At 31.5% G+C, this 288358-nt stretch overlaps 5 protein-coding genes and 1 long non-coding RNA gene across 16 annotated transcripts; 3 read left to right on the top strand and 3 right to left on the bottom strand.

Annotated features, from left to right (window-relative positions):
• Positions 1–94180: 94180 nt before the first annotated feature.
• On the bottom strand, positions 94181–95740 carry LOC143182386 (uncharacterized). The gene is made up of 2 exons (XM_076383348.1): positions 95350–95740; positions 94181–94800 (listed from the first exon to the last, which is right to left on the bottom strand). Exons 1-2 carry the CDS (start codon positions 95454–95456, stop codon positions 94197–94199), a joined length of 711 nt encoding a protein of 236 aa, XP_076239463.1. The 5' UTR covers positions 95457–95740; the 3' UTR covers positions 94181–94196.
• Positions 95741–100257: 4517 nt separating this feature from the next.
• On the top strand, positions 100258–101013 carry LOC143182376 (uncharacterized). Its single transcript, XM_076383335.1, has one exon. The coding sequence runs from the start codon at positions 100258–100260 to the stop codon at positions 101011–101013; it is 756 nt and encodes a 251-aa protein (XP_076239450.1).
• Positions 101014–107603: 6590 nt separating this feature from the next.
• LOC143182092 (uncharacterized) lies at positions 107604–108263 on the top strand. The gene has a single exon (XM_076382833.1). It carries the CDS (start codon positions 107604–107606, stop codon positions 108261–108263), a length of 660 nt encoding a protein of 219 aa, XP_076238948.1.
• Positions 108264–119522: 11259 nt separating this feature from the next.
• Scrib (scribble planar cell polarity protein) lies at positions 119523–283331 on the bottom strand. 10 transcript variants are annotated; one of them, XR_013002469.1, is made up of 37 exons: positions 282723–283326; positions 282358–282475; positions 230561–230639; positions 230386–230475; positions 230156–230276; positions 229798–230090; positions 229590–229723; positions 229406–229517; positions 229162–229328; positions 228933–229093; positions 228612–228722; positions 228303–228509; positions 228002–228241; positions 227788–227872; positions 227108–227272; positions 226863–227038; positions 224090–224227; positions 220512–220667; positions 220364–220444; positions 219143–219928; positions 189349–189456; positions 187032–187211; positions 186524–186553; positions 185957–186115; positions 185486–185866; positions 182180–182335; positions 152436–152879; positions 151976–152087; positions 151839–151895; positions 151622–151739; positions 135508–135613; positions 135141–135254; positions 129380–129508; positions 128959–129159; positions 127756–127942; positions 127018–127263; positions 124209–126911 (listed from the first exon to the last, which is right to left on the bottom strand). XR_013002469.1 is itself a non-coding variant. In XM_076383587.1 (36 exons), the coding sequence occupies exons 1-36, from the start codon at positions 282882–282884 to the stop codon at positions 119944–119946; spliced, it is 6120 nt and encodes a 2039-aa protein (XP_076239702.1). In that variant the 5' UTR covers positions 282885–283326; the 3' UTR covers positions 119523–119943. The 10 variants fall into 10 exon arrangements, 7 of the variants coding, with proteins under 7 accessions (XP_076239702.1, XP_076239704.1, XP_076239700.1 ...); XM_076383587.1 differs by lacking the exons at positions 124209–126911; positions 127018–127263 and adding an exon at positions 119523–119999; XM_076383589.1 differs by having other exon boundaries at positions 124209–127263; positions 219413–219928; positions 282723–283327.
• LOC143182544 (uncharacterized) lies at positions 138664–139027 on the bottom strand. The gene is made up of 2 exons (XR_013002468.1): positions 138855–139027; positions 138664–138766 (listed from the first exon to the last, which is right to left on the bottom strand). It is a non-coding gene; the product is annotated as an uncharacterized LOC143182544 (long non-coding RNA).
• Positions 178462–228844, top strand: LOC143182546 (uncharacterized). Of its 2 annotated transcripts, none has more exons than XM_076383593.1 (2): positions 178462–179218; positions 227985–228844. In XM_076383593.1, exons 1-2 carry the CDS (start codon positions 179049–179051, stop codon positions 227986–227988), a joined length of 174 nt encoding a protein of 57 aa, XP_076239708.1. In that variant the 5' UTR covers positions 178462–179048; the 3' UTR covers positions 227989–228844. The 2 variants fall into 2 exon arrangements, with proteins under 2 accessions (XP_076239708.1, XP_076239707.1); XM_076383592.1 differs by lacking the exon at positions 227985–228844 and adding an exon at positions 183024–183855.
• Positions 283332–288358: the final 5027 nt, after the last annotated feature.

Here is a 288358-nt window from a genome sequence, read left to right as displayed (position 1 = left end):
CTATTATAAAGATTATTAAGGTTATTTCCATGATAATTCTGTTTATTATATCGATGTTATGGTTGTTACAGTTAGTAAAACTATTACTATGAATATTACAGCTATTATGATTGTTGCTAGAATTATTATGATTATTATTACGGTTGCTATGATTGTTGTCATTATTATGACGATTACTATGATTATTATAGTTGAAAGTGTGGTTATTATGATTATCCTTTAGATTATTATGGCTATTATGATTATTATGGTTTTTGTGGCTATCATAATGGTTATTATGAATGGTTCCAGGTTTATTATGGTTATTATTATGATTATTATGATTATTATATTTCATAGTATGATTATGACGAATATTATGATCATCACTAAGATTAGAATGTTGATTATGACTATTACGATAATTATAGCTATAATAACGATTATTAAGGTTATTTCCATGATAATTCTGTTTATTATTACGGTGTTATGATTATTACAGTTAGTATAACTATTACAATGATTATTACAGCTATTATGGTTGTCGCTACGATTATTATGATTATTACTACAATTTTTATGATTGTTGTGGTTATTATAACGATTACTACGGTTATTATGGTTGATAGTATGGTTATTATGATTATCATTCAGATTATTATGACTATTATGGTTTTTATAGGTTTTATGGCTACTATAATGGTTATTATGATTGTTTCCAGGTTTAATATGGTTATTACTATGATTATTATGATTATTATGTTTCATAGTATAATTATAACGTATATTATGATCATCACTAAGTTTAGTCTGTTGATTATGACCATTACGATAATTATAGCTATAATAACGATTATTAAGGTTATTTCCATGGCAATTCTGTTTATTATTACGATGTTGTGACTATTACAGTTAGTATAACTATTACTATGATTATTACAGATATTATGATTGTCGCTACGATTATTATGATTATTACTACGATGTTTATGATTGTTGTGGTTATTATGACGATTACTATGGTTATTATGGTTGATAGTATGGTTATTATGGTTATCATTCAGACTATTATGGCTATTATGGTTATTATAGGTTTTATGGCTATTATAATGGTTATTATGATTGTTTACAGGTTTAATATGGTTATTACTACGATTATTATGGTTATTATGTTTCATAGTATGACAATGACGTATATTATGATCATCACTAAGATTATTCTGGTGATTATGGCTATTACGATTATTGTGGCTATAATAACGATTATTAAGGTTATTTCCATGGTAATTCTGTTTATTATTACGATGTTGTGATTATTACAGTTAGTATAACTATTACTATGATTATTACTGCTATTATGATTGTTGCTATGATTATTATGATTATTATTACGATTGCTAGGATTGTTGTCGTTGTTATGACGATTACTACGATTATCATGGTTGATAGTGTGGTTATTATGATTATATTTTAGATTATTATGGCTATTATGATTATTATGTTTTTTATGGCTATGATAATGGTTATTATGAATGTTTCCAGGTTTATTATGGTTATTATTATGATTATTATGATTATTATGTTTCATAGTATGATTATGACGAATACTATGATCATCACTAAGGTTATTCTGGTGATTATGACTACTACGATTATTGTGGCTATAATAACGATTATTAAGGTTATTTCCATGGCAATTCTGGTTATTGTTACGATGTTATGATTATTACAGTTAGTATAACTATTACTATGACTATTACAGCTATTATGATTGTCGCTACGATGATTATGATTATTACTACGATTTTTATGATTGTTGTAGTTATAATGACGATTACTATGGTTACTATGGTTGATAGTATGGTTATTATGATTATCATTCAGATTATTATGTCTATTACGGTTATTATAGGTTTTATGGCTACTATAATGGTTATTATGATTGTTTCCAGGTTTAATATGGTTATTACTATGATTATTATGATTATTATGTTTCATAGTTTGATTATGACGTATATTATGATCATCACTAAGATTAGTCTGTTGCTTATGACTATTACGATAATTATAGCTATAATAACGATTATTAAGGTTATTTCCATGATAATTCTGTTTATTATTACGGTGTTATGATTATTACAGTTAGTATAACTATTACTATGATTATTACGGCTGTAATGATTGTTGCTAGGATTCTTATGATTATTACTACGGTTTTTATGACTGTTGTGCTTATAATGACGATTACTATGATTATTATGGTTGATAGTGTGGTTATTATGATTATCATTCAGATTGTTATGGCTATTATGACCATTATGGTTTTTATGGCTATCAAAATGGTTATTATGATTTTTCCAGGTTTATTATTGTTATTATTATGATTATTATGATTATTATGTTTCATAGTATGATTATGACGAATATTATGGTCATCACAAAGATTATTCTGGTGATTATGACTATTACGTTTATTGTGGCTATAATAACGGTTATTAAGGGTATTTCCACGATAATTCTGTTTATTATAACGATGTTATGGTTATTACAGTTAGTAAATGTATTACTATGATTATTACAGCTATTATGATTGTTGCTAGGATTATTATGATTATTACTACGGTTTTTATGATTGTTGTGTTTATAATGACGATTACTATGATTATTATGGTTGATAGTGTGGATATTATGATTATCACTCAGATTATTATGGCTATTATGATCATTATGGTTATTATGGCTATTACAATGGTTATTATGATAGTTTCCAAGTTTATTATGGTTATTATTATGATTATTATGATTATTATGTTTCATAGTATGATTATGACGAATACTATGATCATCACTGAGGTTATTCTGGTGATTATGACTATTACGATTATTATGGCTATAATAACGATTATTAAGGTTATTTCCATGATAATTCTATTTATTATTACGTTGTTATGATTATTACAGTTAGTATAACTATTACTATGATTATTACGGCTATTTTGATTGTCGCTAGGATTATTACGATTATTACTACGATTTTTATGGTTGTTGTGGTTATTATGACGATTACTATGGTTATTATGGTTGATAGTATGGTTATTATGATTACCATTCAGATTATTATGGCTATTATGATTATTATGGGTTTTATGGCTATCAAAAAGGTTATTATGATTTTTCCAGGTTTATTATTGTTATTATTATGTTTATTATGATTATTATGTTTCATAGTATGATTATGACGAATATTATGGTCATCACAAAGATTATTCTGGTGATTATGACTATTACGGTTATTTTGGCTATAATAACGATTACTAAGGTTATTTCCATGGTAATTCTGTTTATTATTACGATGTTGTGATTATTACAGTTAGTATAACTATTACTATGATTATTACTGCTATTATGATTGTTGCTATGATTATTATGATTATTATTACGATTGCTAGGATTGCTGTCGTTATTATGACGATTACTACGATTATTATGGTTGATAGTGTGGTTATTATGATTATATTTTAGATTATTATGGCTATTATGATTATTATGGTTTTTACGGCTATGATAATGGTTATTATGAATGTTTCCAGGTTTATTATGGTTATTATTATGATTATTATGATTATTATGTTTCATAGTATGATTATGACGAATATTATGGTCATCACAAAGATTATTCTGGTGATTATGACTAGTACGGTTATTATGGCTATAATAACGATTACTAAGGTTATTTCCATGGTAATTCTGTTTATTATTACGATGTTGTGATTATTACAGTTAGTATAACTATTACTATGATTATTACTGCTAATATGATTGTTGCTATGATTATTATGATTATTATTACGATTGCTAGGATTGTTGTCGTTATTATGACGATTACTACGATTGTTATGGTTGATAGTGTGGTTATTATGATTATATTTTAGATTATTATGGCTATTATGATTATTATGGTTTTTATGGCTATGATAATGGTTATTATGAATGTTTCCAGGTTCATTATGGTTATCATTATGATTATTATGATTATTATGTTTCATAGTATGATTATGACGAATATTATGGTCATCACAAAGATTATTCTGGTGATTATGACTATTACGGTTATTGTGGCTATAATAACGATTATTAAGGTTATTTCCATGATAATTCTGTTTATTATATCGATGTTATGGTTGTTACAGTTAGTAAAACTATTACTATGATTATTACAGCTATTATGATTGCTGCTAGGATTATTATGATTATTACTACGAATTTTATGTCTGTTGTGGTTATTATGACGAATACAATGATTATTATGGTTGATAGTATGCTTATTATGATTATCATTCAGATTATTATGGCTATTATGATTATTATGGTTTTTATGGCTATTATAAAGGTTATTATGAATTTTTCCGGGCTTATTATGGTTATTATTATGATTATTATGATTATTATGTTTCATAGTATGATTATGACCTATATTATGATCATCACTAAGATTATTCTGGTGATTAAGACTATTACGATTAGTGTGGCTATAATAACGGTTATTAAGGTTATTTCCATGGCAATTCTGTTTATTACTACGATGTTGTGATTATTTCAGTTAGTATAACTATTACTATGATTATTACAGCTATTATGATTGCTGCTAGGATTATTATGATTATTACTACGATTTTTATGACTTTTGTGGTTATTATGACGAATACTATGATTATTATGGTTGATAATATGGTTAGAATGATTATCATTCAGATTATTATGGCTATTATGATTATTATGGTTTTTGTGGCTATGATAATGGTTATTATGAATGTTTCCAGGTATATTATGGTTATTATTATGATTATTATGATTATTATGTTTCATAGTATGATTATGACGCATATTATGGTCACCACAAAGATCATTCTGGTGATTATGACTATTACGGTTATTGTGGCTATAATAACGATTATTAAGGTTATTTCCATGATAATTCTGTTTATTATATCTATGTTATGGTTGTTACAGTTAGTAAAACTATTACTATGAATATTACAGCTATTATGATTGTTGCTAGAATTATTATGATTATTATTACGGTTGCTATGATTGTTGTCGTTATTATGACGATTACTATGATTATTATGGTTGAAAGTGTGGTTATTATGATTATCCTTTAGATTATAATGGCTATTATGATTATTATGGTTTTTGTGGCTATGATAATGGTTATTATGAATGTTTCCAGGTTTATTATGGTTATTATTATGATTATTATGATGATTATGTTTCATAGTATGATTATGACGAATATTATGGTCACCACAAAGATCATTCTGGTGATTATGACTATTACGATTATTATGGTTGTAATAACGATTATTAAGGTTATTTCGATGATTATTCTGTTTATTACAACGATGTTATTGTTATTACAGTTAGTAAAACTATTACTATGATTATTACGGCTATTATGATTGTTGCTAGGATTATTATGATTATTACTACGATTTTTATGACTGTTGTGTTTATTATGACGATTACTATGATTATTATGGTTGATAGTGTGGTTATTATGATTATCATTCAGATTATTATGGCTATTATGGTTATTATGGTTTTTATGGCTATTATAAAAGTTATTATGATTGTTTCCAAGTTTATTATGGTTATTATTATGATTATTATGATTATTATGTTTCATAGTATGATTTTGACAAATATTTTGATCATCACTAAGATTATTCTGGTGATTATGGCTATCACGATTATTATGGCTATTATAAAGATTATTAAGGTTATTTCCATGATAATTCTGTTTATTATAACGATGTTATGGATGTTACAGTTAGTAAAACTATTACTATTATTATTACAGCTGTTATGATTGTTGCTAGGATTCTTATGATTATTACTACGGTTTTTATGATTGTTGTGTTTATAATGACGATTACTATGATTATTATGGTTGATAGTGTGGTTATTATGATTATCATTCAGAACATTATGGCTATTATGATCATTATGGATATTATGGCTATTAGAATGGCTATTATCATTGTTTCCAAGTTTATTATGGTTATTATTATGATTATTATGATTATTATGTTTCATAGTATGATTTTGACAAATATTTTGATCATCACTAAGATTATTCTGGTGATTATGGCCATCACGATTATTATGGCTATTATAAAGATTATTAAGGCTATTTCCATGATAATCCTGTTTATTATAACGATGTTATTGTTGTTACAGTTAGTAAAACTATTACTATGATTATTACAGCTATTATGATTGCTACTAGGATTATTATGATTATTACTACGATTTTTATGACTGTTCTGGTTATTATGACGAATACTGTGATTATTATGGTTGATAGTATGGTTATAATGATTATCATTCGGATTATTATGGCTATTATGATTATTATGGCTTTTATGGCTATTATAAAGGTTATTATGAATGTTTCCAAGTTTATTATGGTTATTATTATGATTATTATGATTATTATGTTTCATAGTATGATTATGACGTATATTATGATCATCACTAAGATTAGAATGTTGATTATGACTATTACGATAATTATAGCTATAATAACGATTATTAAGGTTATTTACATGATAATTCTGTTTATTATTACGGTGTTATGATTATTACAGTTAGTATAACTATTACTAGGATTATTACAGCTGTTATGATTGTTGCTAGGATTCTTATGATTATTACTACTGTTGTTATGATTGTTGTGTTTATAATGACGATTACTATGATTATTATGGTTGATAGTGTGGTTATTATGATTATCATTTGGATTATTATGTCTATTATGGTTATTATTGTTTTTATGGCTATCAAAATGGTTTTTATGATTTTTCGAGGGCTATTATTGTTATTATTATGTTTATTATGATTATTACGTTTCATAGTATGATTATGACGAATATTATGATCATCTCTAAGATTATTCTGCTGATTATGACTATTACGATTATTATGGCTATAATAACGATTATTAAGGTTATTTCCATGATAATTCTGTTTATTATATCGATGTTATGGTTGTTACAGTTAGTAAAACTATTACTATGAATATTACAGCTATTATGATTGTTGCTAGAATTATTATGATTATTATTACGGTTGCTATGATTGTTGTCATTATTATGACGATTACTATGATTATTATAGTTGAAAGTGTGGTTATTATGATTATCCTTTAGATTATTATGGCTATTATGATTATTATGGTTTTTGTGGCTATCATAATGGTTATTATGAATGGTTCCAGGTTTATTATGGTTATTATTATGATTATTATGATTATTATATTTCATAGTATGATTATGACGAATATTATGATCATCACTAGGATTATTATGGTGATTATGCTTATTACGATAATTATAGCTATAATAACGATTATTAAGGTTATTTCCATGATAATTCTGTTTATTATAACGATGTTATGGTTGTTACAGTTAGTAAAACTATTACTATGATTATTACAGCTATTATGATTGCTCCTAGGATTATTATGATTATTACTACGATTTTTATGTCTGTTGTGGTTATTATGATGAATACAATGATTATTATGGTTCATAGTATGCTTATTATGATTATCATTCAGATTATTATGGCTATTATGATTATTATGGTTTTTATGGCTATTATAAAGGTTATTATGAATTTTTCCGGACTTATTATGGTTATGATTATGATTATTATGATTATTATGTTTCATAGTATGATTATGACCTATATTATGATCATCACTAAGATTATTCTGGTGATTAAGACTATTACGATTAGTGTGGCTATAATAACGGTTATTAAGGTTATTTCCATGGCAATTCTGTTTATTACTACGATGTTGTGATTATTACAGTTAGTATAACTATTACTATGATTATTACAGCTATTATGATTGCTGCTAGGATTATTATGATTATTACTACGATTTTTATGACTTTTGTGGTTATTATGACGAATACTATGATTATTATGGTTGATAGTATGGTTAGAATGATTATCATTCAGATTATTATGGCTATTATGATTATTATGGTTTTTATGTCTATTATAATGGTTATTATGATTGTTTCCAGGTTTATTATTGTTATTATTATGGTTATCACGATTATTATGTTTCATAGTATGATTATGACGAATATTATGATCATCACTATGGTTATTCTGGTGATTATGTCTATTACGGTTATTATGTCTATAATAACGATCATTAAGGTTATTTTCATGATAATTCTGTTTATTATTACGTTGTTATGATCATTACAGTTAGTACAACTATTACTATGATTATTACGGCTATTATGATAGTTGCTAGGATTATTGTGATTATTACTACGGTTTATATGATTGTTGTGTTTATAATGACGATTACTATGATTATTATGGTTGATAGTGTGGTTATTATGATTATCATACAGAATATTATGGCTATTATGATCTTTATGGTTATTATAGCTATTACAACGGTTATTATGATTGTTTCCATGTTTATTATGGTTATTATTATGATTATTATGATTATTATGTTTCATAGTATGATTTTGACGAATATTATGATCATCACTAAGATTATTCTGGTGATTATGGCTATCACCGGTATTATGGCTATTATAAAGATTATTAAGTTTATTTCCATGATAATTCTGTTTATTGTAACGATGTTATTGTTGTTACAGTTAGTAAAACTATTACTATGATTATTACAGCTATTATGATTGCTACTAGGATTATTATGATTATTACTACGATTTTTATGACTGTTGTGGTTATTATGACGAATACTATGATTATTATGGTTGATAGTAATGGTTATAATGATTATCATTCGGATTATTATGGCTATTATGATTATTATGGCTTTTATGGCTATTATAAAGGTTATTATGAATGTTTCCAAGTTTATTATGGTTATTATTATGATTATTATGATTATTATGTTTCATAGTATGATTTTGACAAATATGTTGATCATCACTAAGATTATTCTGGTGATTATGGCTATCACGATTATTATGGCTATTATAAATATTATTAAGGTTATTTCCATGATAATTCTGTTTATTATAACGATGTTATGGTTGTTACAGTTAGTAAAACTATTAATATGATTATTACAGCTATTATGATTGCTGCTAGGATTATTATGATTATTACTACGATTTTTATGTCTGTTGTGGTTATTATGACGATTACAATGATTATTATGGTTGATAGTATGCTTATTATGATTATCATTCAGATTATTATGGCTATTATGATTATTATGGTTTTTATGGCTATTATAAAGGTTATTATGAATGTTTCCGGGCTTACTATGGATATTATTATGATTATTATGATTATTATGTTTCATAGTATGATTATGACGTATATTATGATCATCACTAAGATTATTCTGGTGATTAAGACTATTACGATTAGTGTGGCTATAATAACGGTTATTAAGGTTATTTCCATGGCAATTCTGTTTATTATTACGATGTCGTGATTATTACAGTTAGTATAACTATTACTATGATTATTACAGCTATTATGATTGTCGCTACGATTATTATGATTATTACTACGATGTTTATGATTGTTGTGGTTATTATGACGATTACTATGGTTATTATGGTTGATAGTATGGTTATTATGATTATCATTCAGATTATTATGGCTATTATGGTTATTATAGCTTTTATGGCTATTATAATGGTTATTATGATTGTTTCCAGGTTTAATATGGTTATTACTATGATTATTATGATTATTATGTTTCATAGTATGATTATGACGTATATTATGATCATCACTAAGATTAGTCTGTTGATTATGACTATTACGATAATTATAGCTATAATAACGATTATTAAGGTTATTTCCATGATAATTCTGTTTATTATTACGGTGTTATGATTATTACAGTTAGTATAACTATTACAATGATTATTACAGCTATTATGGTTGTCGCTACGATTATTATGATTATTACTACAATTTTTATGATTGTTGTGGTTATTATAACGATTACTACGGTTATTATGGTTGATAGTATGGTTATTATGATTATCATTCAGATTATTATGACTATTATGGTTTTTATAGGTTTTATGGCTACTATAATGGTTATTATGATTGTTTCCAGGTTTAATATGGTTATTACTATGATTATTATGATTATTATGTTTCATAGTATAATTATAACGTATATTATGATCATCACTAAGTTTAGTCTGTTGATTATGACCATTACGATAATTATAGCTATAATAACGATTATTAAGGTTATTTCCATGGCAATTCTGTTTATTATTACGATGTTGTGACTATTACAGTTAGTATAACTATTACTATGATTATTACAGATATTATGATTGTCGCTACGATTATTATGATTATTACTACGATGTTTATGATTGTTGTGGTTATTATGACGATTACTATGGTTATTATGGTTGATAGTATGGTTATTATGGTTATCATTCAGACTATTATGGCTATTATGGTTATTATAGGTTTTATGGCTATTATAATGGTTATTATGATTGTTTACAGGTTTAATATGGTTATTACTACGATTATTATGGTTATTATGTTTCATAGTATGACAATGACGTATATTATGATCATCACTAAGATTATTCTGGTGATTATGGCTATTACGATTATTGTAGCTATAATAACGATTATTAAGGTTATTTCCATGGTAATTCTGTTTATTATTACGATGTTGTGATTATTACAGTTAGTATAACTATTACTATGATTATTACTGCTATTATGATTGTTGCTATGATTATTATGATTATTATTACGATTGCTAGGATTGTTGTCGTTGTTATGACGATTACTACGATTATCATGGTTGATAGTGTGGTTATTATGATTATATTTTAGATTATTATGGGTATTATGATTATTATGTTTTTTATGGCTATGATAATGGTTATTATGAATGTTTCCAGGTTTATTATGGTTATTATTATGATTATTATGATTATTATGTTTCATAGTATGATTATGACGAATATTATGGTCATCACAAAGATTATTCTGGTGATTATGACTATTACGGTTATTATGGCTTTATAGCGATAATCGTTATTATTAACGATTACTAAGGTTATTTCCATGGTAATTCTGTTTATTATTACGATGTTGTGATTATTACAGTTAGTATAACTATTACTATGATTATTACTGCTATTATGATTGTTGCTATGATTATTATGATTATTATTACGATTGCTAGGATTGTTGTCGTTGTTATGACGATTACTACGATTATCATGGTTGATAGTGTGGTTATTATGATTATATTTTAGATTATTATGGCTATTATGATTATTATGTTTTTTATGGCTATGATAATGGTTATTATGAATGTTTCCAGGTTTATTATGGTTATTATTATGATTATTATGATTATTATGTTTCATAGTATGATTATGACGAATACTATGATCATCACTAAGGTTATTCTGGTGATTATGACTATTACGATTATTGTGGCTATAATAACGATTATTAAGGTTATTTCCATGGCAATTCTGGTTATTGTTACGATGTTACGATTATTACAGTTAGTATAACTATTACTATGACTATTACAGCTATTATGATTGTCGCTACGATTATTATGATTATTACTACGATTTTTATGATTGTTGTAGTTATTATGACGATTACTATGGTTACTATGGTTGATAGTATGGTTATTATGATTATCATTCAGATTATTATGTCTATTACGGTTATTATAGGTTTTATGGCTACTATAATGGTTATTATGATTGTTTCCAGGTTTAATATGGTTATTACTATGATTATTATGATTATTATGTTTCATAGTTTGATTATGACGTATATTATGATCATCACTAAGATTAGTCTGTTGCTTATGACTATTACGATAATTATAGCTATAATAACGATTATTAAGGTTATTTCCATGATAATTCTGTTTATTATTACGGTGTTATGATTATTACAGTTAGTATAACTATTACTAGGATTATTACAGCTGTTATGATTGTTGCTAGGATTCTTATGATTATTACTACTGTTGTTATGATTGTTGTGTTTATAATGACGATTACTATGATTATTATGGTTGATAGTGTGGTTATTATGATTATCATTTGGATTATTATGTCTATTATGGTTATTATTGTTTTTATGGCTATCAAAATGGTTTTTATGATTTTTCGAGGGCTATTATTGTTATTATTATGTTTATTATGATTATTACGTTTCATAGTATGATTATGACGAATATTATGATCATCTCTAAGATTATTCTGCTGATTATGACTATTACGATTATTATGGCTATAATAACGATTATTAAGGTTATTTCCATGATAATTCTGTTTATTATATCGATGTTATGGTTGTTACAGTTAGTAAAACTATTACTATGAATATTACAGCTATTATGATTGTTGCTAGAATTATTATGATTATTATTACGGTTGCTATGATTGTTGTCATTATTATGACGATTACTATGATTATTATAGTTGAAAGTGTGGTTATTATGATTATCCTTTAGATTATTATGGCTATTATGATTATTATGGTTTTTGTGGCTATCATAATGGTTATTATGAATGGTTCCAGGTTTATTATGGTTATTATTATGATTATTATGATTATTATATTTCATAGTATGATTATGACGAATATTATGATCATCACTAGGATTATTATGGTGATTATGCTTATTACGATAATTATAGCTATAATAACGATTATTAAGGTTATTTCCATGATAATTCTGTTTATTATAACGATGTTATGGTTGTTACAGTTAGTAAAACTATTACTATGATTATTACAGCTATTATGATTGCTCCTAGGATTATTATGATTATTACTACGATTTTTATGTCTGTTGTGGTTATTATGATGAATACAATGATTATTATGGTTCATAGTATGCTTATTATGATTATCATTCAGATTATTATGGCTATTATGATTATTATGGTTTTTATGGCTATTATAAAGGTTATTATGAATTTTTCCGGACTTATTATGGTTATGATTATGATTATTATGATTATTATGTTTCATAGTATGATTATGACCTATATTATGATCATCACTAAGATTATTCTGGTGATTAAGAATATTACGATTAGTGTGGCTATAATAACGGTTATTAAGGTTATTTCCATGGCAATTCTGTTTATTACTACGATGTTGTGATTATTACAGTTAGTATAACTATTACTATGATTATTACAGCTATTATGATTGCTGCTAGGATTATTATGATTATTACTACGATTTTTATGACTTTTGTGGTTATTATGACGAATACTATGATTATTATGGTTGATAGTATGGTTAGAATGATTATCATTCAGATTATTATGGCTATTATGATTATTATGGGTTTTATGGCTATCAAAAAGGTTATTATGATTTTTCCAGGTTTATTATTGTTATTATTATGTTTATTATGATTATTATGTTTCATAGTATGATTATGACGAATATTATGGTCATCACAAAGATTATTCTGGTGATTATGACTATTACGGTTATTTTGGCTATAATAACGATTACTAAGGTTATTTCCATGGTAATTCTGTTTATTATTACGATGTTGTGATTATTACAGTTAGTATAACTATTACTATGATTATTACTGCTTTTATGATTGTTGCTATGATTATTATGATTATTATTACGATTGCTAGGATTGCTGTCGTTATTATGACGATTACTACGATTATTATGGTTGATAGTGTGGTTATTATGATTATATTTTAGATTATTATGGCTATTATGATTATTATGGTTTTTACGGCTATGATAATGGTTATTATGAATGTTTCCAGGTTTATTATGGTTATTATTATGATTATTATGATTATTATGTTTCATAGTATGATTATGACGAATATTATGGTCATCACAAAGATTATTCTGGTGATTATGACTAGTACGGTTATTATGGCTATAATAACGATTACTAAGGTTATTTCCATGGTAATTCTGTTTATTATTACGATGTTGTGATTATTACAGTTAGTATAACTATTACTATGATTATTACTGCTATTATGATTGTTGCTATGATTATTATGATTATTATTACGATTGCTAGGATTGTTGTCGTTCTTATGACGATTACTACGATTGTTATGGTTGATAGTGTGGTTATTATGATTATATTTTAGATTATTATGGCTATTATGATTATTATGGTTTTTATGGCTATGATAATGGTTATTATGAATGTTTCCAGGTTCATTATGGTTATCATTATGATTATTATGATTATTATGTTTCATAGTATGATTATGACGAATATTATGGTCATCACAAAGATTATTCTGGTGATTATGACTATTACGGTTATTGTGGCTATAATAACGATTATTAAGGTTATTTCCATGATAATTCTGTTTATTATATCGATGTTATGGTTGTTACAGTTAGTAAAACTATTACTATGATTATTACAGCTATTATGATTGCTGCTAGGATTATTATGATTATTACTACGAATTTTATGTCTGTTGTGGTTATTATGACGAATACAATGATTATTATGGTTGATAGTATGCTTATTATGATTATCATTCAGATTATTATGGCTATTATGATTATTATGGTTTTTATGGCTATTATAAAGGTTATTATGAATTTTTCCGGGCTTATTATGGTTATTATTATGATTATTATGATTATTATGTTTCATAGTATGATTATGACCTATATTATGATCATCACTAAGATTATTCTGGTGATTAAGACTATTACGATTAGTGTGGCTATAATAACGGTTATTAAGGTTATTTCCATGGCAATTCTGTTTATTACTACGATGTTGTGATTATTTCAGTTAGTATAACTATTACTATGATTATTACAGCTATTATGATTGCTGCTAGGATTATTATGATTATTACTACGATTTTTATGACTTTTGTGGTTATTATGACGAATACTATGATTATTATGGTTGATAGTATGGTTAGAATGATTATCATTCAGATTATTATGGCTATTATGATTATTATTGGTTTTATGGCTATCAAAAAGGTTATTATGATTTTTCCAGGTTTATTATTGTTATTATTATGTTTATTATGATTATTATGTTTCATAGTATGATTATGACGAATATTATGGTCATCACAAAGATTATTCTGGTGATTATGACTATTACGGTTATTTTGGCTATAATAACGATTACTAAGGTTATTTCCATGGTAATTCTGTTTATTATTACGATGTTGTGATTATTACAGTTAGTATAACTATTACTATGATTATTACTGCTATTATGATTGTTGCTATGATTATTATGATTATTATTACGATTGCTAGGATTGCTGTCGTTATTATGACGATTACTACGATTATTATGGTTGATAGTGTGGTTATTATGATTATATTTTAGATTATTATGGCTATTATGATTATTATGGTTTTTACGGCTATGATAATGGTTATTATGAATGTTTCCAGGTTTATTATGGTTATTATTATGATTATTATGATTATTATGTTTCATAGTATGATTATGACGAATATTATGGTCATCACAAAGATTATTCTGGTGATTATGACTAGTACGGTTATTATGGCTATAATAACGATTACTAAGGTTATTTCCATGGTAATTCTGTTTATTATTACGATGTTGTGATTATTACAGTTAGTATAACTATTACTATGATTATTACTGCTATTATGATTGTTGCTATGATTATTATGATTATTATTACGATTGCTAGGATTGTTGTCGTTATTATGACGATTACTACGATTGTTATGGTTGATAGTGTGGTTATTATGATTATATTTTAGATTATTATGGCTATTATGATTATTATGGTTTTTATGGCTATGATAATGGTTATTATGAATGTTTCCAGGTTCATTATGGTTATCATTATGATTATTATGATTATTATGTTTCATAGTATGATTATGACGAATATTATGGTCATCACAAAGATTATTCTGGTGATTATGACTATTACGGTTATTGTGGCTATAATAACGATTATTAAGGTTATTTCCATGATAATTCTGTTTATTATATCGATGTTATGGTTGTTACAGTTAGTAAAACTATTACTATGATTATTACAGCTATTATGATTGCTGCTAGGATTATTATGATTATTACTACGAATTTTATGTCTGTTGTGGTTATTATGACGAATACAATGATTATTATGGTTGATAGTATGCTTATTATGATTATCATTCAGATTATTATGGCTATTATGATTATTATGGTTTTTATGGCTATTATAAAGGTTATTATGAATTTTTCCGGGCTTATTATGGTTATTATTATGATTATTATGATTATTATGTTTCATAGTATGATTATGACCTATATTATGATCATCACTAAGATTATTCTGGTGATTAAGACTATTACGATTAGTGTGGCTATAATAACGGTTATTAAGGTTATTTCCATGGCAATTCTGTTTATTACTACGATGTTGTGATTATTTCAGTTAGTATAACTATTACTATGATTATTACAGCTATTATGATTGCTGCTAGGATTATTATGATTATTACTACGATTTTTATGACTTTTGTGGTTATTATGACGAATACTATGATTATTATGGTTGATAATATGGTTAGAATGATTATCATTCAGATTATTATGGCTATTATGATTATTATGGTTTTTGTGTCTATGATAATGGTTATTATGAATGTTTCCAGGTATATTATGGTTATTATTATGATTATTATGATTATTATGTTTCATAGTATGATTATGACGCATATTATGGTCACCACAAAGATCATTCTGGTGATTATGACTATTACGGTTATTGTGGCTATAATAACGATTATTAAGGTTATTTCCATGATAATTCTGTTTATTATATCTATGTTATGGTTGTTACAGTTAGTAAAACTATTACTATGAATATTACAGCTATTATGATTGTTGCTAGAATTATTATGATTATTATTACGGTTGCTATGATTGTTGTCGTTATTATGACGATTACTATGATTATTATGGTTGAAAGTGTGGTTATTATGATTATCCTTTAGATTATAATGGCTATTATGATTATAATGGTTTTTGTGGCTATGATAATGGTTATTATGAATGTTTCCAGGTTTATTATGGTTATTATTATGATTATTATGATGATTATGTTTCATAGTATGATTATGACGAATATTATGGTCACCACAAAGATCATTCTGGTGATTATGACTATTACGATTATTATGGTTGTAATAACGATTATTAAGGTTATTTCGATGATTATTCTGTTTATTACAACGATGTTATTGTTATTACAGTTAGTAAAACTATTACTATGATTATTACGGCTATTATGATTGTTGCTAGGATTATTATGATTATTACTACGATTTTTATGACTGTTGTGTTTATTATGACGATTACTATGATTATTATGGTTGATAGTGTGGTTATTATGATTATCATTCAGATTATTATGGCTATTATGGTTATTATGGTTTTTATGGCTATTATAAAAGTTATTATGATTGTTTCCAAGTTTATTATGGTTATTATTATGATTATTATGATTATTATGTTTCATAGTATGATTTTGACAAATATTTTGATCATCACTAAGATTATTCTGGTGATTATGGCTATCACGATTATTATGGCTATTATAAAGATTATTAAGGTTATTTCCATGATAATTCTGTTTATTATAACGATGTTATGGATGTTACAGTTAGTAAAACTATTACTATTATTATTACAGCTGTTATGATTGTTGCTAGGATTCTTATGATTATTACTACGGTTTTTATGATTGTTGTGTTTATAATGACGATTACTATGATTATTATGGTTGATAGTGTGGTTATTATGATTATCATTCAGAACATTATGGCTATTATGATCATTATGGATATTATGGCTATTAGAATGGCTATTATCATTGTTTCCAAGTTTATTATGGTTATCATTATGATTATTATGATTATTATGTTTCATAGTATGATTATGACGAATATTATGGTCATCACAAAGATTATTCTGGTGATTATGACTATTACGGTTATTGTGGCTATAATAACGATTATTAAGGTTATTTCCATGATAATTCTGTTTATTATATCGATGTTATGGTTGTTACAGTTAGTAAAACTATTACTATGATTATTACAGCTATTATGATTGCTGCTAGGATTATTATGATTATTACTACGAATTTTATGTCTGTTGTGGTTATTATGACGAATACAATGATTATTATGGTTGATAGTATGCTTATTATGATTATCATTCAGATTATTATGGCTATTATGATTATTATGGTTTTTATGGCTATTATAAAGGTTATTATGAATTTTTCCGGGCTTATTATGGTTATTATTATGATTATTATGATTATTATGTTTCATAGTATGATTATGACCTATATTATGATCATCACTAAGATTATTCTGGTGATTAAGACTATTACGATTAGTGTGGCTATAATAACGGTTATTAAGGTTATTTCCATGGCAATTCTGTTTATTACTACGATGTTGTGATTATTTCAGTTAGTATAACTATTACTATGATTATTACAGCTATTATGATTGCTGCTAGGATTATTATGATTATTACTACGATTTTTATGACTTTTGTGGTTATTATGACGAATACTATGATTATTATGGTTGATAATATGGTTAGAATGATTATCATTCAGATTATTATGGCTATTATGATTATTATGGTTTTTGTGGCTATGATAATGGTTATTATGAATGTTTCCAGGTATATTATGGTTATTATTATGATTATTATGATTATTATGTTTCATAGTATGATTATGACGCATATTATGGTCACCACAAAGATCATTCTGGTGATTATGACTATTACGGTTATTGTGGCTATAATAACGATTATTAAGGTTATTTCCATGATAATTCTGTTTATTATATCTATGTTATGGCTGTTACAGTTAGTAAAACTATTACTATGAATATTACAGCTATTATGATTGTTGCTAGAATTATTATGATTATTATTACGGTTGCTATGATTGTTGTCGTTATTATGACGATTACTATGATTATTATGGTTGAAAGTGTGGTTATTATGATTATCCTTTAGATTATAATGGCTATTATGATTATAATGGTTTTTGTGGCTATGATAATGGTTATTATGAATGTTTCCAGGTTTATTATGGTTATTATTATGATTATTATGATGATTATGTTTCATAGTATGATTATGACGAATATTATGGTCACCACAAAGATCATTCTGGTGATTATGACTATTACGATTATTATGGTTGTAATAACGATTATTAAGGTTATTTCGATGATTATTCTGTTTATTACAACGATGTTATTGTTATTACAGTTAGTAAAACTATTACTATGATTATTACAGCTATTATGATTGCTACTAGGATTATTATGATTATTACTACGATTTTTATGACTGTTGTGGTTATTATGACGAATACTATGATTATTATGGTTGATAGTAATGGTTATAATGATTATCATTCGGATTATTATGGCTATTATGATTATTATGGCTTTTATGGCTATTATAAAGGTTATTATGAATGTTTCCAAGTTTATTATGGTTATTATTATGATTATTATGATTATTATGTTTCATAGTATGATTTTGACAAATATGTTGATCATCACTAAGATTATTCTGGTGATTATGGCTATCACGATTATTATGGCTATTATAAATATTATTAAGGTTATTTCCATGATAATTCTGTTTATTATAACGATGTTATGGTTGTTACAGTTAGTAAAACTATTAATATGATTATTACAGCTATTATGATTGCTGCTAGGATTATTATGATTATTACTACGATTTTTATGTCTGTTGTGGTTATTATGACGATTACAATGATTATTATGGTTGATAGTATGCTTATTATGATTATCATTCAGATTATTATGGCTATTATGATTATTATGGTTTTTATGGCTATTATAAAGGTTATTATGAATGTTTCCGGGCTTATTATGGATATTATTATGATTATTATGATTATTATGTTTCATAGTATGATTATGACGTATATTATGATCATCACTAAGATTATTCTGGTGATTAAGACTATTACGATTAGTGTGGCTATAATAACGGTTATTAAGGTTATTTCCATGGCAATTCTGTTTATTATTACGATGTCGTGATTATTACAGTTAGTATAACTATTACTATGATTATTACAGCTATTATGATTGTCGCTACGATTATTATGATTATTACTACGATGTTTATGATTGTTGTGGTTATTATGACGATTACTATGGTTATTATGGTTGATAGTATGGTTATTATGATTATCATTCAGATTATTATGGCTATTATGGTTATTATAGCTTTTATGGCTATTATAATGGTTATTATGATTGTTTCCAGGTTTAATATGGTTATTACTATGATTATTATGATTATTATGTTTCATAGTATGATTATGACGTATATTATGATCATCACTAAGATTAGTCTGTTGATTATGACTATTACGATAATTATAGCTATAATAACGATTATTAAGGTTATTTCCATGATAATTCTGTTTATTATTACGGTGTTATGATTATTACAGTTAGTATAACTATTACAATGATTATTACAGCTATTATGGTTGTCGCTACGATTATTATGATTATTACTACAATTTTTATGATTGTTGTGGTTATTATAACGATTACTACGGTTATTATGGTTGATAGTATGGTTATTATGATTATCATTCAGATTATTATGACTATTATGGTTTTTATAGGTTTTATGGCTACTATAATGGTTATTATGATTGTTTCCAGGTTTAATATGGTTATTACTATGATTATTATGATTATTATGTTTCATAGTATAATTATAACGTATATTATGATCATCACTAAGTTTAGTCTGTTGATTATGACCATTACGATAATTATAGCTATAATAACGATTATTAAGGTTATTTCCATGGCAATTCTGTTTATTATTACGATGTTGTGACTATTACAGTTAGTATAACTATTACTATGATTATTACAGATATTATGATTGTCGCTACGATTATTATGATTATTACTACGATGTTTATGATTGTTGTGGTTATTATGACGATTACTATGGTTATTATGGTTGATAGTATGGTTATTATGGTTATCATTCAGACTATTATGGCTATTATGGTTATTATAGGTTTTATGGCTATTATAATGGTTATTATGATTGTTTACAGGTTTAATATGGTTATTACTACGATTATTATGGTTATTATGTTTCATAGTATGACAATGACGTATATTATGATCATCACTAAGATTATTCTGGTGATTATGGCTATTACGATTATTGTAGCTATAATAACGATTATTAAGGTTATTTCCATGGTAATTCTGTTTATTATTACGATGTTGTGATTATTACAGTTAGTATAACTATTACTATGATTATTACTGCTATTATGATTGTTGCTATGATTATTATGATTATTATTACGATTGCTAGGATTGTTGTCGTTGTTATGACGATTACTACGATTATCATGGTTGATAGTGTGGTTATTATGATTATATTTTAGATTATTATGGGTATTATGATTATTATGTTTTTTATGGCTATGATAATGGTTATTATGAATGTTTCCAGGTTTATTATGGTTATTATTATGATTATTATGATTATTATGTTTCATAGTATGATTATGACGAATATTATGGTCATCACAAAGATTATTCTGGTGATTATGACTATTACGGTTATTATGGCTTTATAGCGATAATCGTTATTATTAACGATTACTAAGGTTATTTCCATGGTAATTCTGTTTATTATTACGATGTTGTGATTATTACAGTTAGTATAACTATTACTATGATTATTACTGCTATTATGATTGTTGCTATGATTATTATGATTATTATTACGATTGCTAGGATTGTTGTCGTTGTTATGACGATTACTACGATTATCATGGTTGATAGTGTGGTTATTATGATTATATTTTAGATTATTATGGCTATTATGATTATTATGTTTTTTATGGCTATGATAATGGTTATTATGAATGTTTCCAGGTTTATTATGGTTATTATTATGATTATTATGATTATTATGTTTCATAGTATGATTATGACGAATACTATGATCATCACTAAGGTTATTCTGGTGATTATGACTATTACGATTATTGTGGCTATAATAACGATTATTAAGGTTATTTCCATGGCAATTCTGGTTATTGTTACGATGTTACGATTATTACAGTTAGTATAACTATTACTATGACTATTACAGCTATTATGATTGTCGCTACGATTATTATGATTATTACTACGATTTTTATGATTGTTGTAGTTATTATGACGATTACTATGGTTACTATGGTTGATAGTATGGTTATTATGATTATCATTCAGATTATTATGTCTATTACGGTTATTATAGGTTTTATGGCTACTATAATGGTTATTATGATTGTTTCCAGGTTTAATATGGTTATTACTATGATTATTATGATTATTATGTTTCATAGTTTGATTATGACGTATATTATGATCATCACTAAGATTAGTCTGTTGCTTATGACTATTACGATAATTATAGCTATAATAACGATTATTAAGGTTATTTCCATGATAATTCTGTTTATTATTACGGTGTTATGATTATTACAGTTAGTATAACTATTACTAGGATTATTACAGCTGTTATGATTGTTGCTAGGATTCTTATGATTATTACTACTGTTGTTATGATTGTTGTGTTTATAATGACGATTACTATGATTATTATGGTTGATAGTGTGGTTATTATGATTATCATTTGGATTATTATGTCTATTATGGTTATTATTGTTTTTATGGCTATCAAAATGGTTTTTATGATTTTTCGAGGGCTATTATTGTTATTATTATGTTTATTATGATTATTACGTTTCATAGTATGATTATGACGAATATTATGATCATCTCTAAGATTATTCTGCTGATTATGACTATTACGATTATTATGGCTATAATAACGATTATTAAGGTTATTTCCATGATAATTCTGTTTATTATATCGATGTTATGGTTGTTACAGTTAGTAAAACTATTACTATGAATATTACAGCTATTATGATTGTTGCTAGAATTATTATGATTATTATTACGGTTGCTATGATTGTTGTCATTATTATGACGATTACTATGATTATTATAGTTGAAAGTGTGGTTATTATGATTATCCTTTAGATTATTATGGCTATTATGATTATTATGGTTTTTGTGGCTATCATAATGGTTATTATGAATGGTTCCAGGTTTATTATGGTTATTATTATGATTATTATGATTATTATATTTCATAGTATGATTATGACGAATATTATGATCATCACTAGGATTATTATGGTGATTATGCTTATTACGATAATTATAGCTATAATAACGATTATTAAGGTTATTTCCATGATAATTCTGTTTATTATAACGATGTTATGGTTGTTACAGTTAGTAAAACTATTACTATGATTATTACAGCTATTATGATTGCTCCTAGGATTATTATGATTATTACTACGATTTTTATGTCTGTTGTGGTTATTATGATGAATACAATGATTATTATGGTTCATAGTATGCTTATTATGATTATCATTCAGATTATTATGGCTATTATGATTATTATGGTTTTTATGGCTATTATAAAGGTTATTATGAATTTTTCCGGACTTATTATGGTTATGATTATGATTATTATGATTATTATGTTTCATAGTATGATTATGACCTATATTATGATCATCACTAAGATTATTCTGGTGATTAAGAATATTACGATTAGTGTGGCTATAATAACGGTTATTAAGGTTATTTCCATGGCAATTCTGTTTATTACTACGATGTTGTGATTATTACAGTTAGTATAACTATTACTATGATTATTACAGCTATTATGATTGCTGCTAGGATTATTATGATTATTACTACGATTTTTATGACTTTTGTGGTTATTATGACGAATACTATGATTATTATGGTTGATAGTATGGTTAGAATGATTATCATTCAGATTATTATGGCTATTATGATTATTATGGGTTTTATGGCTATCAAAAAGGTTATTATGATTTTTCCAGGTTTATTATTGTTATTATTATGTTTATTATGATTATTATGTTTCATAGTATGATTATGACGAATATTATGGTCATCACAAAGATTATTCTGGTGATTATGACTATTACGGTTATTTTGGCTATAATAACGATTACTAAGGTTATTTCCATGGTAATTCTGTTTATTATTACGATGTTGTGATTATTACAGTTAGTATAACTATTACTATGATTATTACTGCTTTTATGATTGTTGCTATGATTATTATGATTATTATTACGATTGCTAGGATTGCTGTCGTTATTATGACGATTACTACGATTATTATGGTTGATAGTGTGGTTATTATGATTATATTTTAGATTATTATGGCTATTATGATTATTATGGTTTTTACGGCTATGATAATGGTTATTATGAATGTTTCCAGGTTTATTATGGTTATTATTATGATTATTATGATTATTATGTTTCATAGTATGATTATGACGAATATTATGGTCATCACAAAGATTATTCTGGTGATTATGACTAGTACGGTTATTATGGCTATAATAACGATTACTAAGGTTATTTCCATGGTAATTCTGTTTATTATTACGATGTTGTGATTATTACAGTTAGTATAACTATTACTATGATTATTACTGCTATTATGATTGTTGCTATGATTATTATGATTATTATTACGATTGCTAGGATTGTTGTCGTTCTTATGACGATTACTACGATTGTTATGGTTGATAGTGTGGTTATTATGATTATATTTTAGATTATTATGGCTATTATGATTATTATGGTTTTTATGGCTATGATAATGGTTATTATGAATGTTTCCAGGTTCATTATGGTTATCATTATGATTATTATGATTATTATGTTTCATAGTATGATTATGACGAATATTATGGTCATCACAAAGATTATTCTGGTGATTATGACTATTACGGTTATTGTGGCTATAATAACGATTATTAAGGTTATTTCCATGATAATTCTGTTTATTATATCGATGTTATGGTTGTTACAGTTAGTAAAACTATTACTATGATTATTACAGCTATTATGATTGCTGCTAGGATTATTATGATTATTACTACGAATTTTATGTCTGTTGTGGTTATTATGACGAATACAATGATTATTATGGTTGATAGTATGCTTATTATGATTATCATTCAGATTATTATGGCTATTATGATTATTATGGTTTTTATGGCTATTATAAAGGTTATTATGAATTTTTCCGGGCTTATTATGGTTATTATTATGATTATTATGATTATTATGTTTCATAGTATGATTATGACCTATATTATGATCATCACTAAGATTATTCTGGTGATTAAGACTATTACGATTAGTGTGGCTATAATAACGGTTATTAAGGTTATTTCCATGGCAATTCTGTTTATTACTACGATGTTGTGATTATTTCAGTTAGTATAACTATTACTATGATTATTACAGCTATTATGATTGCTGCTAGGATTATTATGATTATTACTACGATTTTTATGACTTTTGTGGTTATTATGACGAATACTATGATTATTATGGTTGATAGTATGGTTAGAATGATTATCATTCAGATTATTATGGCTATTATGATTATTATTGGTTTTATGGCTATCAAAAAGGTTATTATGATTTTTCCAGGTTTATTATTGTTATTATTATGTTTATTATGATTATTATGTTTCATAGTATGATTATGACGAATATTATGGTCATCACAAAGATTATTCTGGTGATTATGACTATTACGGTTATTTTGGCTATAATAACGATTACTAAGGTTATTTCCATGGTAATTCTGTTTATTATTACGATGTTGTGATTATTACAGTTAGTATAACTATTACTATGATTATTACTGCTATTATGATTGTTGCTATGATTATTATGATTATTATTACGATTGCTAGGATTGCTGTCGTTATTATGACGATTACTACGATTATTATGGTTGATAGTGTGGTTATTATGATTATATTTTAGATTATTATGGCTATTATGATTATTATGGTTTTTACGGCTATGATAATGGTTATTATGAATGTTTCCAGGTTTATTATGGTTATTATTATGATTATTATGATTATTATGTTTCATAGTATGATTATGACGAATATTATGGTCATCACAAAGATTATTCTGGTGATTATGACTAGTACGGTTATTATGGCTATAATAACGATTACTAAGGTTATTTCCATGGTAATTCTGTTTATTATTACGATGTTGTGATTATTACAGTTAGTATAACTATTACTATGATTATTACTGCTATTATGATTGTTGCTATGATTATTATGATTATTATTACGATTGCTAGGATTGTTGTCGTTATTATGACGATTACTACGATTGTTATGGTTGATAGTGTGGTTATTATGATTATATTTTAGATTATTATGGCTATTATGATTATTATGGTTTTTATGGCTATGATAATGGTTATTATGAATGTTTCCAGGTTCATTATGGTTATCATTATGATTATTATGATTATTATGTTTCATAGTATGATTATGACGAATATTATGGTCATCACAAAGATTATTCTGGTGATTATGACTATTACGGTTATTGTGGCTATAATAACGATTATTAAGGTTATTTCCATGATAATTCTGTTTATTATATCGATGTTATGGTTGTTACAGTTAGTAAAACTATTACTATGATTATTACAGCTATTATGATTGCTGCTAGGATTATTATGATTATTACTACGAATTTTATGTCTGTTGTGGTTATTATGACGAATACAATGATTATTATGGTTGATAGTATGCTTATTATGATTATCATTCAGATTATTATGGCTATTATGATTATTATGGTTTTTATGGCTATTATAAAGGTTATTATGAATTTTTCCGGGCTTATTATGGTTATTATTATGATTATTATGATTATTATGTTTCATAGTATGATTATGACCTATATTATGATCATCACTAAGATTATTCTGGTGATTAAGACTATTACGATTAGTGTGGCTATAATAACGGTTATTAAGGTTATTTCCATGGCAATTCTGTTTATTACTACGATGTTGTGATTATTTCAGTTAGTATAACTATTACTATGATTATTACAGCTATTATGATTGCTGCTAGGATTATTATGATTATTACTACGATTTTTATGACTTTTGTGGTTATTATGACGAATACTATGATTATTATGGTTGATAATATGGTTAGAATGATTATCATTCAGATTATTATGGCTATTATGATTATTATGGTTTTTGTGTCTATGATAATGGTTATTATGAATGTTTCCAGGTATATTATGGTTATTATTATGATTATTATGATTATTATGTTTCATAGTATGATTATGACGCATATTATGGTCACCACAAAGATCATTCTGGTGATTATGACTATTACGGTTATTGTGGCTATAATAACGATTATTAAGGTTATTTCCATGATAATTCTGTTTATTATATCTATGTTATGGTTGTTACAGTTAGTAAAACTATTACTATGAATATTACAGCTATTATGATTGTTGCTAGAATTATTATGATTATTATTACGGTTGCTATGATTGTTGTCGTTATTATGACGATTACTATGATTATTATGGTTGAAAGTGTGGTTATTATGATTATCCTTTAGATTATAATGGCTATTATGATTATAATGGTTTTTGTGGCTATGATAATGGTTATTATGAATGTTTCCAGGTTTATTATGGTTATTATTATGATTATTATGATGATTATGTTTCATAGTATGATTATGACGAATATTATGGTCACCACAAAGATCATTCTGGTGATTATGACTATTACGATTATTATGGTTGTAATAACGATTATTAAGGTTATTTCGATGATTATTCTGTTTATTACAACGATGTTATTGTTATTACAGTTAGTAAAACTATTACTATGATTATTACGGCTATTATGATTGTTGCTAGGATTATTATGATTATTACTACGATTTTTATGACTGTTGTGTTTATTATGACGATTACTATGATTATTATGGTTGATAGTGTGGTTATTATGATTATCATTCAGATTATTATGGCTATTATGGTTATTATGGTTTTTATGGCTATTATAAAAGTTATTATGATTGTTTCCAAGTTTATTATGGTTATTATTATGATTATTATGATTATTATGTTTCATAGTATGATTTTGACAAATATTTTGATCATCACTAAGATTATTCTGGTGATTATGGCTATCACGATTATTATGGCTATTATAAAGATTATTAAGGTTATTTCCATGATAATTCTGTTTATTATAACGATGTTATGGATGTTACAGTTAGTAAAACTATTACTATTATTATTACAGCTGTTATGATTGTTGCTAGGATTCTTATGATTATTACTACGGTTTTTATGATTGTTGTGTTTATAATGACGATTACTATGATTATTATGGTTGATAGTGTGGTTATTATGATTATCATTCAGAACATTATGGCTATTATGATCATTATGGATATTATGGCTATTAGAATGGCTATTATCATTGTTTCCAAGTTTATTATGGTTATCATTATGATTATTATGATTATTATGTTTCATAGTATGATTATGACGAATATTATGGTCATCACAAAGATTATTCTGGTGATTATGACTATTACGGTTATTGTGGCTATAATAACGATTATTAAGGTTATTTCCATGATAATTCTGTTTATTATATCGATGTTATGGTTGTTACAGTTAGTAAAACTATTACTATGATTATTACAGCTATTATGATTGCTGCTAGGATTATTATGATTATTACTACGAATTTTATGTCTGTTGTGGTTATTATGACGAATACAATGATTATTATGGTTGATAGTATGCTTATTATGATTATCATTCAGATTATTATGGCTATTATGATTATTATGGTTTTTATGGCTATTATAAAGGTTATTATGAATTTTTCCGGGCTTATTATGGTTATTATTATGATTATTATGATTATTATGTTTCATAGTATGATTATGACCTATATTATGATCATCACTAAGATTATTCTGGTGATTAAGACTATTACGATTAGTGTGGCTATAATAACGGTTATTAAGGTTATTTCCATGGCAATTCTGTTTATTACTACGATGTTGTGATTATTTCAGTTAGTATAACTATTACTATGATTATTACAGCTATTATGATTGCTGCTAGGATTATTATGATTATTACTACGATTTTTATGACTTTTGTGGTTATTATGACGAATACTATGATTATTATGGTTGATAATATGGTTAGAATGATTATCATTCAGATTATTATGGCTATTATGATTATTATGGTTTTTGTGGCTATGATAATGGTTATTATGAATGTTTCCAGGTATATTATGGTTATTATTATGATTATTATGATTATTATGTTTCATAGTATGATTATGACGCATATTATGGTCACCACAAAGATCATTCTGGTGATTATGACTATTACGGTTATTGTGGCTATAATAACGATTATTAAGGTTATTTCCATGATAATTCTGTTTATTATATCTATGTTATGGCTGTTACAGTTAGTAAAACTATTACTATGAATATTACAGCTATTATGATTGTTGCTAGAATTATTATGATTATTATTACGGTTGCTATGATTGTTGTCGTTATTATGACGATTACTATGATTATTATGGTTGAAAGTGTGGTTATTATGATTATCCTTTAGATTATAATGGCTATTATGATTATAATGGTTTTTGTGGCTATGATAATGGTTATTATGAATGTTTCCAGGTTTATTATGGTTATTATTATGATTATTATGATGATTATGTTTCATAGTATGATTATGACGAATATTATGGTCACCACAAAGATCATTCTGGTGATTATGACTATTACGATTATTATGGTTGTAATAACGATTATTAAGGTTATTTCGATGATTATTCTGTTTATTACAACGATGTTATTGTTATTACAGTTAGTAAAACTATTACTATGATTATTACGGCTATTATGATTGTTGCTAGGATTATTATGATTATTACTACGATTTTTATGACTGTTGTGTTTATTATGACGATTACTATGATTATTATGGTTGATAGTGTGGTTATTATGATTATCATTCAGATTATTATGGCTATTATGGTTATTATGGTTTTTATGGCTATTATAAAAGTTATTATGATTGTTTCCAAGTTTATTATGGTTATTATTATGATTATTATGATTATTATGTTTCATAGTATGATTTTGACAAATATTTTGATCATCACTAAGATTATTCTGGTGATTATGGCTATCACGATTATTATGGCTATTATAAAGATTATTAAGGTTATTTCCATGATAATTCTGTTTATTATAACGATGTTATGGATGTTACAGTTAGTAAAACTATTACTATTATTATTACAGCTGTTATGATTGTTGCTAGGATTCTTATGATTATTACTACGGTTTTTATGATTGTTGTGTTTATAATGACGATTACTATGATTATTATGGTTGATAGTGTGGTTATTATGATTATCATTCAGAACATTATGGCTATTATGATCATTATGGATATTATGGCTATTAGAATGGCTATTATCATTGTTTCCAAGTTTATTATGGTTATCATTATGATTATTATGATTATTATGTTTCATAGTATGATTATGACGAATATTATGGTCATCACAAAGATTATTCTGGTGATTATGACTATTACGGTTATTGTGGCTATAATAACGATTATTAAGGTTATTTCCATGATAATTCTGTTTATTATATCGATGTTATGGTTGTTACAGTTAGTAAAACTATTACTATGATTATTACAGCTATTATGATTGCTGCTAGGATTATTATGATTATTACTACGAATTTTATGTCTGTTGTGGTTATTATGACGAATACAATGATTATTATGGTTGATAGTATGCTTATTATGATTATCATTCAGATTATTATGGCTATTATGATTATTATGGTTTTTATGGCTATTATAAAGGTTATTATGAATTTTTCCGGGCTTATTATGGTTATTATTATGATTATTATGATTATTATGTTTCATAGTATGATTATGACCTATATTATGATCATCACTAAGATTATTCTGGTGATTAAGACTATTACGATTAGTGTGGCTATAATAACGGTTATTAAGGTTATTTCCATGGCAATTCTGTTTATTACTACGATGTTGTGATTATTTCAGTTAGTATAACTATTACTATGATTATTACAGCTATTATGATTGCTGCTAGGATTATTATGATTATTACTACGATTTTTATGACTTTTGTGGTTATTATGACGAATACTATGATTATTATGGTTGATAATATGGTTAGAATGATTATCATTCAGATTATTATGGCTATTATGATTATTATGGTTTTTGTGGCTATGATAATGGTTATTATGAATGTTTCCAGGTATATTATGGTTATTATTATGATTATTATGATTATTATGTTTCATAGTATGATTATGACGCATATTATGGTCACCACAAAGATCATTCTGGTGATTATGACTATTACGGTTATTGTGGCTATAATAACGATTATTAAGGTTATTTCCATGATAATTCTGTTTATTATATCTATGTTATGGCTGTTACAGTTAGTAAAACTATTACTATGAATATTACAGCTATTATGATTGTTGCTAGAATTATTATGATTATTATTACGGTTGCTATGATTGTTGTCGTTATTATGACGATTACTATGATTATTATGGTTGAAAGTGTGGTTATTATGATTATCCTTTAGATTATAATGGCTATTATGATTATAATGGTTTTTGTGGCTATGATAATGGTTATTATGAATGTTTCCAGGTTTATTATGGTTATTATTATGATTATTATGATGATTATGTTTCATAGTATGATTATGACGAATATTATGGTCACCACAAAGATCATTCTGGTGATTATGACTATTACGATTATTATGGTTGTAATAACGATTATTAAGGTTATTTCGATGATTATTCTGTTTATTACAACGATGTTATTGTTATTACAGTTAGTAAAACTATTACTATGATTATTACGGCTATTATGATTGTTGCTAGGATTATTATGATTATTACTACGATTTTTATGACTGTTGTGTTTATTATGACGATTACTATGATTATTATGGTTGATAGTGTGGTTATTATGATTATCATTCAGATTATTATGGCTATTATGGTTATTATGGTTTTTATGGCTATTATAAAAGTTATTATGATTGTTTCCAAGTTTATTATGGTTATTATTATGATTATTATGATTATTATGTTTCATAGTATGATTTTGACAAATATTTTGATCATCACTAAGATTATTCTGGTGATTATGGCTATCACGATTATTATGGCTATTATAAAGATTATTAAGGTTATTTCCATGATAATTCTGTTTATTATAACGATGTTATGGATGTTACAGTTAGTAAAACTATTACTATTATTATTACAGCTGTTATGATTGTTGCTAGGATTCTTATGATTATTACTACGGTTTTTATGATTGTTGTGTTTATAATGACGATTACTATGATTATTATGGTTGATAGTGTGGTTATTATGATTATCATTAAGAACATTATGGCTATTATGATCATTATGGATATTATGGCTATTAGAATGGCTATTATCATTGTTTCCAAGTTTATTATGGTTATTATTATGATTATTATGATTATTATGTTTCATAGTATGATTTTGACAAATATTTTGATCATCACTAAGATTATTCTGGTGATTATGGCCATCACGATTATTATGGCTATTATAAAGATTATTAAGGCTATTTCCATGATAATCCTGTTTATTATAACGATGTTATTGTTGTTACAGTTAGTAAAACTATTACTATGATTATTACAGCTATTATGATTGCTGCTAGGATTATTATGATTATTACTACGATTTTTATGACTTTTGTGGTTATTATGACGAATACTATGATTATTATGGTTGATAGTGTGGTTATTATGATTATCATACAGAATATTATGGCTATTATGATCTTTATGGTTATTATAGCTATTACAACGGTTATTATGATTGTTTCCATGTTTATTATGGTTATTATTATGATTATTATGATTATTATGTTTCATAGTATGATTTTGACGAATATTATGATCATCACTAAGATTATTCTGGTGATTATGGCTATCACCGGTATTATGGCTATTATAAAGATTATTAAGTTTATTTCCATGATAATTCTGTTTATTGTAACGATGTTATTGTTGTTACAGTTAGTAAAACTATTACTATGATTATTACAGCTATTATGATTGCTACTAGGATTATTATGATTATTACTACGATTTTTATGACTGTTGTGGTTATTATGACGAATACTATGATTATTATGGTTGATAGTAATGGTTATAATGATTATCATTCGGATTATTATGGCTATTATGATTATTATGGCTTTTATGGCTATTATAAAGGTTATTATGAATGTTTCCAAGTTTATTATGGTTATTATTATGATTATTATGATTATTATGTTTCATAGTATGATTTTGACAAATATGTTGATCATCACTAAGATTATTCTGGTGATTATGGCTATCACGATTATTATGGCTATTATAAATATTATTAAGGTTATTTCCATGATAATTCTGTTTATTATAACGATGTTATGGTTGTTACAGTTAGTAAAACTATTAATACGATTATTACAGCTATTATGATTGCTGCTAGGATTATTATGATTATTACTACGATTTTTATGTCTGTTGTGGTTATTATGACGATTACAATGATTATTATGGTTGATAGTATGCTTATTATGATTATCATTCAGATTATTATGGCTATTATGATTATTATGGTTTTTATGGCTATTATAAAGGTTATTATGAATGTTTCCGGGCTTATTATGGATATTATTATGATTATTATGATTATTATGTTTCATAGTATGATTATGACGTATATTATGATCATCACTAAGATTATTCTGGTGATTAAGACTATTACGATTAGTGTGGCTATAATAACGGTTATTAAGGTTATTTCCATGGCAATTCTGTTTATTATTACGATGTCGTGATTATTACAGTTAGTATAACTATTACTATGATTATTACAGCTATTATGATTGTCGCTACGATTATTATGATTATTACTACGATGTTTATGATTGTTGTGGTTATTATGACGATTACTATGGTTATTATGGTTGATAGTATGGTTATTATGATTATCATTCAGATTATTATGGCTATTATGGTTATTATAGCTTTTATGGCTATTATAATGGTTATTATGATTGTTTCCAGGTTTAATATGGTTATTACTATGATTATTATGATTATTATGTTTCATAGTATGATTATGACGTATATTATGATCATCACTAAGATTAGTCTGTTGATTATGACTATTACGATAATTATAGCTATAATAACGATTATTAAGGTTATTTCCATGATAATTCTGTTTATTATTACGGTGTTATGATTATTACAGTTAGTATAACTATTACAATGATTATTACAGCTATTATGGTTGTCGCTACGATTATTATGATTATTACTACAATTTTTATGATTGTTGTGGTTATTATAACGATTACTACGGTTATTATGGTTGATAGTATGGTTATTATGATTATCATTCAGATTATTATGACTATTATGGTTTTTATAGGTTTTATGGCTACTATAATGGTTATTATGATTGTTTCCAGGTTTAATATGGTTATTACTATGATTATTATGATTATTATGTTTCATAGTTTGATTATGACGTATATTATGATCATCACTAAGATTAGTCTGTTGCTTATGACTATTACGATAATTATAGCTATAATAACGATTATTAAGGTTATTTCCATGATAATTCTGTTTATTATTACGGTGTTATGATTATTACAGTTAGTATAACTATTACTAGGATTATTACAGCTGTTATGATTGTTGCTAGGATTCTTATGATTATTACTACTGTTGTTATGATTGTTGTGTTTATAATGACGATTACTATGATTATTATGGTTGATAGTGTGGTTATTATGATTATCATTTGGATTATTATGTCTATTATGGTTATTATTGTTTTTATGGCTATCAAAATGGTTTTTATGATTTTTCGAGGGCTATTATTGTTATTATTATGTTTATTATGATTATTACGTTTCATAGTATGATTATGACGAATATTATGATCATCTCTAAGATTATTCTGCTGATTATGACTATTACGATTATTATGGCTATAATAACGATTATTAAGGTTATTTCCATGATAATTCTGTTTATTATATCGATGTTATGGTTGTTACAGTTAGTAAAACTATTACTATGAATATTACAGCTATTATGATTGTTGCTAGAATTATTATGATTATTATTACGGTTGCTATGATTGTTGTCATTATTATGACGATTACTATGATTATTATAGTTGAAAGTGTGGTTATTATGATTATCCTTTAGATTATTATGGCTATTATGATTATTATGGTTTTTGTGGCTATCATAATGGTTATTATGAATGGTTCCAGGTTTATTATGGTTATTATTATGATTATTATGATTATTATATTTCATAGTATGATTATGACGAATATTATGATCATCACTAGGATTATTATGGTGATTATGCTTATTACGATAATTATAGCTATAATAACGATTATTAAGGTTATTTCCATGATAATTCTGTTTATTATAACGATGTTATGGTTGTTACAGTTAGTAAAACTATTACTATGATTATTACAGCTATTATGATTGCTCCTAGGATTATTATGATTATTACTACGATTTTTATGTCTGTTGTGGTTATTATGATGAATACAATGATTATTATGGTTCATAGTATGCTTATTATGATTATCATTCAGATTATTATGGCTATTATGATTATTATGGTTTTTATGGCTATTATAAAGGTTATTATGAATTTTTCCGGACTTATTATGGTTATGATTATGATTATTATGATTATTATGTTTCATAGTATGATTATGACCTATATTATGATCATCACTAAGATTATTCTGGTGATTAAGAATATTACGATTAGTGTGGCTATAATAACGGTTAATAAGGTTATTTCCATGGCAATTCTGTTTATTACTACGATGTTGTGATTATTACAGTTAGTATAACTATTACTATGATTATTACAGCTATTATGATTGCTGCTAGGATTATTATGATTATTACTACGATTTTTATGACTTTTGTGGTTATTATGACGAATACTATGATTATTATGGTTGATAGTATGGTTAGAATGATTATCATTCAGATTATTATGGCTATTATGATTATTATGGTTTTTATGTCTATTATAATGGTTATTATGATTGTTTCCAGGTTTATTATTGTTATTATTATGGTTATCACGATTATTATGTTTCATAGTATGATTTTGACGAATATTATGATCATCACTAAGATTATTCTGGTGATTATGGCTATCACCGGTATTATGGCTATTATAAAGATTATTAAGTTTATTTCCATGATAATTCTGTTTATTGTAACGATGTTATTGTTGTTACAGTTAGTAAAACTATTACTATGATTGTTACAGCTATTATGATTGCTACTAGGATTATTATGATTATTACTACGATTTTTATGACTGTTGTGGTTATTATGACGAATACTATGATTATTATGGTTGATAGTAATGGTTATAATGATTATCATTCGGATTATTATGGCTATTATGATTATTATGGCTTTTATGGCTATTATAAAGGTTATTATGAATGTTTCCAAGTTTATTATGGTTATTATTATGATTATTATGATTATTATGTTTCATAGTATGATTTTGACAAATATGTTGATCATCACTAAGATTATTCTGGTGATTATGGCTATCACGATTATTATGGCTATTATAAATATTATTAAGGTTATTTCCATGATAATTCTGTTTATTATAACGATGTTATGGTTGTTACAGTTAGTAAAACTATTAATATGATTATTACAGCTATTATGATTGCTGCTAGGATTATTATGATTATTACTACGATTTTTATGTCTGTTGTGGTTATTATGACGATTACAATGATTATTATGGTTGATAGTATGCTTATTATGATTATCATTCAGATTATTATGGCTATTATGATTATTATGGTTTTTATGGCTATTATAAAGGTTATTATGAATGTTTCCGGGCTTATTATGGATATTATTATGATTATTATGATTATTATGTTTCATAGTATGATTATGACGTATATTATGATCATCACTAAGATTATTCTGGTGATTAAGACTATTACGATTAGTGTGGCTATAATAACGGTTATTAAGGTTATTTCCATGGCAATTCTGTTTATTATTACGATGTCGTGATTATTACAGTTAGTATAACTATTACTATGGTTATTACAGCTATTATGATTGTCGCTACGATTATTATGATTATTACTACGATGTTTATGATTGTTGTGGTTATTATGACGATTACTATGGTTATTATGGTTGATAGTATGGTTATTATGGTTATCATTCAGACTATTATGGCTATTATGGTTATTATAGGTTTTATGGCTACTATAATGGTTATTATGATTGTTTCCAGGTTTAATATGGTTATTACTATGATTATTATGATTATTATGTTTCATAGTATAATTATAACGTATATTATGATCATCACTAAGTTTAGTCTGTTGATTATGACCATTACGATAATTATAGCTATAATAACGATTATTAAGGTTATTTCCATGGCAATTCTGTTTATTATTACGATGTTGTGACTATTACAGTTAGTATAACTATTACTATGATTATTACAGATATTATGATTGTCGCTACGATTATTATGATTATTACTACGATGTTTATGATTGTTGTGGTTATTATGACGATTACTATGGTTATTATGGTTGATAGTATGGTTATTATGGTTATCATTCAGACTATTATGGCTATTATGGTTATTATAGGTTTTATGGCTATTATAATGGTTATTATGATTGTTTACAGGTTTAATATGGTTATTACTACGATTATTATGGTTATTATGTTTCATAGTATGACAATGACGTATATTATGATCATCACTAAGATTATTCTGGTGATTATGGCTATTACGATTATTGTGGCTATAATAACGATTATTAAGGTTATTTCCATGATAATTCTGTTGATTATTACGTTGTTATGATTATTACAGTTAGTATAACTATTCCTATGATTATTACTGCTATTATGATTGTTGCTATGATTATTATGATTATTATTACGATTGCTAGGATTGTTGTCGTTATTATGACGATTACTACGATTGTTATGGTTGATAGTGTGGTTATTATGATTATATTTTAGATTATTATGGCTATTATGATTATTATGGTTTTTATGGCTATGATAATGGTTATTATGAATGTTTCCAGGTTCATTATGGTTATCATTATGATTATTATGATTATTATGTTTCATAGTATGATTATGACGAATATTATGGTCATCACAAAGATTATTCTGGTGATTATGACTATTACGTTTATTGTGGCTATAATAACGATTATTAAGGGTATTTCCACGATAATTCTGTTTATTATAACGATGTTATGGTTATTACAGTTAGTAAATCTATTACTATGATTATTACAGCTATTATGATTGTTGCTAGGATTATTATGATTATTACTACGGTTTTTATTATTGTTGTGTTTATAATGACGATTACTATGATTATTATGGTTGATAGTGTGGATATTATGATTATCACTCAGATTATTATGGCTATTATGATCATTATGGTTATTATGGCTATTACAATGGTTATTATGATTGTTTCCAAGTTTATTATGGTTATTATTATGATTATTATGATTATTATGTTTCATAGTATGATTATGACGAATACTATGATCATCACTAAGGTTATTCTGGTGATTATGACTATTACGATTATTATGGCTATAATAACGATTATTAAGGTTATTTCCATGATAATTCTATTTATTATTACGTTGTTATGATTATTACAGTTAGTATAGCTATTACTATGATTATTACCGATATTATGATTGTTGCTATGATTGTTATGATTATTATTACGATTGCTATGATTGCTGTCGTTATTATGACGATTACTACGATTATTATGGTGTGGTTATTATGATTATCTTTTAGATTATTATGGCTATTATGATTATTATGGTTTTTATGGCTATGATAATGGTTATTATGTATGTTTCCAGGTTTATTTTGGTTATTATTATGATTATTATGATTATTATGTTTCATAGTATGATTATGACGTATATTATGATCATCACTAAGATTATTCTCGTGATTATGGCTATTCCGATTATTGTGGCTATAATAACGATTACTAAGGTTATTTCCATGGTAATTCTGTTTATTATTACGATGTTGTGATTATTACAGTTAGCATAACTATTACTATGATTGTTACTGCTATTATGATTGTTGCTATGATTATTATGATTGTTATTACGACTGCTAGGATTGCTGTCGTTATTATGACGATTACTACGATTATTATGGTTAATAGTGTGGTTATTATAATTATATTTTAGATTATTATGACTATTATGATTATTATGGTTTTTACGGCTATGATAATGGTTATTATGAATGTTTCCAGGTTTATTATGGTTATTATTATGATTATTATGATTATTATGTTTCATAGTATGATTATGACGAATATTATGGTCATCACAAAGATTATTCTGGTGATTATGACTAGTACGGTTATTATGGCTATAATAACGATTACTAAGGTTATTTCCATGGTAATTCTGTTTATTATTACGATGTTGTGATTATTACAGTTAGTATAACTATTACTATGATTATTACTGCTATTATGATTGTTGCTATGATTATTATGATTATTATTACGATTGCTAGGATTGTTGTCGTTATTATGACGATTACTACGATTGTTATGGTTGATAGTGTGGTTATTATGATTATATTTTAGATTATTATGGCTATTATGATTATTATGGTTTTTATGGCTATGATAATGGTTATTATGAATGTTTCCAGGTTCATTATGGTTATCATTATGATTATTATGATTATTATGTTTCATAGTATGATTATGACGAATATTATGGTCATCACAAAGATTATTCTGGTGATTATGACTATTACGGTTATTATGGCTTTATAGCGATAATCGTTATTATTAACGATTACTAAGGTTATTTCCATGGTAATTCTGTTTATTATTACGATGTTGTGATTATTACAGTTAGTATAACTATTACTATGATTATTACTGCTATTATGATTGTTGCTATGATTATTATGATTATTATTACGATTGCTAGGATTGTTGTCGTTGTTATGACGATTACTACGATTATCATGGTTGATAGTGTGGTTATTATGATTATATTTTAGATTATTATGGCTATTATGATTATTATGTTTTTTATGGCTATGATAATGGTTATTATGAAAGTTTCCATGTTTATTATGGTTATTATTATGATTATTATGATTATTATGTTTCATAGTTTGATTATGACGTATATTATGATCATCACTAAGATTAGTCTGTTGCTTATGACTATTACGATAATTATAGCTATAATAACGATTATTAAGGTTATTTCCATGATAATTCTGTTTATTATTACGGTGTTATGATTATTACAGTTAGTATAACTATTACTATGATTATTACGGCTGTAATGATAGTTGCTAGAATTCTTATGATTATTACTACGGTTTTTATGACTGTTGTGCTTATAATGACGATTACTATGATTATTATGGTTGATAGTGTGGTTATTATGATTATCATTCAGATTATTATGGCTATTATGACCATTATGGTTTTTATGGCTATCAAAATGGTTATTATGATTTTTCCAGGTTTATTATTGTTATTATTATGATTATTATGATTATTATGTTTCATAGTATGATTATGACGAATACTATGATCATCACTAAGGTTATTCTGGTGATTATGACTATTACGATTGTTATGGCTATAATAACGATTATTAAGGTTATTTCCAATATAATTCTGTTGATTATTACGTTGTTATGATTATTACAGTTAGTATAACTATTCCTATGATTATTACGGCTATTTTGATTGTCGCTAGGATTATTACGATTATTACTACGATTTTTATGGTTGTTGTGGTTATTATGACGATTACTATGGTTATTATGGTTGATAGTATGGTTATTATGATTATCATTCAGATTATTATGGCTATTATGATTATTATGGGATTTATGGCTATCAAAAAGGTTATTATGATTTTTCCAGGTTTATTATTGTTATTATTATGTTTATTATGATTATTATGTTTCATATTATGATTATGACGAATATTAAGATCATCACTAAGATTATTAAGGTGATTATGACTATTACGATTATTATGGCTATAATAACGATTATTAAGGTTATTTCCATGACAATTCTGTTTATTATTACGTTGTTATGATTATTACAGTTAGCATAACTATTACTATGATTATTACTGCTATTATGATTGTTGCTATGATTATTATGATTATTATTACGATTGTTATGATTGTTGTGTTTATAATGACGATTACTATGATTATTATGGTCGATAGTATGGGTATTATGATTATCATTCAGATTATTATGGCTATTATGATCATTATGGTTTTTATGGCTATCAAAATGGTTATTATGATTTTTCCAGGTATATTATTGTTATTATTATGATTATTATGATTATTATGTTTCATAGTATGATTATGACGAATATTATGGTCATCACAAAGATTATTCTGGTGATTATGACTATTACGGTTATTTTGGCTATAATAACGATTACTAAGGTTATTTCCATGGTAATTCTGTTTATTATTACGATGTTGTGATTATTACAGTTAGTATAACTATTACTATGATTATTACTGCTATTATGATTGTTGCTATGATTATCATGATTATTATTACGATTGCTAGGATTGTTGTCGTTATTATGACGATTACTACGATTGCTATGGTTGATAGTGTGGTTATTATGATTATATTTTAGATTATTATGGCTATTATGATTATTATGGTTTTTATGGCTATGATAATGGTTATTATGAATGTTTCCAGGTTCATTATGGTTATCATTATGATTATTATTATTATTATGTTTCATAGTATGATTATGACGAATATTATGGTCATCACAAAGATTATTCTGGTGATTATGACTATTACGGTTATTATGGCTTTATAGCCATAATCGTTATTATTAACGATTACTAAGGTTATTTCCATGGTAATTCTGTTTATTATTACGATGTTGTGATTATTACAGTTAGTATAACTATTACTATGATTATTACTGCTATTATGATTGTTGCTATGATTATTATGATTATTATTACGATTGCTAGGATTGTTGTCGTTGTTATGACGATTACTACGATTATCATGGTTGATAGTGTGGTTATTATGATTATATTTTAGATTATTATGTCTATTATGATTATTATGTTTTTTATGGCTATGATAATGGTTATTATGAATGTTTCCAGGTTTATTATGGTTATTATTATGATTATTATGTTTCATAGTATGATTTTGACAAATATTTTGATCATCACTAAGATTATTCTGGTGATTATGGCTATCACGATTATTATGGCTATTATAACGATTATTAAGGTTATTACTACGATAATTCTGTTTATTATAACGATGTTATGGTTATTACACTTAGTAAAACTACTACTATGATTATTACGGCTATTACGATTGTTGCTAGGATTATTATGATTCTTATTACGATTTTTATGATTGTTGTCGTTATTATGACGATTACTACGATTGTTATGGTTGATAGTGTGGTTATTATGATTATATTTTAGATTATTATGGCTATTATGATTATTATGGTTTTTATGGCTATGATAATGGTTATTATGAATGTTTCCAGGTTCATTATGGTTATCATTATGATTATTATGATTATTATGTTTCATAGTATGATTATGACGAATATTATGGTCATCACAAAGATTATTCTGGTGATTATGACTATTACGGTTATTATGGCTTTATATCCAAAATCGTTATTATTAACGATTACTAAGGTTATTTCCATGGTAATTCTGTTTATTATTACGATGTTGTGATTATTACAGTTAGTATAACTATTACTATGATTATTACAGCTATTATGATTGTTGCTAGGATTATTATGATTATTACTACGATTTTTATGATTGTTGAGGTTATTATGACAATTACTATGGTTATTATGGTTGATAGTATGGTTATTATGATTATCATTCAGATTATTATGGCTATTATGATCATTATGGTTATTATGGCTATTACAATGGTTATTATGATTGTTTCCAAGTTTATTAGGGTTATTATTATGATTATTATGATTATTATGTTTCATAGTATGATTTTGACAAATATTTTGATCATCACTAAGATTATTCTGGTGATTATGGCTATCACGATTATTATGGCTATTATAACGATTATTAAGGTTATTACTACGATAATTCTGTTTATTATTACGATGTTGTGATTATTACAGTTAGTATAACTATTACTATGATTATTACGGCTATTACGATTGTTGCTAGGATTATTACGATTCTTATTACGATTTTTATGATTGTTGTCTTTATTATGACGACTACTATGATTATTATGGTTGATAGTGTGGTTATTATGATTATCATTTAGATTATTATGGCTATTATGATCATTATGGTTTTTATGGCTATCAAAATGGTTATTATGATTTTTCCAGGTTTATTATTGTTATGATTATGATTATTATGATTATTATGTTTCATAGTATGATTATGACGAATACTATGATCATCACTAAGGTTATTCTGGTGATTATGCCTATTACGATTATTATGGCTATAATAACGATTATTAAGGTTATTTCCATTATAATTCTGTTGATTATTACGTTGTTATGATTATTACAGTTAGTATAACTATTCCTATGATTATTACGGGTATTTTGATTGTCGCTAGGATTATTACGATTATTACTGCGATTTTTATGGTTGTTGTGGTTATTATGACGATTACTATGGTTATTATGCTTGATAGTATGGTTATTATGATTATCATTCAGATTATTATGGCTATTATGATCATTATGGTTATTATGGCTATCAAAATGGTTATTATGATTTTTCCAGGTTTATTACTGTTATTATTATGTTTATTATGATTATTATGTTTCATAGTATGATTATGACGAATATTATGATCATCACTAAGATTATTCTGGTGATTATGACTATTACGATTATTATGGCTATAATAACGATTATTAAGGTTATTTCCATGATAATTCTGTTTATGATTACGTTGTTATGATTATTACAGTTAGTATAACTATTACTATGATTATTACGGCTATTATGATTGTTGCTACGATTATCATAATTATTATTAAGATTGTTATGATTGTTGTGGTTATTATGACGGTTACTATGATTATTGTGGTTGATAGTATGGTTATTATGATTATCATTCAGATTATTATGGCTATTACGATTCTTATGGTTTTTATGGCAATTATAATGGTTATTACAATTGTTTCCAAGTTTATTATGGTTATTATTATGATTATTATGATTATTCTGTTTCGTAGAATGATTATGACGAATATTATGATCATCAGAAAGATTATTCTGGTGACTATGTCTATTACGATTATTATGGCTATTATAACGATTATTAAGGTTATTACCACGATAATTCTGTTTATTATAACGATGTTATGGTTATTACACTTAGTAAAACTACTACTATGATTATTACGGCTATTACGATTGTTGCTAGGATTATTATGATTCTTATTACGATTTTTATGATTGTTGTCTTTATTATGACGACTACTATGATTATTATGGTTGATAGTGTGGTTATTATGATTATCATTTAGATTATTATGGCTATTATGATCATTATGGTTTTTATGGCTATCAAAATGGTTATTATGATTTTTCCAGGTTTATTATTGTTACTATTATGATTATTATGATTATTATGTTTCATAGTATGATTATGACGAATATTATGATCATCACTAAGATTATTACAGTGATTATGCTTATTACGATTATTGTGGCTATAATAATGGTTATTAAGGTTATTTCGATGATTATTCTGTTTATTACAACGATGTTATGGTTATTACAGTTAGTAAAACTATTACTATGATTATTACGGCTATTACGATTGTTGCTATGATTATTCTGATTATTACTACGATTTTTATGATTGTTGTGTTTATTATGACGATTACTATGATTATTATGGTTGATAGTGTGGTTATTATGATTATCATTTAGATTATTATGGATATTTTGATTATTATGGTTTTTATGGCTACCAAAATGGTTATTATGATTTTTCCAGGTTTATTATTGTTATTATTATGTTTATTATGATTATTATGTTTCATAGTATGATAATGACGAACATTATGATCATCACTAAGATTATTCTGGTGATTATGGCTATAACGATTATTATTGCTATAATAATGATTATTAAGGTTATTTCGATGATTATTCTGTTTATTACAACGATGTTATGGTTATTACAGTTAGTAAAACTATTACTATGGTTATTACGGCTATTATGATTGTTGCTAGGATTATTATGATTATTACTACGATTTTTATGATTGTTGTGTTTATAATGACGATTACGATGATTATTATGGTTGATAGTGTGGCTATTATGATTATCATTAAATTATTATGGCTATTTTGATTATTACGGTTTCTATGGCTATCAAAATGGTTATTATGACTTTTCCAGGTTTATTACTATTATTATTATGTTTATTATGATTATTATGTTTCATAGTATGATTATGACGAATATTATGATCATCACTAAGATTATTCTGGTGATTATGTCTATTACGATTATTATGGCTATTATAACGATTATTAAGGTTATTTCCCTGGCAAATCTGGTTATTATTACGATGTTATGATTATTACAGTTAGTATAACTATTACTATGGCTATTACAGCTATTATGATTGTCGCTACGATTATTATGATTATTACTACGATTTTTATGATTGTTGTAGTTATTATGACGATTACTATGGTTACTATGGTTGATAGTATGGTTATTATGATTATCATTCAAATTATTATGTCTATTACGGTTATTATAGGTTTTATGGCTACTATAATGGTTATTATGATTGTTTCCAGGTTTAATATGGTTATTACTATGATTATTATGATTATTATGTTTCATAGTATGATTATGACGTATATTATGATCATCACTAAGATTAGTCTGTTGATTATGACTATTACGATAATTATAGCTATAATAACGATTATTAAGGTTATTTCCATGATAATTCTGTTTATTATTAAGGTGTTATGATTATTACAGTTAGTATAACTATTACTATGATTATTACGGCTGTAATGATTGTTGCTAGGATTCTTATGATTATTACTACGGTTTTTATGACTGTTGTGCTTATAATGACGATTACTATGATTATTATGGTTGATAGTGTGGTTATTATGATTATCATTCAGATTATTATGGCTATTATGATCATTATGGTTTTTATGGCTATCAAAATGGTTATTATGATTTTTCCAGGTTTATTATTGTTATTATTATGATTATTATGATTATTATGTTTCATAGTATGATTATGACGAATATTATGGTCATCACAAAGATTATTCTGCTGATTATGACTATTACGGTTATTTTGGCTAGAATAACGATTACTAAGGTTATTTCCATGGTAATTCTGTTTATTATTACGATGTTGTGATTATTAGAGTTAGTATAACTATTACTATGATTATTACTGCTATTATGATTGTTGCTATGATTATTATGATTATTATTACGATTGCTAGGATTGTTGTCGTTATTATGACGATTACTACGATTGTTATGGTTTATAGTGTGGTTATTATGATTATATTTTAGATTATTATGGCTATTATGATTATTATGGTTTTTATGGCTATGATAATGGTTATTATGAATGTTTCCAGGTTCATTATGGTTATCATTATGATTATTATGATTATTATGTTTCATAGTATGATTATGACGAATATTATGGTCATCACAAAGATTATTCTGGTGATTATGACTATTACGGTTATTATGGCTTTATAGCCATAATCGTTATTATTAACGATTACTAAGGTTATTTCCATGGTAATTCTGTTTATTATTACGATGTTGTGATTATTACAGTTAGTATAACTATTACTATGATTATTACAGCTATTATGATTGTTGCTAGGATTATTATGATTATTACTACGATTTTTATGATTGTTGAGGTTATTATGACAATTACTATGATTATTATGGTTGATAGTGTGGTTATTATGATTATCATTTAGATTATTATAGTTATTTCGATTACTATGGTTCTTATGGCTATTATAATGGTTATAATGATTGTTTCCAAGTTTATTATGGTTATTATTATGATTATTATGATTATTATGTATTATAGTATGATTTTGACGAATATTATGATCATCACTAAGATTATTCTGGTGATTATGGCTATCACGATTAATATTGCTATAATAATGATTATTAAGGTTATTTCGATGATTATTCTGTTTATTACAACGATGTTATGGTTATTACAGTTAGTAAAACTATTACTATGGTTATTACGGCTGTTATGATTGGTGCTAGGATTATTATGATTATTACTACGATTTTTATGATTGTTGTGGTTTTAATGACGTTTACTATGATTATTATGGTCGATAGTATGGGTATTATGATTATCATTCAGATTATTATGGCTATTATGATCATTATGGTTATTATGGCTATCAAAATGGTTATTATGATTTTTCCAGGTTTATTACTGTTATTATTATGTTTATTATGATTATTATGTTTCATAGTATGATTATGACGAATATTATGATCATCACTAAGATTATTCTGGTGATTATGGCTATCACGATTAATATTGCTATAATAATGATTATTAAGGTTATTTCCATGATAATTCTGTTGATTATTACGTTGTTATGATTATTACAGTTAGTATAACTATTCCTATGATTATTACGGCTATTTTGATTGTCGCTAGGATTATTACGATTATTACTACGATTTTTATGGTTGTTGTGGTTATTATGACGATTACTATGGTTATTATGGTTGATAGTATGGTTATTATGATTATCATTCAGATTATTATGGCTATTATGATCATTATGGTTATTATGGCTATTACAATGGTTATTATGATTGTTTCCAAGTTTATTAGGGTTATTATTATGATTATTATGATTATTATGTTTCATAGTATGATTATGACGAATACTATGATCATCACTAAGATTATTCTGGTGATTATGACTATTACTATTATTATGGCTATAATAACGATTATTAAGGTTATTTCCATGATAATTCTGTTTATGATTACGTTGTTATGATTATTACAGTTAGTATAACTATTACTATGATTATTACGGCTATTATGATTGTTGCTACGATTATCATAATTATTATTAAGATTGTTATGATTGTTGTGGTTATTATGACGGTTACTATGATTATTGTGGTTGATAGTATGGTTATTATGATTATCATTCAGATTATTATGGCTATTACGATTCTTATGGTTTTTATGGCAATTATAATGGTTATTACAATTGTTTCCAAGTTTATTATGGTTATTATTATGATTATTATGATTATTCTGTTTCGTAGAATGATTATGACGAATATTATGATCATCAGACAGATTATTCTGGTGACTATGTCTATTACGATTATTATGGCTATTACAACGATTACACTGTTCAACACGGGTCTGATTTTGTAAGCGTGAATAAACATTTCTTATAGATTTCGACGTGCTGATTACGAATCTGCAAACCGTTTTTTCCCAGAACGTACAGTTTTTGAAAAAATCAATTTTGAAAAAAATGACAAATTTTCAACTTTGGGATTTTTTTCTGCTTTTACCGTAGTAGTTATTTAGTTGCTCTTTGCACGAAATGATTCTGTGGACTCTCCCGAATAAAATAATATAAATAGTTATTAGATTATAAACATCGAAATAGGTTGAAATAACAATTAAAGTGAAAAGAACACCCAAAACGCACCCATTTTTGCTGATATTTTTCACTTTATTTTAAAAAGTAAGGGTCTAGGAGAAAATTTGACTATACCACGCGATAGAGCAAACCTTTCTACTAAGGAAAGCATCAGGTGAATGTCCAAAATTATTTTTGTTTTCAATATAGAAATAAAATAGTTTGGTGAAACGCGCGGCGGCGACAGTGGTACTCAATGACGTCAATGCGTATAGGGACCGCTGAACGGCAGGCGGTAGGCGAAACGTCTTCCGCGTACTCCGCTGTCATTGAGTACCACTGTCGCCGCCGCGCGTTTCACCAAACTATTTTATTTCTATATTGAAAACAAAAATAATTTTGGACATTCGCCTGATGCTTTCCTCAGTAGAAAGGTTTGCTCTATCGCGTGGTATAGTCAAATTTTCTCCTAAACCCTTACTTTTTAAAATAAAGTGAAAAATATCAGCAAAAATGGGTGCGTTTTGGGTGTCCTTTTCACTTTAATTGTTATTTAAACCTACTTCGATGTTTATAATCTAATAACTATTTATATTATTTTATTCGGGAGAGTCCACAGAATCATTTCGTGTAAAGAGCAACTAAATAACTACTATGGTAAAAGCAGAAAAAAATCCCAAAGTTAAAAATTTGTCATTTTTTTCAAAATTGATTTTTTCAAAAACTGTACGTTCTGGGAAAAAACGGTTTGCAGATTCGTAATCAGCACTTCGAAATCTATAAGAAATGTTTATTCACGCTTACAAAATCGAAAAAAAGTCAAAATTTGTCGAACAGTGTTATTAAGGTTATTACCACGATAATTCTGTTTATTATAACGATGTTATGGTTATTACACTTAGTAAAACTACTACTATGATTATTACGGCTATTACGATTGTTGCTAGGATTATTACGATTCTTATTACGATTTTTATGATTGTTGTCTTTATTATGACGACTACTATGATTATTATGGTTGATAGTGTGGTTATTATGATTATCATTCAGATTATTATGGCTATTATGATTATTATGGTTCTTATGGCTATTATAATGGTTATAATGATTGTTTCCAAGTTTATTAAGGTTATTGTTATGATTATTATGAATATTATGTTTCATAGTATGATTCCGACGAATATTATGATCATCACTAAGATTATTACAGTGATTATGCTTATTACGATTATTGTGGCTATAATAATGGTTATTAAGGTTATTTCGACGATTATTCTGTTTATTACAACGATGTTATGGTTATTACAGTTAGTAAAACTATTACTATGATTATTACGGCTATTATGATTGTTGCTTGGATTATTATGATTATTTCTACGATTTTTGTGATTGTTGTGTTTATTATGACGATTACGATGATTATTATGGTTGATAGTGTGGCTATTATGATTATCATTAAATTATTATGGCTATTTTGATTATTACGGTTTTTATGGCTATCGAAATGGTTATTATGATTTTTCCAGGTTTATTACTGTTATTATTATGTTTATTATGATTATTATGTTTCATAGTATGATTATGACGAATATTATGATCATCACTAAGATTATTCTGGTGATTATGACTATTACGATTATTATGGCTATAATAACGATTATTAAGGTTATTTCCATGGTAATTCTGTTTATGATTACGTTGTTATGATTATTACAGTTAGTATAACTATTACTATGATTATTACGGATATTATGATTGTTGCTACGATTATCATAATTATTATTAAGATTGTTATGATTGTTGTGGTTATTATGACGGTTACTATGATTATTGTGGTTGATAGTATGGTTATTATGATTACACTGTTCAACAGGGGTCTGATTTTGTAAGTGTGAATAAACATTTCTTATAGCTTTCGACGTGCTGATTACGAATCTGTAAACCGTTATTTTCCAGAACGTACAGTTTTTGAAAAAATCAATTTTGAAAAAAATGACAAATTTTCAACTTTGGGATTTTTCTGTGCTTTTGCCGTAGTAGTTACTTAGTTGCTCTTTGCACGAAATGATTCTGTGGACTCTCCCGAATAAAATAATATAAATATTTATTAGATTATAAACATCGAAATAGGTTTAAATAACAATTAAAGTGAAAAGGACACCCAAAACGCACCCATTTTTGCTGATATTTTTCACTTTATTTCAAAAAGTAAGGGTCTAGGAAAAAATTTGACTATACTACGCGGTAGAGCAAACCTTTCCACTAAGGAAAGCATCAAGCGAATGTTCAAAATTATTTTTGTTTTCAATATAGAAATAAAATAGTTTGGCGAAACGCGCGGCGGCGACAGTGGTACTCAATGACGTCAATGCGTATAGGGTCCGCGGAACGGCAGGCGATAGGCGAGGCGTCCACCGGCGCGCGTCGCCGTCATTGAGTACCACTGTCGCCGCCGCGCGTTTCGCCAAACTATTTTATTTCTATATTGAAAACAAAAATAATTTTGAACATTCGCTTGATGCTTTCCTTAGTAGAAAGGTTTGCTCTATCGCGTGTTATATTCAAATTTTCTCCTAGACCCTTACTTTTTGAAATAAAGTGAAAAATATCAGCAAAAATGGGTGCGTTTTGGGTGTCCTTTTCACTTTAATTGTTATTTAAACCTATTTCGATGTTTATAATCTAATAAATATTTATATTATTTTATTCGGGAGAGTCCACAGAATCATTTCGTGCGAAGAGCAACTAAGTAACTACTACGGCAAAAGCACAGAAAAATCCCAAAGTTGAAAATTTGTCATTTTTTTCAAAATTGATTTTTTCAAAAACTGTACGTTCTGGAAAAAAACGGTTTGCAGATTCGTAATCAGCACGTCGAAATCTATAAGAAATGTTTATTCACGTTTACAAAATCGAAAAAAAGTCAAAATTTGTTGAACAGTGTTATCATTCAGATTATTATGGCTATTACGATTCTTATGGTTTTTATGGCAATTATAATGGTTATTACAATTGTTTCCAAGTTTATTATGGTTAATATTATGATTATTATGATTATTCTGTTTCGTAGAATGATTATGACGAATATTATGATCATCACAAAGATTATTCTGGTGTCTATGTCTATTACGATTATTATGGCTATTATAACGATTATTAAGGTTATTACCACGATAATTCTCTTTATTATAACGATGTTATGGTTATTACACTTAGTAAAACTACTACTATGATTATTACGGCTATTACGATTGTTGCTAGGATTATTATGATTATTATTACGATTTTTATGATTGTTGTCTTTATTATGACGACTACCATGATTATTATGGTTGATAGTGTGGTTATTATGATTATCATTTAGATTATTATGAATATTACGATTATTATGGTTCTTATGGCTATTATAATGGTTATAATGATTGTTTCCCAGTTTATTATGGTTATTATTATGATTATTATGATTATTATGTTTCATAGTATGATTTTGACGTGTATTATGATCATCACTAAGATTATTCTGGTGAATATGGCTATCACGATTGTTATGGCTATTATAAAGATTATTAAGGTTATTTCCATGATAATTCCGTTTATTATAACGATGTTATGGTTATTACAGTTAGTAAAACTATTAGTATGATTATTACAGCTATTATGATTGTTGCTAAGATTATTATGATTATTACTACGATTTTTATGATTGTTGAGGTTATTATGACGATTACTATGATTATTATGGTTGATAGTGTGGTTATTATGATTATCATTTAGATTATTATGGTTATTTCGATTATTATGGTTCTTATGGCTATTATAATGGTTATAATGATTGTTTCCAAGTTTATTATGGTTATTATTATGATTATTATGATTATTATGTTTCATAGTATGATTTTGACGAATATTATGATCATCACTAAGATTATTCTGGTGATTATGGCTATCACGATTATTATTGCTATAATAATGATTATTAAGGTTATTTCGATGATTATTCTGTTTATTACAACGATGTTATGGTTATTACAGTTAGTAAAACTATTACTATGGTTATTACGGCTATTATGATTGTTGCTAGGATTATTGTGATTATTACTACGATTTTTATGATTGTTGTGGTTATTATGACGATTACTATGATTATTATGGTTGATAGTGTGGTTATTATGATTATCATTTAGATTATTATGGATATTTTGATTATTATGGTTTTTATGGCTACCAAAATGGTTATTATGATTTTTCCAGGTTTATTATTGTTATTATTATGTTTATTACGATTATTATGTTTCATAGTATGATAATGACGAACATTATGATCATCACTAAGATTATTCTGGTGATTATGGTTATCACGATTATTATTGCTATAATAATGATTATTAAGGTTATTTCGATGATTATTCTGTTTATTACAACGATGTTATGGTTATTACAGTTAGTAAAACTATTACTATGGTTATTACGGCTATTATGATTGTTGCTAGGATTATTATGATTATTACTACGATTTTTATGATTGTTGAGGTTATTATGACAATTACTATGGTTATTATGGTTGATAGTATGGTTATTATGATTATCATTCAGATTATTATGGCTATTATGATCATTATGGTTATTATGGCTATTACAATGGTTATTATGATTGTTTCCAAGTTTATTAGGGTTATTATTATGATTATTATGATTATTATGTTTCATAGTATGATTATGACGAATACTATGATCATCACTAAGATTATTCTGGTGATTATGACTATTACTATTATTATGGCTATAATAACGATTATTAAGGTTATTTCCATGATAATTCTGTTTATGATTACGTTGTTATGATTATTACAGTTAGTATAACTATTACTATGATTATTACGGCTATTATGATTGTTGCTACGATTATCATAATTATTATTAAGATTGTTATGATTGTTGTGGTTATTATGACGGTTACTATGATTATTGTGGTTGATAGTATGGTTATTATGATTATCATTCAGATTATTATGGCTATTACGATTCTTATGGTTTTTATGGCAATTATAATGGTTATTACAATTGTTTCCAAGTTTATTATGGTTATTATTATGATTATTATGATTATTCTGTTTCTTAGAATGATTATGGCGAATATTATGATCATCAGAAAGATTATTCTGGTGACTATGTCTATTACGATTATTATGGCTATTATAACGATTATTAAGGTTATTACCAAGATAATTCTGTTTATTATAACGATGTTATGGTTATTACACTTAGTAAAACTACTACTATGATTATTACGGCTATTACGATTGTTGCTAGGATTATTACGATTCTTATTACGATTTTTATGATTGTTGTCTTTATTATGACGACTACTATGATTATTATGGTTGATAGTGTGGTTATTATGATTATCATTTAGATTATTATGGCTATTATGATCATTATGGTTTTTATGGCTATCAAAATGGTTATTATGATTTTTCCAGGTTTATTATTGTTATGATTATGATTATTATGATTATTATGTTTCATAGTATGATTATGACGAATACTATGATCATCACTAAGGTTATTCTGGTGATTATGACTATTACGATTATTATGGCTATAATAACGATTATTAAGGTTATTTCCATTATAATTCTGTTGATTATTACGTTGTTATGATTATTACAGTTAGTATAACTATTCCTATGATTATTACGGGTATTTTGATTGTCGCTAGGATTATTACGATTATTACTGCGATTTTTATGGTTGTTGTGGTTATTATGACGATTACTATGGTTATTATGCTTGATAGTATGGTTATTATGATTATCATTCAGATTATTATGGCTATTATGATCATTATGGTTATTATGGCTATCAAAATGGTTATTATGATTTTTCCAGGTTTATTACTGTTATTATTATGTTTATTATGATTATTATGTTTCATAGTATGATTATGACGAATATTATGATCATCACTAAGATTATTCTGGTGATTATGACTATTACGATTATTATGGCTATAATAACGATTATTAAGGTTATTTCCATGATAATTCTGTTTATGATTACGTTGTTATGATTATTACAGTTAGTATAACTATTACTATGATTATTACGGCTATTATGATTGTTGCTACGATTATCATAATTATTATTAAGATTGTTATGATTGTTGTGGTTATTATGACGGTTACTATGATTATTGTGGTTGATAGTATGGTTATTATGATTATCATTCAGATTATTATGGCTATTACGATTCTTATGGTTTTTATGGCAATTATAATGGTTATTACAATTGTTTCCAAGTTTATTATGGTTATTATTATGATTATTATGATTATTCTGTTTCGTAGAATGATTATGACGAATATTATGATCATCAGAAAGATTATTCTGGTGACTATGTCTATTACGATTATTATGGCTATTATAACGATTATTAAGGTTATTACCACGATAATTCTGTTTATTATAACGATGTTATGGTTATTACACTTAGTAAAACTACTACTATGATTATTACGGCTATTACGATTGTTGCTAGGATTATTATGATTCTTATTACGATTTTTATGATTGTTGTCTTTATTATGACGACTACTATGATTATTATGGTTGATAGTGTGGTTATTATGATTATCATTTAGATTATTATGGCTATTATGATCATTATGGTTTTTATGGCTATCAAAATGGTTATTATGATTTTTCCAGGTTTATTATTGTTACTATTATGATTATTATGATTATTATGTTTCATAGTATGATTATGACGAATATTATGATCATCACTAAGATTATTACAGTGATTATGCTTATTACGATTATTGTGGCTATAATAATGGTTATTAAGGTTATTTCGATGATTATTCTGTTTATTACAACGATGTTATGGTTATTACAGTTAGTAAAACTATTACTATGATTATTACGGCTATTACGATTGTTGCTATGATTATTCTGATTATTACTACGATTTTTATGATTGTTGTGTTTATTATGACGATTACTATGATTATTATGGTTGATAGTGTGGTTATTATGATTATCATTTAGATTATTATGGATATTTTGATTATTATGGTTTTTATGGCTACCAAAATGGTTATTATGATTTTTCCAGGTTTATTATTGTTATTATTATGTTTATTATGATTATTATGTTTCATAGTATGATAATGACGAACATTATGATCATCACTAAGATTATTCTGGTGATTATGGCTATAACGATTATTATTGCTATAATAATGATTATTAAGGTTATTTCGATGATTATTCTGTTTATTACAACGATGTTATGGTTATTACAGTTAGTAAAACTATTACTATGGTTATTACGGCTATTATGATTGTTGCTAGCATTATTATGATTATTACTACGATTTTTATGATTGTTGTGTTTATAATGACGATTACGATGATTATTATGGTTGATAGTGTGGCTATTATGATTATCATTAAATTATTATGGCTATTTTGATTATTACGGTTTCTATGGCTATCAAAATGGTTATTATGACTTTTCCAGGTTTATTACTATTATTATTATGTTTATTATGATTATTATGTTTCATAGTATGATTATGACGAATATTATGATCATCACTAAGATTATTCTGGTGATTATGTCTATTACGATTATTATGGCTATTATAACGATTATTAAGGTTATTTCCCTGGCAAATCTGGTTATTATTACGATGTTATGATTATTACAGTTAGTATAACTATTACTATGGCTATTACAGCTATTATGATTGTCGCTACGATTATTATGATTATTACTACGATTTTTATGATTGTTGTAGTTATTATGACGATTACTATGGTTACTATGGTTGATAGTATGGTTATTATGATTATCATTCAAATTATTATGTCTATTACGGTTATTATAGGTTTTATGGCTACTATAATGGTTATTATGATTGTTTCCAGGTTTAATATGGTTATTACTATGATTATTATGATTATTATGTTTCATAGTATGATTATGACGTATATTATGATCATCACTAAGATTAGTCTGTTGATTATGACTATTACGATAATTATAGCTATAATAACGATTATTAAGGTTATTTCCATGATAATTCTGTTTATTATTAAGGTGTTATGATTATTACAGTTAGTATAACTATTACTATGATTATTACGGCTGTAATGATTGTTGCTAGGATTCTTATGATTATTACTACGGTTTTTATGACTGTTGTGCTTATAATGACGATTACTATGATTATTATGGTTGATAGTGTGGTTATTATGATTATCATTCAGATTATTATGGCTATTATGATCATTATGGTTTTTATGGCTATCAAAATGGTTATTATGATTTTTCCAGGTTTATTATTGTTATTATTATGATTATTATGATTATTATGTTTCATAGTATGATTATGACGAATATTATGGTCATCACAAAGATTATTCTGCTGATTATGACTATTACGGTTATTTTGGCTATAATAACGATTACTAAGGTTATTTCCATGGTAATTCTGTTTATTATTACGATGTTGTGATTATTAGAGTTAGTATAACTATTACTATGATTATTACTGCTATTATGATTGTTGCTATGATTATTATGATTATTATTACGATTGCTAGGATTGTTGTCGTTATTATGACGATTACTACGATTGTTATGGTTTATAGTGTGGTTATTATGATTATATTTTAGATTATTATGGCTATTATGATTATTATGGTTTTTATGGCTATGATAATGGTTATTATGAATGTTTCCAGGTTCATTATGGTTATCATTATGATTATTATGATTATTATGTTTCATAGTATGATTATGACGAATATTATGGTCATCACAAAGATTATTCTGGTGATTATGACTATTACGGTTATTATGGCTTTATAGCCATAATCGTTATTATTAACGATTACTAAGGTTATTTCCATGGTAATTCTGTTTATTATTACGATGTTGTGATTATTACAGTTAGTATAACTATTACTATGATTATTACAGCTATTATGATTGTTGCTAGGATTATTATGATTATTACTACGATTTTTATGATTGTTGAGGTTATTATGACAATTACTATGATTATTATGGTTGATAGTGTGGTTATTATGATTATCATTTAGATTATTATAGTTATTTCGATTACTATGGTTCTTATGGCTATTATAATGGTTATAATGATTGTTTCCAAGTTTATTATGGTTATTATTATGATTATTATGATTATTATGTATTATAGTATGATTTTGACGAATATTATGATCATCACTAAGATTATTCTGGTGATTATGGCTATCACGATTAATATTGCTATAATAATGATTATTAAGGTTATTTCGATGATTATTCTGTTTATTACAACGATGTTATGGTTATTACAGTTAGTAAAACTATTACTATGGTTATTACGGCTGTTATGATTGGTGCTAGGATTATTATGATTATTACTACGATTTTTATGATTGTTGTGGTTTTAATGACGTTTACTATGATTATTATGGTCGATAGTATGGGTATTATGATTATCATTCAGATTATTATGGCTATTATGATCATTATGGTTATTATGGCTATCAAAATGGTTATTATGATTTTTCCAGGTTTATTACTGTTATTATTATGTTTATTATGATTATTATGTTTCATAGTATGATTATGACGAATATTATGATCATCACTAAGATTATTCTGGTGATTATGGCTATCACGATTAATATTGCTATAATAATGATTATTAAGGTTATTTCCATGATAATTCTGTTGATTATTACGTTGTTATGATTATTACAGTTAGTATAACTATTCCTATGATTATTACGGCTATTTTGATTGTCGCTAGGATTATTACGATTATTACTACGATTTTTATGGTTGTTGTGGTTATTATGACGATTACTATGGTTATTATGGTTGATAGTATGGTTATTATGATTATCATTCAGATTATTATGGCTATTATGATCATTATGGTTATTATGGCTATTACAATGGTTATTATGAATGTTTCCAGGTTCATTATGGTTATCATTATGATTATTATGATTATTATGTTTCATAGTATGATTATGACGAATATTATGGTCATCACAAAGATTATTCTGGTGATTATGACTATTACGGTTATTATGGCTTTATAGCCATAATCGTTATTATTAACGATTACTAAGGTTATTTCCATGGTAATTCTGTTTATTATTACGATGTTGTGATTATTACAGTTAGTATAACTATTACTATGATTATTACAGCTATTATGATTGTTGCTAGGATTATTATGATTATTACTACGATTTTTATGATTGTTGAGGTTATTATGACAATTACTATGATTATTATGGTTGATAGTGTGGTTATTATGATTATCATTTAGATTATTATAGTTATTTCGATTACTATGGTTCTTATGGCTATTATAATGGTTATAATGATTGTTTCCAAGTTTATTATGGTTATTATTATGATTATTATGATTATTATGTATTATAGTATGATTTTGACGAATATTATGATCATCACTAAGATTATTCTGGTGATTATGGCTATCACGATTAATATTGCTATAATAATGATTATTAAGGTTATTTCGATGATTATTCTGTTTATTACAACGATGTTATGGTTATTACAGTTAGTAAAACTATTACTATGGTTATTACGGCTGTTATGATTGGTGCTAGGATTATTATGATTATTACTACGATTTTTATGATTGTTGTGGTTTTAATGACGTTTACTATGATTATTATGGTCGATAGTATGGGTATTATGATTATCATTCAGATTATTATGGCTATTATGATCATTATGGTTATTATGGCTATCAAAATGGTTATTATGATTTTTCCAGGTTTATTACTGTTATTATTATGTTTATTATGATTATTATGTTTCATAGTATGATTATGACGAATATTATGATCATCACTAAGATTATTCTGGTGATTATGGCTATCACGATTAATATTGCTATAATAATGATTATTAAGGTTATTTCCATGATAATTCTGTTGATTATTACGTTGTTATGATTATTACAGTTAGTATAACTATTCCTATGATTATTACGGCTATTTTGATTGTCGCTAGGATTATTACGATTATTACTACGATTTTTATGGTTGTTGTGGTTATTATGACGATTACTATGGTTATTATGGTTGATAGTATGGTTATTATGATTATCATTCAGATTATTATGGCTATTATGATCATTATGGTTATTATGGCTATTACAATGGTTATTATGATTGTTTCCAAGTTTATTAGGGTTATTATTATGATTATTATGATTATTATGTTTCATAGTATGATTATGACGAATACTATGATCATCACTAAGATTATTCTGGTGATTATGACTATTACTATTATTATGGCTATAATAACGATTATTAAGGTTATTTCCATGATAATTCTGTTTATGATTACGTTGTTATGATTATTACAGTTAGTATAACTATTACTATGATTATTACGGCTATTATGATTGTTGCTACGATTATCATAATTATTATTAAGATTGTTATGATTGTTGTGGTTATTATGACGGTTACTATGATTATTGTGGTTGATAGTATGGTTATTATGATTATCATTCAGATTATTATGGCTATTACGATTCTTATGGTTTTTATGGCAATTATAATGGTTATTACAATTGTTTCCAAGTTTATTATGGTTATTATTATGATTATTATGATTATTCTGTTTCGTAGAATGATTATGACGAATATTATGATCATCAGACAGATTATTCTGGTGACTATGTCTATTACGATTATTATGGCTATTACAACGATTATTAAGGTTATTACCACGATAATTCTGTTTATTATAACGATGTTATGGTTATTACACTTAGTAAAACTACTACTATGATTATTACGGCTATTACGATTGTTGCTAGGATTATTACGATTCTTATTACGATTTTTATGATTGTTGTCTTTATTATGACGACTACTATGATTATTATGGTTGATAGTGTGGTTATTATGATTATCATTCAGATTATTATGGCTATTATGATTATTATGGTTCTTATGGCTATTATAATGGTTATAATGATTGTTTCCAAGTTTATTAAGGTTATTGTTATGATTATTATGAATATTATGTTTCATAGTATGATTCCGACGAATATTATGATCATCACTAAGATTATTACAGTGATTATGCTTATTACGATTATTGTGGCTATAATAATGGTTATTAAGGTTATTTCGACGATTATTCTGTTTATTACAACGATGTTATGGTTATTACAGTTAGTAAAACTATTACTATGATTATTACGGCTATTATGATTGTTGCTTGGATTATTATGATTATTTCTACGATTTTTGTGATTGTTGTGTTTATTATGACGATTACGATGATTATTATGGTTGATAGTGTGGCTATTATGATTATCATTAAATTATTATGGCTATTTTGATTATTACGGTTTTTATGGCTATCGAAATGGTTATTATGATTTTTCCAGGTTTATTACTGTTATTATTATGTTTATTATGATTATTATGTTTCATAGTATGATTATGACGAATATTATGATCATCACTAAGATTATTCTGGTGATTATGACTATTACGATTATTATGGCTATAATAACGATTATTAAGGTTATTTCCATGGTAATTCTGTTTATGATTACGTTGTTATGATTATTACAGTTAGTATAACTATTACTATGATTATTACGGATATTATGATTGTTGCTACGATTATCATAATTATTATTAAGATTGTTATGATTGTTGTGGTTATTATGACGGTTACTATGATTATTGTGGTTGATAGTATGGTTATTATGATTACACTGTTCAACAGGGGTCTGATTTTGTAAGTGTGAATAAACATTTCTTATAGCTTTCGACGTGCTGATTACGAATCTGTAAACCGTTATTTTCCAGAACGTACAGTTTTTGAAAAAATCAATTTTGAAAAAAATGACAAATTTTCAACTTTGGGATTTTTCTGTGCTTTTGCCGTAGTAGTTACTTAGTTGCTCTTTGCACGAAATGATTCTGTGGACTCTCCCGAATAAAATAATATAAATATTTATTAGATTATAAACATCGAAATAGGTTTAAATAACAATTAAAGTGAAAAGGACACCCAAAACGCACCCATTTTTGCTGATATTTTTCACTTTATTTCAAAAAGTAAGGGTCTAGGAAAAAATTTGACTATACTACGCGGTAGAGCAAACCTTTCCACTAAGGAAAGCATCAAGCGAATGTTCAAAATTATTTTTGTTTTCAATATAGAAATAAAATAGTTTGGCGAAACGCGCGGCGGCGACAGTGGTACTCAATGACGTCAATGCGTATAGGGTCCGCGGAACGGCAGGCGATAGGCGAGGCGTCCACCGGCGCGCGTCGCCGTCATTGAGTACCACTGTCGCCGCCGCGCGTTTCGCCAAACTATTTTATTTCTATATTGAAAACAAAAATAATTTTGAACATTCGCTTGATGCTTTCCTTAGTAGAAAGGTTTGCTCTATCGCGTGTTATATTCAAATTTTCTCCTAGACCCTTACTTTTTGAAATAAAGTGAAAAATATCAGCAAAAATGGGTGCGTTTTGGGTGTCCTTTTCACTTTAATTGTTATTTAAACCTATTTCGATGTTTATAATCTAATAAATATTTATATTATTTTATTCGGGAGAGTCCACAGAATCATTTCGTGCGAAGAGCAACTAAGTAACTACTACGGCAAAAGCACAGAAAAATCCCAAAGTTGAAAATTTGTCATTTTTTTCAAAATTGATTTTTTCAAAAACTGTACGTTCTGGAAAAAAACGGTTTGCAGATTCGTAATCAGCACGTCGAAATCTATAAGAAATGTTTATTCACGTTTACAAAATCGAAAAAAAGTCAAAATTTGTTGAACAGTGTTATCATTCAGATTATTATGGCTATTACGATTCTTATGGTTTTTATGGCAATTATAATGGTTATTACAATTGTTTCCAAGTTTATTATGGTTAATATTATGATTATTATGATTATTCTGTTTCGTAGAATGATTATGACGAATATTATGATCATCACAAAGATTATTCTGGTGACTATGTCTATTACGATTATTATGGCTATTATAACGATTATTAAGGTTATTACCACGATAATTCTCTTTATTATAACGATGTTATGGTTATTACACTTAGTAAAACTACTACTATGATTATTACGGCTATTACGATTGTTGCTAGGATTATTATGATTATTATTACGATTTTTATGATTGTTGTCTTTATTATGACGACTACCATGATTATTATGGTTGATAGTGTGGTTATTATGATTATCATTTAGATTATTATGAATATTACGATTATTATGGTTCTTATGGCTATTATAATGGTTATAATGATTGTTTCCCAGTTTATTATGGTTATTATTATGATTATTATGATTATTATGTTTCATAGTATGATTTTGACGTGTATTATGATCATCACTAAGATTATTCTGGTGAATATGGCTATCACGATTGTTATGGCTATTATAAAGATTATTAAGGTTATTTCCATGATAATTCCGTTTATTATAACGATGTTATGGTTATTACAGTTAGTAAAACTATTAGTATGATTATTACAGCTATTATGATTGTTGCTAAGATTATTATGATTATTACTACGATTTTTATGATTGTTGAGGTTATTATGACGATTACTATGATTATTATGGTTGATAGTGTGGTTATTATGATTATCATTTAGATTATTATGGTTATTTCGATTATTATGGTTCTTATGGCTATTATAATGGTTATAATGATTGTTTCCAAGTTTATTATGGTTATTATTATGATTATTATGATTATTATGTTTCATAGTATGATTTTGACGAATATTATGATCATCACTAAGATTATTCTGGTGATTATGGCTATCACGATTATTATTGCTATAATAATGATTATTAAGGTTATTTCGATGATTATTCTGTTTATTACAACGATGTTATGGTTATTACAGTTAGTAAAACTATTACTATGGTTATTACGGCTATTATGATTGTTGCTAGGATTATTGTGATTATTACTACGATTTTTATGATTGTTGTGGTTATTATGACGATTACTATGATTATTATGGTTGATAGTGTGGTTATTATGATTATCATTTAGATTATTATGGATATTTTGATTATTATGGTTTTTATGGCTACCAAAATGGTTATTATGATTTTTCCAGGTTTATTATTGTTATTATTATGTTTATTACGATTATTATGTTTCATAGTATGATAATGACGAACATTATGATCATCACTAAGATTATTCTGGTGATTATGGTTATCACGATTATTATTGCTATAATAATGATTATTAAGGTTATTTCGATGATTATTCTGTTTATTACAACGATGTTATGGTTATTACAGTTAGTAAAACTATTACTATGGTTATTACGGCTATTATGATTGTTGCTAGGATTATTATGATTATTACTACGATTTTTATGATTGTTGTGTTTATTATGACGATTACTATGATTATTATGGTTGATAGTGTGGTTATTATGATTATCATTCAGATTATTACGGCTATTATGATTATTATGGTTCTTATGGCTATTATAATGGTTATAATGATTGTTTCCAAGTTTATTATGGTTATTGTTATGATTATTATGAATATTATGTTTCATAGTATGATAATGACGAACATTATGATCATCACTAAGATTATTACAGTGATTATGCTTATTACGATTATTGTGGCTATAATAATGGTTATTAAGGTTATTTCGATGATTATTCTGTTTATTACAACGATGTTATGGTTATTACAGTTAGTAAAACTATTAGTATGATTATTACGGCTATTACGATTGTTGCTAGGATTATTATGATTATTACTACGATTTTTATGATTGTTGTGTTTATTATGACGATTACTATGATTATTATGGTTGATAGTGTGGTTATTATGATTATCATTTAGATTATTATGGATATTTTGATTATTATGGTTTTTATGGCTACCAAAATGGTTATTATGATTTTTCCAGGTTTATTATTGTTATTATTATGTTTATTACGATTATTATGTTTCATAGTATGATAATGACGAACATTATGATCATCACTAAGATTATTCTGGTGATTATGGTTATCACGATTATTATTGCTATAATAATGATTATTAAGGTTATTTCGATGATTATTCTGTTTATTACAACGATGTTATGGTTATTACAGTCAGTAAAACTATTACTATGGTTATTACGGCTATTATGATTGTTGCTAGGATTATTATGATTATTACTACGATTTTTATGATTGTTGTGTTTATAATGACGATTACTATGATTATTATGGTCGATAGTATGGGTATTATGATTATCATTCAGATTATTATGGCTATTATGATTATTATGGTTCTTATGGCTATTATAATGGTTATAATGATTGTTTCCAACTTTATTATGGTTATTGTTATGATTATTATGAATATTATGTTTCATAGTATGATTCCGACGAATATTATGATCATCACTAAGATTATTACAGTGATTATGGCTATCACGATTATTATTGCTATAATAATGATTATTAAGGTTATTTCGATGATTATTCTGTTTATTACAACGATGTTATGGTTATTACAGTTAGTAAAACTATTACTATGGTTATTACGGCTATTATGATTGTTGCTAGGATTATTATGATTATTACTACGATTTTTATGATTGTTGTGTTTATTATGACGATTACTATGATTATTATGGTTGATAGTGTGGTTATTATGATTATCATTCAGATTATTATGGCTATTATGATTATTATGGTTCTTATGGCTATTATAATGGTTATAATGATTGTTTCCAAGTTTATTATGGTTATTGTTATGATTATTATGAATATTATGTTTCATAGTATGATAATGACGAACATTATGATCATCACTAAGATTATTACAGTGATTATGCTTATTACGATTATTGTGGCTATAATAATGCTTATTAAGGTTATTTCGATGATTATTCTGTTTATTACAACGATGTTGTGATTATTACAGTTAGTATAACTATTACTATGATTATTACAGCTATTATGATTGTTGCTAGGATTATTATGATTATTACTACGATTTTTATGATTGTTGAGGTTATTATGACAATTACTATGATTATTATGGTTGATAGTGTGGTTATTATGATTATCATTTAGATTATTATAGTTATTTCGATTACTATGGTTCTTATGGCTATTATAATGGTTATAATGATTGTTTCCAAGTTTATTATGGTTATTATTATGATTATTATGATTATTATGTATTATAGTATGATTTTGACGAATATTATGATCATCACTAAGATTATTCTGGTGATTATGGCTATCACGATTAATATTGCTATAATAATGATTATTAAGGTTATTTCGATGATTATTCTGTTTATTACAACGATGTTATGGTTATTACAGTTAGTAAAACTATTACTATGGTTATTACGGCTGTTATGATTGGTGCTAGGATTATTATGATTATTACTACGATTTTTATGATTGTTGTGGTTTTAATGACGTTTACTATGATTATTATGGTCGATAGTATGGGTATTATGATTATCATTCAGATTATTATGGCTATTATGATCATTATGGTTATTATGGCTATCAAAATGGTTATTATGATTTTTCCAGGTTTATTACTGTTATTATTATGTTTATTATGATTATTATGTTTCATAGTATGATTATGACGAATATTATGATCATCACTAAGATTATTCTGGTGATTATGGCTATCACGATTAATATTGCTATAATAATGATTATTAAGGTTATTTCCATGATAATTCTGTTGATTATTACGTTGTTATGATTATTACAGTTAGTATAACTATTCCTATGATTATTACGGCTATTTTGATTGTCGCTAGGATTATTACGATTATTACTACGATTTTTATGGTTGTTGTGGTTATTATGACGATTACTATGGTTATTATGGTTGATAGTATGGTTATTATGATTATCATTCAGATTATTATGGCTATTATGATCATTATGGTTATTATGGCTATTACAATGGTTATTATGATTGTTTCCAAGTTTATTAGGGTTATTATTATGATTATTATGATTATTATGTTTCATAGTATGATTATGACGAATACTATGATCATCACTAAGATTATTCTGGTGATTATGACTATTACTATTATTATGGCTATAATAACGATTATTAAGGTTATTTCCATGATAATTCTGTTTATGATTACGTTGTTATGATTATTACAGTTAGTATAACTATTACTATGATTATTACGGCTATTATGATTGTTGCTACGATTATCATAATTATTATTAAGATTGTTATGATTGTTGTGGTTATTATGACGGTTACTATGATTATTGTGGTTGATAGTATGGTTATTATGATTATCATTCAGATTATTATGGCTATTACGATTCTTATGGTTTTTATGGCAATTATAATGGTTATTACAATTGTTTCCAAGTTTATTATGGTTATTATTATGATTATTATGATTATTCTGTTTCGTAGAATGATTATGACGAATATTATGATCATCAGACAGATTATTCTGGTGACTATGTCTATTACGATTATTATGGCTATTACAACGATTATTAAGGTTATTACCACGATAATTCTGTTTATTATAACGATGTTATGGTTATTACACTTAGTAAAACTACTACTATGATTATTACGGCTATTACGATTGTTGCTAGGATTATTACGATTCTTATTACGATTTTTATGATTGTTGTCTTTATTATGACGACTACTATGATTATTATGGTTGATAGTGTGGTTATTATGATTATCATTCAGATTATTATGGCTATTATGATTATTATGGTTCTTATGGCTATTATAATGGTTATAATGATTGTTTCCAAGTTTATTAAGGTTATTGTTATGATTATTATGAATATTATGTTTCATAGTATGATTCCGACGAATATTATGATCATCACTAAGATTATTACAGTGATTATGCTTATTACGATTATTGTGGCTATAATAATGGTTATTAAGGTTATTTCGACGATTATTCTGTTTATTACAACGATGTTATGGTTATTACAGTTAGTAAAACTATTACTATGATTATTACGGCTATTATGATTGTTGCTTGGATTATTATGATTATTTCTACGATTTTTGTGATTGTTGTGTTTATTATGACGATTACGATGATTATTATGGTTGATAGTGTGGCTATTATGATTATCATTAAATTATTATGGCTATTTTGATTATTACGGTTTTTATGGCTATCGAAATGGTTATTATGATTTTTCCAGGTTTATTACTGTTATTATTATGTTTATTATGATTATTATGTTTCATAGTATGATTATGACGAATATTATGATCATCACTAAGATTATTCTGGTGATTATGACTATTACGATTATTATGGCTATAATAACGATTATTAAGGTTATTTCCATGGTAATTCTGTTTATGATTACGTTGTTATGATTATTACAGTTAGTATAACTATTACTATGATTATTACGGATATTATGATTGTTGCTACGATTATCATAATTATTATTAAGATTGTTATGATTGTTGTGGTTATTATGACGGTTACTATGATTATTGTGGTTGATAGTATGGTTATTATGATTACACTGTTCAACAGGGGTCTGATTTTGTAAGTGTGAATAAACATTTCTTATAGCTTTCGACGTGCTGATTACGAATCTGTAAACCGTTATTTTCCAGAACGTACAGTTTTTGAAAAAATCAATTTTGAAAAAAATGACAAATTTTCAACTTTGGGATTTTTCTGTGCTTTTGCCGTAGTAGTTACTTAGTTGCTCTTTGCACGAAATGATTCTGTGGACTCTCCCGAATAAAATAATATAAATATTTATTAGATTATAAACATCGAAATAGGTTTAAATAACAATTAAAGTGAAAAGGACACCCAAAACGCACCCATTTTTGCTGATATTTTTCACTTTATTTCAAAAAGTAAGGGTCTAGGAAAAAATTTGACTATACTACGCGGTAGAGCAAACCTTTCCACTAAGGAAAGCATCAAGCGAATGTTCAAAATTATTTTTGTTTTCAATATAGAAATAAAATAGTTTGGCGAAACGCGCGGCGGCGACAGTGGTACTCAATGACGTCAATGCGTATAGGGTCCGCGGAACGGCAGGCGATAGGCGAGGCGTCCACCGGCGCGCGTCGCCGTCATTGAGTACCACTGTCGCCGCCGCGCGTTTCGCCAAACTATTTTATTTCTATATTGAAAACAAAAATAATTTTGAACATTCGCTTGATGCTTTCCTTAGTAGAAAGGTTTGCTCTATCGCGTGTTATATTCAAATTTTCTCCTAGACCCTTACTTTTTGAAATAAAGTGAAAAATATCAGCAAAAATGGGTGCGTTTTGGGTGTCCTTTTCACTTTAATTGTTATTTAAACCTATTTCGATGTTTATAATCTAATAAATATTTATATTATTTTATTCGGGAGAGTCCACAGAATCATTTCGTGCGAAGAGCAACTAAGTAACTACTACGGCAAAAGCACAGAAAAATCCCAAAGTTGAAAATTTGTCATTTTTTTCAAAATTGATTTTTTCAAAAACTGTACGTTCTGGAAAAAAACGGTTTGCAGATTCGTAATCAGCACGTCGAAATCTATAAGAAATGTTTATTCACGTTTACAAAATCGAAAAAAAGTCAAAATTTGTTGAACAGTGTTATCATTCAGATTATTATGGCTATTACGATTCTTATGGTTTTTATGGCAATTATAATGGTTATTACAATTGTTTCCAAGTTTATTATGGTTAATATTATGATTATTATGATTATTCTGTTTCGTAGAATGATTATGACGAATATTATGATCATCATAAAGATTATTCTGGTGACTATGTCTATTACGATTATTATGGCTATTATAACGATTATTAAGGTTATTACCACGATAATTCTCTTTATTATAACGATGTTATGGTTATTACACTTAGTAAAACTACTACTATGATTATTACGGCTATTACGATTGTTGCTAGGATTATTATGATTATTATTACGATTTTTATGATTGTTGTCTTTATTATGACGACTACCATGATTATTATGGTTGATAGTGTGGTTATTATGATTATCATTTAGATTATTATGAATATTACGATTATTATGGTTCTTATGGCTATTATAATGGTTATAATGATTGTTTCCCAGTTTATTATGGTTATTATTATGATTATTATGATTATTATGTTTCATAGTATGATTTTGACGTGTATTATGATCATCACTAAGATTATTCTGGTGAATATGGCTATCACGATTGTTATGGCTATTATAAAGATTATTAAGGTTATTTCCATGATAATTCCGTTTATTATAACGATGTTATGGTTATTACAGTTAGTAAAACTATTAGTATGATTATTACAGCTATTATGATTGTTGCTAAGATTATTATGATTATTACTACGATTTTTATGATTGTTGAGGTTATTATGACGATTACTATGATTATTATGGTTGATAGTGTGGTTATTATGATTATCATTTAGATTATTATGGTTATTTCGATTATTATGGTTCTTATGGCTATTATAATGGTTATAATGATTGTTTCCAAGTTTATTATGGTTATTATTATGATTATTATGATTATTATGTTTCATAGTATGATTTTGACGAATATTATGATCATCACTAAGATTATTCTGGTGATTATGGCTATCACGATTATTATTGCTATAATAATGATTATTAAGGTTATTTCGATGATTATTCTGTTTATTACAACGATGTTATGGTTATTACAGTTAGTAAAACTATTACTATGGTTATTACGGCTATTATGATTGTTGCTAGGATTATTGTGATTATTACTACGATTTTTATGATTGTTGTGGTTATTATGACGATTACTATGATTATTATGGTTGATAGTGTGGTTATTATGATTATCATTTAGATTATTATGGATATTTTGATTATTATGGTTTTTATGGCTACCAAAATGGTTATTATGATTTTTCCAGGTTTATTATTGTTATTATTATGTTTATTACGATTATTATGTTTCATAGTATGATAATGACGAACATTATGATCATCACTAAGATTATTCTGGTGATTATGGTTATCACGATTATTATTGCTATAATAATGATTATTAAGGTTATTTCGATGATTATTCTGTTTATTACAACGATGTTATGGTTATTACAGTTAGTAAAACTATTACTATGGTTATTACGGCTATTATGATTGTTGCTAGGATTATTATGATTATTACTACGATTTTTATGATTGTTGTGTTTATTATGACGATTACTATGATTATTATGGTTGATAGTGTGGTTATTATGATTATCATTCAGATTATTACGGCTATTATGATTATTATGGTTCTTATGGCTATTATAATGGTTATAATGATTGTTTCCAAGTTTATTATGGTTATTGTTATGATTATTATGAATATTATGTTTCATAGTATGATAATGACGAACATTATGATCATCACTAAGATTATTACAGTGATTATGCTTATTACGATTATTGTGGCTATAATAATGGTTATTAAGGTTATTTCGATGATTATTCTGTTTATTACAACGATGTTATGGTTATTACAGTTAGTAAAACTATTAGTATGATTATTACGGCTATTACGATTGTTGCTAGGATTATTATGATTATTACTACGATTTTTATGATTGTTGTGTTTATTATGACGATTACTATGATTATTATGGTTGATAGTGTGGTTATTATGATTATCATTTAGATTATTATGGATATTTTGATTATTATGGTTTTTATGGCTACCAAAATGGTTATTATGATTTTTCCAGGTTTATTATTGTTATTATTATGTTTATTACGATTATTATGTTTCATAGTATGATAATGACGAACATTATGATCATCACTAAGATTATTCTGGTGATTATGGTTATCACGATTATTATTGCTATAATAATGATTATTAAGGTTATTTCGATGATTATTCTGTTTATTACAACGATGTTATGGTTATTACAGTCAGTAAAACTATTACTATGGTTATTACGGCTATTATGATTGTTGCTAGGATTATTATGATTATTACTACGATTTTTATGATTGTTGTGTTTATAATGACGATTACTATGATTATTATGGTCGATAGTATGGGTATTATGATTATCATTCAGATTATTATGGCTATTATGATTATTATGGTTCTTATGGCTATTATAATGGTTATAATGATTGTTTCCAACTTTATTATGGTTATTGTTATGATTATTATGAATATTATGTTTCATAGTATGATTCCGACGAATATTATGATCATCACTAAGATTATTACAGTGATTATGGCTATCACGATTATTATTGCTATAATAATGATTATTAAGGTTATTTCGATGATTATTCTGTTTATTACAACGATGTTATGGTTATTACAGTTAGTAAAACTATTACTATGGTTATTACGGCTATTATGATTGTTGCTAGGATTATTATGATTATTACTACGATTTTTATGATTGTTGTGTTTATTATGACGATTACTATGATTATTATGGTTGATAGTGTGGTTATTATGATTATCATTCAGATTATTATGGCTATTATGATTATTATGGTTCTTATGGCTATTATAATGGTTATAATGATTGTTTCCAAGTTTATTATGGTTATTGTTATGATTATTATGAATATTATGTTTCATAGTATGATAATGACGAACATTATGATCATCACTAAGATTATTACAGTGATTATGCTTATTACGATTATTGTGGCTATAATAATGCTTATTAAGGTTATTTCGATGATTATTCTGTTTATTACAACGATGTTATGGTTATTACAGTTAGTAAAACTATTACTATGGTTATTACGGCTATTATGATTGTTGCTAGGATTATTATGATTATTACTACGATTTTTATGATTGTTGTGTTTATTATGACGATTACTATGATTATTATGGTTGATAGTGTGGTTATTATGATTATCGTTTAGATTATTATGGCTATTTTGATTATTATGGTTTTTATGGCTATCAAAATGGTTATTATGATTTTTCCAGGTTTATTATTGTTATTATTATGTTTATTATGATTATTATGTTTCATAGTATGATAATGACGAACATTATGATCATCACTAAGATTATTCTGGTGATTATGACTATTACGATTATGATGGCTATAATAACGATTATTAAGGTTATTGCCATGATAATTCTGTTTATTATTACGTTGTTATGATTATTACAATTAGTATAACTATTACTATGATTATTACGGATATTATGATTGTTGCTACGATTATCATAATTATTATTAAGATTGTTATGATTGTTGTGGTTATTATGACGGTTACTATGATTATTGTGGTTGATAGTATGGTTATTATGATTATCATTCAGATTATTATGGCTATTACGATTCTTATGGTTTTTATGGCAATTATAATGGTTATTACAATTGTTTCCAAGTTTATTATGGTTATTATTATGATTATTATGATTATTCTGTTTCGTAGAATGATTATGACAAATATTATGATCATCACAAAGATTATTCTGGTGACTATGTCTATTACGATTATTATGGCTATTATAACGATTATTAAGGTTATTACCACGATAATTCTCTTTATTATAACGATGTTATGGTTATTACACTTAGTAAAACTACTACTATGATTATTACGGCTATTACGATTGTTGCTAGGATTATTATGATTATTATTACGATTTTTATGATTGTTGTCTTTATTATGACGACTACCATGATTATTATGGTTGATAGTGTGGTTATTATGATTATCATTTAGATTATTATGAATATTACGATTATTATGGTTCTTATGGCTATTATAATGGTTATAATGATTGTTTCCCAGTTTATTATGGTTATTATTATGATTATTATGATTATTATGTTTCATAGTATGATTTTGACGTGTATTATGATCATCACTAAGATTATTCTGGTGAATATGGCTATCACGATTGTTAGGGCTATTATAAAGATTATTAAGGTTATTTCCATGATAATTCCGTTTATTATAACGATGTTATGGTTATTACAGTTAGTAAAACTATTAGTATGATTATTACAGCTATTATGATTGTTGCTAAGATTATTATGATTATTACTACGATTTTTATGATTGTTGTGTTTATTATGACGATTACTATGATTATTATGGTTGATAGTGTGGTTATTATGATTATCATTTAGATTATTATGGATATTTTGATTATTATGGTTTTTATGGCTACCAAAATGGTTATTATGATTTTTCCAGGTTTATTATTGTTATTATTATGTTTATTACGATTATTATGTTTCATAGTATGATAATGACGAACATTATGATCATCACTAAGATTATTCTGGTGATTATGGTTATCACGATTATTATTGCTATAATAATGATTATTAAGGTTATTTCGATGATTATTCTGTTTATTACAACGATGTTATGGTTATTACAGTCAGTAAAACTATTACTATGGTTATTACGGCTATTATGATTGTTGCTAGGATTATTATGATTATTACTACGATTTTTATGATTGTTGTGTTTATAATGACGATTACTATGATTATTATGGTCGATAGTATGGGTATTATGATTATCATTCAGATTATTATGGCTATTATGATTATTATGGTTCTTATGGCTATTATAATGGTTATAATGATTGTTTCCAACTTTATTATGGTTATTGTTATGATTATTATGAATATTATGTTTCATAGTATGATTCCGACGAATATTATGATCATCACTAAGATTATTACAGTGATTATGGCTATCACGATTATTATTGCTATAATAATGATTATTAAGGTTATTTCGATGATTATTCTGTTTATTACAACGATGTTATGGTTATTACAGTTAGTAAAACTATTACTATGGTTATTACGGCTATTATGATTGTTGCTAGGATTATTATGATTATTACTACGATTTTTATGATTGTTGTGTTTATTATGACGATTACTATGATTATTATGGTTGATAGTGTGGTTATTATGATTATCATTCAGATTATTATGGCTATTATGATTATTATGGTTCTTATGGCTATTATAATGGTTATAATGATTGTTTCCAAGTTTATTATGGTTATTGTTATGATTATTATGAATATTATGTTTCATAGTATGATAATGACGAACATTATGATCATCACTAAGATTATTACAGTGATTATGCTTATTACGATTATTGTGGCTATAATAATGCTTATTAAGGTTATTTCGATGATTATTCTGTTTATTACAACGATGTTATGGTTATTACAGTTAGTAAAACTATTACTATGGTTATTACGGCTATTATGATTGTTGCTAGGATTATTATGATTATTACTACGATTTTTATGATTGTTGTGTTTATTATGACGATTACTATGATTATTATGGTTGATAGTGTGGTTATTATGATTATCGTTTAGATTATTATGGCTATTTTGATTATTATGGTTTTTATGGCTATCAAAATGGTTATTATGATTTTTCCAGGTTTATTATTGTTATTATTATGTTTATTATGATTATTATGTTTCATAGTATGATAATGACGAACATTATGATCATCACTAAGATTATTCTGGTGATTATGACTATTACGATTATGATGGCTATAATAACGATTATTAAGGTTATTGCCATGATAATTCTGTTTATTATTACGTTGTTATGATTATTACAATTAGTATAACTATTACTATGATTATTACGGATATTATGATTGTTGCTACGATTATCATAATTATTATTAAGATTGTTATGATTGTTGTGGTTATTATGACGGTTACTATGATTATTGTGGTTGATAGTATGGTTATTATGATTATCATTCAGATTATTATGGCTATTACGATTCTTATGGTTTTTATGGCAATTATAATGGTTATTACAATTGTTTCCAAGTTTATTATGGTTATTATTATGATTATTATGATTATTCTGTTTCGTAGAATGATTATGACGAATATTATGATCATCACAAAGATTATTCTGGTGACTATGTCTATTACGATTATTATGGCTATTATAACGATTATTAAGGTTATTACCACGATAATTCTCTTTATTATAACGATGTTATGGTTATTACACTTAGTAAAACTACTACTATGATTATTACGGCTATTACGATTGTTGCTAGGATTATTATGATTATTATTACGATTTTTATGATTGTTGTCTTTATTATGACGACTACCATGATTATTATGGTTGATAGTGTGGTTATTATGATTATCATTTAGATTATTATGAATATTACGATTATTATGGTTCTTATGGCTATTATAATGGTTACAATGATTGTTTCCCAGTTTATTATGGTTATTATTATGATTATTATGATTATTATGTTTCATAGTATGATTTTGACGTGTATTATGATCATCACTAAGATTATTCTGGTGAATATGGCTATCACGATTGTTATGGCTATTATAAAGATTATTAAGGTTATTTCCATGATAATTCCGTTTATTATAACGATGTTATGGTTATTACAGTTAGTAAAACTATTAGTATGATTATTACGGCTATTACGATTGTTGCTAGGATTATTATGATTATTACTACGATTTTTATGATTGTTGTGTTTATTATGACGATTACTATGATTATTATTGTTGATAGTGTGGTTATTATGATTATCATTTAGATTATTATGGATATTTTGATTATTATGGTTTTTATGGCTACCAAAATGGTTATTATGATTTTTCCAGGTTTATTATTGTTATTATTATGTTTATTACGATTATTATGTTTCATAGTATGATAATGACGAACATTATGATCATCACTAAGATTATTCTGGTGATTATGGTTATCACGATTATTATTGCTATAATAATGATTATTAAGGTTATTTCGATGATTATTCTGTTTATTACAACGATGTTATGGTTATTACAGTCAGTAAAACTATTACTATGGTTATTACGGCTATTATGATTGTTGCTAGGATTATTATGATTATTACTACGATTTTTATGATTGTTGTGTTTATAATGACGATTACTATGATTATTATGGTCGATAGTATGGGTATTATGATTATCATTCAGATTATTATGGCTATTATGATTATTATGGTTCTTATGGCTATTATAATGGTTATAATGATTGTTTCCAAGTTTATTATGGTTATTGTTATGATTATTATGAATATTATGTTTCATAGTATGATAATGACGAACATTATGATCATAACTAAGATTATTACAGTGATTATGCTTATTACGATTATTGTGGCTATAATAATGCTTATTAAGGTTATTTCGATGATTATTCTGTTTATTACAACGATGTTATGGTTATTACAGTTAGTAAAACTATTACTATGGTTATTACGGCTATTATGATTGTTGCTAGGATTATTATGATTATTACTACGATTTTTATGATTGTTGTGTTTATTATGACGATTACTATGATTATTATGGTTGATAGTGTGGTTATTATGATTATCGTTTAGATGATTATGGCTATTTTGATTATTATGGTTTTTATGGCTATCAAAATGGTTATTATGATTTTTCCAGGTTTATTATTGTTATTATTATGTTTATTATGATTATTATGTTTCATAGTATGATAATGACGAACATTATGATCATCACTAAGATTATTCTGGTGATTATGACTATTACGATTATGATGGCTATAATAACGATTATTAAGGTTATTGCCATGATAATTCTGTTTATTATTACGTTGTTATGATTATTACAATTAGTATAACTATTACTATGATTATTACGGATATTATGATTGTTGCTACGATTATCATAATTATTATTAAGATTGTTATGATTGTTGTGGTTATTATGACGGTTACTATGATTATTGTGGTTGATAGTATGGTTATTATGATTATCATTCAGATTATTATGGCTATTACGATTCTTATGGTTTTTATGGCAATTATAATGGTTATTACAATTGTTTCCAAGTTTATTATGGTTATTATTATGATTATTATGATTATTCTGTTTCGTAGAATGATTATGACGAATATTATGATCATCACAAAGATTATTCTGGTGACTATGTCTATTACGATTATTATGGCTATTATAACGATTATTAAGGTTATTACCACGATAATTCTCTTTATTATAACGATGTTATGGTTATTACACTTAGTAAAACTACTACTATGATTATTACGGCTATTACGATTGTTGCTAGGATTATTATGATTATTATTACGATTTTTATGATTGTTGTCTTTATTATGACGACTACCATGATTATTATGGTTGATAGTGTGGTTATTATGATTATCATTTAGATTATTATGAATATTACGATTATTATGGTTCTTATGGCTATTATAATGGTTATAATGATTGTTTCCCAGTTTATTATGGTTATTATTATGATTATTATGATTATTATGTTTCATAGTATGATTTTGACGTGTATTATGATCATCACTAAGATTATTCTGGTGAATATGGCTATCACGATTGTTATGGCTATTATAAAGATTATTAAGGTTATTTCCATGATAATTCCGTTTATTATAACGATGTTATGGTTATTACAGTTAGTAAAACTATTAGTATGATTATTACAGCTATTATGATTGTTGCTAAGATTATTATGATTATTACTACGATTTTTATGATTGTTGAGGTTATTATGACGATTACTATGATTATTATGGTTGATAGTGTGGTTATTATGATTATCATTTAGATTATTATGGTTATTTCGATTATTATGGTTCTTATGGCTATTATAATGGTTATAATGATTGTTTCCAAGTTTATTATGGTTATTATTAAGATTATTATGATTATTATGTTTCATAGTATGATTTTGACGAATATTATGATCATCACTAAGATTATTCTGGCGATTATGGCTATCACGATTATTATTGCTATAATAATGATTATTAAGGTTATTTCGATGATTATTCTGTTTATTACAACGATGTTATGGTTATTACAGTTAGTAAAACTATTACTATGGTTATTACGGCTATTGTGGTTGTTGCTAGGATTATTGTGATTATTACTACGATTTTTATGATTGTTGTGGTTATAATGACGTTTACTATGATTATTATGGTCGATAGTATGGGTATTATGATTATCATTCAGATTATTATGGCTATTATGATTATTATGGTTCTTATGGCTATTATAATGGTTATAATGATTGTTTCCAAGTTTATTATGGTTATTGTTATGATTATTATGAATATTATGTTTCATCGTATGATTCTGACGAATATTATGATCATCACTAAGATTATTACAGTGATTATGCTTATTACGATTATTGTGGCTATAATAATGGTTATTAAGGTTATTTCGATGATTATTCTGTTTATTACAACGATGTTATGGTTATTACAGTTAGTAAAACTATTACTATGATTATTACGGCTATTACGATTGTTGCTAGGATTATTATGATTATTACTACGATTTTTATGATTGTTGTGTTTATTATGACGATTACTATGATTATTATGGTTGATAGTGTGGTTATTATGATTATCATTTAGATTATTATGGATATTTTGATTATTATGGTTTTTATGGCTACCAAAATGGTTATTATGATTTTTCCAGGTTTATTATTGTTATTATTATGTTTATTACGATTATTATGTTTCATAGTATGATAATGACGAACATTATGATCATCACTAAGATTATTCTGGTGATTATGGTTATCACGATTATTATTGCTATAATAATGATTATTAAGGTTATTTCGATGATTATTCTGTTTATTACAACGATGTTATGGTTATTACAGTTAGTAAAACTATTACTATGGTTATTACGGCTATTATGATTGTTGCTAGGATTATTATGATTATTACTACGATTTTTATGATTGTTGTGTTTATAATGACGATTACTATGATTATTATGGTCGATAGTATGGGTATTATGATTATCATTCAGATTATTATGGCTATTATGATTATTATGGTTCTTATGGCTATTATAATGGTTATAATGATTGTTTCCAACTTTATTATGGTTATTGTTATGATTATTATGAATATTATGTTTCATAGTATGATTCCGACGAATATTATGATCATCACTAAGATTATTACAGTGATTATGGCTATCACGATTATTATTGCTATAATAATGATTATTAAGGTTATTTCGATGATTATTCTGTTTATTACAACGATGTTATGGTTATTACAGTTAGTAAAACTATTACTATGGTTATTACGGCTATTATGATTGTTGCTAGGATTATTATGATTATTACTACGATTTTTATGATTGTTGTGTTTATTATGACGATTACTATGATTATTATGGTTGATAGTGTGGTTATTATGATTATCATTCAGATTATTATGGCTATTATGATTATTATGGTTCTTATGGCTATTATAATGGTTATAATGATTGTTTCCAAGTTTATTATGGTTATTGTTATGATTATTATGAATATTATGTTTCATAGAATGATAATGACGAACATTATGATCATCACTAAGATTATTACAGTGATTATGCTTATTACGATTATTGTGGCTATAATAATGGTTATTAAGGTTATTTCGATGATTATTCTGTTTATTACAACGATGTTATGGTTATTACAGTTAGTAAAACTATTACTATGATTATTACGGCTATTACGATTGTTGCTATGATTATTCTGATTATTACTACGATTTTTATGATTGTTGTGTTTATTATGACGATTACTATGATTATTATGGTTGATAGTGTGGTTATTATGATTATCATTTAGATTATTATGGATATTTTGATTATTATGGTTTTTATGGCTACCAAAATGGTTATTATGATTTTTCCAGGTTTATTATTGTTATTATTATGTTTATTATGATTATTATGTTTCATAGTATGATAATGACGAACATTATGATCATCACTAAGATTATTCTGGTGATTATGGCTATCACGATTATTATTGCTATAATAATGATTATTAAGGTTATTTCGATGATTATTCTGTTTATTACAACGATGTTATGGTTATTACAGTTAGTAAAACTATTACTATGATTATTACTGCTATTATGATTGTTGCTAGGATTATTATGATTATTACTACGATTTTTATGATTGTTGTGTTTATTATGACGATTACTATGATTATTATGGTTGATAGTGTGGTTATTATGATTATCATTTAGATTATTATGGCTATTACGATTATTATGGTTTTTATGGCTATTACAATGGGTATTATGATTTTCTCCTAGTTAATTATGGTTATCATTATGATTATTATGATTATTATTATGATTATGTTTCATAGTATGATTTTGACGAGTATTATGATCACCACTAAGATTATTACAGTGATTATGCTTATTACGATTATTGTGGCTATAATAATGATTATTAAGGTTATTTCGATGATTATTCTGTTTATTACAACGATGTTATGGTTATTACAGTTAGTAAAACTATTACTATGATTATTACGGATATTATGATTGTTGCTAGGATTATTATGATTATTTCTACGATTTTTATGATTGCTGTGTTTATTATGACGATTACGATGATTATTATGGTTGATAGTGTGGCTATTATGATTATGATTAAATTATTATGGCTATTTTGATTATTATGGTTTTTATGGCTATCAAAATGGTTATTATGATTTTTCCAGGTTTATTATTGTTATTATTATGTTTATTATGATTATTATGTTTCATAGTATGATTATGACGAATATTATGATCATCACTAAGATTATTCTGGTGATTATGACTATTACGATTATTATGGCTATAATAACGATTATTAAGGTTATTTCCATGATAATTCTGTTTATGATTACGTTGTTATGATTATTACAGTTAGTATAACTATTACTATGATTATTACGGCTATTATGATTGTTGCTACGATTATCATAATTATTATTAAGATTGTTATGATTGTTGTGGTTATTATGACGGTTACTATGATTATTGTGGTTGATAGTATGGTTATTATGATTATCATTCAGATTATTATGGCTATTACGATTCTTATGGTTTTTATGGCAATTATAATGGTTATTACGATTGTTTCCAAGTTAATTATGGTTATTATTATGATTATTATGATTATTCTGTTTCATAGAATGATTATGACGAATATTATGATCATCACAAAGATTATTCTGGTGACTATGTCTATTACGATTATTATGGCTATTATAACGATTATTAAGGTTATTACCACGATAATTCTGTTTATTATAACGATGTTATGGTTATTACAGTTAGTAAAACTACTACTATGATTATTACGGCTATTACGATTGTTGCTAGGATTATTATGATTATTACTACGATTTTTATGATTGTTGTGTTTATTATGACGATTACTATGATTATTATGGTTGATAGTATGGGTATTATGATTATCATTCAGATTATTATGGCTATTACGAGTATTATGGTTCTTATGGCTATTATAATGGTCATTATGATAATTTCCAAGCTTATTATGGTTATTATTATGATTATTATGATTATTATGGTGCTTAGTATGATTATGATGAATATTATGGTCATAACTAAGATTATTATGGTTATAATGATTACTATGATTATTATTGCAATTATACTGATTATTATGGTTAGTTCCATGATTATTCGTTTTACTATTACGACTGTTATGATTATTATGGCTATTTCAATTATTACTACGATTATTATGTGTGCTAAGGTTATTATTATGATTACTGTGATTATTATGTTTCTTAGTATGATTATTATGATCATTATTGAGATCAATATGGCTATTATGATTATTATAGTTATAAAGATTATTATAATGGTTATTATGGTTATTTCCAAGTTTATTATGGTTATTATTATGATTATTATGTCTCTTCGTATGATAATGATGAATATTATTATCATTACTAGGATTATTATGGATATTATGATTATTATAATTATTATGGCTATAATAATGGTTATTAAGATTATTTCCATGATTATTCTGTTTATTATTAAGATTGTTATGATTATTACAGTTAGTATAATTATTACTATGATGATTATGATTACTATGATTATTGCAATGATTATTATTATTATTATGATGATTAATATGTTTATTGTGGTTATTATGACGAATAATATGATTATCATGGTTGTTAGTACGATTATTATGATCATCATTCAGATTATTATGGCTAACATGATCATTATGGTTATTATGGCTATTATAATGGTTATCATGACTATCTCCGAGTTTGTTATGGTTATTATTGTGGTTATTATGAATATTATGTTTCTTAGTATGATTATGATGAATATTATGGTCCTCACTAAGATTATTATGGTTATTATGATTATTATGTTCATTATGTATATTATGATTATGATTATTATTATTGTGTATATTATGCTAGTTATTATGTTTACTATGACTATTATAATGATTATTACGATTATTATTACCATTATTATGAATATTGCCATTATTACTGTGATTATCATGATTATTATCAATGCTATGATTATTATGATTATTATTTTATGATTATTATGAATATTACCATTATTGCTGTGATTATTATGATTATTATCAATATTATGACTACTATGATTTTATCATGAATATTATGAGCATTATTATAATTATTATAACTATTACTATGCGTACTATGATTATTGTTACGATTATTTTGCGTATTACTATTATTATTAAGATTATTATGATTACTGTAGTTATTATTACTATTATTAAGAATATTACATTTATTATTGTGATGATCATGATTATTATCAATACTATGACTAATATGATTATTATTATGTTTATTATGAATATTATGATTATGATTATTATTATTGTGTGTATTATGATAGTTATTATGATTACTATGCCTATTATTATGATTATTATGATTATTATTACTATTATTATGAATATTACCATTATTACTGTGATTATCATCATTATTATCAATACTATGATTATTGTGATTATTATTATGATTATTATTATGATTATTATTATGATTAGTATGATTATTAAGATTATTATGATTATTATTATGAATATTATGATGAATATTACGATTATTGCGGTTATTCATAATAACAATAATCATTTATTGTTGTGCTCCGCGTGGTGACTTCGCAGGACAAGGGACGAGATATGGCGTTAGGGTTCGCGAGCTGTTAAAGGATTAGAATCCACAGGGTGATTTCAGCAAAACTACGTTTATTGAGCAAAGGTACTTAATAGTTCGGGAAGTTACAGCGATCGCTTCAACCAGTTCTCGACCTTGGTTGAGATGTCGATGCTGGATTAGCAGAACGTGCTGAGCGGAACGCGTTCTTTCTAGAGCGTTCTCGGGTGACGCAATTATGTTACGGGGATTTGCGTTGTCTGGCACAACATCCCTCCCCCCTTAGAGAGGAAAACCCATAGGTTTTCCGAAGTATCTGTTATATACATCGTGCCGTGCGCCCCCCTCGTTTTTTTTATACATACGTGGATACGATATACAATAAGATAAAGTTGACGGTATACAATAAGACGTTTAAGGACGTATAATAAGATATAATTGGCGTACAATGATAATAAGGTGTGGTTACATATATATAGTTGATTATAGTTACTATAATATATGGTGTATTACATAGAATTGGTCAAGGGTGTTTGTTCCCTACTAAATGTTCTAAGTTTTGGTGTTGGTTGTTGTTCGGTTTTTTCTATGTTTGCAGTATCGGAATTACATTGTTTGATTCTTTTTATTTTTCGGCAGCTTATGTATGTGTAGAGTGCAAAAATGCATACTCCGACTGTTACCGTTCCGGTCGCTGAAAATGTCGTGATTAAGCCGTAATAGTATTCACTTGAGATGGTGGTTTTTTGTAGGTTTTTCTCTAGTTTGTTTAGTTTCTGGCCTATTTTGTTTAATTCTTCCTGGTGTTTGACTATTTTTTTGAGTTTCGGGGTGACATCTTGTGGGTCGAAAATTGTTTGTGGTGGTTTGATGTGATCTATGGTCAAATTGTAATTAGGTAAGTAGTCTCGTGTCTGCTCGATACAGTATTCTTTGCCTATTTCTATTCCTAATTCTGCGGCTGTGACCGTACATTTATTTTTTATTCTTATTATACCAGAATCTTTAATGCTATATATTTTTGTACTTTCGACGTTACAGGTTATCGCTAATTGGGTTGGTTTCGGCGCAACGTAGATCCATGTTCCCGGGTGTTGTAATTCTATTATCATTGTATAATTTAGTATTGTGACGTGTACGTTACAATTTTTGGGATGTTTTGTTAGTTGTGTATATAATTGAATTTCGCAGGGTCCGTACAGTATCGCTTTAAATATGGTGTGGTGGGATGCGCAGAGGTATAAGTAGTTTATTATCTTACATGCGTTTAGGTCGTTTTTGTGGAGTCGTATGTATTCTTGCACTGAGGTGTCCAGAACTACGTATGTATTTTGTGGTTCGATGAAGGCGTACAGTGATTCGTTTATTTTGCTTGGTACGGAGTGTACTTTGCTTACTTTAAATCTTTTGTGTTTAATAATGATATTTCTAGTACTATGTTGATGGTTTTTATGTTCGCAAATGCTGAGAATTTTATAAATTTGTAAACGGGGTGCATGTTGTTCAAGTTAATAGCGATCGGGAAGTTTAGTCCTTGTGGAATGTGTGGTATTGCTGACATGAGGTATGCGACAATGTCTGATAGCGATAATATTTGCGGGTTTAGAATGCCTTCTTCTATGTCTAAGATAAAACCTAATAAATTGTATGTGTCTTGTACTAGTGTTTCGGCGACGTTTGTGATTAGCATGAGTTGTTCGTCTATTGTCTCTCGAAAATTGGAAATGTTGACGTATTGTTTTACTAGGTATTGGATTTGTCTTGTTGCGTTTAGTAATTTCACTTCGTTTTGGTGTATGTTATGTATCGTTTCGTTGAGTAGGTCTGTGTTAGTTTTTATAATTTGTATTTGTTCTTTGATCGAAGTTTTTAGTGTGTTACTTTGGGTTTTTAGTGCCTCTGGTTGGTCGTGGATCTTTTTTCTGTCTTTCGAATCCATGAAGCCGAAAAGGGATTTGCCTATGTAACCGATTCCGTCGAATAACACTGTTCAACACGGGTCTGATTTTGTAAGCGTGAATAAACATTTCTTGTAGATTTCGACGTGCTGATTACGAATGTGCAAACCGTTTTTTTCCAGAACGTACAGTTTTTGAAAAAATCAATTTTGAAAAAAATGACAAATTTTCAACTTTGGTATTTTTTTCTGCTTTTACCGTAGTAGTTATTTAGTTGCTCTTTGCACGAAATGATTATGTGGACTCTCCCGAATAAAATAATATAAATAGTTATTAGATTATAAACATCGAAATAGGTTTAAATAACAATTAAAGTGAAGAGGACACCGAAAACGCACCCATTTTTGCTGATATTTTTCACTTTATTTCAAAAAGTAAGGGTCTAGGAGAAAATTTGACTATACCACGCGATAGAGCAAACCTTTCTACTAAGGAAAGCATCAAGCGAATGTCCAAAATTATTTTTGTTTTCAATATAGGAATAAAATAGTTTGACGAAACGCACGGCGGCGACAGTGGTACTCAATGACGGCGGCGCGCGCCGGTGGACGCCTCGCCTATCGCCTGCCGTTCAGCGGTCCCTATACGCATTGACGTCAATGAAAGTGAAAAGTATCAGCAAAAATGGGTGCGTTTTCGGTGTCCTTTTCACTTTAATTGTTATTTAAACCTCTTTCGATGTTTATAATCTAATAACTATTTATATTATTTTATTCGGGGGAGTCCATAGAATCATTTCGTGCAAAGAGCAACTAAATAACTACTACGGCAAAAGCACAAAAAAATCCCAAAGTTGAAAATTTGTCATTTTTTTCAAAATTGATTTTTTCAAAAACTGTACGTTCTGGAAAAAACGGTTTGCAGATTCGTAATCAGCACGTCGAAATCTATAAGAAATGTTTATTCACGTTTACAAAATCGAAAAAAAGTCAAAATTTGTCGAACAGTGTAATCCGCGGCGACGCTTAGCGTCTGTGTCTAAGATGTGCTAGATATATGTGAGTAGTTTGGCGGTTCTGTCTAATTTAGTCTGGATGTTGTTAGTAAAGGTTTTACCAAAATTTTTCCAGTTGGGCGTGCTCGGTGTTTTACATTGTGCTATGACGTCGCAAAGCGATCCTTGAAGTGTTTCTTCGTGTCGGTAGATATGCGTAATGTTTAGGTATAGTACAAGTTTCCATGACTCCTGAAAGGTTTGTAAGTCGCCTAATGTTTCAAAATATATGCCTGAATGGTGTTGGAATTCCTCTATCGTAAAGTCTTTTCCGGTTGCTGACCCTTGATTTGGTTGTATTTGTATACATAGAACGATTAATCTGAAAACTACGTACCATGTGTTTGTTTCGTTCGTAGCTTTTCTTGCAGAGTTTCATGTTGTGTTTGAGGTATGCTGTGCTATTGTTTGCTTTACGTAAGCTACTATGTCTATATAATCTTAGGCAGAGCAAGATGTTGGGGTATACTGGTCTCGGTATCGTTCTGGGCTTTAATTCTGTCTCTGGACGATTGACAGTGCCCTATTTTAGTTACAATGGCAGCTCGTATGCTCCGTAGGATTAATCTTTTTTAAATGTCCGCCGAAGGGAGTGTCGTGGTATTCATATAGGATACGTTTCTTTTCGTCCTCCATATATATTAGATTGTCAGTTTCTATATCTTCTTGTAAGGGCCCGTCTTTGTCGCTTGTGTTATCGGCGTCGTCTACGGTTTCACTTTCGTCGCGATTGTCTGTCGTTTCTTTCTTGGGTCTGACCCGTCCCCTTTTTATCGCGAACATTCTGCTGAGCGCGTCCGCGTTCCTATTCGTCTTGCCGCTTTTATATTCTATGATATAATCATATTCGGCTAATTTCAATCTCCATCTCATTAGCCTCGAGCCTGGGTCCTTCACGTTAAAAAGCCAAATGAGTGGCTTGTGATCGGTTATTATATTAAACTTGGTGCCATATAAATAGGGTCGGAAGTGTTGTGTAGCTCATACTATAGCTAGTAGTCCCTTTTCAATGGTACTATAATTTATTTCCGCTTTGTTTAAGACTTTACTCGCGTATGCTATTGGTAGATCTTGACCTGGGTTTCCTTGAGATAAAATCGCGCCTACTGCTTTCCCTGAAGCGTCAGTTGTCAGAACAAATGGTTTCGAGAAATCTGGATATTGTGGTAGGGGTGCTGTAATTAGTTTTTCTTTTAAAATGTCAAAAGCTTCTTGTTCCTGTCCAGTCCATCTAAATTCTTGATCTTTCTTGAGTAATTGGGTGAGAAGTTTTGCAATCTTTAAAAAGTACTCTATCTCCGAATCTCCTATAATATCCTGCTAGGCCTAGAAATGGTTGTACGTCTTTGACTTTTTTGGATGTAGGGAAATTTTTGACGGCGTCTAGGTTCTAAGGGTCTGGCTTTATTCCGTTTTCGCTTATTAAATGTCCCAAATATACTGTTTCCTTTCGTAAAAATTCGCATTTGTCTGTTTGTAATTTTAGTTCACTTTCGCGGATGCAGTCGAATATTAAGGCTAGATGTTCGAGGTGTTCCTTTAACGTGCATCCGTAAACTACTATGTCGTCTAGGTATACAAAACATTTTAATCGTTGTAGTCCTGATAATACCATGTTCATTAGTCTTTGGAACGTTGCAGGCGCGTTCTTGAGTCCGAATGGCATCCGATTGAATTCAAAGTGTCCGTGGGGTGACGAGAACGCTGTTTTTCCGCGATCCTGTTCTTTCATGGGAATTAGGTGGAAACCGGATTTTAAATCCAGGGTCGAAAAGTATTTGGCGCCGCCTAGCTGGTCAAGTATGTCTGTTTGGTAGGGGGTATGAGTCACCGTCTGTTATTTCGTTTAGTTTGCGGAAATCTACTACTGATCGGAATTTAACTTTTCGTCTGGTTTTTTAGGAACTATTAGTAACGGATCGTTCCACTGGCTAGTGCTAGGTCTGAGTATTCCTTGGTCGATCATTTCTTTTACTTGCTTGTTCACTTCTTCCTTTTGGGCTTGCGGTAGTCTATACGGTTTTACGTTGATTGGTTTGGTTCCCTGGACTAAAGGAATAGAGTGTTCTGCTATGGTTGTGAGCCCTAGTCTATCTCCTTCTAGGTGGAAGATATCGTTGTACCTTTCGAATAATTCTAACAAGCCGGTTTTTTCATCTGCATTTAGGTGGTCTACTCTAATATTAGCGCATAAAATTTGCATTCTCTCCCTGCGTTGCAAAAATCGCACATTGTGTAAATTGTTATGCGTCTACGTGTCAATGTCGACTGTTGATTCTACGTTGTTTGTAATCTCTTTTTCTAGTTCTACCGTAGGCACGTCTACTAGGGTTTCTTCTGGGGTGGTGTTTAAGACGGGTATTAGGCACCTGCCGCCCCTGCCTATTGTTAGCACGTTTCCTATGAATACTCCTGGTTTGATGAGTCGTTTAGGGACAACTCCTTCTCTTATGTCTCGGGGTTTCGCTAAGATAACCGTTTCTGATCTCGGTTTTAATACTATATTGTTGCTTCGGAGGAGAAATTCGGTTCCGTGTAATTCTAAGCATTGGTTTGCTTTGATACAAGCCTTATGTTTGGTCATGAAGTCATGTCCTAAAATTCCATCTGTCCCGATGGGGAAATCGTCCCGTACTAGTCGACAAGGGTGCGTTATATTTTTATCTCCGACCTGTACGTTTAATTGTATTAGGCACAGTGTTTTGGTTTCCATTTCAACTAGACCCCGCAGGGCTACCGTTTCGTTTTCCGCGCGCACTTCGCTCAGTACCTTTCTTATCTTCACCAGTGTGATATCGGCTCCTGTGTCCATCAACATGTTCGCCATTCCATTTACTGACTCTGGCGCTTTAACCTCTACAATGTTCCTTACGGAAGTAATAGTACTTACGCGGTATGACCCTACCGTCGGCTCGCTGCTCGTCCTTCGTTCGTTGCTTATCTCACGGTCACCGTACGCGCGCATGGTTCCCTGACCTACGCTAGTTATCTCTCGGCTCGTGACCGTGTCAGCTCGGGTTGCGAATTCGTGCCTACTGCCCGAGAATTCTCGAGAACCTCTCGAAAGCCTGCGATCATTGACGCGTTCCCTCGCTCTGCAGTCCCTAATTACGTCCCCTGTCTTTTTGCAATAATGGCAAATGAAAGCCCTCTGTGTTTCCCTTTTGACTTGTGTACGGGGTGTGGGGAAGCTCTTGCGCGACATGCTGAGACGCGCGCAACAATTTTCTGCAAGGTGTTCTGTCCTATTGCACCTTTCGCAAGGTAGCGTATTTATTCTCTCACCGGGGCACTTTTGGGGCACTGAAACCTATGGCTCTTTCTTCTTCTATGGCCGCGGCGATAGCTGCGTTAAGGGAGTCATATTTCCGAGACCTTATTATCGTCCCTAATCTCGTACTCAGCCCAAGACTAAAAACATCTAATGCCCGTCGACGTACCGAATTTACTAAGGCGGCGTTTACTTCACTACTGTCTTCAGGCGCAATAGAGAGCTGCAATAGCTCGGCTACTAACTCTTCGACTCACGAGGCAAAAGCCCTAACACTTTCTCTACCTCTCTGACGGCATGCATGAAACTCTGCTTCTACCGCACCTCTGCAACGCCTTTCCATGAATAAGGACACTAGTACGGATTTTAATGCGTGGAAATCGTTGATCTCTCTGTACTCTATTTCTCTCGCGGCCTTACCCTTCAATTTGGTTCCGATAACTGTACTCAAGAAGACTTGTTGCTCGTGTCGCGAAATTAAATTTGCGGCGCTTTCGTACGACTTCAAAAATTCGGAGAGTTCGTCGGCAGACTTCCCTTCGAACTTATCAACTAGCCCTAACGCAATTGCGAAAGGCAATACTCGCGTTTCTCTTCCGGTGTTGCCAGTACCTGGCGTAGACATGTTTTGTGATTCTGTTTCCTCTGTGTCAATTAGACTAAAATCTGCTAGTTGGATAGGATACTCTCGGGTGGGCGTTATAAGCGCGATTTCGGGACTATCAGTTACACTAGTGTCGGAAGCGGTGTCGAAACTCGAATCGAGCCCTGGCGCTTGTAATCGGCGTCGAGACAGTCTCGGTCCTTCTATAGACGACACCGACTCCTTCTTATCTCTGACGAACTTTAGCTTTTTCTCAAAAAATGATTCTAGTGATATAGATAGATTCTTTTGATTCGGAAGTATGTACCTACGCGCGCGTTCGTCCTCTATAGGCATACATAGGCCGTTGCAATGATTAAAGATCCTGGTTTACGCAGGGTCGGATATCCATACGGTCAGGTTACAAGCTACTCACAGAGCTGCTCGCACGCGCATCACGTCGGCTCGGTTGGATTTCCTCTCGTACGTGAATCAGCTGTGATGACGGGGAGTAGGATGTAGATCTCAGCAAGGTCGTTGCCTCTTCGCTTATTGGGACAGCACGTCGCGCGATGCGTTGTCCTCTCGTACGTTCGTTCCTCTGATAGCAACGTCCACTTGCCTCCTAGGTCCTTCAGTCCTTGCGGCTGCGGTCCTCGGATCCGATGGCCTCACAGATGGTTTGGTATTCAGTTTTTTGATTGTCTTCTGCTAGTTCACCCGTTCGCTCTCGCGTTGGAATTACCTGGATCTCGGTTCGTCGGCTAGACGTCGGCGAACGTCTCCTCGGAGTTCGTCCTACCTTCGTCGAATGCTACCTCAGTAACGACGATTGCCCCGTTTGCCTGGTGTTGCCTGTTCGACGTGATGCCTTCCTAACGTCGGTCGTCGACGCCGTAGTCCTCCGACGAACGTTCTCGGGTGACGCAATTATATTACGCGGATGGGCGCGGTCTGGCACAACAAGTGACATAATGTGTTACGTCCTAACTAGACGGTAGTCGTCTCGAGCGGCAAAAATCAACCTTAGGAGTTCTTGTTCTTTTAAAGTGCTAAAGCACACCTTGAGTAAGCTTTTTCTTATAAATAATGTAAGGAGAGGGAGGAAAGTGAACTGTATATCTTGTTCGGGTTTAACAATTGTATATGTATTTGACGTTTCGTTGTTTATATACCAACTAGTTCTTCTATGATTCTGAGTACATTGCGAGTTGCGGATGCCACCTCGCCTGTGTAGCCGGGCGCTGGTCGCTCGGGCTTGCTTCGCGTGGCAAGTTCCTTTGTTTCACGCACTTCCCTACTTCGTACTTCGCAGAGTTACTCTACCCGGTAAAAGGGAAGCGGATTCGAACTTTGCGGAATTCTTAACTATTCCCTTCGACTGTTTACGCGATTTACCGTTGTTACGCGATACGCCCTCACTGTCACGATGTTACAGTTCTCGCGTCGCGGCGATGGTCAGAGATTCACTCTGATCCCGGGGTGATTAATCCTGATTGAAGGACTCTAAAGACTCTCAATCGATTAACTCGCCTGCTCTTTATAATAAATATTCCTTTTCGGTCATTCTTCGTAATACCCAAAAGGAAAACGCTTACGCGTTCCTATGTTACATCAGCTTGGCGGTGTCGGTTATAATCGCTAGCATAACAATGCTGTGAAATGCATCAGCATTTCTCGCTTATTGACAACGAAAAAGGGGACCAGGCAAAGACCGGATAAAACAAATGCGTAGTTTAACGTTAAAGGCAACGTTTGACGTAAAATTCGTAATATTGCATCGAGCGACGTGATATTTCACAAGTATGACACGAGACTAGTCCAAACATCGATTTCAGCGATATCATTCGTAGTTTCACGGTGAAGTCGATGTTTGCCGTGAAATTCGCAATATTTCGTCAAACGCGACGATATTTCACCAATATGACGGGCGGGGGCGACGTCACACCCGATGACGTCACGCCCGATGACGTCACACCTGATGACGTCACGACTGATGACGTCACGACCGATGACGTCACGACCGATGACGTCACGACCGATGACGTCATGCATTGATATAGGTTGAAAACCATGCAAAACTGTTTTACCGACGGAGAGTTGATCGATAAAAATGTAAAACTGTTTTACCAACAGAAAATCTATCGATAAACATGTGAATCTGTTTTATCGATGGAAAATTGATCGATAAACATGTGAATCTGTTTTAAAAACGAAAAGAATTGGTTGATAAAATGCAAGATGTTCAGCAAGAACATCGTTGTCAGTTGATTCAGAGGTGTCATATGAATATAAAGCGTAGTTGGTTACAGAGATTGTTTCCTCGAGAAACTTCATCGAAGAACGAAATAGAAGGGTAAGTATAGATATGCATAAAACTTCTTATTCTAATATAATGTATTATACAAATCAAATATTTTTAGTTTTATTTTTTTTACATAACATTAATTTATTGTTTTTACCATTTATAGTGTTTGTGGAGAAAAGAAAAAAATGATTAGTGTCAATAAATTTGAACATTTTACATACTTGGTATGTATAAACATTCACGTCTTTTTCAAATTTTGAGAGAACTTACGTGATGTGATGTTTTTACACCCTTTTTATTTTTAATCTTACAGAAGAAGCTATATCCCCCAATTACAGGCCACATCAATTTAAATTATCGAAGAGCTATCAGTAGTTATCGATGGAGATGGCAGAGAGATTTAATTTTACATTCGTTGTGGATTGAGGGGGAAGATGCAGACGTTTGGGGGCTAAGAAGATTATTTGGAATGGATTATTATTATATCGATTCGGGAGAAGAAGAAGAAGAATGATAGACTGTGTGCATGTGTGAAATTATTAAATTTTTCAATAAATGGATTTAAAATATTTTAAAAAAATGTTATTAAGTACATGAAATTAGTTATTTGAAATATAATAAAATTTTAAAAAATTATATATATTAGTTCCACTTATTACGAATTAATTGATAGAAATGTAAGCATGAAGTGGGAAGGTAGAATGTGATAGGTAATTAAATACATGACATTAAAATTTAATGTTAATTTTTATTAAATGTTTTTTAATATTATTTAAATGCATAAAATCACAATAGAATTTTATACAATATTAAATATTAGCATTGTAGACTAGAATATTTAAAGCACACGCTAGTAGTTCACAATCAGTCAAAGAATCGTCGTCGAAATATTTACTGTTACATATCATATTAGCAATACATGACAAGATCATTTTTGGTGTGACACCATTTTGTTTCAAAACATTTACAAAATTTATAAACTGAATATTAATACGATGTGTATTTTCATATAGTTGGGACCGCATAAGATTAATACATTTTACATGATTGAATAAATTATTCAACGTTTCCATAGTGTAATATAAGGAGATATTAGGTAGACTAAATTTTATAAGCTTAACATTATGAATTTTGGTAAATTCTATTACAAATTCTTCAATCCATATTGGTGGGGAATCTGAACTCACGGATAGAACACATTCTTTAATTTCTGCACGTTTTTCAATGAGTGCATCCCATATTGGTGCAGGTAATACAAGTTGAGAGCCCCGATTATCACCAAGAATAATTTCAACGGTTGATATGGGTCCAACTGTGATTCCAATTTCTAAATATTTATAGGATGTCAGCGGGTACCTTCTTCCCAAGATACGAACAGGGCGTGGGTGTGACGGTTTGAAAGTAGAATTAGAACTAGAAGAAATCAATTTTTTTTTTTTTGTTTCTTTTTTTTTTCTTTTTTTTTTTAAGATACATATAAATGTAATTAATTTAAATACATTATAAATATATATATATATATATATATATATATATATATATATATGTATTAATCTCACTCTTAATCTTAAATCAGTAAACTTTTACGCGTAATATCTTAAAAACTATTTGAAAAAAGGTGTATACATTGATGTTTGCTGAATTCGTCTTGAAACGTACTATCTATTGATCAAAAAAAATATATATAATCCCATTTAAAAAACCAAACTTAACTTTCATATCTCTGTAAACAATAATGATAAAAAAAAATTGTTACGGCCAATAAATCAGCCCCCTCTTGCCATTCAATTTCATATAAAAACTTTTTTCGTATCTTTAATAGGTTAGAAAATAATCGACTGTCCAGGATTTCGTGGGACATACTGTATATATATATATATATATATGTTTATATAATCTTAAAATGATTATATTATATATATATAATATAATATAATATAATCATTTCAGATTAATACATACTTCACATATTTAATTTTCTTAGGAGACGATGCATTATCTTCGGTTGATTCGTTGATTGGAGTATAAGACACAGATTCATTATTTTCTTCATAATATTGAGAACACATTTTAATTTAATTCTATTTATAAGAACTGTATTCTGGTATACAATTAATAGTAATTAATACAATTTTTCGGTTCGAAATATTTCAAACACAATTAACTCACACGTGTGACACGAAGTTTACAGATTGAACTTTATATTTTAGCACAGCATTTAATGAATAACTTAGGCAAGTTCCCGTAAGAAATGTTTTCAGTTGGCTTCCGACTATTGCGAATATGCTTTACTCCTTCCACTTCTATTTGTTATTATGAGCTGTGTGAATGGCTCATCACATCAATTGGTAGGGGGAGACTTCCTACTCTGATTCGTATCACATATCGAGCGCGAACGATCCCCCCCCCCCCCCCCCCCAACACCCCCACCACCACCACCACCACCACCACCACCACCACCACCACCACCACCACCACCACCACCACCATTGCCACACCCATTGAATTCAGTTTCCCCTCCCCTTACTTTACCATCACAACTATTCGTCAACATGTTCTACATCAATTATAATTATACATTTTGCCAAATTGTATAATAGATGTTTAATATTTCGTCGTAATTGATTAGCAATACATCTATATATCACTTGCAACCTCATAATGTAATATGAAAAATTTATGTTTAGTATTTATGTTCTTATAAATTGTATAAATGAATGTTTGATTCAAGAACAGCTGATTAGTCATACATCTGCATTGTATTTATAACCATTGCATAATACATGAAAAAAGATGTAAGCATTGTATTTATACTGATACAATAAGTGTTAAAATAATTTCTAAAAAGAATACATTTTTTCTTTTTTGCTTAAATAATTTTTAAAATGCATTTGTAATATATTATATGATTTATTTAGTTTCTCGAATTGCGTGTGACTTCTCGTCAGCATAATGTCAGCATAATCTAAAATCATCAGAAATTTTATACGAACAAACAGATGCAACGTGATTGCGACATATGACACCAGTTTAAACTGTGATCAGAATATATAAAAGTAAAATAAAAGATTTGTGTGTAATGTGCTGTTACTTTCAAGAGTTAACAAATCATGGATATGGATGAATTTGTTCTTACTGAACACGAATTGCGGGAACAAGCCGTTCGTTTGAACTCTCTGGATGAATACATTGCATGGGAAGAACGTTGCAACGAATATCTTGAGTCATTGGAACAATATTGTCGAGTAAAGAAACGCCCTCGGTTATCAATTGGTACTCAACAATCTCTGATTGCTCGAATTGCACAATTTGAAAGTTTTAAACTAGTGACGCGTACTCGTTTCGTACATGAAGGTGCAGGACATTCAAACAACGGTCTCTTGTGGCGTGAATTAGAAACTGCATTCGAAAATCGTGTATTGACAGGTGTTGTGATAAACTCAAATTATATCGATCCACGTAATTTCCTTCATGGTGCGAGAAGTATAGTGCTTTTACATGTAAGACATGCATTGGTGAAGCACACTGCACTTAAAGTGAATACGGTATTTAATGGGGAATTTATAGCAGGTGATAAATGTGAAAGGAAAAGCTTAAATACCAAAAACTGTGAATTATTTCGCGCATCAGATTTTGAAGAGTGGTATGAACGATGTATTGTTGAATGTACAATAACATTGTTGGAAAAATTTCAGAAACGTGATAGTGGATGGACATTGTCGCGAATACTGAATTTAATAATCAATTTAAACAAGTATAATCCGATGCATGTTGGATGTCATTTCAAGCTACCACGAGAAATACTACTTAAAAAAGCAGTAATTTCTGTAAAATCCTATGACGATGCATGTTTCGCATGGGCTTTGTATCCAGCTAAACAGTATACATCTCAGCAAAGTTCATACCCATATTATAGAACAGTGCTTAATTTTGAAAATATCGAATTTCCAATATCCATGAATGATATTAAAAAGTTTGAAACGCTGAATAATATCTCTGTGAATGTATTCAGCATCGAAGAAAACATCAAAAAAACAAAGAAGGATCTGAAGTAAATCATCGTTCCATTACGTCTCACTGATCAGAAGAGGGATAGACATGTGAATTTGTTGTACATAGAGAATGATGGCATAGGACACTTTGCATGGATAAAAAATTTGTCTCGACTTGTTGGCACACAATTAAGCAAACATAAAGAAAAGAAGTTCATCTGTGATCGGTATGTATAAAACGTGTAAGAACATTAAGATTTTAATTTTATGAAGAATAAAGGATTATATATGAATACTTTTACAGATGCTTACACTTCTTCAATTCCCGTGAAAGGTTAGATGTTGTTACGAAGTGGAAAAGGGTTGTCTTCACGAAGACTCACTGATCGCACGTAACAAATATTTATTGAAAGATAGGCGTTTTTACAAAGAGACAAGTACGCACTGGGTCGCGACTAAAGATACGTTGCGTTCGGTGTCCGGATTAGGTATAGAAGAGCGAGGCCTAGGTTGCTTCGGGTTTTATACCCTTCAAGTGGTGTCGTTGTGGGTGGTTTGGAATTTTGGCGGGAACTAAGGGATGCTCCTAATTGCCCAGACGAGATAATCGGAGGGATGCGGTCGACAGTACCAAGCACTTTAAGGGTACGTCTCCTTATCCTTAGTGGCGACGCTCAGGCGGCAGGGTAGAATGTAGGATGGATCGCTTAACAATGTTCATCAGAATGATTGTCAGAATATGAATAAATGCACTGTTCTGCTACCCAGCGAGGACGATAAATAGCTCAAATTTAACAATTATTGCAGAAAGGATCGGGTTCCGTTTGTGATTTATGCAGACCTCGAGTGTGTTTTAGAAATAATTAAGAATAGTGTCGAAGATGAATGTATATCGCATGCATATCAACATCATAGGGTATTCAGTATTGGATATTATGTGCATTGTTCTTATGATACATCATTATCATCATATCAATATCGTTGCGATATAAACTGCGTTTCATGGTTTATTCAGGAATTAAAGAATTTAGCACAGACTGTTAAATTTATATTATCTAATAATATCTCTATGGTGCACCTAACGAAAGAGCAGTGGGATGAATTTCACAATGCTATAAATTGCCATATTTGTGAGAAACCATTCGATATCAACGAAACACGTGTGCGAGATCATTGTCATTTAACAGGGCGCTATAGAGATCCTGCACATGTTGACTGTAATATAAATTATAAAAATTCATTCCACATCCCAATAGTCTTTCACAATTTATCTGGCTATGATTCGCATTTTATCATCATGGAATTAACTAACGCATTTGAAGGTTACATTGATTTACTACCTATAACCAAAGAAAAGTATATTTCGTTTACAAAACATGTAAAAGATGTAACAAAGAAGAATTAGGTTGTCGAAATTATATAAAATTACGATTTATCGTTTCGTATAAATTTTTAAATACTAGTCTTGATAAATTAGCGTCTTTTCTCAGTAAAGATAAGCTAAAAATTTTATACTCTAATTTTCAAATGTTGTCTAAAGAAAAATTTGATTTATTGACGCGAAAGGGTGTCTTTCCATATGAATACATTGATTGCTTTGAGAAATTAGAAGATTCGTGTTTACCATCGCGGGAATCTTTTTATAGTTCGCTGACTGATGAAATAGTATCCGAAAGCGATTACGCACACGCTGAGAACATATGGCATTCTTTCGAGATTAAAACTTTAGGTGAATACAGCGATTTGTATTTAAAAACAGATATTTTATTATTAGCAGATATTTCCGAAAATTTCCGTGAACGTTGTACCAATAGTTATGGTCTAGATCCAGCTCACTATTACACATTACCAGGTTTTACATGGGATGCTATGTTAAAGCATACTAAAGTTAATTTTGAATTGCTCACTGACATCGATATGGTTTTGTTTATCGAGCGGGGTATACGTGGTGGTTTGAGTCAATGTTCTGGGAGATATGCGCAAGCCAATAATAAGTATATGTCATCCTATGATCCATCGAAATCATCATCGTACCTCATGTACTTTGATATAAACAATTTATATGGATGAGCAATGTGTAAACCATTACCATATGCAGGATTTCAATGGATCGATAGTGTTGAAAATTTTGATGTATTTTCAATTGCAATTGATTCATCGATAGGTTATATTCTTGAAGTTGATATAGAATATCCACAACATCTACATAATGATCATGCTGATCTACCGTTTTGTCCAACACGTGCCAAACCCCCTGGTAAAAAACAGGATAAGTTATTGGCTACATCAGGCTTCGGAATTAACTGCTCTTTTCGGCCGATTTTCGAAGGCGACGCCTCCTTTCTCCCTCGCACGTCACTTCTCTCCGCGGCGGCCGTAGTGCTCGAAAGGGCTCAGGCGCGTGCCACAAAAATCGTGCGTGGCGCATTTGGGCGACGACACTTATATCAATAGATTTTCACATCACCCATGAGGTACTATTGTTGATGCGTTTTTGTTTTGTCAGTGGTATCCCCTGATGCGCGATTCTTGTGGCACGCGCCTGAGGCCTTCCGAGCACTAGGGCCGCCGCGGAGAGAAGTGACGTGCGAGGGAGAAAGGAGGCGTCGCCTTTGAAAATGGGCCGAAAAGAGCAGTTAATTCCGAAGCCTGGGCTACATTATACGATAAGGAGCGCTACGTTATACATTATCGCAACTTACAACAGTGTATACATCATGGTCTTCACATTACAAAGATACACCGCATTCTCCAATTTAATCAATCGCCATGGCTTCGCGATTATATAGAACTCAATACTCAACTTCGAACACATGCATCAAATGATTTTGAAAAAAATTTGTATAAATTAATGAACAATGCAGTATTTGGTAAAACAATGGAAAATGTTCGAAATCATGTTGATGTAAAACTTCTGACAAAATGGGATGGAAGATTTGGTGTAGAGGCAATGATCTCAAAACCTAACTTTCATAGTAGAAGTATTTTTTCAGAAAATTTAATTGCAATTGAGTTGCGTAAACTTATAGTTAAATTCAACAAATCAATTTACGTTGGTATGGCCATTCTAGACATATCAAAACCATGTTTGTACAAATTCCACTACGATTATATGTATCCATTACACCAACGAAATTGTAAAATTATGTATACTGACACAGACAGTTTAATTTATTATATTCAATGTGAAGATGTTTATGAGATGATGAAACGCGATATCCATAGATTCGACACCAGCGATTATCCAATAGACAATGTATATGGTATACCGCTTGTCAATAAGAAAGTGCCTGGTTTGATGAAAGATGAAAACAGTGATTCAATAATGACTGAATTCATTGGACTTATAGCAAAGATGTATGCTTTGAAAGTGTTTGGTAAAAAAGATGTGAAAAAGTTGAAAGGTGTTAAAAACAATGTTGTAGCCAAAATGATAAATTTCGATGATTACAAGCATTGTTTACGTGATGCATTTGAAATAACTCGTCGTCAGTCATGCATAAGGTCTAAATTGCATAAGGTATATACTATGACAAAATTGAAAATTGATCTCAGTCCATATGATGATAAGCGATATGTTATAGCTGATTCAAATGATACACTACCTTGGGGGCATTATAACATAACATTGTAAAGGATAGAAGTTTCACAATAATAGATTGAAATTATTTTATGAAAATCGATTTATTTGCATTTTTTTTTTTTTTTTCTTTATATTAATATTGTAGTAAAAACATCTTTTTATGTTTACAATACATTATTTTTATGTATCCATGAGTTGTGTGAATTATCAAATCCTAACCATTTAACATATACTTTATCATCCCTCTTACGCAATACTTTTTCCACTAAATACACATCGGGGTTGATAACGCGCTGTAATTCATGTTCATAAAATCCTCCCGCAATAGGTTTTCCGCATGAATCTTGTAGCAGATAAGTCACAGGATTAGTTATCTGTACTTTGATTATATTGAACACTTCAGCTGTCCAATTTGGCGTATATCCTTTGTCGAAAACGGTTTTGTATTTGCTGATGCATACAGAGTCACCAACCTTGAATCTCGATGGAGCAGCAATCTTTATATTGCTATATACTGTGTTCAAAAACTTATCTGCAATTGTTGGGGTAACATCACATGGTCGTATTCCAATAGTTCTGTTTTCGCATATTGTATTCAGCCACAAGACTTGGTAATGCATCGATCCATCTATATGTTCCATTGAGTGTAAATAGTTTCCACATATGATGTTTTAAAGTACGATTAAAACGTTCCACGATGGATGCCTTCATCACTGAATATGTTGAATAGTGATTAATATTATGTTTTTTTAAGAATCTCTGCACATCGGCATTATAAAATTCTTTTCGTTGATCGGTTTGTAAATTTTTTGGACATCGATCTCGAATTATTTTTGCGAATGCTTTGGCTACTTCGAAACCATTTTTTGTTTTGAGTGGTACAACCCATGCATATTTGCTTAATGCATCTATAACTGTGAGTATGTAATGATAACCTTCATTGAATCGTGAGTATGGACGCATCTCAACCATATCAGCTTGCCACAGATCATCATATCCATGTACGATAACACGTCTGCGGGGGAAATTTCTTCGAGTTGACGCATGCAACTCCTTTACAAGCTGTTGCTTTTCGAGGTGTTACGTCCCGGGTACGCTGCCGGGGATAGTACAATATTTTGTGAGGTTTAGGCTTCGATTGCCTTCCTCGGGATCGTTCGGAAATTCAGGATTGGGTTCACTTAACTTCTCACGTATGCATGTACAATTAGTTTATTTAGAGTTCTCGTTTCGGAGACTTAAACGTTATTACAAGTTGAATATAAATTACAATGTCTTATTACCTTAATTTCGGAGATACGACATCGGGAGGAACCAATGGCTCGGCTTCTAGGAGACTTACAAGTTTCGCTTCCCAGTTTATCGTCGCGTTACACTACACAGATTATAAACTGTGACCTCCGGGCGTATTCCTTACTTGAGTTTAGTGGACGGAAAAAGCAAGAGTTGAAAGTTCCGACAGGTTTTAAAGGGTTGAATGGAATTTGTTCAAATGGAGGGGGCCGAAAGTCCTGTCGCAATTGATGCTTACCTCGGCGAAATCTACAGCGCGTGATCTGTAGTCACGAGGTTACCATCTATAATTTTTATTAATTTTGGACTACGATATTCCTCAAGTAATGTATACTAACGAGGTCGCAGTTTCTAATCTTCTCGCTGTCTATTTCCTATCTTATTCTAACGCGAATTATACTAGGTCAGTCGCCGGCTCACATTTGACATCTTCCCGGGTTATTGCACTGCTGAGGTTGTCAAAATGCCAGGTTACCGGGGCATTCGACTTCAGCGCGTTTTTGTTTCGAAATGATTTACCCGGAATGTAACAGAGGCTATGCTTTTCCTTAGATTTCATTGATTTGTACATTGTTGTTACTGCTGTGGTTTGTTATATAATCCTCCTCTTGAGAAAGAGGGTTTAATACTTGCAATACTTGTCGAACATCATTTTGCAGTATTATTAAATTGTTCTGAAATGTAGCCAATCTTTGTTCAAATTCCTGCTGTATCTGTTGAACATTATTCTGTATTGTTATCACATTGCTTTGAAATGTGCTCAACTTTTTCTCAAATTCCTGCTGTTGAACCTTTAAAATTGATATGCATTGTTCCAAGTACTGTTTATTGACTGCATCTGTGTTGACCTCTGGCTGTGCAACATTTCGAATTTTGCAGTATTTTGTATCAATGTTGGATCGAATCATGCAGAGCGCGTTATCGCGCATATAATTTCGAAACATGCCACTCCATTTATAGTACTCTACTGGTGAGGTTTCATACTTTCTAAGTGATACCCCAAACTTATTGATTGACATTTCGTTGTGAATAAATCAATTATCAGCTTGCAGTTTAATTTATAATGAGACCTGTTTCGCGAAGTTCTTCGATAATCGATAGAAACTCGTTGTCCTGTGAATTGTTACTCGCTTGACGCGATGCTTCTAACAAACGCAGGCGATCTACTAATTCATTTGGATCATCCCAATGTATATAATCGATTTGGTTATTGTTTACTGTCATAGCATTTGATATCTGCTTGTTAACTGTTATGACATTTGGTGTAGTAAGTTCAAATCCTCTACCTGTTCGGCTCTTAATTGTACGCGCAAGTAAGGGAGCAATTATATGTTTATATTTGTAACCTTTGTTACCCATTATGGGGCTTTGAGAGTTATGATCACGCTTGTGTGCATTGGTTGCCATCAATATACTCTTGTATTTTTGCTTATCAGTATCAGTGTACACTGCATCGTCAGGAATTCTCATAAAAATTAATTCATATAAACCTGGTGTTCCAATGTATTTTACACCATCTATAAATATATTGTCATCCTTGCCTATATTGAATTGTTTGTCACCAAGCATTGCATCATTATCTTGGAAATGTACACCATATACATAATCTACGGCCGTATTTTTATCACTACTTAAAAGTGCACCCATGTATTTGATACCTAATGGGCCAAAATAGCTATGAAGTGTTTCTTGACCTTCGGATGTCTGTAGCTGCTGTCTAGCTGATGTTAGAATCGATTCATTAGTAGTTACAAAAACATCATCATCATCGATAGTCGGCGATTGTACCACCGGATCCACTGATATAAAAGAAATCGATGACTTGGTTCGTATAACATTTTTTCGTTTCGATTGAATTGGTGTAGAGGTCATGAATGATTTATCCGATAAATGTTTCCGTTTTATATTATTCACTTTTAATTGTATAGGTGTTATTGTATCATTCAATTTAGTATTTGAACTCAATAACAGTGATTCATCAGCGTCCATTGCAGAGACATTTTTCACAATCTGTTCATCAGCTTCCATTGTAGAAGTATTTTCCACAATCTGTTTCAAGGGATCAACAAGTGGTTTAAAATATCTGTTCAATGCAGCATCTTCATCCATCTTGCCTGTTTTCAAAGCTCGATATTTTTTGCGAATAGATTCACTTGTGTTAGCTATTTCCTTTGCAATTCTCTCACGGTCCTTAATATCTTGACTATCAATCATTGTTTGAACAGAAACGTTGTTCTCACATGGCGTGACAATTAACAATTGATTGTATTATGGTATTGCAAATTCATTAAATCCTCTCCTGTAACGTCCATTAGACATCGAGCTATCCTTATCAATCACAACAAAACCATACTTGTGTTGCCAACAACTACGACACAATGCTTTAAAATCATCAAAAGACATGTCCGTAATTACATGATCATTATATACATGTTTTAAGTTAGTACCATAATGTTTAAACAAAATCAATAGATTCGCATTATCTCGTATAAGATGTTTGGGAATTTTTGCATACGTTTGACAGAGATAACAACAGTCTACCTTTGAATGTCTCCCCATTGCAAAATACTCTCTTATCGTATCTTGTTTGTCACATGCTACGTCATCAAAAATGAAAATTGAATTTGGAAGTAATTCCTCTGGCGAAATAACATCGCAATTGTTTGAAAATTTAAAATAACCAATTTCATCTATCGATGCCAATAAATTCTCCAAATACTGATATTTCGGCTGCTGCAGGGACTTTGAATACACATAGACATTCTCAAATCGTACACCATAGGGGCTTTCTAATAAACTTATTAACACGTTGGTCTTCCCACAATTGGATGGACCACAAATAATACCACATATAGTGTTTGGTAACATATTACCATGTCTGCATTCCATGTTCTTGCCAATTATTTGAATTCTATTGTCGAAATTTTTTACACGTATAATCATTGGTTGTCTCACGAACCGCATGTTTTCAAGATTCTGATACATACGCAATCCATGTCGCTCTTATATATGCATGCATCAAATTAAAATTTGTTCAGTAGTCGAAATGTTTCTCATCATATCAGATGACATCAACATTCATGATTTAACCTCTGAACAGTTGAAATATATACCAAAGAACATTTTATTGCACAAGTTTGGTACATATATTGACAATTTGTGGGATAAGCTTCCGGAATATATAAAAGCTGATAAGGAGGTTTAAGAATATCGCCGGTGTTTGGAACACTACAATCGTCCTTGGCAGCAAACACATATTGATGGTCCAGCACCACTGATTAAAAACTGTAGTGAATGTCTTCGGCAAAAGTAAAAGCTGGTAGTGGGTTTTTGAATCGAGCAATAAACGCTCTTCCCATTGAATTGCATATTCCTGGATATCAATTTTGTGGTCCAGGAACTCATCTTTCGAAGCGATTATCAAGAGGTGATTCAGGCATCAATCCCTTGGATGCTGCATGTCGTGAGCACGATATTGCATATTCGCGTAGTAACAATCTAGGTGAGAGACATACAGCTGACGATATACTCGCTGACAAAGCGCGAAAACGTATCACTGCAAAAGATTCGACTCTGAGTGAAAAAGCTGCAGCTGCAGCAGTTTGGGCTGCTATGAAAACTAAGACGAAATTTGGAATGGGAATGAAAACAAAAAATAAATGTAAAAATAAGACTGGAACAAAAAGAAAGCGGATACTTCCAATTGCAAAACGTGGTATTTTAATGGTATTTTACCTATTTTACCATTGTTAGGTGTTCTGGGCTCATTAGTTGGTGGGACAGCGAGGGTAGCTAAGGCGATAAATGATAAAAAGGTTGTGCAACGCCAACTAGAAAAAATGCTACGTCACAATCGAGCTATGGAAAGGCGAGGAGTTTATCTCGCTCCATATAAGCGTGGCCGAGGCATGCTGAATAAGAAAAAAAAAAAACGTCAAAAAGGCGCTAAGTATGCCCATAGGCGTAACAACTGATGTACAATTAAGGGAACTCGCCAAATGTATGCATATTCCATTCTTTAGAGGTGTTTATATGCGCAATGCTTTACCATCAAATGGCGTACATCGAAATGAGAGTGGTATCATAAATTTGGACAATGCCGAAGAACCTGGCACACATTGGGTAGCTTACGCAAAGAGAGCACATCGAGCTATATATTTTGATAGTTTTGGTAACCTTCGACCACCTAAAAAATTAATAGATTATCTTCAGAAAGATGTCGTGAAAATTGAATACAATTACACACCTTATTAACACTACAATCAGCAAAATTGTGGCCAATTGTGTCTACAATTTCTACAAACGGTTGATAGCAAATTTAAACGTTGAATCTTTGCAATCGTAATTCAGTATGAATTGAGCTGTTTCTTAAAACATGTCGATAACATTTACATTAAGTGGTAAGAGTAGCATTCTGGCGGTAAGCTATTAACCGCCTATAGATTTGAGTGATGATACTTATGAGCTTGGTCTAACAGCTTTTGAAACATATAATACGATACCAAATGTGAATTCATTGAATAACACATTTTACTTTGATCAGGGTGACAAAGCAATAGTGATTCCCGATGGATCATATGAGTTGTATGCAATAAGAAAGTATCTAAATCGCGCAATTATGCAGACTACTCCTCATTCTAATAATTATGTAAAAACAGATGTATCTAAAATGAATATCAACTTTGACATTAATGATGATAACAATGTTTATGATAATTTATTAATTCGGGCTAATAACAATACCATGAAGAGTGAAATAAAGTGTGCTTATCGAATAAATTTTACCAAACCTAACAACATTGGTTCATTGTTAGGATTCTCATCCACTCGCGTTTTGAAATCACATCAGTGGCATGAATCGGATAGCCCAATTAATATCATGGATGTAAACATTATTCGAGTAGAATGCAATATAACTGCTGGCGCATACAACGTGATAAGTGCGCACATACGATACATGAATTTTCCCCCAACGTACCACCAGGATATAAAATATCTGAAACACCTGCTCAAGTCATTTACCTTCCAGTCATTGCACGGAACATTACGAACCTAACAATACGCATCATAGATCAGACTGGACGATTAATTGATTTTCGTGGAGAAGAAATTACTGTAAGGTTACACGTACGGAGACGTCGATAATACATGTATTGCATGTAAATGAGATGCTTGTATTCAACGAAACACAGCATCAAAAAACGTTTTCCCTTATAAATAAAACTGCATACAACATTAAGGCCTCCCCTAAATACATTGAAAAGAAAAAAAGAGAGAAGCTAAGTGCAGTGAATATCGCATTTTTAAAATCATTAGGATTCATTGTACATAATTACTAAAAAGAAAAAATGGATATTTTAAATATTGCTGAACAACCCATGTTCGACGATCGTATCGTCAAGCTTGAAACTCATACATACAAGGCGTATGCTAACTCGACGTTTGGATATAACGATGAGATAAAAATGCCTATACAACAACAAGATCTATACACATTACCATGTGAGAGTTTTCTATATGTGGAAGGCAAGGTGGTGATAAAACATCCAAATGATGAATCAATTATAAAGTTGGGAAATAATTGCATAGCATTCATGTTTGATGAAATTCGATACGAACTGGATGGTGTGGAAATTGATCGCAATAAAAACGTTGGAATAACTAGCACACATAAGAACTATATATCATTTACATGCGATGAAGATAAAATTATGAAGAATGCTGGATGGAACATTAGACGGAACGATGAGAAGAATGTAAAATACCATTTCAATTTTTGCGTACCACTAAAAATTTTATTGGGATTTTGTGAAGATTATAAACACATAGTAATTAATGCTCGTCACGAGTTAATTTTAATACGATCACGCAATGATAACAATTGTCTTGTAGGATCTCCAATGCTAGAACCTGAAATCGAATTATTTAAAGTACAATGGCGCATACCACATGTGATATTGAATGATATTACTAAACTATCATTACTACGTGCTTTAGAAAGTGGATGAAATCTGAGCATGTGTTTTCGTTCGTGGGATCTGTATGAGTATCCTCTGTTACAAAACACGACTAAGCATTCTTGGTCTGTTAAAACGACTACACAATTGGAAAAGCCGCGATATGTAATTTGTGCTTTGCAAACTGGTAAAAAAAAATATAATGAGTGAAAATGCTACAGAATTTGATAACTGTAAGCTATCCAACGTGAAAATTTATCTCAATTCAGAATTTTATCCATATGACGATCTAAACACTGACTTCAACAGAAATAAATATGTTCTTTTGTATAACACGTATATAAGCATTTCTTAGGCATTGTATAAGCGTTTCTAACGATTGATGAGTTTCTACAACATGGTCCTCTCGTGGTGATTGATTGTTCACACCAAAATGATTCAATCAAGAACAGTACTGTGGATGTGCATATAGAATTTGATTGTGGTGAAAATATTCCCGCAAATACTACAGCTTATTGTCTTATTCTACATGATCGTGTAATCGAATACAATCCATTAACAAATATTGTACGCAAAATGAACTAATAAAATAAGCGCAAAAACATGTATTTTTAACTATTCAATTATTAACTTTAAATGTTTAAGAGAAATTGCATAATATATGTATTCATTTTATCAACGCATATGTTTGTTTTTCTTTCCCTCCCACATTTCCTTTAAGGTAATAGTAATAATGATTTAATTACTTTAATGTAATAATTTAATTGCTATTCGATAGAATTCGATTGTTATTTAATAACAATTTGAAGTATAACATTAATCATAATAAATCATTGCATGATATGGTTTAATTGCTATTTGATATGTAGTTCAATCATGGTTCGATGTAGTTCGATGTGGTACAATCATGGTTCAGTTGAGGTTCGATGTGGTACAATCACGGTTCAATTGACGTTCAATGTGGTACAATCATGGTTCAATTGTGGTTCGATGTGGTGCAATGATGGTTTGATATGGATTCATGATGGTTCAATGTGGTTCAATTGTTGTTCGTTACGCTTCAATCATAGGTCGATATAAATTGATTATTGTTCAACATGATTCGACTAATGATTGATTTGTAAATCAATAATGATACAATTACTTAATATAGTATTAATAAGATGCTGTTATGATTAGGAACATGATCTTAGCTCCTTAATATACATATAACACATCACTACATTGTCTCTGTAGCTAACGCTGAGACTGTAGAATCTTGTCACTAAAGTGAATGATAAGAATGATGATGATCTAGTGGGAAGGCAAAGCTAGTGGGGATAGCTACATATAACGTGTGATCTGCTGAAACATTGTCACAGTTCAGAATAAACAATTTTTACTTGATTATGTGTGCGTGTATATATATATAATGGAAAATATACCAAAGAAATTGGAGTCTGCGGCATTGGATGTTGTAAGTACTATTTTCATTTTCATTTTAATTATACTTTAATGAAACTGTAACGAGCTACTCTCGGGAGCACTTTCAGATAGTGTAATTGAAAAGATACTGTTTGAGAGTATTCCCAAGAGTAGCTCGCGATAGTCTTTATTTTCTTAAGTGTCCACACACCTTAAAGTTTTATAAATAATTTTTCTGTATTTTTCAGCTCATAAACCATTGGTTTATGCGATACCTTCGGGCCAACGTCGGCGGCGACAACATATCCCCGAAGAAGAGCAGGCGTATCAGACCGTAAGTATCATTTTGAATTTAATTAAATACTTATTTCATTTAATTTTTATCAATTTTCTGTATTTTTTCGCTTACTTACAGCTTATAAACTTAATGTTTATAAGGTGTCGATTTCATTCAATTTTTTATTAATTTTCTGTATTTTTCGCTTACAGCTTATAAACTTAATGTTTATAAGGTGTCGTGAGGAGCGCCGACAATGGAATAACGACATTTGGGATTAGAACGATATATCCTTGGATTATTTATTTGGTTAGTATGAATATTATAGTACGATTTTTAATTATTAAATATGTTAATAAATTAAAAAATTTATATAAGATTTTTTTATGTTTCAGATAACTAAGAAGAAGAAGAAGAAGAAATAATTTTGTATTTTTTATTTTTTATTTCTATTTTTTTATATTTTTATAATAAAAATAATAATAGTTCGTCATTTATATATACTTGATTGTGTTAATTACCTTATAACACTTCCCCTTCCTAATAGAGTGATAGTCAATTAAAAAAATAAAAACTGTTTTTTTTTTAAATTTTAATTTCATATTTTTAATTGCCTATTACTCTAAGACCTGGTTTAGGACTGGGATAAGTCTGTGTTGTGCTTCACCATTTTTATGGTGATTTATATGCTTAATTGAAGCACAACACAGACTTAACCCAGTCCTAGACCAGGTTTTGCATTGATTTCAACCTATATCAATGCGTGACGTCATCAGGTGTGACGTCATCAGGCGTGACGTCATCAGGTGTGACGTCAGCCCCCTCGACAGCCTGTTCAGAACCCCCATATATATACTACTTGCCTGTAAAGCGAAGATAGTGCACTGGACTGTATGATCGACTTTCCTCTACAATTAAAGGAATAGTCGACAGGTGAATGCACAGAGAGGAAGAGACCTCTTCTCTACGTCTTATGCACCTTCCAAAAAGGCTTACTTCGTGCGAATCACTGCGAGAGCAGGGATTCGCGAGCTTGGAGATGCACTGTCCCTAGCTGGTGCTAGGCTAGGACGCTGGTGACGGTCAGAGGCTCCACTACGCCTTTCACCTCACCGTGTGCATCTATTCATCACACAGAGGTTGCTACTAAACGGGTGGTAGAACACGAGTAACGCAGAGGGATAGGCACTTACGTTAACTCTGTCTGGATGTACCCGTCAACCAATGCACCCAAACAGTGGTCTCCATGCTCTTATGACAATTAGCAAACTCAGAGAATCGTGACAATCACCGATTCCAAGAGTGCATTAATTCGCCAAGAAATCCCTTTACTGCGAGCTGATTCGTCTATCGCACGTACAATACGTGATAGCCGAACAGACAAATATATCAGGCCGCAAGAGAATTGACCAAACAGCTAGATTTCTAATACTTCGAGAACTTTGAGCGTTTTTGGAGAAACCAAGGTGCTCTTAGCGAAGTAGGCTCGAAATGGCTATAAAGCTGTTGATATGTTGCTACCTGTCAAAGGACTGGCGCAAGACTGACTGCGCGACTCGCGTGTGTCTTCGCGAAAACGCGGAATACGCTAATTAGCCGCTGCGCGGCGCTCGCTTATCATATTTTAACTTTGTCCAATGTTCGACAGTTTCTCTCTCTCTCTCTCTCCCAGGCTCCGACGTCCCCACTCGACGTCGGGCCTCAAATTCGAACAGCTAACACAGGTCGTTCACCTGTTCGAGTTCAACTGTAATAGCTAAAAACGAGTCATGCTCCAAATTCACCGTGTTTGTTATTAGCGCAACGGAATCTCCTACCGAAGACGACCTTCAGTTGGTCACGTAATCAACAGACAACGGTTTTCGCGAACGAGATAAAGTGCTCGTTATATCATCGCTTTTTTAAACACGTTTTAACGTCGCCTACAATATTATGAAGTTCATAATATCCATTTAAAGATATGACGGCGATCTTGATTTTTTGTTAAAAATCAATTTTTTTTGTAATTTAAAAAATTGCAATTTCTTGTCCGTTAAATACTGATTAACTTTGATAAGAAACACTTATCAACTAAAAAATCGTGGGGACTAATTTGTGCCGCACCCTGTACATATATCTATTCCAATTGTGTTGATGTAAACAATATTTTACTTCAGACTTTAAAAAGAAATATTTCTTGCAGTATATTGGTCTGTCGATATCATTCAAATTGCATATAAAATATTTTTGGTGTCATCACAATTAGTAAAAGAAATATTTAGGTGGCATTACGTAAGTGGACCACCCTGTATCGCGTTTCAACATTTGCAGACAAAAGTAACCTAATGTGTGTACATGTGAATTAAGCAGGCAAATTACGTAATATTAACTCTTTCTATATCATAGCAAGTGTTTTGAGTTGGACTATGAATTGCAATCCATCGTTGTACCAAGTAGAAGCATTTATTGTTATTCAACGATATTTATCAATTTTGGCTGAAGTGTCCTGCGATCGTGTTAAGTGTCGTAAAATTTCCGATCAGCTGTTCGACGGTGAGTGACCTCTCTCGTCCCCTTGCGTTAGGACTACACTGTTGATTGTAAACTATAATAATATACCCTCTAATAACTGAAATGAGTGTCATTTATTCGAAAAATTTGATATTCGTTAGAAAAGTGGTATCACAGTCCGCCATAAGTGGTTCCGAAAATAGGTTAAATGAAACTCTTACGAAAATTCCGTTTACATTTTGCGTTTTCCTACATACGTGCGACTGGAATAGAGAAAAAGATTCGTATACCGATTTCGATAGTGCGCGTTAAAAGTATCTTTATTTCTATCCCTGCTGAAGTTTGAATTGCGTTTGGGTATGGTACACTCATAACTATTGTGCAACAACGTAACGTGTGATGTTGCGCATAGCGCCGTCCCCATTTTGGTGAATTTCGGAAATAAGTGATAAGAAGGGCCGTACGACGCCCGTGCGAAACGCATTCCAAGAGACGCCTCCTGGAGAAAAATATCGTGAATTTGAATCGCTGCTAATTTCAGGTGCCTCCGTGCCGAACGCGCACGACGTGTCAGAGCCGTAGAGGAAACCTGAGGGACCATGAGACCATCCCCGTCCCCCGACCGCGCAGTTTCCGGATTCAGGCGCCTTATCTACACCGGATGGTACAGGGCCCCTCCACCCTCAGAATTGAGGGACTTGCCGCCTCCTCGGAGGATCAGAGAAGCCAAAAAAAAATCTGCCAATTACAAGCTGAGGGATGGTCCCGCGGTGTTGCCCTTCTACAATGGCTCAACAGGAAGGCGAGGGTGGAGGCGAGCCCGAAGATCGTTGCTCAGGCTGCAGGAGCCATAAGAAGTCCTGGAGAAGTCTCCACGATGCCAAGGAAATGCGGATCGTCGCCGGAAAGGAGCGGTGTCGCGCTCCTCGCATACGCGCCTGTACCATAACGAGTACGCCGAGTGGCTTATATAAATAGCGCTTGAGCGATCGTGCCGCAAATTGGTGTGCGGGGTGTGGGGGCATGCGCGTGTGCCGAGCGTCGACACTCGTTGCTGATACGCGACTATCGACAGTTCTGCGACAAGCGATTAGGGATCAGCGCTTTTAGAGTAAGCTGCACACATTACTTTGCTCTCTATTACCAGACACGGAATGCCGTTGGGATCGTCGCCGTGATCGTAGGCCGAATCAATATCTCTCTCCCAAATATCGATCTAAATCCGTAAGTCATCGCTAGAGAATGGTTGCGATATGGCGTGACGCATACCAACCAATTGTGGAGGCCGTAAGGTAACGTATAGCGTAGCAATAATAATGACGCACGCGAAAGCTTCGTCCTTCTTCGTGCATGGGATTCGGGGACGACAACATCTAGGTAAGATCCGACTCCGGAGCTAAGACTCCTACATCTGTTAAAATCTCATGGATATCTCCCTCCACTAACGTATTCTGTTGGTCGTTTAAAGCCAAGGTACGAGAAGTAAATCGGTTTTTATAAAACAAGGGTTTCCTTTGAACCTGCGGACTTCGACAAAAGTCGAAGCTCTGCGGTCACGCATGTGGGTAAATCAGAAGATTCCAGCCCTCACGGAATCTCTCAGATGACTAAACATCTCCATATTCGTACCTCGACCAAACTCATAACTCGCGAAATGGTCCTCGGGTTACTTTCCCACGGATTACATATCACGGGAGTACTGCGTGTAACAGCCTCGTTATTATATTGTAAACGGTACTCGATCAAATACATTTGATCTTATACAAGACAAAACTGTGTACTGACTTGCATTTTCGCCGTGAAGAACCTAAAGTCCGCTACCACTTCGTCACTCTCCGTTCCACAGAATCCAGCCCTCTCTCTCCACGATCCCAGCTAGCCCAGGTAGCGGACACTTTGGGACGCCCGCTTTTCGCGCTAGTATCTTCAATACCTGACACTTCAAATAAATTAAGGACGCGAGGAGCGTGCGTGACTAGTTTGCATAGTCATTTGTGATCGTCCACGGGTTGACGCAAGCCATCACGTCACAATTAATAAGAGAATACGAAAAAAGTGATCGATTTAGCATGAAGTGTCTTGCAGATGAAGGAGTCTGCTTTATCGGGTCAGTAAGAAAGATGCATCTGCTCCTGGGGAAAAGAGATCCGTTGAGATAGCGTTAAGTTCCCGCCGGCTCATGCGCTGGCCTCTTGGTACGCTTCAGGGCTCAACTCTAGAAAATCAAACTATAACAACCAAAACATCAAATGCGAAATCGTTAGTCTCAGTTTTCACCTTATGTTTATGTCTAGAGTCACTCCTTAAATTTATCCCATAGCGTTCCAAAACATCCTGCATAATTTATAATATATAATTTGTATATAATGATTGTATCATTTTAAATAAAATACTCTGTACTGTGAAAATATTATTTTACGTTTGTAATATGTACCAATGATAAGAATAATGTTTATATACCGTGACTGTAATTCCTAAATAAAATTTTAGATATGTAATTTAAAAATCTGAAATAATTTGAAAGTATCTTCTACGATAAGTTTTCTATGATATCGTGTAGATGGAAGCATCTGTAATGCCGATGATGACATTTGTTCTCTTCTTACGTCTTTTCTTATTTATTTAGAGCTTTCTGAGCCTATAAAACCATCTTATGCTCTGTCTTTAAGCTCGATTAACGGTAACAGAAGCATAGCTACAATTTGTGGTTTAAATGAATACAAATAAATACGAAGGTTTAAAAAGTATATATAAATTATTGTTATTATCATCATTATATTATACATCAATGTAAAGTAATTTTAAATACAAAATTTTAGAATTATATTTCTATCATGAATGCTAAATAAAATTTATGAATACAAGTTAATATGAAATGACTTCTTATACATGTTATAGCGTTAAACTAGTTTAAATTTTCTTTGAATAAATTATAAATTGTTTACAACTTGTTCCTTCGTTCCATAAATAAATGACATACTTAACACTTAGCCAACCACGCTCGCGCAAACCAACCTGTCAAATGGGTAGATCTCCGCGATCGGTCGGCTACCGACTTACATTGGATCGGGTAGATCTACCCGATCGGTCGGCTAAGTGTTAAAATTGAATTTTATGAGTATTACAATTTATACAATTTATTAATGTGAAATATATTGTAGAATATTTAACACTATAACTGTTACAAAATTCTGATTACATTTTAAGTTATACGTTAATAATCACGCTAACAAGAACGCAACGGTTTGCTTATACAACTTCATTATTACACAGATTTTAGAAGATTCAATCAAAAGAAAATTTGTGTTTTAAATTATTTCTAAGAAGAAGTGATTATTGAAACTATAATTTTCTGCTTTTTTTTTCAATTTCGGCCAAAAATAATATTATCGATTTTATTGTTGACATTATAATGATGACAATGTGTTTAAAAGAATATACAAGGTGTCCTACAAAATTGTTGCTACGAAATTTTAAAACCATCCTTAAATTTTACAGACAATTTTGTTGAATAAATATCTAACTCTGCATAATTGTCATAAATGATTATTTAATTATCTGAACTTTTGAGGGGACACAGGACAAAGGAAACAAGAAAGTTAATTTTTTTTATTTAATGAAACTATAATATTTCTTACTGGAGTAAACCATAAAAAATTCGGTAAATATATAGATTAGGGAAGCCACCTCCGATTTCAATGACCTTGGAATATGTTCTCAAGGTCATTATTCTGAATAACTTTCCCTAGAGATATTCTTAAAAGTGTTCTCAACATTAAAAAGTGCGATCGGAGTTAGTCTGGGTTAGGTTCATTAGTGGGGAGGGGTTTGGGGAGGGGCTGCCGCCCCTGCCTGACACGTTTCCGTATATTTTCCCTATACATATACAAGGAGATCTCTTTTAGTTTTCGAGATATTCGCAAAGAAAATTTTCAATATTGAAAAGAGTAATCGAAATAGGTCTGGGTTAGATTCGTTAGCAAAAGCTTCTGTTTACCTTCCTCACTGAAACCTATATTGATAATATTTCTTATGATGTCAAAAAAACTCGAGTGAAGACAGTTCATTATTATAAATTTCGAACAAATCGTTGTAACGTAACGTCGTGCATTAATTGTTGTAGAAATCGATGAAGCCAAATTTGGACGTCGAAAGTATAATCGCGGACGACTTATTACGGGACAATGGATTTTCAGTGGTATAGACCGTGACACAAAAAAGATATTTGTAGTACCAATACTGTCCCGTAGAGCAGAAGTATTATTGTCTCTTATTGTAAAAAAGATTGCTCCTGCAACAATAATCCATAGTGATTGTTAAAAAGCATATGAACAAATTGATAAAAATATATATCAACATTTTGTAGTGAATCATTCGAAAAATGTCGTTGATCCAATCACAGGTGTCCATACCCAGAATATTGAAAGAGTACGGAGAGATATTCTTGGCAATATTCCTAGATATGGTCGTAGTGAATATCATTTCAACTACTATCTGACAGAATTTGTATTTAAAAGAACACTCGATTTTGACGAACGACTGGATGCTCTTTTTCAAGTAATGACAAATACATATAAAATAACTGAAGATATACAGGAATAAACAAGTAGGAACGTGTCTATTATTTTTGGGAGGGGCTGCCGCCCCTCTCCAAATCTTTCCCCGCTAATGAACCTAACCCAGACCATCTCCGATCACATTTTTTAATATTGAAAACATTTCTGCGAATATCTAGAAAACTAAAAGAGACCGCCGGGTATATGTATAGGGAAAAGTTGTTCAGAATAATGACCTTGACAACATATTCCAAGGTCATTGAAATCAGTGGTGGCTCCCCTAATCCATATATTTACCAAAAATTCTATCATTACAAACACATCGCGAAAAACGACGTAAGAAACTTGTAAAAAATTAACATAACTTATGGATTATGTGTTTAATTAGAATAACTGTTCGAATAATATTAACAATAAATAAAAATCAATCGATAGTGTCGATCAATAAAGTTAATGTACGATGTTGCAGAAGCTACGTTGACCTTTATATGCTATTTATATTTTTAGTAATGTCTTTGTTGTTATAAAAATAATTTTAATAGTCCAGTCTAACAAAAAGTAATGAAGCAGCAATAAAGTTTCTTCGGAAAAAATATTCATACTGATAAAAAAGGTACAGATAATAATATAAGGTTCAGGAACCAAGAAAGTTATGCGGAATTGAAATTTTTCACAAAATTAGACAAAAGTTCAATGTTTATCTAATATAATTTTTTTTTAAAGTTTAAAGTCCCGAAATTTTGTGGCGACAGTTATGAGGAATGCCCTGTATAACACATATTAAAGAAAAGATTTTTAAATAATCTTATACTAGTGGTATAATAAATTGGTCCCACTCCCTTAATTGCATTTTACATCGCATATATTATATTCTAGTATACTATATATATAATTTTGAGTGTATAATTTTAATGAGTATTGCTACTAGCAATATAGTATATTCGATTACAAAGTGTATATAATCTCTACAGACTGTTATGGAACCATTAGCAACAGCTTAATTAGTTGAAAGAATTCATGAAACAAACAAATTTTAATAAGTTTTGCTGTACTTTATAATTTTTGTATAATTTTGCATTTTGTAGATTCAGTTCTTTGTGCAGGTTATTGTAAAATTATTAATATTTGGATTACAGAAATAAAAATTTGAAAAACTACTATAATTCGTTGTGTTATAAAAATTGATTCTGCTTTTGTTTCTTTTTCGATCATTGAAAATATTGAAAACATGTTTATAAAAGGATTTTTCTAAATTCGCACAAATGGGAAAGAACTATCTAAAATTGTAGAGGAAATAGTAAGAACTAACAAGTTGTAAGAGAACCCTGGCGGTCAACATAATTAGAGTTATATGCCTTCTTCAGATAAAAAAAAACCTAAATATGACTGTCCTCTTTTTTCCTACTGGCAATAAAAAAATGCTTTAAAATACCTGTATACAATTGTATGAACGATTTTAAAGACCTCCCAGACCTGTTAGAAAATGAAATTTTCAGTAAAACATTCAGGTTGTATCAGTCTACGTTGACACTTCATGTTCACATACAATATTCGAAAAATATTTAAATGAAAGAAAGGTACTTACAAAAAACAGCTATTTTAGACTAGAACGATTCGAAAAGTTTTGTCGGATCGTGTGTTACCGCCTTAAGTAAGGATACCAGGGATACCAGGACGAGTAAAATTTTTTTATAATAGACAGAGTAGGCAGCCAACACGGTCGAAGGCGTCATTATCACACTCGTGCTAATATAGTGACGTCAGAAAGTTTTGCTCGCCTGACATCCCTGAACGATACCAATTGTCCTGTATTCTTAAGATTACCATTCTTGTAAAAGTTAACATCACACTGACTCACACCGACTGAAGGTTCCAACTCCTTACCTCCAACTGTGACATATTTACGACCGAGTCAAGAGTTTTTTAATGTCCTGGACTCCTAATTGATACAACGATCATCAATTATCGACTTCGCAACCAATATGTATGTTTAATGAAGTACCACAAGATACTAGGTCAGCGTTTTATATAATTAAATTGAGCAGGAGTGGAACTTGTATCTCAGGTGCGGAGAACACACTGGTACTTTCCGTGGTACCAGTGCTATCGATTTGAACAAATGGAGATAGGAGACGTATGCATCCAGAAGCCTATCACTACTGAGACTGGTGGATAAACTTTAAAAGAAAATGAAAATAAGGAAAGGATACTACGGAGAATCAATAGAATAAGAAAAGAGGAAGGAAGGTGAGAGTACAAAGAAAGAAAGACAATAGTAAAGGAGAGAAAGTCAAATAGCATAAGGAAAAGGAAAAAGATAAGAACAAACTACTAAGAAGAGACGAGAAAGAGAGCAAAGAAAAGTAAAAAAGAAGCAGAAGAATAAAGGAAAGTAAAGGAAGACAGAGAATGAAAAGCGAAAGAGAAAAAACGGAAAAAAGAAAAGATGACCAATGAGTAAAAAAGATATAGGAAAATAGGAAAAACAAGGAAACAGGAACGATATTAGAAATTATAAACTGCAATTCTACGACGAGGATACGGAGGACGAATTAGATGTGTCTAAAGTTAAAAAGAAAACTGTTCTCGAAAAAGGTGCTGATGAAGATTCCAATTTTGATATTAATAGAAAGAGACGAGATGTGGAAGAAGCTGTGGAAGCCGTGGATGGGCTGAAGGAGAAAAACTTGTTGCATGAAGTCATTATTAGACTGTACTGAAAGGTTGAAATAATTTCAGACTAAATGCTGAGAAATCCCGATAAAGGTAGCCATTACCAGTATATTTATGTTTCGCAAAAGAAAAAAAGAAAAATAATCTTTTCCCAATCATTTTTATGCCTTTTCCCATTTCAGGTTTGCTCGGATGAATACCGATCATTTATCGCCAGATAGCTAATCAACAACCAAGCATATCTCAATCCTATTCCCATAGAGTACTACTGCTTCGGTACACCCGCGTATAGCGCAAACAATCGGCTCACGGAGATCACAAAAAGTGCAAATTAACTACCCTTCCGAGAATATATGTTCCTGACCGGTCCCGAACAAGCGATGGTAACTGAAACAATTCGTATCATTTCAAATCTGTATATATAACAAAAAATTCAAGTCATTTCGAACATGTTTCGAAACTTAAAACTCCTGAAAGTCTTGAACCTTGAATTTTGATAAGTTTTGAGTCTTCGAACTTTTGATGTTTGGAAAACCTTGATAGTTTTAAAAGTTCTGAGAGTTGAAATAGGTCTTGAGAGCTGGGATATAAAATTCATTATCTTATTATTAGAAGCATTTCTAATATGTATTTTTATATAAGCAATATTATTAACATAAAGTATCGAAGAAAATTGGAAAAATTCGACATGTCCTTCAAGAGTTTCGCGAGTTTTAAGTCTCGAATCATGTACGAAGTGATTCAAATCTTCATAGTCTTGAAAAACATTAAAACGCTTCGAAGTTGAGATTTGAATTCCTATCACTATGTGTATCCCAAAAATACTGTATGTGAAAGCAAAGTGTCACCATTGTAGTCACATATATGTAGCAATATTTTACACAATATATGTAGCAATATTTTACAAAGTAATAAGGAAGTTCAAATAAAAAACAAAATGTCCTATGACAATGTCCGATCTACCTCCATTTGGAAATTTTACAGACGCAGTGAAGAACAAAAGAAGTCTTGAAATATTTTATTGTATCTCTTCCAGTTTGACCTTTATAAAGCTTTAAAAATCCGAAATGTTCATAAGTAATGGATCTCATACGGTTGTCATACATTTTGTATTCCATTTGAGTTCCCCTATCAACCTTTAAAATTTTGCTACTTATATTGTATACATCCTGCATATACGCCATTTGATATATTATTATACAAAAAACTTACTTAACTTTAAAACCATGATTAGTCCATGACTCTATATTTACTAATAATAATATTTTTTGTTTGTTTCTATACATTCTACCAACTAGTTAATTCTTTTCTAATAGCTTTAAAACATTATGTACGTCTTTAAATTTGTCTATACGCTTAGAATTCTGCTTAGCTTACTTCAAATATGCCAAAAATGAGAGAACCAAGTGCACAACATACGTAATACATTTTCTATAACTTTTTTTATCTTAAGATTAAAGTAAACATATATATCCTTGTAAATGTGTATGGAATTCTGAACACTGATCGTTAATATTGTTAGAGATTCCATTAGGCTCTTCATTTATACTTATGTAATGTTGCCTACATAATCTTACAAGAAATGTAAATGTAAAATGCATACTTTACAGTTTTATACGTCCATATAAAATATACTATCACGTTCTGTGATTGAAATAAACATCTAGTAAATGTAATTTTAACTGTTTCGAGATTTATTTATTCAAAACTGGCTAATTCGTATACCGCATTTTGAATATTCAATTAAGAGATTTAAATGAAGTAGAGGTGTGCGGGTACCCGAGATTCCAGGCTCAGGCGGGTTCGGAAAAAGTCGGACGAGCTCGGACGGGAATCCGAGCCATACGAATGTTCGGGTAGTTTGATCGTAACGGATAGCTTGATCGTGGCGGCAAGCTTGATAGTGGCGGGAAGCTTGATAGTGGCGGATAACTTGATCGTGACGGGTAGTCCGAAACATTCGAGTCAGATCGACTCGAAATTACATATCCTATGCAAATATAGACATCTGTGTATGTGTGGCTGCATATAAGCAAGTTAATGTGCAGTAATATTAAAAAAAAATACATATTTTAAATCTATTAAAACAGTCTAGGAAAAACATTTGAATCTAATTGTACACTGCTATATTAACATTCCATCAATTTTCACCCCAAATAAAATAGTTAAACTTTGAAAATGTTTTATAAATAACTATTTTTGTAGTTTACATTAAAAAAAAAAAAAAAGGAACAGGATACGAAAATAAAAAATAGAAAAAAAATTAAAAATTAATTATCCACACCAGGGATCGAACACCAAGCCTTAGGCACGTGAAACATTTGTCTCAATGCTCTCGGCCACAGTCTTAGTTGAGAGAATGTTTAATGTTACCTCTTATATGGACCTTTCAAATCTTTTTTATTATTTTTCTCATTAATGAAAGCCTATGGGAGAAAAAGCCGTTAGGGTTTTCTTGTATGTGATGTGCATTATTTTTATGCAAACTTTCATAAAAATCTAAATCATTTTGGCAGCTTTTCCTTGTCAATTTAAATTTGAGTTTAATAATATATAAATAACTATTTTAAAAATATTATTTTATCCTCGTGAAAATGATAGAGGTTCAACAATATTCACACTGAGTTTATTATCTATGGAAATGATTAAATGTATTAAGGAACGCATTACATGTGTAATACGCATTGCATTAACGAAGCAACTTCTCTAAGCCCGATCGCGGACGCCGCGCTTTCGCCGATCTGACTCGAATGTTTCGGACTACCCGTCACGATCAAGCTATCCGCCACGATCAAGCTACCCGCCACGATCAAGCTCCACGTACATCCGTATGGCTCGGGTTCTCGCCGAGCTCGCTCGACCTCTTCCGAGCCCGACCTGACTGATCGAGTTGCCGCCATTCCGGATACCCGCACACCTCTAAAATGAAGACATTAAACATATAATTGCTAAACGCATTTTTAAATTAATATAAAATAAAATGTTCTGATGACAAAATATAACAAGTGTTAATATGAATAAATTAAAACTTGAAGGTAATAATAATTATAGGTATATTCATTTTTAAAAATGAATGATTAAAAGTGTTGATACTTATCAGTGAGATTACATATACATACTTCTTGAAACGAAATTGAAAGTCAATTAAAACTGTAAATTTTATATCTATACATATATATATATTTGAATAAACTTACATCTAATGTAGAATAAGTAAAACAATTTGCAACCCACAATAATTTAAAGTGGCTTCATTTACATATTGATGAATTACAATGTAGTTCTTATATCTTAGGTATATTTCTAAGATGAATTGTATATTATATTATATTGCAATTAAAATTTTGATCCAGTTATTATAATCAGTCAGTGACCAAAACTTCCTGTACTTTGTCTGTATCATTGTTTTACATATTATGTACTACAACAAACTTGACTGAACTCAAATAATATAATAAACATTGTAAAAGGGAATGTGTATTAATTAACATGTAATAATCTAAACGGTAGATCACATAGATTTATCTTATTATATAACTGTAATAAATATATTCTATAAAATAACTATGATATTATGATGACAGTAAAAATACGATTTCAACATTACATATTAGCTTTACTAAAAATTTCGTTTCTAATAGCAATATTTTAAATTTCAAAATACTTTTATGAATATTGAATTTTATATAAAAAAATGATACAAATTCTGTAAGATACGTCATATGAAAATTGATTATTAGCTGTCTATACTGCACCATTCTTAAAATATAGTATATTAATATTAGTGAAAATATATAATATATTAGAACAACATGTTAATACCAAAAATATAGCACAATCTATGTGAAGAGTAAACATAATTCTGACTGCACCTGATAGCTGATTTTAACCCCTTAACATATCAACATTTGTTTATATACATGACATCAGACACTCTACAATATCTAATATATTTGAAGTTAATTTAATAACGTTTCATTTGATTCAATTACTTAAATAAATACTTCCTTTATGATAATAAATTTATATAATCAATATTTCAAATGATTCATACATGGAGGCCGCACGGACTACTATTGAAAGTGCGATGAGTTCGTAGAAAGAGATAGAATGTAAGTCCATCCTTTCTCTTGCTAACATCAAGGCGGACAAATATCTCTAAGAGCCATGCTCATAACATTTCTTTTAGTAATCAAATTTGTTGTATTATTTAGATAAATCGTGTTACTTCAGTAAAAATAATGTATTTAAGAAAAGCGTGATTACAACAATCGTTTCTATATCACGTACAAGAATAAAAGTTTGAAAATAGTATTAAAATCAAATTAAAATAAATTCTTAATTAGAATTTTGTACTTTAATTATCCAAGTGTGGTTAAAAAATTGGTTATAAAATACTTTTATAGGATCGATATCGATATTTATAATCGGAAAAGTAACTGTCATAACTAGAAAGTAATTAACACAATAGAAAGATTCCTCACATACATACACATGAAAAGATGATTCTGTTAGAAATTTATTATGAAAAAGTATTTGCAAAATAAATAAAAAATTAATAAATATATTAGTTGACGAAAATATGAACACTGCTTTATTTGAATAATAAAAACATTTATTGATTACAATTTAATATTATACGAGTATATATTCTCAGAATTCTTTTTTTGGACTGTATTCTTTTTCATTCGTAATGATGATTGATTCTGATTCGTAAAATATATATCAAGCATTTTTTTAATTAATTCTACTCTATGTTTTTCTTGGTCATTTCCATGCCTGATTCCAAGTAGAAATATTGGTATTTTATTTATGATTTTGTTTAATAAAGTGTTACATGTTCCTTTCCTTGAAATATGAAATATTCTAAAATATTTTTCTATTTCCTTACAACATACCAAGTTACGTGTCGTGATCGCTTTGTATGTTTTGAAGAAAGGTGCTAAGCTATAGGTGCTACGTTCCTAAAGTAACTAAGGACAAAAAAGCATAAGCCAATCCCGTGTAGAGAGAAAGAAAGAGAATACACTTACTTACACCCTAGCTCTTTCTACGAATTCGTTACACTTTCAACAGTAGTTTGTGGTGCTCCAAGTATATGTATATGCTCTAAGGTTACAACCGATGGGACAAGCAGAAAGGCGGTGGATTCTATATGAAACATAAAACCAAGTACGCAAAAAAACAATTACCTAACTAGAAAAAAATTATTGCAGTGGCTGCAAAGAAGTCAGACGGTATAGGAATAGGAGAGTTTCCTCGATCCAGTTAATAATGTGATTGCGTTAAATAATAATACGCTAGAACCGAAAATACTTATGAGATGGGATACGGGGCTCCTTCCACTGTTGCTGATTAGGCACCACATTTCTTCTGCGAAACTTCTTTCCGCCCACGCGCAGTACTATTTACAGTTACGGGTAAATTAATTTTTTCAAAAATACTGTGATGTGAATAAATTTTACTTTCTATGTTCGATTAATTTTTTTAATGTAGAATCATCACTTTCAGCTTGTAATCGATTAAAACTTGTAAGATCATTTATAGTAGTTGCATCTTCAGTCACTTTTTTTGTTTTCAAGTAAACAAAATGGAATAATTGTTTCTTCATCAAATACTTCAAAGAGATAATACTGTAAACTTAATATGAATATGACAATAATCGATATCTCTGTACCCTTGCAATAACAAAATAACATACACGTGTTCGTTGAAAAATGGTGTTCTAGAACTAGTGGTACAAGCGGAAAGGTAATGAAAACTGATGAAAAAATTCTTTTGACAGAAAACTGAGTCTGAATTATGATAGGGTATATGGGTACTAAAATACAGTTTCAGGTACTCGAAGGGTCCACCGGATAAGAACATTCACGGTTTGATCATTTCTTCCTTTACCGTTTAGATAGAAACATTCTCCTCTCCCTGTTTACTCCTCAAATGTCTAAAACTGTGCTTTGGGCCTTTTGTCTTCAACTAAATTTCAAAATCAATTTTCTCTAAAATTAAGTATGATATAAACAAATTTTATTTCATATTTTCGATTTATTTTCTTGATATGGAATTGCCACTTTTCGCTTGCACCGCCGACTTTTAAGATACTTTATATATTCCTACACTATGTCATCCTCTAATATAGAAGATATGTGTTACAAAGGATGAATCACTTAATTTAATCAACTCAATTATTTTCATGATTATTGGATGAATCAATATTTTTTATTATAAATGGTCCATTTTGAAAGACCTTCCAGGTGGATCGTCTTTTTCGTGTAAATTTTCAAGGTCACCTTCAACTTTTTCATACATAAACCTATAATTTTTCCCCACATCAACTAGCAGGAATTAAGAGGAATCGAACAAACTAGGAAAGCAAATACTTCTTTTTATAATGATACAAAAATTTTGACTCATCCAATAGTTACGAAAATAATTGAGTTGATTAAGTGTTCTACTCTAATCTAAAAAGTGTTCAGTAACAAGTTCTTGGCTTGGAGAAAATATAAAAGATGATGTTGGATGCAAGTATGATACAAAAGTCAAGATTACCGTAGTTATGGTAGAGTTTTCGTTTGTTAATTATACACGTTTAACAATTAGTCAAATTCACTTGAAACTTCATAAATTGTCAAACACCACTTGCCAAAATATACTCCATCATAAACATTATCTATACCGAATGCTGCATAATATCTATGATAACCACATATTTCCTTAAACTCTTACAATTAAGATACGAAGGCTCATACGCAATTCGTTGTTTTTGATTTTCGTCTTTATCCTTTAAATTTTCTTACGCTTATCAAACACTTTTTATAAATAAAATTGCGCTAAAGATAAAACCACTAACCTATTATACAAAGATTAATGTACCAATAACTAAATCTAATAGAACAAAAATGCGTGTGTAAATAGAAATTTCTATTTCTTATTGCAGTATTCTCTACCACGAAGTCCAAATAAATTGCACTATGACATTACTATCCATATCATACATTCCCCGTTATAGGGAGGCCACTGTATTAATTCATACAGAGATATGCAAAATGAAACGATATAAAACCAACTTATTACCATAAAGTTGATCGTCGCTTGTTGAATAAATTCGAAAAAGTTTTATATGTTAAGGAGTTAAAGTATAAACATAAAGTTATGTATACATGTACATTTCCAAAATGTAGTCCACAACGAAAGATTCCTAAAACCTATTTACATGCACCAGTGAAGTAAAATTTGAAGTTTGAATATAAAAGATGTTACAAAAATAGGTTGGCCAAATTTTGGTATAATATTCTACGCCTCCTAAAAATGAAAAAGAGTCATATAAACATAGGTCCGAAAACTCTTCGTCTTCAAGATATAAACGTTTTTTGTTTGTAACTGAATATTCAAAAAATTTGTCATTTACTTGTAGGGAATGGCCAGTGGAATGAGAAACGTCACGAATGCTTCGCTTAACGATGTATTATTTTCAACGACTCCCCACAACAGACTGACTTGTTCTCCCTGTGTTCTTCTCAAAATCCAATCATCCATTTCCACAGACACATATACATACACATACACGGCACACGTGCGGAATCGGCATCACACAAGGGCGGCATCGATCCTTGAGGTGTGTCAAATGTCTCGGCGCGACGACGACCCATTTCACCTACATACTCAAAGAAATTCCTAAAAATTACATTCTTGTATCATAAGAGTTATGAGTATCAGCATGCTATTAATCAATCTCGAAGCCAACATCAGAAAAAGATATTATTAATTCTTGTAATTTTTCGTGTGATATCTGCTCGTGTAAACTTGAGATAAACAAAAAATATGTATATCTTGAAAATGAAAAGTCTCCGGATCTGTATTTATGTGACTTTTTTTATCCTAAGAAGTGTAGAATGTGATACTAAAGTTTGACCACTTACTTCTGTAACATCCAGTATAAATTAAATTGACATAATACAACATTTCCTAAAACTAATAAAATATAGTTTGATAATACTTTAACAAAAGAAAAGCGTTCATTAATTTCGTTATAGAAAACTTTTTCTCGTTTTACGCTAGTGCTTAAATTAATGACGACTCCGCCTTGAACGTTTTCTTCTTTTTTTCTTTGAAACAACAGTATTTGCACTATTTTTAGAAGTGGTACCTTCACTGACATTTGTAGAGATAATTGTTTCAGTTTTCTCTTGTGGTATATCCACAGTGGAAGCTTGTCCGCTAGTTTCTTCACTTTCGCTTTCAGCATCGCTTGCCCCTGTACCAGTAACACTTTCCACTTCATCTTCCGCATTACTTAATTCAAGTGAAATAATCTTTTCTCGCAATGTTTCAACCTAAGAACAAAATATATAGATTGCAAATGCATGAGCAATTTCATATAGTGCTAATATATTAAAGACACCGCAATATTGTATTAATTTGCATATTCCCTAGTTTAAACGAGATAATTATACAGTACACTAGAATGTATTACATTAAAAAACGCATTTCAAATTAAAAATATCACCATAACGTGTAACATGTACCATTACCATTAAAACAGCTACAATGTATTGTTATAAGAACAAAATTTACTCAAAAGTACGTATTAAAGAAATTATTAGATTAAAAAATAGTAGCATTACCAATAGTGTGAGAAGAGTTTGTTAGTGATCAGTGGAAATGAAATCAATTGTTCAAGGTGGTGCAGGTTGCACTTCCATGGTCAGTGTTGGATTCTTGGAACAACAAACATAAGCATTGAACTAATGTCTTCATTAAATTTTGTGCATTACTGTAAAATGTTCAGATAATCAGCATGCATAAACATGCACACAAAAGTTTTCCTCTCATAAACGTAATTTAAAAAATAAATCCATTCAATAATCTAACTATAACTCTAACTATAATTTTAACATAAGTGCACACGTTCCGTTCTTATAATTATGTTCACTGATTTTCGATAGTTACATAATTAAGTTCGAAGTTCATACAATTAATACAGTGCCCCAGATGATTTGTGTTTATTGTATTTTGCATTAAAAATTTGAATCATTTTTAACTTTTACTAGCTCTTGGCACCAAGTCAAATATTGTCTATTACAAATATTGTAAATTGTATAAAATATTTATATCAATGTATATAAAATCTGTATTAATTCTCTTAATGTGGAATTATAATTATTCAATCAATTATATCGATTATTACATTAAATAACCATAACAATAGAAAATGAAGAATGCAATGGGGCATTGACTATAAAATCAGTTTAATTGATATTAAATTAATTGATATTAAACTCAATGAAACATTTTTGGGTTTTGATAACATGATGCTTAAGTCCTTTTCAAATTCTAGAATCTATAGTACCTGTCGCTCAATGAGTTTCTCGACGTACTCGACCGTACGCACACGACGTTCACCTGTCACCTCATCCACATACTCCTCGGTACGACGAGTGACCTTCTCATCCACTACTTTCTCTGATTCGCGTATCTCTTTAGGAGGACCCACCTTGCTGCGTACAGCAAGTTTAGGAAAATCTGCACTAGACGGCCGTAACGTAGTGAACTATGATAGTAAGACAGACAAATGGAGCACCGTTGTAGTTACATAATATTATAATTCGCATACACTAAATCAGAGCAACAAACGAGCAAAGAAGTAATTAGTAAATAATTAGGTTAAATCAATATAATAAACAATGCTGGTTAATTTGTTTTGTATACATCGTTAGATTACATAGATAATGGTAGTATAATATGCGTGAGAATATTTTATGAATACTTACATCAGCTGTCTTTTCCGATTCAGAAAGTGAAGTCACATCAGTCAAATCCTTTGTCAAACCATCTACTTTATTTGTTGTATCCATCATTTCACTCATTTTTTTTATCACTATTTGTGCTTGCAGGGCATCCTATACGTGAAATTTTAATAATCTGAATTAATGAACGTTAACAAATAGTCAATGAATGACTCTATTCTGTATACGGCAAACTATGCTATGCTTCATAAAGCTGAAGAAAAGTCGGTAAACGTGCAGCTTATCCAGCTTTTCCCAATCATATACAGGGTGTCCCAAAAATGTTGGAGTTCCTTAAAAGGGGTGATTCGGGGGTTGATTTGAAACAACTTTTTCCTTAGCGAAAATGTTCTTCGAGGCTTCGTTAACGAGATATTAATAGAAAACCCTGACCAATCAGAGCGCGAGTATGCCGGTGGAGCGCCCGCGGTAGAGTAGGCTACGCGCTATGCGGCCGCGCTCGTACGCGAACAAGCGAGTCAGCCACCAGTGGTGGGAAATCGCGAACTTCGGAGTCGATTGTCTCGAAAACGGTGCGAAATATCGAAAAATGTTACTCTTGCTTTTTTACTTGTTATGGGTAAAGGAGTCGAAAAGGAAGAGTAGCACTTTTCGATATCTCGCTCCGTTGGAGAGATATCGTCGACAAGAAGCCATAGCCTGCGTTAAATTTAAAAAGTACTGATTACCGACAAATTGAATAAAACTCACCCTTTCGGTAACTCCTTTCCTTCCTTTTTAGAAACCTGTGCTGCTAGGTCACTGTGTCGAGCCGGAACATCTGCGGACGAAATGGTTGTATGGTAGTTCAGCGCCCTGTGCACAGCTGATCGCAGGTATACGCCACCACCCGAAATAAAGGGTCGCGACGTCAAGTGTATCCGAGTTATTGCTGTATCGAAGATGTATTCACTTCACTGCACGACCACCAACACTGATCAAGCGATACAATCACTGAATTTTTTTTAATGGAACTTGTTGTTCCTACGTTGTAACATCCCGTAGTACTCTTGAGGAGTAAACATGTCTTCACAGAGGCTTTCCGACTGACTGACAAGATTTTTTCGAAGGAGTTTCCTCTTCCTCCAAGTAGTGTATCGTGATTTCATTGTGAGGTATCCCCACCAAGACAACAGGATTCACGTAGAAAGAAATCAGCATTTTTTGGAAACATGTGCGTTGCAGAAAGGCCAAGAACGGACCATCCTGACAGAAAAATAATTTTCACCCCATTCACGATGCTTGACCTTGTCCGAGCATAGTGGCTAAAACCCTGTGCAAGCGCCGGCAGAAACGGTCGGAGCGTATCGTAACGGTCAAGCATCGTGAATGGGGTGAAAATTATTTTTATGTCAGGATGTTCTTGGCCTTTCTGCAACGCACATGTTTCCAAAAAATGCTGATTTCTTTCTACGTGAATCCTGTTGTCTTGGTGGGGATACCTCACAATGAAATCACGATACACTACTTGGAGGAAGAGGAAACTCCTTCGAAAAAATCTTGTCAGTCAGTCGGAAAGCCTCTGTGAAGACATGTTTACTCCTCAAGAGTACTACGGGATGTTACAACGTAGGAACAACAAGTTCCATTAAAAAAAATTCAGTGATTGTATCGCTTGATCAGTGTTGGTGGTCGTGCAGTGAAGTGAATACATCTTCGATACAGCAATAACTCGGATACACTTGATGTCGCGACCCTTTATTTCGGGTGGTGGCGTATACCTGCGATCAGCTGTGCACAGGGCGCTGAACTACCATACAACCATTTCGTCCGCAGATGTTCCGGCTCGACACAGTGACCTAGCAGCACAGGTTTCTAAAAAGGAAGGAAAGGAGTTACCGAAAGGGTGAGTTTTATTCAATTTGTCGGTAATCAGTACTTTTTAAATTTAACGCAGGCTATGACTTCTTGTCGACGATATCTCTCCAACGGAGCGAGATATCGAAAAGTGCTACTCTTCCTTTTCGACTCCTTTACCCATAACAAGTAAAAAAGCAAGAGTAACATTTTTCGATATTTCGCACCGTTTTCGAGACAATCGACTCCGAAGTTCGCGATTTCCCACCACGGGTGCTGACTCGCTTGTTCGCGTACGAGCGCGGCCGCATAGCGCGTAGCCTACTCTACCGCGGGCGCTCCACCGGCATACTCGCGCTCTGATTGGTCAGGGTTTTCTATTAATATCTCGTTAACGAAGCCTCGAAGAACATTTTCGCTAAGGAAAAAGTTGTTTCAAATCAACCCCCGAATCACCCCTTTTAAGGAACTCCAACATTTTTGGGACACCCTGTATATGACTCCAGTTTTTTTTTTTTTCATCCTTTATTTTATCACTAAAACGAAAAATCAGTGTGGGGGACTAATGTACTTTTTAATACCCTGTGTTAATAGGAAACCGCTATTTTTTAATTCTGTTTTAAAGAGAAAACATTTTCAACAATTTCGTGAAGTATATAAGTTTTAAATATTTATATCTCGAAAAACAAGAATGCCCAAGCTTTATATCACCATTTTTCGTCTTTAAGAAAAATAAAATAGTTTACCAAAATGAGATCACTTATTTCGATGGCTCTCTATATACAGAATGATTCCAAACTTGTGGAATATTTTCAGAAGGTAAGTTTTAAACGAGAAAACAATGAAAAAAGTTCATATACACTAGCGTGTATAAGTATTTGAACACTTTCATGTTATCCTAAATCCACCAACTAAAATTCTATAATATAGTTTTTACTATAAATCTCATCTCAACACAACCTTCTCAAGCAACCGAATTCTTTAGATTAATGGATTCTTTCGATGAGTTTGCCTCACTGATATGCACTAGCTACTCTTCATTTCATGTTCTGAAACGAAGAGTAAAGAAACGAAGAGTCTTACTTGAGTAAGAATGTAACAGTAGTGGAGTGACAAAAAACTGGTTAAATACAGTCAATAAGAACAAATTAGTGTAGATTAACTTTCTCCCGGTTGCACTCACCTACTCCTCTACATACCCTATCACTGTCGCTTCACCTTTTTGCCGAAAAATGTTTCTTAGATAGTTTTTTACATATTCAAAGTTGACTAGTAGTTCGTAGCGGAAAAGAGTATTCGTCTCACGCACACGTTTACTTAATTATTTGGCATGAGACTCTATCAAATCCCCTCAATTCCTGTTTTTCCAGATTTGAACATGCAGTACTGTTCTGCAATAAGGCCAAGTTCGCAAAATTGTTTATAACATTGAAAATTAATGTTATTTTTTTTATTACATAATCATATTCAGATCGTTTAGCAGAAAAAATATTTGAAAGGAACCATATGCCGCAAACGAACCGCTTAGTCAGGAAAAATTGTTAAAGATTTGGCATTTGGCATCGGTTTAATTATGTAGTCACACATAGGAGCATGAGCGTAGCACTACTCTGTTACGCGGCAACGTCTACCCTGAACATGAGGTACTGGATAGTGGTGTGTGTATCCCAACACTGAAGAGTTGGCAAGGCGCATCGACTTAATAAGTCTAAGTCAAGTAACTTTTCTTTCTTTTTAATACTTCCAACATAGTATGAGAAAATCCACAATCACGAACTGCAATATTATTATTGTAATTGTAATTGTAATTATAATATATTTACTTACATATTCGATGTTTAAACCTTCTATCTCCAGTTGTTTTATCTTATTTTTTGGAACACGTTCCATTCAACACAAATTTAGTGATCACTATAGCATAAACACTAATGATCCAGCACTGAAATACCAATAAATACCACTGCTCCACTGTAGTAGACTAAAAAATAAAAATTTCAAATAAGGCATGAAGGATATTAACGGTCGCTTAGACGTGCTTTCGATGTCGGTGTTAAAACGATTCTAACATCATCTGAATTCTGTAAGACCCATTTCAACATCTAAATCTTTGTAAACACAGATGTCAAGTTAAAGTCAGGGTTACTTTCTAATAGAGAAGGTTTTGTCTCCGCTTTATTCTCCGCTTTTATTAAGAATGTTTCTGGAAGGATACACAAAATTGGTAACTAGTTACTGTCAACACCGAGTTCAAATTTTTGGAAAACTGTGCAAAAACCACCAAAAGGTCAGAATCTATTTAATAACGAGATCGAAAACATGTCCAAACGACCGTTGATTTCCTTGACGTCTTATTTAAAGTTTTTAGTCTTTTGTCTATTAAATTAGTTTAAATCTACTTTATCCGTAATATATGCGTATGTGCAGTATATATAAAACATAATATGACAGTTATTATTCTTTAAAATATTGTTAAAAGTGGTGCAGTGCTGTTTGTTATTAGTGTTTCAGTGTTCTATCGTCAATGTTTCACTGAGTGTTTTCATTATTAGTGGATTTGCAATAATTAAGAATAAATTTGTGTTGAATAGAACATATTTCAAACAATAGGATAAAACAATAGAAGATAGAAGGTTTATCATTATACTGTAGTTCACAATTGCCGATTTTGCCATGTCATATTGGATGTATTGGAAAGAAAGTAAAATTAATACATATTATTTCATGCGAATGTGTGTTAACGATATCTTGTTTTGGAAGACTTTCGAAAGCAAATAGACTATTCTGTCCTTAATTAGTTTATTGCAAAGGCTTAGAAGGAGAGCGTAGCCTTGCAGTGCCCGACTGACCTTGACGGTCGGTATGTCCGATGATGACTAGAGACTTGAAATCGCTTAGCCATGAAGTATCTGCTGAATGATGGACTGCCAACGTAAAGATGTTTGAGGTGGTAAGGACCTCGATGCTTCTTTGTTTCAAGAACGGAAACGTTGTTCCTGGAGAAACTAGCCACGCAGTGAAAACTATACCTTCTGATAAAAAGATTGTAATGAACTTTACGGCAGCATCAGTTTGGAACATTCTTTTCGAATTCTTTGAGTGTGTCTCCAGTGTGTATAATATTTTGTTTGTTGTCGAAAAGCCTGAATATCGTCATAATTGTAACAGTAAAAACATCGGAGACAAGAACCACAAATCTTCTCTAACTATCCAGCTGTGTCGACTAAAGGTCGAACCCAAAACCCAAGATCCGACCGTAACCATCCTTCTCGAAATATCTTAGAGTCTCTTAGAATCTCTTTCACACTAAACGGTCACAGATTCCTAACCGAAATGCAATTGGTCAAACTTTTCAGATATCTCTTAAATCTCTTACAGTCAGGATTCCTTTCATCTCTGAACTATTTTCATTGTCTCTATGTCTGGAATCTATCCTCCAAAAGCGTTCCATGTTCTTATTATCCTTTACACATTTTGAGTCAACATTTGACACCACACAAAATAACATATAACATTTCTGATGTGCACATGAACTGGTTTCGTTATCTTCGACTCTAAAACCTACCCTCCAAAAATATCCCATACATTCAAAAAGACCCTGTATACACAAAATTGATACACCTGCTGCGTTCTGGACAATAGACCTTTGTCTGACCCCATATGTCAGTTGCATAACTCACAACTAACATTTAATCAATACAATAATTCACTCTGTCACTGTTGATTAAAATGATGATTTATTTCAATAAAACGTTTTTTTATGTGTAAAAACAGTTATAAAAAACACAAATTATACAAGAAAATTTGTATTGGGAATTCATTAGCAGTTTAGTACTTTTTAACAGTTCGAAACTTTCCAGTGTACTCCGTATGTACTTTCGCTAGCTCAACAGTGAAATGAGTAAAATTTATCATTGTACGAAAGTTTTAAACTAGGAAATTAAAATATTACCTGTTCCAATGACTTCAAACGTGCTTGTCTCCAAGCAGCACGTTTCTCTGCTCTTAATGATCTCTGTTCAGCAGGACTTAAATGACTTTCTTCGTCTTCATCGGAAATTAATCCCTATGAATAGACAAACGTATTAGATGAGAACTATGAATTTGTAATATAATTATTGTTAATTAAAGGTTTTGAATAAAATTTGTATTTCACAGTCTGCAATTATAATAATTTTACTGAAACCTGTATGTGGAAAATATAATATTTTTAAATATTTCAACTTTTTTCATGTTCTTTACAAAAGGTTAAAATAAAAGTAACTTTCATGAAGAAAAAATTAAGTGCAACAATAAAAGAAATTTAATACAATCAGTACCTCTTGTACCAGTCTCTCTTTTAAGCGACGTTCTGCTTTTGCTGTCCGTACACTGCTTGGAAGATTCTGCAGAAGTGGGATCGAACTTCGCGATCTCAGTCGGCTACTGCAAGGTAATGAGCATGCACACTAACAAATCATATATATGTGCCAAAAATTCAGTGTTTATTCATTATAAAAAATAATACAGAAGCAATTTTTAATACAAAGGCAAGTGGGATATTACATAATTTATATACAAATGACAAAAGTATAAAATTAGACTAGACTGTGCAATATCTAGATCTACAAATAGTATAAATATCGGTGCTAAGAGAGTGTACAAAATAATTATATTTGTGTTACTATTATTGACACTACTGCTGTTTGAATGGGAATTAAACATTAACGTGATTAGAACCACAGATACATGTATAGCGACAATGACGCACGAAAAAGAATAGCTACAACACTGCTCAGACGATTGAGCAGTCTCAATCTAAAAGAAAGCAGAAGCGACCACAAGTAGCGTAAAAAAGAATATTCTAAAATGACCGTAAAACACTTCGAACTGGAAGTGCAACAGTTTTTAAGTAAACGAGCCAGAACAGTCGATCAGAAATCATTGGTAGTATTATTTTCACAGCAAATACCAACGTTTGTAAAATCGATACTAACAACAACAAAAACTCCGTCAGAGGAATAAGCTGAGCTCGCCGATTAAATTTCTAAAACTATCAACGGAACATTCACTATATTTTCTGTAACCTAAGGTAGAAACGTAATTTCTCTCTATAAACACGACTTGGACTAGTTTCTACATGAGTCTGGACATTATCTGTACCGTTTCTGAGAATTTAGTGAAGTCAAGTGTCGTATTTATTTTACGATAAGCTCGCATTTAAAAAACATACAAAATATAATATGTGACCTGGTCTATGAAAAGGGGGCTTACGTGCGAAATCAAGTTATCGAGAAAACAGCTGTTAAAGGTAAACAATTCGTTTCGTCAGTTTCTCGTTAGTTGTTCCCTTTTCTCCGCGTTGCCTGGTGTCCAACTATATTTCAAGGACGTCAAGTGTTGTTTCTGCTCGGAATATTATCGTAGTTAATGTATATATAATTAATAAACTTAGTAATGTTTTTCTGGTATATAATAATGTTTTTTTATCTTATAAACCGATGTACACAATACTTAATTTTCATATGTACACAATACTTAAGATTCATAAAATCTCGTGTATAGTCATAAGGACTGATCCGGAAGAAAGATTTAATCCCCCCCCCCCCCCCCCCCCCCCTTCTCCGCACAACCTCCCCTCCCCTCCCTCTTTATTCCAGATTTCAAAAAAAATAAAAAAAAATCGTATTTGTACTCTTCTTTCTCTTCATTTTTAGTAAACTTTTCAACAAATTATGACTTTCTGGTTTTCACCATATAACAGAGCGTCTTAAACTATCCGAATCGGCAAAAAAGTGGAAAATAATTTTTTGACACCTAAGCCCCCTTTTCATAGACCAGGTCGCATATTTTGTTTTACTGCATCTTTCGTAAATCCATGTTTTCATTTTCTTTATATGTTACAAGTATTTAGGAAATATGAATTGCGCTTTTCCCTATAAGCCTGGAACCAATCTTCTCTGCGTCTATTTAGTGATTAATAATAAAATGCAATAAATGCTAGAGGGTCGTTACATTACTTGTTTGATAAATATTCAGCGCTTTATATTTCCTATTTTATTTTCATACAGACATTAAAGAAGATAAAGTAATGCATATGGTAAGATACAACGTGATATCAGTCGCCGAAAGAAATGTGAAACACGACAACAACTCCATTCGGTTTATACGAGTTCGTGATCATACCTGTAGGCAGCGAACGTCGAGAAGGTTCGCAGCGTCTCAGGATTTGAATTCAATATAACGAACAGCTGATCGAGGTGTGCGAACTCTCCCGCGCTGGTATGTGTGCGTGCGTGAGCAAGCGTGTGTGTGTGCGTGCGTAAGCGTCGTCTGTTATATATGTTGTTTTTATACGCCGCGAGAACGGTTGACAAGCCGTCGTATGTTAAATTCGAAGTATATCCAGATCAGTCGAGAAAGTTCCATCGGTCCGAAATAAAGGGACGCGTTAGCGGCGCGCAAAGTCAGACTTACTTCTCGTCTGACTTCCATCCGAGTAGGACGCATCAGATAGGAGCACTCGTCTTCTAAAGTCTCTTTATACAGTAATTTTCATGGTATAATAGTGTTAAGTGTCTATAAAACCCAAAAATCCAACTTATTTTATACCTATCCTATGTTTATTCTCTTTTATCTCTCATCTCTTTGGTGTATGACCACACTACACTTCCTTCTTTCCACGTGCCTTGCTAATTGGTTCCCGCTTGGTTCCTAATAGTGCATGTTCCTGATTTCAAGCGGCTCATGCCGCTTGGGCACGGCCCGAGCCTTCAAGGGAAAAACTCCTTACGACAGGGACCCTCAACCCAAATTGACTACAGATGAAGTGTCCGCCGAGGTTTCAACTCACAATCTAACGGCCACCATCATAGAATCTCGGTCTCTACTGGAGATCCAACAAGAAGCTAATCGAAAGCTTACTCCACCTGTCTCTTGCTGCACCGACGACCAGCATTACTCTATTGCTGCAACAAATTCAAACTCAGACACACATATACCTCAAGGGTCTAGACCAAATCCCACTAAACTTAAAATATCAAACTCGCCCAGTAATGATTCTCCTAGATTATTGCTAAAAACCAAGACTATCATAACCTCCGGAGAAACCCTAACGGGTCCAGAGATTGCTCAAATCCCACTCCCTGACCCCGAAGAGCCTATGGAAGTTGAGACTCACTCGTCTATACCAACTTCAAATAAATTCCAACTTCTTGAATCCTTCCCTCAGGACTTCCCTCCTTTACCAGTCTACAGACATAGTCCTAAAAAAATACTTCAAAAAATACTGATAAACTAAATGATACTACTAATCCCTCTGATACTGGACTAAACGCTAGCCTCCGTTCTCCCAGACCGCCGCTTATGTACATTCACAATTTTGACGGTAACATTCCCAAACTCACTAAAAATCTGGTAGATAGCTACGGCAAAACATTCAAACTCAAATTTCTTGCGTCACGTGTCCGAATTCAATTTGATAGTTTTGAACCCTATCAGAACCTCAAAGATAAATTAATCCAGGGAAATAGACAGTTGTACACCTTCACTCCCAATAATGAGAAGATCTTCTCTGTTGTACTCAAAGGTTTGCCGCTCCTAGAAATTAAAGAACTAAGTGTTGAACTTGCCTCTCACGGCTTTTCTCCTCTAGCTATTACCCCCTTAACCATAAAATCAAGCTCACCTAACCGCACTCACTGCTCGTACAAGATCACCCTTCCTCGAGGTAGCAACCTGGCTGACGTCCGTAAGATAAACTTCCTTTTTCACACAAGAGTTTACTGGGAAAAGTATTTTTCTCTGAAACCGTATAGCCAATGCTTTAGATGCCAAGCATTTGGTCATTCTTCCTCAAATTGTCATTTTGCTCCTCGCTGTGTCAAGTGCAGGAAAACGCACTTCACTCACGAGTGTGAAAAATCCCTTGATGAAACTCCGACCTGTGCTAACTATCAAGGGCCTCACACAGCAAACTTCTCTGAATGTCCCTCCTTTGTTAGATACCTTGATAAAAGGAACAAATCCTCTCTTCCGTCTCAACTTATTACTATGAATGTTGGAAAAACCATTAACTTCTCTCATCCTGCTCCTCAAGCCTCTATTCTAAAACCTGTTAAACCTCTTTCCTACCGTGAAGCTCACACTGGTCCAAGTAAAACACTCCCTCAACCCCAATCCTTGGCTTCTCAGCTTCCTAACCTTTACTCTGCAGGGTCTTCAAATCCTAATGAACTTAACAAATTCTCTGAACTTCAAAATATCTTTAAACAAATTGGCCAGATTTGCGACTTGGACAAGCTCCTCTGTGCGGTTCGCTCGCTTCTTGAAAAACTTAAACTTTGTAATTCCCAAGCCGACAAATTTCAAGCATTGATGCAAACCTTAATTTAACTTAATCAACCTTAAACTTTCCAAAATGTCTAAATTTCCCAACATTTTACTCTGGAATCCTGGCTCTATCGTCAACAAGAGAGGATAACTTACATATTTTCTTAATAAATTCGAAGCTCATGTCGGTCTAGTTGCAGAAACTTGGCTCACTCCCACAATTCCTCTATCCATTCCGGATTACGAAATTATCATATGTGACAGACCCTCGGGTCAACATCAAAGTGGTGGATGCGTTGCTATTGTCTGCCATCACTCTCTACAGTTCAGCCAGATTAACCTTATCCTGCCGGACGACATTGAAGCGGTCGCTATTCGTCTCAAATATCCTGCCATATCCCTGGCTGCCGTCTATGCTTCACCTTCAAATCCTCCACTAACTTCCGTGGCCCTTAGTAGACTGATTAGTCTCCCCCCTCTTTTTATTATTGGGGGAGATTTTAATGCTAAATATCAGTCATGGAACAACTATCAATCCAACAAATCTGACAAAATCCTCTATAATCATTCCCTAGCCAATACTTATCGCATTTTTCATCCTCCCTCCTTCTCCTTTCACCCTCCTCCCCCTGAACGTCCTTCCACAGTTGACCTTTTCCTAATTCAATCCAGTTCAGATTTTTCCTGCTCGTCCCCTGACAATGCTGATACTCAGCACCGTCTTGTACTCCTCACCCCCTCCTCCGATCCACTCCGTTCCCCTAACTCCTCGCTCGTCACCGACTGGAACAGATTCCATAATATCACAGCTAACTATCCTCTCACAACTAACCTCGCAAACTTCGCAGAAATAAACTCACAAATTAACTCGCTTGAATCATTCTTACTCTCCTCACTTAAAAAATCAACTAGCTATATCCAAAACGATAAACCTTTCCGTTTGGTTAATGATCCGATGCTCCAATCCCTGATACAACTTAGGCGTAGAATCCGCAAATCTTTTCAGCGTACAGCAGTCTCATACTTCAAAGGTTATGCTAAAATTATTTCAAAGGCCATTCAGCATAGGCTTAAAGGAATTAACTCAGCTGAGCTCCAAAAGCGGCTACTAAACATAGAAAGAGCTGACCCCACCTTTTAGACCAACTTCAAAATCCTTACCAACTCTAAAACCAGTTATCCCATCATTAAACTTGACAACTTAGCTCTTATCTCGGCTGAGGAGAAAGCCGATGCCTTCACGTCTCATTTTGCCAAAATACACAACGAAGTCTCCAGTCGCCTATCGCCATTTACCTCAGAGGTCAACGACTTTCTTGCAAAACTTGAGACTGTACAACCTACACAATTTCAGCTTCATGAGTGATCTCCTAGACTAATTGCTCAATACATCCACAAACTCAGGAATAAAAAAGCTCCTGGTCCTGACAACATTACTGCCCTTATGCTTAAAAATGCTGACAGGAAAATTATCACTCAAATATACTACATTTTCAGAGCCTGTTCACAAACCTCTTATTTTCCTAACTCTTGGAAACTTGCTAAGGTCATTGCTGTACCCAAACCTGGTAAATCCAGAGACTTAATATCCAGCTATCGTCCAATCAGCTTGCTATCCATCTTGGCTAAACTTTTTGAAAAAGTTATTCTCAACCATATTAACTTCCATCTGAAAACCAATAACATTCTCATTGATAAACAATTCGGCTTTAGACAGGGACACTCCACTACCCAACAACTCATTCGAGTTGCTCAAACTATTACACATGAAATAAATGTCAATTGGTACACTGTCACGGTACTTCTTGATCTAACACAAGCCTTTGACACGGTCTGGCACACAGCCCTGCTATACAAACTCTCTAAACTTGGTTTTCACCCGCAAATCATTCTCCTCATTAAATCCTATCTCTCCTTAAGACGCATTACAGCTTTTATCAAAAACTGTACAGCTGATCCGATCACTATTCATGCAGGTGTTCCTCAAGGATCAATCCTAGGCCCTTGCCTTTTTAATATCTACATTAACGACATTCCTAAACTTTATTACACTCAACTGGCACTATATGCTGACGACACGGCACTCTTGGCCACTTCCTGGAACATCAAATTTGCCATATCCAAAATCCAATCGCATCTAAACCTAGTAGCAGATTTCTTCACGAACTGGAAACTTACTGTTAATCCGAGTAAAACTCAAGCCATTATCTTCTCCCGACGCCTGGCTCGTTCGAAGCCCCCCCCCCCCTTGAGGGTCTCAAAAATGGCGTGGTTAAATCAAGTTAAATATCTGGGGGTAATTTTGGATTCCAAACTCTCCTGGACCCTGGCTGTTAACGATCGCATACTTAAAGCTAGACAAGCTGCTGGAACCTTGCACCGTACGCTGGCTTCAAATTTCTACCTCAGTAAACATCTCAAATTTGTTATTTACAAAACTTGCATTAGACCGGTTCTCACCTATGGTTCTCAAATATGGATGGCTGCCTCACAGACACATCTAATCAGGTTGCAGCAGACAGAAGACCGTATATTACGCCTTTTGTTTAATTAACCGTACATTAGAGGAACTGAAATCTGAGAAGGCTTTACACTTTATTATTAGGATGGCTGCGTCATTTGATGTTAAACAACATTTAAATGATCCGACTCATCGGTATGTATGACATAAACAGAATTCCGTACAGAACTAAAGCACTCTTCCCGCTTGATCCTAAGCACTGTTCTTTAGCATTAATCTCTAAAAAACCTACATTATCTTAAATTTCAATCTTTCCTACTCAGCTTTACTTTTCCTTCTTAATCTTACCTCTGCTATATCAAACTTCCCGCCTCACACAAATGGCTGGCTTCTCGACATTCCTACCAACTTAACGTCCCAAACTTTTCCCCTCTCTCCGGTATCCCTCTCCCCCTCATTCCTATACCTTACTTATCCCTGCATTGCGCATCGCTTTGCGTATCTTAAATGCTGCTTCCTTCAAAGCTACTTTGCTCTTCACTTTGGCTTTCGACTAAGTTTAACTTAGGGTTTTTTGCAAATTTTCCCCTTTTCGTAAATTTCATGGTGTATCTATTAATTCAAATTCAGGAAGGTAATCTCAGAGCAGCACGAATCAAGTTTCTCCGGTAAGGGGGCGCTCTGCTCCTAAGCACGGAAAACTTCCAATCAACGAACCAAGGATAAAAAAAAAAGCGCGAAGTCAGACTAACGCGAATTACGTAGACGACACGATTACGGTAAAAGTTACGATTACGATTACGACCAAAGCTACGATTTACGGACTACGAGACGATTTGCGGTTATCCCGGTGACGCTTGCTCTTTTCCTGTATTTTGCTTTTACTTTTCTGTATTTTCCGTCGCATGTTTGTATTACTCGTCAATTGTTCAATAAAAGATAGATTCAAATAATTCTATTCCTACATACTACTTGGCGCAAAAAATGCATGTTAAATTTTCTAAAGATATGTACATAATGAGGTAACTTGAAGACTAATCTTTTTATTTGCCTACCTTCGTATATTCTTGTAGTATCAAAGATTACTCAAGAACGTTAAGAACATTTAGAACAACTATTTGAAGGACAAAAGATATGGATTAACAATAAATCCCTTGAAATGTAATATAAATAACAGAGTTAACGTTTTTGGATCATGCTATCAGTAAGTATCGTTTAAAACCATTAAACAATAGAATTGACTATCTACATTTCAAAATACATATGAATTCCCTTATCACCCTTGTTGAAACGACTTACAAGGGAAATTTCAGTATTGATCTTCATCGATTTTAATGAAATTTAGCAAGCTTATGGATCTATATGTATAACAATCGTAAACGGAATTATATCGAATTATACAAAATGCGAGCAGCTTCCGACGCTTGCCACTACGTCACAGTTACTATTGGTTCAGGCGCTCTAACACTCAAATAAACCGAACCAAGCGATTTAAACTTTACATTTACTTTTTTACGACTATAATTCCAGTTACGACTGTTGTACACGCAGATCTACAATATTACCGAATTTGATTAAAATCGGTGAGAATCAATACCGAAATTTCTCTTGTTAGTTTAACGTTTCCATAGACAATTAAAAACAACAACTATATATTCTAAAAGAAAGAGCACATCGTCAGATAATCTACTAATAATACACACTAGAGATAACAATAGCATTCCATTAGCGGAAATTTTTATGAGGAAACCTTATATTTACCATCATATTTAACCATGTCTGATGACAATAACAAGATTGAAATATTATATTTCCTTCTAAAATTTAAAGAAACGGTATAAAATCTAAAGCCCATTGAAATACAAAAGCAAGAAACTTATAAACCTTTCCTCTTCAACGACTTACATACCTAACCACACATATTTATATAAAACGACACGATGAGAAGATCAAATAACTCGCAAAACTAGGAAATGTTTAGAAGAACAATAAAATATTTTACCGGCAACACTAGAAAAAGGAGAACAGCAATAACACCCGTTCAGACAGTCATGCAGACTTAAGGGCCTAGGATCAGATATGTCAGGGCGGTGACATTACCGACAAAATTAGGCAAAAACAGAGGTTTACGCGCTGACGCTTTACGTCCTTATATTGAAAGATTTTGAGATGGAAAAGGACTCATTCGATAGAGGAAGGTTCAATCTAGCCCGCGCTGGTCATTATTTAATCAGATTCTGCTGATGTTCAGTAATATGAGTGTTCAAAGTAAAGCAAAAATCAACAAATTCACAGCCATGAAATCTAAGCATTTTTAGCTAATTTAGAGATTGTTCTGAGCGAAATCATGACCGGCGCGGGCTAGATTGATCCTTCCTCCATCGAATGAGCTCTTTTCCAGCTCAAAACCTTCCAATATAAGAACGTAAAGCGTCAGCGCGATTTTGCAGTGCTTTTTGCGAGGTTAGAGATAAAACAGAGTAAAAAAGTGACAATTGTAGTTCCGCTTGAACACACCAGGCGGCGCCTAATCAGGAGGCCCGTGCTGCCCTGAGTTGGCTCGCGAGTTTCGAGAATTTGACGTACCACTACACATGCAGCTATACGAGCTGCGTGTTTCGTTCATGTCCCACAAGAAGTCCCATGAAAAGTCATTCCGAGTGACATTGTAAGGTTCGAACAGAAAGTGAGCTCGGCGGTTCGGACTGCTTCGGACGGCTTCGGAAAGATTCGAAAAGAAGCTTGAAACGCTTAGGTCCAAGTCACCGGCAAGCGCAACGAGGCACACGCAGTCTTTTTGATGTTATAGATAATTTCACGTTTCGACTCGGAAGGAGATTCTTCGGTGAGATCTTCAAAAATTTTATGAAATTTTGAGAGATGAGTTTAAAGATCAAACGATGACATTCTCTGTGTATTTTGTATCAAAAATTAAATTAAAACAAGTTTATGTACAAGCTGATACAATCGAGAAAGAGCGATTCTACATGCAATGATAAACTAAAAATAAAGAATATAAATTGTTTATAATATTTATATGTTCTTAGGTCTGGGTTAGGTCTGGGTTAGGTCTGGATATATACAAAATAAAAGGAGACATTGCTAAAAATACATTAATTTAATATGTTTACTTTTTAATTATAATAATTTATAATTAAATTTTCCCCCCCGTTCCCGCCTCTTCTCCCCAGGCCAGGATCGCAGTTGCTGCCGCGACCCCTACTGCGGCTTCACCCATACTTCCACTTGCGGATTTTCTTTTTAAAGTCCCGAAATTACAATATGAAAAATAGACACATGTTATTCACGAAATTTATTTCGTTCTTGAACAAAAAATGAATAGATAAATTACTTAGCGCTTTAGCATAAGATCGCCTATGATCTACGTATCTTTTGTCGTCATGCCTCCTCTAAAGCTTGCACCGACTCCGGCGTCGGCGTCGGCTATAACCCTGACCTAACCCAGACCAAACCGGAAGGAGAAACGAATTGGAAATAATTCGCCACATATACAAAGAGATAACTAAAATTCGTTTACTGTTATTGTTTGTAAGTAAATTAATATGAAATCATCATGAACTTGTTTTAATTGTTTTTTAAAGGCTGGTATCAAGAACGTAGAAAGTGTAAAACTTGTAAGTATATCATCTTTTACATTCAAGTTACATAAACTCGAAAAGTAATTTTTATTAAACTGATTTAGTTTTGCAGATAAGCCAGAGTTTCCACTCGAAATATTTTACGAGTGACTCGTGCCGCTCAATGCCGCTTGCGGGCGACTTGGACCAAACCACAATAGCGTTTTAGAAACGCGAGAGTAAGATTTGACATTTGCCTTCTCTCTCGTCTTTCCGAAGCTATCCGAAGTGATCCGAAGGGCCGAATTCATGTACATACGGCTCGTATAGTAGTGTGTATAGTGGAGGGGGAATCATAGTGTGGCTCCATCTCGCATTCATTAGGCAGCCACATGTCTGTGGATAATTTTATTTCTGTAAAGAAAACTGTAACGGCAGATACCGACCAAGAAATCTCGTAAAGTCACGTGACTACCCTAAGCCCTTAACCTCAAAGAGATAAATACAGTACTGTCCCGTCAAACAGCCAAATTTCAGGCCCCAGAAAAAGCTCGCGACTATCCCGCCCACTCATTCAAGCTCTCGTCAAACAACCGATAAGATCTTTACAGTGACGAGCCATACATTTTTCTGGGTGCTACCTAAATGTCGTATGCCAGGAAAAAAATAGAATTAAAATATTTTTACTCACGTTGACCTTTAAGTACCTATATCCACGCGGAGAAATACATTTACAAATCACGCTACAATTTAAATCGCTACCATACACATTTTATTCATTCTAAAACATTAATTGTAGTTACAAATAATAATTATTTTAACACTAAGAATAATGTACATATATATACGTACGACGTTTATATAATTACCTATACGTAACTTACCCCTACAGCACAATGTGTAAATGCTACATACAATAACATGGGAGTCACAAATTCTATAACTTATGTTACATGTACAAATATAACCACTACGTAACATAGTGGTCACAATATTCTGTAACTTTTGTTATCTAAATAGAACATAGCAGTAATATAACTCATAAACAGATTTGAAAAAGTCATGTCAAAGTCACGCGAAATATAACACTGTACAACAAATTTTAACTTTTTTTCAGACTTGTAACATTCAATACTCGTTTCTTATAGATTTTCATGCGCTGAATACGAATCTGCAATCCGTTAGTCGCCATCACCCTCAGTTTTCGAAAAGAACGATTTTGAAAATAAACGCAATTTTTAAACTTTGAACAATTATTGTGTTTAAACAGTAATAGTTATTCAGTTGAATTTCGTGTCAGATTATTCTATAAACATTCCCGAATAAAATTATATACATTATTACTGGGTTATAAACATTTAAATATGTTTAAACAAAGATCAAAGGCAAAAGGACACCCGAAATGTACCAATTTTGGTAGATATTTTTCAATTTATTTGAAGAACTAAGAGTCTAGGAGAAAATCTGACCCCACCACGCGATGCAGCAGACATTTTTCCTTCAGAAAGTATCGACAGAAGTTGTAAGTCCCGTTTTGTTTTCAATACAGAAACGAAATAGTTTGGTAAAACGTACGGCGCCATCAGCGATACTCAACTGCGCGGCGCGGTAGGCCGCGTGTCCACTGCATTGCCGTTCAGCGTTAGAGTATCACGCGCGACTATCACCGTGATCTATGTTGTATTTATTGCTTTTAAGATATTTAATATATAATTATTAACTATCAATAATAAGTATGTAGTAAATTTTGTGTAATTTAAATCAGTGCTATCTATTTACAAGGTGTATTAGTTCCTAATGTATTAAACATACAGAGAAATCGTTTATGTAAAATTTATTATTTTGAAATAGATAAAAAGAAAAATCACTTTGTTAAATGGGGTTACGTTTTTCAGTATTCTTGGTTTCATTAGGAAATAGTTATGAGTAGACAGCGCATTATTATGCAAAATCAAATTTTTACAGGCACAAATAAGGAACTGGAATTTGAAAAATAGTATATTTAATGTTCCATTGAATTAAATTAATTTAAATTAAATTAAAAAAAAAAAATAAATTGAAAAATATCTGCCAAAATTGGTACATTTCGGGTGTCCTTTTGCCTTTGATCTTTGTTTAAACATATTTAAATGTTTATAACCCAGTAATAATGTATATAATTTTATTCGGGAATGTTTATAGAATAATCTGACACGAAATTCAACTGAATAACTATTACTGTTTAAACACAATAATTGTTCAAAGTTTAAAAATTGCGTTTATTTTCAAAATCGTTCTTTTCGAAAACTGAGGGTGATGGCGACTAACGGATTGCAGATTCGTATTCAGCGCATGAAAATCTATAAGAAACGAGTACTGAATGTTACAAGTCTAGATGACTGTTGTACAGTGTAATTTTACCTAACTTTTTTCTATAAATATTACAAAACGTAAATGTCGCAAGAATCACATATATAATTTATTAAATTTATTACGTTTATCATATTTATTAAAAACATTTTCAAAAAATCATATACATATACGTATATGTATATGTATATGTATATGTATATGTACATGTTCTTCAAGCATTAATTACTTTAAAGCTCGAATCTTTTCGCATGCATCACGCATCACTGGAGAGTAGTAAAAAGTTGAACTCTAAATGTGCATTTTGTAGCATAAACTGCAGTAACGTGCGATTCGAACTGCGACAGCGTAACAGTCGAAATAGAACTTTCGTAAAAATAATATCAAACTTATGATTGGTAAAAATAATAAAAGGTATTTACATACATTTTTTTCGATAACATTCTAGTTACGTTAGAAAACTTCAGAAAAGTGAATTTTGATAAACAAGGCGAGGAGTGGTCCCACTTAAGACGATAGCGGAAAACAAGATTTGTAACGAAACAAAAATAAGTTAAGTTATGTATGATACCTGACAACGTATAAAAAACAACTTTGTACAAAATAAAAATCTTTTAATGAAAAGAATTCAAATACATTTTATTTACTCAAAGAAATATCCTATAAACATTAATTATAAATAATTATTCATTATGTAACAATAAGATTAGTGTTATTACTCTGAGGTTATGTCAAATTTATATAGCAAATGTGACTTACATTTATGTAACCTGAGATAACTGGTGCGAGTCACAATGTTAGGTTAATAAGGCATAGATTTTTACCCTTATGTTACCTTTATGTGATCCTCAGGTTACATAACCAAAATAATTTAGTTACATAACAGTTATGTAGCAGTTATGTTTTTGTGTTGTAGGGGTATACAAGTTGTAACAAATAATATAGCCTACGATATTTTAAGGGGTGATAGGAGGTCCAAATTGAAGCGTAAAATGTACTGTAACAGAGCTCAGTTTACCTTAATTTTGCAATAGTAATGTCTTAAAATATCATATCAATATGCTAAATTAAAAATTAGGGAACTCTACAATTGTACAGATGCATTGAAAGGCAGAGATAGAATAAAATGTTTTTATACACTTTTTTGTATCTGTTACGATTTACTTTTATAAAGCTTTGAAAGGTTTGAAGTGTCTGTCAAAAATAGAGCGCAAATATAAAAAATAGGAATACATACGTTGACATTTTTTGTTTCGACTTCCTAATAATTTCATTAAGAAATTGTCCATTTGGACAATGTACCGTCTTTAAGATGTGAACTGAGCCCAAGAGCGTGAAGTAAAATTTACATGTCATTGGAAAGATATTGCCAAGATAAAACAATTTCTAAAGATTTTAACTCGAAAATCAGTTTACGAGATTGCAAAATCACATCACGGGAAATGACCTGAAAGTATGCGATCTTGTGGTTTTAAACGAAAGAAATCTGTAGTAAAATCCCATCTGCTGTGAGTGTTCAAGGCTTCATGCCCGAAAAATATCCGAGGATATAATGAATACTCCAACTAGCAAGTTGGATCGCCAAATGTCTTGGAAAGCAATTAAGAGATAAGTGTAGATGGAATGCGAACCAAGCTGCTAGAGAAGATTCTGTGTTTTTCTGTCGCACGTGTACCCTGAAAGTGTCGAACGAAATTTATGGCTCGTCCTTGTCCCTCACTGTGCCGTGTTGAAGATGAAAGGCCAAAAAAATAGTATACCAATCCCGTAAAACGGCCACGGATAGTCTCGATATGTGACTCTTTTGCAAGACAGTACTGTATAAGCGACCACGGTGTGGTGTAGGAAAGACAATTGCACGACCGTGAAATATTCAATTGTAGTAATTTACATATATATAAACAAAGTAATTGCTGAAAGTCGATTATTTATTTAACTACTAAACAGATTAGCATTAAATAAAAAATTTTTTCAGAATATTTAGAATATAATATACTTATTGCAGTGCATGTGATAAATATGTGCCCAAAAGCATGTTTTTATTTTTAGGAAGTGTACTTCAGTAGACATCATTTTTGTACATTTATGACACTAACTTGGTAAATCAAATTTTCACTAATAAATGTATATGTAAGCATAACCACACCTTAACTACAAAAATACAATATAAATCTGCAGTTTATAAATCTATATACATACAAGTATGTTATTTTATAAAAGCACTAACTAACACAACATAAAATTATCTATACGCTAATTTTAATAAGCATGCATAATATGATGACATACTAATCAAAATAAAAAGCATAATTACATTACACATAAAAATATATCGTAGGTATAAAAATACTGATATTTACATAACATTCTACTATAGTACTTTATGTGTTTATAAGAAATATCATAATACTTATTAATACCATATAACGTTTTTGTATTATAACATTAAGAATTTCGTTACTTGTACATTGTTTTGTAAATTATCAGTTATGTATAAATTATATAAACTATATAACATTACTCTAAGCATAAGTACTCTTTAACTAAAAGAACGCTGTCTCTTATAATACTTAATTTGTATAACACAGAAGGCTATATTCAGCATTTTACACGTGAAAAGTATAATTTCTATAATTATATTTCATAATTTTATGTGCAGAGATATATTTAAATTACAAATATACATTAAGTAAAAATCTTACAATATTTATGTATATAATAAATATAACAATGCAAATTAATTTATTTTTTATTCTATTGATGGAAAGCTATCTATTGGCATTCAATATGTTATACCACAACAATGTTTAACACTTTGTAAATATCAATCAATATATAGGGCGTTTGGTTGCATGTGAGAACTGTATGCAGTATGTTTTACACACTGAAAAACGAAAAAAGTTCATATAAACATATGCTTTTAATATTATTTTGTTTTCAAGTTATAACTCGTTTTGGCTGCAACAATCTCTTCCGCGTTTAGAATACATATAATGTAGTTGCACATTAACTCATTGTTTTTCGACAAAATTTGCCAATCATAAGTTCATACAAATTTGTAAACAGTATTAGGTATTTGTATTCTAAATGATGTTAATAACTAAGCTATGTGAATGATTCAAGATATGCCTCTTGTAAATTGTGCATAATCGTTAATTCATGTAGAAAATAATGAATTATTGAAGTAGTAAAACGCCAATATGCGTCTTTTGTATGAATTTGCAAGAGATGGTGTGGTGTATGGACTTGAAAACTGGATGTGGCCACCTCAAATAATTTCTCTCAAAATAAATAATCAGTTAATAGTTGTAATACACAAAACAAAATCATAATTCGAAATCAAAATCATATGTTGAGAATATGTTTATACGAAGCTTTTTTATTATTAATGTGTAGAATCCAGATCTGCTGTATATTTCACGCGCAACTTTATTGACGTCCTGTATATTGAATTTCAATTAAATCAGTTGATAGAATTATAATATTACATATAAAAGTTACAAGTAATGGAAAATTGTTGAAGCAAAATTATGTTACAGTTTTAAAAAGTATATGTTTTTAAATCAAGTATTATCATAAAATTGTTCACAATCAGTGTTTTTCGATTTAATTCTTTTTGCTCAATGGTATATCAACATAAATAGTGGTAACAAGGACAACAAAAATAGAAAGAGAAACTTAATTACCACAATTTGGTGCAATGTAAATGCATAGAATGAATGCAACTTAGCTTACTTAGGGTGCCGGTTATCCTGATTTTCTGGAGTGTCCTCCAAATCTTCTAGACCTTCGTTTTCATCAAGTTGAGCCCATGATTTCAATTCATCTCGGGTCAATGTGGCAATTTTTTTTTCTAAAAATATACAATGAGTTTTTGAAGCATTAATAATTGTACTATAATACTAATAATAAACATTAAAAAGTTTAAAATAGAAATTAGTACGGATTCTACCTTCTTCTTGTTTCATTTTTTCTACTTCATCCTGGCTTAAGAAACTAAATACTTTTTCTAGAAACAAAGGAACACAAAATTTAAATAATGTATTAATACCGTCTTGAATTTATTTAAAGAAATCAATTTATATTAACCTGGTTTAGGAGAAGGTTTTAAGTGTTCTTCCATGGCACTTTCAAACAATTTTTTTTTGTCACTAACTGACATCTTAACCAAAGGTGGTGTTGGTGATGGCGTTGGTGAGAGCTATATGTTAAATTTTAATATTAATATTTCTACGATATAATATTTGATGCAACGTAATCAATAAATGATAGAAACATTCATGCTGAAATCTGATAGAGTATAATGCATTATTTTGCGATATTATTGAGATAAAATATAATTAAGTTAAGTTTTTTAATATAGATACATTTTTCTATTATATGTAATAAACTGCATGAACATTCCCTATTTTATACTTAAATATTATAAATACTTTATTAAATTATTTTCTACGTAGTAAAATTCTACAATTTCAATATTCCAGCTTTCTCAGTAAAAAGTGTTAAGAATAGTGCATTAGCGCTAGTTAAACATGCTTCTGAAACCCACCTCAACCTTAATATTCCCTTCAACAGAGCGTGCGTTCTGTTGTTTACTAAAAGAAGCCGAAGTACCAAATTGTCCCACAGATTCAGGATCAGTCAACGGTGTTGGAGGAAGTTTGAAATGAGAGTGAGTGGATTCAGTAGGACTTTCACAGATTTTTTTATAAGAAACTATTTGTGGTTTAGAAATAAACGTTTCATGTAGTAATAGAGGTTGTTCTTCCTTCACTGAAGCTGAAGAAATTTTATTCGCTAATTTTTCTTTTGAAACTGAGGGAGAATCGATAAAAGTAATGCTACGTTTTGGCGTAGGACTACTTTTCGTTAAGGAAAGAAAAGTTTGAGCATTAATCGTGTTATCAATATTTGTTGACGGAGTATGGATTGGAGTAGAGGAGTTGATCGATGGATAATCCACTGATGTCCCGGCTCTGTCTTTCCTTAGTGACTGAGTAAATAACAGGAAGAAGTGTATTAGTCAAATTGGTGCAATTTTCCATTACAAATTAAAATATAGAAAAATATAGAAAAATATAGAAAAATATAGAAAAACATACATATACAATATCTCATACCGAGACGATCTAAATTGTTTCTGCTACAACTATGATAGGTAGTTATAACTTTTTTCAGATTAGTATTAGCGGTCGTACTCTTTTATCTTACAAGGAGAAGCCGACAAAATGATGTTTCAAATTTTTATGAAAGTTTGCATGATAATACTGCACATCGCATACAAGAAAACCATAACGGCTTTTTCTTCCATAAGCTTTCTTTAACGAGAAAAATAATAAAAAAGATTTGAAAGCTCATTATTACAAGTAATATTAAAGGTCAGCTCAGCCACACTCTTACTTAAGGCGACCTTTAATATTACCTATTATAATGGGCTTTCAAATCTTTTTTATTTTTTTCGTTAAAGAAAGCCTATAGGAGAAAAAGCCGTTAGGGTTTTCTTGTATGTGATGTGCACTATTATCATACAAACTTTCATAAAAATCTGAAAAATTATTTTGGCGACTTTTCCTTGTTAGTGACAGTGTACAATTATGAGACTCTCAAAACAGAAAAAAATAAAAACCCCTTTATTCTTTCAAATGATATTTCTCAAAAATTTCAAAACATCTTCCTTTGTTTTGCATAATTACAAAATATATGAAAAATGTATTAGAATAAAATTTAATCATAAGAAGGCAAAATAAGTACCGTTTTTACTAATCACGTCTGTTTGCGTATGTTGATCAATCATATTTTAACGATACGTAAACACCAGAGATGTGTTGGAACCCGATGCTTGAAACTGTGGTCGAATCGAGATCCCGCCAATTCCAGGATACTTAAAAGATTCTTCGGGTTTCCCAAAAACATCTGAGATTCTCGAAAATATTTGATTTTTCGAAAATATTCTTTTCTTTAACCAGAATATTGAAAAACTATTTCGACGATTTATTTTCTATATGCAATGCGTAATGGATTTTAATGGAATACCACATTGTTAAGTGGCTCCATACGAGCAAAATAAGTCCTCATTTCAATTTTTTGCCCATTTTTTAAATACTCAAGTTTGACGTGCAGGAGTGATCGAATTACCAGTTACGTCTGACCGAACATGAATTTCTGGGTTTCCTATTTTTGCCGCTAAATGGCTTCTCAGCTGCGAAGCTGTCATCGGAGGACGCGGCAAAGTCTCACCCTTAGTACTCGACATGGCTTGGCCCGAGATGTTACCACATCTTCCGACATGAAATCGTTTTCTTTACCTCTACCTCTTCACTTCTTTATCCCCTTATCCTTTTTCATTTATTCATTCGTCTATCAATCATTCTATCAATCATTCTGTCGTTCTGTCATTCTGTTATTTTATCATTCTATCATTCTATCATTCACTCATTCATTCATTTATCTATTTATCTATCAAGCCATTTTTACTTCTTTCCTTATTTTCTTCACTACTCTTTATTTATTTATTTATCCATTAATTCATGCATTTCATAAGTAAAAAGATTTCATGAAACTCTAAATATATTACACGTCAACAGGTTAAATCAACAAATTAAACAGAAGTTCAGTTACTTCCCTCTTACGTTAAGCTGTCCTAACATTAGTACGAAGTGTATGTGATAAATATTTCAGTTATGTGTGAAAATATTAAAACAAAATTAACTATATGTCTACACTCTATGTATTACTAACAAAGATAAGTGAAAAAGACATTTAAAACCTTAAAAGAGTAGTTGACATATAGGCTTAGACCCCCCCCCCCCCCCCCCCCCATTCAAATAGTTGCCTCGTTCCTACAGACTGTGCTGAAGCTCGCTAATTAGGAAACCACCAAAAAACATGAATCCATTTGATTTGAAGGAAGCACTGAAATCAAAGGTAATTGACCTGTTTATATAGGGTGCCCCAAAACTCACGGAATACAGCGTAGGAGCAAGCAGCAGGCTCACCCGTAAAGAGACATAGGTGTTGTCAGGAGCTGAGTTAATATGCATGCATATAAACTGTGAACACGCTTCACTTGAGAACTATTTTGAAGCCTCGACATTCTAGTAACGGAGGAATCCACTTGACCAACAACGAAGTGTGGTGCTTACTCCTACTTTGTATTCCGCGAGTTTTGGATCATTCTGTACAAACAGAGTCAATTACGGGTCATTCCACACGAAATCGGGCACGTTTCGGAGCAACTTCTTGTAATTTGCTCAAATTTGAATATGTTGTAGTATTTAACGATATTTAAACGTACCCCAAAGGATTTTTCAAAATTTTGAAAATTGTCGATTTTACAGCTGTTTGAAGTTAAGTGCTACCTTTTTTAAAAAAAATTATAGCTATTGAACTAGTAAGCGGACGGAGATGAGCTTTACGATGCTTATAGAGAAAATATTGAAGTTTGTAAAAAAAATTATTTCATTTAAAAAAAATTGTTTTTTAATCATCTTTTCTGCAATTATTTTAAACAAATGCAGGTTATTAAGATGATGCGCGATTTTAAAAATCTGAAAAAAAAGGAGAATATAGTTTGATCCTTCCCCTTGATGGACAAACTTTCAAAAAGATGGACATTTTAAAATTGGCCCTGTGAAAATTCCGCTGGAGTCGAGTAGGCTGCCAGCGACGACGCGCCCGCCACAGCAGTGCAACTCGACGCAGCGTCAACTTTCGGCAATTTTCACAGGGCCAATTTTAAAATGTCCATCTTTTTGAAAGTTTGTCCAGGGGAAAGATCAAACTATATTCTCCTTTTTTTCCAGATTTTTAAAATCGCGCATCATCTTAAAAACCTGCATTTGTTTAAAATAATTGCAAAAAAGATGATTAAAAAACAAGTTTTTTTAAATGAAATAATTTTTTTTACAAACTTCAATATTTTCTCTATAAGCACCGTAAAGCTCATCTCCGTCCGCTTACTAGTTCAATAGCTATAATTTTTTTAAACAAAGGTAGCACTTAACTTCAAACAGCTGTAAAATCGACAATTTTCAAAATTTTGAAAAATCCTTTGGGGTACGTTTAAATATCGTTAAATACTACAACATATTCAAATTTGAGCAAATTACAAGAACTTGCTCCGAAACGTGCCCGATTTCGCGTGGAATGACCCTTACGTCAACTACTTGATGTTTTAACATTTTAAATGTCTTTTTGGGGAGAATTCATGTGACTGATGTAATTTCAACAAATAGTTCTTTTTCTCTTTCATTCTGTCTTTTGTCGTTGTTGCTGTATTTTTCTTCTTTGTCTTCTATTTTTTATTTGTTTTATTTTACCTTTTATTGTTGTTTTATTTGTTATTTTATTTCTATTTTCTATTTCTTTTTTCTTTTCGTTCCTTAGTCTTTAAGTCTTCAGCTTTAATTTTAATTTAAAGAGTTTTCCCGTTTGTGAAATGAAATAAATGAATAAATAAATTTGGTAGTATTTAATAAACGAAATTCCGAAACCAAAGTATCAAGAGTCCCGACACTTCCAAGAAGCTCTTATTCTTTCCGGAATCCTGGACATTGTCAAGAGACTCGAAAGTTTTCCTCATTTTGGAAAAATATTCCGTTCCGATCCGACTCTAATATTTAGGGATCCCACACAAATTTGGTAAATACTGTTATGTATACCAGTTTACTATTTACTAGGGATACTGGGTACCTGAACCTCGATTCGGGTCGGGTATTAATGGAGTAAAGACGGGATCTCAAAAATGGACAATATAATACGTATACAAATTTTGTAATGGCACAAACGTAATGTTTCTTCATTATTTTTCAACCACATTTTTTACCTGAATCCTCAGATTCGGGCAAGTTATTATAATAGTGGTAACTTACAGATGCGTTAGTGACAGTTCCCGAAATCGCTTGATAAACAACCTTAATAATATGTACTTATAACTATCCAACATTATTTACATACCTTTCCCTATATGTGTTTAGGTTTGACAAAAATACTTAGAACAGATAATACCTCATCAGAAAACGTTAATAAGATTACTAAATAATTATCCAATGCATATCAAAAGAACTAAAGTAAAAGAACTAAAGTACTCTATCTGAGGTTTTGAAAATTTGAACAAAAGGAACCAGTAGTAAAATCCTATCCCTATATAGCTCAAAGATTTAAGTCTAGACGCTCGAGAAAAATTCCAGGATGTAAGCGATACTCTAGTGCAGGTTGGGTCATTGAATTACGCCTTCTGACTTTCAGTTTAGGATCCTATCGGATTTTTAGCCTGCGCACTTTTTCTATAGTTCGAAAATTGTGCAAAACCGCCTATAGACCCAATACGTTCCTGGAACAAAGGTCAGAAAACACATTTGGCGGACTAACCTGCGTCAGAGTACTGCTTACAACACACCCCTAATTTTCCTTAAGCATCAATCCTTGGATCCTCGAGCCAGATGGGATTTTACTACAAGTTCCTTTCGTTCAAAACCGTAAAATTGCAAACTCTGAGACCGTTTTTCGCGGTATTCCCATCAGATTTTCAAAATCATATAAATGGATTCGTTCTCAGAGATCTTTCCAATGGTGTACAGATTTTACTGAACGCTTTTTATAGACTTAACATTGTCCTTTCAAATAAAAGAACTGTCACGATTTCTATCATGAGCAGTTCCTTTTCCTTTATTTTAGATTTGATTACATGTATAGAATATAATAACCTATTTGCATCTGAAGATTTAAGTGGAAATACCTGGTTGAAAAATTATGAAGAAATATCACATTTACGTTACTAGAAAATTTTTAAATGTGTTATATCGTCTCGACTTTAAATTCGGGTAGCCGGGTATTACTATCTCTCAGGATCCCATTCCAACCCGACTTCAGATTCCAGTATCCGATTTTACAGATACACGAAGTTTGCAAACCTTTGGGACAAGAACCGACCTGAAGGAAATTTCCGAAACCGACTCGACCCGAACCCAACATTGCGGATACCCTGCTACTACTTGTCCATATCTCTCAGCAATCATGCAATTTTACGTAATCAGTGTCAATTTATATACAAAATTCAGATATTGGAACTCGATTTTGTTTCGTCACTGTTCAAGAAATGGGTGCAACTTGTTAAATCTGGAATAACTGAATTCCGGTACACTACTGTATAAATGTATAGGGGACTATAAACAATATATGTGTATGTGTTTTTTTAATATCTTAAGAGGTAGTAGAAGTGTTTAAACGGATCATAAACTATGACAAAGTGTTGAATCTGTCCCCATTCTGCAGTTATAATGCTTTAGCCTCTTGAGCCAAGATTTTTTTTAAGGCCAAATAAAATAATTATATTATTCTGTAAATGTATTCATTTAAGATGTATTTAAGAAGTATTTAATCCCGTGTTCTAGTTTCTTTGCATTGTTTTTTCATTATTTTTGGCCAATATGTACACATTCAACTTTCATGTGGACAAAAATAACATTATTTTCGTTCTTATAATAACGTATTGCTTTTATCCCCACTTACGTTTTCTAAAATAAAAATATTATACCCTATAAACTACAAAGGTCTTATTGAAAACAAGTACAAGAACTTATACAGACATTATTTAATAATGGTCTGGCAGACGGTATTATAAATATTGGCTCAATATTTGTACGTTAGCTATTAATATTAACAGAAAAGCCAAAAGAACAGAAACGTATTTGGATGATCTAAATACACAATTCACCTTGACTATTTGCAGTTCATGTTACTGCTTAGCTCCGATTGATGAAATAAAAGAAAGATTACTGCTCACATAGAACTGCGTAAAAGAAATTGTCTAGAAATTTTTGCGAAAGGGGAGAGAAGACCTGTTACTTTCATGACGCCGTTACTTTTGTCTCCGCTAACGTGCCCCACTGCTGCCGTGCCAGGGAAGTAGGAAGGATGAACTTACCTGAGGATGTGAATAAACTCTCTGAATTTATTCGTTATTTTTTATCCCTTACTCTAACTAAAATATGCCTAACTCTGCCTTGTTTTAGTTAGAATTTCATACTACGCTAAAGGAAGGTGGTTGAATATCTGCGGATGGTAGTTAATTTCTAATGACAGATCCTAGGTTCGATATACAGTACGAAAAGAACTTTTTTTTAAACAGTTAAATTGCATGTAACATTATTTCACAAATACTATAACTGTTTTGTATCAACTTTTATTTATAAATTCATATGTATTTGATATATTTGAACTTTTACAAGCAATCTCAAAAAATAGAACTATACTAACTGTAATAAAGATATTGTTACGTGTATTACTTTTAACACGGTTAAATCGTTTATTGTTAATTTACAACACCTGTATGTAGTTCTAATTCTCCGTAAAACCTGCATATACATACATGTACATATGCATGGACATGTACACGTAATATGTACTCATTGTAGAGAAAAGTTCAAATTTATTTGTTAGATAATTTGCATAAAAATTTATATAAAAAATTACAGTATTTATGAAATAACTTTATGGGCAATAATTGAAATATTTTACAAAAGAAAAATGTTAATTGATTTTCCATGTTGAGTATCAAACCTGGAATCTACTACTTAGAAAAAAACTATCATCTGCGGTTATCGTACCGCCTTCATTGACAAATCTATTATCTTCTAAACATATGTCTATAAATTTATTTTAATTGTTCATAAAAAATCCGTATTGACACAAGATTTTCTATAGAATGTCATCGTTTGATCTTCACACTCATCCTTCAAAGTGTTATAAAAATCTCTGGGAGTCCCCTTCTATCCTGAGTTGGAAAGTGAAAATATAAAAGTAATCATGAAGATCGTGTGACCATAGCTCGTGCCGCTTGCCGGCGACTTGTACAAAAAGTTCCATTGATTCTGTCAGAACTAGATCTAGGGGATGCAGGGAGTTTCGAATAAGCATATACCGACTTGCTAGAAACATAGTTCTGGAAACCTCGTTCAGGCGCTGCCAGTGATTAAATCCGTGGCTGGCGGGGCCATTTATTTGATATATAAACTAACATACCGACGTTCTATTTCAACTTTTATTTTACTACAATTTTGATCCTCAGCTGTGGTAAAATCAGCAGATTTCTAAAGTTTTTAACTAATTTTTTATGAATAAATATAATTTTCCTTACTTATTGAATATAAGTATATATAAATAATTTCTCTTTAATAAATTTAAGTTACAGAATATGTAAAGCAGATATGCAATGGGAAACAGTTTACTGATACAGAGTAAAAAATACACTTTAAATGATATAATTACATTCCTATGGTTTATTATTTCAGATAGAAACATAGAAAGTGTAAACATTAGTTCCTTAATTTTATAGTAATAAAAATTTCAAATCACTCTTCAAATTACTCTTTTATTGCAGCAAGACTATAAGAATGAAATTGTATCACTTTAATAATGTATTACTTACTGTGTGTGTCAATATAGTTAAAATTTCACATAATTCAATTACTCTTTTATTACTGTAAAATTAAGAAACTAATGTTTACACTTTTTATATTTCTACCTGAAACAATAAACTATAAGAATGGAATTATATCACTTTTATAGTATATTTTTTACTTTATATTTAAATCTGTTGGCTTTATCACAGTTGAGCTATAGGATTAAAGTAAAATCTGAGTTAAAATAGAATGTCAGTATGTCAGTTTATACGACAAATAAACGGCTCCACCAGCAACAGATTTAGATACCGGTAGCACCTCAACAAGGTTTCCAGAACTATGTTTCTTGCAAGTCAGAATACAGCATGTTAAATACAGCACTTCAAGAGTGAGAGAGTAAGATTAATATTCGTTTTCTCTCCCAACTCTCCAAATCTATCCAAAGTGGTCGAGGAGCCGAACTCACGTACATGTAGCTCGTGCAATAGTTCCCCCCAGATATCGTATCCCCCCCCATATAGTGTGGTTCCATCTCACATTTATCAAACAGCCACGTATCTGTAGGTAATACTATTCCTGTAACGGAAACTGTAACAGTTGATACCGATCTGGCAATCTCGAAAACTCACGTGACTACTCTACTCCCTTAAGGGTTGAAAGTCTTCATTCCCTATCGAAACTATCGGGATATAGAAGACCATGGTTGCCAACTAGACCCTAAGCATAAAGGCGAGTGATGGCACTTACTCATATGTACTCAATCAGCACAGAGGATTCTTACAGAGGTGAAACTCCAGCGTTTCTGAAGTCCCAATTTTCAATGCGTATGCGTAACTATGCTGTACAAACCTTAATGTAACTACAATAAATTGAAGGCTTGATTTAAAATTGTAGAGCTATGGTGTAGAGACGTGAAAACAGCTAGAGGAGCTATGGTGTAGAGACGCAAAAGCAGCTACAGAAACTATGGTGTAGAGACGCGAAAGCAGCTACAGAAACTATGGTGTATAATCATGAATGTAACTACGTGAATACAATTTGGAATAGGATTCCATCATTTAAAAGTTCCACTTTCTATAATTTATATCAAAGACTGTAATGAAATTAAAGAAATTATAATTTTCGTTGCTGTAAATATAATTGAAAGTGTTGAAGAAGCAAACTCACAGTGAGATGGACAGTCTAAGACCTTTCTATGTTTTATAGACAAGTGTGACTGGATCGAGATGCCGAGTTGCGTCTGATGTGTGCGCGCGCTCTTTGTTAGGTCGTAACATTTCTTCACATTGTTAAATGTTAATATTTAGTTTATTGTTAGCTTTTGTGTTTAAAACCAGATATGTATTTTTGTTTCTTTAAAAGACTCATGAGTAAGCTACTGCCAAAGATAGATATTTTGTGTTCCACTAATCTGTTAATAGAGAAAACTAAGTGCGTAGTTACAACAGAAAAAAAGCAATATTTGTTTCCAAGCTTTTGTTATGACCTGCAAATTACTTTGGTGTTATAAAAATTATAAACGAATTTTTATTACAAGTTCACCAGTATTTTTAGACCTATCCACCTTATTGAAGTATGAAGTCTACGCTTTGACAATATAGATATATGATTGTGAAAATGTAGTTTTTAATAGCAAACAGTATATTTAATATTTTTTGTTATTGCAGTATATGTGTACAATTTATAACGTAAGGTGCGCGCGCGTGCGCGTGCGTGCGCGCGTGCGCGTGTGTGTGCAAATCAGTATGTATTTAATATTTTACACTTCCTTCTCATGATGTATTATGTTATGGAGTATTACCTGCAGGTGTATGTAAGTCATGGTTTCTTGTTTATTGAATCAAAAATACACAATTTATTCTTGCGAGTCTCGTCTACTACCAACATATAATAGCTTTGGATGCAAGCAAATGTATAATTTAATGTTTCACACTTTGTTCAATATTCTTATTTGTAAGTTGTGGATTGTAGGTATAAGCCAAGGTTTTCTATACATTCAAACAAAGATACAGTTTAACCCTGTGGCGTGTCTCAACTACTATCAATGTATAATAACTGTCATTTAAATGAACGAAATATTATAAAATATAATTTTTTATTATAATTCATATATGTTTAATGTAAAGCAAAAGTCTGAAATAATATATGTGTAATTATATCAATTATATTTTTACTATCCATGTTACTATTTATATTATATTGTAATATTCTCTTTTAATATCGCAATTTTTCCAAAGTGAAAGTATTTATAGTTATATGTAAAAAATAATAATGTCAGTACTTATTAAATGAAATACAATTATTAAAATGATACATATCTTCCTAATATGGTTGTATATACATTTCTGAAATACTTATTTCTAGCACAATCTTTAATTAGAACATTATTTGTAAACAAACTATTAGAAAATAATTGCTTAACATGACATTACCACAGAGGCTGTGACATTATGCTTCAAATATTCCGCATTTTCCATTATTTCTTCGATATCTATCTTTCCTCTTTTACCTACTGCCCCATAAAAAGTGACGGAAACATATTTGTATAGAGAACTGGCAACGCTGTTCCTATGGTGTGCACGATCTGTACGGATTTCGGGGACACGAACATCAAAGGTTCCAACAGAAGTTTTGCCTCTGTAAAAATGCTCTGTGGCGTAGGATCCAGCTGGCAACCACGTACAAGACTCTTTAAAATTGCATGCGAGAGATCTTAGGCAGATTTAATACTGTGCATTTGCACCGCGTTGTAACGAAATCTTATTTCATTAATCTACGTACATGTGTTACATTCTTATTTCTCACCCGGACTTTAACATAATAGATCCTAAAAGAAATGCAGTACTAGTTCTTTTTCTTCTTCTTAGGCTGCATTTCGAAATTAGTTGACAGCGCTGAAAGTGCTGCAAATGCGTTCCGAATTTCAAAATAGCGTGCTGATTATATTGAACCGTCTCTATTTTGGTACTACCTTTTCACACAAGTCGATTCTAGGGAAATTATGGCCAACTACTTATTTCCGGCTATTTCTGCTGATCTGTATAACGTGGTGTAGCTTCGGCAATACATATGGCAGATGCTGCATAAGGGCTGTTTCTATTTACCTAGCCTAACGTATAGCGCACAGTTTCACATTATCCCATTATCCGCCTAGTTGGCGTAACGACAGGACTGTGTGAGTCCTGGCACGTGGGTCTTTGCTTTGTTTAAACTTTTTTAAAAGTTCCGCATTATTCAATTCTTGTTATTAGAATTAACAACTCATTAATTATTATTATATTAATATATATTATTGTATTAATTATTATTAATTATTAATAACATATTTTCGTCAGTAACTCTATATCCATTTCGTTTTCATTGTATTCATCATCAAATGAAGCTACTACTTCCATTACTAAACTGCAAATTGTTGCTGCAGTTGTTGAAACATCCATGCTTGAATAATATAAATATAGCTCTTAACTCGCACTATAGTTTGAAATTTGAACATGCTGATAAATGTCATTATTTTCATCCCAAATTACAATCCTGCTGTCAATGCTACAACTACAGGATGTAATTTTGGAACGGGTACATATTCAAATGTTCAGCTTTACCAGCGTTAGCAGTCTCAGCTAATTTCAGAATGCACTCTTAGTTAATGCTATCCTTATCTTTATGGATTCCTATTCTCTGTAACGCTAAAATGTAATAAATGAATTAATCTTGTATTATAAAATGTTGAAATTACATATCCTCCATAAATTTTAATTTGGACCTGAGTTTTTGTTTGACTAATCTATGTAAAAACTTACATTATACTCATAACATTGCATTACAATAATAAGAAAAGTTGATGAATATCTGAGAATAGGTGGACATATGAAGTAATTACTAAAGTAACTTTATAATTTTGAAACACCCTAATTAATGTCTTCTGTTGCCATATTTAAAAGTTTCTTAAAAAGTATTTCTTTAATTATGTAATTTACAAAAAATGTTTTGGTTACTTATTGTAAAATTGATAAGAACTCTCTAATGATATAAATTTTTCCATATTGCTTGACTTGGCAAACAAAAGAAAGGATGCCCTTCTTTCCCCCTTAGGGGGGCAGACTCCTTCAGGGCCTACTCCGAATCGATCGAAGCGCTGTTGCGAAGAAACGGGCATTAGTGAAAACATAATTTATACATGAGACATTTGATAATGTGGCATCTAGCCTTATCCTGTTGAATTACAAATGAAAAGTGCGAAGGTATAATTGCCAAATCGCATTGTAGAAAAGTTCTGTCACGCTGTTGCCCCATCAATTACAATTTTATGCATCAGTAAATCTCTACTGAATACGCCTTGAGCCGATATTTTGTTTCATACAGAATATAGAAAAGGACGGTGCGAACGAGAAAGAAAAAGTATCACGAATGAAACAATACATATGTGCCCAAAATTATGAAAGTGGTCTAAGGAATAACATTTTCGTATGAGCTTCACACAAAATTTCACATTTATAATAAATTTTCATTAATCAAGACTAACTACAATATTACGTAATAATGTCGACTCCATTTACAACTTTTTGGATTCGATCTGATCCAAATTTGAATAATGCTTTTACTCAAAATATACTACATGGTAGTAAATGACCTTCGAACTAACAAAATTAGTCACAATAATATATTGACGAATTGAGTTGAGTGGTATAATTGTAATCTGTGAAAAGGTATACGAAAATTAGAATTATTTACAATAAAAATTGAAAATAAAAAAAATTAAAAACTACCACGAGATTCGAACTCGGCACATGCAGATTATGAAGGAATGCCTAATTCTCACTCAACTACGGTACTTTCGTGCAAAATTAGTGGATTAAACTATAACTTATGGAACAATTCCAATTGTTTGTTCATAGTAAATAATAACTATTGAAGAATAATGATTTGTAAACCACCTTTACTTGCTACATTTTCATCGATGCAAGGGTCACTCACACTGAACGTCTCGTGCTGTTTGCAACGAGTGCAAGACGTTGTGAGTATTCATTAGCAATGTCATTATTTATACATTTAGTGAACAATAAACAACATGTATCATAATGACAAAAACATTATAGGGGTATATGTTTTTCGTAAAACTACTCGTTTCAGGGCCCAATTTCGCACAAAATGTAGTCTAATTACGAATGCTAGTATTTTGTTTATAACGTAAAAATTCAAAATCCTATTTTCGCCGTATTTTGTGTTTTGGTTCATAGTATTTGCATACAAATTTGCAAAACGATCGATCAGCATGTTGTCAGTGAAAACAACGACAATATACTATTTTTTAATATATTTTTTAAATAAATTGATATTTTTAAAAACTATTTACATAGGTGGATTCGTCGTTCAAAAATACACAATCGCCCCATTTATATCATTTTGCTATACGCACTAGTTTTGGAAATATTAAACGAAATATGTTTTCCACCCCCAACTTTGGGGGTGGTTTTCACACCCTTTAGATGAATTAGAAGCAATAAAAAAAATACCTGCCGAATGTTTTCGGCTATTCTACAATCCTACAAAGTTTCATCAAAATCGGAGATTTTCACCTTGCAATGTTCCCTTATTAGTAAGAATCAAAATCTCGGCTGAAGTTGGATTCGTTCGAGTTTTCCTGATGGGCAAAATTGTAATATGTTCATATATACATATCTATGGCAACAGCGTGACCAAATTTTCAATACGTTTTGGCAACTAAGCCTTTCTTGCGTCTGTATTCGTGTATTCGATGAATACGTCATTCAGCTCTCAAATTCTAGATTACATTTACCGACTGATCTGTATTTTCATCGATGCTGATGGTAATATGACCAAATTGATTGAGATATACCATCAACGCTTTTAACGGTAAATCGTTGAACTATTTTTCTGTCAAAACGGGTGCACAACGAAAATTACACTTTACGCCTTCAAGAAGTATTAAATTGAGGAAAATCACATTTCCACGATATTGTGCTAATTCAAGGAAGGGTGCTCTGGTGTGCTATGAGTGAAAAACCATTAAATCGTGAGACATTTGCAAAAATGTCACTTCGGCAGCCATCTTGCTAGTTTACAACAGCGTCTGTTTCTTGCTTACAGTTTGTAATTTTACTGTTTTCTCAACGTATAGTGTTTATTGGAGTTTAAACGGACCAGACCACCCTGTAGTGAAGTCTACCCGTAGGTTCTGTATCCGCGAAAAATTCATTTATGCAAGTGTCGAGACGTAAAGTGTAATTTGCGAAACCGTTTGTCTCTCTCGCTCATCGCGTATACGTGTATGACTTCCTTTGCGTGTGTCAGCGCACGCACACAGCTCAAAACACAAGGAGTCTGCCCCCTTAAATCTTACTTGTATCCTATCAGTGAAAAAAAATATGAAAGTATAAAAAAGTATAAAATAATCGGTAACAATATATTGAAAACTTTATCATTACTCTTGAAAATACTACTTGAGAAAGTTCAGTTACAATATCCTACGTATCACTGTAAAAAAAAAAGAAGAAAAAAAAAAAGAAAAAAAAAGAGGTGAACTTTATAGAATTTGGTATGCCAAATCTCATTTCTGAAACCAACATTTCTCTGTTATAAAGAAATTTTGTTGATTTTTCACCAATACACTACATATATCTTTTTAATAGAATAATTATATTGAACAATTAGTAGAAGTAGAAAGAGATCATAATTAAATCATGTTTGATTCTTGATTAACAAATTGATTAATAAGCTTGTCTTTTTTTTTCAAAATATAGTAAGCTGTTCCTAAAAATAAAATTAAAGTTAATCTATTCCTTGTTTATCCCAAGTAACCAAAGGAAAAAAGTGTGTTATTACAGCAAGATTTTCTCCAAGTATTATACAAGAAACATAAAAAAATAAAGCTATTTACTATAATCAAGAAACAAAAAAAATTTTTTTTTAAGTGTGAATACTACATAACATACAGTAATGTTACGGATGGGAGCCGCGACCAGACCCGAGAGCGGCTCTCGTCCGTGACTGGTAGTCGATTCGGCTTCCTTTGCTCTCGGTCGCCAAGATAATTGGTACACGACCAGAGAGGCAAAGAAAAGGGTGCCGCTCGACCGTCGATGCTTGAGCTCCATGCCCGAAATCAATGACGTCATAAAAGACAAGGATAGCATTAGGGTTTTAAATAGGAAAAATTGAAGTTTCTTATTCGCAAACGGATTTTCACGCAAGTAACACCAATCGATTCCTTGTACTCTCCCGATTAAAATGATATCAAATACGACATGATTCCAATTATTTACAACAAAGATATTTAAATAATAAAGGTTGGAACCCTGCGACGGTTACGGAGAATCGTCAAAGATACTTTTCCATCAGTTCTTTACGAGCTAAAAATGACAGTAAATGAAGATTTGGCTAACAGAATTTATATATATTATATTTAATCGATGTCGGAAAGAATATATTGAAAATAAAAAAATAATTTCTAAACATTTAAAACGGAACTTATATACTTTTTGTGTTGCGCTTTCTTTTTCTTAATAATTTCAGTCATTAAATAATTAAACACAAAAATATGAGGGAATAATAGGGAGTTAGTGAATCGGAGAACTTTTCGTAGCATTGTAACATGCTACGGACAAGAGCCGCGCTCGTCGAATCGACTACCAGTCACGGACGAGAGCCGCGATCGGGTCTAGTCGTGGCTTAGAATCGACTACCACTCACGGACGAGAGCCGCGCTCGGGTCTGTTTACATAACGCGATGAGCATGACCTTTCTTTCTACAAACCAAGTTTTGTTATCTTTGTTAAAAATAATCGGAATCATGTCGTGTTTGACATCATTTTAATCGGAAGAGCACAAGGAATCGATTGGTGTTACTTGCGTGAAAATCCGTTTGCGAATAAGAAACTTCAATTTTTCCTATTTAAATCCCTAATGCTATCGTTGTTTTTTATGACGTCCTTGTTCTCGGGCGTCGAACTCGAACGCGATGGTTCCAAGAATTGGTTTCTCGGCGGTACGTATCAAATGAGGTAGTGGGGATAAACCGCCGCTCTCGTCCGTGTAGACGAAACGGCTCTCGTCCGCAACATTACTGTAGTTATAGAAGTACTAGAAAAGTTTATTTAATTTGGGAGTCACTTGGTTGTGATATGTATCAAAAATTTATGTTTTGCGTACTATCTTTTTTAGAACATGCATAGATGTTGTTAAGGCAGTTCTCAATCTCAAAAATAATACTGTGATTGATAAAGTGAAAATACACAATTATTCACTAAATTGTGAAACATCAACAAATTATAAGGAGAAAAACTATTAAAAAACTTTCTATTTTTGTAAACAGTTATATAACATTAATTAATCAATGTAATTCTTAATTATTCCTTAAATAGTTTCTTGAAATGAAATAGTATTTTTTATCTTTGAAACCACTTTTTCCACTTGAACTCTTTCAACATTTAGAACTTGACACAAGATAGAAAATCTATCAGAAGTTGAGCACTTTAAAATCTATAAAAAACACCTGAAGTTTTTTACAAAAACGAAAAGATGTTTATCTTGAGAATAGTATAATCATCCTTTCATAGTACATACATACATATTTGCGAAAAAAATAACAGTAAAACATAAATACTATATTTTAATAACACTGTTGTAACAATAAACGGAATTATTGTAACTCTTAACGTTTAGATAGGTATAATTTTTCCCTTGTTTTAGAAACTTAAAAGACTCACTTTCACAGAACTTCTAATTATATTTTACAAACAGATTTATTTTTAATTCTACAATTCATACAAAATCTAGATCAGAATTAGAAAGAAATTAGTTTTTAACTTGTTCAATCTTCTTTTTTTTACCATCTATACATTCAATATTATGTCAATTGTACTATTATTGCAACAGTTCATGCAGTACTGCACATAATTAAGTTTTTATACCTTTTCAATCATTTCAAATGTATTAAAATCGATTTTACAAAGTTACTTCACATTTGTACCCTATTTTTTATTTCTTCATAGATATCAATGCATCACAAGACATTCTGAAATAATATAATCACTTAATCTTTTTTAGATGATGTTTAACTTATCAACAGGAACTGTAATATCTTTATTACTAATTGCAAATATGAAAAATTTGTTCTATTATTGTGTGTAATATAAACATAATAAACATAATTTTGAAATAAATTCTTTCAGAAGAACCTGAGGCACTGATACATCTGTGTAAAACACTGCAAGTATTTTTATCTTTATATCTGTCAACTGGAACTTCAACATTAACATTATCTTTTTATAATTAGATAAATACTAAATAAATCTTATTTTTATTTTTTGTAATATAAATATCTGGTCCATTAGATTTATACCAACATGTAACATTTATAGAAAATTTGTAGAATACAGTACATTGATTTATATTTTAATGATATGAGTTAGCTATAGAAGTATAAACTAACTGTTAACAAATAACATAATATAACTACTAACAAATAACCCTTCAAGAATACTAACATTTGTAACTTAAAAAATCTGGCAGACGCATAAATAACTTATCAAATAATACTTTGTCTTAAGAGAAATTTTCTTTCTTGATCTTACATTAGCTGTATATCATGTAATAAAGTAAATAATTGAAATTTAATATTTTGAACAAGTTTCCTTAATCAATGATACATACATTATTTTCTTCCACTATGAATAATGAAGTATATAAAACGAAAAAATAAATATGAATTATAAAATATAAAGTATCATCTATTACATAAAAATGTTTATATTTCTGAATGCAGCAAAATATTTATTTTTTCTTACACAAACTAATTTATTAATAATATAAAAAGACACAACTAACATATAACTGTGCATCACATAAAATGTGTGCAGAAATATTTATAAAATAGATTTTTATTTTCTGTTAAGGTTACAAATGAAAATGAATGAATATAGATAAGATTGTTAAAAATAACACAAGCAAAAGTATCGTCCACAAAAAATTTTGTTAAAATCAGATACTAAATTATTTCTATATGATACTAATGTTCTTTCTATGTAAATATAGACTCTCGTTCCTTTGGTTACCAAGTCATGTATCACAAAATAAAATGTCAATAATAGCAATACCTGTTTACTTTTAGGAATGTAAATTTTAAGTATATTAATGTAAAAATCTTTTTGTAAAACAGAATGGGGCATAAGTATTTTTTGGTGTAATGAAACGCAGGATGCACATATGAAACTACAATAAAAACACATTTCTTTGTATGGACCTTCATTATTAACAAGATTACTTTAGAAAATTCACCAAATATGATTAACTATGGTTTGATATTCATATTCATTACTTATATTTACTTATCCAGGGTATTTTCAAACATCTACTAGAATAGTAATGGATCTCAAATGGAACAGAAAGTATTCAGTGATACAAATGTTCTGCATGTTCTCGTCGTGTGATAATATTGTCATGAAGTTAACAATATAATTTTGATATGTAGCGGTGACCGTATACCAGACACATGTTGCTTCTGCTACTCCGTCAAGGAGTAGTTACTCCGGAGTGAAGCAGTGAAATCTGCCTCAGTATCCTACCTACTCCCAGTTCTTCAAATGAAAATTCAGTGATTTTTTCTAGCAACACTGATTGTAAACGAATTCAACGACCTGCTTTACTGTGATCTTGAGATGACTTTAACTTTTAAAATCGTCACAAATCAGTTGACGCGACATTTATACGAATTTTGAAGGGTATCAAAATTTTGTGTACATTAACATGTATTCTTTATAATGCAGTATTGTAGTCCACATCAAGACGAATTCAAGGATCTGTGCAAAATTGTACACCAGGTCTTCACTTGATTTTTTCTTATGGCGATACATAAAAAATCACGTTTATAACGAAGTCTGCATCACATCAAAACGTATGAGATAAAGAATTTTATATACATGTAATATCATTACTTTATAAATCTCTTATTATATTGATTTGATATTTATGATTGTGATATTTATATTATATTGAACATTTGTTGTGAAATAAACAAATTTCTCAGAAAAAACAAAGAATGTTAAATTTCACAATTGCATTTTAACTAACGTAATTTTTTCATTGAAGGTGATCGAAAGATCACACTGTTGTAGATCGTTGAATTCACTTGATGTGTACTATAATACTGCATTATCAAGTATATATTAAGGTCAATGACTGTCAAAATTCGAAAAGAACGCTTTGAGAACAAAAAAACAAGAATCATAATATTCATAGCTTTGAACTAAATAATTTTGTTCTGAAACATTTAGTATCAGTAAAAATAACGACGATGGTGTAGTGACTTTAAGACATTATTACTGCATAAATTCAACTTACATTTAGACCTTGCATATTTGAGTAGAATTTTACTTTACAAATTTTCACAAATACTAATTCTCACAAAATTCTGAATAAGAATTCGATTTGAAATAGTATGGAATACTGGTCAATACAGAATGTCATAAAATAATGGTGATCATAATGTACAAATTCCTCCTTAACAGGAAAAAAGATTTCTTTTTTACTATAAGTTTTAAAGAGATTACAAGAAGTTATTAACTTATAATATTAATTTTAATTAATGTAATATTTAACATAATAATTTAAATATGCATATGATTACAAAATAATACATTACAGTTTATGAAAACGATAATAGTTCATTCTTGTTATGCATAAGAAATGATTCAAGCTAGTGCCAAATTATATTGTAAACTAAAACTATGTGTATATGTTTATCTGCGTGTATGGGGTATTACATAGCATGACCAGTCTTTTAAACTTAAATAATACGGTTTTTAAATCAAATGCAAGATTCTCATTTACTTATATGACAAAACCAAAACTTTATAGAATACAGAATATGTAGTAAAAAGTTTTCATTTCTTAGGAATTTACATATCTCAAATTACCTTATTATTTTGAAACACCCTGAATATATTGTATGTATGTCTAATTTGTACTGTATAAAAGAAATATACTTTTTCAATTAAATTTTACACAAACAGTTACTGTTTAATATTTACTGTTTTTGCTTCTGTACAATAATACTATGCCCCTTTCTGTGTAATATGCTTTTAACTTGATATTCGTATCCAAGACAGGTATGTGCTTCACTTAACTCCATTATCTCTAATATGTTACAGTTGATTTTGATAATATGTACAAGAAATGTTCAAATGCAATGTTATTTGTGCCGATATAAATATATGTAATTTTCTTGAATGGAACAACACATCTTTATTACCAAAATATTGAAGTAATATTCATAAAACTGAAATCTCAACTATGTATAATATTTTTTCGTTAATTGCAAAATTTCTTGACCAAGTAACTGTGATAAAATCATTTTTTGATTACTTAAATCACAGTTCCGAACCACAAACTCATACGCATTGTATCTAATTCAAAATATAAGCTTACCAAGCTGTAATTAAAACCTAATAAAGTCTGAACAAATCTGCCTACATCTCTAGATATACGTGAATTATATAGTTATTATTCATAGGAGACTATAGAAAAACATTGCCACTCTATAGAATGGAACAATATGAAAATTTACATAATTTAAATATTTGTTTCTAACTACATTTTCAATTTAATGATATCTGGGATCATTTTATGCATAAATTCTACATGTGAAAACAGCAAGGAAGTTCATATAAATTGTAAATAACTTATCCTACTGCACTTCATTTATAGTCTGATTTTCTAGAGTTGTCCTCTAACTTGCAATGTTGTCGCTTCTGTAATTCATGAATGGTGTTTCTCCCACGCAATGCCCTGCTCATTGGACCTTAACCAATTATCTACGAATACTTAGTCGTAGGTCCTCACAAGTCGTGGCTTATTCCTATCTTTGTCTAGCGTTTGGCATTTGTCGTCTCTACTTCTCAATGAATCCACCACCTAACATTATTTCAGTGGTGGTTGATAAGAGTGTCAAATCCTATTAACGATTCAAAGAGGCTCGTATCGCGCAGAAAACATGGTGGACAACTCGATTTCATTTAACTCAAACTCAAAACAGGTTAAACTATGTCTTAAACTACCGCAGACCCGTATAATGTTAAATCGGTATCAGAATCCCTTGGTTTGATAAAAGAATATGAAAAAAGTAATCAATTTAGCACGGGATATCTTGCAAATGAAAGAATCTGTTTTATCGAGTGACTGAGAAAGAAAAGAGAAGAATAGAAAGAAAAATCCGATTGATTACACAATCTAAAAACGTTGCTTGAAATACGCATCTAGCGTTGGGTCCCTGCCAGGTTATATGCCGACCGCTTGTCACGCCCAGGGCTCAACTCTGGAAAATCGCATTGTAAATAACATAACAAGTTCTATTCTGTTTACTAAACTGTTAACAAATAATAATTGTAATAGTTCTCACTCAAAGAATAAAAATTACAAAAATAATATTTTAAGATAATATTTTAAATATCTCTTGTGAAGATAATTCACAGATACCAATCTATAAAACGTTATGTTTGCTTTACTATGTAAACAAATTTAAAATAGACTGTCTTCATAGTTTTTAAATGCAGAATTTATCTATAAAACGGGTCATACATATTGGGAGACACTTTGCTTTAAATTCGCATAACTTTTGGGTTCTTTCAAATAAACGTTATTCCGTTTTGTTCGGCCTAATTTTAAGTTTAATGTTTTATATTTTTTTCATTTAAAAATTAAGAAAAACATAACTATTTGCGGTCCGAGTTACTTTCATTGTTTCGTTTTAACTAGTTTGCATTCATTTGGTCACTTCTGGACGGTATCATGTATTCACTATTCTTTCAATATTTCAGCATGTAACTGATACAATAATATATTTGCATTAATGTATTTTTATTTAGTATAGTATTAATGTATAAAAAAGTCCTTCATTGCAATTTATAATTTATAATTGTATAGTACCTTTCAAAACATTCTCTGACATGAATAGTCTTGATCTACTTTCACATATTAAACAAGTATTGCAAGATCCCATCTCACAAATAAAACATGCTTATTTTTTCGCATCTTCCCATAATTCTTATGCTTTTTCTGTGGATGTGAAACAATTATGTGAACATCTCCAATCAAGCTCTTCTATCAAACCAATGGCAAACAGTCAAAAATTCATAGTTGAGTCTGACTCGACATAGAATCACCTGAGATGAAATGCGATATCGAGTCTAAGCTCAATAAAGGACCACAAAGAGTTAATTTAATTTGTTCTTTGTTCTATTAGGTACAAAACTGTAGTATTGCATGGTATAAGAAACGTCTAGAAAATATTTAGTCACATTTAAATACAGTATTCATTATCTTCAAAACAAAGATTTATTTATAATATTTACTCTCTCAAAACAAATAACAGTAACTTTATATATTTCTTGTACTTATTACTGTATCAAAAACAACAAATATTTGAAATAACTGTGTTAAGTGAAATACCTTATGCATTGCCATTGTAGTTATTTCTTTTTTACTTTCAATAATTCCTGACCCAAGAAAAATTCATACAATTTCTTAAGCTCAATCAATTACAGCAGTCATTCATTGCATATTTCTAAGATTTTAAAATAGATTGCAAAACAAGTCTAAGAATAAATGTACAAATATTGCTAAAAAATATCTGTTAAATACGTGGGAAGCTCTTGTCTATGACTTTTGTCTACCTATCACAGAAACATTTTTTCATTTTTATCTTTTAATTGATATTTATAAACGAAGGAGTGATGAGTATGTACACGAGAGTCCGCAGTTAAGAAAAATATCACACTTTTGTGGTGATTAAAATTTCAATCCTTCATAGACTAAAAGCAAGTAACCAATCACTGAATCAACCCAGCCAGTCAGCATATTCGTAATAATACACTTAGTATTATAATGGCAGTATCAGTAACAAACGGAGTAACGATAGTTAGTTGTATAACAATTATATCCACGAAACGTAACAAACAGTGATTATATAATTTAACGACATGAATTCCTTAGAATAATTTATTATGGCACAGTCCCGTGGATTCAGAGGTACGGACGTAGACACAGGGAAAATGAGTAGAAGGTCGAACACGACTCACTCCTGTTAGAGGGCAGCCAAAGTAGCGCTATCATCTTCCACTGTCTGTAAACATTTGAAATATCTCTTGTTTTGCTGCTCAGGAGAGCATGCGACGCTAAAAACACTGACAAATTTACATGTCATGCGCCACATATTAAAAATAAATAATAAGATTCATGTCGAGTGTATAATAACAATAAATAAATTTTCTAATAAGGAATTGTGTTATTCAAAGTGCAATGAACTACAAACATAATTATTGTTTTTAATAATAGTAAAAATTAGTACTTTAATAGTATATTTCAATTCTTATTTCACTTGTAACTAATAAACTATAATAATGTTTCTTTCATCTTGATGGCTATCATAAGTGAATTGTACATATAGATCTATAGCTTTTAATAATATAAATTAAAATAAATTTATATGTAAACTATTTTCCATGCTTATGCAAATATACAAGGATATAGAGAGTATAAAGAAATTATGTCTACTACAGAGCTGGATTCTACACCTCTAATTTGGTGAAATTTGATGTAAGAAAGATACTGCAAAATCTATCTTGACCAAAATATTCAAGGTCTAAGTTCTTTTTTATTACATCGTAGCTGTGCTGCCAGACTGAGGACGCAAACTTGAGAATTACCCCGTCCACTACGTATCCTAACGCACGGGCCGCGTATCCGTGAGCTCGGCACTTCGGGCAGCTTCGAACAGCTTCGGACAACTTCGGGCAGTTTCGTGAGGTCGAGAGAGAAGGTGGATCGTGATGCGCACTGTCTCATTCTATGAAACGTTTACATCCCAATCGCTAGCAAGCGGCAAGTGGCACGCACCTTGTGCGAGCTTTCCGATTGCCCGGATATTTTCAGTTTCCAACTTAGAAAAGTATTCTAATGAAAAAAAATTTCGAAAATTTTTTTCTGCAGAAAAACTCATTTTAAGACTCCCTGATTACGTTTTAACTAATAAAAAAAGAGCTTGTTTTTAAAAACCACATATGTTTATTAACCCAATTACATTCAAACGACTGAATGAATTTCAATGAAACTTTATATCTAAATTTTATATTCACATCTCAAGATGTTATTAGATTTAGAGCAAAATCGATGCATGGATTATGATACTTACCTCTTATAATTATATTTATATTACACATATATTTTTGACTATTTGGTGGGAAGATAAAGATTTTCATTTGTAATCTGCTCGTGGCTCTCGTTCGTAACATTACATAACATATACAGTATGTCCCACGAAATCCTGGACAGTCGATTATTTGCTAACCTATTAAAGATACGAAAAAAGTTTTTATATGAAATTGAATGGCAAGAGGGGGCTGATTTATTGGCCGTAACAATTTTTTTTTTTTATCATTATTGTTTACAGAGATATGAAAGTTAAGTTTGGTTTTTTAAATGGGATCATATATATTTTTTTTTATCAATAGATAGTACGTTTTAAGACGAATTCAGCAAACATTAATGTATACACCTTTTTTCAAATAGTTTTTAAGATATTACGCGTAAAAGTTTACTGATTTTCGGTGGAAGATTTAGGCCTGCCGTTCCTACCACAGTCTCTTCGTATTAGTTTCAAGAGGCACGGTTTAACACGTTCGACACGCGACAGGGTAGATCTATCGACTGGAGCCCGTTTCTCCGGAGAATTATTGACCCGGCGGTGCTGCCGCGCGCTAGCATACAATCGGACAAACCTTTATCGATCATTTTTTTACCCCCGCACGCAACGTGTTAACCAGTAGCATCTTAAGTGTGGTCGAGAGTCGAGACTCCCTACTGTGCTTCCTGGTCTCGCAGATTTTCTTCCACCGAAAATCAGTAAACTTTTACGCGTAATATCTTAAAAACGATTTGAAAAAGGGTCTATACATTAATGTTTGCTGAATTCGTCTTGAAACGTACTATCTATTGATAAAAAAAATATATATAATCCCATTTAAAAAAGCAAACTTAACTTTCGTATCTCTGTAAACAATAATGATAAAAAAAAATTGTTACGGCCAATAAATCAGCCCCCTCTTGCCATTCAATTTCATATAAAAACTTTTTTCGTATCTTTAATAGGTTAGCAAATAATTGACTGTCCAGGATTTCGTGGGACATACTGTATATAGGCTCTAGTAACTACTGTCAAAAGTTACGGGGACGTAACACAACTCAAAATATCTCTTTTCCCAGTCCTAGCTCTAACCAACTCCAAATATCTCTTTTCCCGGTCCTAGCTCTAACCAACTCCAAATATCTCTTTTCCCGGTCCTAGCTCTGACCAGCTCGAAACATCTCTTTTCCTGGCCCTAGCTCTAACCAACCCGAAACATCTCTTTTCCCGGTCCTAGCTCTAACCAACTCCAAATATCTCTTTTCCAGGTCCTAGCTCTAACCAGCTCGAAACATCTTTTTTCCTGGCCCTAGCTCTAACCAACTGGAAACATATATTTCACTGGCCCTAGCTCTAACCCAACTCAAACTCCCTTTTTGCTACCTACCCTCGGCCTGCCACCATAATTTTCAAGCATATAAAAATTTTTATCTCGAAAACCAGAAGAGAGCCACAATAATTTCATTTAGAAAAATTACTCCACGTCTGAAGATACATGATATAAAAAAGATTCAAAGAAATCGGTGAGGAGGCTCTTATTTTAAATAATTACCAATATAAATATTTTATATTGAAGGTTGTGACAACGTGCACGTTACTGGTCAAGAGTGAACTCTTAGTCTAATACATTTGACGAATTTTCAGTATCAGAGTATTTATTTTGTGATAATCTTGAATTTTGAAGTGCAATTAATTCTGAACTAGAAAGCATTAATTCGATAAGAGCAGTGTTTTCCAGACTAAATCGCGTTACGTTAACTTTACAAATGAAAATCTTTATCTTCCCACCTAATAGTAAAAAATATATGTGTAATATAAATATAATTATAAGAGGTAAGTATCATAATCCATGCATCGATTTTGCTCTAAATCTAATAAGATCTTGAGATGTGAATATAAAATTTAGGTATAAAGTTTCATTGAAATTCATTCAGTCGTTTGAATGCAATTGGATTAATAAACATATGCGGTTTTTAAAAAAAACTCTTTTTTTTATTAGTTAAAACGTAATCAGGGGTTCTTAAAATGAGTTTTTCTGCAGAAAAAATTTTCGAAATTTTTTTTCATTAGAATACTTTTCTAAGTTGGAAACTGAAAATATCCAGGCAATCGGAAAGCTCGCGCAAGGTGCGTGCCCCGCTTGCCGCTTGCTAGCGATTGGGATTTAAACATTTCAAAGAATGAGAGAGTGCGCATCACGATCCACCTTCTCTCTCGACCTCCCGAAGCTGCCCGAAACAGTCCGAAGGGGTAAGGGATAATTCTCAAGATTTGCGTCCTCAGTCTGGCAGTACAGCATCGTAGTCTACTCATTACTAAGATAAACAATTTCAAAAACACCATGTGTCACAACTCAATCTCTTTTTTTTTTGTTTTTTTTTTGTTGGTGTTAAAGTTCCATTAATTTTTATATTGACTTTAATTATACTACATTTGTATCTCAAAATGATATAAAATGTACACAGTGTGGTATTGGCAAAGTATTAGGGAATTGTTCCGTAGTCTTTAGGCAAGGCCCCACTACTGCTGCAACCGTGCCGCGCAGACGAATTCTTAGGATGCGCGGCCAATGTTATACAAAAAGCCGTTCCCACTAGTGCAATGCGTGGCCGCACAATCCTCTGGTTTGCTTGAAGAAGTCGAAACAGTGGCGAAATGGGATCGAAATTTACGATTACCCAAGCATGGAGAGGATCGTATGCGCGCTATGCCAAGAATAACCTGCCATCCTGTGCACAGGTGAATTCAGACACGTATCGTCATTTTGTACTTTTCAGTCCAAAGTTATTAATTATTTTTACATATTATTTGTATTTATACTTATGGTTAGTATTATTAATACTACTACAAGCAACGGCATTTATGCCACTGTCAGAAGCCAAGTATATCAAAACTTGGGGTACATGTACCACTTCTGAAGTATAAAGAAGGATACAACACTAGCTCTGTGGCTCCGTGTAACCTCATCTGTAATAGCCCCACTTCCAATCTGTGACCGATTCTTTATATCTTAATTATAATATATACACATCGTTCAAATATCCAAACAAAGTCACATGGCAACGTATTCACTATAACGATGGGTGAACCGTAGAAAGATTATACTGTGTTTTTAAGTGGACGCACATCCCGTCCCCGTGTCTTCTTTTTACCGTTGTACAAGTGAATTTGAAAAACTTCAGAAACAGGAATTACAATTTCAATCGATGAGTCATCTCACAACTAAATATTACTTTCATGCAGTCGACAAAAGCGATAAAAAAACCTGATTGGGGCGTCTCAAGTATCATGAACTGTGAAAACCTTATTTTGGCTACTTTATCCTGCTACCGTTCCTTACTCAATTTCGACTAACACAAAGATAGATATTTAGGACACGCGTAAACCTCTTTCTATAGCATCAACGTGCGCGTCTTGGCCGAAGTGATTCACGAATCTGTGCGTGCCGCACAGTTGCTATATACTAGGATAACACTTGTAAAATCATGGAAAATGACATACTCTTTGTCTAGTTGGTTTATAACTTATGTTATTTCTCGTAAAGTGACTATAGAGATTATCTTTTATACCACTAAAAATAAATACTCTACTTTGAGTGACTTTACTGAATCCGCTTTGTATCATATTAGAATTTAAATCGTGAATAAAACCTCTCTAAAAACATTTCATTACTTTAACATAATTTTATTTTTAAAAATGGTTGAGTTATGACATGGTTTCTTCGAAACTACTTATCCCCATAATGAGTAAAATACAATGCAATGAAAAAACCATTTTAACCTTGAGATTAAGATTAATCTTGTGGTGCTTTTCTTATACTAAATTCCATCAAATCAAGGCTATAGGACTCGATTGCCAGTAGTTGTAACATAATTTCTTTAGACTCTGTTCACAATTGAATAATTTACAGTCTAATTATATAAAATATAATTCTCATGATGTTGATTATATGATACAGCAAAATTACTCTTTTTAATAACACCACATTGTACCATAATAATTTTTCTATATTCAGAATAATTAAAAACTACTCTTTTTAGTTTTTTAATAATATATTTGATATTGTATTTATAATTTAAGGATATTTAAACGTCCCCCTCCTTTTGTTCAAACGCCATTTATAAATAGTGTAATATTTTTATTAATAAATTCTATATACATATAATAATCCATGTACATACATATGGATATCTATATGTTCATATCTATGTATACATAGAAATGTATACAGTAAAAGTTGGATAATTGTCTGAATCTATCTACAGTGTAACTGTCTAGTAGTCATCCCCACCACTGAGGGAGGACCCCTCCCTCAAAATGCCCCGAAACTCGACAGCGAAGTAGGGACCAAGCAAGATAACCATATCCGAACTTGTGCATGAGTGAGACAATACTAATACAAGGACAAAATTTTTGTATATGAATATTTCTTTAACGAAACCTTTATTAGTGCATTTGTGAAGTTTATCTCATTAAAATGAGACCAAACACGATATTTACCTATTTAGTACGTGAAAAGAAAAACTACTATTACTCATTAAATATGCAAATATGATCCAAATTATTTCGTGCTTGGTCTTGTTTTCATCAGAAAGATCTTAAAAATATGACTGTGAAAATTTTATTAAAAAAATTATCAAAATTAAAGAAATTTTATCATTGCATTAGTATTATGTTACTCATGTTTCCTTTACACTACTTACACTATCTACACTCTTTCTCTTTCACTCACTATTCTTTTCCATGTTCAAAACACTTCAAAAGGGAATTTGGGCCTTTGGCTCGAATTCAATCCGGGGAAAGAATCTTTACCTTTGTTCGATAACTGCTTATTACTGGTCCAGAATTTCAGGCAGTTATCCAACTTTTACTATAATTTCAACTACTAGTCAGACACATATCAGTCATGCACTCCTTGCAATTAAAAATAAAATAGAAATTAAAAAAAAAAAGTAGCATCAATAATCATAGGCACAAACATTGCATGCCCTATTATTGCAAATATAACATTAATTTGATTATATGTTCGATAATACATAATAATCAGAAGCGTGTAGCATCAACCCTAAAATACTCCAGATTACGCACAGTAGAGCAATAGGTTAAATTAATGAAGAATTTATAACAATGCATACCATACATTTATACATATTTTACAATTGCATTCTCGGCTCAACAATATGTCATAATTATCAAAAAATATCACGAATTTGAGTAATTACATTGCAAATGTTCATTGCATGCGAATCACTCAATTAGTGACAAATATGCAGCATAACATTTTGAACCGATTAAATGTACTTATAGTGACCCAAGCATATAATTAAAACATGTTTGATCGATATAATCCACAAATTAATCCTTTAGGGTAAACAGCAGTTCTCTTTGCGTATATACATTTACATGTAAACGGTATACTTGCACGTTAAAAAGGAATAAATTCAGGTAAAACCAACTAATTTCGCAATATTAATCAGCAGAATTTTAAGTTTTATGTTTGTAAGAGGAAACAATATTAAAAACATTCAGTTATACACATTAGGGTCTTTTCTACCACAGTGTAAAAGTTTTAACATAAATGTGTATACATACAATATTAGTAGTAGCACTATTTATAACTTGCAAATTAGTTAATATCTTTAGAAACATGCAAATATATCTAATTTGACGTGAAATTAAGAAAAGAGCAAGAGTACTTACATTTGTATTTTGAGGTGCTAAAGTATGCTTGCTCATTACGATCGTGGTTGTTTTAAGATCTTTTGTACCACCTGGTGATTTTGGTGGTCCAAACATATCGACAGGACTGTTTGATTTACTGACTAATGATTCGGCTGCTCTTACTACATCTAATACCTGAAAGATACAAAAATGCATAATATTAAGATTAATATTGTAATGAATAATATTTAAGACATTTAAGTACAGTATATAGTTAGGAACTTTGAAGAATAGTGATACATTGACAACTTTGCTTCCGAATAAGTAATAATTGTTGAAAAGCTATAAAAATATTTGATGCAGAAATTTGAAATACTGTCAGCGCAAGTTAACCAAATCAGGTATAAATATAAACAGTTTTTATAAACAGTTTTATGTTGCTTTCTTGTCCAGATAGGAAAATTACTCTAATTTTCTGAACTGTATTGTATGTCATTTGATCTTGCAATTCGAAAGAGTATTGCGAGAAAAGTTACTCGTTTATAGTGTGTCAAAATGAAATTCTATAAAAGTGAGTTTGTATTTGGGAAAGTATTTAAATCGAAATTAACTATTATGCATTAAGAAAAATTCTATAAATGATAGAAAATTGTAAGAAATGTAGAAAGTACGGTAAGATCCCGAAAAGTCTGAAAGTTTTCAGTATCAAAAAAGAACTCCAGAACTGGTACTTAAATTTCACGCCATCGACTCCATGTTCGATTAATTTTTTACCCCTTCTGTGACCAAAAACAGTAGAAGATAAAAACAGTAGGTCAGCATTAAGGATCTAAAGAGGTCACATGACTTTACAAGATTACTTAGTCGATATTTGCTGTTACAGTTTCCGTTACAGCAGGCTTCGGAATTAACTGCTCTTTTCGGCCGATTTTCGAAGGAGACGCCTCCTTTCTCCCTCGCACGTCACTTCTTCCGCGGCGGCCCTAGTGCTCGAAAGGGCTCAGGCGCGTGCCACAAAAATCGTGCGTGGCGCATTTGGGCGACGACACTTATATCAATAGATTTCCACATCACCCATGAGGTACTATTGTTGATGCGTTTTTGTTTTGTCAGTGGTATCCCCTGACGCGCGATTCTCCCCACATCGCCAGTAAGTTAACACTGGGCATTTAGAATCATACATTTTACGCGACAACGCTGCACTATACACTTGTACGTAAAGACTGATTTCAGAATATACTAAAGTATTCATCGCAATTTGATTCGATTGTTTTCAATCCCACAATTACCTTAAGCGATCGTATTCGAAGTTGACAGATCCCCCACGATATAGCTTAACCACTCGAATTGTATCAATTAATAATTACTAAATTACGAGACTTACTAATATTTCCTGCGGCCCTCTAACTTCACGTCAGATTCGACCGTATGCCCTTACCTCCAACAAAAAAAAAACTGTATTCAACCTAGTAGCTCCTGGATTTATTCGAGTTCGTCCACGAAGGTTAACCTATCCAGCAGCTATCTGATGTTACATCAAATTCGTCTGTACATCCTACAGCTACCTGTAATACCAACTTCGTCTGTATATTATCCAACCTCCTTACAGCACCCAAATTTTGCATCCGGTTTGTCTGTTTGAACTTGACAACCTCCTCGACAGCACCTCAATTTATTTTGAGTTCATGTGTGAAACTGATCCTAGTGAATCAAAGAGTAAGAACTTGTATATCTCAACAAGGATAGCACTTTGAACTATTCATTCTGTTATGTAAACGATAAATGTAAAGCCATATAATTTTTAATAAATGTATTATCAATACTCATCGTGACGTTGGCACTGCTTATTTTTCCGTACGTATACCAGACGAATCTTCAAATATAATTTTCTCAGAAACTAAGCATATTGTAAAAAATTGCATTTTTTATTTTTGGTTTATTGTTAAATATAGAATCGCTCCTTTTCTTGTCTTAATTTAATTGTTGATAAAAAATATGTCTTAGCACGAGATATTCTACAGAATGTCATCATTTAATCTTTGGACTCATTTCTCAATATTTCATAAAAATTTTTGGAGATCTCACCAAACATCTTCCGAGTCGGAAAGTGAAAATATCTGTAATATTTAAAAAATTGCATATGACTCGTGCCGCTTGCTGTTGATTTGAACTTTGGATCTATACGTTTCAAACTTCTTTCCGAAGCTTTCCGAAGCGCCAAATTCATCTGGATACTATTCAAGCCTCACAATGTCGGTCGGAATATCGGTTTTATGGAACCTTTTGTGGGGCATAAATGATACACGTGGCTCCTATGATAGTATGTGTAATGGAGGGGGATGTTCTCAGTAACTCGCGTGCTAAATCTGGCCATCATGGGCCTTCTAATTAGGCGTCGCCTAACGCATCAGCCGAACTAACCTTATCATTATTTTACTCTGTTTTATCCCTAATCTGGTAAAAAACATTCCCGAGATCGATATTACATTTTTCGTTCTTATATTATAAGATTTTGAGTTGGGAAAGGGCTCATTCGATACAGAAAGGTCCAATCGAGCACAGTCTGGTCATGATTTTGCTCAGAACTATCTCTAAATTATCTAAAAATGCTTTGATGTCATGGTTGTGGATTTGTCGATTTTTGCTTTACTTTGAATATTCATATTACTGAACATTAGCAGAATGTGACTAAATTATAGCCAGAGCATTCTTCAGTTGTACCTTTCTCTATCAAATGAGTCCTTTCCCAGCTCAAAATCTTCTAATATAAAGGAAAAAAGTGTAATGGCGTAAACCTCTGTTTTTGCCTAATTTTGTCGGTAATGTCGCTGATATATCTGATATATCTGATCCTAGGTTCCTAAAAAGGAAACGTATGAAATTCCAAATTACTTAATGGAGGACATTCAAACAAGTGGTTAACTAAATTATACTAATGTCATTAATAATAAACAGAAGTAATAGACAAAAGATCATAAGTAATAAAAAAAATTACATTAAATATCATTTAGATAGATCTATTCTCACGGAATTAGTTTCTAATTTTGCGAATTAATTTTTCATGTTATTTCATTAGTTTTAAACAGTATTATACTTGGTATCATTTTTATCGGAAGAATAATATAAATCAATTGTCATTTTAAAAATTCATTGAAAAAAGCTAAATTTTATAATTTTTCTCATAGCCACTACTGTTTTTAGCCATCGAGTAATTGACCATAAAAGATTTCCAGAATTATATGGCATACTTTTCTAAGAAACTTTCCTATAGTTTTGTATAATCTTTTTTCTCTTTCGACATCAAATTCATTCGACATTTATAAATCTCACTTTCATAGAGCTTACTTTTTCTGGAGTAGATTTTTCTTTCTGTTCGATTAAAGCACGTTCTCTTTCTTCTTGTTCCCATGCCACAAGTTCGGCTTTCATTTCTTGTTCTTGTCTAAGGGTTGCTGCATCTTCATCATCGCGATCTAAACTAGATACACTCTGTGACAAAGACTTAGTACCATCGGTTGTAGGATCCTTTAATTCTTTAGATGTTCTAGACTCTTTAGAATCTCTACCATCAGATACTGGTATTATTGATTCCACTTCACATTTGTCATAACCCTTACAAACTACCAATGTAATTGTATTTCCCGAACATCTAAGTATATTTACTGCTTCTTGATGAGTCGCGCCCAACAATGAAGTACCATTAACTTCTAACAATCTCATTCCCACCTAAAATAATAAATATACAATTTACATAAAATATATACTGCTAAATGATAGTGTTATAACTAATAATGTTTGTTAAGAATAATTACTTACTTTCAGTCTTCCATCTCTTTTAGCCGCGCCACCAGAATTAATTTTTGATATAAAAACTCCTTCATCTGTATGATCAAGGGGATTACCCTTTTGTCCTCTTAATCCACCTTTAATATGCATGCCTAGTTTTTCTCCTGGTTCTTTGGTAATAACTAATTCCTAGAATAAAAGAGTAATAGAAATTAATTCGAAACAATTATACTATCTTCAGTGTCCGATAATACAGTACATATAAAAAATAAATTTTTATTTATTTCTTTTTGCCTAGCACAAAGATATTAAAATTTTTAAAATTGATATTTGTCTTATCTACATTAGTCAATAAATAAAATTTTAACCAGAAATTACAACTGTGTAGCATATATGAGTAAACTGATTTTTCTTAACATAATGCGAAGTATGTGAAATTATGAAGCCATTACCATTAGGACAGTTGTAAGACTATAGATAATCTTATATTAGCATAGGCAAAAAAGGAGTGCTGAGCTTTCTTACAGCCTTAATAAAATAAAAATAAGCATGGTATCAAAAACTTAAAATAACAGGTCAAGTAAATTGAGTACTTACTGTCACAGGGATGTACTCTATTTCGACCAGCTTGTAAAGTAAATTATACATAACAGCATTAAGTGAGAAAATTAATAAATAAAGCATTATGTGCCATGTTTTGCAGGTATTAAGCATTCACTGATAAATGTAATAAAATGAAAGTGAATTTTCAATTAAACGGTCAAAGTAAATACATGTATGCAAAATATTAGTAACCAAATTTTGATTATTCTATTCTATGTTATCTAATTAAAAATTATTGTATTGAGTTTTATATAAGTTTGTTTATTAAAACATTATGCAGCATGTCAGTTTATTTAGGAATAAATTTCTTCAATAATTTACAGACTAAAAATGATGGAAACTAGTGTGTATTAACAGCAATTGTGAATTTGTAATATTTAAAATTGCATATAACAATGTTAGTATGGAATAAGCACATTTGAACTAGACCGGCACTTTATAATGAAAAAGCAAAAGTCTTACAATTATTAACAAGCAATGAATAAACATATAAATAAATTACCTGATAATTTTCTGGTAATGGATCATGTTGAACGGTAAGCACAATTTGATCTCCTGGTCGTAAAAGCTCCATCACAGCCTCCTGATGAGTAGCTTTTGTTACATCTGTTCCATTTACTTTCAATATCCTATCTCCCATTCTTAATTTACCAGACTTTGCAGCTATACCACCAGGTACAACCTTAATATTAATATAAAAATGGTAAAATACTTTCCTATGTTCATTATCCTTAAAAGCTTAGTATAAAGTAATATAGAGTGTTCAGGGTATTTCTTTTATATTCTACATCCTAGTATTTTCGTAACTTTTGCTGATACAAAAAAACGGGTCAGAACAAATCTGTTTGGTTCAAAGCTAAGAATATTATGAACCATGTTTCTCCGCTTAAGATCATTTTTTTTGAGTTCTGAAAGTCATCGCCATTTTGTTGAACATTAACAAGTGTTTTGTATCATGTTAGCATCAGGTCCTAGCCTGCTTGATTATTTCTTATGGGGATAAATAAAAAAGGAAATTTATAATGAAGTTTCTAGCACACACAAAAAACATGAAAGAAAGGATTTTGCATGCTTGCAATACCATTCCTTCAGTGTTAATTTAATGTGCAAACAAAACATTTATATTCTGAGCCCGAAAATATCCCGTACCAATAGACACCATTTTAAATATCAATTATAAAGTAAATTTAAAATAATTACAATAATAATAATAAAATAATAAAATTTATCACTTATAGAAAACTAAAAATATAAAACTTTTTAATCATCTTTAAACTAGCGTGATCTTTTTAGCGTGATCACTACGTATAATGTTGCATCATAAAAAATACATGTTAATATGCAAAAAAAATGACGATGATCTTTAAATGACCTTGACAGAAAAAACATGGATCATAATAATTGAATGTATTAGCTTTCAACCAAACAAATTTGTCTTAAACACATTTTTTCATATCAGCAAGAATAATGAAGATATTAGGATGTGCAAGATAAAAAACACTCTGTATAAAGGGATACGTATTTAAAACTTGTACAACAGAAGTTATATGTATTAGGGAACAGTTCGTGAGTTAGCACTCGGTCGAACATTCCCCTACTCTCCACTACTAATTCTAAACACTAATGATTTTCAGGTCAATTAATTGGCATGAAAGGTAAAATGCATAGAAACGTAAGAAAACTAAAGATCATTGATGAACTCAAAAAACGTTTACAGTGTTATCTCGATATAAGCTTGATAACGCTCTCCTATTTTCTTGAAATCATTCTTTCACTTAACCTTTTCCTCGATTTAAGAACACAAAGTCAAATTCCCACTCCATAAATTGATTTCAAAACCAAGTTTCTTATATTTTTCTAAGCTCTTAACTAGTTCCAAATAATGAGCTTATATCGAGATAATGCCGTAGGTATCAGACTGGATATACAATATGTCCGGTTTAAATGTCTACATGAGATTATTTCTCTAAGTATTAAAGATATAAACAAATGTTTTAGACAGGAGTTGTGTAGCATTACGGGGTGAATATGGTCATGATATTGATTTGACCTTGAGATAATCTGGAAGAGTTCTGTAAAAGTCATATTTAAATTATTAAGTGGAACCCTATATTTTTCACTGCATATTCTTGTAGCTGATATTGAAATGTTTTCAAGACAGTACCTGCTCATGTATTTTACCTAAATTTTTACTTGAAGTTACTTTTTAACTTTTAAAATTGATGTGCCGCCGGCATTAGTGTTACCCGATGTACACTACGTGTAAGCTGCTCGGTCAGACTTTGTACATTATGGTGGTCTTAAAAAAGCCGACTCAGAGAAAAAAGTGATGGGTAATATGTGCATACATCAAAATAACGAATATAAGGTGGTTAGTCCGACCGAGTAACGTTCCCATAGTTATGGAAACCATTGAGTAACACTAATGCCAGCGGCGCATAAACTTATAAAGTTAATAACTTAACAATGGTTTAAACAAAATACATGAGTAGGTAGTGTGTTTTAAAAACGTTTCGATGTCAGCTACAAAAATATGCAATGAAAAATATAGGTTTCCATTTAAAAATTCAAATGTAAGCTTTACATGGCTCTTCAAGATTATCTCAGGGTCAAATCATTGCCATCGCTATATTCTCCCCTTAATGTCATACAGGTTTTGTTGAAAACATTTGTTTGAATTTTTAGTACTTAGAGAATTAGTCGCGTGTAGACATTTGAACATACTGTATGTCGCCTAAATGAGCGGTGCCTCACAAATTGTTCTCCATTATATTTATATATTATTTATATTAAAACATATTTGGAAACTTGATGCTTACATGAGATATGAAAATTCCAGGTTCTTTTGCACCAAACGGGGTGCAGGAATGGTCTGTACCTCCAATAATACTAAATCCCAGGGATCCTTCCTTTACGAGAACCACATCCTACGCAATTAGTAATTTGAACAAAATTAATTCATCTAACACAATTTAATATCGTAGTACTTCTAAATTATTTACAGGAGCTATTTTAAGAACAATAGATGGACCATAAATTAGTTTCTTAGAAAACACGAATATAGAGAGACCGTCTGTACGTATAACTGTAACCATAAGGTTTGCACTGTATTCACATATCAAGGTAGTTCGACATGAGATACTAGACGCTTTAAACCTTCAGCGACAAGTGCTATACATGCAGTTTCTCTTCAACATACTGCAGTTTCTCCACATGCTGCCAACCTCTAATCGACGGACATGAACTTTGTTTAGATGTGTAATTCTTTGCACTTTACTGGCACCTCTAGGGAGACATTATAAAAACAAGATCATAAATTTCCGAACATAAGCTGTTAAATTATTTGATATAAAAATACGAAGATCACTTTCGTTCGCGTAGATAGAATCTTTCTCAAGTAGTCCGTCGCTGAGGGATTAAGAGATAAATATACATACCAAAATTAGATGACAATCGAGAATGGCAAAATTGTGTTTGAAACTTAATTTGCGAGTTATTAATACTTGAGAAAAATGCGTAAAAGTAGGTATACAAAATGCATCGGGTACAGGGACTTGTACATTCTACTGCTACTGTTAAAGTAGTTTCATAAGAAGACCGCCAACTTCTGGTCCCTGGTTTCAACGAAACTTACTATCTTATTATTTCGTGTTCTTCGTGTTTCATCCCCATACTAGAGCAGATACTTAAAAATTTCTTTATTTGCTTTTCGAACTTTTTGACAGGTCAGTATGTAAGAATTTATAGCAGGTAAAAATGTATTCGTACACTTAGTTTTTTGTAATAACATTATAAATAAATGATGCATTAATCAAATGTGTTTCTATTAATATTATTTTGTGTACAAAAATAATATACACAATAACTTTTTATTGCGTTGTAAATAAATAGAATGGCAACAATACAATTTGCAATACAAAAATTTGAAATTCAAGAAATTATTTGTACACTTATCGACACAACGATAAGTTTATCATTATTTAAGTTCTGTATTACACTTAATGTTTTGAGTGCAATCTCTTAACATCAATAATACATAGCCTCTAATTTTCTTTGATGTCTGTAGATTCTACTAATTTTTTACTACTTTCTTTCTCTGTTTCTTTCTTTGTTGATTTTCTCATCTACTAAATATTTTTCATTTACATACATTTCAGTTTAAAGAAAAATTCTGCACTGGGTCAATATCCGAATTTTGGATAGGAGTAACCAATTGTTTCGGGATACTATACAGGTGATTCCACGTCAAGTAGATCACTTTTGTACATCGATGTCGGGGATTTTGATGATATTGAAATATATTACAGTTCATATGCAATTAAGGGGGACTTAAATCATGGTTATGATAATTTCGAAATTAGTTAAAAAATATAAGCTCCCAAAATTTATAGTTTTTACCGATTTTTACAATAACTACCTCTATGTTTGAATTATGTAAATTCAAATGTACTCCGAAACTATTAAAGATACAAACTTCAGCTTTTTTCTATTAATCTTGAAGGATGTACACATCTAAATAAATTTATTTCGTATTTCGAAATAAACTTTTTCATTACAAAAAAGTCTTATTTTGCCAATTTGGACCCCGGTCAAGTGTGAAAAACTTAAAAAAAAGTATGCCCTTATTCTCTAGTTTTTCCCCTTTCGATTCAATTCGAATTTAATTTGCGTACACTCAATAACTATAATTAGGGCACACCGGCAAATGTGATGCGCCCGCCTTCACATTTAAAAAAAAAACGGTTGATTTTCAGTTTATCTATACCATCACAGACCCTATACAAACAGATATTGACATAACATTAAATGCCCCACAAAACGTAGTAAGTTTGGTCTGACACTTACTTTACTGTTTAAAATTCCTCGCCCTCTATATATTTCTATATACAGGGTGTTCCAACTTTTTCCGCGTAAATTTGCGAGCATATTCCATAAGAAAAATTAAAAAAGGAATGTCATATAAATGTAAGTTCTTAAATGCTTTATTAAAAAGTTATAACAAAACAACGAAATAGTAATTGACTGCCTTCTTGATGGATTCACATAGAAATAGATTGTTAATTCACATTATAATTCCATTTCAAAATATCATTCCTCATTACGAACACACGACTGGCACCTAAAAAAAAATAGAATTAAAAGTTCGTACGCGCCAGAAATTAATACAGTGGATACGTGATGTATGTAAGCGAACAAAAAATCCAAAATACCATAAATTCTATGTTTTTTAGATACCATCCGTGTATTCGTAATAACGAACGATATTTTGAAACGGAGGTATAATGTGAACCAACAATCTATTCCTATGCAAATTCGTCAAGAAAGCAGTCAGTTGTTATTTCGTATTGTTGTTATAACTCTTTAATAAAAGTGCGGTTACACTCAACCATCACCACCGATTACCAGCCACCGACCAAATTCCAAATGTAGAAACGACAGATTTAATATATTAACCCCTTAACTTGTGCGCTCGAGTTAATTCGAGCGCGCTAAACAGGCCAAACTGTGCACACTCGAGATAATTCGAGCGGCGTTGTATTTTATGCTACTATAATTTTTCACACTCGATTATAATCGAGAATTGAAAATAACAATGTGAAAGCTAAGAAAAAAAATTGTTTTAGTGATATTTATCATTTACATAGGACTTATTCAAGAATAAAATATAGCCTTTTTCCATGGAACAAAAGCGCAGTATATCAAAATTGTCCATCAAAAGAAAAGTTGAATCAGGAACGGTAACAAATGGAAACTTTTGTGGAGATGGATTTGGTTGGACATTGCTTATCTCCTTCCAACAATGTCGCTTTCCGACAAATTTGCGTATTCATATTCAGATTCTAAATCGCTCATTTTTCAATATATATTATTTTAATAATAATAATAATAATAAAAATAAAAAAGTCAATGTACGTGTAACATTGCAATATTCGGCTCTTTTCTGCAATGTGGCTCAAAATTCAAAATTAAAATAAAAGTTTTGATTAATTTTGTATTTTTTTGCCAAGACAGTGTTCTAAAGTGTGTTTTTTACATAAAAAAGAAATTGATTTTTTATGTTTTCTCCAAAAAATCTGTGTGGTATTGAATCAGTAATTTCTGTGTTTGAAATTTGGTCAGTGGTTGACGATTGGCGGTGATGGTTGAGCGTGACTGCTCCCGAAAGCACTTAGAGTCTATATTTATGTAATATTTTTTTTCATAATTTTGCACATAGAATATGCTGGTAAAGTTTCGCGGAAAAACATGGGGCACTCTGTATAAGAAGCCATTAATCCAAGCAGATGTTGTTAATATATTATTTCTTTGTATAAGTTATTACAAAAGAGGTAAATGTCTGAATACTTTTTTTTCCATTATAGTTTTAATCAAACCAGACTCATCGTCAGTATATAGTGGCAGTACAAGTCGTCATACATATTTTACTCGCATTTTAGACGTTCTTTCAACAATTAATAACTTACAAATAAAGCCTTGATTATATAACTTCAAATACAATTGCCTAATTATGATTCATCATATTATTTCTGTCATTATACATGTAAAATCACTTTTTAAAATTTTGTTGACCCCTGTTGTCGAACACCCTGAATATCAGGCGTTTTTCAAGCAAAAACACGAGCCCTTTGGGATTCTCCCACTCCCACTCCTACTCCCATCGTCAGAGAAACCACACAACACTATAAAGGCCTCCATGATAGATTAACATCTATCATTAGCTCTATTGTCTCTATTGTTATTAAAAACTCTCAAAAATTAGGCACAATATATTTATTAGTAGATCAAAGGAATGGTTAGGATTAAAAGAGGAAGCAAACGAGTGAGCGGTCCCAGTACGAGAGAGCTGTACATGTATATAAATTACAATAGAAACATCCTATTTGTACTCAGTTAATTCACTTAAAATTAACAAACAAGATTTGCAAATACCGTAGAGATCTTTTTATATAGATAAATTTTTAAAAAATTTCACTTTTTATTAATAAACAATGAATAACTGCAGTAAAGTGACCATAATTGACTAATCGAAAATTCCGACACAAGCCGATTAAGGAAATTTGTAATGCTAGTTTCATACCTTTGACTTCTCATTTCGTTGGGTTTAAATGACTTCGACACTGAAGAATTGGGACCCATAAAGAAAATGGTAGAAATAGTCAGAAATCAATTACCAAATTCTGTATTTCTTTTGGAATTACTTTTTTTCCTTATGTTTTCTCGATGAAAATCACATAAACCATACTATAACTTCAATTTACATGAACAAAAGTGTGTAAAGAATTAGATTTTAGAATTTAAATTCAACTTTGTCGAAAAAAGTTCGACTTGCATGCATTAAGATACCACAACGATTACAGAATACGGAATTATTTCTTAAGATCTATTTCTGTCCATATTTTTATAGCCCATAATTTATATAATGTCTGCCTTATTCTTTTCATGCGATACCCATGCATTAGTGTATGTAAATGAGTCAAAAATCAAGAAATGTTTCAGGACTGATAAAAGAAAATAGTATGTTTCAAAGGGATTACAAAATAAATTACATATTTACAGAAAGAAATGACTATTAAGATTTCTCTTCAATTGCCTCCACGAGGGAAGTTTTTCTTCATCTTTTTCCTTTATTGACGTCTCAAATGGATACAATTTTAAAAACTGAATGAAATGATTTTAACTTTGGATATGTGGATTGAGACTGCCACAGAAACGTTTTTTGGGTGTTGCACTTTTTTTGAAAACATAAAAACAAGAAAATGTGATGTTGTAACAAAATAACTAAACCAGAGACATGCAGCCAATTATTTTGCTGCAATACTCACTGTCAGTTCTATCAAACGAATTAAATATTCCACTTCCTAAAATTAGGTGTACCAGGTAATGAGACTAAGATAGTGGCAATGGTTACCCACGTACGATCAATTTAATAGTTGAAGCTGGATTAAAAAGTTATTTAACTTTCGCCTAGCTAAAGCTGTGTCATTTTTTATCCCATGCTGGTTTCGCGAAGTAACAGTTCCAAACAATCAGCAATTCCAAAAAATTATCATTTCAGAAGTGAAAGTAATCGTTAAATGAGCAAGAAATAGCATCACAAATTCTAAAAAACTGAGGAAAATTCAATTACGCAACTGAATTCCAGAGGGATCAATTAAAAAGTTAAAATATTAATACTACATCAATTAAAATATTAATACTACATCGAAATAGAATTTTGTATATCAAATATATGTTACAAAGATTTATTAGTATGCTGAAAATTTGTTCTGAGTTTTTCACTAATAATTATGCAAGTCTGGAAATGTCAAATGGTACAGAAATTAAGATTATTAAACATTTGTTTTCCTTATTAAAACCATCTGAATTTAAAAGTCAGAAATCAGATAAAAATTACACATTAAAAGTAATCCCTCTGGTAAACTGTCTAAAAACGGAAAAAAATAAATTTCACAATTTATTCCAATATTCGACTAGATCAAAGATATACATAAAATTCTAGAAACAGGCAAAAGTAGAAGATTTGGGACTATTAAATATAACACACATGTTACAATTGCGACATTATTAAGCCTGCGTTTCAAGAGTATACATTTTTAAGATCTACATACATATGAAAAAGCTATTCACAGATTAGAAGAATTAATAAAACAAAATATTGCTGACTGAAACAGTGAAGTAAAACCGAAAGAAGCGTTAAAAACGAACATAATTTCTGAGAACGTCACAAAACCTAAGCAAAGATCAACAACAAAAGAGCAATAATAAAGGCAATTAATTTATTTGCCTTCCTCCGTTTCAGCATTGAAGTCTTTAAAAGAATAAAAATATATGAAGGAAATTTATCTACTATTATTTAAGGTATAAACAAAATAGGTAATACCTAATACTTTAAAAGGTAATAGAAAAGTTTGAATAAATACTCTATAACAGAATATCTTATCTACCTCCACTTTGAAGTTATAATACCTTAAAGTTAACATCTCTATGCGCTTAACTGCTAAGAATCAGAAGATTGTGTAATTTTGTAAATACGTTGAAGGGCATAACTAGAGTAAACGAATCTTAATACACGTACATTTGATTGTATCTCCAATAGTTTAACTTTTAAAATCCGAGATCTATCTCCTACAAATAACTCGAATTTTTAAAACTTTATAAAAGTTACACCATTAGAGAGGTACAATAAAATGTATTAGAAATCTTTTGCTCAATATATCTGTAATTAACTTTAAGGCATTATTACTACATAATGGAGGCAAATTGAACATTATACCATAGGACACTGCATTCCATTTAAACTTCTGTGCCATCTTTCAAAATTTTAAAATAATGCTAACTTTATTGTTTACACCCTGTACATATACACAAAGTAGTGTGTAATTTATGATAAGAAAAAGATCGAAAATATACAATGAAATTATCTGGCATTGCTCTTTATTTTAGAAAACAACTTTTTTTAGCCAAGTACACGAATATGGAAGTATACAGAATTACTAACTACACATGAGGGAATGAAAAAAATCAGTGATTGTCATAGTCACTATTCGCATCGAGCATTACAGAAATTTATCGTAACTGTACAAGATGAATGGCTCCATTAGAGTCGTGGTTATGATAATTACTTCTTTCTTAAAACTCTTATAATTTACAAATAAGGACTCAAACGTAATTTCGTTATTCTTGGTTTCCATCTCATTTTGTCGTTAGAATCACTTCTTAAATTTTCGCCTACTTACAGTCGAACACGTCGTACAGTATTTTCTCGATAAATTTGAAACCCTCGGGTCCAGAGAGTCACATTTATCGTATAGGTACAAAATTCTTTATAGTTTCCGAACGTAGAAAAAGACAGTTAGTCGGCGAGAGAGAGAGACTGAGAGTCGAGGTAGTTCAGCGAAGATTAAAAGTCGCATATCGATAAGATAATACTAATGCATAAATAAAAATCTTTTACTTGTGGTTCTTATTTTACATAATTTTCTTATCATATTTGTGACATATTTTTGATTAAAATAATATCACACACAAAACAATTTAGGTTATATTTACTTATGTTATACCTATAATTCTAGGAAATCATACGTTTCACGTACGCCTTTCCCATTCCGTAACCAGATGTGAGGTACAATACGTGAGGAATAATGCGTTTGTAGATATATATCTACAAAGAATAAAATAGTTTGTATTCAGAAAGGTCTATGACTTTTACAGAAACAATGCTCGTACGACTTGACACGTCATTTCAAAAGGGCACTTATTATTGTTAGCGTTTTGCCAAAAGCTTCTTTATCTAGTATATACATATTGGGACTTTTAATTTTCCGAGGGAGAGTGTGACACAATACAAAGAAAAATTGGGGGTCAGCAACGTTTTATTGCACGGCCTGCTCAAAAACCTGAGGGCCAACTCAACGTTGCAACTATGGTAGAATTAATTTCAACAGGCGACTCAGGGTCACTCAGCTCCTCACGCGCCTTTCTGGTGGGTTCCCTCACCGCGGCAGTTCCCCGTGCGCGCGGACGCACTTGTCGCGCGTGTGAAATATCCGTGAGCTAACTTCTCTGTCCCACCAGAAAGGCGCGTGAAAGGGGCTAAGTGACCCTGAGTCGCCTGTTGAAATTAATTCTACCATAGTTCAAAGTTTTCTCTACGCACTCGAAAGCGTCGCCACACATATTTGAAGAACAGAGGTCTACATATACTATTAAAATTAAGCTCCCTACTTGTATCGCATTTTACAACCCAAAACACGATTATTGGTGATGTAGGAACTGCCGCAAGGTAGTGCTACGTCTTACATACGGGTCATTCCACGCGAAATCGGGCACGTTTCGGAGCAAGTTCTTGTAATTTGCTCAAATTTGAGTATGTTGTAGTCTTTAACGATATTTAAACGTGCCCTAAAGGATTTTTCAAAATTTTGAAAATTGTCGATTTTACAGCTGTTTGAAGTTAAGTGCTACCTTTTTTTTAAAAAATTATAGCTATTGAACTAGTAAGCGGATGGAGATGAGCTTCACGGTGCTTATAGAGAAACCATTGAAGTTTGTAAAAAAAATGATTTCATTTAAAAAAACTTGTTTTTTAATCATCTTTTTTGCAATTATTTTAAACAAATGCAGGTTTTTAAGATGATGCGCGATTTTAAAAATCTGAAAAAAAGGAGAATATAGTTTGATCCTTCCCCTTGATGGACAAACTTTCAAAAAGATGGACATTTTAAAATTGGCCCTGTGAAAATTGCCGAAAGTTGACGCTGCGTCGAGTCGCAGTGCTGTGGCGGGCGCGTCGACACTAGCAGCCTACTCGACTCCAGCGGGCGAACGTGCGTTATTATTTGGAATCAAGGCGACTTCACCCAACATTACTCTACATTATCTCCGAGTATTTGCAAGGTTTAATGCAATCAATAAATATTGGTAACTCAATCTTCGTCTTATTCTTGAAAACATAAATATAATCTCTTAAATCCTAGCTTTCATTTCGAAGATTTTGGTATTAATGCAGACTAGCACTTTTTTGCAACTTCACATGGCAAAAATGAATGTGAACTTGTCAATAAGTATCATTGACAAAGAGTGAGTTACCAATATTTGCCGCCTTGATCGCAAATAATAACGCACGTTCGTCCGCTGGACACGAGTAGGCTGCCAGCGACGACGCGCCCGCCACAGTAGTGCGACTCGACGCAGCGTCAACTTTCAGCAATTTTCACAGGGCCAATTTTAAAATGTCCATCTTTTTGAAAGTTTGTCCATCAAGGGGAAGGATCAAACTATATTCTCCTTTTTTTCAGATTTTTAAAATCGCGCATCATTTTAAAAACCTGCATTTGTTTAAAATAATTGCAAAAAAGATGATTAAAAAACAAGTTTTTTTAAATGAAATAATTTTTTTTACAAACTTCAATGTTTTCTCTATAAGCACCGTAAAGCTCATCTCCATCTGCTTACTAGTTCAATAGCTATAATTTTTTAAAAAAAAGGTGGCACTTAACTTCAAACAGCTGTAAAATCGACAATTTTCAAAATTTTGAAAAATCCTTTAGAGTACGTTTAAATATCGTTAAAGACTACAACATATTCAAATTTGAGCAAATTACAAGAACTTGCTCCGAAACGTGCCCGATTTCGCGTGGAATGACCCATACAGTAATGTTGCGGACGAGATCCGTTTCGTCTACACGGACGAGAGCTGTGGTTTATCCCCACTACCTCGTTTGATATGTGCCGCCGAGAAACCAATTCTTGGAACCATCGCGTTCGAGCTCGAAGCCCGAGAAGAAGGACGTCATAAAAAACGGTAGCATTAGGGATTTAAATAGGAAAAATTGAAGTTTCTTATTCGCAAACGGATTTTGACGCAAGTAACACCAATCGATTCGTTGTGCTCTCCCGATTAAAATGATGTTAAACAGGACATGATTCCGATTATTTTTAACAATGATACATAAAACTTGATTTGTAGAACGAAAGGTCATGCTCGTCGCGTTATGTAAACAGACCCGGGCGCGACTCTCGTCCGTGAGTGGTAGTCGATTTTAAGCACGACTAGACCCGAGCGCGATTCTCGTCCGTGAGTGGTTGTCAATTCGACGAACGCGGCTCTCGTCGTAGGGCTAACTCCCTATTATTCCCTCATATTTTTGTGTTTAATTATTTAATGATTGAAATTATTAAGAAAATGAAAGCGTGACACAAAAAGTATATAAGTTCCGTTTTAAATGTTTAGAAATTTTTATTTTTTTATTTTCAATATCTTCTTTCCGACATCGATTAAATATAATATACATAAATTCTGTTAGCCAAATCTTCATTTACTGTTATTTTTAGTTCGTAAAGAACTGATAGAAAAGTAACTTCGACGATTCTCCGTAACCATCGCAGGGTTCCAACCTTTATTATTTAAATATCTTTATTATAAATAATAGGAATCATGTCGTATTTGATATCATTTTTATCGGGAGAGCACAAGGAATCGATTGGTGTTACTTACGTGAAAATCTGTTTGCAAATAAGGAACTTCAATTTTTCCTATTAAATCCCTAATGCTATCCTTGTCTTTTCTGACGTCATTGATTTCGGGCATCGAGCTCGAGCGAGACCCTTTTTTTTGCTTCTCCGGTCGTATACCAATTATCTCGGCGACCGAGAGCAAAGGAAGCCGAATCGACTACCAGTCGCGGACGAGAGTCGCGACCAGACCCGAGAGCGGCTCTCGTCCGCAACATTACTGTATATGGTATGGTGTGTGTGTGCATGGTGCGTCGCGAGATAACTTTTCTGAAACTCTCCCTAAAAATGAGGTATCGGATGTAATCTTAATAAATTTATTTCCGAAAGCCTAATCGTGTGTATCTTTCGGAGACGAAACGTCTAATCCCTTCAGGTTATGGACCCAGTACGCTTCCACTGCGCAAAGAGAGATATTTCTGAAGCTTTTCAGTTGACCACGTGTTAAAGAGGTTAGCCGTTTCGAATATAATAACTGTGGCTAATATAAATCAAGGTTTAGTTTATCCGCAATTATCGGCAGATAATTTTAACAATTGGAAATTCAGGGTAAACTGTTTACTTGATGAAAAACAAATTAAAGACGTATTGCAGATTAAATATGCGACGCTTACGACCGATGAAGAAAGAAGAGATTTTAGAAGAAGGGATGCTAAAGCCCGGTCAGTAATTGTACAATGCATCACTGATAAGCATTTGAATGTTGTTAAGGATGCTACAAACGCGAAACACATGCTGGAAATATTAAACCAGGTATTTGAAAGGAAGGGAACCTTTTCAAAACTCTATTTAAAGAAGAAGTTATTGTCATTAAAACACACACATACAGAGAAGTTAGAAGATTTTTTCATGAATTTTGACTCTATAGTCAGAAAATTGAAAAGAATTGATGACAAAATGAAGGAATCGGATAAGATATGCCACTTATTATTGGGCATGGGTGAGGAATATAACTCTGTTATTACCGCAATAGGGACAATGAACAACAATGACTTAACGTTGGAATTTGTTAAGTCACGATTGTTGGATGAGGAACTGAAAATGAAAAGTAAAACGACAGAAGAAAATAATAGTAATAACGAAACAACGTTTAAGGCTAATCATTTCACATGTTTTTGATGTGGTAAAGTTGGCCATAAAGCGGCAGAATGTCATATTAAAGAAAAACAGAATGTTAATACTAAGTTTAATAAAAGGTTCTATAATAAAACTAAAGGATACACATATAATAAGTCTTTTAAGAGAAAAGGGACTGAATCTGCGAATCAAGCTAAAGAAGAAGAAATTTCATTTGTTGCTCATCCTGCATGCAGTGATATGAATGGTGATGTTATAAGATTTATTTTAGATTCAGGGGCGACTGAACATCTGGTCACTCAGGATATAGAAAAGCAGATGTGTAATGTTAAAGAACTGCAGAATGAAGTGAATATACATATAGTAAACGAGAGTAAATTAAAAGCTACGAAATCGAGTGAATTCTGTGGACTGTGTCAAGGTCGCAAAATTAGAATTCAAGCATTAATAGTCCAAGGACTGCGGCATAATCTACTGTCAGTGAGAAAACTACTGGTAAAGGATCTCAAAGTATTATTTACTAATTGCAACAAAGCTTTCATAATTGGGGAAAGGGTAAAATTTGAATGCCTAAAGGAGAATAATTTATATATGTTGAAAGTCAACGGTGCTGATAGAATTACTGCTAACCTTTCTGAAGACTCTATGCTATGGCATAGGAGGTTAGGACACCTTAATTGAAGGAGCAAGATCAAATTGGGACTTCCTATAAGTGAAACTAGATGTGGAAAGTGTATTGAGGGTAAGGGTAGTCGTCCTCCTTTCAAAGCAGCGAAAACTCAAACTAAGCAAATAGGAGAACTAATACATTCGGACCTGGCCGGACCCATTACACCTCCTACTCAAGATGGACACCGATACTTTCAGGTAATCTTAGACCATTACTCACACTTTATGACAGTATATTTATTGAAATCCAAGAACGAGGCAGAAGATAACCTCAAGAATTATATAAGAGAATTGGAAACGCAGCATAATACAAGAACTAAAGGTGTGAGAGTAGACAATGGTAGAGAGTTTACTACGAATTCCTTTAAGGACTATTGCAGGCGAAAAGGGATAGTGGTCCAGTATACTAATACTTATACACCACAACAGAATGGAAAGAGTGAGCATTTGAATAGAACATTAATGGACAAGGTTCGTACAAAATTTGAAGAGACAAAGTTACCCAAGTACTTGTGGGGTGAAGCACTAAGATGTTCTGCCTGAGTTGAATAGATCCCCTACTAGAGCGAGTGCTATTGACATTCCAGCAAAGATATGGTTTGGACGAAATGATTTGTCTAAGTTAAGAGTCTTTGGTAGTCAGGCATGGAAAGTAGTTATACCACGTCAAAATCAACTTGATATGAGAGCTAAGCCAGTAATTATGGTAGGTTATACAAGAAATGGTTATAGGCTATGGGATCCGTCTGATAATGTTGTGATTGTATCCAGAGATGTTATTTTCGACGAAACTAAAATAGAATTCAGAGATGAGGAAGAAAAGAAAGAAACAGGTGGTAGAATAATCATGGAGAACGAAGAGGATCAATCTTATATGAAGACACAAAATCAGAATAATAGGGAAGAATTAGATCAGACTGTGGAAAATGAGATACATTCTGAAAGTGAACAATGTCCAGGGAACAAAGGAAGACCTAAAAGGACAGTCAAAAGACCAGATTGGTATACAGATTATGAGACGTGTAATGCTTATTGTTTGATTACGCAACATGAAGTTCCATCAACGTTTGATAAAGCGATAAAGCAAGAAGACTGGAAGACAAGCCATTGAAACTGAAATCAAGGCATTGATAAAACAAGAAACCTGCGTGCTTGATGTCTTACCAGAAGGAAAGCGGGCTATTGACACATGTTGGGTATACTCGATAAAAGAAGATGGTAGAAAAAGGCTCGCCTGGTAGTGAGAGGATTTCAGGTACAGGAACAACAGGAATATCAAAATATATATGCACCAGTGGCTAGGATTTCTACCGTTAGATTAATGTTGGCAATGTGTCTATAAGGCAGTTGGATATACCAACAGATTTTCTCAATGGAAAACTAGAAAATGAAATCTATATTAAAATTCCGGAAGAAATAAAATCCAATGGAGAAGTTTTAAGGTTAAAGCGTGCTTTATATGGGCTACAACAGTCACCAAAATGTTGGAATGACGAATTTGATAAATTTGCTACAGGAAATGGATTTACACGCTCTTTATGTGACACTTGTCTGTATTATAAATTAAATTGTTGGATGCTCATCTATGTGGATGACATAATTTTAATAGGTGAGTATGACTTTGTAATTTTAAAACTTATAGAATGTTTCAGAGCAAAGGATCTAGGTGAAATTAATAATTTCCTGGGGATGGAGATTATAAAGGAAGGAGAAAAGTTTAAAATTAAGCAAACGAAACTGATAAGGAAAATCTTAAACAAGTACAAGATGGAGAACTGTAAAGAATTTCCTACTCCAATGGAGATCGGATGTCAGTTTGATTGTAATTATCCTTTGGCTGATGTACCTTACCGAGAAGTGATAGGGAGCATTATGTATCTGGCAACGACTTCCAGACCAGACCTTATGTTTGCGCTATCTTATTTAAGTCGAAGATTAGACCAGCCTACAGAGCAGGCTTGGAAAGCAGCGAAAAGAATATTGCGTTATATAAAGGGAACGATATATATAGCTTTAGTTTACAAAAAGTGTGATGATTTGATGTTAAAGGGTTACTCTGATGCCGATTGGGCAGGAGATCATTCAGATAGAAAGAGTGTGAGTGGAACCATGATATTTTTCGCGAATAAGCTTGTACTTTGGTCATCGAAAAAACAAACTAGTGTAGCTTTATCAACGGCAGAAGCCGAACATGTTGTGGCTGCTTCAACTGCTCAAGATCTGATTAATATAAAAGGTATTTTATCTAATTTCAATATAGAGAGTGAGATTATCTTATACATGGATAACCAGGGTGCAATTAATATGGCTAAAACTAATGAAAACTCTAAGAGGGTTAAACATATAGATATCAAAGAACATTTCATAAAGGATGTTATTAGGAAAAAGGTTTTGTCAATTGAGTATGTAAGCTCGAAGGAGAATGATGCAGATATTATGACAAAACCTTTATCCAAAGATAAGTTTGTAGAACTAAGAAACCGTATTAATGTGATATGTAGGAACTGCCGCAAGGTGGTGCTACGTCTTACATACATGGTATGGTGTGTGTGTGCATGGTGCGTTGCGAGATAACTTTTCTGAGACTTTCCCTAAAAATGAGATATCGGATGTAATCTTAATAACTTTATTTCCGAAAGTCTAATCGTTGTGTATCTTTCGGAGACGAAAAGTCTAATCCCTTCAGGTGAGAAAGCTACAAATTGTTTGTTTACATTTACTTTCATTGTGTAGAAGACACGAATTCTACGTCACATTACATACGTTCCAGACGTAATATTATTTTAAACTTTATTACCAACTTCTGTGGTCCTGATTTATTATCAGCAATCGTAAAAAATAAGTTACGATTTTATAAGTAAATATAATCCGCATTGCATCATATTTAATATAATTTCAATCAGAAAAGTACCAAAAATATGTTAACAAAAACTGCGTGTCAAGGAACCAAAAATAAAAAAATTGTACCGTTGCATTAGAACTGTCTCACACGAATATTCGCTCCCGGACTCTATTTAAACTGTTCGGCAGTCGAACCTTTATGCCGTCACTGTCGCCGCATTAACCGGTTCCCTGGTTTCAAAGTTAATTATCTTAGTGGTGGAGATAAAACTTTCATATTTAACGCACAGGACTTTTTACATGTATCGAGAGAATACTGTATACAGTTTCAGATGTTTAAAAAAATACCTGCAGATAAGATCATTTGTAATCAGACTGCGAAAAAAATGTTTTTCTATTCTTCATTCACTTCAAAAGTTTAAAACTGCATTTTGGTGCACATGGAAGTACTGGGCCAAAACTCGAAGTCAGTTTTTTCAAAAATGAAATACAATATTAGAAAATTCTTTCTATATTTTCGATCTGCTTTTTCATATGAAATTATCACTTTTGTGCTCGTATTTCTTACTAGTTCTAGAATACAAGTACTATTAATCCTCGAATAACAGACATTTTCAGACAGGGTCATTCTTAGCAAGACGCGGAAAGATCCTCTAAGTCGCTGGCCGAGGGATAATAGGTTCCTGGTGCTCTTCTATTGAAAATGATATCAAACACAACATAATTTGAATCATTTTTAAAGACATAATCTCTACTACAGAGAACTCAAGAATTGACACTTGAAAAAATGTAGGTCTGATTGGCTGTAACGTAATAAATCAACCTACTCAGAAGTAAAACTCTACAAAGTGTGCACCGAATTTTTTGTTCGATTTTTTTTTTAGGTATAGGAGAGAACAATCAAAACACCTTCACAAAATAGGAAGGAGCGCCTATGCTTCGTTTTCGAGAAATTAATTATTGAAGGTGTGAAAATTTCTAAGCAGAGTATTCCTAAACACGTAAAACATTTCTAAAGAGTATATGTTTAGACACGAAGCAATGAAAAAAGTTTATATGCGTGTATATCCAGAAACGCTTAGTTTATTAGTTATACACTATTTTATATTACATATAGTGTGATACTTTTTTAAGATTCATCACTGTATGCCACTCATTCAAGGGAACGCAATATCCCTGGGCTTAGTGGACCTTAATGAGGATAGTACACCGTACAGGCAAGAAATGGAACAGCATTATACGCAAAATAGGATGTAAGTAAAGAATCATTCGTTTTCGGTTATATGTGTACTTAAACTTTTTTCATTGTCTTTGTATCTAGAACCTATCCCCCCAAAATATTTCACGTTTTTCTTATTTTTACGGGATTCGAACCACTGTCTTCCGCAACATAAAATAGGGTATAACTAAGAATCTCAGCGTTTCCGGACATATGTGCATATGAACCTTTTTCATTGCTCCATGTCTAGAATCTACCCTCTACAAATGTCCCACATGTTTAGAAACACTCTTTATAGAAATTTTCATACCTTCAATAATTAATTTCTCGAAAACAAGGCAAAGATATTCCTTACCATATTGTGAAAATGTTTCGTTTTCCCCTACATCTTGAAAAAAATTGAACAGACATATACTTTAGAACCTAAATTATACACTTTATCTGTAAGATAATTATACGCTCATATACATAGAGACCAGGCGTGCTTCCTTCCAGTCTGACCAATCAGACCTGCATAACTGCCAGAAATCACCTTATCAGTAGAGCACAGTATTAATTTGTGCCTGTAACATCACGTGACAAAGATAGAAACAGACAGAATGAGCAATGAACGTCGCTTGTCCCTGCAACATCTCAGGAGCCAATTTCTGTATTCTGTAGAATACATTTTATTGAGAAATATAAACTTCGTCTTTTTATTAATGGACTGTCAACTCCTGCCTATACGTTCATTGTTCTAATTACAAAAGTCCTATATTTAACATTTTATCGACCGATAGCCTATTAAATAGGCTTTTTGATTCCAACGCTTATCGACTGATAGCCTATTAATCGGCTTTTGGTTGTCGACGTTTACTATCCACTGGGATTTACTGTACGATTCCTCACGTTTCTTTAGTTCAATTTTATAAAGCAATCATATTTAACGTTTCTTGTTAGTAAACTATACACTAACCTCTCCATATCCTTACAAATTGTAAAAGTTTTCATCAATCAAGATAGTGCAGACGAAAAGTTTTGCTTAGATAGTTTGTCAGACTATAACATTTATCCAACAAGTGATAATGACAGCAGTGATGCACTAGTTGCCACTGCAATCTAGCGATTCAGAAAATGATAATGCTGACAACACTGGAGTAGATATCGATACATGGTCAACAAAGGACAAATCAATTATTTTGGAACCTTTCGAAGGCATCCCAGGCATAAAAATTCTACCAACATCTCAAGAAAGTCTAATGGACATTGTAAATCTATTTATTGGAAATGACTTTTTGGAATATGTGGTTAAAGAATCAAATAGATATCGCTATCAAGTAATAAATAAATATAAAAATGTTTCAAAGACGAAGAAATAGGTGGATATTACATTACCAGAAATAAAGAAATTTGTAGGTATAATTGTTTTAATGGGACAAGTAAAAAAAGCAGACTTCACGATTACTGGTCAACTGATCCAAGCATTGAAACTGCACTTTTTTCGAAAGTAATGAGCAGAAACAGATTTATGCAGATACTGCAGAGCTAGCACTTTTCTAACAATGATAATATACCCACGAATTCAAACAGACTTGTAAAAGTTCAGCCAGTTAGAAATTATTTCAAGAAGAGGTTTACTGAAGAATATAAACCTTGTCAACAGTTGGATGAATCTATCATTGCATGGTGGGGTAGATTCTTATTCAAAATCTACAATCCCGCAAATTTTTGAAAATTATAAAGTACGGCGTACTTGTGAGAGCGGTCTGAAGCTCACAAAGGATACATTTGTAATTTTGAAGTGTATACTAGCCAAGGAATGAAATTATAAGTATAAAAATACATGGCATCACATTTATCAGGACAACTATTATAATAGTGTCCATATGACTGAAGTTTTTTGCAAAATAAAAAATGAACCTTTCAAATGATCTATCTACATTTCTTAGAAAATACGATATTCTGTTACAAATATGGAATAACGGTAAACGAAATGTACATATAATATCAACTATACATTCGACACGAATAATGGAATCCAGGGGTATAAATAGACGATCTCATATACCAATTCAAAAGCCAGAATCGATAATTGATTACAACAAATATGAAGAGGGTAAAAATCGTGCAGATCAATATCTGTCATATTACTCAATCTTTAGAAAAATGGAAAAATAGACGAAACGACTTGTGATGTTTTTGATCAATTGTGCACTTTTTAATTCATTTAAAGCGTACACAATATTGAATGGATAGTAGATAACAAATAAAAAAATTCTTACATAAGATAGCAATTTCATGGATAATTAATTCATCAACAGATTCCGAAAGCAACGAGGCAACAGATTCAACTAACAAACTTCTGAGCCTACGAGAAAAGCACCCAGATTAAATCCTCCAGAAAGACTATCATGCATAAAGAAACATAAACTTATAAGAATAGTGACAAGTGGTAAAAGCAAAACATCCCAAAAACAACGTAGAGTATGTGCACCGAAAAAAATAAGAAGTAGAACATGCTTCGTTTGCAAATTTTGTAATATTCCGTTACATAAGAGTGACTGAGACTTCCGGTTGGGGGCTTTGTGTCGGTGTACGTTTATGCATGGTAGCTGCCAAAAATCGCGTAATTCCCTCGTAAATATAGGGGTGAAAGTGGGAAAGTGGTGCTTTACCGCAAGGACGACGTACCCCAAGGATCGTCGAACAAACGTTGGATATACAGAATTGAGACGGACAAGGAAGAAGGAAAAAGCGAAGGCGAGGTTAGAAATAGGTTAGAAACAGGTTATAAAGTCAAACACCAGATGGCACCGATGGCGGGAAGGCCGGTAGGAAGTAAAAATAAGCCAAAGGAGGAGGGGAAAACGATGGAAAAATTCATAACGGGCGCGGAGGATGGGATGGCAGCGTACATAGAAAGAATAATAAAAGAAATGGAAGAGATGAGGAAACAAATGGATAGGATGCAGGAAAAAGTGAAAGAAAGCATAACAGAGCAGATAGAGAAGATGCGAAGGGAAATCGCAGAAGAAAGAGAAGCAAGAGAGGAAGAAAGAAGAAGAGAAAGGGAGGAATGGAACGGGGAGAAGAAGTTGTTAGAGAAAAGGATAGCGGAGCTGGAATGGAGGAATGAAAAAAAGGAAAGGGAGCGAAGAAAAAATAACGTTATTATAAAAGGAGTAAGGTGGAGGGAAGGAGAAACAGAGCAGGTAGTGAAAGAGTTCTTGAAGGAAAATATAAAAATGGAAGTAAATATTAAAAAGGCAAACAGGATAAAGATCAAAGAAAACGAAAACCTTATGATGGTAGAAGTGGAAAACTGGGACGTAAAAAGAGAAATAATGAAAAGAAAGAAAGAACTGAGGGCAGGAATATACATAGAGGATGACCTGACCAGGGAGGAACGAGAAATACAAAGACGCTTAAGGAAAATGGCAAGAGAAGAGAGGGAGAAAGGAAACAAAGTGAAAGTAGGGTATATGAAGATGTTCAAAGGGGATAAATGGCTAAGATGGAATGAAAGAGAGAATAGGTTAGAAGAACAGAGAGGTGCAGAGATATGAGGAGAGGAGAGTAGGGAGACGGAGGGAAAAAGAAGGGGTATAAAGGTATGTTTCTGGAATATAGCTGGAGTGACAAATAAATGTGAAGAGACATGGAGCTATTTAGAAGGTTTTGAGGTGATAGGGTTAGTGGAAACTTGTCTGGATGAAGAGAACTGGAGAAGAATAAAAAGTAGAATGAGTAACAAATTCAACTGGTACTGCACGCCATCCAAAAGGGAGAACAAGAAAGGAAGAGCGAAGGGAGGAATTCTTATAGCAGTAAGTAAGGACTTGGAAGTGATAGAATGCAAGGAGTGGAATGAACAGACAGTGGAGTTAAGAGTTACAAAGGAAAAAGATGGAGAATTGTAACGATATATAGAAACAAAGAAGGAAGGATACTGATCGAAAGAATAGAGGAAAGGGGGTCGATGATTCTGAATGGCACATACGAAGAGGAAGGAGGGTGGACATACATTGGAGATACAGGATCATCAGTAATAGATTATGCAATTGCGAATGAAAGAGCAAAAGAGGAGGTAGAGAGGGTGACAGAGGGAGACAGGACGGAATCGGACCACGTTCCAGTGGAAGTAGAGTTGAGGGAGATGGAGGAGCAAGAGGAAACAAGAAGTCAACAAAAGGAAAGGGAAAAGGAAGTAGAAAAGACGGATTGGACAGAGGAAGGCATAATATATTATCATGGAAAATGTGAAGGATGGAGAAGTACAAAAGAAGATATTGAGGGGACATGGGGGGAAATAGCGGGAAAGGTGAAAAGCTCGATAAAGAAAATAAAGAGGAAAATAATACGGTGGAAATTGGGAAAGAAGGATTGGCATAGTAGGGTATGGGGAGAGAGGAAGAGGGAGCTGAGGAAAACAATGAGAGCATGGAAGAAAGGAAAAATCAACAGGGAGGAGTACATAGGAAAGAGGAAGGAATTTAGAGCGTGGTGTGAGGAAGAAAAGAGAAGGCATGCACTAGAGGAAGAAGAGAAAATAAAGAATATTAGAACGGAGGCAGAGGCATGGAAGTACATAAATAGATATAGGAAGAGAAGAGAAAATATAGATGAAACCATAGAAGTAGACAGGTGGAAGAAGCATTTTATGGAGTTACTAGGAGGGAAGGAAGACAGAGTTACCCTGAATCTGGAGGGGGAAGAAGGGGAAGACACACAAGAGGAGGAAGAAATAGAAGACATAACGAAGGAGGACTTAATAAAGCAGCTAAAGAAGCTAAAGAAGGCGAAAGCGCCAGGGGAGGACGGGATTGAGAACGAAGCGTGGAGATACATGCCAAAGGAGATAGGGGAAGAAGTTTGGAAGATATTCAACAAGATATGGAGAGAGGGAGGGATGGTGGAGGAGTGGAAGAGAGGGATAATCAGCCTTATTTATAAGAAGGGAGAAAAAAGCGAAGTTAAAAATTACAGGGGGGGTGACCTTAATGAGCACAGCATACAAAATTTATGCAAGCCTACTTAACGAAAAATTAAGAAATGAAGTGGAAGAGGGGTTATACGAAAGGCAATTTGGATTTAGAAAAGGAAGAGGAACAATAGATGCCGTATATACCTTGAACTGCGTAGTAAACAAGGACGTTGGGGAAAAAAAGAGGGAAGATATTCGCGTTCTTTGCGGATTTAAAAGCTGCATTCGACAACGTGGACAGGAAAGAGTTAAATAGAATGTTGAAGGATACTGGAACAAGAAAGCATTTAAGAAAGAGAATAATGGAGATATATGAAGAGACGAAGTGTGGGGTGAGAGTAGGACAAAGAAGGACGGAAGAGTTCTGGACTGAGAAAGGGGTGAGACAAGGGTGTCCAATGAGTCCCACATTATTCAATGTGTATTTGGCAGACCTGGAACAAGAAATGAGGAAAGAACAGGAGGGAGGAGTAGTGACAGGGAGGGAAAAATTGTGGACAGTTACATATGCGGACGACATCGTACTGTTAGCAACAGGAGAAGCAGGATTGAGAGGCATGTTAAGAAGATTCAAGAAGTATGTAGAAAGGAAAGGACTAACATTAAGTAGTGAAAAATCGAAGATAATGGTGTTCGAGAGGGGAAAAGGAAGGAAAAGGGGGAGGGAATGGAAATGGGGGGACGAGAGTATAGAAGAGGTAAAAGAGATGAGATATTTAGGTTATATGATGCAGAAGAACGGGGGAACAGAGAGACATTTAGTGGAGAGGATGAAGAGAGCAACAATAGCGATGAAAATGACATGAAGTACAGGAGAAAGAATTTTCAAAGACGATTACAGAAGGAGAATGAAAATGTTTGACGCGCTGGTTGGTAGCGTTGCACTGTATGGAACAGAGATATGGGGCTGGCAGAACGAGGCAAGAGTGGATAAAGTCAAAAGAAAATACATAAAGTGGATACTAAACCTAGACAGAGGGACACCAAACTACATCGTAGTGGAAGAGAGCAAAAGCATAGAGCTAAGACTGGAAGCTGTTAGGAGAGCAATATGTTACGAAAAGAAGGCAAGGCAAACAGAAAAGAAATTGATAACAGAATGCATAAGAAGTCTGGACAGGGGAAGACCGAAGGAGGAAGAGAGGAGATGGGAGAAGATGAGAAGAGAAAGGCTAGAAGGAGTGGGAATGGGAAAAGAGAACCGAAATAGAGCGAGAGAAGAAGGTTCAGAAGTAGGACAAATGGCTCTGGAAAGGATATGGTGGAAGGAAAAGGAGGAGAGAGAAGAGAAAATAAAGGAATCAAAGTACAATAGCTACTACGAGTACATAAGGACGGCCGAGTTACCACAGTATTTGAAAGGGAAAAGGAAAAAGAAGGATAGGAACATAATAGCAAGATTCAGATGTGGAAATGAACTAAGAGGAAATCAATACTGGAGAGAAGAAGAGGAGAGGATGTGCAGGATATGTAAGAAGGAAGAAGAAGATGTGACACATATACTGAAAGAATGCGAGGTGACAAAGAGCAACATAGAAATAGGAGAATTTCTACGCGAGAGTGGGGCACGTTTAGAAGTAATGAAAAGAATAGTAGAGGGAAGGGAGGAAAGGAAGAGGGAAGAAGAGAAGGAGTAGGAAGGAAAGAGGAGGGAAACCAAAGATTAGGAATGGGAAGAAGGTGGGAGAACGAAACGAGTACTAAGAAGGCGAAACAGAGAGAGATAGAGATTGGGTAGTTGAGGGAGGGTTGAAGGGGTACAAAAGAAATGTTCGAGGTTGAGACTTATAGTTTAGATTTATACAGAGATTTATTTTAGTTTAGAATTATATTTATAGTCCAGAGTTATATATGTATAGGGAATAGTTTGGAAGTACAAAGAAAGGGATAGGAAATAAGGATAAGTTAAGGTAAAGTTAGAATATAAGTTAAGCATATACCAAAGAGAAGAGGAAAGAGAAAATAGATTAACACATAGATATGTACACAGGAAAAATGTAAATGGGTGTAAACTGGAAGCCATCCTAAGCCGAAAGGCAAGGATTATGTACTAATAAATAAATAAATAATACATAAGAGTGACTGTTACGAGCGCTATTAATTTTAATATTAATTTAACGACACTTTATGCATATTTTAGACGCTCCTGCATCAATTTGAAATTTTTGACACTTTATACCGAACACCCAGCATATAGTCCCTTGCCCTGCTCAAGGAGTTTTATGTACGAGAAAAGCACAAACCGTAAAACAAAAATAGCATTAGATGTCATTTTCGGAAAATAGCAATAACTTCAACAATTAAAAGATTTAAGTATCACGTTTCTGATCAGATTTTCACTGAAATGTTACTAATTGTTTCCTTTTGCTGTCCCAATAAAAATAATACTAAACACAACAGATTTTTAATAATTTATAACATAATTATATTGAAGAAACGATTTACACAATTTCAAACTAACTTTGTTGAAAATAGTTCAATTTACATAATATGTTGTATCCCTTTGACAAGGTAAATATTAGAAATTCATTGGCGTTACTCTTATATGTTAGCATCAACGTATTTTTAAAAGAGAGTTGAGGGTGAACGGTTCCATGCCGTCTTGCCTTCGAGGGTTTTATGATTGGGACTTAGGCTATGTGGCCTTGAATGAGGGTGCGTGAGACTAAACAGTCCCGACGCCAGGCGATAGCTGATGACCACGTTGGGTCTCCCAGCTATCGGGTGTTGAGGGATTGAATGTTTATGTGAAGGGATAGAGAGTTTGGGAATGGCAAGCGGCCCGACGCCGTGTTGCTAAAGAACAGGGACTTTGTTCCTGGAGGATCTGGCCACGGAATGGGAAGAGTCTTTTGACTCTCTGGCAAGAGGACTGTGTCAAGGGACACGGCACTTACCCCAGAACCTCGGTAAAATCAACGTGTTCTCTAACATATAATGATGCGATGCCTAATAACAAAGCTGATATTTTGTAACAAAGCTATACATTTTGCCTCGAGACGTATCAAACCTATGTACTGTTCGATGTCGACACACAAAAAATCCAACAGAAATCTTCTTGCTTCCGGTGCAATTAGCTGAAACATTCACTACTGCATATTGACAAATTTTTGTCAAATTTTCAAAAAAATTCGTAGTAATTAATTGTTTATATTCTCTCAACGAAGATGATACCAAATATATTTGCAGCTCTTCCTATCAAGCCATCTGGATGAGTTTGGTGTAATAAGTTGCTCGGACAATAGTAAGCGTTTTATTAGCTTATTGCACCAGATGCATTAAAATTATAACGAATTCCGAACGATTAAAGACAATCCAAGTGGAATTGTATTTGATATCATTATCATAAGGAAAATATGGCAAATTCATTGCTACGATCTGTAGCTAAATGTAACCCTTTTACTGTTTTCCCGTCGTCCATAAGGGCGTCGTTTAGATACGGCACTTGGAACCTTATACCTAAGCGTACACCTACTGATAATCGGTGACCGACAAAATTGTTGGTCTAAAGCCAAATTACGGACTGAACAATCCTTCTTTTTCTATCTAAACAATCGATATACAGAATTTTTAATCGACCTTTAGTGTCACGACCGACAATTTTAAAGGTTTGACAAAACTTTCAGTCTCCGATTGTCGGTAGGTGTGCACTTAGGCTATATTTTGTTTATACGTTTCTCCTATTCCTATTTTTATTTTTATAATAAATGTAACTAATTTGCAATAATGTAAAAATTAAAACATTATTCTACAATATTTCCAAAATTTATTGAGAAGCGAAGAAGTTAATAAAAAGTAGAGATTTTCAATATGCAATAACGAATATTTCAGCTAATTGCATTGCCCGAAGTTGTTCCTGTAGGATCCCTCGTGCCGACCTCGGGCAGTATGTACCTATCATTGACGACTTTCAAACAAAACTATGATTATTTCACAAAGTATTAACTTTGTTATTATACATTGTATCGTTGAGAAAGTAACACCAATTAGTGTTTCATATTCTTTCGTTTAAAATGATATCTAATACTACAGGGTATATAAAAAATGGGGGATATTTTTACAGGGTAGGTTCTACATATGGAACACAGTTCATGTGCACATGTATTCGAAAATACATCGATTTTTAGTTACACGCCTTTTTATATTGCACAAAATGTTACTTCGATTCTTACATACACGGTGTGCTATCCCCTTTAAAGTCCTCTAGGTCCAGGAATATTCCGGCCCCTTGAATGAGTGGCACACAAAGGTGAATCTTAAAGAAACTATTATACCGAGCGCACTGTAAAATAACATATAATTAAAGATTAAACGTTTTCGGACATATGTGCACATAAACTTTTTTCGTTGTCTTCGAATCTAGAATCTGCATTCCAAAAATGTCTCACATTTTCTGATACACCTTGTATAGCAGATGAGATCGTTTGTAATGGATTAGTTTTAAATTGTACAAGGTTTTCCATATAATTTTTTTACGAATCGTCCAAATTATGTTGTATGCTGTATCATTTTCTTTGAAAGTATTTAATGAATCTATTAGTGGCACTTACGTTAACAAACAATAAAAAATTTTAAATTTGATGTTTTCAAATGTTACGGCTTAACCCTATTATCTTGAGCTTTTCTGGTTGCATGTCCATCATGTGTCGAACCCTTGCAAACGTTATTTCTGGACGACCAATGTAATGATACTTTAGTAGAAACGAATATTGAACATTTATCAACGAGAGTACTTTATACAAGTTTGTATAAAAACTATGGATAGTCCACTGACGTCAATGAAGGTACAGAAACTGACTTTAACCCAATTTTTGTTATTGAACGTTAAAAAGGACCACAATTTCGTCCTTTTTTCCATAACTAAAGATAAATATTTAGTTGTGATAAAATGTCTCACAAATAAATACATAACTTACCAAACAACGTTAAATCCATACCAATGTTAATAAAAATTCAGAACGTTCTTCAGAATCAGTTGTAGATATTAAAGTAGAAAAAGAAGTTTTTTAATTTTATACTACTCTATATTACAGAATATTATATATACTATTATATACACTATTCTTTATTCCGTAAAAATATGTATCACAATGTCCACAAAGAAATAATTATATGACCACGATAAATGCATGAATAATTAATTGGTGAAGTTAACTAAATTAGTTTTTACTGAACCTCTATAAATTACATATTATATGTTTTATTGGTCTCAAATAGGATAATTTAAAATAAACATAATTATATTTACAATAAATGTCAATATGAGTTTCCTTCTTGAAACTGAAGATTCTAGATCTGGTACAAAATCACATAAAAATAGATATAAAGGTTCAGCTCGTCTAAATAACTATTTTGAGACAGTAAGAAGAGAATTGAGACATTTGAAGTTTTTCCAATCATAAATACTTTTCACTGTGTAGAATCCTACAGTAGTACTTATATCTGTAGGTTCTGCTGTCTATCTATTTCATTATTTAATAGTTTAATTTGCAACTACACTTTAAATAAATATGTCTCATTATGCATATATGTATTTAATCTATAACTGACTTTAGAAGAACGTACTATATTACTTAACAATAAGTTTATATAAAATAAATTTTGTATAAAAAGTATACTAATGTTGCTATACATTATTATATAATGTCTCATTAAGATCAATCAAATAATACCATCTGTATGGTATGTACCACAAACGTTGTACTTTCAAGCCCTATTAATAAATCCTACAGAAACTAAATCTAAATCACTAAATGTATTATATCTATTATACACACACTAAAAAATATGAAATAAGAAAGTTCTGTATAACTCGTTTTGTATACAAGAAAATTAACTATGAAATTTAGGTAAATAGACTTGCACTGAAGTACAGTTCTAGCGCCAAACAAATAAAACTGTCTCTTTCGAGATTATAAGGCTTTCTATAAACTAGCATACCTATCAGTCACTTAAAATTATGCAGGCTGTAAAAAGTACTTCTACGTGGTAATATTTTAGAAAGTGCTAAGTAATTTCAAGTGAAACACAAAATGTCCTGTGACATAATGTCCAATCTGCTTTCATTTTGCAATAATAATACTTTCAAGTTAACATGTCTATACATACACTAAACTAACAATCAGAGAATTCTATAATTTTACAGATGCATTGAAGAGCAGCAGTAGAACAAAAAGGTCCTAATACGTTCTGTTGCATCTCTGACGCTTTAATTCTCACAAAGCTTTGAAAATTACATCATAAAAGATACAACAAAATGTATTTAAACTTTTTCGCTCTGTTGCTGCTTTTCAATGCATTTAAAATTACAGAATCCTCTGACTGTTAATTTAGCGCATAGACACGTTAATTTTAAAACATTATTATTGTAAAATAAAGGCAAATTGGACATTGTGTCATAGTACATTTTGCATTCCAGAAGTGGTGTTCTATTTGAACTTCTCTACCAACCTATAAAATTTTTAAATATTGCTATGTATATTGTTTACACCGTGCATTAACAAGAATAATGACATAAACATTAAATTTCTTAATTTTGAGTTCAATATATAAGTGTAATTTAAACCCTGAAATATGTTAGAAACTGTAATATATATCAAAATATATTTCAGATAAAAATGAAATTGTTTCAAAAGGAAGATAATTTTATGTTAGTTGCTTCTTTATATGCATGCATAAGAGAAATAACAAGGTCAAATTTCTTTTTTTAAATAGAGTTATATCTTGTTATAATGCATTAATTGTCTAAACTCAGTATTTCCTATAAGAAAGTATTAAGTAAAAAAATAGAAAGAATATGTAGAAAGTCCTTTCTGTAGAAGAGAAACTTTTGTAAAATAAGACATAAAATGGTGTTATAAAACTTATAAAGCTATAATTTAACTAGTATAGACAATATTCACTCACTTAATGTGATAAAATTAAAATATTAGAGGTAGTTGCACCACTAATACAACTTTGATATTTTTAAAATACAAAAATGTCTGCTGAATTAATGGAAGTTCGATATATCTTCATCATAAAAAATAAGTTGTCATACCTTCCAGGAATGTGTCCAACAAAAAAAATTAAACAATATTTTGACAAAATTATTGAAATAAACGTAGTAATGAGACTACTTTAGTGATATGTGAGGGAAGACACTATAAATTTGAATTTTGTAACGCGGAAAGTAAGTTGACAAACAGTAAGTATTAACTAAATAATTAGGAACTAATAAAGTCATGAAAATGTCAATATTTTACATTATTCATAGAATATTTGCACATAAAAAATTGTAAGAATAATATGGCTAAGGTAACATGCCGCTTACTCGTTTTTGACAAGGTGTACCATGTTCCTAACATTTTATTTTACAGTAAAATAATAAAAACAGATTTTTAAAGCGTGTTAACTTAGAGATTTGAGGCTTTCACGGCCTGGCATCATACAAATATATATTATTTTCAGTAAACGAAAATCTTAATTTCACAAATTTGATTTTTATAATGTCCTCTACACATCCACCTATAAAAAAAATTGAACATATTTCCAGTTTTAGCCTTAAGTAATTTTCCTTGCCAAATAATTATATCTGTATAATTAATACATATAGGTATAGCTACACATAGGCTGGTATATGTTTATTTTCGAATATACAGAATGTCTCAAAACTTATAGTACAAGCGGAGAACTAATGATTCTACATGAAAAAAATAAGTAAAAAATATAAAATAAAATTTGTTGATAGCATGCGTCTGTTTCAAGAAAATTGAGTTTGAATTATGCTCGGGTATAAACGTACAGAAATGCAGTTTTGGCTGCTTTTACACGTTGCGTGCGGGGGTAAAAAAATGGTCGAAAAAGTTTTGTCCGATTGTATGCTAGCGCGCGGCAGCACCGCCGGGTCAATACTTCTCCGGGGAAACGGGCTCAACTCGACAGATCTACCCTGTCGCGCGTCGAACGTGTTAAGAGTACATGGGATAAAAGGATCTCACGGACTGACCATTAGAGAATGGTTCTAAAAACTAAGATGGACTATAACTCTATCCCAAATGAAATTAGAAAATAATCGTAGAAGACAATTTTGCTCTATTTAAAACGCTTTATCATACTACTGTACAACTTTTTCATAGATGTACCAGTACAATTGTAAAATGCAATTGCACTATTTCTTTTCAATAGAACCCTACGAGTTTTGTCACATAAATTGATTTCTTGTATCATTTTATGTATAAAAAATATGAGGGAAGATCATTAAAAATTCAATACTATCTTTGAAAATTCACTGTCGTATAAAATATTATCTTAAATTGTAAACGTTACGTTGCTACCGTGTTTATTAATATCGTATCTACAAGTTCTTATACTTATTATATGTATAGTATGTTAAACAACGCAATATTTTCCTTTATATTTGTTCCGACTTCACTTACAATAGAGTTACAGCTCGTTCCAATTACTAAAACCACCCTGTATTTTGCTTATGATTTTTAATAATAAAAATGCTATACGATTCATCTTAATGAGACTTTCTAGACTGTAACAAACATTGTATACTTTTTAATTGGAAATTATTTCATACGTTTCATACTATCCTTTGTAAATAAGAATTTAGTTAAATAATATTAATCAACATCACGAGTATCATTCCAGCATGAAATTAAGTTTATGAATGAAATATTAATAGTTACAATTTAAAATATTTAAGAAGTATCTCAAATCATACAAAAAAGAATCGTAGGTTAAATAATATTTACAGGTGATAAAGTAAATTGTGTTCAAATGAATAATCTTTTTAAAACTGGCAGAACCATATAATTCATGCGTTTAGTTACCAAGCACGTACCTCAATAATCACTGGTTGTATCATTTGGTTTTCTGTCACTCTAGTTACGACGGTCTCGGTGAGAGTGCTCTTTGTGATGGTTTCAGTAACTTTACCAAGTGTAGTGGGAGCCGGAGGAAAATTGACATCTCCAGGTATATTATCAGGCTGCTTTATTGTCACTGTCACTATAGGACCTTGATGGGAATCGGGTGATGGTGAGGAAGTAGGACGGAGGAAATGAGCAGGGATCATAGCCTGAAATTCTTCATTGGTTATAGGCTTCGGTACCTGTATGTCTTCCTGGGGTGAAGTTGACCTAGGCTCTGTAGAAGATGTGGGTGTTGAACTTGATGTTATCGTTGGTTGTGATATGCTATGTCTTGGAGCAGGTTGTGGATGTGGTTGACTATTTGTTGGACTTGGCGATACCGAAGAAACATGTTTAATATTCTCTGATTCTGTAACACCATTCATTTTAAGCACTTCAGTCGTTTCAACTTTCATACTTGGAGGTGTTTTTGCAGTTGGACTTGGCGATAAAGTTCTATCTGCATCAATAGAACGCCGATATCCCGCATAACCTGGTTTATTTGCTATATAACTATTCGCGTTATATAATCCTGTATACGGTTTAGGTGCACCAATTACACGTGGTGACTTTTCTGAAGGTGTTACAACTGTGGCTGTATTTGCTTGCGAGAGTGGAATCTTACGTTCCACTACTAATCGAACGAATCTTTCTAAACCTGTTAATAAAGCAACTGCTTGCTCATGTTTAGCGCCCCTCATTTCAACTCCATTAATCTGGAAAATAATATTATATATAGTATTTCAAACAAATTAAAATACAGATATATAGAATATGTCTATATAGAAAGTAGACTTTGAAAAGAGAGAAAGGAAAAATGGCAAGATGATAAAGGAAATAGGAAAGATAAAGACGGAATCACAATTATGGGATTGTATAAATAAAAAAAAGCAGAGAGATACAGGAAATAAAATGTAATATAAGTATGGTAGAATCGGCATGCAAAAGAAACAATGTCAGAAGAGGGAATGAAAATATGAAGCAACGGATAGAATTAACAAAGGAGAAGGTGAATGTCTGTTAAGACTGACAGAGGACAGAAGGTAACACATAGCAAATGGCAATTTCCTTGGAGATGAAGAAAGGGAATTCACGTATTTGAGAGTCAGAGATGCAGTATAACAGTTATACTTTACAAAAAATAGACTTACCGATATCACTTTATCTCCAACTAGTAATTTACCATCTTTTTGTGCCACGCCACCATCAGTTATTCTTGAAATATATATCGCCTAAAAATGCATTTAAAAACATAAAAATACTGAAATATGATAAGTTGATAATAATATTATGTCTTACGTCACTATTGTCTTTGAATGGCGGAGAACCTTCTCCACCAGCAATACTAAATCCAAGTCCATTTTGGTCCCGTATTAACGTCGTATGTACAAGAACAGATACTGTTGGTTCATTTCCAGCTTTTATGGATGGTATAGGTTCTGGTATTTTCTTAAGCTAATTAAAATAATGAGTATATTTTTAGATTTTGTGCTGCATTTAAATTATATACATACAAAATAAAACATTTAAAATTAGATAACTAATAAATAATTCGATTACTTTTGTTAACAAAAAATACTTATGATATTGGTTAGTATCATGTTAGACATAATTTTATGATATAAAGAAATAAAAAAAATACAAAGTGTCCTAATTTTTTCCACGATATTACATCAGCATATTCTACAAGAAAAAAAATGTTATATAAACATAGACTTATAAATGCTTTGTTAAAAAGTTATAACAAAAATATAACAAAACAATGAATATTTCTTGTTAAATACCACATAAGAATATTATTCGTTTAATTTATAATTCCATTTTAAAATATTGCAAGTCATTATGATTTGGCATCTGGGGAAAACTTAATCTACTACGTTACTGAGTTCTTGCTTATTTTCCTTAATTGCAATAAATGAACCGTACAAAATCATAAATAAACTGAATGTTAGCGTATTCATAATTCGAAAAGTGATGTCTTGATATGAAATTGTACAAGCTACTAAATATTATTAAATTCAATGGAAGCCACAAATCAATGACCTCAATAAGTTAACATAATGTGTGTGTAAACACATTAAACAGACATTGACAAACAGACACTAGATACTGACATTGAAACAGACACTAGAACATATCTTCTAATAACTACTATAAAATAATAATGCACTTTGATTAAACATTATAATACGAAAAAGATGTGTAAAACAATACTTAATCAATTAAGAGTTAAATTACGAGAGAAACAGTATGTTTCTAAAAAACAAATTTCCCAATTACGTTACACGATCTTATCAACCATTTTTACACACCTTAAGAAAATACCTCGAGATAATTACTAAACATTGCTATGCAATAAATACTTTAGTACCTCTAGCAAAAAGTTCATATATTTTCAGTGACTAAAAGTATGCTCGAGTGGCGCATGTAAATAAATTACCAAAAACTTTGGTCAATTTATTACAGCAACCATTTTTTGTATTGTAAAGAATAACCCTAAAAATCGCCCATTTTGGATTCTATTTTAGAACTGAATTTTATGCCAAATGTTAATTTATAGTGAGGTATCAATCTCCACAAAATTTTAAATTGAACTGACAATTAGTTTCTGAAATATGAGAAATCAAAGTTGATAAAATTCACTAACGCATCAGCTCATACGCTTCAATGTACAAATCTTTATATCACATGAAAAATTGAAAACCTTATTGCAGGGGATTTTTCCGATTGCTAACGACTAATTTAAACTCAGATTTTCAATGATCGATTCAATATAATGGATGATATATGACATAATATTAATACATGTATAAACATTACATCAATACTTTTTATTTTTAGTCATTTTAATTTTTGAGTATAATCAGAGATATATGACAAATATCGGTATTGGCTATACTGATTTTATAATGATACTGATCATTTCCTAGAAACCACACACTTATCATAACGTGACTGCACCAATCACCAGTTCGAGCGTCATTGTTGCATGTGGAGTAATACTCTATGATTACTTCTCGTTCGGTTTTAACTTTATGAGCCATTATGAATTTTTAAAATCTAAGTCCAAATTCATTGTAAGCATTTAGAAAAACTTCCCACATTTTTTTTAATTATCTGACGGACATAAAAATCTGTAATAGCATGATAAAGAGCGTATGGACCAGCGCTTCAATGAATTTCATCGTCTTTCATCTCTAATATCTCATCGTTAGAAACTAATTCTCAGCTCAACTTAAAATTTTGAGATGATTGATGTCTCATTAAAAGCTAACGTTTGGCATAAAACTTAGTTCCGGGTTATTCCACGCGAAATCGGGCACGTTTCGGAGCAAGTTCTTGTAATTTGCTCAAATTTGAATATGTTGTAGTCTTTAACGATATTTAAACGTGCCCCAAAGGATTTTTCAAAATTTTGAAAATTGTCGATTTTACAGCTGTTTGAAGTTAAGTGCTACCTTTTTTTAAAAAAATTATAGCTATTGAAATAGTAAGCGGATGGAGACGAGCTTTACGGTGCTTATAGAGAAAACATTGAAGTTTGTAAAAAAAATGATTTCATTTAAAAAAAATTGTTTTTTAATCATCTTTTTTGCAATTATTTTAAACAAATGCAGGTTTTTAAGATGATGCGCGATTTTAAAAATCTGAAAAAAAAGGAGAATATAGTTTGATCCTTCCCCTTGATGGACAAACTTTCAAAAAGATGGACATTTTAAAATTGGCCCTGTGAAAATTGCCGAAAGTTGACGCTGCGTCGAATCGCACTGCTGTGGCGGGCGCGTCGTCGCTGGCAGCCTACTCGACTCCAGCGGACGAATGTGCGTTATTATTTGCGATCAAGGCGGCAAATATTGGTAACTTACTCTTTGTCAATGATTCTTATTGACAAGTTCACATTCATTTTTGCCATGTGAAGTTGCAAAAAAGTGCCATTCTGCATTAATACCAAAATCTTCAAAATGAAAGCTAGGATTTAAAAGATTATATTTATGTTTTCAAGAATAAGACGAAGATTGAGTTACCAATATTTATTGATTGCATTAAACCTTGCAAATGCTCGGAGATAATGTAGAATAATGTTGGGTGAAGTCGCCTTGATTGCAAATAATAACGCACGTTCGCCCGCTGGAGTCGAGTAGGCTGCCAGCGACGACGTGCCGGCCACAGCAGTGCTACTCGACGCAGCGTCAACTTTCGGCAATTTTCACAGGGCCAATTTTAAAATGTCCATCTTTTTGAAAGTTTGTCCATCAAGGGGAAGGATCAAACTATATTCTCCTTTTTTTTCAGATTTTTAAAATCGCGCATCATCTTAAAACCCTGCATTTGTTTAAAATAATTGCAAAAAAGATGATTAAAAAACAATTTCTTTTAAATGAAATAATTTTTTTTACAAATTTCAATATTTTCTCTATAAGCACCGTAAAGCTCATCTCCATCCGCTTACTATTTCAATAGCTATAATTTTTAAAAAAAAGGTAGCACTTAACTTCAAACAGCTGTAAAAACGACAATTTTCAAAATTTTGAAAAATTCTTTGGGGTACGTTTAAATATCGTTAAAGACTACAACATATTCAAATTTGAGCAAATTACAAGAACTTGCTCCGAAACGTGCCCGATTTCGCGTGGAATGACCCTTCCAGAAATGTGAGTCTAAAAACAGACGAAAACTGGTCTCATTTTAGGGTCTCTTTTCACTCACAAAACATCTACAGACACCAAATCGTATCTTTTACAATCCCAAGTAACATTTACATATTTAAAACATTTCACTGTCAAATGTAAACGAATTGTTTAGATAGCATATTATAGATATCTTACTTTATAAGTTAAAGTATATGATCTACCTAATAAATATACGTATATATGTACCTTAATAGAGTCGTGAAGTGAAGAAGTTTCACCATTCTCTAAATTATGTGGCAAACCTGTAGATGAAACATGAGATGTTGCACTTGGAGCTCTACTTGTACTCAAACTAGAGCATACTGAATCTTTCCGTGAAGATGTCTAAAAAACGTCGCAAACACTGATAATTAAATCATAATAAAGACGTACAGTGTACAAAAACGTTTAATGTGACTGCGAAAAAATCGAAAATCTAACTATCTCTGACTATTAAATTTTATGGTATCATTCAGATCCTAAAACCGTAGTGATCCTAATTTGCAATATTACTTATCCATGAAAATTGTTTAAATAGAGTAAGTTTTACACAAAGGTCTGTGATCTGTACTGACTTTACAAATTCTGTGTAGTGATACATGTTTCTCTTTCTAATAAATCATAATAATAACATGGCATTACACTTTGCGGTTAGACTAGCAGATATGGTGAAAAAAGCACAGAATGGCCTGTGATGGGGGGGCAAAGTAGGTTTCTGGAAATGGTAGTGGACCTTGACAGGAATACGCCTGATTACACATATATGAAGGTTGGAATCAAGTAGGTTAAAAATTGGTCTGCAGCAAAGAAGAGAACCAGTATGTATATATTAACACTTGCTAACATATATATATATAGTAAAGTTTTCCAAAATACTGTAAGAAAGATAAGTAAAGGAGAATAGTCAAAGAAATATTAATGTTAATTTTATTAGTTAATATAGTTCAACTATAAGGTATCTATTCAAGTTGACTTATATATCTTAAAACTTTATGTATGGATGGTGAAATAAATAAATAAAAAGAATAATAACATGGCATTAATTTACGCTGTGTCGATTTTGTAGAGAAAGGTATAAACTTTTTTTGTACCTTATTACCTTAGTTTTTAGTGTATAAGTGGTAATATTGATGCGTCCGCGTCAAAGTTTCATCGTCAATTTATAGTTTTTTGCTACTTTATTAATAATACAATTTTTAAATTAGTAGACTATCTGCAAACCACTCTAGATGTGCCTATTTACGAACATAATGATGATACTAATCATCAAAAAAAGTCATATAAATATAGGCTCTTAAGTGCTTTGTTAGAAAGTTATAACAAAAATCCGAAATAAAAACTGACTGATTTCTTGATAGATTCGCATAGCAATAGGAGACGACAGTTTTCAATAGAATTATAATGTGAATCGACAATCTATTCCTTTGCGAATCCATTAAAAAAGCAATCTCAGTTGTTATTCTGTAGTTTTGTTATAACTTTTTAATAAAGCACTGAAGACCCTATATTTAAATACAGGGTGAAAATTACAAAGTGTTACAGACGAATATGTCCAAAAATATTTATTGTACGCATTATGTTTCAGATGAAAGCTGCTCAGCACTGAGAGGAATATCATGTGGTGGGACTTTTATTTTTCCCAATGGACGCGCAAAGGTGAGGTGAAGGTCACAACTAGTTTTTTTGTTATTTTTTGCTAGTATTGTAGCTTATTTTAAGAAGAATTTGAAAACTATCTATAGGTCATTCAAAGTCAAACTTGCAGGAAAATGCGGAAAAGTGATTGAAATAAAGGTATTGATAATTTAACGTAATTGCGTTTTATTTATACTTTAGTAAATGTTCAACATAATTATCTTGTCCTTCAATACACTTAACAATTCTTTGTTGAAATTATTACCTAACCTTGCGCAACATTTCAACGTTTATCTTAAGAAATGCTATCCGTTCAACGAAGGATAACATAGTATAAATAGTGATGAAAGTAAACTATCTTGTAGAAGAACACAATAATACATAAATACGTTTGTTTTCATTTCATTGATAATGACTTTGATGTTGTCCTTAGTATTGCTGACGTTGAACACATGTTATTGTTTTAGTGTGAAAGTTCGAAAAGACACGAAACGTGTGAATGAAATGAATACACGATAAACTTGTAAAGCGAAAATCAAATTATTTTTCGGAAATAAATTGAACAAAGCATTGTTAAGTGCATTGAAGTACAAGGTAATCATTTTGAACACATACTGAAGTACAAATAAAACGCAATTACATTAAATTAACAATACATTTATTTCAATCACCTTTTCGGCATTTCCCTGCAAGTTTGGCCGTGAATGGCCTTCTGTGGATAGTTTTCAAATTCGTCTTAAAATGAGCTAAAATACTAGTAAAAAATAAGAAAAATAGTTGTAACTTTCACCTCACCTTTGCCTGTCCACCGGGAAAAATAATAACTTTCATCTGAAACATTTTTGCGTATAATCAATATTTTTGGAGATATTCGTCTGTAATGCTTTATAATTTCCAACCTGTACATATTTTTCATAGTTTTAATTATAGAACATGCTATAAAGTTACATAGGAAAAAACAGAAATCCTCCTGTATAATGTACAACTGAAAACACCTTTTCAGAATCTTCACTTTTTTGTATAAATATTCGATCTTTTATTTTCAATTTTTTGAATTTATAAAGATAATTATTAAGGGAACGTTTAACTGTTACTAAACTAACTTTTTCTAAGCAAATTCGACACTTTTAACACGTTCCGTGACGATGTATCGAGGAGGATTGATGACCTTGGAAAATTATTGACCGAGCGTCAGGCGATGCTTCCGTTTGACAGCGAACAAAACTTTTCCGACAATTTCGCTTCTCCAAAATTTGAGCATGGAACGTGTTAAGATAAAATATATTTTTTTCGCGGTCAGTTATTTTCGTACACTGTCGATGTACTTAATAATGCGCATTATTACCTGTTCATATGGCGGTACTATCCTTGTGACTTCTCTTTGAACTACTAGCACAAGAACACGCCCACATGCTTTCAAAACTTCTACGGCATCATAGTGGCCTACGTTTACTACTGAAACTCCGTTCACAGACAGTACCTTATCCTCTACTTTCAAACCTGCCAAATCCGCAGGTCCTCCTATGAAAAAGATGGTAACAGTTACAATTGTAATTTAACTCAATACTATAATTAATTAAGTATTTTTACCTTCAGTAACTCTGGAAATAAAAATGCCTTCATCATCTCCCTTAAATGGAGTTGAACCAATACCACCGGCTATTGATAAACCAAGACCTCCCGTCGTCCTCTCAATATGGATTTCATATTGTTCTTCTCGTACTTCTATCGTAGGTTCAGCATCAGATGTCGCACCTAGACAATTACAGTTTTAGTCACTGTCAAATACATAAATATATTCTTCGTATTACATCTTGCTGTTTTATACCCCTAGTTCTTTTTTTTACAAAACACCTGTACTTTTTAGGCATATTTAAGTACTAACTATTACTTATATTTTATTACTTATATTTTTAGCCAAGCGTTTGTAATTTTGTTTCATAAATTACTGAGCACGCAAGTAGATGTACCACAGGATACTAGAGTGATAATTGTATCAGAGATAAGATATGTAACGGAAAAAATATCTTATCATGGTCTTTTTGTTTGTAGTCAGCCATTACTAAGGAATCATATTAGTCATGAAACACACCTCATTGGATACAGTTTATAGATGAACAGATAGAAGTGCAAAATTTCTTTGCTTCAAACGTAGTGTAAAGTGATTAAAAACATTCAGATTTAAAAATTTTTAAGTGATTAATATAAGTAGTAAATTGCAAATTATCTTATTTTGTAAATAATACACAAATAATAAACAATTATTTTACCTTGACTTTGAGTATCAATGTTTTCTGTAGATTCTGCAGATGCTGATGTAGGTGCGAGAGTTTCTTCATTGTTCTTCATAAGTGCCTGTATACATATATGAAAAATTATATAAAATTTGCTTCATTATATTTTAAAAATATTAGATTTTATATATTCATACATTTATTGATATCTAATTTCTTTGTTTGTATTTTAGGTAAACAAGATATGTACCTGTGCAATAATGGAAGCTACTTTTTCTTTATCCATAGTAGCATGGATACGTTTATTCTTTAAATGATGTGGAGTGTCCCTACGATGAAGTCTATTTGGTCTGTTTGAATCGCCACCTTCATAATCAGTACCTTCAATAGAAAATTCTACATGTCTTTGTGCCTCTTCAGTCTCAAATTCATCATCATCCTTATCATCATTCCTGTCCCTTAATTCAGATGAAATTTCAGTTTTCACATTCTAAAACAAATAAATTTAATGATAAATCAAATAAACAACTAATTACAGTGTTTGATCTTACATTGTACTGATTAAGAGTCAGATCTGGTTCGTTATTGGTCTGAAGATCAGTATTATCGGCTAATGTTCCAGGTACAATTTGTTTTTGTTCATCTTCCACAAAATCAGATTTTGCTGACTCCTGATCTGTGGTAATTGATGTCAAATTACTAGATTTTACAAATGTGTCAGGTTCTGCTTTATCTAAACCAAATGTTTGTGAAACATCCTGTAACCCAATATTATTTCCCAAATTAAAAAATACTGTAAATAAAGCATTGTATGTATTTAAAGAGAGTGTAGAGATAGAAAAATTTAGAATAATAATTACCTGCTCATCTGTTGATACTGATCGACTATCACTTTTTCCTTTACTAAATAATTTATGAGCTTTGGCTTTTAATTCTTTTGGATGAGGTGTATTTTGACGTACAAATGGTGTCTGAAATAAACACAAATTCTTGCATATGTCATCCAAGAAACATCAAATGTATGGTTAGGGAAAGAAAAAGACATTTTTGTTTAATTCTCAGTTGATGTAATTTTCACGCAATGAACCATAAGAGTGAGAACATTTCCAACACACAAAATATCTCAATGGTCTCCTGAAATAAAATCTAAAGAAGCTAGCCATGCATGACTTATTGCTCACCTCCTTATCAGTTTCAGGTGGTTCATCAGTGAATTTCACTGAGTGTGTTCGTGACGCTTCTTTTTCTTGCCAACCTTCATCATCACTACTACCAAGCTCGCGTACTTCACTACCTTGAACAGCATTTTTAATTCCCACAAGCATACCCAGTCTTCCTGAATCTAAATCAAAGGTTATGTTAAATATATGTATTTTAAAAAGAAATATAAAAAAAAGTAGATACACTAACCATCAGTCTCGATTTCTAATTGCGGCAAAAGGAAACAGGTTAATACTTCTTGTTCCGTTTTTTCATCGATATCTGTTTGAAAGGTAAGCATTGGCTGTGCTTGATTTTCACTTAACCATACTGCCTTTAAATTCAAATTTATCAAGGAGTACGGCAAGTATTGTAACCTATAAAATAAACATTATCACTAAAAGTTACTAGGAAAAAAGAAAATTTTGAAGTATACACAATTAAGATTAAGTACCTATTTCCAGATACGTCTAAAACGTGAAGAGCACTACATTGTCCAACTTCAACTGGAAGATATTGCAGTTTATTATCTCTTAGAGATAGTACACCTAATTTTTTTAAATTTCCTAGATAAAAACAATTAAGGATTAATGTAAATTTCCGTAAAATTTCATAATTGGATGACTGCAGTAATTTACCAATTTCAGTAGGAAGTGACTGCAAACTGTTTCTATCTACATTTAAATTATTTAAATTAAGAAGTTTCCCAATTGTAGTAGGCAACTCTAACAGAAAATTTTCTGTAAGAATCAATTCTTGCAAATTCTCACATCTGAAGAAAAATGAATGCGTTAAAGCTCATTTTTTTAAACACTAATACTCTTAAAAATAGGAAGAAAATCTCACCTGCCTATATTTGGATTTAAAGTAGAAAGTCTGTTTTGGTCAACTTTGAGAATAGTAAGCTTTTTAAGTTCCCCAAGACCATCAGGTAATTTTTCAATAACATTTTGTGATAAATGTAAATCTGTTAAGGATTCTAAGCCACCGATTTCTTCTGGTAGGTCTTCCAAACGATTTTCAGATACGTCTAAACAGGCTAATGTTTTCAGTTCTCCTATTTCAGGTGGTAAATGCTGTAACTGGTTATGATCTAGCCATAATTCTTGTAATGCTGGTAATTTTCCTATATGTGCTGGCTAAAAACAAAAAATATTAGACAAAGTAACATGCTATTATGTCTATTCTTTAAACTGAATTTTACCAGTTCTTCAATATCGTTGTCACCCAAATCCAATCGCTCCAATTTGTAAAGCTGTGAAAGTGATTCTGGTAAAGATTTTAGCAAATTCTCTCTTAATTCCAATGACTGCAATGCTTCTAGACTGCAGAAAGAAAACATTCAAAATAAATCTATCAGTATTAAAGTAAAACAAGTTAACAATACAATTACATAATTTTAATTTCAAACAAAATACAAATTTTTATTTTCACCTTCCAAAATCGGGTGGTAAATTTGTAAGAGACATATCATTAAGTCCTAGAACAGTTAAGTTTCTTAACTGTACGAAACCTGCTGGTAGCCTAAAAATACAAATAGAAAACTATTTAGCTTTCCTGGATACGAATATAATGTGCACTCTACGGAAACAGAAAATATTTTGTTAACCTTGGAATTGGGTTACTACTAAAATCTGCCACTTGAAGCGCTCGTAAATTCTTGATGTTTTCAGGAATGTCCGGTATGTCTGTAATGAGAAAATAACCAAATGATAATTACAAATCCTATTTAATTATAAATATAATACTGGACACAATTATAAATTCACATCGTTTTTATGTTTCTTATGGTTAAAATCATGTAATAAATAATTAAAATCATGTAAAAGTGTTTAGAAGAAAGTATTCTGAAATGCCTTTTACATAAATAACAAGCTAATTTAACTTTTAGCTTATATAATAAGGTCACATAGAGTTCAAATACTTACTTCCAAGAATTTAAATTCAGAAACTTGAAACAGATATATAAAAAAAACTTCGAAAATTTACGAGTTAAAAATTTGAATATTCAAAAACGTAAAGATTTGGAAGTTTAAGGGCTTGAAAATTTTAAAACTTAAATTCCATCGTATTAGGAAAATAATATTCTGATTTCTTGGGTAACCTCATCTTATGTTAATATGCTAAGGGACGCTAAGCGACTCAACACAGCGTCAACTTTCGGCAATTTTCACAGGGCCAATTTTAAAATGTCCATATTTTTTAAAAGTTTGTTCCTCAAGGGGAAGGATCAAACTATATTTTCCTTTTTTTTCAGATTTTTAAAATCGCGCACCATCTTAAAAACCTGCATTTGTTTGAAATAATTGCAAACAAAATAGTTAAAAAACAACTTTTTTTAATCGAAATAATTTTTTGTACAAACTTCAATGTTTTCTCTATAAGCTTCGTAAAGCTCATCTCCAATCGCTTACTGTTTCAATAGCTATAAGCTTTTAAAGAAAAGTTAGCACTTAACTTCAAACAACTGTAAAATCGACAATTTTCAAAATTTTGAAAAATACTATGGAGTACGTTTAAATATCGTTAAAGACTACAACATATTCAAATTTGAGCAATCTACAAAAACTTACTCCAAAACGTGCCCGATTTCGCGTGGAATGACCCAGTCGTAAGTACGTATAATATGGAGCAAATCTACAAACTTGATTATCTCGAAAACGAAGTCAAAAACAAAAAAAATTGTATTCTTCATATTTTTATTTTTTCATAAGAAATCACCTACTGCCCACTTGTACATGTTATTCGAAAACACTATGTGTGGTGTTAATTATGTAAATAATGTAAAGATCCGTTTAACATTTATTTTCTCTATTGTTTCTTCCTACGTAATATAACAAAAAAGTGACTGTGTAGTCACCATTTCGAGACTTGTTAGGTTCAAAAGACATTAAAATGATTTTCTAGATTATGACGATAATATTTTTTTATGTATGTATTACATCGCATTTATGTAACACATATTACATTCCCTTTATGATACTATAGAGGATGTTTCCAAAGATGTGGGGCATTTTTAGAGGATAGGTTCTACGTATGTAGACAATGAAAAAAGTTTATGTGCACATATGCCGCAAATGTTTAGTTCGCTATTTATAAGTTGTTTTATATTGTGTACAATGTGATATTTTCTTTAAACTACATGACTGTGTACGACTCATTGTGGGGTCGGAATATCTCTGGGTCTAATAGGACCTTAAAAAGGATAGACCACCGTGGAGGCAAGTAATTGGCAAGTGTCTTAGACAGTATTAAATGCGGTATAACAAAAAACTATGCGATTCTGGACGTATATGCATTTAAACTTTTTTAAACTACAATCTATTTTTCAAGAGTGTTCCTTGTTTTTGTTATTTTTTACGAATTCCAGACCAGTGTTTAACGTAATACAAAACAGAGTGTAACTAAAAAGGTAGGTGTTTCCAACTTCGTGTCTAAAACCTATCCTTCAAAAATATTCCACATGTTTAGAAACGCCCGTTACATATATCTTAAATATAATTAAGGGTTATAACTATGAATCAATTACGGTAAATATACTTCTATTCATTATATCAAATACAAATTTTGTTAATTAAACATTGGAATTGAAGAGTTTATTCAAAGAACTCGTCAAATATAAATTATAAATTATTGAAATAATGACAAGAACATCATCTATAAATAAAACTACTTTTTTTGTCAACATTATTTTTTTAGTAAATTATTATTTTTTAAGTGCATAGTTTTTCACTTTCCCTGAAAAACATCCTTTTTTGAGTTGTCTTACTTCTGAAATATATGAGCGATATTATAAATGTACTTTCATATCAATTGCATCCAGTGTTTAGTTTTATTGCTGATTATAGTTAAAACATGTTTATAATAGATAAAGCAAATTAAATAGTTTGTACATTTTGAGGGATCAATATTTCTATCAAATATCAAATCTGTGAAATATTGTGATTTGGCAGTGTTGAGCTGTGCACTGAATATCAATTCCAACTAGCGCTGTCACCGAGCATCGAACACTTTCGTTTAACAAATTGTACATATACTTGTACTTTACAATCTATAACTGCATGCATTACATATAATCTAATCGTCCTACATACCGTGCCTCTACTTATTGTACATGTATCTTTTACGGTTGGGAGAGGCAAGCAATTAAATATCTCTGTTGTACCAAAATATACATGTACAGCATTTCATTATAAACAAAATATATGTCGAACCTGCTGTTCGACAGCAAGTGTCAGAAATTTTAAGAGACGCTAAAATAAAACGAAAATGCAGTTAATGCTTTGTTTCAAAGTTATGAATTACTGAAAAAATGACTAAAATTCGCATGAAATGTGTCTAACGTGGGACTTGTTTTACTGCTGACATGTACTACAGTCCCGATTTTCTAGAGTTGGGCCCTGGTGGCCAGGTCCTCTAACTTACGATGTTGTCGCTCTCTAATTCGTAAATGGTGTTTCTCCCACGCAACGCACGCCCTACTCATTGGGCTTTAACCAATTATCTATGAATACTTAGTCGTAGGTCTTCACAGGTCGTGGCTTATTCCCTATCTTCGTCTGGCGTCTGTCGTCTGTCGCTCTTCCTTCTTAGTGGAGCCACCTAACGCTATTTCAATGGTGGCTGACAAAAGTGTCGAATTCTATTGGCGATTTGGGGAGGCGGACAACTCGATTTCATTTAACTCAAACTCAAAACAGATTAAGCAATTCCTTAAACTACCTCGTAACTTCTTGCAGGTCCGTATAATGTTAAATCGGTATCAGAATCCGTTAGATTGATAAACTATATGAGAGATCCGATTGACTACACAATCTGACAACGTAGCTTGAAGTGCGCATCTAGCGTTGGGTCCCTGCCGGGGCATGCGCGGTCGCTTGGCACGCCCAAGACTCAACTCTGGAAAATCGCACTGTAGTTAGGTCAGGCACAGCGAAGTCGGTAAAATAAGTCCCAAGTCAGACACGTCTCACACGAATTTTAGACATTTTCTAAACAATCAATAACTCTAAAATAAAGCCTTAAACACAATTCTGTCATTTTCGATATTTATCCTATTTTTACACCTAGAATCATCCTTTAAAATTTCTAACACTATTTGTCAAACACCCTGTATATGGAGTTTATTATTCTACCGTTAACAAGTTCTGTGTTATGAAACATTGAAATTAAATTATGTTTTTTATGACATGCTATCCAAGACACGATCTTTTTAGTGTGATTTTCAACACAGGCTTATTGACATAAAAAAAAGACGGTTTAAATCATAAAAAAATAAAGGCACAAAAACAAGATGAACATATAATTATGTCCAGTGCTGTACTCTTCCATTTTAAACTTATAAATTGTTCTATTTTTAATATTTACAAAATTTTGCTATATATTATGGGTGCATCTTTAATATATTTCTTGTGTTGACATATACTTGTAAATATTAACAAGTATTGATGATACAGACATCAGAAATGGAACAATTCATAGTAAATCTGAAAAAAATTCATTTAAAAAAATGTCCTTCCTGGGAGGTAAATATTGTCCTTATCTTTGCCTGTCGTTAACGTAGTACAGGAACTAGCATGATCACTTCCCGGATGAGTAATGGTAACCTCTACTGAAGAGGGAGAAATAGGCGTGTCAGGTTTTCCACCGTTAAAAAACGCTGTGTTATATCAATGAAACATTTTGTTATGTACTAGTACAAAATGACGGAAAGGGCCTAGCTGAATAAGGAGGTCAAAAGTGCTCCCAAACCAAATTTGATTTGGGATGAGCCATTCGATAGCTTATCAGAAAAAACTAGTTTGTGCCAATTTTCAATCCTCTATCTCAACCTGGGGGATAGTAATGGAGTAAATAGAAAATCAGGTTTTTTGGAAATTACTTTAATTCGACAAAAAATCAGAGATATTTCAGACATCAAGATACATATTGTATAATTTTTTGAGATTTCTAAATCGATAAATGAAGCCGTGAAAAATAAAAAACGAAAAAAAATGCCAAAGAACGCGGATTTCGCATTAAAGCAATCTCAGAGCTACAATCATATTTTTACAGTAAATACATATTGTTGTTATTAGTATCTCTGATTTTTTTCAGATTTTTCGGTTTGGTGCGCCATAGTAAAAAAAAATCAAAAACCGATATTTTCGTCGTTTCTGTCGCGTCAAAGTAACATATACGTCGAATTTTCGTACATTCTTTGAAAGATAAGTGTTTCGTTCAATGTTCAAAGTTTTACACTTAAGAAAATAACATAACAATTACAGAAAGTAAATAAACTCGTCCGATGAAAACTGCCGAGCTAGTTATGTTTCGAATGTACTATGTTTCTAACAGCGTCAATGGCGCAGCGACAAAGCGTCTACCTGCTAAATCGCTGCATACTTTTCAGGCACAGGTTCGCGCCTCATTTTTTATATTCATTATTATATCTTTTTTTAATTCCTAATCACCTAATAATGATCAACATTTACTTTTATATGTTTTTTGAAAACATTCAGAAAATAAGAAGGCCCATGTGTTACATAGAAATTTAATTGTTATAAAATTTAACAAATTAAGTTTATTTTAATTATTAGGAAAAGGTTCACGGTCTAACTATTGACTTTCTCTACTGTAAATTAGAGACTTCCTCTCACCCCATTTTACCCTCAAATGTCTAAAACTGTACTTCGATATATCGTCCTCGACTAAAATTCAAAGTCAATTTTCTCAAAAACGAAGCACGATGTCAAAAAATTTTATTCCGTATTTTCGGCATATTATTTTATGTATAATATGAAAGGTTCGATTATAGCCGCAAGGATGATTTTGTGTCAGTCTAACCAGAGCAAAATGTATCGTTTCAATATTATCCCAAAGTATATCGTTTTTATTGTTTGAAAATGACAAGAATGTAACAACGGTCCAATATGAATAAATTAATTGAGTCCAATACAATTGTTCTCAACTACGTCCTTAACGGACATAGATGCAACCAAGAGTACGACAATCCTATTTACAATAATGAATGAAGAAAAAGGAGATCTCTTTACGGAGTTCACTAATATTGATTATAACAATATATAAAAACTGAGAACTGAAGAAAATATTTTCAAAAACGCCCTTTAACCAATTAATATGTAATTTTAATAGGAACGTTCAACTTGTAATACAAGCCTACATGTACATTATATCTCTTCTATGACTGTATCATGATATGCTCGACTCTAAAAACACACAAAGAATGCTCTGATTTCTAAATCGAACATTTGGAAAACCTAACTTATACGATGCTTACTAATACATACTTTCTAATGCTTACTAATACTAATACAAAATACACGAAACACGATCACGTTGTTTAAAACTTACACTTTAAACTGTACTTTTAATTAAATTGTATCAATAAGTATTACATATTTATTTCACGTTCTTCTTTATACATATCAAAAGGTCTTATAAATATATACAAAAATGTATACATCATCTTTTGAGTCACACGTAGGTCACGCAACTGTATCACCTGAATTTTCTTGTAAACTATTTGTCATATGAGAAAGTGTTTCGATTGAAAGTTGTTCGGTATCAAAAGTATGTTCTTCTTTGGGACACTCTTTTACATACAAAACAACTTTCGTTTAAAATATTTATTTATGTAACAAATAGTTTACAAGAAAATTCAGGTGATATAGTTGCGTGATTCAGCCTGTATAATATATGTACATTGTTTCATAATCCATATGTATGTAACCTCTTAAAATACACCTTTAAAAAACAGAAATAAAAAAAATGTTCTAAGCAATTAGAATATTCAGTCTTTAGGAATTCACACATTTATAAATAATATGTTCTACATCTTTAATACAAATGTATTTTGTAGTTATAGAGTTGTAATTAATAATCACACTTATAAACGGCTCTACTATCCCACAATTAAGTAACCGATAAATAATACAGAACAGGTTTTCTCCTTTGAACACATCTACCGTTGTAAACATTATAAATAGCTTGGAACATTCACCCTCAGCCTTTTTAATTTACCTTTAAAGAAGACACTGCGATAGAGGGAACAGATGATTAATGAGTTGTAAGCATAGAATTCAAATGTTACGTACAATATACTAAAATATTTACATGTGAGCAGCTTATTTGCCAAATCGATTTCAATAAAAACTTAACAAAAAGTCCAGCATTAATGAAGTACGTATATTGATACTAAAATTTTAAAAAGTGGAGTTAATCACTTTGGCCTATGTACTTAATGAAGAAAAAATTAAAAGCAGATAAAAAAATATACAGGATGTTTCAGTAAAAATTTCCACCGTGATTATCTTTTAAATTGTAAAAGTAATAGAAACATTTTTTATATAAAAATTGTTTGATTTTAAAGGGGTCATCATATGGTCATGTCTACTTTTTTGTAGGTGGAGTCGCTGAAAACATGTGAAGGTCACTTCTCTTTTTCTAAATGACATCCCACATTTTTCTGTTTAGTATCTGATAATACCTCTCAAGACGAATACAAGTACCTATTAACACAAGATCATTCAAGGTCATCCAAGAGAGACTATGAATAACAAATAAGCTCTCTTTCTTTAGATGTAATGCTCGAAATCTCGTTCACTGGCATTACTAAAACGATCGGATGAAACAATTTCATCCGATTTTGATGAAACTTAGCACGTTTGTAGATTAGTAAAAAATGTTAAACACTTATTTGTTTTATCTGCTGACATCCATGTTAGAGGGGTGAAAACCACCCCCACAATTGAGGATCGAAAACACATTTAGCTTAATATCCCGAAAACTATTGTGTCTAGTGAAATGGTAAAAATAAGACGATTGCATAATTTTGAACGATGAATCCACTGATATAAACACTTATTGAAAATATCAATTTGTTTAAAAAATATACTAAAAAATGGCATATTTTTGTTGTTTTCCTCGACTAAATATTGATCAATTTTTTTACAAATTTGTATGTGAATATTATAAGCAAAACACAAAATACGGATAAAATACTTTTGAAGTTTTATACTATAAACAAAATAATAGCAATTTTAGATTACATTTTGTGCGAAATTGAGCCTTGAAACGAGTGGCTTTATAAAAAACGTCTCTCACTCGTTGCAAACAGTTCGATCGGTTCAGTGTCGGTAACATTTGCATAAATGAAAATTCAGCAAGTGAAGATGATTTATAAATCATTTCTCACGAACAATTATTTACCATATTCAAAAAATTAGAGTTTTGCCAGTGAACATCGTTTAATTGAATGAATTTACAAAAAAGTTCCCTTGGTTAATGTTAAAAATAGGTTTGATATATTTAATTGCTTCTGTGACAATATTAACAATGCCACCAACACTAATCAAAATTCTACAATTGCAATTTTTGGAAAATCAACTTTTTTGTAATCTAAATATTTTATCACTAGTTCAATCTCCTTCGATTTATGTCAAAAATTTTGACAATGACTACAAGAATCTAGTAAGAAGAAAATTATAATCAAAATTTGTAACTAAGCTTATTTAGAAACAGGATCAATTTATTCTAATATTGATGATTATATTCATCTAAAAAATAAATTATTCAAAAGTATATCAAAATTTCAATTGAAATCGTTGAAAAAATTAAACTTCATAAATACAAGAATGATACCAAGGGGGTATGCAGAGTTCAAATGACCATTGCGTTCCTCTTATGTAAACGCTCCAGATTTTGATCTCTGAGACTATCTTAAAGGGAAGGTTTATGCTAACAAATCAGAAACTTTAACGACACTAAAAGAACGACATATGGCACGAAATGATATGGCTCGTCTTTGTAAAGAAAATAACAGGAGCCACATAACAGATTTAATCTTTTAAAATTAATGGAAAAAACTACAACAGTAAATCTTTCGTTCTGCAGTAATTAGACACATTGTTAATGATAATTAATGGTGTTGTAAATAAAATAAATCAGAAAGTAACTTTCGCACCACACTATACACGCTGTACCAACCACTGAAATACAGTAATGTTACGGACGAGAGCCGCGACCAGACCCGAGCGCGGCACTCGTCCGTGACTGGTAGTCGATTCGGCTTCCTTTGCTTTCGGTTGCCGAGATAATTGGTACATGACCGGAGAAGCAAAAAACTCGTTCGTAACATTACTGTAGTATAAGTCAAGCTACAAACGTCTGGGATTCAAAATACAGTAATGTTGCGGACGAGAGCCGTTTCGTCTACACGGACGAGAGCCGCGGTCTATTCCCATTACCTTGTTTGATATGTGCCGCCGAGAAACCAATTCTTGGAACCATCGCGTTCGAGGTCGACGCCCGAGAACAAGGAGGTCATAAAAAACAAGGATAGCATTAGGGATTTAAATAGGAAAAATTGAAGTTTCTTATTCGCAAACGGATTTTCGCGCAAGTAACACCAGTCGATTCCTTGTGCTCTCCCGATTACAATGATGTCAAACACGACATGATTCCGATTATTTTTAACAAAGATACATTAAACTTGGTTTGTAAAAAGAAAGGTCACGCTCATCGCGTTATATACAGTATGTCCCACGAAATCCTGGACAGTTGATTATTTGGTAACCTATTAAAGATACGAAAAAAGTTTTTATATGAAATTGAATGGCAAGAGGGGGCTGATTTATTGGCCGTAACAATTTTTTTGTATTATTATTGTTTACAGAGATATGAAAGTTAAGTTTGGTTTTTTAAATGGGATTATATATTTTTTGTTTGATCAATAGATAATGCATTTCAAGACGAATTCAGCAAACATTAATGTATACACCTTTTTTCAAATAGTTTTTAAGATATTACGCGTAAAAGTTTACTAATTTTCGGTACAAGAAAATCTGCGAGACCAGGAAGCACAGTACGAGGTCTCGACTCTCGACCACACTTACAATGCTACGGGTTAACCCGTGCCTCTTGAAACCGATACGAAGAGACTGGGGTAGGAACGGCAGGCCTAAATTCTACACAATAGTTTTTTTCACAACTCTTTACCTTTACGGCATGCAGAAAAATATCGCCCATGTTTTAGTAAAGAAATAAAGCTAATGGATAAAGCTAAAGTGTTGCTCGTACTTTGAAGTAATTAACAAATTGGCAATACATTTGAATGGAAAATACTTATGATGGCAAGATATTATGTACTACAAGAATGTAATATTAGAATTTGAATTTAAATTCGTACAAAAGGGGTAGAGAAACTTTTTCAGATGTGAATGGTATTACTATGGTGTATACAAAATTATTGTGTAGAATTTAGGCCTGTCGTTCCTACCCCAGTCTCCTCGTATCAGTTTCAAGAGACACGGTACGGTTTAACCCGTAGCATTTTAAGTGTGGTCGAGAGTCGGGACTTCCTACTGTGCTTCCTGGTCTCGCAGATTTTCTTGTACCAAAAATCAGTAAACTTTTACGTATAATATCTTAAAAACTATTTGAAAAAAGGTGTATACATTAATGTTTGCTGAATTCGTATTGAAACGTATTATCTATTGATCAAACAAAAAATATATAATCCCATTTAAAAAACCAAACTTAACTTTCATATCTCTGTAAACAATAATGATAAAAAAAAATTGTTACGGCCAATAAATCAGCCCCCTTTTGCCATTCAATTTTATATAAAAACTTTTTTTGTATCTTTAATAGGTTACCAAATAATCGACTGTCCAGGATTTCGTGGGACATACTGTATATGCTATGTAATGTTACGAACGAGAGCCACGAGCAGACCCGAGCGCGGCTCTCGTCCGTGAGTGGTAGTCGATTCTATAGCCACTGTAGCGACTAGCACTACCATTCCTCCTAGCATAAGATTGGGAAGCGGCATGTCGACCGGGGTTTTTCCCGAAGGTCTGTAGCGAGGAGTTTTCGCCGAGGTTACCCATCTGGGAACCAGATGTGTATAGGCCTGCGTTTTCGCGGCAGGTAATTTTTCCGCGCGCATTGGAAGGACAAGAGACTGCTGGGGGTAGGTAGCCCCCAAGAGTCAAAAGGATGGAGGAGCAGACATTCCTTGACCGAGACTCGAACAATCAAAGTCGATGTCGAGCTGTCGTTCATTTTGTTGTAACTTGTGTTCACGTCGTGTGTTTAACTATTAAAAGAGTGTGTTACGGTTACGGAGAGAATTCTTATTTTTGTTACCTACCACCTCACTACGACTAGACCCGAGCACGGCTCTCGTCCGTGACTGGTAGTCGATTCGACGACCAGACCTGAGCGCGGCTCTCGTGCGTAGCATGTTAGAATCCTACGAAAAGTTCCCCAATTCAGTAACTCCCTATTATTCCCTCATATTTTTGTGTTTAATTATTTAATGACTGAAATTATTAAGAAAAAGAAAGCCTAACACAAAAAGTATATAAGTTCTGTTTTAAATGTTTAGAAATTTTTATTTTTTTATTTTCAATATCTTCTTTCCGACATCAATTAAATATAATATACATAAATTCTATTAGCAAAATCTTCATTTACTGTCATTTTTAGCTCGTAAAGAACTGATGGAAGAGTAACTTTGACGATTCTCCGTAACCGTCGCAGGGTTCCAACCTTTATTATTTAAATATCTTTATTATAAATAATAGGAATCATGTCGTATTTGATATCATTTTTATCGGGAGAGCACAAGGAATCGATTGGTGTTACTTGCGTGAAAATCTGTTTGCAAATAAGAAACTTCAATTTTTTTTATTAAATCCCTAATGCTATCCTTGTCTTTTCTGACGTCATTGATTTCGGGCATCGAGCTCGAGCGAGACCCTTTTTTTTGCTTCTCCGGTCGTATACCAATTATCTCGGCGACCGAGAGCAAAGGAAACCGAATCGACTACCAGTCACGGACGAGAGCCGCGACTAAACCCGAGAGCGGCTCTCGTCCGTAACATTACTGTATTTATCTAGGCATCAATGAATAAAGAGAAAAAAAAGACATAAAAATGAGTTTGAAAAAGGACATAAATGAAAACTGCTCTAAATGTAGATTCGAAATGACGACTTTCAGATCATGAAACTAACGTCTTACGCTCCCGACTACAACGCTTCATGTTTGATCTCTCATTCCCTTGATACTTCAACCAATGAGTAAATGTTTAAAGCCATTTTTAATAGAGACGGCTGTTGAGAAACCCCAAGTATTTTGCATATTTTTAAGACTCTCCTGTGCCTATAATCTGACCGCAGCTTAGTCCAAAAAGCGGGGATCCAGTTCGTAATTTTCCCTTGTTAGAATAGGACCCGTTTCATTGCATATAGTTAAGTGAGCATGGACATGGACAAAAATAATTTCGCACGCAATGACCTGTTCAAAAATTACTAATTCTTGATTGGAAGGGAAGAACATAAAACGAAGATAACATTAGGCTTGAGTGATCGAAAATATTGTACTGCGTTTCTTAAATTTTAACGCAAGTGCCCATCAATCGATTCATCTTCTACGATAAAATGATACCAAATACGACATAATTTGAATGTTTTATAAACAAATTACGTGAAAGAAACGATTTGTACAGTTTAAACTAGCTTGCATGTTACATGCGATTTTTAGCTTCTGGAGATTAATGTAGGCATCTTTTTAAAATATCTAACTCATTATCAAATACAATATCAGAATTTTGTGTTATAAATGCAAGTTTCTTTAGATAACAATGTAAAATTGTAATATCATACGTTTTCTCTCTTTTTTACTTTTTATTTAATTTCAAGGAATTACTTTCTAGCAATACCATTAAGCATGTTATCTTAAAATAGTTAACATGCCAATGTAAAAATTACAAATGTATAAAATAAGATAAAATAATATCCTAAAAATTTAATCCATATGCGGTATAATTAAACAGTGATATTACGTAACAATATTCTAAAGCAGATCAAATGAAAAAATAATAAGTATAATAAACTACAACTGGATAAAGTCTAACGTATGAAGGAAATACAAAATTCTGAGTGCTATGATTGTAAGAATCACTGGCGATAAACTTTATCGTAAAGATGTATACTATAGACAATAATGGCAATAACGATATAATTGCTGTAATTGCATCTGATAATTACTACCGCATAAAGAAGGTTAACTGTATTATCTTTTGTCTACTTGGAAGAGCATATTCCTAGTTTAATGTCCAACAACATTTAATGTAGTGGCTGCAACATAGATGTTTCATCACTACACGTTTACTAAATAGCACTAACGTACCCTGCACTTTACTTTGAAACTCTGTCCTTTAGCGCTTTATACGTATGTATACTTTATCTAGTTTTTGCTTATTTTCTATTTTTGATGTTGTAGTGTTGTAGTGGAAAAAGTTGTTTCTTATTTTTCTGAGAGTATTCCTCGAGAATACTATTTAATTCTTTAGTCGCTTCTGTAATTCTGTCACCTCAGCATTCTGTGGCTCTAAGATAAAGCAACCTACATATATGTCACATTTCCAAAAATCGAGTTCAGACCGTAATTCCAAATCAATAAATCCAAAAGTTTGAAACCTTAACTGCCAATATCTTCAAATGGGAGAACGTGAGTTGGGTCTTTTTGCCTTACAATCACAGAATTTTTAATTATACTTGCTTTTTATTGTGTTTTAAAATACTAAAGAAAATAATTCTAAGCGTTTAATTTTTTTGTAAGTATTTAAGTCATTTACTTTCTATTTTCTTAAATATACACAATATATATTTTATAGTAACTTTTAAGTTATGTAAAAACGCGCTAGCTGATCTTTTTTACTATTTAGCAAATTTTTAATACTGTAGAAGTTTTACACGTTGTATTAAAGCGACTGATGAAAAGCGTTGTATTCTATAAGCTAGAATATACAGGGTGAAAAGGAAAAAGGATTCATAACTTCTAAGGTAGATAGTACTCGCATAATGTAGCAGAAAAGTCCTAATAAACATACATCCAGAAATTAATATTTTCAGAGTCATAAATAATTTCTCCTTCTCATTTAAGAGGCTAACTTGCTCACTTCAAGAGCTATTATATCACATGAAAACAATGGATTATTCTAATATTTCTTCTTTTTCTAGATACAAAAAGTTTTAAATAATTCTGTGTTGTAATGCACATGTTAGAGTGAAAATATAGGTACTCCATACAGTACAATAGCTCTTGAAGCGAGCTAGTCATTCATTTAAATGGAAACAAAAAATTGTCCATATCTTTGAAAATATTCATTTTTCGAAAGATGTTTATTAGAACTTCGCTCTTTTCATTTGGTTGGTAAATACTATCTACTTTAAATGTTATAAACCTTTTTTCTTTTCACTCTGTATATTAGAAGCGAATTTTTCATTTAAAAATGTCAATACTTTCAGTATTATTAAATTGATACTTGTGGGTACACATCACCTTTTTCTGCCTGAGAATGTTAGTCATCAGAGAAGATTTCAGATGATAACATATTTCAAAACTCTGTTCTTTGTACGAAACTGCAGTGAAAGAAGTTAAATTTATCTTTTAAAGAAGTGCTTCCAAGTGGATACGCCGGACACCCTATGTGTTTGTAGCTGGCGATGACCTTCCCATTGCAAGAACACACTATGAAGCCATGTAGAAGCAGTCAAGAAAAAGGGAATGCGATACAAATTTTTAAGTAGATTATTTCGAGCACGTCGACTTCTTCAGAATGCATTTAAAATTTCGTCGAGTATGTATAGAACATTACGAAAAGCGTTATTCTCATAGAGCCTTTACTACAACAAAAATTATATTAGCCTATTCACGTCGTTTTCTATGTCAGATCTTTTCAAGAAATATTTATTCGTTATCGGAAAATATCAATTATGAAGAAAACTTGTACCTTACTTAAATTTTGACAAAATATAATAGCGGATAGTTTCTTTTTATTATTGATGCATCAAGAAGACATGCGCTTGCCAACGAAAAAATTCTTCAAGAAAGAAAATAAAGATGAAAGATACGAAATTGAAAACCAAAACAATTTTTATTAATTTTTTCAATTATTATACAATTCTATATCATGAATTCGAATCTCATAATACACTTATCGATGCCCTAGTATTGATGGACTCTTTTATTTACTTTTCGTTTACTTTATTCCATATTACGGTAATTATATAGATTAGGGAAACCACCGCCGATTTCAATGACCTTGGAATATATTGTCAACGTCATCATTCTGAACAACTTTTCCCTATACATATACACGGCGGTCTCTTTTAGTTTTCGAGATATTCGCAAAAATGTTTTCAATATTAAAAAGTGTTGTTGGAGTTGGTCTGGATTAGGTTCATTAGCGGGAAAAGATTTGGAGAGAGACGGCAGCCCCTCCCAAAAATAATAGACACGTTCCTACTTGTTTATTCCTGTATATCTTCAGTTATTTTATATGTATCTGTCATTACTTGAAAAAAAGCATCCAGTCGTTCGTCAAAATCGAATGTTCTTTTAAATACAAATTCTGCCAGATAGTGGTTGAAATGATATTCTCTACGACCATACCTAGGAATATTGCCACGAATATCTCTCCATACTCTTTCAATATTCTGGGTATGGACACCGGTGTTAGAAAATTCGAAGTCAACGAATGCTCGAATAGGGCATGTGCTTTTCGTCAACGTGCTTTCTCTATCGACGGTTAAGTCGGTACTTCTAGGGTTAACATAAACACAGGAAAGGGCGATACTGACGAAGGCGTCCTCACGGCTAAAAAGACGGTCGAAGGACCATTCTTGTACGAGCAGTCGTCGTGACTGGTAAAACCCAAGAATAAACCGCATATAGTTTTGCTGTTAGCGTAAACGCCTACAAAGTGTTTCCTTGTGACCGCTCATCACGCCAATCCTGATTTTCCCTTACAAATCAGAAGTGGGATTTACCGGGCGTGATCATTAGCAGGATATATTGTTTTTTTAGTTGTGAAGGATACACTTGTGTACAGTGTACCGAGACATTAAGTGCGTGGTGCTAAGTACGAACAAGCAAGTGGCATCAAGAAACAATAAATAGTGTACATAGTTGATAGGTAGTGATAAGATCTAGTGCTAATAAGTTTAGCGCGAATTAAGTGTTAAGTAATAGTTAGTAAAGACAATTTGACAATGGAACGCGCATCGTGCAGCCGTGATGGTGACGAAAGGGCGTCCAACATCATGGAGTCACGTCTCGACAGGCTAGAAAATATGGTGGAGTTTTTACGACGACCGCGTGTTCGGTCGCGTACACCGCAACGACGATGCGATTCGAGTTCGCGTTTGCGGAGTCCAAGAAGGCGCAATTCGCGTATGCGCTCGCGAAGCCCACGAGACTCGAGAACGCAGCCGCGGGTTAGTAACGAACGGGTTGAAACGGCGGATCGCGCGCAACGGGCGACGGAGAGCGTGAATGCTCGCAGCTCGATATCGCGTGCGAAATCGCCCGTTTACGTATGACCGGGGGATGAACAATTAATTCCAGTATACGACCCCTCGAAAGAGGATATCCCCATTGAAAATTGGGTGCGGCATGTGGACGATCTGGTAGCCCGATTCGCATAGAACAATCTATGCGTGATGCGGTTGATCGCATCAAGACGGCGGGGACATGCTCGTCAGTGGTACGATACGAGGATGCAAGTCGCAACCACGTGGGCGAAAACAAAGGTCTTCCTAGTCGCGCATTTTCGCCGGACGATGCCGTTTTCGCGACTACTGCGAGAAGCTGACCTGTACGAGGCGAAACCGAGACAACCATTGGGAGACTACTGTTTCCAAAAATTAAATTTAATCAGGAGACTGAACATTGGCCTCTCTGATAAGAAAGTCATTGATATGGTGATATTTGGAATCCCGGACGAGCCACTAGACAGGACGATAAGATCAGTGAAGCATACCGATCTGAATGATTTATATGCATACATGTGTACCATGGGTAACATGTCGGGTAAGGAGGAGAAGAGGAAACCGGAACCGCGGACCATGGCAGTGAAGGCCGTGGAAAACCCCAAAATGAAAGGATTGCCGTGCTACAATTGTGGAAAGATTGGGCACTTAGCACGGGAATGCCGACGACCGAAAATCGAGTGCAGCCTGTACAAGAAACTGAGGCACCGACAGGAGAACTGTCAGCAGAAAGAGGTAAATATTATAGAGAACTCCGTTATAAATATTTACCAAATTTATATTCGTGTCAACGGACATAAAGTAGAAAGTTTAGTGGATACGGGTAGCGCGTGCACCATTGTACACTCATCCGTAATTTAAGAAGCTGCGTATCGATACCAAGGAAATAGACGATACAATGTTTAGAGGATTTGCTGGTCAATCATTAGTGATCAATCAAATCGCGACGATTACGGTAAAAGTCCAGAACGTCACCACGAACGTAGATTCGTTTATTATCCCGGACAAGTACACTGCATACGACGTAATACTCGGGAAAGACTTCCTTCAACAAGATCACGTCGTCATGTTGAAACGAGGGAATCGACTTACATTTAATGATGTAAGGGATGCGAAGGGACCACAGATCACGTCAGCAATGGACATCTACGTTATTGAAGAAAATCCGACTCCAAACGTGGGAAACATCGGGGAGAAGGCGTGTAGAGTATGCGTCGCGTTGCTTGAAGAATTTCGCAATTGCATATCGACGTCAATGCGTGATCTCGGGAAAACGAACACGATCTCAATGGAAATTAAGTGCCTTACAGACGAACCGATCGTGTACCGCCCCTATCATCGACTAGCGGAATCGGAGAAAAGGATCGTCCGCGAAATTATTGCCGATTTATTAGCCAACGGGATAATTCAAGAATCGGAATCCCCATACGCAAGCCCAATTATGCTTGTAACGAAGAAAACTGGAGACGTTAGGATGTGCGTTAATTATCACAAATTAAATGCTATTACAGTAAAGATTAAGTCGCCGCTGCCACTCGTCGAGGACCAGATAGACCCCAGCTGGGAGGCTATCGATATAACATGGATCTTGATTTAGCGTCGGGATATTACCAAGTTCCGGTTGCCGAAAATTCCATCGAAAAAACGGCGTTTGTAACTCCGGATGGACACTACGAGTTTTTGAGAATACCTTTCGGTTTGAAGAATGTGCCGGTGGTCTTCTCAAAATTAATGGACGCAGTCTTGGGACCTTTGAAAAATAAAATAGCTTTCCCGTACATCGACGATGTGATTATACCGTCGAGCACCATAGAAGAAGGCATCGACCGACTTCCCCAAGTTTTGGAGGCCCTGCGGACACATGAACTGACCCTCAAGCTCGAAAAGTGTTCGTTCTTTCAAGAAACTATCGAATACCTTGGGCGGGAAATAAGTGGACAAGGAGTGAGGCCAGGTCAACGAAAAACAGATGCCGTTGGGAAAATGCCACGACCAGAAAACGTGAAGCAGGTACGCCAGTTTTTGGGATTGGCAAGCTATTTTAGGAAGTTCATTAAGAACTTCGCGACACTGGTCGAGCCGTTAACACGGTTGACCCGAAAAAATATACAATGGCAATGGAAAAAAGCTCAAGAGAATGTCTTCCAACAAGTAAAAGAGAAATTAATAAAACGACCAGTATTATGCATTTTTAATCCGAACTGACCGACCGAATTGCATACGGATGCAAGTTCGACAGGTGTTGAAGCAATATTATTGCAACAACAAGAAGATGGAAATATGACAGTAGTCGCATATTTCAGCAAGCAAACAACGACCGATCAAAGATGTTACCATTCGTACGAACTGGAAACGATGGCTGTTGTGTTTGCGTTAAAACATTTTCGAGTGTACTTAATAGGACTACAATTCAAAATTGTGACAGACTGCAATGCCTTGAGAACGACGTTTTCGAAGTACAAGAATATACATTCGAAATTCTGTACCGACCGGGAACAAGGATGGCCCATATGGATGCACTTAGCCGAAACCCTCAACCGATATCCCTCGAGGTTCTTTACGTGGATGTGACGGAGGCCGAATGGATCGTGGCCGCTCAAATGCAGGACGAACAATTGTCAAGGATTAGAACCGTCCTTGCTAACAACGACAAGCCCCCTGAAGTCAAACACTATTTTAAGGAATATGTATTGAAGAAAGGTAAAGTATACCGACACATGCCAGATAATAAAATAGCTTCGGTTGTTCCGAAGAATGCAAGGCTACAGATATGCAAATTATGCCACCTAGGTATAGAAAAAACGTTAGAAAGGATTCAACGAAATTATTGGTTTGCCAGTATGCGACGATTTGTTAATAAGTATGTGAAAGCATGTTTAAGTTGCACATACTATAAACATACTTCGGGGAAGAAGCAATGTAAATTGAATGTTATCGAAACCAATACCATTTCATACATTACATATAGATCACGTAGGACCATTTGAGACAAGTAGAAAGGGTAACAAGTATTTGTTGGTGATGGTAGATGCATTCACAAAGTTTACCATTGTAGAACCTGTAAAGAACCAGAAGACTCGACATACTGAGAAAGTGTTGCTAAATTTAATGTACTTATTTGGTGTACCGATAAGGATAATTAGCGATCGAGGGACATGCTTCACTTCAAAGAAGTTCGCAATATTATGTGCAACGTACGGCATTAAGCACGTACTCAATACAGTGGCTACACCAAGGGCGAACGGACAAGTCGAACGATATAATAAAACAATCGTTGACGCCCTAGCGACAAGTGCAGCTGGCCAAGACCCACGAGATTGGGATACGCAGGTCAAGAAAGTGCAAAGTGCCATAAACACTGTGCATAATAAAAGTATAGACACCACACCGATGAAAGCGTTAATCGGGTGTGATATAAGAACGGTAGCAGAAGGGACAATATTGAGCGCCATACGTGAAGAGATGGACCGAGTGGACTTGATAGCTCTATGAGAAGACATCAACAGACACATCTCGGAAGACCAAAGAGCGCAAAAGGAAAAGTATGACCGCGCATGAAAAGAAGCTCGCAGGTATACCATAGACGAATTAATCCTCGTACAGATAACCAGTGACCCTGCGACGGGAGGTAATAGGAATTACCGAAATATAAAGGGTCGTTCCGAATACGAACTGTGCTACCGAACGACCGATACGAAGTGGAAGATCTACGGGAAGGAGCAAAGCGACTACGAACAGTCGTTGCAGCAGACAAGATCAAATCATGGATCACGATTCAAGGGGATGATTAAAACGCCTAATGTGAGAGCGATCTTATATTCTTTTTTCTTGTATTTCTGTATCGTAGGTTTTGGTACGAATTGTCAGTTAAGTACTGACTACTGAGAATCGTTGAATACAACCTCATATGTGTTTCAGTTTGTTACAGAAAGGTCAAGATGAACCGAAGGCATAAGGCTTTCGATGCGTGACAGTGACATTGACGGTATTTTGCCCGACGACCAGGCGAAATCCCAACCAGCTAGCAACGGTCCAATACGCTGGCCAACAGGAGAGATGAAGATGTCACTCGACACGGTTCCGACGGGAGCTGACCAACGAGAAAAGGACGCGACGTGTGTCGTGACACGAAGTGTGTCAAAATTGCTGAGCATGGGTGCAGGGCACCCTAGGCAATGATCATAAAGGAATACAACGGGGTATTCCATACGGACCAACACCGAACCGGACGGACACAAAGTATGTCTCAGGCAGGGGGGTGGCGGTCTGTGGCTTTACTACAAAATATATGTTTTTAATTATAATGTTTAAATCCAATCACTTCCTGATGAAATGAGGAAAGTGTGTCGTCTCCAACACTTCGTCTCTAACAAGATTTTAAATTCGCTGAAGTATCTATACATTTTTCAAGAATGGTCATTTAACCATTCATTCCTACAAATTAGTACAAATATGTAACCTAACCTAATCTGACTATTCCTATATTTACAATCCACGACCCTTCATTAAACATAATGATACTTTTAATGTATTATTGTCTACTGAATTTCAAATTATTACATTTTATTTTCCTGAAATAATAATATACGTATATTAATATCATTCGTGGTAAGTACTATGCATACACCTGCTTCAGTAAATAGATTATTAATTCATAGATCTTCTACAATAAATTTTGAAATACATCTTGTTACACGATTATCTAAGAAGGTACAAGAGACAAAGAATAAACAATCCGAAAGAATTCGAGAAAACAACGTAACAAAATTTTCTAGAGGAAATACTATGATAAGTTCAATTCATATGTAATTGTTTTAAAACAAACGCTTCTGAAAATGAAAAATTCATGAAGAATCTTTAAAAATGTCATCCAAGAAGTTGCAAACATTATCAGTTTTCCAAAAAATGAAGACAAAGTTGTCAAAAATAAATGCAAACGTATGAATGTGATAGTGATCGAACTCACCTAAATATTTACCTATATTTTATTTCCATGTTTCTCAACTACTGAACCATTTTCAAAGCAATTGATAGGGAAACCAGTAGGTAAATCAAGTCAGGATTGAAATTGGGTAAAATCGAAGTACCATAAAATCACTGCTAAGTATAAACAACAATCAACTACACTTTCTTCAATGTTGCGTCGATATGTATGTGCAAAAATTGCTTGAGCAAGGAAATCAATCATAACTACATACAAAAAAACTGATATAGTATTGTCAAAGTAGGGAAGAGTGAAAACAAAACTAACGGCGTCATGAAATTAACAAGCTTCCTCCTCCCTTCCGCAAACATTTCTAAAAAATTTGTTTTATGCAGTCACATGTGGATAGTAATGTTTCTTTTATTTCATCAATTGAAGCTGAGCAGTAACACAAATTGCAGGTGGTCAACCTGAATTTGTGTATTTGAATCATCCAGAGAAGTTTCTGTTCTTTTGGATTTTTGATTAATATTCATACTTAAAAAACATTGAGCCAACAATTTACCAAAATGTTCTTAGATAATGCCTTTATAAGTTCCTGTATTTATTTTCAATAAGTCTTTTGTAATTTTTAGGAAAAACAAGTCAAACAGAATAGCAGACTGATTTGTTTGAAGTGCTGTTCGAGAGAAAAGTGAATTGAATGTCTACCACGTCTACACCATAAGTAATCTTTATTACGTCTATCGTAATTGTAATTTGGAGCAGATAAAAAATATCAAATCAATACACGATACCAAAGAAATGTTCATACGAAGTTGGTCATGCTTTTTATTCTTCGTTATTTAAAATGTATTTATTTTTATCGTTACTTAAAATATATTTATTTTAAAACCTGTTTCTATTCTTTTATATGAAAATTAAAATATTCTATTATGTTTTTTATATTAAAATGTTCTATCATTTTGGAAATTGTATTGAAGAAAATGTTTTCACTTCGTCTTCCGCAAAACTGTTATTACTTTCGTGCCCACTCTCAAAGACGAAAGTAACAAATGACAGTAACTGCGGAAAACTGCTATAGCTCTTTAACTAGTCATCACATGATAGACCAATAAATATACTTTCTTAAAACATATGTTTTGTTGTTATACCTTTAAAAGATAATTGGCAGCTAAGCCAAATGTAAAAAAATATTACTTTTATCCCCGCTCGTCCCTAATGTGCTATGTTAATCGCAACATTGTAACAATAACTGAAATTCCTAAAGTATGGGATGAGATCATAAAAAAATTTCACATTTCTCCTGAACTTTTCAATTTTGTCAACGTTGAACTCCAATATACGTACATATACATATCTGACAGCAACTCTTAACTGTTGTCGCGGAGTTTAGTAGACTCCATTTGATATATTTTTATTACTAGTAATTTTTTTTTATAGTATCTTGTTCTCAATTCTTGAAACAGTCTCGTTAGTTATACTGTGAACTTCAATAAAAACGCAACGTGCATAAAAATAGTGAAAGAGCAAAAGAGAACTGCAGAAGAAAAAAATTGATAATGTTACATGAAAAAGGTTATACATAACACAACGGCAAATTACATGAAATATAATACAAATATTTCAAAAATAACAATACAAAATATTATAAAAAAGTAGAAAAAAGGAGAATTTAGTGTATAATAAACATTGCAGTGGATGTCTAAAAATATGGACTAATAGAAAAGCGGTTAAAATTTCGTCAACTTCACTTACATTTTTTATAACTTTTCCATAACATCTGTCATAAATATTTGTATTTTCATGATACTTTGGGACATTCAGAAGAATCTCTTACTACAATTTAAGGTGAACAAAGAATTTCATTTTTTTATGATTTTCTTTTTATGAAACTTTTATTGAATGGTCTGTACATAAATTTACATTATAAAAATATACTATAAACACAGTTTTCTATACAACTACTTTTGGAGTAGATACTATTCATTAATATGTAAATTTTATATATGATTTACATGCTCTAATAATAATCAAAAAGTTCATAACGGCATTGATTACAATTTTTATGAAGTATCCCTGTACGTAAGTATCAGATAGTCCTAATAATAAAGTTAATCATTTAGAAAACATGAACAAAGATTGTGAGAATATTTGGAAATATTCAGAATGCATAAATACAAATATACATGAATATAAAGACTGAAACAAATGAAAAAATTTGTGCAATGAACTTGGGGTAAAAACTTCATGGCGGAAAGACAATATGTACTTCGAAAAAGAAGAGGGTACCCAAAATAAAATATCTACATACACTCTCATCTGACGAAGGTCTAGACTAATGTCGACAACATAAACAATATAAGAGAAAAAAGAACTAAAGAGATAGTGAAAGAAATAACAGAAATCATATCAAAGCACGGTTCCAAATAAAAATTAAATATAACATCTTTGAATTCAATAAAGAAGCATATTGTTAGAATATGGCTTTCCATGCGAACGCGCCTTTAAACCGAGCGAATGAATCTGCGCGTATGTTGAGAGCCAGAAGCAAGTCGTGCTACAGAGAGAACCACGTGCTAAGCGTGAGAGTATTATTATAACTAGATAATAGGAATATTAAGTAATAAACTACATATATATATTAATAATAGATGCATTATACATTTAATCCACGCTCCTCATCAACACATATTAAAATCGAAAAAATTGTTTTTGTAATTTTATTATATTTTGTGATACATTTCATATGTATATTTCTATTTAAAATAAATGTCCCAATACCTAACCGCTTAAGATATTAAATATCCCAGTAAGTAAACAACCTAAAACTGTATGTCCCGATACTTTAATTATAAAGTTCCAGAAACTGAGGATACTATTTTATAACACTAATTTTTATTTTTAATTAGGTTAAATAACACATTAGAATTTAAGCCTAAAATTCGATAAAAGTAACATTAGTGTTTAGGTATTAGGACATGATCAATTACTGGAACATTTACCTTAGTGTTATATAATTTTTAACTAATTTTTAAGAAAAATAATTAAAATTTTCAATGTTAACTTCTTCAATCACAGCTACCCATTATTTAAACAAATACTAATACCGTTTAGTTATGTACTAATTTATTTCAAAAATTTTAATGCATGAATATTTTATTTTTGTAAGAAAAAGGACTGTTAAAAAAAAGCTATTTCTAGGGAATGCGTATTTTAATGAATACATTAACCGGAGTCACATACCTAGTTATGAACAGGCACATTAATTGGGGACACACAGTTGTAAACAAGCACATCAACTGTAAGCACATTAAGGTGTTCAAAGCATTTCTAAAGGCACACTAATTAGGACAAAATTTTTTTTCTTTATTTTTATTAAGATATTATGAAACATTAATCTATTTAACCTAAAAACAATTTCATAAGAACAAAAAAAGTTAATAAGTCAATATCAATTCGAAACAGACGAATTACTCATAAGTAAATGATTTACTCACAAGGAAATTAACTTAGTAGCACACTACAGAGACTAGTATCCTATATAAATGCTAAATGACAATTGTATCGTGCACATCGTTGTCACCCGAATTATCCTAAACTGATCATGATGGATGACTGTATGGCTGTTCTATGCAACCTATCGTACGATCTGTTTCACAAATAATAAATTACAACATGTGCACATGAGCAACAATTAACTCGAATAAATTTCAGCACTAACTTGTATTATTCGTTTCTAATCAATTATTGAATTCGGAAAGTACATGTATCAACTTCATGTAAGAATAAATACTCTTTTTAAAAAGTAACTTCTTCAGTAATATTTTTTCCTGTTCTCTAATATCTGCTAATAATATCGGTATAAAGATTATTATTGTCATTTAGTTAAAGGTTACTGGCGTTACACCCTATCTCGTACACCATTATCTAGAATACGATTCAAGAATAAACATGGATGGACATACATATAGAGGGTGTGTTAGTCAACAGGTGAAAGAAAAATTAAGAGGTAATCGTAGATTCTACATATTATATTAAAATAAAACAAAAACTAAGGATGACGAAATTGCGATTAAATCTATGTTTATTACTTATGAGTACTTTGCGGATTTTTATATATTTACAGGAATTTTAAATGTGTAAAAAATGACAGAATTCATATAAATATTCAAAAATATAGAAAATATAATAAACAGATAAATTTTTATTTAGATTCAATTTCCTTAACTGTATTTATGAAAATATAATTATAAGCATTTAAAGAAAGCACTAGCTCTCATATTCACTGATGCAAAAAGCCCTTCTATTCACACAGTTGCAATGAAATTTTGCGGTACTCGATGCGGACAATGGCTATTGACAATCACTGCTCCGCATGGCTTAATATCATAATTAATATTAAGGTGATTTGCCAATTTTTAAGCAGATTTTACAATACCCGTTTTTTAAACGCTTATAAATAAAGTAGAACGCTCATTTGAACTGGTTGGGGGAAAAGACTGTTCGAATAACTGGATGGTTCGAATAACAGGAGTACAAAACATAATATTAATAATAATGTAGACATGACCAGTTTTGGTAGCAAAACACTTGGACATAATCAAATGTATTAGCAACCTATATCTAATTGCGAAATAGATCCAGAAAATAAGTAATAGTAAGATTAATTACTGAAGTTAAATTTTCATTCATTTATTTAAGTTGAAGCATAAAAATTATTGAAACAGTTATACAAAATGAAAAATTCAAAGTATAATACAAAAAAATATATACCTATATATTGTTTTTAACACTTAAGAAAAGTTTAAACTGAAGTTTAAAAAACTGTTAAACGATTAAATCTTCCAGCTGATTGTTATCATACAGGCTTCAAAATCATAAAGCAAATGTATAGTTTGGTTATTAATTACATATTTCTAACATAGCAAATCATTTATATTTTACCAGTCATTATCATAATATTTTTTCAAAAGCTTTTCAACATCAAATAAATTTTTATTCTTAATTTTATGCTGTGATGTACCACTTTAGTTGATTTGCATAAATGCAACGCTTTTCTCTCTTTTGCAGACTCCTGTATTTATCACGGATTAATATACCCTCAAACTTGGAATATTGAGCTCATATAAATATAAATATTCAGCTCATTCTACCAATGTTACAAATGGCAATTCTGTTATTTTCATTGGCAGTCCTGCAGGGCAAGGCAAGCTTAGATATGAGATAGCCATGGTGACTTTTGGGATTAAACCGACCGTGGGCATGCTTCTGATAAATAAGCAGTTTCTGATAATAATTTCAATTTTCTATCTATATTTTCAAAAGATTTAAATCAGTCTTCAGAATGGTTTGAGATATAATTAAATAAGAAAGGCCAACAAAACAGATTGCAATAAATATTTCAATATTTTTTAAAAAATGGACACCCATCTTGGAAATTACAGTCCTCAAACAATAAAGCAGCTAATGAAATTTCATTTCATTTCATTTCATAAATATATATTAATAAAGAGACTCCAAAATACTGCAAATAAAGAAAAGTTACTTTAAGTAGGATATCTCCCAACAATTCTATGAAATATTTTCCCTTAAACAGTGGATTATTACACTGGCAAATAAGTGACAGTCGAGCACCCATTAACGAGAACAAAGCGTATTTCATTTTCCTACCATCTAAAACTTTTTCAAAGCTTAGTAATGCAGATGAATGTTTTAACGAAGATAAGTTAACAAGTATATCTGTTGTATAATATATCATTTAATAATTATAAAATTATTTAAATAATTATATTATAGAATATATAAAATATTCATCGTATAATATATCAGTATATTTGTCCTTAGATGTTTAAAAACAATATACCGTTAAGTTAATTTTTTTAGTAACTTAATTATTGCTTTTTTGTCAAAATATGAGTGCATACAATATGAAATGCATCTTGTGTGCGCAATATGATACATGATGACGACAATGATAATGATACACAATGTTTATTTTGCAGTGAAAAATATAAGAATAACAATAATAAAATAATATGGACACAATATGTTTGGTATTTTCGATGAGAAGGCGTATTGTTGATATATCCACCATGTAAATGACACAAAAATATTAAAAAATAAAGGATATTTGTTTATATGTACCTTTTAATTAAATAAAATATTTTTTATATGTAAAAAAGCATAGAATTTTTTCATTTTTTTTTTTAAATTATTCATTTTTACTTTTTTTACTATAATTTGAAATCATTTGAATTTTTTCACACTTAGTTATTTAAATATGATTCTGTATCTGTTTCTTTATCTTTTTGTGTTTGTTTCCTTAGAAAAAAAACAACTGCTCTGTTTTTGGCAAATGTTTAAAATCAGGTGTTCCATATTGCACACACTTACCCTATATTTAATAAATGAAAATTAGCAAAATTTTAAAGTATGCTACCTTTTTGTCGCGGAGCATACGTATAGTTGTTATAATGATTAGTACTCTTTAGATACCTTTTATAATACTTTAGAAGAGTCATTAAACTTCGACCATATATTTGACAAACAACACCATTGTGATATAACAGTGCATAAACTTTGGCTCATATGGTCCAAGTTGTAATTGGAATATAAAAGAATGTGTTAAAAAAAGCTGAAACATCTGGTGTTGATACACCACAGAAAGTCATTATGTAGCTAAATGAACTTCTGTTACATTCATTAAGGACGTTATATTGTCATAATTAGTCCATACGTGTTGTATTGATCAGGTAACTTAAAAAAAATACGACAATTCAAAGTAAGATGGAAGTAGTAAAAGCGTTGAAAAACAATCGTAAAGGTAATTTTACAACATACAGTAACTGCGGAAAATTGCGATAGGCCTTTGACTACTTATCACATGAGGCTATAACATGAGTCAAATGATAGACCAATAAATATACCTTTTTAAGGCATACTTCAAAAGGTAAATTGGCAGCTACGCCAAATGTAAAAAATGTTACTTTTATCTCTAATTTTTCCTATTATTCTTTCTGCCTTACATGCATAGTTCCAAATTGGCGATAACAAGATACAATATCATTCAAGTATCACTTGTAGATAAAACGAGCTCCGCCCAGTTGGTCTTTCTTTGCTGTACACGTAAAACAGTTGATAAGAGGGGACTAAAATGGCATAAGAGACTTCACCTATGGACAGCACAATATTGTCTGATCAAAAAGGGTCGCGAATCGAACTATCCGTGAACGTTTATTTGAAGTTGGTAACTAAATTTTTCACGCTTGACTGGATTTTATGGTGAAGCCATGCGAAGAGGAAAAAGCAGCGAAAGTGAGCAAAGCAGGTTGCTAGTGAGCGGCGCATCAAAGCCTTAAGATCGATATCCGCAGGCAGACCGTACGAGGTGTTACGCACTGATTTCAATAAAACTTCGCAGAAAAATAGAAAATTAAAAATTCTCTTTGATTTGGCCCATATCCACCTGTAAACTTAGGCACTTAATAGTTTATTGAATATTTAATAATAATTGTTGCGTTCTACTATTCATGTATTAATCTACATATTTCTACAATTTCACCGTTACATTATAGCCTAATCATATTATGTAACTAGTAATACAAACGAAAATGCGATAATTCTATAGTAAAACACTAAACTCAAAATGTAGATTAAAAATTTGTCAACAAGCTATTTCCGCCCTTGATCAAGTCTTAGCTTAACGGATTTCATTATAGATTATTTTTACTTGTGTTTATAAACAATATTAATGGTTGGAAATAGGTACTACCCTGGCAGAAAGTTTTCTATCAAACGCAACAATACGAAGTTCTTCAAATATATATTATAGTTTTTGAAATGCAAAATGATATATATGTAGTATGAATATAAAACGCGTGAAAATATTAGATAAATTTGATACGGTAGCATTTACATTTCAAAAACTGCAATATTTTTAAATAACTTCGTATTGTTGTATTTGATCAAACACTTTCCGCCAGAAGTAGCATTAAATAGATCGTATAACAAAAGTCATAAAATAAAAATTACTGGAAATAATGTTCATGCTGCTACGTACATAATTGTGCTCTTTTTAATGAATTTCGACTGCAATATTTTAAGGTGTTATTTTCAAGCTTCAATTATTCAAATATAATAATTTTTTGTTTTTAGTTATTGAATATTCGGTATTTGAATCGTTCTAAACAATAGATTTCGCATGATGCAAAAAATAAACATGCAGTGGTGATGAGCTCGAAAATCATAGTAGCCAAGATAATCGTCCACCACGACAGATCCAATACTAATACTTTGTTGGTATACCAAACCGTAAACTAATACTTGAAATTAAAACACGTCGCCATTCAACGTATGAGATGTTCATTTTAAAAACGTGTTTTAAAATGACAGTAAGTACAAGTTAGAGTAGAGGAAACCAGGGTCAAAAATAACAATCTTATATAGGAAACTGTAAGAGAAACTATAGCAAATACAGAATATAGTTGCAAGTATGGAATCATCTAATTCAAGCTACGAGTACACAATCTGAGTCGTAGTAAACAAATAACACATAGGTAGTTGTCATTCGATCGTTGCAGAAAAAAGATCGGTTCTAATCATGTGTAACTGAATAATAATATCTCTTGATAATGAGTCATAGCAATTTCGTTATCTGACAATTAATATCAAAATTATCAATCAAAATTGGGAATCAAAATTACAAACGACCGTTGCCCCATTGTATCTACATTATATATTTCAATTGTAATTTTGCATCATACAGAGTGCATCAAAACAATCCCCACACTTTGATCCGGCATTGTTTGGGTTCTAGTAATGTCTGGGAGGTCATATTGAGCTGCTTCAATACCATGTGTCTTAACATTTTAGTACGCATTCATGATTTGGACGGATATACAGATAAGTGAAATGATTCTTACTGCACTGACACTCTCTCATTCCTTCTTATTCAATGGTTCCGTGTAAGAGAGAGAGGGGGGGGAAGAGAGAGAGAGAGCATTTGTTGTTAAGCTGTTTCTTTAAACGTATCTGTGATTGCAACACACAGTTCTTTCACCTGATCTTGCCCATTGATTTTTTTCTGTAACCGCCAGCCAAGAAATATTCAGGAAGTAAAGCTTGCTATACGCCAAAAAATTACACCAATATCGTCAGTAATGGCCACCCGAATGATGAAAAACTTCCCAAATCGACCATTTGATATCATTAAGCTGAGATAATCTTCAAAACCAAATATGAACTCAATGATATTCTATGTATTTTCACATTATGAACAATTTTTTACGTATATATAATATCTAAAATTTGCGATAATGATTATGGTAGATTTTGAATTATTTAATACTATACTCAATAAATAGCTGTACTCGAAAGCAGTTAGTGAGGCATCACTCGTTCAAATATCACATTTCTACTGTGATGACAATAATCTTTTTACATCTTCATAGATCAATGAATTAACGTCAATGAATTGGCCTGAGAAACACTGTCGAGTGTCCAAAATTGATAGGAAGGTGTATGGGAATATTCGATCAAAAACCAAATTACTTCCCAATATAGTGTTATGAGTCTTTGAATTTAAAGTTTGAATTTAAAGTTTTATGTGCTTTAGTCATTTAGTTACATAAAACTTATAAATAAGACAAATTTGTGAATATAGTGGTACAATTTATGACCTCAATGGTACAGATTTTGAGTTCAAATTTTTATACTACGAGTACAATTATTTTTTTTTGTTTTCATTTTTAAGGGAGTTTTATAATTTCAAGATACTTAAGAAATAAATTAACTTCATTTAACATTGAGGTATTTTTTATACAATTATATTATGCACCTAGTGCACCACGCATTCGCCAATGCATGAAGCTGACGCTCTCGTAAAGTGCTAGCAGCCTAACAAGTACTCTTCAAAAGCCAACGCGGCTATCTTCGACTATAACCATTAGAACAGACGTGAAATTTTATTGCTTACTGGATTTTCACAAAAACGACACCAATTATTCCTTACGTTCACCCGATAAAAATAATACCGTTCCATACGTTTTACACAAAAAAAACAACTTTCTATTGTATTCTAACAAAGTAGACATAATTATTAGTACATATTCAGTATTATTTTTATTACTAATACATTTTTTTGTAACTTATTTCTTCGATTTGACCAATTCAGATTATTTATCGAATATGATGTATGTTATGTATGTTATGTTATGCAAGAAAATATCACTTTTTGACAATCCTTCAATGGTTCAATATGTTTAGATGATGTTCACTCCCTGGAGAGGTCTAATGATTTTATTCGTTTAGTTCAACTTATATTGTAAGATATTTGATCTGGATTGTGTAACGTCGTTTAAAATTTGTTGTTTATTAGTTTCGAGGTGCTCGTGCGTTTAATATTGTTAAGTGATTGGATGACAAAAAATCATCATTCTTACTTTTTATCACATGACCATAAGAGTGAAGAAACAATAGAAAAAGTAAGAAAGAGAATGACAAAGTAGATGTGAAAAGGAGTACCTTTCGTGTATATACAGGGTGTAACAAAAATGTCGCAGTTCCTTAAAAGGGGTGATTCAGGGGGTGATTTGAAACAACTTTTTCCTTAGCGAAAATGTAAGATGAGGCTTCGTTAACGAGTTATTAATGAAAAACACCGGCCAATGAGAGCACGAGTTTGCCGTCTGAGCGACTGCGGTAGCGTTGGGTACGCGCTGGGCGCTACGGTTGTACTCCGAACAAGAAAGTCGACATGCGTCGAAGGAAATAGCATTAGTGTGAAAATATTTGCATAACGTATAAACGAAAAAGCAATGCAACAAAAGAAATGAACGGAGAATTGGAGAATTAACGTTGAAGATAGAAACGTTGAAAGTAGTCTGCGTTAGATTTAAAAAATAATAATCATTAATGAATTAAATGCAATTCATCTGTAGTTTGTAAATCTGTGTCACTGGGTCACTGTACCGATACTGGTCATCGACCTCTGGAATGGTTTATGGCAGGGTAGAATTTTTCCAAAGAAGCTCCTTGTACCCCCCACGTAGTTTAAGCACCTCAGACCTTCTTTGTTCGGACACTCCGAGATCATGTCTCCTTCGAAACCAAAGCAATAAAGCCATAAATTACCTAAACGCGTGCCCTAGCATAAACCATTTCGACGGTCGATGACCAGGATCGGTACAGTGACCCAGTGACACAGGTTTACAAACTACAGGTGAAGTTTGTTCTCTTCTTCCTTTATTTTTCGTTGTATTACTTTTTCGTTTATACGTTATGCGAATAAGAGATTTACATATTCGTATTTTTACGTTGCACGTAGTTTTCCTCGATTTTAAGTAATTATTCACTTCAAGTGATAAACAAAAAAAGGACTCGGTGTTATTTATTATGCCGCTTTCAGTTTTCATACTAATGCTATTTTCTTCGATGTATGACGACTTTCTTGTTCGGAGTACAACTGTAGCATCTAGCGCGCGTACCCAACGCTACCGCGGTCGCTCGGGCGGCAAACTCGCTCTCTCATTGGCCGGTGTTTTTCGTTAATAACTCGTTAACGAAGCCTCATCTTACATTTTCGCTAAGGAAAAAGTTGTTTCAAATCACCCCCTAAATCACCCCTTTTAAGGAACTGCGACATTTTTGTTACACCCTGTATATAAATGATAAGGGTATACGAGTTCCCAAAATTTCGAACTCAGCTGGGATGGGTTAAAATTGGCCAGGCTCGGACAGGCTTCCGAAAGAATCATGCGACATATGGATCTATCGGTGTTCTGAAAACATCATGCAACGTACTGGCTATTGAGACTCCCCCTTCTACTGAAACTCCGAAACTATCGGACCACATATAAATATATCAAAATCTAAATAATCAAACACACAAAGGTTATTGCACAGTATATGAACAACATCAAGCCAACATCACGTCTTCACATTATTATATCGTCAATTTACTGCAACAATGACATAACTCAAAAATTATGATTTTTCAGGAAAATTTGATATCGTTATTTAATACAAGAACCGTTATTCCTATAATAGTAACTCAAAAATAACAAATTTTTTAGCTACATCATTGCTGCAGCAGATGAACGACATACAGGGTGTTTCTGAACAGCACGACATAACTTTAAGAGGTGATCCTAGATACCAAAATAAGACGAAAATTAAGAATAATAGTTTCGAGTTTATCATTTCGTTTGTTAGTTATAAATGTCTGAATATCTGGAGGAAATCGCCAAATATCGGCGGCACGGGACTTCAAGCAGTGGTTGTCCGCAAGGCAGTGTAGATGTATGTACAAGCTGTTTTTTAGTGATTTCCACCAGATTTTAGACACTTATGACTAACAAACGAAGCCTCAAACGTGAAATCATTCTCGATTTTCGTTTCATTTTGGTGTTTAGAATCACCCCTTAAAGTTATGCCATGTATAAATGAAATGTATCTAAAAAACACAATACATGTCCATGCTATGTGCATGCTAAGAAAGTTTTCGCAACTATATTATGTGAAAACAAAAAAAAAATCTAATTTGCGCATGGACATCTGAATGCAGTTCCTGAAGAAGTTTTCCTATAACAAAGACACGGGTATTTGACGCGGTATAAAAACTTATTATAGACAGTAAGAAAAAAGATCCATTAGAGTTGGAATACCAGAAAGACACTGGTACGAATCTTTTAAACAGATATATCTCAATCTATCAGAAATATTGTCTCAGGACTTGTCAATGATTTGAAAACGTACAAAAATATTTAGAAATATTTAGAAAATTGCTTTCTTCTTTTATCTAAAATCAAGTCAAATAATAGTGGAATAAAGCCTAAAAAGTAGTCTACAAAGTAGCAAATGGAAATAGAAAACAAAATTTAACAATATGGTTTATGATAATGGGATATTGTACTGTAACTCCTTCGAAGGCTGTCCAATATGAAAGGATGCCATATGCTGTTAACAAATCTATACTTAAGGGTTTGTTTGGTATCAAGAAAATGATGGACGACATCAAAGAAATTTTATGAATATATTACGAATTATTTTTATCCATGGTTAAAGAATAAAAGTATGGAATTCCCTGAAATTTTGCATGGTCATTCATCTCGTATCACCTACCTATTATGCTAATTCTGTGAAACGCATAAAATTGAATTGCACTATTTCCAAATTCCACTCACATCATTCAACCATTAAATATAGCTATGCTTCCACATATATTTCCATTCAATGAAATTTGCTTATAAGATCATTCTTGAAAACCGGAGACTTGATAAAATATTGTACAAGCAGAATTAAAAGCAGCAGGATTATTACTTTTTAATTCTGACTCATTGTCAGTCAATTATAACATTCTCAATAAAATGAAACAAAAAAGCTAAAAGATGATAATGGTACATTATTACAATAGTAATAATATTATTAATGTTGGGATACGGGATTTTTAAAAATAGCAAGTTTCTTTTTGTTTAAAGTTCTGAATAACACTTTATTAAATAATAAAAGTATATACTTTCTGTTTAACCTCTCTATCACGATTAACTGATACGACGTGTTGTTAACGGTAAGCGAAGCGGTTCGCCCAGGTCCCTACTTCTGGTCAGGCGAAACATAAACATTTCTTTCATTCATTCTTAGAACCATGGCAATACAAGTCATCTACATATGCACATTGGGTATAAAAATACATATACGTATATTTTTTGCATTAAACAAAAACTTCTTTTTCAACAATTAATTTATTATTATTAATAATAAAATTAATAATGTACAATATTACGCAGTGAAGATTTTACTTGAAATAAAAATATGTTAGCGTCAACGTATTTTTAAGAGAGTTTGAGACGGATGGCCGAACGACGATGGGCCTTTATGTAATTTATGATAGGGTCTTAGTTTACGTGTGGCTGATTGAGGGTGCATGAGACTAAACAGTCCCGTTGGCGACCGATGGCTGATGGCTACGTTGGGCCTCTCAGATATCGGGTGTTGTGAGACTGTTTGGAAGAAGAGGTCCAAGCGGTCCGACACTGTATTGCTAAAGAATGGGAATATTGTTCCTAAAGGATCTGGCCACGCAGTCAGTGGGCTTACCTTTTGGTAAGAGGACTGTGACGAACCCCACGGCACTTACCCCAGAATCTTGTGCAAGGAACGAGCTTTCGGGTATATTTCTAACAGATAATCACGATTTATTAAAAAATTTTGGAAATGCATTGTGTATTAATATACTACAAGATTTTAAAAATGTAGAAAGCAGTGATAACCGGCAAGTTAATGAAGAACAAAATGATGGCCTTTTCCAAATCCGGACGATGTTAAAAAGAGCACGAAGTATTTTTAATTAATGAAAACATAACATTATAAACATGTGATACAGTTATTTTATAATTTTTTTAAACACCTTTCTTGGCACATTATAATTAATGATATTTTTATCTTGCAGAATTTTACGGATACAACTGCGCAAAGCAGGTCGGCTCGCAGACAGACCATTCCAAACGGATGACTTTTCAACCAACCACAGAAAAATTAAAAAAATAGTGACCATACTCATTAAATTAACTTAAAAGGAGACGTTAGGTAAAGTAAAAAATTACGTAAAAAGTTTTATAAATACTGAATTATTAAACAATTGTAGTCAAAACTATCTTAGTAAAATAAAATCGTTACGTTTACTTTGTATATAATGGAACATCGCTAAATGTACAACACAACATGTAAATCTCCCCAATATTTCTCAAAATACTGCAGATTTACTGGGACTAACGGTAACCTATGTACATGTTTATTAAGAGTAAGGATAAATGAATATCGATAAAGTATTCATGCAGTGTAGAGATGATGAAATTCTCCACCGGTAGCCACAGGTTCTACCACCAGTTAGTCAGCACTCCTCTCACTATCACTCAGGATCGGCCGTTTCTCCCATCCAAGTTGACCGCAGTTGCTATGTTTCACTTATTCTCTCATGTGTCTATTCGTTTCTTTGGTCGAGAGTATCATTCCTCAAAGACAAATAGTAAAGGCAAGTACAGCGAAATGCTTCTCCTGTCTCTATGTCTTCTTTTGACTATAGTAATATGGACTGCTAGCGCTAACTTTGCGTTAGCTGTCAAGATCTCAGAACACAGACCAAGTTTCCGTAGCGAGAACTATACAGCGTGTTCCTGAACAGTATGAGATAAATTTAAGAGGTGATTCTAAAGACCAAAATAAGACGAAAATCAAGAATAACGATTTCGAGTTTGAGGCTTCATTTGTTACTTATAAGTATTTAAAAATCTGGTGGAAAGCACCAGAAATGATCTCGCGCGGAGGCCTCAGTGGTTGTCCGAACAGCACTGTCGCAGTGACGTAAAGGTCGCTTCCCATTGCTGTAAATTCGGGCCGCGAGCGCGTTCGCCGTCCACTTGAACTGTCAACTCTACGAGCAGGAGGGTTCGAAGTACCCAGCGAGCCTGCACCGTGATCTGCTTAATCACCAAACGAGCCCGACAGACCCAAAGCGACCATGCACCTATGCTCGCCTAATGGTAACGTCTTTTCGAACAAAATTAGCCGTGCACGCACAATTTATGACCGAACGAGCCGGTTACAGCAATGGGAAGCGACCTTAAGGGAGGGGTGTGATCACTCACCGTCGAACAACTGATCGGCGCTTTTACGATACTCAATAGAGCTACAGGATGTAAAATTAAGTTAAAATTGATGTATATCATTGAATAACAATAATCTTGTCTATTCGTCGCAATCTGTAGGCCAACTCAAAACACTCATTATAAGATAGAAAGGGTTAATATGTCCACCTTCGTGTTAACTGTTCCCTTTACACATCCACACATCACGATTCTCTCATCCACGAATATTGAAAAACCATACCAGGGTATTATTGAATAACACTAAACCTGCCTACTCTTTACAATCTAGGTGGCAAATTAAAAGACACCCAAAGAAATTTCAGAGTAGAAAGGGTGAACGTGTCCACCCTCCGATTAATCTTCTGGTCTAAATCCACACACAAAAAAAAATTTGGAAGAATACTGCAAACACAACGGGAATATTTGTAGGAAAACTCGACATGTGTCACAAATGTTCGCGGCTTCTTGAAAAACTCGTCGAGTTCATGTTTCTATAATCAAAAGAGGAAACATTTCTACGCCTGAATAAAACAAAAAAGTAGACAAAGCTCGTGAGTTGTCAGTTTGTCGTTCCTACAGCAGTAAATATTCATGATAAAAGTAAGTACTACCCTGTGGTTCCTTACTAACAATATAATAGCACTAACTACTAGCGGTTGAACATTACGTGCTGTACATACATACATACCCAATATTCGCAACAATATTACTTTGTACGTACGGCCAACTCACTCAAACCATTCTAGCCACATCGACTTTCCCTCCCTCTTTCCCTTGGCTTACTGTTAAAATATTCCTCGAGGCCGTTTTTTTTTCATTAACTGATGTGAATTTTTTATTGCAAAGAAAATTTTGTAGAGAAAGGAACAAATAATAACCCGATGGTGCAAGGTCTGGAGAGTATGGAGGGTGTGGTAAAACATCCCAATCAAGCTCTAAAAATTTCATTCGAACGGGTAAAGAAATGTGTGGCCTCACATTATCGAGGTGGAACACGACGCCACATCTATTCACTAATTCTGGAATCTATCATCACCAATTCTGGAAGCTATCATTGTTTTGCAATGATTTAAATTTTTCGAGATGAATGCAATATTTCTCACTGTTAATCGTTTGCCTTTGCGGAAGTAACTCGTATTAAAGAACCACCCTTCTAGGCCCACTAAATTGACAGCAATATTTTCTTCGGTTGAAGTCCAGATCTTGCTACCGTTAAAGGACTCTTATTTCGAGAGACCAAGATCGTTTACGTGCAGTGTGGTCATAGAGGATCCAACTTTCATCCCCAGTAACCAGCCTCTTTAAAAACGGCTCTCTTTTGTCACGTTGAATGAATAAATCGCATGTCGAGATTCGATTGCTTTCCGTCAGTTCATGGAGAACCCACAAATTTGTAGCGATTAACGTATCCAAGCTTTGTCGAATGTTCGTGAACCGTTGTTCACGGTATGTTTGAAGCATTTGTTATCTCACGAACACTAGATCTTGGGTTTTCATCAAGGTAGGTGAATGGACGGCCACTGCAATCTTCATCTTTAAGATTAAAATTTCCGGCTCTAAACCTTCTAAACCACTTATGAACTGTTTGAACAGTTATAGACTGTTCCCCATAAACGTCACAAATCTCCTTTGCAGTGTTTTCAGAGGTACTGCTTTTTTGAAAGCAGTGAAACATATCATAACGCAAATGCATCTATTGGGTTTCCATCTTTCACAACGCGAAAAACACTCAATACACTTTCTACTAACGCTGAGAATTGTTCTCTTCTACTGCCAGAGGATGACTAGTAACCAGTAATTGACGGTAGAGTGATCTGATTGTTTGTTTACTTAAGCACAGCAAGATAAAGCCTCGAGCGACGAACGCAAAAAGAACTTTCCGGACAACCTAACATTTGAACGCAGAAATGACACCGAGAAATACAGATGTTGCGAATTGGTGAAAATGCTACAATATACAATTCTGCAAATTTTGGAAAGGAAAGGAACAAGAAATTTTCTCACCTCTTCCGTTACTCAAATTTCAAGTAAGTAGTTATTTTCTAATTCCAAACATAGCATTGCAATCACGCGATCAAAATTACAAGCAGACAATGTAGAAGAAATTTTGTTTTTGAATTATAATATAAAATAAAATACTTTTATATATTAGAAGAGACGATAGGTCTGGGTTAGGTAATATGAGATAAGATTAAAGTAGATACACTAAGGTTTTGATCTACATGTACACAATAGTGATATATTCTACAATGATGGAAAGTATTATGAAGATTATGACACCTTTTCACAACAGTTGTTATCGTTCATTATATTACTCTTTCGGTTAGTGGACGTTTTTAATTTGAGAATCAGTATGAAATTTTTGTTTGTGCATGTTGAACGGAATTTATTTTCTGACTTTTCAAAGAAACAAAGGAACTAACTTATTCTACAATAATTGCAGTTCCATAATACATAGGTACATGTCAGTAAGGATTTAAGCCATACTGTTTTCTGAAGTGTGAAACAGTAATGTTTTAGTATACTTATTAATATTAAGAAAATAGTAATAAATACTGAAAGTATGATAGTATTATAAGACGCAGTTTACAGTCTAAGGATAATCTGTAGATTCACTGCTTCTTTCGCTACTTGTGAACTAATGTTAATAGCAGATCTGAAAAGTGAAATTTTTTTATATATGATTGCAATGTACAATTGAGACGAATTATATGATCTGGGATTAGTAACAGCGGAAAGAAGAATCAAATTGATCACCAGACTGAATAAATTTGATTCCTCGAGCGATTCGAACACTTTCTCGCGGCCGTGCGAACAAAGCATTGAGAATCCACAACGAGCGAACAAATGGGAAGCTAAGCTGTGCCATCGAGAGAAGATGATGGAGCAAAAGTTAAACCTGGTACAAAGAGAATTAGAACTGCTGAAAAATATACAAGGATAACGTGGACTAAAGGAAACGAGTGTACGAAAAGTTAATGTGATCATGGTAGTATAGCTCAGTATAGAGTTGAGCATGAATACAAATAAGACAAGCCAAAGCATTCGGTTCGGTCTTGGCTTATCTCATTCATGTTGGTTAATGTCAGCACTTTCAGCGGTGTTATCTATACTGAAATTTGACAATGATGAGTTGCAACTGATCTAAATCAAACGGGCTGTCAAGGAAACAGGAAAGAAAAGAAGACCAGTACCAAAAAGGAGCTCGAAGTAGACAGACATGTTGTGATTAAAAAATTTGAAAATTGTTGTATTTAGATTTCTAAAGTAAATGAAACTATAGGTTCCACTAAAGTTTAGTTCGTTACAGTTTTCATTTAGCTATAGTTTTTTGTTAAAACGTTCCTGCTTTCGTTATTTCTATCAAGTCCTTTAGTTTCTCTCAATTCTTCTATCACGTTCGTGCACTAGTCTGCACCTAACTATAGAGCCCTTGTACAAATATGTATGAGATAAAACGAAGCAACATTGGTTCAGTCGTTTGTAGCCGTTCGAAATTTGGTACACTTCAGGGATTATTTCTTTTAATTAGGTGTTAAATATCGCTTCAACTACTTAAGTTATTAGCAACTTTACCTCGATTTTATTTTCTCAATTTCAATTTTAATTCTTATTACTGTTCGCTGTTTGCAATTTAGGTTTGAGTGAATTTTATGTTTGATATTGCCAATATCAGTCGTTTTGATATTCTGAAAATATATTACCCCTTGCAAAAAAGCGTAGGTAAGATGACAACTTTTCTTCAGGTGAGATGTACTGACAGCTCTTGGATCGATCCAAGGCCGTACGGGATCACGCGGCGAACAACGCGCAACAGTTTGCTACACCTTGGATCAACGTTCATTCTTGTATGCTCAGTCAGTCTTCGCTTATTTCATTCGTTCAATCTGCACCCAGCCTAGAGTAATCACACCTGGTGTAGAAGATAGCACGAACGAATGATCAATAAAATAGTTGGCCCAGTACTCGGTTAGTATCCAATAGTCTATCACTTCAGTAAATACTAACATTTTAAAATATTTATTTTGATATTAAAGAAGCTTGTATGATATTATAAAAATGTTTAAACTTATTATATAATTAATTTGAAAAATTAAATTACCAGCTCACTTCAAAATAATCTTATTAATTTATATTCTTATTTTGTTTTTTCATTTATTTATGTTTGAAAGTTGATTTGCTAATAATTTTCCTTAAATATTCGTTGCTGAATTTACTCATTTTTTATTACAAAAAAACTATTGTAACTACTTTAGTAACATTTTCTTTAAATTTAATTTGATTAATTAATTTTCTTTTGTATTCACTTAACCCCGCTTAACCTTTTCTTCCGCTACCCACGTGCTGATCAACAACTAAATCTTCTACTCTATCGACAACTGCTCCCAGTCGCAAAATGCTGACCCCATCTAGTGTAAACCTTGAATTTTTTATTAAAAAATAATTTTAAAGTGGATGTACCTACCAAATTCTTTTTTTGGTATCGTTAATTTCAAACAGTACGCAAATTGGGTGTCAAAAATAACTGCTTTCTTTCTTTCTTTCAATTTAACTGTAGTTTTTCACTAGAAGAATCGACATTTCTTAGTTAGTCAGTGATCAATTACTGGGTCAACTAGTGGCTTATTCTTCTCATTTCTGCGTCTCATAATTTTCGGTTTGTCTAATAAATAGTACGTGGAGGTCAGGCCTCACTCCTGCTGTACTAAATGCTAATTTCATAATAAATCATTATCATCAGAATACATTATATGTAAAAATACGTATTTACGAGAAGAAATGACAAATTTTCTAAGAAACACTCTATTTATATAATGTTCGAATACTAAAATATTTGGATGTACTCTAATATAATGGATGTACGGAGGGCATAATCGTTTCAATGAATAATCATTTCTACAATTCCTCCTTTTTACACAGCTAAACAATTTAAGGTTTAACATATCTTATTAACTTATAAGTTGCAATGTTTTAGTGAAAATATTTGCAGTTTCATCAAATACAGTATCTATAACCTCCAAATCTCGTAATACTGTATCTTTGAAGCATATAAATTTTCATTTCAAATTTTGTTTTCGAAACATCAAAAGAGAAAGAATGCGTAAAGCATATTATTACTGCATCTTTCATAATATTATAATAAAACATGATCACCTAAATTAGGCCACTATTTTATCCACAAGTACTGAATTCGAATACAAATAAAATATATTACAAAGAAATGGTAAAATAAATATGATTAGTGTATAATTGAGTCGCATACATATTTAAACCCATTAATTGTTTTGATAAAATAATAGATTACTTATATTACTTATAATTTATGTTGAAAACTATACTACAAAGTGTCTAGCAGGACAAGGGAGTCAAAAGTGCCTTTGAGTCGATTTTTGTCGAAAATGTGGCATTCGATAGGGTATCAAAAGTTAACATTCTGTGCTAATTTCAACCCTCTACGGGGGGGGGGGGGGGGGGGGGGGTTAAAATATCGGTTTTTGCCCTATTTAACACAATGCGAAAATTCTGAAAAAATTCTATAACATGGATGATATGGTGATACATGTTGGAGAATTTTTTTAGATTTTACGGTTGCGAATGCTAAGCATAAAAAATGAAAAACTGAAAAAAATACCAAAAAAATGCAGATTTTGTAGTGAAGTTTAAAAATGACCACTTTCTTATTTTTACAGTAACTACATAATGATACGACTATTATTCTCAATTTTTTCAGATTTTTCGACAGGGTGCGCCGTGGTTAAAAAAATCAGAAACCGAATTTTTCGGAGTATTTTGGCCAAAACCGTGATAAATACATTTGATTTTTACATCATCTTTATACGGTAAGTATATTATGTAATTTTTAACATTTTACATTGTAAAGAATAATGGATAAGTATGAGAATTTTTTAAATAGCTCGATTAAATGACACATGTGAGCGCTTTATATTCAGGATCAGCCAATTTTTCAACAGCCGGCGTGGTACAATGAGTAAAGTGTCTGACTGGGGAACAAAAATCGGCTCAAGGGCACTTTTGACCCCGTTATCCTGCCAGACCCTTTGGGACAAACACTCTTATCAGTCAAAAGACGTTTTTCTACAATGATGCACGATAGAATAGGACCAAGTAGCAATTCAATTATAAAAAGTTCAATATAATTAATGATATCATATCATTCAACAAAAAAGTGTGTGACTTTTAAAATTACACCTACTAAAATTTTGTATTTTTTCATATCCCATAGCGTCCTCTATTTTCAAGACTAAAGATAATACCTAACTATCGATATGTTTTATAGATTTCATTCGTGATTAACTGACTTCTCAGTTTACAAAACTGAAAAAGAAATATAGAACATAAGCAACTAAACATGACGATCTGTCATTTATAAAAGAAGAATGTGGCTTGTTTATTTCTTTCTATCAAGAAACTGATTAAAAAGAAAAATTCTTTCTAATTTGCAGACTCCTAATTGTCAGCTATTTCTGAAAAGGTAATACATACATCAAAGAAAAAGAAAGACTGTGTGGTAGAGTCATCTACAGACTATACAATCACCTGTTGTGCCTCATTGATTTTCATTTTCTCTCATTCTTCCCAATTTTCCCTCTCCTTCTCCCTCCTTTAGTGTTCATAAAGAGAAAAAGTAAATGAAGATAGAAATATGTATCTACATCTGCCGCTCATAATACAAATATACCTACTATCTTCTAAATTCATACGGATTTTTATGCAAATTCCTATTTTTATGAATATAATTAAAGAAGTGAAATTCAACTAAAAGTTTTTTCCGTCCTGAAAATGCTATAAAGTGTATGTAACACCTGATATTTCATAAATTTTTGCATTTTATGCGGATTCTGTACTTTCTTGCACATTGAAATTTCTTTCCATACATGAAGATTCGCAGTCTAGATATAAATCACCCTACTTCAAGGGCACAGTTGCTCTGTCCCACTGAAAGGAAATTTCTTTCATAGAGGTACATAGAAGGAGAGATCAGGGACAAACGTAACAATTTCGGTTTTTGACTGTGTAAGTTCTAAGTTTTATAGAACTATTAAAAAAGTCGTACAAGACAATACACTTACATTATTACACAATATAATCAAAACAAAAAACTAGCAATATATTACATCAATTTTTTTAAATAAACCTTCTTTAAAGTGTGTCATTTGTTACTTTTGTCCATACCCCATGCGATAATATGAAGTAAGGACGACGATAACATCCTATTTAAGTTTGAAAATTAAATTAATTAATAGAAAAAATACTTTTGTAAGGTATTTCTACTTATTCTGAACGTAAAAATAAGTATAAATATCAACATAAACTTAACATAGATTTCTAAGAAGCCAGCTCACGATTTGTATTTCTTTTACGAATGTTGGACATTCTGTAAACATTAATCCCGTATTTGAAGGTAAGTCCATTTTTGTCAATTTTTCGTTTTTTATGTCATATGGTAGTCAAAAGGGAATATTTCTATTGTATGTAAAAGTTAAAAAACAAAAATTCTTGATAAGTCCCAAGATATTAATAATTAGTTTCATCATGGATATACAGGGAAATAAGTTGACAAGTCCATGCGAAACAGAAGAATAATTTGATAAATCAACAAGAAACTCAAAGTTTAAATAGTTTCTAATAATTGTATTGAAAAACATTGATTACACTGATTGCACGACTAGTTTTTATTATTTTGTAGTATTCTGTTTTAAACTTCAAAACTGCTGGTCTGTAGAATTTAGGAAATGTGACTTAACAAGTTCTTTCCTTAATAAATTTTCCAGTAAAGCAAAAAACAGAAGAAAGTAGCAAGTTACAATCAGGACAAATGTAACAACTTCTTACCTTTATCCCTACTAACAGTATTTCTCATGAACGTGTTCTACATACTAATCTAACATATAATTATAACAATTTTTATACCCACCTATAAGGTCAATATCTATTGAATATAATACAAAAAAAGTCAGAGTTTTATGAATCCAGAGCAAAAGAATATGTAATTGAAACAGACCCTATAAGTTTAATTTTAATACACGATTTCAATAAAACGTTAGAATATAAAGGACTACTTATTATCGCATGTTGCCAAAAACTAAGGTGGAGGAAAGATGGAAATGACATGCAAGCATGGAAGCACGAGATTATTGGTCGACTAGTATTTGTGTTATAACGTTTGTTACATTCGCTTCGTGTTACGTTTGTCCCTGATCTTCCCTACACTTGGATACTTACAATATGTACATTGGTAGGTTTGGGCGAATTTCAAATCTCTAAAACATTAAACAATTCTACATATCGCACATGTATGTATTTCAAAAGTAACACAACACAAGAAAATACACGTTTTTCAGGAAAAGCAGAAAACTATACATTTATGAACTTAGAAAAAAATTATTTACGTGACGGTGGAGTTATCTTACAATTAGTTAACACTATCAGGGTTTCTAAGGGACTGGCATACGGTCGATAATCAGCCTCCAGCTCACGTACTGATAAGGCGCTGTCTGTGTGCGTACGTACATTTATTAAATAAATAATATTGACATAAAAAGCAGTTTTATTTAATAATTTGTCTAAGGAATAATTATGCGTTATTTACAATAGATGATTTTCTTGTCCCTATTTAAAAAATTTGTGATTTATATTTAAAGAGTTCTTTGACTAAATTTTACTATTTAAAAATTTAGTTAGTAAATTTTTTATAATGAGCAATAGGATATTTATCAAAATAATTCATGATAGTAAAATTAGAAAATAGCGTTTTTTTGAATTGTCAATTTTAGTAGTATTTTTAGTTTTAGTTTTAGTAGTAATTTACTTTATTTAATATCTTTTTCCTAAAGGCACCATTTTGTTTCATATCCATTTTTCTCTACAGCGTTAATAAATTGTTAGTTATGGTTTGACTGTTGTATAGTTCGTGTACTAACAATTTATAATAAAGAATTCAATATAGTACGTGTCATAAATATTTCAAAATAGTTGAGTGACGCGTGGCGCTAGCAGTGTCTTTTCTGCAACCAAAACATCCAAAAACTTTAGTAACGATTTATTTTTTTAACGCAGAGTGTAATAGATTTTTACGATTGCCACAGTACTAAGTATCACCGTACAGGTAAAACGAGCCCTTACACATGTAAACTGGGATAGGAAGAGCTAAGATATCGAGATATTAACTTTACGTGCAAGAGTAATTTTTAACATGCTCAGTATCGTCGGCGGGCATACTTTTTTCTGGCTTTCATATTTTTGCGGCTAGAGGGCTTCAGCTATGTAGCTAGGAAGTTGTCAAAATCCGTCAAGTTTTAACCGAAAATATTAATAATAAAAGCTAATATAACAATAATAATAAAAAAATAACAGAAATTATACGTAGTAAAATAATTATGTATAATCGTTATACAATAGAGAGTGAGTTGAAACAATTTTAAATTTTGGAGGAGAGGTTGCTCATGAGAAATCAGGTATTAATAATCGTTCCAAAAATTAATAAGTATGTCATCAGAGCTTCGAAGACGTACAAAGTTATTAGTGCTATACTTCATCGTGGCAAATCTATTCATAAAGGACATTATACTTGTCTCCTAAGATAAAAGAATTTTAGATGGATGCATGCTGTTGACTGTAACATTCATCAGACACGTTGGTCACGAGGTGCCAAAGACGCTTATATATTTATCTTAGAAAACATATCACACTAGATTATTAGAAATCACAATACGTACCAATAATAAGTACGAAAAGACACATGGTCACGCTGTATTGTATAGAAATAATAATTTTCTACATTTCAATAGCAAACATAAATGAAATCCCTCTCAAAAAACATTTAAAATGTAAAACACTAGGTAGTTGAATTCATTTGAACTCTGGTTGCCACAAACAATTTCCAAAAAAATTAATCTACCCTAAAGAGCATTCAAAAGATATGAAAAAAAAAAACCAAAAATACCTTTAAAAGATATTAATCGACAAAAATAAAACCCAAAAAATATTAACCTTCTTTTGGATGCTTTTTCGAGGGTTATTGAAAATCTTCTGGATATTTTTTGCAGGAGATTAATATCTTTTGGATGTTTTTTGGAGCGATTTATTTTTGGGGGGATTTTCTATGGGAATAATCTTTTGAATGCTCTTTAGGGTGGATTAATTTTTTTGGAAATTGTTTGTGGATTAATTTTTTGGAAATTATTTGTGGTAACCAGAGTTCAAACGAACTTTATTATTTAGTGTTTTCACATTTTAAATGTTTTTTGGTGTAGGTTTCAATATTGACGGATTGGTCTATTATAACACTAATATTTGTGTAATTTAATGTAATTTAGTGTAATATATAACACTAATATAACACTAACTGTCCTTGAGTAATATGTTTCAGTGATTAAAACATTTCATGAAAACGAATCGTCAATAGTGAATACTCGCAGGAAATTACGTAATTCTTTCGATTTACAACATGAACCTACAACGAATTCTTTTTGTCTGGCATTGATCGACAAGGTCTACACATGTGCTTTCAACAGGCTGGTGCAACATGTTACACAGTAATCAGGGAGTATTCAAAAAGATGCATTTCGAACCCGAATTATGTTAAAATCTGATTATGTCAATTGACCACATTAATCGTGTAATTTAACGCGTTAGTTTTGTTTTGTAAGGCCATTTTAAGAACAAAGTGCTAACAATGCAGTCGACAAACAAAAGCGATAAGAGATGAGATATTTATGAATAAAATTTTTATTTTATTTTCCCTAAGTTTTTTTTGTACTAAAAATAACACGATAATGATGGTATTTTGTATGATAAATTGGAGGAACATTGGCAGCACAGAGTAAGGTTGTTATGAGTTCATACATTTTTAACGAGGCTATATTATATAATTCTTGTATTTTTGTAGTTTTAGAGGTCTGAAAATTAGAAATTTTGTAGATTTGGATATTTAAGCATTTAGGTACTCAAGAATTTGAAAATTTGAATATTTAATTAAAAGCTATAAAAAATTTTAAATTTAAAACTTTACAATATGATAAATATGAATATTCAAGTAGTTAGTCAAGAAAACAATTAAATTTAATTTAAAATGAAAGTAACTGTGTAAAAGATTAATTTCTAGTAATTAACCATTTTTTATCTTCGATTGCATTAATTAACTAATTAAGTCTAAAATAAATTAATCCTTACATTAAACCAAAAAAATTAATGGATTAGACATTTCAAAATAAACGAATTTAAATGTCAATGTAATCTCATTAGAGAACTAGCCGAAGTGATAATTTCCGATTTTGATAATACTTGGCAGGTTTGTACAGTAGTCGAAAATATTCGACACATTTTTTTGATATCGGCATACAGTAATGTTGCGGACGAGAGCCGTTTCGTCTACACGGACGAGAGCCGTTTCGTCTACACGGACGAGAGCCGCCGTCTATCCCCACTATCTCGTTTGATATGTGCCGCTGAGAAACCAATTTTTAGAACCATTGCGTTCGAGCTCGACGCCCGAGAACAAGAGGGCCATAAAAAAGCAAGGATAGCATTAGGGATTTAAATAGGAAAAATTGAAGTTTCTTATTCGCAAACGGATTTTCACGCAAGTAACATCAGTCAATATAAAAAGGATGAATTATATCTAGCAAAATAATAAATCGGAACACGGACGAGTAAGCTCTTTCTACAAATTAAGTTATTAAGTATCTTTACTATAAATAATCGGAATCATGTCGTATTCGATGTCATTTTCATCGGGAGAGAACGAGGAATTGATTGGTGTTACTTACGTGAAAATCCGTTTGCAAATAAGAAACTTCAATTTTTCCTATTCTTAATCCCTAATGCAATCCTTGTCTTTTGTAACGTCATTGATTTCGGGAATCGAGCTTGAGCATCGACGGACCCTTGGTTTTGCTTCTTCGATCGTGTATCAATTATCTTGGCGACCGAGAGCAAAAGCAGCCGAATCGACTACCAGTCACGGACGAGAGCCGCGTAAAAGCTGCCCCTAAGATTGGGGATGGAAACCATATTTCACCTAGTATTTCAGAAACCATTGCATAAAGAAAAAACAATTTTAAATTAGTCGATTCTGCATTTTTGGAAATATCTATTCGTTAAAAAAAACCTTGAAATTATTCGTTCCAGGACAGTTTCACATGAAACGCGGATAAACTATGAACGCAATTATTTCCTTTACAACGTAAAGATTTAAAGTTCCAAAATATCCGTATTTTGTGTTTCGGGCTATAGTATCCACGTATACATTTGTGAAAAACTTAATTAATACTTTGCCGCAAGAATAATCAAAAGTACGTCATTTTCCAGAATATTTCTTAAACAAATGTTTTTAAACACTGTTTAGATAGATGGATTCGACGTTCAAAAATGCATGCACGACTAGTTAAAAGATGACTTCCGAGATATTAGATGAAATATGATTTCCACATGGAAATATAACATGGATATAAATCTATGTAAGAAATACGTATTGAATATTTTCGATTACACTACAAACTTGTCGAGTATCATTAAAACAAAAAATTATCACTTCGGCTAGTTCCCTTGTCAGATCGGTACAATTTTAATTGTTATTGCTTTTTATATGATCTGCCAATATTACTCCAGTTAATTATCATATGTTAAAAAAAAAACTTCAATTTTTGTAGTATACTTGCATAACAAAATGTTACAAAAATCTGATAATGTTCCCCCAATTTACATCACTTTCTACGGAAGTGGAAACATAAAAAATAGAAGTATTTTCACTTTTGTCTGAATAACACGTTTCTTCATAAATAAAATTTAATTCTGCAACGTTATTAAATCGATTTTTAAACGTGTTAACATATTCAAACGAAACATCTAGTTCTTCATGAAATTTATTCGTGAAACTGGTTTTAGCATAGACAATTTCAAATTTGTATTTTATTTGGAGACTAAAATAACGAAATGTCCTGTTAAATTCGAAAAAATGAAATAGAAGCTGCAAAATTGAAATATCGAATCTATTTCACATTTTGATTATAAAAATTGTCCAAATAAGATTCGAAACGGAGAAAGAATCGCGAGGGAAAAGATCAGTCGCTGGCAGGCTCGCTATTGCTCGACACACGAGCTGGAAACACTGTTGTCAACTCGTTTGATAAAATTTGAATTTCTATCATTTTCATTTTTTCTTAATGGGAAAGGTTACAATGAACTAAAGGGTCGCTGCAGACGAGCGTTATTTTGCCGCTGTGCGTTGTAGCAACAAGGACAATTCCCAATTTTTAATTGTAGAAGACAAGAAAAGACATGTATGAACGCGGAACCTAGGCGACACTTTTGCGACAAATTGTAGCAGCGAAACAGCATCTGCGTTCTTTTGAAAATACGCAGACGTGCCAACAAGTTGTCGCGTTTGTATGTCTTTCCTTGTTTTCCACAATTAAATATTGAGAACTGTCCTTGTTACAACGCATCGCGACGAATTGCCACAGCGCGGTGGCAAAGAAAACGCTCGTCTGCAGCGGATCTAATGTGATCTTGCTGATTAAAGCAAGTCAAAATTGGTAATAAATCCTGGTTTAATAAATAATAATAATAAATTGTACCACATTGAGAATTTTAGATAACAATTTATTCTGCTTATGTTCATTCAAATTGTAAGAAAATTATGGGACAAAAATTGATTGTCATAAATAGTGCTGTCTGCTGTTACTTACACCAGAGAAATATTTTATTCAGAAACTTGTGTTGTTATTCTTATTTAACCCATCAAGGTTCAAAGTTGCATAAACACTACATTGCACTTGTTTTGTTTTTGAACATTATTGAATTATGTTTCTTTATATTATTGCTCTGAAAGGGGGTCCCTAAATATTAGCTTAATATTTTGTTTGCAATTATTTCTCTTTTCTGATCTAGATTTTACAACGTTTTGAAGATAAATATATTTATAACACTAGCTTACACCAATTTCTTGTATGTCAGACTTTTTTGTAGATCTTTTTTATTTAGATTCGTCTATGTAATGTCTATTACTACATATAAAGTGTTTCTTTATTCCGACAAAATAATGCATAAAATGTATAATATAGAGGATGTATGCACTTAGTTTTTTAATAACATTGCGTTTACGCAATTTTGGGCCTTAATAGTTACAAAAGTATCGAACAATTTTTTATGTATACTTTAAATTTTATTTGTGTATATTGTTGCGTTTATATTTATATTGTAGTATGAGAATTTTTGGGTATTCGAATAATTAACGAAGTTACAACAAAAGGAGCATGTTGCGTCGTATGTAAAATAATCGTAAAAAATTTCAAACTTTCAGTTCAAACTTTAGCCGCGGTTTTTTCAAAATCACGTTTTTGCACATCTTTCAAACTATTATTCGACCAACATACAAATTTTGCACATCATTCTTTACAAAATTATCTATATATAATATAACCTACGAGTTTTTCAATAGTTTGGATTTTTCAAAATTTCTAAAATTGATTTATTTAGAAAAAACGAACATTTTTTTCAAAGCGACTGCATTTCTTTATCTCTTAAAGTTGTTCAAAATTGTACAGCACATTAAGAAAATCTATTTTTTATGATTATTTTTTCGAATGAAATTCTTTTCCAATAAGAAATTTATTATTTCTTTAAAATTCTCTTGAAATTCATAAGTCGACAACAACCTAAAATCATATACCAATATTCTGATAATACAGAATGAATAATCATTTAGAAGACTCAAAATAGTCCAATTTACGTTATGTTTGGTCACGTTTTAAGCAGAAAGATTTCATTTTCAGAAAAAAATTAAAATTGCGGAAAAAATTGTCTTTAATCAAAGTGACTAGAATTAAATACGAATTACTTATAGTGAAAGCGACTATAATTATTTTACCGGTCACTGTCAAGATAGTTTCCTAAACAATGATGGGGATACCTCTTTGCTCTTAAAAGGTTCATTTATGTTGAAATTAAACAGAAACAATATTGTGATTCGTAGTAGAAACACAAGATGATCTTCCTAAAATATTACGAAAAATCATAAACACTAAAAACTTGAAATTAATGCGTAATTCTAATAATGGAATGACGAAATATAATTAGAAACTTATTAAATAAATTATCTTCGTAATTTCACGATTACATATACTGATTAATAAAAAAAAAAGTAGATAGAAATAAGATCAAGCCATTAATGCTTGTCGTAAATTGCTGTTCTCTATTTAATACGACAATCAAGATAAGATTCCTTTGATCGATTGTTCGTTTCGTTCAGCCTTGTTTTTATTTTCAATGAACGACAGAGTTTACGAAACATCTATGTATGTACGTTTCATTCGGAACGGTGTACAAACACTACTACTAGTTGATCCGTGCTCCGAAAAAATATAATCCCAAAACAAAGAGACGGCTAATTCCTGCCTAAGCAACGAAATAGTAAAACTCAGAGGACCGCGAAACGCATAACGACTAAATAGTCTACTAAAACTAATCACTCACCATTCCTGGAGACGTCCAGTTCTACGAGGTTTTCGAAGTTTTGGATATCCGGTGGCAAGCGATGAATTTCATTGTCACTCAATCCAAGCTTGCGTAGCCTTTGTAGCCGGAAAAAATTCTACAAAGAAGAAAAAGGAAAGTGCTGTTGTATTCATAATAAATGTAACTCAATGAATTACCCTATCTCGAATGTTGGGCGCGTATACACTTTGTTGGCACGTTACAACCTATGGAATGGTACGTCACGGACGCAATAGAAAGAGGAAGCGAGAACGCAAGAATGGAAGAATGGGGGGAAGGGGGGACGAGGAGAGAAAAGTGTACGTTAAAGACGGAAAATTAGTACTTTATTGTTATTTGCCCACCTTCGGTAGATCACGGATGTGATTCGCGTCCAGCAGAAGCTCTTCTAAGCTTCTGGAATATCGTAAAATATCATCGGGGACGCTCGGCAGAGAGCAATGACGCTTGTCAACGTATTCCACCTGCCTGTTACACCCTTTGAAAATCGGAATACAGCGGAACATGATATCCTTTTCACTATCAATCACGTTAAAACAGCACCAAACATAATTGTCCCGTAAGTTCACAGCGGCACACGTTACTATTTGAACATATTTGTGGATTAGGTTGAAAGACGGCGAAAGAAAACGAGCGGAACGACAAACACTTTCACGCCCTACTCGGCTTTAAACATGCTCTCGGCTTATACCACCAAGTCTGACGTCATCACGTCCATAAACCACTGATCACATTGCTTTAAAGCGACGCACTACCGTGAACAAATATGATGCTCGGAGAAGACCATGAACGTGAAGAACCGAGCCTGAAGTGGTTCGACGGTACGGATACCTCTAAGGAAAGACGGAAGGGGGTTCAGCCCGGTCAGTCGCCATTGTAGGAACCATATTGTGTGTACACCCAGACCATACAATTCTGAGTGGCTTCTTTGTAAGAAAGAGAGAGAATGTGTCGTTGCGACCAGAATCATCGGAGCTGAGTGTACATGTGGTCCCTATAATGGCGGCTGACCTGGCAGAACATAGACATGTAGGGGCGAGTTTGGAGCTCGGAAACCTCCTTAAAGAAAAGAAAAATTTTTCTTTTAACGAAAGAAAGAAAAGAAAGAAAAAAAGGTCTATATTTTCTCTAAGGAAAGCAATGAGAAAAGACGAAAGAGGGGAGGGGAGTTATGGTACCATCAATACTGCCATCTATCTGCTACAGTACGAATATACGTATCTATGATTTTATTTGAAAAAATACAATCATTTTATACAAATATTACTCTTATCACTTATGTATATTACTCTCCTGCAGATTTCTATGCAAATTCACGTTTTCATAAATACAACTAAAAAAATGGAACATACATACACAAATCTTATTCATCCTTGAAAAATAATATTATAACCATAGAGTACTCTTATAGAGGCGAAACTTCAGCGTTTTTCAGGCCCCAACTTCCAGTGCGCATGCGTGGCTATGGCTATCTTAGACCATACAGAGTGATCGTTTTATCTGAAAACCCTCGAAACTGCTGCCCTCGTCGGCCAGAAGTGGAAATACTGAGATCTTGTCTCCGTTCTAGATACCTTTTAAACGTTTGTTATAACCTATCATGGAATTGTCAACTCTGTAACCTAAACAAGTGTGAATGAATCGATTTCTTCTTAATAATTATTTGCATCGTCAGCGTACAAAATTTTTAGTTGTAAAATGTCTGTAAACTATTTATTTAACTTAATTTGAAGTTTTCGCTCCATATCGTTCAAAGAATATGAATATGATAATAGGTTAAACAGAGCACAAGGGTTAATGTGCGTGGTTAATAATCGTTTGGTATGGCAATATGACACAATAATAAATATTCATGATGATGTAGTATACTAGTATACAAATGAGATGATGAATCGCCATATTATTTAATCATGAGAAGCGGAAGAGTAGGTTACCCAACCTGTTGGTTTGTCGGTTAGATTGTTACATTAAGAAACCTGTGAATTTATTGTCTCTTCTATGCTTTAATTTATTTATAGCAAATTCTTCACAACAAGTATCTTCTCTAAGATACAGGAGTTGAATCTTGTTACTTTCATATTTAAGAGTAAAGCAACCTTTTAGTTTCTAGCTGTAGGTGGACAAGCGAATGAAACCTTACGTCAAAATATGTATTAACTGAAGAACAACACAGTTCTGTGGCAGCCTGTTTTAATATAACCAGTAAATAAATTACAGTCTACCTATTATATATACCATTGAAATAAGATATTGAGTTAATACAGTATTTAGTTCCAGAGTGGCCTTTATCACTCATTCCATATTATTATCTAAACTATCTACTATCAACTTTAATGGTCTTTGCTTTCGTTGGATCTGAAGTTTTCTAACAGGTAGATCCCAAATAGTAAAATTTAATAACGATACCTTTAGGGTTGTTAGTAATACCAAATTTCTCCTTTATGAGGATAACTTAAAAATCTTTTGCACTATTGTAAATAGACATAACACCATTCTGCTAGAGATTCTCTTGAACTTGGAAAAATGGAGTCACGAAAACAATTTTAAATTTAATGTATCCAACTGTCTTACAATCCACTATAGTGAGTATTCCTTCTTTGGATATCATATTTACCTCCTATCTATCTTTTAATGGCCACTATCAAAAAATAGGCAACTCAGTTTTTTAGACACTTGAATTTATTCATCGCTTCCCCGTACTCTTTGCATGAGCAGTTCACGCTTCGCCCGTGACGGCTGTTCATACAGATACACTTGCTTGTGTGTGGATGTTGAAAAACGAGCAAGCTAGGCACGTTTCGGACAGGATCTGACTTGGCAGGCGTATGGAGGGGAAAAGAAAGTGACGGTAGTGTATCGTCCCGTGTTGAACACACTAGCTCGAGCTTACTCCTACTTCCTACCTGCTCTTACATATCGTCCTAAGCCCAGATCCCTTCAAGCTTTGGCTCCCGCTAACTCTCTTCAGTTTGCACCCCTCTCTTTTTGTATACGGGTATGAGTACTATTCGTGTCACGGGAGAAAACCTAGAAAGCATTACCCCTAATTGTTTCTAGAGGATTTCTCGTAAGACACGAATAGTAGGTTACCACTTCTACTCGAATTGCTAAGGCGATGACTGCGAGGGAAAAGTCAATATGGAAGGAGAAAACATGTCTGAGGCAGGCGTAGGGCTGTGTAGTCGGTGTCGTAGTCAAAGTTGGAGTTAGAATTAGAAGTTGGAAGCAATTTCTGATTACTTCGAGTTGAACTTAGTTGAAAACGAAAAGATATATTGACAGAAAATCAGAAATATCTTGAAAATAAGTGAATAATTTTCTTCACGAATGTATAATTAAAAGCTGCAATTTAATTTATAAAAAACAAATGTATTAAAATGTTTTATCTTATTTGCTTTATTTATGATAATAATAGCTTTAGCATTTTAATATCAGTAAGTTACATCAATGCATGCATATACTCATTATGTTAAGAAACTATTATAAATACAAAATTCGGAGACAGAATTGAAGGTAAGAAAAAAAAAAAGAGAAATCGGAACTAGGATTGGAGTCGCAAATTTTGACTGCCGACTCCACATCTCTGGGCGAGCGGCTCAAACAGCTCTCCTTTGAATGGCTTTTCTCCTTCTCAAGCGTAATACGGATTCTCTAATTCCGCCTGCCTAGTCTGTTACGTTCTTGTAACACACAGGGGAGCACCAAGGTATCCGTTACCGATCGAAGAATTCTGTACCCCTTTCTCGACGGTTAATTCTATGATTCATATGGCAGTAATATGATTATTGCGATCATAAATGTTACTTAAATGTCATTTTGAACTAATTACGTGTTTGAATAATTGAATACGAATATGATTTTTTTTCTAAATTAATTCTGCCGCTGGTAAATGAACTAATGTTTCATTTCCTATTTGATATAAATGTTTCTTTAAATAATTTCTCAAGTATTTTCTAATTTTATTATATTCACATTATCAAAATTGCTCGACCGAAGCTCGTTTTGGACTTCGCGATCAACAAGCGCTTCTACCTCTACTATTTCGTTTGTGCGTCACAAAGTGACCAAACAATGGGAATTTTTGCGCTCGAATTGAACTCCCGAGAACAATAGGGCCATAAACAACAAGTACAAGAATAGGGATTAAAGAGCGGAAGAAGTCAAGTTCCTTATTTACTATCGGATTTTCACGCGAGCAATATCAATCGATACTTTGTGTTCTCTCAATTAAAATGATACCTAACACCACACGATTCCGATTATTTATAACAAAGATATATAAAATTTGATTTGTAGAAAGGAAGGGCTTACTCGTCCTTCTCTTTTTCCATCCCAAATCTTTTCTCGGAGTCATCGACTGAATGGTTCGGGTAGAAAAAGTAACGTACCCCTGCCTGTGAACAGAAAGATAGGGACTGCAAATTGGAGAGAGACAAAGAGAGCCGAAGCTCGAAGGGGTCCGGTCCTCGGGTCATAGAAGGAATTCCGAGCCAGCGGGTTCAGCACGGGACAATACGTTACCGTCACCTATCCTTCTCCTTCACTTCCTTGACAAATGGCCACGGCCCTGTCTGACCGTGGCCAGCTCGCTCGCTCTTCAACGTTCACGTACAAGCAGGTGTATCTGCACGTACAACTATCACGAGCGAAGCGTGGACCGCTCGTGGCAAAAAGTACAGAGATCGGCGGAGAAACGATAAATGAATCAAGTGTCTAAAAAACTAAATTGCTTACTTTCTGATAGTAATCATTAAAAAATAGATAGGAAGTAAATATGATATCCAAAGGAATACTGGCAATAGTGAATCATTAAGATTCACTTGGGTATACTGAATCTATTTGTTTTGATAATACCATTTTTCCTAGTTCAAAAGATTAATCCATTAGAGAATTGTTTCATATTTATATACAATAGTGTGAAATATTTATACTTCATCCGTATAATGGAGAAATATACTATTAATAACAATCCTACAGTTATTGTTGACAAACATTGAACGACTAAGATTCAAGATATGATCCCTGAGGGATACCTGAACTAACTAAACTATTCAATGTACTTATTATTAAGTTTTACTATTTGGAATCTATCCGTTATAAAACTTCAAATCAAATCAAAGAGGAGACATCAAAGTTGATGGTAGACAGTTTAGCTAATAATATGGAATGAGAGACAAGAACCTTTCTAAAACTAATGTACCGACTGGATGTTCTACCTCAATGACAAGTATAATATAACAACTTTAATTTAATAAATTGGTTACAGCTACGAAACCATTATTCGAAACTGTTGTTGTTCAGTTAATATTTTTTAATAAAAATGATAATTTATCAGAAACTGTAGGAATAATGTGAACTGCATAAGCCCGCTTAACCTCGCCGTGATTACCTAACATACTTATTTAAATACTTACAACTTTTGTAAAATTGTAAGGGCTGTCTAATATTAGAATATTATAAAATATTATTCAAATATATAAAATTAGGAGGGTAAACAGTCTAATGTCACTTATTTTACATTGAGATCGTTTTACAGTATACGGCTTTTCGTAATTTATCAGTGTGTTTCCTAACATATCAGCTATATCCTTTACTTCGATTTATACTTTTCGATTTATACTGTTAGATTCATAAAATTTTAATTGATTCACTCAATTTTCTGTTTTAATTACGTATAAGAACTTTAAACCGTTTAAATTTCCCGCCTATTTCCTTGTTGTGCATGCGCAGTTGCGCTTGCTGTTTTAGGAAATCACTTACTTGTTAATTTCAAATAAAGTATTGTGAATTTTGAAAAGTAAGGAGGGTGCACTTAAGGATAGCAAAGGTGCAATTTTTCTGTGCAGTCAGATATACGAAAAGAGTAATATTGTAGAAGATATTGGTGTGTTTTCATGTATGAAATTTGAAATTTCGTTTTTAATTTCTTTTGGAAAAACGATGAGGATACAAAAGGATATTTTCGAGGGGTGCTGTTAGA

The sequence above is a fragment of the Calliopsis andreniformis genome, chromosome 8 (assembly GCF_051401765.1).
Source record: "Calliopsis andreniformis isolate RMS-2024a chromosome 8, iyCalAndr_principal, whole genome shotgun sequence".
NCBI lineage: Eukaryota > Metazoa > Arthropoda > Insecta > Hymenoptera > Andrenidae > Calliopsis > Calliopsis andreniformis.
This window is presented reverse-complemented; position numbering and strand designations above follow the sequence as displayed.

What these genes read in the sequence shown, in the direction of transcription:
- LOC143182386 (XM_076383348.1), bottom strand. Translation starts at nt 95,456, where the DNA reads ATGTGTTCTCAATATTATGAAGAAAATAATGAATCTGTGTCTTATACT. An exon ending in AAGAAAATTAAATATGTGAA is followed by an intron (nt 94,801 to 95,349) that starts GTATGTATTAAT and finishes GATTTCTTCTAG; the next exon opens with TTCTAATTCTACTTTCAAAC.
- LOC143182376 (XM_076383335.1), top strand. Translation starts at nt 100,258, where the DNA reads ATGGAAAATGTTCGAAATCATGTTGATGTAAAACTTCTGACAAAATGG.
- LOC143182092 (XM_076382833.1), top strand. Translation starts at nt 107,604, where the DNA reads ATGGATATTTTAAATATTGCTGAACAACCCATGTTCGACGATCGTATC.
- LOC143182546 (XM_076383592.1), top strand. Translation starts at nt 179,135, where the DNA reads ATGGGATCGAAATTTACGATTACCCAAGCATGGAGAGGATCGTATGCG. An exon ending in ACCTGCCATCCTGTGCACAG is followed by an intron (nt 179,219 to 183,023) that starts GTGAATTCAGAC and finishes TTGCTGTTACAG; the next exon opens with TTTCCGTTACAGCAGGCTTC.
- Scrib (XM_076383585.1), bottom strand. Translation starts at nt 282,884, where the DNA reads ATGTTCCGCTGTATTCCGATTTTCAAAGGGTGTAACAGGCAGGTGGAA. An exon ending in ACTGGACGTCTCCAGGAATG is followed by an intron (nt 230,640 to 282,357) that starts GTGAGTGATTAG and finishes TTCTCATTACAG; the next exon opens with ACATACCGGACATTCCTGAA. An exon ending in TTACCACCCGATTTTGGAAG is followed by an intron (nt 230,277 to 230,385) that starts GTGAAAATAAAA and finishes TTCTTTCTGCAG; the next exon opens with TCTAGAAGCATTGCAGTCAT.